The sequence below is a fragment of the Columba livia genome, chromosome 17, assembly GCF_036013475.1.
Source record: "Columba livia isolate bColLiv1 breed racing homer chromosome 17, bColLiv1.pat.W.v2, whole genome shotgun sequence".
In the NCBI taxonomy this organism is placed as follows: Eukaryota; Metazoa; Chordata; class Aves; order Columbiformes; family Columbidae; genus Columba; species Columba livia.
In genome coordinates this window covers 4,760,212-5,020,213 of record NC_088618.1, presented here as the reverse complement: position 1 = coordinate 5,020,213, position 260,002 = coordinate 4,760,212, and the positions used below count along the sequence as shown (strand labels likewise).

General features: G+C 45.6%; 13 protein-coding genes and 2 long non-coding RNA genes across 45 annotated transcripts; 9 read left to right on the top strand and 6 right to left on the bottom strand.

Moving 5' to 3' along the window:
• Positions 1–3,372: 3,372 nt before the first annotated feature.
• Positions 3,373–9,795, top strand: PHETA1 (PH domain containing endocytic trafficking adaptor 1). Its single transcript, XM_065033530.1, has 3 exons — positions 3,373–3,510; positions 3,831–4,012; positions 4,533–9,795. Exon 3 carries the CDS (start codon positions 4,544–4,546, stop codon positions 5,318–5,320), a length of 777 nt encoding a protein of 258 aa, XP_064889602.1. The 5' UTR covers positions 3,373–3,510; positions 3,831–4,012; positions 4,533–4,543; the 3' UTR covers positions 5,321–9,795.
• On the bottom strand, positions 9,713–73,238 carry CUX2 (cut like homeobox 2). Of its 9 annotated transcripts, none has more exons than XM_065033466.1 (20): positions 72,976–73,237; positions 26,475–26,553; positions 22,040–22,177; positions 21,736–21,856; positions 20,865–20,941; positions 20,718–20,784; positions 19,999–20,047; positions 19,288–19,392; positions 18,630–18,824; positions 17,934–17,992; positions 17,767–17,815; positions 17,559–17,658; positions 16,718–17,302; positions 15,538–15,639; positions 14,110–14,873; positions 13,563–13,722; positions 12,713–12,982; positions 12,316–12,504; positions 11,933–12,206; positions 9,713–10,658 (listed from the first exon to the last, which is right to left on the bottom strand). In XM_065033466.1, exons 1-20 carry the CDS (start codon positions 73,204–73,206, stop codon positions 9,998–10,000), a joined length of 4,275 nt encoding a protein of 1,424 aa, XP_064889538.1. In that variant the 5' UTR covers positions 73,207–73,237; the 3' UTR covers positions 9,713–9,997. The 9 variants fall into 9 exon arrangements, with proteins under 9 accessions (XP_064889538.1, XP_064889539.1, XP_064889536.1 ...); XM_065033467.1 differs by having other exon boundaries at positions 18,630–18,821; positions 72,976–73,236; XM_065033464.1 differs by having other exon boundaries at positions 17,559–17,815; positions 72,976–73,238.
• A 7,644-nt stretch (positions 73,239–80,882) lies between these two features.
• Positions 80,883–84,533, top strand: MYL2 (myosin light chain 2). Its single transcript, XM_005498225.4, has 7 exons — positions 80,883–81,102; positions 81,992–82,081; positions 82,764–82,839; positions 83,198–83,302; positions 83,978–84,053; positions 84,136–84,184; positions 84,307–84,533. Exons 1-7 carry the CDS (start codon positions 80,989–80,991, stop codon positions 84,403–84,405), a joined length of 609 nt encoding a protein of 202 aa, XP_005498282.3. The 5' UTR covers positions 80,883–80,988; the 3' UTR covers positions 84,406–84,533.
• Positions 84,534–84,815: 282 nt separating this feature from the next.
• Positions 84,816–92,071, bottom strand: CCDC63 (coiled-coil domain containing 63). Of its 2 annotated transcripts, XM_005498330.3 has the most exons (12): positions 91,433–92,071; positions 91,031–91,120; positions 90,076–90,239; positions 89,756–89,945; positions 88,542–88,661; positions 87,782–87,963; positions 87,368–87,549; positions 86,879–87,099; positions 86,344–86,418; positions 85,987–86,179; positions 85,388–85,585; positions 84,816–85,196 (listed from the first exon to the last, which is right to left on the bottom strand). In XM_005498330.3, exons 2-12 carry the CDS (start codon positions 91,043–91,045, stop codon positions 85,081–85,083), a joined length of 1,656 nt encoding a protein of 551 aa, XP_005498387.2. In that variant the 5' UTR covers positions 91,046–91,120; positions 91,433–92,071; the 3' UTR covers positions 84,816–85,080. The 2 variants fall into 2 exon arrangements, with proteins under 2 accessions (XP_005498387.2, XP_064889529.1); XM_065033457.1 differs by lacking the exon at positions 91,433–92,071 and having other exon boundaries at positions 91,031–91,389.
• Positions 92,072–108,748: 16,677 nt separating this feature from the next.
• Positions 108,749–124,161, top strand: PPP1CC (protein phosphatase 1 catalytic subunit gamma). The gene is made up of 7 exons (XM_065032959.1): positions 108,749–109,071; positions 117,836–117,967; positions 119,061–119,291; positions 120,878–120,982; positions 121,973–122,196; positions 122,442–122,576; positions 123,013–124,161. The coding sequence occupies exons 1-7, from the start codon at positions 109,017–109,019 to the stop codon at positions 123,100–123,102; spliced, it is 972 nt and encodes a 323-aa protein (XP_064889031.1). The 5' UTR covers positions 108,749–109,016; the 3' UTR covers positions 123,103–124,161.
• A 3,002-nt stretch (positions 124,162–127,163) lies between these two features.
• Positions 127,164–132,904, top strand: HVCN1 (hydrogen voltage gated channel 1). 4 transcript variants are annotated; one of them, XM_065032963.1, is made up of 6 exons: positions 127,164–127,309; positions 128,933–129,162; positions 129,724–129,828; positions 130,309–130,540; positions 132,115–132,227; positions 132,553–132,904. In XM_065032963.1, the coding sequence occupies exons 2-6, from the start codon at positions 128,968–128,970 to the stop codon at positions 132,616–132,618; spliced, it is 711 nt and encodes a 236-aa protein (XP_064889035.1). In that variant the 5' UTR covers positions 127,164–127,309; positions 128,933–128,967; the 3' UTR covers positions 132,619–132,904. The 4 variants fall into 4 exon arrangements, with proteins under 4 accessions (XP_064889035.1, XP_064889037.1, XP_005498283.1 ...); XM_065032965.1 differs by having other exon boundaries at positions 127,184–127,228; XM_005498226.4 differs by lacking the exon at positions 127,164–127,309 and adding an exon at positions 127,425–128,082.
• On the bottom strand, positions 132,817–145,975 carry TCTN1 (tectonic family member 1). Of its 2 annotated transcripts, none has more exons than XM_065032942.1 (15): positions 145,764–145,975; positions 144,330–144,450; positions 142,391–142,521; positions 141,981–142,147; positions 141,483–141,570; positions 140,637–140,746; positions 138,341–138,361; positions 137,810–137,935; positions 137,125–137,250; positions 136,664–136,746; positions 136,198–136,338; positions 135,768–135,924; positions 134,712–134,837; positions 134,226–134,370; positions 132,817–133,619 (listed from the first exon to the last, which is right to left on the bottom strand). In XM_065032942.1, exons 1-14 carry the CDS (start codon positions 145,930–145,932, stop codon positions 134,227–134,229), a joined length of 1,710 nt encoding a protein of 569 aa, XP_064889014.1. In that variant the 5' UTR covers positions 145,933–145,975; the 3' UTR covers positions 132,817–133,619; position 134,226. The 2 variants fall into 2 exon arrangements, with proteins under 2 accessions (XP_064889014.1, XP_064889015.1); XM_065032943.1 differs by having other exon boundaries at positions 132,817–133,338.
• Positions 145,976–146,007: 32 nt separating this feature from the next.
• Positions 146,008–151,213, top strand: LOC102098385 (uncharacterized). Of its 5 annotated transcripts, XR_002411561.2 has the most exons (6): positions 146,008–146,325; positions 146,815–147,236; positions 147,825–147,957; positions 148,525–148,661; positions 149,049–149,178; positions 150,468–151,213. It is a non-coding gene; the product is annotated as an uncharacterized LOC102098385 (long non-coding RNA). The 5 variants fall into 5 exon arrangements; XR_002411570.2 differs by lacking the exon at positions 149,049–149,178 and having other exon boundaries at positions 150,468–151,211; XR_010466697.1 differs by lacking the exon at positions 150,468–151,213 and having other exon boundaries at positions 149,049–150,460.
• LOC110357760 (uncharacterized) lies at positions 148,869–153,130 on the bottom strand. Its single transcript, XR_010466699.1, has 3 exons — positions 152,572–153,130; positions 152,425–152,487; positions 148,869–148,988 (listed from the first exon to the last, which is right to left on the bottom strand). It is a non-coding gene; the product is annotated as an uncharacterized LOC110357760 (long non-coding RNA).
• Positions 153,131–153,242: 112 nt separating this feature from the next.
• Positions 153,243–174,812, top strand: PPTC7 (protein phosphatase targeting COQ7). Its single transcript, XM_013366782.3, has 6 exons — positions 153,243–153,908; positions 162,919–163,098; positions 165,861–166,059; positions 168,090–168,213; positions 169,941–170,070; positions 171,263–174,812. Exons 1-6 carry the CDS (start codon positions 153,707–153,709, stop codon positions 171,319–171,321), a joined length of 894 nt encoding a protein of 297 aa, XP_013222236.2. The 5' UTR covers positions 153,243–153,706; the 3' UTR covers positions 171,322–174,812.
• A 196-nt stretch (positions 174,813–175,008) lies between these two features.
• RAD9B (RAD9 checkpoint clamp component B) lies at positions 175,009–183,790 on the bottom strand. Of its 5 annotated transcripts, XM_005498334.3 has the most exons (11): positions 183,683–183,790; positions 182,775–182,845; positions 181,702–181,851; positions 181,090–181,204; positions 180,868–180,967; positions 179,875–179,981; positions 177,938–178,044; positions 177,448–177,512; positions 176,783–176,887; positions 176,124–176,376; positions 175,009–175,813 (listed from the first exon to the last, which is right to left on the bottom strand). In XM_005498334.3, exons 1-11 carry the CDS (start codon positions 183,714–183,716, stop codon positions 175,685–175,687), a joined length of 1,236 nt encoding a protein of 411 aa, XP_005498391.3. In that variant the 5' UTR covers positions 183,717–183,790; the 3' UTR covers positions 175,009–175,684. The 5 variants fall into 5 exon arrangements, with proteins under 5 accessions (XP_005498391.3, XP_064889018.1, XP_064889020.1 ...); XM_065032946.1 differs by having other exon boundaries at positions 175,009–176,376; XM_065032948.1 differs by having other exon boundaries at positions 175,009–176,376; positions 179,875–179,945.
• Positions 183,791–183,796: 6 nt separating this feature from the next.
• On the top strand, positions 183,797–187,927 carry VPS29 (VPS29 retromer complex component). Of its 2 annotated transcripts, XM_065032987.1 has the most exons (5): positions 183,902–183,949; positions 184,420–184,431; positions 186,387–186,578; positions 187,034–187,269; positions 187,559–187,927. In XM_065032987.1, the coding sequence occupies exons 1-5, from the start codon at positions 183,947–183,949 to the stop codon at positions 187,674–187,676; spliced, it is 561 nt and encodes a 186-aa protein (XP_064889059.1). In that variant the 5' UTR covers positions 183,902–183,946; the 3' UTR covers positions 187,677–187,927. The 2 variants fall into 2 exon arrangements, with proteins under 2 accessions (XP_064889060.1, XP_064889059.1); XM_065032988.1 differs by lacking the exon at positions 184,420–184,431 and having other exon boundaries at positions 183,797–183,949.
• Positions 187,928–188,416: 489 nt separating this feature from the next.
• KNTC1 (kinetochore associated 1) lies at positions 188,417–229,350 on the bottom strand. 2 transcript variants are annotated; one of them, XM_021285598.2, is made up of 64 exons: positions 229,195–229,350; positions 228,740–228,877; positions 228,532–228,652; positions 228,019–228,134; positions 226,472–226,544; positions 225,930–226,007; positions 225,384–225,418; positions 225,086–225,196; positions 224,098–224,191; positions 223,478–223,530; positions 223,091–223,203; positions 221,973–222,027; positions 221,321–221,419; positions 220,320–220,363; positions 220,141–220,206; positions 219,971–220,046; positions 219,263–219,388; positions 219,080–219,169; positions 217,783–217,848; positions 217,227–217,288; positions 216,700–216,811; positions 215,841–215,984; positions 215,571–215,627; positions 215,387–215,488; positions 214,163–214,279; positions 213,832–213,975; positions 213,440–213,538; positions 212,935–213,038; positions 212,670–212,775; positions 211,869–212,003; positions 210,779–210,898; positions 209,982–210,051; positions 209,842–209,909; positions 208,129–208,421; positions 207,280–207,452; positions 206,989–207,086; positions 205,915–206,056; positions 205,161–205,217; positions 204,561–204,748; positions 203,944–204,048; positions 202,976–203,104; positions 202,585–202,701; positions 202,055–202,164; positions 201,586–201,793; positions 201,087–201,176; positions 200,650–200,821; positions 199,456–199,514; positions 199,096–199,312; positions 198,626–198,699; positions 197,476–197,686; positions 197,267–197,376; positions 196,589–196,638; positions 196,139–196,217; positions 195,359–195,477; positions 194,335–194,470; positions 193,405–193,500; positions 193,236–193,292; positions 192,769–192,823; positions 192,621–192,684; positions 191,468–191,597; positions 190,396–190,485; positions 189,875–190,020; positions 189,166–189,256; positions 188,417–188,914 (listed from the first exon to the last, which is right to left on the bottom strand). In XM_021285598.2, the coding sequence occupies exons 2-64, from the start codon at positions 228,869–228,871 to the stop codon at positions 188,864–188,866; spliced, it is 6,705 nt and encodes a 2,234-aa protein (XP_021141273.2). In that variant the 5' UTR covers positions 228,872–228,877; positions 229,195–229,350; the 3' UTR covers positions 188,417–188,863. The 2 variants fall into 2 exon arrangements, with proteins under 2 accessions (XP_021141273.2, XP_005498284.3); XM_005498227.4 differs by having other exon boundaries at positions 204,561–204,724.
• Positions 229,351–229,394: 44 nt separating this feature from the next.
• On the top strand, positions 229,395–244,420 carry RSRC2 (arginine and serine rich coiled-coil 2). 3 transcript variants are annotated; one of them, XM_065032952.1, is made up of 11 exons: positions 229,425–229,552; positions 232,163–232,319; positions 232,914–232,957; positions 233,859–233,936; positions 235,524–235,736; positions 236,708–236,851; positions 241,283–241,405; positions 241,509–241,588; positions 242,187–242,419; positions 242,836–242,925; positions 243,780–244,420. In XM_065032952.1, the coding sequence occupies exons 4-11, from the start codon at positions 233,929–233,931 to the stop codon at positions 243,957–243,959; spliced, it is 1,071 nt and encodes a 356-aa protein (XP_064889024.1). In that variant the 5' UTR covers positions 229,425–229,552; positions 232,163–232,319; positions 232,914–232,957; positions 233,859–233,928; the 3' UTR covers positions 243,960–244,420. The 3 variants fall into 3 exon arrangements, with proteins under 3 accessions (XP_064889023.1, XP_005498285.2, XP_064889024.1); XM_065032951.1 differs by lacking the exon at positions 233,859–233,936 and having other exon boundaries at positions 229,395–229,552; XM_005498228.3 differs by lacking the exon at positions 233,859–233,936 and having other exon boundaries at positions 229,396–229,552; positions 235,546–235,736.
• A 404-nt stretch (positions 244,421–244,824) lies between these two features.
• Positions 244,825–259,533, top strand: ZCCHC8 (zinc finger CCHC-type containing 8). Of its 6 annotated transcripts, none has more exons than XM_065032935.1 (14): positions 244,825–245,191; positions 246,180–246,220; positions 246,850–246,924; positions 247,616–247,721; positions 248,453–248,530; positions 248,847–248,950; positions 250,667–250,732; positions 251,734–251,794; positions 253,134–253,276; positions 254,052–254,194; positions 255,851–255,966; positions 256,299–256,382; positions 257,222–257,336; positions 258,049–259,533. In XM_065032935.1, exons 1-14 carry the CDS (start codon positions 245,000–245,002, stop codon positions 258,837–258,839), a joined length of 2,115 nt encoding a protein of 704 aa, XP_064889007.1. In that variant the 5' UTR covers positions 244,825–244,999; the 3' UTR covers positions 258,840–259,533. The 6 variants fall into 6 exon arrangements, with proteins under 6 accessions (XP_064889007.1, XP_021141310.1, XP_064889009.1 ...); XM_021285631.2 differs by lacking the exon at positions 244,825–245,191 and adding an exon at positions 245,201–245,594 and having other exon boundaries at positions 246,101–246,220; XM_021285635.2 differs by lacking the exon at positions 250,667–250,732 and having other exon boundaries at positions 244,987–245,189; positions 246,178–246,220; positions 248,847–249,010.
• The last annotated feature ends 469 nt before the right edge of the window (positions 259,534–260,002 follow it).

Here is a 260,002-nt window from a genome sequence, read left to right as displayed (position 1 = left end):
TAACTCCCACCCTCTGGCCTGCTTTTTTTTTCAGGATGCGTGGGGTGATTTGCAAGCAGCACATCAGCATTTCCCAGGGTGGGATGTGGCCGGCTGCAGGTGACCTCTGCCATCTCACAGTGAGATGAGGGTCCCCCCTCTCTGTCCGGAGGGAGTTTGGGGGTGACATCTGGAAATACTTGGTTATGGGGGTCTGCACTGAGCTGGTAATGCCTTCCCCCAAAAAAAATCTCAGCCTGGTTATCTTGCACCGTTTCAGAGGGCAGGGAGGGTGATGGGCAGGATGGTGATGGGCATAGTGCTGATGGGCAAGGTGGCGATGGGCAGGGTGGTGATGGGCAGGGTGGTGGCGGGCAGGGTGGTGATGGAGGGGGTGTCCCGAGGGCTGTCTGTCCCCGCAGCGTCGCCGGGCTCCAGCTGCCCTCTCCTGGGCATCGGCTGCACTGCAAGCGGCCCCCGATCCCCCTGATCCCGCTTCGCCGCGCTGGCCTGTCCGCCCGGCCGGCCGGGGGCTCCGTCCGGTGCCCGACACCCCCCTCGGGCTGCCAGGCGTGAGACCTGCGTGGGACGGTGAATCTCGCATGGGCACAGGGCGAGACAAGGGGTACCGTCACCCTAAAAATGCACCGTGGGGAGTTGTGCCAGTGGTCACACTTTTATCACCTCAAACCCCAGGGCACAGCTTCTGGGTCCATTTGGGGTTCCCGGGGACCACTCGCTGCTGGTCACAGCAGAGACCTGCACCCTTTCTCCTCTGTGTGCTGGCTGTGGACATACACAGCACAGGGCATCCAGCCGCCCCTCAGTACCCCCCCCAGCACCCCCAGATTTCCAAGAGCTGCTCCTGCTGAGCGAGCACTGGGGGTGACTCAGAGCTCCTGGTGTCACCTCGCTGAGCCGTCCAGCACCCGCCGCTGCGTAACCGCACCAAGTCACCAGTCATGGGAGCAGCAGGAAGAAGAGGCCAAGGGCAGCCCACATCTTACACAACACCCGGCAGCCCCTCACCTCCTATCAGACCTTTTCCCCTGCTGTCAGTCAAGCTTAGCACTGGAATTCATTTTCCCACCTTTCCCAGCAAGACCTGGCAGGAGAAACTGAGGCACAAGCACTGGGCTCCTCACCAGGAGGACACTGAGAGAGACAACGGGGAGAAAATCATCGGGCTGCTCAGAAGGGGAAGTGCTGGAGCCTGTGCAGAGACACGTGGCTGTCCCAAAGGAGATCCAACGGGAAGCGAAAACCCACAGGGGAATTTTGTGTGTGGTTTTTGGGGAATTGGGGTGATTCTCCAAAGCAGCTCCCAAAGGGCTCTTTGGGAAGTGGATGTCATGGAGGAACAACCTGTACTAAAGCAGCCGATGGGGCTGAAGGAGCAGCTGGGGTTTTGCAGGCCCAGCAAGGGAGGGCAGAGCCAGGAACACAATCGCCTTTTTTCAATTACCGCAGCTGGTTTACTGAAGATATTGCTTCTCCTCGATGTCCTTCCCACCTAATCTTGCTGTGTGAAAGGGCACCACTCAGCAAAGCAGAGAGATAAGTGGTGCAAAGAGACCCGAGACTTCCCACCAGTGGCCTTGAACAGAGCCACTCCGCTCAGGAGGGAAGATAAAGCCCAGATGGTTTTAGTGCTGGTTTAAATCCGTTTTTATAGTCTGAAAGAGAAAGTCTGCAGGTGATAGGGAAAACCCTTGCTGAACTGAAAACCGCTGCCACAAGCAGAAGATTGCAAAGCCCCGAGCATCTGTGTAGGGTGGTGGAGTTATATACAGCGGGGTACAGCAGTGAGGACCATGATCTGTCAGCAGTGGTGGTCATGGTGGGTGTCACCAGTGGCAGAATTTCTTAGTTGAGGGCCTGCAAAATGAGCACCAATGGCTTGTTTGCTAAAATACACACATTGCCATGCAGTTGAACAAAGGAACAAAGAAACTGGAGGAAAGGGACAGCGATAAGAACTGTAAATCCTTGACACTGATATTTATTGGGACATGGTGAGGACAGCAGTGCTGCCGAGGTGGTCCTCGGGCTGGTGACACTTTCAGCATGGAAGGCCAACCAGGAGCAGAAGTCAGCCTGGAGTCTTCTCACAGCCAAAAAGTTTGTGGTTACCCTGGGACCTGGGTATTGGCAGCAGGAAATCCAGCCTCAGCCCTTGTCACTGCCAGACCCCCTCACCCCCGGCCCTGAGGGGGCAAGTGCTGGTGACCCAGCCAAGAGCACATCAGCAGCTTGAATCCCACACAGTCAGCAAGGAGTGAGTGGGCCGCCATCTCTGCCCACACAGCTGCTCAATGCCCAGCAGCTTCAGTGCCTGGCTAATGGCTCGTCACCCACTGCTTGCCAGCTCCTTGTACCAGTTGTCACCTTCCCCCAGATGCCTATCCAGGCCACTCAGCTCCCTCCTCAGCTCCTTCCTTCCCTCTGACCTAAAGCAGAGATCCTTCTCCCTGGCCACTTTGGCCCAGCTTCTCCCAAGGACATGGCTGAAAGCTAAGGAGAGCATCCAGAACTTGCAGCCTGGTCCCTTGCAGCATCTCCCACCCATGCAGGACCAGCCTCTGCCCTGCCACCTTCATCTCCAGTCCTCCCCACTCGGCTCATATAATTCATCCCATCCAGCAACCTCTGCCCGTTCCCTGCCAGATGTTCCTGGTCACCCACTCTCTGACTTAAAAAACCCAGCTCAAAAATTAAATGTTGTACAAGCACTTCCAGCACTAAGGTCCCAGGTTTCCCACCCATGCATCCATGCATAGACGCTTGCTGTTTACAGAGATCTGTCAATAAAGAATAGCTGGTCTGTGCATCTACATGTAGATATATGTACATGGAATAGTAGAATCATTTAGGTTGGAAAAGACCTTTAAGATCATAAAGTCCAACTGCAATCCTAACACTGCCAAGTCCACCAAATGAATTCAGTGGACATTTTGTGGACATTTTAGAGACATTTTACGGGGTGGTCCATAGATTAAGAGAATTATGGCTGCATTGTATCAAAGGATGGGAAAGGAGGTGGTGGTTAGTGGGGATGTATTGGGTCTGTGGGACCTGAGCAGGACAGAATAACAGGTGGAGAATGTGCTTGTTTTGGCTGGGATAGAGTTAATTTCTTTCACAGTAGCTACCATGGAGCTTTGTTTTGGATTTGTGCTGGAAACAGTGTTGATAACACAGGGATGTTTTTGTTGTTACTGAGCAGTCAAGGTCTTTTCCGTTCCTCACCCCTCACCCCGCATGCCCTCGGTCCGTGCTCCCCGACACTGCCTGGAGCTTCGACCCTCCGAGGCTTTGGGCCAAGCCAGGACCTCCCGGCACCGGGGGGGTCGAGCTCCGGGGCCGTTTCTCAGCCGGGTGAAGGCCACCCCCCGCCCCGCCCCGCCCGCCGGGGCCGCCCCGGAGCCGCGGTGATGGGCGCTGGCGACGGAGGTGGAGCCGAGCGGGACAAGCGCTCCGCCCGCCGGGGCCGGGCCCAGCCGAGCCGGGAGCGGGGAGCCGAGGACAAAGGTGGCCGTGCGGGATCGGGAACGGGGCCGGGAGCGGGGCGGGAACCGGGAGCGGGGCCAAGGGATGCGGAGGGGAACGGAGCCGCAGCGGAGCGGGGCCTCCCGGGGCCGCGGGAGGGCGATTCCTCCACTCCCAAATGTCCCCGAGACTTCGGAGGAACCTCATAAGGGTCCCCGAGGTGCTGGGGTCAAAGGGGCTTCCGCTGCCCCCGGTGCTGGGTGCCCCAAGAGTCCCCACCTCATCTCCCTGAACCCTGCGATGGGGCTTAATAGGAAAATAATAACAATAATCCTAGTGCTTGGCTGCTTTCTGCTCTGCAGGCTGGGGTGACGCCTGAAACACGCAGGCGTTTCGGTGCCAGAGTGGAGACAGCAGGGTGCTGGCCCCCACAGCCCACTGACACTGGCCCACCCCGGATCCAGTGCTCCCACGGCCGCCACGGGCACCCAGGTGTCACTGATGCTGGTGACCACCAGAGAGTGGAGCTAGAGGCAGAGTCCAGGTAGGTGGAAAGCCTGGCACGGCAAAGCTGGTGGTGGTTAAGGGAGAAGGGGACAAGTGTCCTTGCTTTGGTGACAGGGTTTGTGGCCATGGCTTTCCGGAGTGGCAGCCGGATCAGCGGCGCCGGCCGTAAACCCTCCCTGCGTGCCTTGGGGAGGAGCGCCGCGATGCAGGGCCAGCTCAGTGCCGGCAGCAAGGTCACCTGCACTGCGTGATGTGGGGCATCAAGACGAGCCCTGTCTGCGGCTTCCCCATGGGAAAATGTTCATCTGGGGGGAAACCCCCTCCCCAGGGAGCCCCGATGAGCCTCAACCCACCCAGCACCCACCAGACACAGCACCTTGGCTGGGAACTGTGTTATCCCGGCTGCAGTCACAGGGTTGTTTATTCACCCGTTCCATTTCCTGGGTGCCGGGGCTGGTGCCTCCGGGAACAAAAAGCCACTGGCTTATTAACATGCAATTAAGACGCACCAGTCCTCCATGTGCTGGCGGGTGGCTGAGCACCCTCTGTCCCCACAGGGCACGGAGCCATGAAGCTGAATGAGCGGAGCCTGGCGTTTTATGCCACCTGCGACTCCCCGGCTGACAATGCCGGCTTCCTCTACAAGCGTGGCGAGCGGCACACGGCGTATCATCGCCGCTGGTTTGTGCTGAAGGGCAACATGCTCTTCTACTTTGAGGAGCGGGAGAGCCGGGAACCAGTGGGTGTCATCGTGCTGGAGGGTTGCACCGTGGAGCTCTGCGATTCGGCTGAGGAATTCACCTTTGCCATTCGCTTTGGTGGGGCCAAGTCTCGCACCTACGTGCTGGCGGCCGAGAGCCAGGCTGCCATGGAGTCGTGGGTGAAGTCACTCTCACGGGCCAGCTTCGACTACATGCGCCTGGTGGTGCGGGAGCTGGAGAAGCAGCTGGAGGAGATGCGCTGGGGACCGGCTGGTGGCTGCGGGGGCTGCCAGGGGTCGCTCAGCTCCTGGAAGCCAAAACCCTCGGGGTTGGAGCGGTCCCTGGAGCGGCTGCCAGCTCTGCCCACTGTCCTGCCGAAGGAGAACGGCTGTGCGGTTTGGAACAATGTGTCAGAAGTGGACCGGCCACCCGACACCTCCGGCTGCAGCAGATATGACAGCGAGGGGAACCCGCGGCCACCACCGCTGCCACCGCGCAGGCGGACATCGAGCAGCGAGGTGAACATCACCGGGGCGGCCGTAGCCGAGAGCACATCCACCTTCTGCCAGCTCCACGAGCGGTATGGCCGGGAGGTGGCCCAGCTGCGGCAGGGCTGGCTGCAGAGGCGTGATCCCCAGCTCTGAGGGGTAGCTGAGCTCCAGGGACCGCGCCAGCCTGTCCCATCAGGACCTATGGTGGAGAGGAGATTGTCCTTGGTGCTGCCTCGGTCCCCTCCTCACCCCGGGATGTGCAGCCCTGTCCGTGGTGGTGATGGACACCTGTTGATGGTACTGCCAAGGGACACCAGTGCTGCTCCGTGATGGTGAAATGCTAGCCTGACACTGATGGCATCTTGCACCAGGCAGCGGGTGCTCCCCTCCAGGGGTGGATGCAGGGTGCTCCACCCAGCACAAACAAGCTACAAAACACTCACTGGCTGATGCCTCCTGGGAATCAACCACTGCACTGGGGCTGATGGGCCTCTTGATGCTCCTTCAGCAGGGTCATGGACCGACAAAGCTTTTGGAGGAGGATTTTGAGGGGATCTCTCTTGTCTGAGCCCCTGTTTGGGTGTTTTGCAGCCGGGGAGCCTGTTACTGCCTTCCCCTCCCTGTCCGTGACAAGTGCGTGGCTGAGGTCAGCCGAGCTCCGCCAGATCCCTCTGCTCCAGCAGGATGTGGTTTGAAAATGACAATATCAGCGAGCGCAGCCCTTCCTTCATGGCAGCAGCACCGCAGGCCACAGCCACCCGGGGAGCTGGTGACGTCCAGCCCCAGGCATTTTGCTGCTTGCAGCCCGGCCAGTGAGTGCACGGTGGGGACAGACCCTGAGGGGACCATGGTGGCTGCAGGTACCACCTTGCTAGGTAGATATTATGGGGCAGGGTATCACCCCCCAGCCAGCTCACTAAGGGGAAGCATTGCTCACGGTGGTGAAAAGAACCTATGTGTCAGCAGCAGAGGGTGTCGAGTGATTCATGTGCCAAAACAGAGTGAAGCTGGTATCTTGTGCTGGTGTTTCTCTTTATTTCCCCAATGGGCTGCTAGCCCAGAGCTGGGGTCACCCACCCTGGGTTTGGGGGGAGCGGTTGGGGGTGCCCCAGATTTGGGCCGGGTGGCTCTGTCTCCCTTTGACCACTTGGGACAGGCACAAGATTTTTCTACAGTAATAGTTGTTTCAGAAATGCCCTCCAGCCCCAGTTCTCCTTTGTGCCTTCAAGTCCCTGGGGAGGAGGGCCCAGGTGGGAATTAATCCTCCATTTTAATCCCCCTCCTGCACCACCACATCTGTGGGGCTGGGCAGGCACTGTGTCACCTGAGTGGGACATGGCCAGTGTCAAGGTCTTGCAGTGCCCTGGAGCCCCGCATCTACCTGCAGGGATGGGATGGTGCAGGAAGGTGCCACTCTGGGGACACTGGGACATGCAGTGCCAGGGTGGTCCCACAGCAGGCACAGCATGGTCCTGCCCTCCATAATCACTGAAACAACTGGGCACAGGTGACAGTGAGAGTGTCAGGAGGATGGATCCAGGCTCTTCTCTGTGACAACCAATGATAAGACAAGGGGCAATGGATAAACTGGAACACAGGAGGTTCCATTTAAATTTGAGAAGAAACTCTTCACGGTGAGGGTGACAGAACACTGGAACAGGCTGCAGGGAGGTTGTGGAGTCTCCTTCTCTGCAGACATTCCAACCCACCTGGACACCTTCCTGTGTAACCTCATCTGGGTGTTCCTGCTCCGGCAGGGGGATTGCACTGGATGAGCTTTCGAGGTCCCTTCCAATCCCCAACATTCTGTGATTCTGTGGTTCTGACCAGCATGGGGGTTTGGGCATTGGAAAAGCCACCCTGAGAAAGAGCTGGGAGACGGACTGGAAGCCGAGCCCTCCCACCGTTTCACCAGCGGAAGCAACACCAGGTCTCCTACTGTGAGTTGCTGTAGCATTACAGGCTTGGTGGGGTGTTACACCCATCCCTCCAAACCCTGGGATACAGGCAGCACCATGTGGTGTCACCCAGGTTTGGGTGCTCCTGGTCAGTGACCCTGCACCCTTGGTGGGATGTCCCCAGTCCTCTGCCACAGGGTCTTAGATAGGGACAAAATATCTGTCTCCTCACCAGGGCTGGTGTCTGCTCCACAGGGACCGGGGAGCCTGCTCTCACCTAAGTGGCCAACATGACCCTATGGCCCTGCCCAACATCCCAACTGTATGAACATCTCCAGTGTCTTGCTAATATGGGGTCTTACAGTGGGTTCAGGGGGAGATGCCTCTCGGGGAAGCTGAGGCATGAAGCTAGCCAGGGTCACTCACCTGCTGAAGAGTGCAGAGCCCTGCTCCTGGCTGGGCATGGCACCCCGGGACATGTTTTGGTGCTTGGAGCAGTGCCGCTGAGGGTAGCTAGGGTGAAGTTAGACCCACCGCATCCAGATGGTGAACCCGGCCCTGTTGGTTGGCTGCAAAAGATGACTCCACTTTCCATGGAAGCCAGCCCAGCTTCTCCAGACATTCACATATTCATTAAAAATAAATCCTTCCCAACATGTTAGCCGACAAACAAACTTAAACAGATACGCAACATATGGATTTATTAATTCATCAAAAACACCCCTGCCTTGTGTGGGAAGCTGGGAGCTCTCCTGGTGATGGTTGGTGCTGCCCAAGAGCTGTGCTGGGGTGCAGTGCCACAGGGTGATGCTGAGCTGAACCTCGCGCCAGAGGATGCTGAGCCACCCCAGGGGCAAGAGCAAACCTGCACCAAGCCTGAGCACAGGACTTCCATGGAGCAGGATTGCACCCTGACCTGGACTAACCTCATTTAACACCCTCTTTTTGTCCCATAAGATGTTAATGGCAGTGAGAGCTTTTGCCATAAACCCAAAGCAAGGCTGTGACTTTGAAAGGTGCCAAGATCAACCCAGGCACCTCCAGACAAAACACACCCCAAGGCCAAAGTCGTATCCAACTTCTGTATTTAGTGGCTCTTTTACAGAACTGGTTCCTTCCAAAATGGTTAAACAAAGTTCATCGATCTCATAGAAACTTCTGAAGTACAGTACATGAGCCTAACAAAAACGTGACCGGTATGTCCCGCTAGCTTTAATACAACAGGATTGCCATCTTCCAGACTATTCTAAGTGCTTCCTCGAATCCCGTTCCACTAAAGCTCCCGCTAGCACACGACGGAGAAGAGCAAGTCAATGGTCACACCTTGACCTTCTGCAGCACAGAGATAGAGAAAAAAGTGGCCACGGGCAAGCTGGGGCTGGGCAGGTGGGCAAGAAGAGCTGTGCCTTCACAGAGCTGCTTTTAGCATCGCTCATCAACTATCACCCGAATATAAAAATACCTTCTATTCTGATAAAAATGTAGACAGTGGAAAAATCAGTCAATGCATAGACTGGAGGCCTGACAGGGGACCCTCCCGGTGACGGTTGTGGTGGGTGATGGCTGATGCTGTGTGGGCAGGGGACAGAGCAGCCCAGCACCGTCCACCCCACAGTGGTTAAAGGCATTTTGTTAGCAGGGGGTGGCTGGTGACAGTGGGGACAGGGATGGAGCCACCGCCGAGCTCCTGCACCTTTGCATGGGCTTGGCCCTGGCAAGCCAAAGCCTGATGGTGCTTTGCCCAATTCAGGCCTGAGTTTGCCCAGTTTGGACAGAAGCCCGGTGTGTCACCTCGGGGCTTCATCCCGGCTTCACTGGGGACACAGCTGCAGTGAAGGGATGCTCCTCCTGCCCAGCTGTTCTGCCTAAAAACAAAGTGCTTCATCCGCAGAGCTGGCTGTGAGGCTGAGAGCAGCCCCAAGCAGGGGGCTCACGATTTTTGGCTGCTCGTCCCCAAGCGCCACTGCCCCAGGAGCAAAGCTTGGAGGCTCCATCTCTTTTTCTTTCCCAAATGGGTGATGGCTGAGCATGGGGAACCAGGATCTCGTGGATGTCCATCCCCAAGCAAACCAGAGCCGTCCCCAACCGTAACACCCACGTACCTCATCCCATCTCGCTCCCGCAATGGCAGAACCAGGTCACTTCCTTTGCTTTTGCATTATTTTTTCTCTTCCTCTGGAACTGGTAGGAGCCACACTGTGCCGTACCGGGGCTGCCACCAGTTGCCGGCTGGAGGAAGCGTGAGGGACAGCTTTCGGACCATGCTACATCTCATTCCAGAAGGCTATTGCAGACATTTCTACAACATATACAAACCGCACGGGACATTCTGTGTTACAAAGGTTTCAAAAAACATAAACCACCAGAACTAAATACATACTCGATGGCATCAAGTTTTTCACTTTAGAGTCTTCAGGGACTATGACGCAGTCTCTGGCTGGGGCAGAAGCGATGCGATGTCTTACAGACAGAGGTGGAAACCGCTTGGCAAAAGTTTATTAAATTGGGTCAGTCTCAGTGCTTCTTGATGGCTTTGCTCAATAAGTCCTTTCTGTGGGTTTTGTTTGTTTTGGTTTTCTTTTAATCTCATCCAGTGGCAAACTACAAGACGTCAGTGTACATTTAATGACACAACTGCTACATCATCTTGATTTTATAGCTATCTTTAATATCAAAGCAGCTTAAGCTGTTAATAAATTCCAAAGTATCCTTTTATTAAAATATCTAAAAGAGGTCTATAAATATTTTTTTTTCTTTTCTAAAATTGTTCCCAGTTTTTCACATTTAAAACAAAGCTGGGGGTAGCTTCATACCCCCTTTCCATGGATGCTCCCCTTTGTCACGCTGGCCACCTGTTGCCTCTCGGTGCGTGCTGCATTTAACAAAATATATATATGTATATGTAGGTGTGTATATATATATTTGGGGGGGCTCAGAACTCCCACTCGAGGGCCTCCTCGCGGTTGGCGGCCCGCTCCAGGCGATGGATGATGTTGTTGAGGTTTGCCATCTTCTCGTGACGCCGTTGGACGCTGGTGCTGAGCCGGGGGCCGGCAGCCGGTGGCAGCGCCGGTGACACTGGCCCGGCAGAGGACGGTCCTGGTGAGGCTGAGCCGGCGAGGCCAGGCGAGGAGGCTGCTGAGGGTGATGTCGGGGACACCTCCAAGCTGCAACGGGATGACCCCGCTGAGGACTGGGAGCTGTCAGGGTGCGGTGGCGGTGGTGGAGGTCCCCCAGTGGTGGCAGCACCGGCACGTCCCCCCCGCCGTGGGAGGCTGCCAGCGCTGGGGGCTGCGGCGTGGGGGGCTGTTCCCCGCTCCTCCTGGGGAGGTCCGGTCCCCCCGATGGGGCTGTGCGAGTCCCGCCGGCGGCTCCAGCCGCCCGCCTCCCCCTGTTCCTCCTTCACCTTCACCGAGGCGGTGGCGGCGGTGCAGGGATGCTCGCCCTTCCCCAAGGTGGGTTTATGGTCCTCGGCATCCGAATCGGGGCTGTGGGGGGCTCGGCGTCCGGGGACAGCCACCCCGCTGCTCTGCTCAGGGTCTGTGTCGTTGTCCTGTGTCCCCTCCACCAGCATCTCCCGGCGCATTCGTGACCTGCGGGGACACAACCATGGAGAGTCCATCACCCTGTGGTGTGGGCACCATGTGCCTTGAAAAAGCATCTCCAGCTGGAAAAATGTGATGGCATCACTTGAGATGTAAAAATCCCACCTTGTCAGCCTTTAAAATATATTTTTTGGGGGGGGTGGAAACCACTGCCGCTTGAACACAGAACAGATTTTGCAACACTTTCAGCTGTTTCCAGTCAAAATGACCCAGTTGTGTGAGTGTTTTCCACTACTTTTGTTGTTGTTTAATACATAATACAGTTGTTTTTACCAAGAGCAGAAGGTGCTTTCCTGGAACTACACAAAAGTCTCCTCAGCACTTCCCACATGATGATGTTGTGTGAGAAACCTCAGCTGGCTTCCAGAAATATTGACCATCTACTTTGTGCTGCCCAGGACAGACTGAATGCTCCAGGGACTCAACACAAGTACTTATATGTCTTTTTATACTGGGACCACTGACACAGAGAGCGAGTGGCTCTTGGTGTGGGCCTGGGGAGGGTTCAGGAGCCATGTGTCCACCTGCAGTACTGCCCAAGGATGAAGCCTGTGCTGTGAGGATGGATCTTGTGCTCCAGGAGCCTCCATAAGGCTTTTTCCCACCCATCGTAGAGCTCCAGCTCAGTGGGAGGTGGAGTCTCACACCAGCAAGCAAGTGGACATGAGCATGCAAACCTCTTTACATGCTCAAGATAGAATCATAGAGCAGTTTGGGTTGAAGGGAACTTCCAAACTCATCCAGTGCCACCCCTGCCATGAGCAGGGACATCTTCACCAGCTCAGGTTGCTCAGAGCCCTGTCCAGCCTGGCCTGGGATGTCTCCATGGATGGTTCATCTACCACCTCTGTGGCCAACCAGAGCCAGGCTCTCACCACCCCCAGGGCCAACAATTTCTTCCTCATGTCCAGTCTGAATCTCCTCTCCTTTAGTTTAAAACCATCACCCCTTGTCCTATCACAACAGGCCCTGCTCAAAAGTCTGTCCCCATCTTTCTTATTGGCCCCTTTTAAGTACTGAAAGGCCACAATAAGGTCTCCCTGGGGTTTTCTCTTCTCCAGGCTGAACAACCCACATCAAGATGGCTGCAATCCTGTACTTGGGGACCTCCAGTGACTGCACCTGGGGACCTTCAGTGACCATGCATGGGTCTGCACCTCCTCATCTAGGCAAGAGGGACTGGAAGAGCTGGAAGATGAACAGTGACACAACCTTTGGTGGCACAGCACCATCAGACGTCCAAAGCCCGGGAGCACTCGTACCTGTAGTTGTGGAACCAGTTGATGACAGTGTTGGTCTTGAGGTTGAGCTGGAAGGAGAGCAGCTCGATGGTCTGCTGGGAGGGGTAGGGTTCCAGCTGGTAGGCTTTCTTCAGGGCTTCCTTTTCCTCCGGGGCCAGCACCACCCGTGGTTTCTTGATCTGGAGGAGGCTGAGGTCCTGTGGCTGCAGGCCAGGGCTGGCACACTCAGAGCGGGTGCTGGGGGACTCGCTGTCCGAGCCGGCGCTCATCAGCCCGTACCGACGTTTCAAGTAGGCTGTGGGAGAGGAGACCCAGCTGCGCGCCGCTCACACCCCCAGCCCGGGGAGCCCACAGTGCCCAACACCCTGGACCTGGGGTGGGGGATGCATCACCCCGACCCTCACCTTTCTTCTCCAGCTTCTTCATGTCACGCAGCTTCTCCACGTTGTGGGGGTCGTTGAGCCAGAGCTGCATGCGGACGAAGGGCTCCCTCCCCTTCAGGCTCAGCTTGTGCCATGGCTTGGGCCTGGAGAGGAGATCGGACACCGAGCCCTGTGTCAGGCCCAGGATGCTCTCCCCAAACAGCCGCTGGCCTGGCGGAGGAGAAGCAGAGGTGGTTAGAGGGAGGTAGAGCAGCAGGGGTGGGTGCTACAGCCCCCCCCAAAGAGGGGGTGCACCCCATTTCCCAGCCAGCCACCCCCCCTGAGCACCCGGGGGTCTGTGGCTACAGAAACAGGGGGGATGCATCCATGCAGCCTCACCAGTAGCTCCCGAAAACCCCGGCGGGGAGAGGATCCGCACCTAAATTGTTGTCCGTCAAGACCTCCTTGACCTTCTTGGTGATGGAGTAGGTGTCCAGCTCCGGAGACATGGCCACGATCTCCTGGATGCCCAGGGGTCCCTGGTTGTTGGGATACGTCTTCCCACCCAGCACCGGCGTCGAGCGGCTCTCAGGCTGCTGGTTTTCTTTGCTGCTTTCCAAGGCCAAGGTCAAGGGCTCCTGGCAGCCCTTCTCTTGCTCGGTGGGGCTGGGGGGTGGTGAAGGGGATGGCTGGGGCTCCGCTGGGCTGGCTGCATGACACCAGGGGAGAGGGGTCAGTGGGGACAGTGGGAGGGGGAAGGTTATTTTGGGGGAGCCCATGGCTCTGCCCTCCAGAGAGAGGGGATGCCAGATGAGATTTTCTGGTGGCTATGGCAAAGTTGGAGGAGGCGGTAGAATAGTTAGAGAAATAATATTAAAAAATGTATCTCTAATATAAACATTAGAGATGCATAATTATCGATGTACAATAATATCGATGTATAATAATATATATATTAGAAATATAATAGAAGTAATATTAAAAAATACAGTTACCTCTTCATGCCAGGCACAAAGCCAAGGATTTTTATTGCGGTTTTTCCTTTTTTTCTCAGACTAGATGACTTTCAAACCCATTTCTGACAAAATAACATTTGAGGATCTGTATAACAGCCCTAAATTGTCCAAGCGACTAAATATGTGGGTTCAAACAAGTTGTATGTATCAGAGGAGAGGGGGATGTAAAGGGCCGCTCAGGTTTGGGGTGTGGACAGGGGTGCTGGGGGAGATGCAGAAGTGCTGGGGACACTGATGGCACGTGGGGACCACGGGGATGGCAGTGGCACTTACCCTGGGAGGGGGTCGGCTGCTGGCTGATGCCTTGGCCCAGCTGGTCGCTCAGCCAGAGCTGCATGCGGATGAAGGGCTCCCGACCCTTCTGCGTCAGCTTGCTCCACGGTTTGGGCCGCGACAACATGTCACTCACGCTGCCCTGGGACAGCCCCAGCACCTAAGGACCAGGCATTTGTCATCCCCCAAGCATCAGGTTGCTACCACGCTCATGGCCCCACAGTACATCCCAGTCCCTTTGCCCCAGCTGCAGGTGCTGGGACCGTGGTGGGTCGCCCCAGGATACCCAGTGGGCTGGGAGGATGGTCCCCGCAGGGCTCTGTGCAGGAGACAGGGAATTCCTGGTGGGAAGTGCCACTAGTTGGTGGTGGCCACTGGGAGACTGCTTGGGGTTGGGTCAGACCCTGAGAACTCAGCGTCCTCGAAGGGGAAACCCAGTGGGGTGAGTGGGGTCCCTGGGAGGAGCTGGTGGAGGCCACTGATGAGCCCCGGGCTCTGGGTCACGGAGCAGAGGTGACAACAGACCTCCCCTTCTCCAGGCTGGTACCTTCTCTCCGAAGATCCTCTGGCAGATGCCATTCTTGGCCAACTTCTCCTTGACCTGCCGGGTCAGCTCCAGTGTGTCCACCTCCCTGTACATGTACATCTCGTACTGCTCTGGTGTCAGCGGCGGCACGGTGGGTTTGAGGGTCCGTGGCACGTAGGAGGGGTAGTAGGAGAGACGACCACCAGCCACCGATTCTGCACCGGTTCCCTCCACCTTCACCTGGGGCTCATCATCTGCTGGTGGCATCTCATCCTCATTGGTGCCACCTTCACTGGGCTCGCCCCGCGGCCAGCCCCGGCCATTGGCCATGCTGGAATAGCTTGAGGAGGAGGATGAGAGCGAAGGCGAGACAGAGGTGTAGGGTCGGCTGATCAGGCTCCGCTCAGATGCCCAATGCTGGTCAAAGTAGGAACCAGCATCACCAATCTCCGACTTCACCTTCCGGATGATGCTCTGGACGAAGGCAGCAGGCGACAGGACGGCCAGGGGAGGTTGTGGGGGGCCGGGGCTGGTCCTGCTCCCCTCCTCCTGCTTGACGTATGTGGGGACGATGTTCTGGTTGACAGTGGCCAAGGTGGAGCGCTCGGCGGGTGGTGTGTCCCCGGGGCGCCCGCTGCCCCCCGACTCCATCTCCAGCAGCGCCTGCTGCTGTGCCTGCATCTCCCGCCGTGCCTGCTCCAGGATGCTCTTGATGGCATCCTCCGAGCTGCTGCCACCTGCCCCGTTGGCCACCGCCTGCGACGCTGATGGCATTTTAGGTTCACCTGCAAAGAAAAGGAGTGAGGGGAGCCCTGAGGGGCAGCATATTTTGTTTTGCCACATGGCAATAATTCAAAATGCAGGAAAAAAGGCATTTTAGCCCAGTCCAAGCTCAGAGCACTGTCCACATGAGTGCGGATCAGAAGGACCAGCAGCACCCACAAAACAAAAGCTATGACACCCCCAGCTCCCAACAAGCTTCCTTTTTGACAACTGCAAAACAAATCCCATTACCAACAACAGCAACAAACAAACATGTTTGTTTTCCCTGTCTGTTTTTCCACCGTTCCTGCCTAATTTAATTCTCCGGGATTCTGCTTTCTCAGCAGACTACCTGTTTTAATGTATTTCATTGCTTGTAATTGACTGCGAGCGCAGCTGCTTTAATGATTCCCCATGCCAGATGGATCCTGAATCCTCATTTAATCATCTGGTTTGGGGCAGGGAGGGGAGAAAAGAGTAGATCCAAAGTTTCTGAAAGCCCAGGTACAAACTCCACTGCACAGAGAGTCCCTAACAGTATTCACCAGCATTTCTTCCCACCACATCCCAAATCTCTATGGGTGTCAGTGGGAGAAATATCAAATAAGGCCCATTTTCGTGTGCCAGCTCCACGGGGACAGACCCAGGGCTTGGTCCCCCCAGGGCAACGCACATGCCAGCACTTACCTCCCTTCTGCAACTCGATCTCCTTCTTCGCCTGCTCCAAGATGCTTTTGATGGCATCGTCAGAGCCGGTCTCTGGCGTCCTGATCCGTGGCGTGATGCTACCTGATCAAAGAGGCAGGAAAACAGTTTTGTCACCGGTGCTGGTTTTACAAGCTCTACTTGTATGTCAGGAAGTATTTACTGCTCCTCATGTTCAGTTATTTTTAGGGATGCTGGATTTAAGACAAATGTCACTCCTGATTAGTCGATAGCTGGAGCGTTGGGAGCCCCGGTTGCCCCGGCTGTCAGCTCCTGCCTCCGGCATGGTATCTCCTGCCCGCCTTGCTTGTCCCATCCAAGGGCACGCAGGGTGCTGAGCAGAGATATGGGTATGGAGACCACATCCCCACCCTGGCACCAAGTCCTCCTGCAGGTGAAGGATTAATGCTGAATCAGATCCAGGGCATAAATCGGAGCCTTTGGGGTTGAAATGTCAGCAGATACATAGACCACAGAATCATGGACTCATTTTGGCTGGGAAAGACCCTCAAGGTCATCGAGTCCAACCATTAACCCAATCCTGAAAATAAACCATGTCCCTGAGAACTGCATCTCCATGTCTGTTCAACCCCTCCAGGGATGGTGACTCCAGCACTGCCCTGGGCAGCCTGTTCCAATGCCCCACAGCCCTTTGGGGAAGAAATTGTTCCCAAGATCCAACCTCAACCTCCCCTGGTGCAACTTGAGACCATTTCTTCTCATCCTATCGATATTGCCCTGTCCTGGTGCCACCGCAGGGACACAAGTGACTGGCCACCACTGGGACCAGGCCAGGAGCTGTGGTCCCCCAGCATTAAGACTTCATTATTTTAATGAAAAATTCCCAAGCACATCAATTCATACGCCACGAAACAGCCTAATGAATAATTAAACGGCACTTGTCAGAATAAATGAGTAAAGCACAGCCGAGGATGCAGCTTCCATGAGGGGTTGGTGTTAATCACTATTAATCCCCACCATTTGCCAGGGCTCCAGTGAGCGGGGGCACCAGGGACAATCCCCAAGTGACACCAGTGACTCAGTGTGCCACCACTGCCTGTCTTGCCGGCACACCAGGGGCTGGCGAACGTCCCCACCGCGGCATGGAGCACCCCGGGTGTGCAGGGAGTGGATCGGGGCCACCCCAACCCCAACCACTCACCTCTCTGGCGCACCTGGATAGTCCTCAGGGCCAGCACGTTCTGCTCGTCGGAGAGGAACTGCTTCATCTTGATGAACGGCTCCTTGCCCTTCACCGTCAGCTTGCGCCAGGGCTTGGGCCGGGCCAGGATCTCGCTGACCGAGCCCTGCGACAGCCCCAGTACGTAATGCCCGAACACCCGCTGCCCGATGTTGTGCTTCAGCAGCTGCTCCTTCACTTGGAAGGCAATTTCGGCCGTGTCCAGCTGCTCCTCGTCGGCAGAGCTGCCAGTGCTGCCATCAGATGGTTCGGTGCCGGGGGGGCTGGCGGCTGGCACGGTGGTGGGGGGGACAGCACCACTTTTGGCCCCGAAGAAAGTAGGTGGTGGGAGGTGGGGGGTCTTGGGGTCCCCTGAAAGCCGCTCGCCCCCCGGGAATGGGGACAGTGAGAAATTCCGGGGGCCATCAGGGGCCAGGCCGGGGCCAGGCAGAGGCGGGATGGGAGTGGGGGAGGCGGGTTCATCCACCGGGGCGTGCTGGGGGGACGGGTATGGCTGCTCCACGCCCAGAGAATCCTTCCCTGACTCGTCTTCGGAGTGATCCTCCTCTAGAGATGAAGGAGAGAGGGAGACACACTAGGGTTCCCCCCGCCATGGCCATGCAGTGAGGCATCTCCTGCCTCAGTTTCCCCAGGTGGCATTCCACCCCCTTGGCCATCCCCCCACCCTGCTGCTGCCTCCAGGCTCCTTCCCACAGCCAGGGCAGGATCCAGTCCTGCCGTCCACATCCCCAGGGATGCTCCCAGTGGTACTGTGGATGCTCCTGGGGGGACCAACGATGCCATGAGGACCTGGGAACCTTACCAGTGCTGGCCAACAGGCTGGGCTTCTCCAGCAGGTACTTCTGCGAGGGGTAGAACGCCTCCTTCCCCAGCAGCAGGGCCTCCTCCGCCTTGGATCCGCTCTGCAAGGAGCCAAGCCGGGATGGGAAGGGGCAGCGGAGCCCCCGGCAGCGGGGCTGGCACAGGCACCCCAGCCCGGCGAGCGGGTCGGCACGTCCCGTGGCACTTGCCTGGGGGAGGCTGCAGCTGGCAGAGGCCACCTTCATCGCCTTCAGGATGCTGGGGGGAGGCAAGGGGGGGACACTTTTTGCTTCCATCAAGCTGCCATGGGCACTGGCAGCACCTGGCCAGCCAGGGGACAGGAGGCAACACCCATGGGTGCTGGTTGAGCCCATACCTCAGCTCCGTTTTGATCTCCTCATAGTCTGCCTGTGCCTGCAGCTTCTCCTCCAGCTTCTGCGGAGCAGAGGAGGGGGGGTCACAAAATCAGAGGATGGTTGGGGTTGAAGGGACCTCTGGAAATCATCCAGTCCAACCCCTGCTAACGCAGGGTCACCAGAGCAGATCACACAGGGTCACATCCAGGTGGGTTTGAATGTCTCCAGAGAAGGAGACTCCACACCTGCCCTGGGCAGCCCGGTCCAGGCTCTGGCACCTCAAAGGAAAGACGTTTCTCCTCATATTCAGAGGGAACCTCCTGTGTTTCAGTCTGTGCCCACTGCCCCTCATTCCATCGTTGGGCACCACTGAAAAGAGGCTGGTCCACCCTCTGACACCCACCCTGGAGATACTTATCACATAAACGAGGTCCCATCTCAGCTTCTCTTCTCCAGCTGAACAGCGCCAGCTCTCTCAGCCTTTTCTTGTCAGAAAGATGCTCCAGACTCCTCAGCATCTTTGTAGCCCACTGCTGGACTCCCTCCAGTAATTTGTCATTCTTAAACTGGGGAGCCCAGAACTGGACACAGGATCCCAGATGGGGCCTCACCAGGGCAGAGGGGTAGGACAACCTCCCTCACAGCCAGCTCTGGGTGCACCCCCGACATGGCCAGACCCATGTCCCCCTGCTCCCTGGCGAGCTCCTTGTCCCCACCTTGATGGCTTCATTCTTGGCGGCCAGCTGTCCCTCCAGCTCAGCGATCTGGGTGGCCGAGGACTCCTCCAGCTCCTGCAGCGAGCTCTGGAGGTGCTGGACGTCCTTCAGGAGTCGCAGGATCTCCCTGTCCTTGGCGGCCAGAGCCGCCTCCAGCCTCGACCCTGAGCACATGGAATAGTTCACTTTGTCCTGCTGGGAGAGGGGACACTGTCAGCTCCTGGCCACCTGATGTGGGGACACGGGCCACCCTCCCCATCAGATGTGTTCCCATGGGAAGCAGAAGAGCCCAGGACTCAACCCTGCAGGACAGGGACCTGGAACCTTCTCTGTGCCCTCACAGGTCTCTACTGGGTGCTATGGGGATGCACGTCCCCCTCCCCACAGGAGCCTGGGGCTGCAGGGAGGGCATCGCCAACACTCCCACCCTCATGGGGGAAAAAAATGCCCTGGTCACAGGCATTTTGAATTTGTTCCCAAACACGATGGGTGCTCCCAAATGCAAAAGGGTGCTCCTGAATGCAACGGAGTGCTCTGAAGTGCAGTGGGGTGCTCCTGGCTATGATGGGGTGCTGCTGGCTGTGATGGGGTGCTCCCTGCCCCAAGGGGGTGCCCCTGGCCGTGTTGGGGTGTTGCCAGCCCCGCGGGGTGCTCTCACCCCCGCAGCGCCCGTTGGGGAGCAGCAGGCCAGGCGCAGGGAGCTGTTCACGGCCGCCAGCTGCTCTCGCAAACTCTCCACCTCCCTCTGCGCCGCCTCCGCTCGCTGCAAGAGAGCAGAACGTGTGTCAGGCCAGGCACCCGTGTCTCATCCCACCCTGCAGCAGGCAGAGCTGGGCTCAGGGACCTGCGCCCACCTGAGCATCCTGCTCCTGCCACCCCCACCACAAGCCCCCACCCCCATGTATTTCAGCTCCCCACATCCTGACGTGGTTCCCAATCCCAGTCTCTGGGTCACAGACCGCCTCCAGGATGGAGATTGCAAATTTCTCTTTACAGTTGTTTATTATTTATTTGTACTTACATTTTGAGAATTAAATAAACTAATGAATAAGAGCAGCGAGGACCAGAAGTAATGACACCAGAAACCAACCTGAGGGTGGTGTGGGTCATGCCATAAAACACCCGGGAGAGGCTGGAGGTGACAAACTCCAGCTCCAGCAGCCAAACCAGAGCCTGGCAGAAGCTCAAACACATCAGCAACCCCCAATATGGGGCAAGAGGTCCCACCAGGCTGGTTTGGAGGAGCCAGTGGGCGAAGGAAACCAGAGACCCCCATTCGCAGGGCTTCCCAGTCCTGGAGCCTGGCCACCCATTTTTGGGAACAGACATCCAAGCCACATGGATGCTCAGGGTTCACCTCCCAGCTCACCTGGTTGGCTTTTTCGAGGTTCGTCATGATCATGGCTACTTCGTCTGCCCTGTGATGGGAAAGCAAGAGGCATCAGCTGGTGCGGAGGCACTGACCCAGCCCTCTAAGGCTGGCGATAGCTCCTGCCAGTGTCTTAGATATGGGGATCCCCCACAACCTGGATGGGAAGGGACCTTCAAAGCTCCCCCAGTGCCACCCCTGCCATGAGCAGGGACATCTTCACCAGCTCAGGTTGCTCAGAGCCCCGTCCAGCCTGGCCTGGGATGTCTCCAGGGATGGTTCATCCACCACCTCTCTGGGCAACCTGAGCCAGGCTCTCAGCACTCTCAGGGGCAACAATTTCTTCCTCATGTCCAGCCTGAATCTCCTCTCCTCTAGTTTAAAACCATCACCCCTTGTCCTATCACAACAGTCCCTGCTCAAAAGTCTGTCCCCAACTTTCTTATCGGCCCCTTTTAAGTCCGGAAAGGCCACAATAAGGTCTCCCTGGAGCTTCTCTTCTCCAGACTGAACACCCCAGCTCTCTCAGCCCATCCTCCCAGCAGAGCTGTTCCAGCCTCGCATCACTTCTGTGGCTCCTCTCCAACAGGTCCAAGTCTGTCCCATGCTGGTGACCCCAGAGCTGGACCTCAAGCCATTCAGCAGCACCGTGGGGACATCCCGGCGCTGCCACGGGCTGCTCGGCTGCCAACAACCTCTGGGCATCACCAGCAACTTACTTGGATGCAGCTTCCTCATCGTATTTACACCGCAGCTCCAGCAGCTCTGTCTGCGTGGCCTTCAGCGCTGGGAAGAGGAAGAGGAAGGTGAGCTCTGGGATGAGGGCTGGGCCCTCCCATGGCCAGCAGCGCCCCCAGCTCCCCTACCTGCGTGGAGCACTTTGATCTTCTCCTCTGCCTCTCCCAGCCGAGCAGCCAAAGTGACCTGAGCTTCCTGCAGCCCCCTGCAAGAGACGGGTGTCACCACCGTGCTGGTGGCACCGCGACCGTGCCCACCCCACAGCCCACGGAGAACCCCCGCTGTGTCCCCCATCACTTGGTGACATCAGGGACAGACCCACCAGTCGATGCTGGGATCTGTTCAAGTCATGTTGCTCCCTGATGTTAAGGGATTTATTGCCCCGGATGGAAAAAAATTCACTTTGGGTTGCAAATGGCCCCGATCCCTGTGGCTGAAACCCCTGTGATAGGGGAATAGCTGCCCACCCCGCCCATAATTAATTGGAAGGGGGGAAGCAATCAGGGAAAAGTTATCCTGCATTATTTATAGCCTGCACTTGCCAGGAACTTACAGCAGAGATCTGCAATTTAGGGTTTAAAGATTCCTCATTTGTTTCCCCGTGCAGTGTGTTAAAGAATAACAATGAAGCCACCGGGAAAGCCGGGAGCCTCCAAATTAAAAGGCCATTTCATGAGGATTATCTGCCAACCTGGATTTAACACATTTGTCCGAGCAAAGTCACATGCCAAGGAGACGGCATGAGGGGTCAGCATGAGGAACCTGCCCCAGCTCTGCCCAAAACCCGCCTTGGATCAGGGATGGACAGACAAACAGACACTCAAGTAGCTGAGACTGTGTATCAGGTTTACGGGCTGGATGCATCTGTCCCAACCCAGACAGCAAAGGAGGTGCAAAAGGAAAGAGCAGAGGGAAGGACAAACGGACAGCCTTGTCCAGGAGGGAGGACAGAGCCGTGTGTGTCCCCAGCACCCCAGGATGTCCCCGGTACTCACGTACTTTTGCTTCTCTGCCTCATTTCTCTGCAGCGAGGTTTCTGCGCACAGCGCTTTGCTGTCGATGCTGGAGCGCAGGGGCTCAGCTGCGAGCCCAGCCGCTGGTGATGTCCCCTCTCTGTGCTCTGCAGGGGGACACAGCCATGCTGGGGACAGCAGCCACGGCCACCAGGGACCATAGGCCAGGGGACAGGTCCTGGCCCCGAGACCCACCACGTCCCAGGGGTGCTCGGAGGCACATCGGGGGACCCAGCTGGGGATTGTCACTGCCACCCTTGTCCAACAGGGTGGCCGGTACCGGGGGGTACCTTTGCTGCTGACGAGCTCTGGGTGCTTCTTCCAGGGGCGGCCGAGCTCCTTCAGGGGGGACGGTTCAGGCTCGAGGCGCTGGAGCTGCTGCAGTCGGTCCTCCAGGCTCCGGGCAGCCTCCAGCACTGGCGCGGGGTCTGCGGGATGTGGGGTGCTGGTGAGGGGAGGGGTGGCACCCCCGGCCCTCTCCCACCTTCCCTGGGTGCCCACTCTCCTTGCCACCCACTCCAGGGCAGCCACCCTCTGCACCCTGCTTAAAACCAGAGCATGTGCCCTCCCAGCTCCAGGGCACCACATGGGGTGCTGGGTGACATGGGGACACCCTATTGAGTAACAGGTGCCATGGGGATACCCCTCAGTCCCGTGTTTTCCATCAACAGCCCCAAGAAACCAGTGGGGCTGCATGGGGGCATGACCTGCCTGAGTGAACTGGTGGCACCCGTGGCACCAGTGGCCCCAGTTTGGGCACAGACAATGGCGGTTTGTGCCGAGGTAAGCAGGTGCCTTCCGAGCCGTCTGTCTTCCCTCTGTCAGCATTACACCGTCATTAGCCGGTGTCTGCTCAGCAGGGTGTGCCATTATGTCTCCCAGGGCTGATGTAATTATACATTGACATAATTAACCCAGCAAGCCCATTAAGCAGGCCAGCTAAAAATTCATCTATAATTATTTGTTGTGTGCATGCTAATGAGTCCATCTGCACTGCCATTGTACAACATGAACAAATTAATTTACAAGTCTGGATTTTTTAATAAGTTCAAGAAAATGCCTCCTATTGAGCCAGGTTAATACAGAGGGTTTTTTTGTTTTGTTTTTTTCTTTTTTTGATAAGAAGGAAAAAGAAAATAGATTTGAATTCTCCAGGGTCAAAAAGTTAGACAAACAGGGAAGTGGGACGGAGCAGGCACGCTACTGTACGGCATGGACGTGTGGCACGCATCCAAGGGTAAAAAATAATAACGGTGATGGAAAAAAATAAACACAACAAAACAAACGACTGGCTGCCTCCACCCCCAACGGGACACAGAGCAGCTCTTCTGCTCAGTGAGTCCCCGGCTGAGATGGCAGCGGTGCGGGATGAAGGGGACCCAGCACCACTGTGGCCATGCCGCGGGATTCGGCCAGAGCTGGGCTGTGGGGACCCAGGCAGAGGTGGGTGCTGAGCCCAGTTGGCACGCCACTGGCTTTGGTACCCAATTGGTGACCCAGCTGGGACCCCCCCAGGCTGCTCACAGCATCCCTCGGTTCAGCATCCCTTGGCTCACAGCACGCTGGGGCTCGGCATCCTTCAGGCTGCTTCCCCACCCAAGGATGTGGGAACATGCCATGGAAGGGCATCGTGGAGATGCAGCATGGTCCCCAACCGGCCTGGATGCTTTCACAGCCATTAATAACACCCGTAAGTACCCAAGCTGAGATAACGATACGGCTAATTAAACCCTGCGCTCCAGGGCCCCAGCTCACAGGCTGCGGGGGCCAGAGTTCCCCCCACGCTCCCCCAGCCCTGGGGGTGTTGCAGGAGGCTCGGTGCCAGCCTGCGAGCCGCCTCCGCAGGGATAAACGCTAGGACAGCCCTCGCCTGATCCATGCCGGCAACTCCTCTCACCTCCATAATGAGAAATAACACGGGAGGAACTGGCCTGAGTGATAAAGCTCCAGGGATTTTCCTCAGGACAGCATTTCCCCTCCCGTGAAAAACAACCAGGGTGATCCCCCAGTGGGCTGCTCCCTGCATGGAGCCGATATCCTGGGATGAAGCAATGGGGAGTGGAGCTTTTAGAAGGGAAAAGAGCAAGCGATGCTCCGGCTCTGCTTCCTACATCAGTCTGCAAAATACTCAGCTGGATTAATTACACTGTCCTAATACTGCACTGTTCCACTACCAGGAAAACGCTGTCCTCAGCTGCAGGGACAGCTCCGCCACCGTGTGCGACGTGTCCAGATGCACCAAGGGGCTGCTGGAACCAGGCAACAAGCTCACACCAAGCTGCACCATGTTTGCACCAAGATTATACCACACTTGCACCATGTTTGCACCAAGATCAAACCACACTTGCACCTGCAGGGCTGGAGAGAGGATACGCTTGACACCAAGCATGTAATCTCCTCATACCAAGGCACTGTGGATGCCACATGCCGTCACACTCTGAGCCACACGGGAGGGCTTGGGATACTGCCCACGGTGCAGGGGACGGTCCCCCCAGCATGGATCACAGCCCCCATCAGGACAGGTTAGAGGAGACGGCGCTGACAACACAGCCAAGCAGCCATGAGCCCCGTGGCACAGCTGGGTGACAGGTGACACGAGAGAGGGATGTGACAAACAAGACTTTGTGGTGCCACGTGGCATCGCCCACCGACAGCACAACCAGCTCCTGCAGGAATCAGTAAATCCCTGCTGCAAAGTGGAACACGCTGCCCATGCAGGTCTATCTATCGCTCCATAAGCTCGCCCACTATATATATATATATATACATACACATATATATATATATATATATACTTTTTTTTAAAGTTTATATAATAAGTGCTGCCACTAGCTGGCGTTATTGGCTGTCCTTTAGTGGCACCGGCAGTGCTGCAGCAGGGATGGGGGCGGTGGGCAGGGGCCTCTCTTGGTGTCCCCAGCCCCAGCAGGGGGGAACAGGGCTGGAGGGGCCTTTTCCCATGCTGGATGGTGCCTGAGCCACCAGCAGACCTGCTCCCAGACACCCCACCACAGCACCAGAGCAGCTGGAAGCACTGTGTGATGGTGGGATGCGGCAGGAGGTGTCTGGGGTGCTTGTCACCTTCTCCTGAGCACACACAGCTCCAGGGAGCACCCGTGTCCCCAGGGACCAGTGCTCATCCCTGTGTCAGAGCCTGGCCACTTGGCCTGGCCTTTAGCAGGTGACATGCTGGTGACATCTGCTCCATACCGCTGGCCAGCTCCAGGAACAGGGGACACCCATGGAGCACCCACAGTCCATCCACTGTGCACCCATGTGCATCCCTGATACCTCCCTGGTGCCGACAATTCTCCCACTGGGGCATCTCCTCCACCCCTCCATCCCAACCTGCTCCGACACATCCAGCGGTGCCCTACGAATCCCTCCACCAGCCCAAGTCAGCCTTAAATCAAATCATCCCCAACAACAATGACATTAATTATGCTTTTAACACATTTTACTGCTTCCCCCCCTTCCCTTCACGCCACATCTGTGTGAACAATATCCAAAAGATTTACGGTTTTCTCCCGTAATTACAGACACACAGCCAGCTCACTTATCAAAATACTTGCTGAGCAATCAGGCTCCGTTACAGTCTCTGCCAGAGATTTGTGTTGACAGCAGCCATTCAAAGCAAAAAAAAATGTCGAATCAGGACTTATGTGGCGCTTGTCAAGTATTCCACAAAGAGTTCGGCTGTCGAGAGACACATGGACACGTTATGGACAGGGACAGAACGACGGGTGGGAGGATTTGGGGAGGAGAAAGGGAGCCAGAGATGGATGCTGCAGGAGAGCAGAGAGAGGGGAGGAGGACGAGGGAGGTGCAGAGATCCCGGGGAGCACTTTTGGGGTGTACATGTGTGTGCATCCATGTGCATGTGTGTGCACGTGTGTGCAAGCAGGAGGAACACGGTGGGTGAGCATGGGGACATGAGGAGGGAAGATAACAGGGTTCTGGAAACCAAGCTGACATTTGGTTCTTGTAACAGAGGAGAAAATTTAATGAGGACAAAAATATGTCTCCATAATTCCCCTAAGAAATCATTAAAACATTTTGTTATTCCTAAATGTCTGGAAAATGAATTAGTGGCCCTGCAGGAGCCCTTCTACGCATCTCCAGCCGTGTGCAGCTCGCCGTGCCGGAGGATGCTCTGTGCCTGGCACAGCCGACACCCCCCGCTCAGAGTGTGGGGGAAAGAGGGGAGCAGCGGGGAGGGGGATCCCAGCCCCTCACCCAGCCCTAGCACAACACAAGCCTCAGAGCTGCTCCATGCCTCAGTTTCCCCCTCCCAAGACTTCAAGCGGTGCCCCAAACCGGGTGTAATGTCTGGCACAGCGCAAAACCAGGGAGAATCCTCCCCAGGCAGTGCCAGGAGCTGTTCTGTGAGCTGGCGCTCGGTCACTTCGGTTAACTTACCGTCAAACAGACACCTGGGGATAGCTGCAGTGTTATTACAAGGGCTGAGCAAATGTATTCCTTTCCTAATGTCAAGATGCATTTGGCTCAGGGGCTGAAACACAGCGATGGCAAAAGCTGCTTCCTCTCCTCTCTTCTTCGGCCAGTATTTCCAGAGCACCATGCGCAAGCAGAGGTCGGTGATGCCAGCGGTACCGGGGACAAGGGACAGGGCTGGCGGCAATGCCGCGGTCCTCGCTGGCTCCTCTCGGCACTGGGGCCGGCACGCGACTCGTTAGGCAGCCAGGTCACCACCGCGTTGCTTACCTGGAGCTTCAATTAATTGCTTGTACACGCTCAGGAAAGCCGTCTCAGCCTCCTTGCTTCTCTTACTAAGTGCAATCACCTGCAATGAGATGAAAAAAGGGGGTGAGAGATGGGTGCCAGGCCACTGGGACAGGTGTTGCCTGTGGTCGGCACCAGTGTCCCCCCAGCATGGCTCCGTGCCCGCTCTGTGCCCTGCGCAGCCGCTCGCTGCCTTTGGCTAAACTCCTCGTGCCACTGCCGTGTCACATCGCCCTGAATCATTGATGTGCTCTGAGTAAATGAAAATTATAATTTAATGTCAGCGCTTAAATAAGAAATAAAGAATTCTAGCTGTTGTTGTGCTCACTGGGCCGGATCCGGCACACAGCCCCCCCAGCCGCCCTCCCTGGCACAGCACGGCTGGGGCGATGTCACGGGCAGGAGCGATGCTGGTGCTGTCCCCATGCACCAAGACAGGGACATTGAGCCCCTGTCCCCCTTGGCTGCCAGGGTACCAGTGAGGCTCACACGCTACATCACCAATAACGGAACAATGTATTAATGTTCCACACGCTCCCATGCAATATTGATGAGCATAAATCATTTAATCCCCCTAATTTTTCAAGGTGTGCTGATGCCTCGGGGTGGGGGCTGTGGCCCACCAGGCTCTGGTCCACTTTGTTTGCTGAGGGTTCCCTTCCCAACCCCGTACATCCAGCCTGACCAGCAGCAGGTGGGATGGGGACACAAGGACCTCTGTGTCCCTGCTGCCCTGGGCGCACCATCCAGAGATTAAGCTGACCCATTCCCAGCCAGAAAATACCAGTCTGATGCAAACTGGGCACCTGTGCCAACTGGTGATGGAGGAAGAGGCGCCCACCCAGCATTCTGTGCTGGCAAACGCACTTTTACCATCAGCAGACGAGTCAATTAAAACACTTTTAAGCCACCGATGGGCTAATTGTCAAAGGAAGCTGAACTTCGTGCCTCAGCCTGGTGGCAGCTCCCATGCCGGAGCATCTTTTCTCTTCAGCCATCCTCCCAGTGACAGCGGGGCTCCCGCCATCCCAGATTGCGATTCCTTGTCATTCAAACCCAAAGCAAACGGCTCATTTGTAATCCAGCAGCCACCTGAGCAAACCGCCTTCTCCTTCCCAGCTCGCAGGCACTGGAGCACAAAGATCATTTTTCTATTGTTAAAATTGTATAAGCTGGGCTTTTTATAGCCTCTCGTACACAAACCTACTTTCTCGGCGCCACGCTTCCAGCAGAGGAGGAATTTGGGGGTTTTTCTTCAGCGTTCTGCAAAAACGCTTGGCTTCAGGGTGTTTTAAAATAATAACAATAAAGTGGTGAGGAGGGGGGGAGGCGGGGAGCAGCCGAAGAGCAGCTCTGCCAGGGAATGGCAGCAGGACAGTGTTGCACCTGGTGTTGGGGTGACACAGGGAGCTCCCCCACAGGTCCCTAAGGATGCAGAGACACAGCAGGGCTGGGGGACTCACTCTGTAACCCCCCAAAATCCTGAACCCTTTGGAATTTGCACAGAGGAGGAGCAGCGGCAGGCACAGCCCATGGGCAACAGGGCTCAACCAATGAGTTTAGTTGGATAAGACCCTCAAGACCATCGAGTCCAAGCGTTACCCCACCCCTGGCATTGCCCCATGTCCTGAGAACCTCATCTCTGTCTGTCCAACCCCTCCAGGGATGGTGACTCCAGCACTGCCCTGGGCAGCCTGTTCCAGTGCCCGACAGCCCTTTGGGGAAGAAATTGTTCCTAATATCCAAACTAAACCTCCCCTAGTGCAACCTGGGGACCATTTCAGCCCACGTCAGCGCTGGCGCATCACCAGCGTGGTCCATCGGCAGGACGGTGAGCCAGGTGTCCACTCTGCTCTTTCGGAGTCCCACTAAACTTCAAGAAAAATGTCAGTGAAAAAAATATATATATCTACATTTAAAATTTTCAGTGACCTTTTCTGGATATGGATAATTCACCAAAATGCCAGGGGTGGTTCCTGCTGGAGCAGCTCCATGTGCTGCACCAGCACAGCTCAGCCCAACCCCAAAACTGCTCTTACTCTGCACACAGAGCTGAATAAACACGCAGAAAAAGCCCACATCAGTCCTAAAATCAAGGTTTTGTAGAAAAAACAAACTAAATACAGGGTATTTCAAAAAGATGGACTAAATTTGATACTATACCGCTTTGAAATTGGGTCTGTATTTTTGAAACACGCCGTGTTTGCTCCCTTGGGCAGAAGCTGGGCCAAACCCTGCGTCCCCACCCGAGAGTGAGATGTCACCCGCATCCCGCTAAAAAGAGGAGAAAATTGCTAAAAATAGGGGGGCTGAACATCCCCGCAAGCTGCCCCAGCTCCATGGGGTTGAGCCGGCGCCATCCCCGCTCCGCTCATCACCACAACGCCCATCGGCAACACCGAACCTGCTGCCAACTGCTCTTCCTCCACCCGCAAAGCCCCCGGCGAGCTCTGCCTCTGCATTATATATCAACATACTATTAATTTCTATTCCCCCCCGCCTCCATCTCCCTCTGCAGCATCCGCGGGCTCAAGGTGAGGCACGGCGGTGGCGCGGGATCGCCATCGCGTGATGAATTACATTTACGCGCCGGGTCCTTTTCATGGCTGGTGACTTTCCAGCAAAGCAATTATCACTGTAGAATGCGTAATAGCCTAATTAATTACTATTGTCAGGCTGGCCTCTGTGCCATGATTATACCTTCCGAAGCCAACTTTTTAAATATTTGGAAGCAGAAATATTATTATAATTGACTGACAAAATGGTAAAACTCCCCCCGGCGCAGCCGGTCGTCCTCCCGGTGCGGTGGCGAGGACCGACTGTCTGAGCACCTCCTCTCCAAAGGCGCGGGATTTGCATCGCACCGGCGGCGAGTTTATTCTTACATCCATGAGATCAAGTGCAGGATAAGTAGTGGGTTATTTCCATCTAAATACTGGTGGCAGTAAACCACAAATGAGCTCTTTTTCAGCAGAGAGGAACAGCTGTTGGGGGGAGAAAGCGGCAGCAGAGACCCCAAATGTTGAAGAAAACTGATGAAAAAATACATTCAAGCTTTTACTATTTTCCTCGCTTTTTTCTGCTGATGTGTAAAGAAGTGAGGGAGACGGGGAGGGCTGTGGAGGGAGCTGCTGTCCCAGGGGGAGCTCTGGGTGACAGGGGCTGGACCCCCTGCTTTGTGCCAGGTCCTTTGCTGCCTTCCTGGTGCCCCATGTTTGACCCTGACTCCTTAAACCCATTGCATATGTGCACAGATCATTATGCACCCACAGACCCATCGTGCAAACCCATCACACACGTGCACAAACCCATCACACACATACAGACCCACTGCACACCTGCACAGACCCATCACACACCTACATTGCACACGAACACAGACCAACCACACATGTGCACAGACCCCTTGCACACCCACAAACCCATCACACCCATATAGACACATCACACACTCACAAGCCCATCGCACACCCACATAAACCCATTGCACAAACCCCTCGCACACCCACGCAGACCCACCCACCGCACACATGCGTGGACACATCACATACATGCACAGATCCATTGCACACATGCATGGATCCATTGCACACCCACACAACCATCACACAAACCCACCACACCCACACAGACCCATCACACACCCACAGACCCCTTGCACACCCGAAAAAACCCATTGCACAAACCTGTCACACATCCACATAGACCCATTGCACACCCACAAACCCACCGTGCACCCACACACACCCACAACACAAACCATCACACGTGCACAAACCCATTGCACACGTGCACAGATCCACCACACACATGCACAGATCCATTGCACACCCACACAAACCCATTGCACACATGCACAGATCCCTCACATACACACACAGATCCATTGCACACCCACACAAACCCATTGCACACGCACCCATCATACACTAACACCACCATTGCACACCCACCCCTTCCCACTCCCAGCCCGTTCCTCCAAAGCCAGAAGCAGCTCACAACGTTTTCACAAGGCCAAAAAGCAACTCATGTCAAAAAAGATCAATAATATAAAAATAAAGCCTGAGAACTCTAGTTAAAGGGAACGTCATAGAAATATGTTGTTCACGTTCATGATTTGGAGATTAAAAAAAAAAAAAAAGAATCAATATAAGTTCTTCAGATGATGTTATTTCTAATGAGAAATATACCGAGACTGCTGCAAGTAACTGCTTAACAGAGGAAAAAAATGCATTAATAATTTACTTTATAAAGCATAGGATCCCGAACACAAGAAAATTGCTGCTGGTTCTTAATTTTGTTGTAATACTTCCTGACAAGTTCAATGATGCTTTGGCGAGGTTCCTGAGAGCAGAGGCAGCGGACGCTCAGCTCATTAGGTTATGTTTTGCCCCCTTTTTCCACAGCATCTTGGCCCGACCGGCTCCAGGAGAAGGTGCCTGAGCTCTTTCCTCTTTCATGACGCAGCAAGCGGAGAAAATATTTCAAGCTTATTTTACCATCCTCACTAACATAATTTAATACTTTTTTTTTTCCCACTGGCTGTTTTTTGTTTTTTTTTTTTCCTTATTTTTTTTCAGTGCATTTGCTGACAGTTGGCAACTCCAAACCATCTGCTACCAGCGCATACACTGGAACGAAAAGCTCCTGCATCGAACCCAACGCAGCTCAAAGGAGCCGGATGAATATTGACCAGCGGCATGAGAAGGTGCCCCCTGGGTGGGTTAATTCCCAGTGGGGCCGGATTTATCATGAGCCCAGAAAATTATTATCCTTCAAAATAATTTTCTCCGCATCCCTGGCACTGATGAAGTGGGGTGACAAGAGGGTTCTCGCTGGTCCCCCGGTTTGGGATGGAGCCAGGATGGCCCCAGCACGTGGGTGCACCCCGAGCATCGCAAAGTTTCACCTCCCATTTAGCAGAACAAAACTTTTAATTTAGATGTTTTCATCTATCTATCAGAGTAAAAAAAAAAAATAAGTTTAAAATAATGACTGTAATAAATGAAGGTAATTAATTGTAGTTTGTTCCTTTACTGTCTAGTCAGCTTAATTTTACCTTTTCATCTAATAATGAGAAAATAATTTTTGTGCTCTGAGGGTTAATGATATGTAACTGCAAGAGCTGCTAATTGCATGTTGCAAACTATTCATCAAAATCCCCATCTGCGCTACTTGATTATGTTTGCTAAATTATTGCTTTGAATTATCTTTCATAAAGCAACTTTTGTAATTAGCAGGGCTTTCGCTTTGCTCTTTTCTCTGTTGCAAGGATATTCAAACTTTGTCCGTCTCAAGCTGTTGCCATTAAACTGCCGTCACGGGCGGCTTTTGGGGAGAGAAAAAACCTGCCCTTTAGCTAATCATGGGGGGGAATAAAAACTGGGTTTATTCTCCGCAGGTACAATTTATTCTCCTGACCCTGTTCCTCCTTCCTTGAAGAAAAATTATACATAAGAAGGATGTAGAAGCCTAAATGTATCGCCATCCATCACTGCGCCATCTCGGGCTCCTTCCCGTGACGCAGGTGATGCAGCACCCTGCGCTCCATGGTTAATATTCATGGGGAACGCTGAAAAGTAGTGGGCTTTGCGGGGAAAAATATATTGAAGAGGTTTTTTAATACATTTGGAAAAGAGAGGAGGGGAAAGAAAAGGGAGGATAGAGGGGGGGAAAGAGAAAAGAAAGAGAATATTTAAAACGAAAAAATATAGAAAAAGAGGAATAACAAGGAGAGAAAGAGGAGGGGGAGAAAGGGGAAAGTGGAAAGAGTAGAAAAAGGGAAAAAAGGTAAAAGAGGGGGAAAGAGAGGGGGAAAAGATATGGAAAGAAAGGGAAAGAGAGAGGGAAAGGGTAAAAAAATATTTACAAATATAAAAAAAAATAGAAAAAAAGAGGAAAAAGAAAAGTGGATAAAGGAGGAGAAAGAGTGGGAAAAGGAAAAAGAGGGAGGAAAAGAGCACCCAGGGCTCTGCCAGCCTGGCCCCAGGAGAAGCCCCAGACACTGGTGTCCATCCCGCACCGCCTGGCACTGGAGCAGCCCAGAAACCAAACCTCAGGGGAGCAGAATCCACCTTTTGGGATAAAAATCCCTCAAAACCTCTGGGGATCTGGGAATTGAGTCCTGGTCTCCCTTACACCCCCATAAATCCAGAGCCACTCGAGCGGAGGGACCGGCTGGGGCTCCCCAAAGGATGTCGCTCATATTCATGTAGCGGATCTAATGAAGACTATTGGAAAAAATGCAGTATTTAAGAGACTGAAAATGTATTCCTATTGTTATCACTCTCTTTTATGTGTTTATGCATAGTGCATCGGAATGAATCAATACTGGATTGCCCTATAAATAAATGAGCATATCAGTAAACCCAGTAATAAAATGAAGTGATGAAAAATATGGAAATCAGTCGCATTTGTGTAAATCCACTTATTGTTTACTTTAATATTTTCTCATGCAGTTTTGGAGCTCCAAAGAGACAGATTTAAAATCAGGTAATGCTCAGCAGATGACAGATCCTAATGTGTTGCTGCTGGCAAGCGCCGAGTACCAGCAGCTCTCCAGGGGTTTCCATCGAAGCACATTAGAGGAGCAGAGAACGCGGCCCCCAAAGAGCAAGCGCTAAAAAGCCAGAGAGAAGAAGAGGTATCGTGAAGAAGAAGAGGCATCCTGAAGGGCAACGCATTTCTCAACAGCATCAGGGCCCAAAGCCAAGGCATCCACGGAGCCTCCGGGGATCTGGAAGGGGCTGGGGAGCACCTCGGTCAGGCTGGAGGATGGAGAAGAGAGATGCCTTCTGCAGCAACGCAGTGGATTTGGGACCATGTTGTCCCACCCCAGTGCTCAGCTGTTCATCAGACTGCCCGTTGCAATCTCATCAGATTGCCCGTCGCAACCTCATTTGGTGTATCCCAGCCATGTCGTGGCATCTCCTGGACATGGTGCTGCACCTCCTGGCCACACCGTGGCACCTCCTGGTCACATCATGGCATCTCCTGGCCACTCCATGGCACCTCCCAGCCACATCACTGCATCTTCGAACCATATCGCAGCACCTCCTGGTCTCACTGTGGCATCTCCTGGCCACCCCATGGCATCTCTTGGCCATACCACAGAACCTCATGGCCATTTCATGGCACCTCCTGGTCACATTGTGGAATGTCCTGGTCATGCCATGGCACCTCCTAGCCATATCACATCATCTTCACATCATCTCCTCATCACACCAGAGCACCCCCTGGCCACATCATGGCATCTTCTGGCCACTCCATGGCATCTCCAGATAGCGATGGCTCCTTCCCCTGCCTGGAAGCTCTCCAGGCAGGGCCACCATCCCCAGTGTCCTGCAGGGGACATCATGGAGGTCACCAGCAGCAGGGCCGTGCCTGTCCCCCTTCCCATGGTGGCACAAGGACCACCCAGTACTGGCAGCGAAGGCAAAGCCGATGGATTATATTGGCTACAGAAACCTCTCAGGGGTTGGAGACAACGAACTTGTGCCTTGGCCACAAAAAACTGGGTCCAGCCTGTCCCTCCCAGGGTTCTCCCGTTCCCGTTTCAACCCCCCAAGAGCTGTCGGGTGGGAAGGGGTTGAGATCACGCCTGGGACAGTGGGGGTGATGGCAGGTCCTGCCCACCTCTCCTCCGAGCATCCCCCTAGAACACTGCCAGCTTTTCCTCCCACCTGGGCAGAAAACACCCCTCCCCGCACAGCCTGTGAGGAAAGCTATTTTAGAGTTGCTCTTTTCTTTTTTCCCCCCCTTGTAGTCTTTTTTATCATTTTAAAAAATTCTTTTTCTAAACAACACATCTCCCCCCATCTGGGCTGCGAGATGGGTGCCAGCATCTCCGTGCCAAATGCTCAACGTTTGCTTTTTATAAATGCCTCGAAACCCAAAGTTTCCTCCTGCGCTGCCAGGATGCGTCCAGGCGAGTGCCACATCCCAGCGGATGCTGCACCCCCCTGCAAAGCCCTTGTCCCCCCGGCACCCAGTTCCGCCCATCCAAAGGAGCTACCGGGGGTAGCGAGAACAAAAAATCCCCATAACACAAGCTTAGAGGCTATAATTTGTCTTTGTGGCTAATTAGCCTCCCTTCTTGTTAGTCACTTACATCTACGGTTCTCAAAAATCTAGTTGTCGGGGAGGGAAGTCCGCCGTCCTGCCGAGTTAATTCTCTAACAGCAAATCTCCTGTACCTCAGGTACATTTTTCTTAAATTCCCGGCTGAGTTCAATTAAATGTTTATGAGACTGTGCGCTTTCCCCCCGCCGCGCTGCCAGCACTGAAGCAACAGAATTAAGCTCCTTCTGGAACAAAACAAAAACAAAAGGAAGAGGGGAAAAAAAATAGAATAAAGGTGGGTTAGGAGGGTTGGGTTTTAGGATTGCAGGAATATCATTCTCCTGGACTGAATTTGCTTTGCATCGCACAGCCACGGCGCATTGGCAATATTGACATGGGGGTTTATATGAATAATTGAAGAAATTCTGTATTCCCCGCAAAAGAAAAGGCAAGCCGAGAGGGTTGTTGAGATAATCAGGAGCTCGCTAATCAATATTCTCAGCCCCAGCCTCCTCCTCGCTTCTCCAAAAGGAGCAGTGCCATAAGCTCATCAGTAACTGTAAAAAAAACATCGCACTCCGAGTGTCAAAATAGTCAAGCACAGCATATTGTATTGCCAGATTTCCCTCCCGGTCCACCCCGGTGCCAGATTACATCCATCAGCAGGGAGGGAAGCCGTCCAACGATGACTTACTTACGCTTAAGTGTTCATAAATAAGGTTTTTAAGATATAGATTGCTTTTTAATTTTGGTAGAATGTGGAAAAAAAAATAACGATGGGGTAGATGCGATGTGAAGAGACCTCGCGGGTGCTTGGCTGTGCTGAGGGATGTCCCAGTCCCTATCCAGCTTGTATTGTGGTGAAAAGAGCCAGAAAAATTTACGCGGCCACCGTGAACTGTGGCAAAGCCTTTGTCTGATGGGGAGATACGGCAAGAGACCATATCCCCGCCATGAAAACCTCATTAGACAGACTCTAATTACTGCCCTGCAGTCGGAGAGAAGAGACAGAAACCATAAAACCTGAGCAGGGGGAGAGGCTATTAATTGCTTTTTGATAAATTGGGGGCCAAGCTGCTGGTGGCGGAGGTGGGGAGGTGCCTGTGTGGAGCTCCAGCCAGTGGCCACATGTGTTCCATCCCCGACTCACCCTCTCTGAGCATCCCCACCCATCTCCCAAAACAGGCACTTTTGTGGCAAATTGGGTTTGTGATGGAAGGAGCCATCACCCCCAGGATCAGCAGCTGGTCCCAGCTGCAGGACATGCAGTTTGCACCATCACCTGCAGTTTGCTCCATCCTCGCATCCCACCAAAACCTCAGGACCCTGACCACAATCCTACCTGTGGGGATTTACGCCACAATTGCCTAAATCACAGGAGACCAGTTCCTTCCTCCCCGGCATCACCAAAAACCCACCCAGCTGTGCCGTGGTATGTTACAGAGTAGGAGACGTGGGGCTGGGCAGCCACCAGCATCCCCTGCTACATGGGCCATGGGGCAGGCGGGGTGACCCCTGCCATCAATCACCCCTACACCTTATGTAAATCCGCGATGCTAAAGATGTATGGAGCCAATTACCAGGGGTCACTGCCGGGTGTAAAATTCAGACGACGAAGCTCCCAGTCTCAAATGAATTTGTGTGAGATTGCGAGCTTACTGCCTTTTATTGGACAATATAAATATTTCACAGTTATATAAAAAAATATCGGTTAGAAAGCAGATAAACCTGAGCCCTGTATGTCTGTAGAGAAGCAGGGAGAGAAAAACGGCTGTCAGCATCTTTTTAACAGCTTTTTGGTGCGGCATGGGAACACGGGTCATAAAGGGGGTTTGAGGACCGTGGTGAGACCAAGGGGACCCTGGGACCCCCATCCCAAACTCACCATGACTGGGCCAGGAAGGGGAGCCATGCCGGTGGTGCAGTCCGGACACACGGACAGTGGCGTGGTCCAAGGCTGATGGATGCAGAAGCAGATGTGGAGACCTCGGAGGCTCAGCACCATTCCCAAGAAGCAGGTGCTGTCCCCAGTCCTGGGGCTGAGCCTGTGCCCACCACAGAGGATGCTCATGGGGGAACACACTCACCACATAGATCAATCCCAAATGCATTTTCCTAACAGTTCTCCCCTACCTTTTCCTTCTGGGATTGTATCTGTCCTCATCCTCAGCCCCTTGTGCCAGCACAGGACATCCTTATTTCACACTCACCAATATATCAACCCTTCCCCATGACAAAGCAGGAAAAAAGAAAAAATAAAAAGCCTATAAGAATCAATACCCCTTTCTCTTTCTCTCTCTCCCTATATTTTATTAAAAACTTTAGCATCAATATTAATGTTTAAATCCTCACCAAGCTGAGTTTAATTACCTGTAACTGCATCCACAGCTACGTGGACTTTGCTCCTCACCGCAGTAAATACAACCAAGAGGGAGCAGTGCCAACATCTCTGAGTGTCACCTTTCTGTCCCCATGGGAGCAGCCACATCCAGCCCCCCATCCCTCAACAACATCACCGGCCACACGGGGAGGGGACGGCGGGTCATGGAGCCACAGTGTGACCCAACCAGGGATGGAGCTGAAAGAAGGGGAAAATAGGGATCCTGGGAAGAAAATGATGCATAAATATAAAATATCTGGGCCTTTTGCTGCCAAAAGGAATCTGATTTCAGCCACTACATGAATCATAACATTTGGGAGGGGGGAAGGAGGGAGAAGTGTTTGAATGGAGTCCATTAGTGGCTGAGGACGATGAATGACTCGCAGGCAGCAGGAACCGCTCCTGCACTGCCGGCACATTCACGGACGGTTGGCATGACCGGTTGGGAGCTACCGGAGAAACCACTGGGGGCTGGGACCGGACCCTGCTTATCGCCCCCAGCAGCCGCCTCCTCCCTCCGCCTGCTGTGCCAGGAAGGAAAAATACAATTTTGTCGTGTTTTCCCAGATGCTTCGGCCGTGTCGCCCTCACACACATGCAGCTGCATCCTTTAACCGCTGGCACACACGGGCACAGCAGCCGGGAGGGAGCGGGGATCGGTCCCCTGCTGCCACCCACCACCACCGATGGTCCAGGGTCCCACAGCACAGATACTGAGACCTCACGGCTCAGCATCTAAAATGGAATCGGGGTTTACAGTGTGATATCAAAAGAGCCGTAATGGGATCTCGCAGAGGGCAGAGACTTGAGACGCACAGCAGATTTCCATTCCCAGGGAGACAGGGAAAAGCCGTGGTTTTTAAAAAACGCATATATCAAGGGATGCTATTTCACAGGTTGTATTGGTGGCTGCCCACGAGCAGCTCCAACACCCCCAACTTCTGCCATCCTGCTTCTTACCAGAGGCCAAAGAGGAGCTGATGGACAAGGCCAAACTGGTCCTGCCCCCACATCCCTGCAATCTCCCCCACCCGCTTCTCCTTCATCCCACAGCCTCAGCTTCATTAAAGCCCCTTCCTCATTACACCCACTACAGCGGTTTCCCAAAGCCAGGGCTGGGGTGGCGATAGTAGCGTTCGAGGGCTACACTTCCAGAATAATATTCATTACCATATTCATTCAGTGTTTATCTCACAGATGTACGGATCCGTTACAATGGAGAAAAAAGAGAACTCAGAATTCGTTCTCAAAAGATATTCAAATTAGTTAATCAAGAGTCCTTTTATTACGTGTCTCATGTACTAGCAGCAACTATCCATCGAGATAAATGATCAGCTGCTAATAACTGATTACATTGCAGCAAGTGTTTTCTTATCCCTATTACCACCATGTTTAAAGACATTTTATAAATTTCTAATTATTGTAAATTGTTTCTCCTTTTGAAAACATCTTCCCATAGTCATCAGCTGTCAATTTTCCCTGAAAATCTCTCTCTGCAATGAGCTCATAACAAGATGCTCGGGAAGCAGAGAAAACCCTTCCTGGCTCCCAGCCGGCTGGATGAACCCGGCCACCTCCGTCCCGCGGCGGTGGGGGACCGGGATGCTCCTCCAGCCCTTCAATAAGTGGAACTTATAGGACTTGAAAGAAAAATCCTAGAATCATAGAATGTCCTGAGCTGTCCAGAATCCACACCAGGGACAATGAGCCCCTCTGGCACAGTGCCAGTCCGTCAGTGCCACCACCCTGGGTGACGGTGGCTCTGCTGGTGATGTTCACTGCCTGGGGATGAGGATGACCAGGACAGGAGCACACCATGGCCATGTCTCATGGTGTAGCCAGACACTGGAGATATTTCACAGAATCCCAGAGTGGCTGGCGTTGAGACCTCTGGAAATCATCCAGTGCAATCCCCCTACTAACGCAGGGTCACCAGAGCAGATCACACAGGGTCACGTCCAGGCAGGTTTGAATGTCTACAGAGAAGGAGACTCCACACCTGCCCTGGGCAGCCTGGGCCAGGCTCTGGCACCTCAAAGGGAAGAAGTTTCTCCTCATATTCAGAGGGAACCTCCTGTGTTTCAGTCTGTGCCCATTGCCACTCACCCCGTTGTTGGGCGCCACTGAAAAGAGTCTAGTCCATTCTCTTGATACCCACCCTGGAGATACTTATCACATAAACAATGTCCCCTCTCAGCTTCCCTTCTCCAGCTGAAGAGCCCCAGCTCTCTCAGCCTTTCCTCATCAGAAAGATGCTCCAGACCCCAAATCACATGCCAGGGTTTGGCCAAGTGCCTCTGTGCTGGAGTCGATTGAGCCAAAGCTGCTGGCGGCAGATGAACTGCAGAGGCACGGGATGGAGGAGGAGGAGGAGGAAGAGGAAGAGGAATAGGAAGGCTGCCTGGGACAACCTCCCTGCAGAAAGGACCAGGGTGTCCAGCCAAGCACGTTGGCCAGGCAGAGAAGTGCCTGTGGCTGCCAGGAACGGGAGGAGCAGCCGGCGGGACGCGGAGCAGCCGAGGTCCTTCCCGGCTCCAGAGGGACTCAGACCATGGGAGGAGACGCCGCAGGCACCAGCCATGCCATTATACACTTTATTGATGCTGTTCTGAAGAAAGCTAATCAATATATTAGATTTCCCAAAGAAAGAAAACACCAGCTGCCAGCAGCACATAACTCCTCGGCCGTGATGCATTTTTCCATCAAGCCCCGGAGCCGTGCGTGTCTGCGCAAGATGAGGTCAGGTTCAAGACAAGACCTCCCGCTCCCCTGGCGCCCAGGTCAGGGCCAGGGCCACGGCCACCGCTCGGCCACACAGCAAAGCCCACGTTCCCCTGCTTGTGTTGAAATAAAGGCATGAAACTACCTAAATATCTTGTACCAGCATCACTGTGGGGTGTGGAGAGGTAGCCCAGCGCCCAGCCGGACAAATCCAGCTGGGTCCAACAGGGCTCCTGAGGGACCCCCCTCAATCCTGATGCCTTTGCACCACTGCATGGACCTGCAGCCCCCTGGTCCTAAACGTGGCCACTCGGCCATGCACCAGAACTGGAGAGAAACTGGGAAGCATCAAACCAGTGGATGCACTTGGCAAAAGCTGGATCTCAGCACATGGAACCCTGGAAAACCAAACAACGGCGCCCAACATGCTGTGCTCCCTGCTGCCCTTATTCATTCCTTAAACCATTAAAGCTGATGCCGTGGCAGCTCCAAAAGCCGTTTAAAAAGAACAGGATAAATCCACATTGGATCTCACGCTTGGCACCAGCAGGAAAGCGGACTGACGTCATAGGGAATTGATTAGTGTTTTAATAGAATTAGATCATTGGGAGGGTTGCAGACCTGTTTCAGAAACCCAAATGTTATGCAGATTTGCATTTCAAACCCTAAACCAGGGCGCATTTAACCAAGGCAGAGTAAATGTCCCACATTTCCCCAGGATTATCTGAACCATATCAGATATAATCCAATGATCTGTAAAGTGATTATACCCAACTGAATATAAGAGATCTCTTCTGGTAATGCAATATTTCATCCAGCTGCAGACATTAGGAGGAGGCAAACAAAGGAGGAGATTTAATAAGTGGAAATAAAACTATAGGCAGAGATAGTTTTAAATTTTTTTTTTTTTTGTATCACATCTAATTGCAATCAACAACAGACATCTGACACAGTGACAGCATCAGCAAAATTGCTGCTGAGAGCACAGAATCTTTGTCTAAAAATAATCAGACATTCAGCGCGCCACTGTTTGTTATAATGGTAATCGATGCTGGAGGCTTTGAATTCCATCAATTTATAGATCTGCTCTGTTCTGCCTGGTGATTGTGTTCTGCACACATCCACTCCCGCTCGGCACAGGCAGCGCCGGGGCACTGTGTGATTAAGATAAGCTCAGATTCCTTTCATACATTCCTTATCAGCTCTAATTCTCCACCAGGCAGAGATGTTCACAGCAGTTAAAGATTAGTTCAGCTTCTCAGACGCCAAATTCGAGGGTATTGATCAATAAATCAAATCACAGCAATCAATCGCCCGATCCGAAGAGTCTAGCCGGTGCATTATTACTGGCGCCTTCGAAGCCGAGGCTTTTTTCATGGGTTTCATCAAAACGCGGCTTCCCTGGCTCCCCGCCAGCTCCCGGGCTGCCTAATAGACTCCGCAGCAGAGGAGCTCCAGCCCAGCAGAAGAGCAATAAATTTCTCATCAAACAGCCGATAGAGAAACAAGATGAACATCTGTTTTGCTGCAATGAAACTCCTGTGTTCTTCAGAAGCTGCAAACCAGGTCTGACAGACCACCCCAAAGGCAGCTTTTGCCTTCAACAAAGCAGCAAAGCAGAATATTTGCCGGTTATTTCAATCAGGTAATTTAAGAAGACTTTGCATTCTCCTCTCTGCAGCTGTCGGAGCTTTACAGACAGGATTCCTGCTCAGTCAATAATAAAAGCCATCCTGGGACCCTGTACTATGAAGGCAATTTTATGATACCCATTATGTGGCAATGTAACTTCATTAAAAGCTGTTTATTCCCTCTAAGCATTTTAAGCACTTTCCCTCACCCATAAAGAAGAGCCTCTCGGTGCACCGGAAAGGTTATTTGTGCCAGGAGCTGCTTTTGGGTATTTCTTGCCGGGACTGAGGGTCGTGCCAGCAGCAGGATCCCTGGCCAAGGGGCTTCTCCTCCCGGTCAGTGGTGAGACAGGAGCTGCCGAGAGGCAGTCGTATATTATTTTTATTATACACTCAAGATGAGCTATGTTTACTGGAGCTCCGTTAAGTGACATTTATTATGCCACCTTCTTTTATAAATTAATACAGACAAGTGCCCCAAAAAATTCACCTCTGCTGCAAAGATGGGCTGGTTCTTCTGAGCACCCGTTTACTTTTTCATTTGGAACAATTTGGGGTGTCTCAGCTCCCAGAGCTTAATTTTCCAACCCGGTGTTATAATTCAGCATCCAGAGATGCAATCATGGCAAAGCGGGAGCCTGACTGCATCCTGCAGTATGCAAGAGTCGCCTTGCTCCGAAGGAGGGACAAAATGAAATCCTTAAAAACAATGAAGCAACCCCTAAATCTTAAATTTAATGCTCCTTATTCCTGCTGGTAACATTGAGGGGATGGAGTGGGGAGGAAAGATAATTCAGTCCCATCTTGGCACTCAGCAAAGTATTAATTTAGCAAGCTCATTCTTTGTAAACAGGGCCAATGGACCAGGGTGGGTTGGGAACATTTTTCCCAAATGCTGCTAAAATAAATCCCCGATGGGGCTAAAGAGTTAAACCATGGCAGGGAGGGTGTTTGTCTCCGTACAGGATTTAGTAGCACATTCATCCCTCCAGGTTGGTAGAGCAGGTAGGTCTTTGAGACATCAAACTGCCATCATTAAATGACTATTTCTGCTCAGCAGATATTCAAGAGTCAGTGAAATCACCTGGCAGCCCGCTCCCCATCTAACAATGCGTCCTCAATTAGCCAGTGGCCTGGGAGAAATTATCCATAAAGCAGGGCAAGCTGGCCCACGTTTGTAAATTCTGCTTAAAATAATGCGAATTAAAGAAGAGGAAAGGTGGGGAAAAAAAGACAGAGAAGCAATAGATCACAGAAAGGCTGTGAAACCCCCAGTTTTGCTCCTGGCAAATTTTTTCCTCCAGCCACCGAGGTTTTTTCCACTGCACAGAGGCTGTGATGTCTTTAGGGAATGGACCCAAAGGTCTATTTACCACGGGACCCTCACACATTGCTCTCGCATCCTCCCGAGTTAACACTCCTCAAAAAACACCTCCGGGGACATGCTCGAAGGACGCAGCTGCATCTTCAGCAATTAATAACCAGGACAAACATTGGCATGAATATCCATGTTTCAAGGAAAAGAAAATTCCCTCCTTACTACCTTCAAAAAAACCTGCACCTTTTTCCACGTAAATGAGCAGAAATTTGTATGGGTTGTGGGAATAAAGTGGGGTACGGCAGCACTGAACACCGAACCCAACAGCAACAGTTCGATATTCTCCCACAAACGCATACACAAAATACTGTTAATGACTCGGTATTTCTTTAAAGAGAATTGCCAAGGAAAAACAGAATTACTAGAATACTTTTTAATTGATTTACAACAGCACTTAGTAACAGTGATAAAAGCAAAACTTGTTTTATTGGACCTCCTGCTAATTAGCTTGACTGACTCCAGGTCAGAAAAGCGTATCCCTTGCAACCTGGCACAACCCTGACCAGCACCCGACATGAAACAGCTTTTATGCATGAAAAATCCTTCAGAATAATCAGAGAAAAAACACTTCCAAATGGTTATTGCCAAGAGATATGAGGATGCTCCAAGGATGGAGTCACCAAATGGGATAAACCAGCCTCTCCCGCAGATTCGAGCGTCCCCTTTCCACCCATAAACACGCCTTTATTGCGACTTTGACATATCCTTCCCTTAACGACTTTTAAGGGCAACGGATAAAGTCGAAAAAAGTGAACAAGCAACCAGCAAATGTTTAATATTCAATAAATGTGTCAATTTTACATACAGAGGCAAATGGGGCTTTATTGAAGAATTGGTAAACTTCCTTGGAGGAAAGTAAGTGCGTTTTAGCCTTCAAGGGGTCCCCGATGAATAGAAATGGAATGTGATTTGTGATAAAACTCACCTGCTCTATAAAAGACGTTAAATAAATGTTGCTGTTTCACTAGGGATATACGGAATTGATTGCATTATAGACTGATTTGAAGATGCACGCTCCCCGCAAGCCATCCGCTCACTCCTGCACGCCGCGCAGCCTGTGCCCATCGCCTCTATGTCGGCCTCAATGCCTGCGCAGAATTTTCTGGAAATGCTTTAAAACCATTCTTCTCTGTGGTTCTGCCCGCTACAGCATAGAATCATAGAGTGGTTTGGGTTGGAAGGGACCATAAAGACCACCTAGTCCAACACCCTGCCATGAGCAGGGACACCTTCCACCAAACCAGGGTGCCCAAAGCTCCATCTGACCTGACCTTGAATGTCTCCAAGGATGGGGCATCCACAGCTTCTCTGTCAGCCTGAGCCAGTGTCTCACCACCCTCATGGGGAAGAATTTCTTTCTTATATCTGATCTAAATCTCCTCTCTACCTGTTTAAAGCCATCACCCCTTGTCTTGTCACTACATGCCCTTGTAAAAAGTCCCTCTCCAGCTTTCTTGCAGGTCCCCTTTAGGTACTAGACACTACTATAAGGTCTCCTTTGAGCCTCTTCTCCAGGCTGAACAACCCCAAATCTCTCAGCCTGTCCTCACACAAGAGGCACTCCAGCCCTCTGATCATCTTCATGGCTTCATCTGAACTTGCTCCAAAACGTCCATGTTCCTCTTATGCTGGGGACCCCAGATACAGTTGCCTTTCTGGCTGCAAGTACATATTGCTGCCTCAGCGTTGAGCTTCTCATCAACCAGCACCCCAAGTCCTTCTCCGGGGGGCTGCTCTCCACCCAGCCATCCCGAGCATGAGCTGCACCATGACCAGATCTGCCCAACCTCGGGGAAACACCCCCTCCCTAGTGCAGGTGAGTCCCACCACAGATCCACCCCAGGCAGCTCGATTCCTTCCAAAGCACAATACTCCCCTATTATTTGCAACAATACAGTTGATAGCACAGAATCTGCAATTACCATTAAATGCAAAAATAACACGGGGCGAGAAGCAATTAAAAACATTTTTGCCACCGAGCCCAAGTCAAGTCCCCGACTGCCCCGAGCATCCCCCAACAGTGCCGGGGGACCCGACCCATCGGAGCGGCGAGCGACACCCGGGAAGGGCAAGACAAACAAACCAATCTCCGACAGACAAATGAGAGGCCAATGGTACCACCGCAGCGAGCACAAACTGTGATATAATTGCACTGCTGCTACATCATCTTTAATCAATAATATCCAGGGCTGCCACCGCGCACACAGCCCAAATCCCGGCCTCCGCCAAGAAACAGCATGTTGTTAAAAAGCCCAATAGCTTTCTTCCTGCTAATAGGTGGCTCGTTCCCTCAACCCTGCTGATTTTTTAAATAAACCTAAATCCCAATAATTGTTTAATGTTTATTTTTATTTAGCTCTGGTTCACCTACCCTGGCTCTCCATGTCAGAAATTGATATTTTGCTCCCGTGGCTGGGAAAAGAAAAATAATTAAAAAAAATCCAAACAAACCAAAATTAGGGAACTGTTGGTTATATCATAGTTAGACCATGCCACAACCGCAGCTCGGGGCAGTCTCCAGCCCACCAGAGGAATGGCCATACGCCACCGAAATTCATATTTGCTCCAGATTTCCAGGAATCTGCTTGCCCCAGCACCCTTGGGAAGGGCTCCCAGCACACAAGGGCTTTCCCATAAGTGCAGGATTTATTTTTTGCCCCTTGACCAAAGAAAGCCTGTATTTAAGCCCAAAAGAGATGCTCCCACTTTCCAGGTGGATCCATCCCTTTAAAATCCATCGGTGCCACCCATCGGTGCCGCTGCCTTCCCAGCCTCCCCGAGCAGGGTTGAAGGTGGCTCTGGAAAAGTACAGGAAAGCTACAACCAATTCCTTTAGGAGATCCATCATGTCAGATTAGCAACTTAGTTTCTTATTAGCTATTTTCCATCCTATCATATTAATATTTGTTTTCACTAATACAATGCAGGAGTCTTATCATATTAGCAACTTTCACATCACATTAGTGAAAACAAATACTAATACAATACAATACTAATATGACATGATCTGATGGGAAATTGCTAATACAATAAGACTCTCCTACCATATTAGTACAGAAACATCGCATGTCCCACTTAAGGCGCTCTCTAAGCTGGGTAAACACCCAGTATTTCCAAAACCAGTCACTTGCATCATGTCTGAAGGTGCATGGGTGGGACAGGTGGATGTGCAGGGATGGGCACCGAGGGCCCTAAAGTACAGATGACCCACAGTGGCTGCATTAAATTGCAATGAAAACTCCTTATTCAGAAGTATATTAGTGAAATTTGGGTCCCCCCCACCAGCTCACCAGGACCAACCCCTTGGCCATGGTGGTGGATGGAGAGACAGATCAGCTGCCACGACCCAAGAAATGTGGCCTGAGAACTCATACAAGCAATAATAATTTGAAAGAGAAATCCAATTAAACCAAAGAGTCCATCACATAGTTTCAGCTGCTTCTCACCAAGCCCCGGCACAAAACCACGGTGGTGCCGGAGGGAGCAGCCACGGTGCTGGGGACTGTCCCAAGGAGCCGGAGACTCCACAACCAGTTTGCAGCAGCAACTGGTGCAAGGATCATGTCCCAGATGCCAAGGGGAAAACATCCCCAAGGCAGAAATGCCACGAGGAGGAAGAGAAAACCCAGAGCTTACGCTGAGGAGGAAGGCTGGGCCATGGGAAACCTCGGTCAGTGTCATGGTCCCCGAGACAGGAATGGTCCCCTGGACCTTTGCGAGTTCAAGCTCAGCACCAGCCCAGGAATAAGATGTGATGCATGCATTAGAAAAAGCAAATATCTTAAAACACTGGCTCCATTAGGCAGCCTCCTCTGGATGAGGCAGATGGAGCTTTATTTCCCCCTCACCTCCAGCACTCAGAGCCATTTTCCTGCTTTTCTGCTTCAGTTCTCCTGCAGGTCCCACCAAACATCTCCTGATCCCTGGCCATGAACTTCGGGCTCAAACACAAAGTGGGATTTCTTGCCTCGGCTTCTCGGCAAAGCCGTCTCCAGAGCTGCTCCCCGGCTTGGCATTGGCATGCACCCAGGGATGCTCCACGTCGTCCTGGCCAACTGTGGCACCAACCGCTGCCGCGAACAGCTCCAGCGCAGCGAGAGGCAGGCAGCGGCTCTCCTGCGAGCAATGCCCGCCTTCGGCATGCTCGGTAATTTTCTATTCTCTCAGCAATTTTCTGTTCTACTGAATTAGTACTTTGTATTGAATTAGTATTCATTTTCCCTAATATGATATATAAGCATAATCATGTTAGTGACTTTGATATCACATTAGTTTCTCGCACCGGCGTGTGTCCCGGTCCCAGCAGCGCCGGGTGGGGAGTGTCAGGGTGACAGAGGAGCCTTCAGCGGGAATACTCCAAATGTGGGGCCAGATCCTGCTCTCATTGACCTCCCACAGCCCCATGGTGCTGAGCTAGGGTCCCCACCGAGGGCACAATTTCCCCGCTCACGATGGCGAGATGCAAATAAAGGGCACTGCATCCTGAACAAGTAACTCGTTCATCTAAAATAAAGGATTCCCAAAGGTGAAAGCTGCAGCCGCACGGCAACAGCTGAACAGCACCCAGCCCCCAGGGACATGTCCCCAGCAACACTGAGACATGTTTTAATTTTGGAATTAAAAGCTGAACATGCAGGTGGGGGTTACAGCAGGGATGGTAGATGCTCTCTCTGCTGCAGTCCTGGCGTTCTCCTGCAGGAAAATCCAGCACAACCTGCCTCAGTTTCCCCATCAGGATGACACAGGGCTCTGCAGGGACTGGTCCTTAATTAGCTGATGAGATTGAAATGAACACGAGCAGCAAGAGGGAGACAGGGAGGGCAGCCAGGGAAGGTCCCTGCCCGCGGGGTGCAGAGGGATTGGGGAGGGAGGGAAGGGCACCGGGGCCAGCACAGACCGGGGGCTCCGGAGCCGATCGGCACGGCTCAGCGAGCTTGGCAGCGGGACAGCAATGGGCTTTATGTCAGGGTGAGCGGCTCCGGAGCGGCAGCACCAGTGCACATCTCTCTGCTGCTGGCGTCGAGCGGCTGGGTAGCAGCTCGCGATCTGCCGCATCCCTAATTACCTCCTTTATGGCCTCAAATAAATTGTCTTCGCTTTAAGACGAAAGCACGTTTCTTTTAATCTGCTGCCCACGAGGCTCTGATGGCACCAGGCCTGTGTCTCTGACTGAGATGCCATCACCCACCGTGGGTGTGAGCAGCACCGGCAAGGACCGAAACAGCATCCGGGCTGGAGCAGAGCTGCCCCTCAAGCATCGGTCACCGTCAGAGCAATCACCTTGTAAGATCAGAACATTTTATTTATATATATATATATGCATATGTATATATAAAAATATATATACACACACACAAATACAAAATCCCCTACCTACTGATGCCACATACACCCTAGGAGAGCTGGCAATGCCCAGCACCGAGCACCCAACCCATATCTCATAGGTTACCCCAAGAAAAGAGCTCCCAGCCACGCACAGATGTGTACATGGGTGTGCAAATACACACACAGACACATATTTTAAAATCCTAAGAAAATCCTGAGTCTTCACTGTCAGCGCTGTATATCACTTTGAGATATATACCATATTAGCAAAAAGAACTGAATTATATTGCATTCATGATGCAATTAAACACTTCACTAGGAATCAATGTAAAACTGATGAGGCCTGAAAGTAGTGCATATGGCTTAGAACATTATAAAACATTACCTTCACTCAAATCCTTTTCAGTAGCAATTTAAATCTTCTTACAGTTACTGCTGCCAATGGTAAACCATCTACTGATTCATAACAGTGCATGGGAACGAATGAATTTTTTTAAAAATTTATTCAACTACTAAATTACCCATGAAACCGGAATAGCTGACAGGAGTAATCTGAATTATTATTAGCTCTGCAAGTATTCTGCATTAGCCAATTTAAAACCACGGCTCACAGGCAGAAACCAGTTAGTACAGGCAGGGTGTTAAATGACTGCCATAGTTCTTCATTTTACTGCTGCTTACGTTTAAAGGTCAAGAGATAAAAATTACATATGACTGCAAACACAGAAAGGGTGTTTATCTTCTTTTTTTCCCTATGAATCAGGTCAACCAGAAACTTCGAAAGTATTTGGCGATATGAGTGTATAAACCATAACAGCTCTGAACTACCCCAGGATTTTCATGGGGGAGGTGGTTGGTGTTCCTCCTCCTCCCCATTGCTTTGTGTGCCAGCAAGATGGGACAACATAGGGGTGAGATGGTCCCATTGGGGTCCTGCTCTGGCCACCTCCTCTGAAACACGACCCAAGGCCCAGCTGGGCTGCGGGGATCACTCCACAGTGATGGAGGATCCCACCAGCAAGGACCAGGGGCAGCTGGAAGAACTCCCTGACCCCTCTCCATCACCAGGACCTGCTTATGGGACAAGGAGCAATTCATCCCCAGCCACAATCCCTGCTAGACTCCTAATCCATGGGCTGATTAGTAAGAAAGCAAAACTATCTGGAGATTTGGGCACCCGCTGCTTCCAGCAGTGTTGACCCTGGTGCCCCCCAAAACGAGAGGAGAGGGCAGCACTCAGCGTCAGTCACCCACCACACCATAAATCCCCCCATTTATAAAGCCCCATCAAGGTGAGAGCAGACCCCTTGGATGCCAAACATGCCATAGCCCTCATTCACCTCTCACAAAGCAATTAAAGTCTGTGCAAGGCAGGGGGAGGGATGGACTCAGCCCCTGGCAGGGGGACCCCTGGCAGTCCCCACCTGCTCATTTCAGGGGGGGAGGAAGATATTCAGCCCCCAAACAAAGGCAGATCCAGCACTACAGTGATGCTGAGAGCCACACACATCCCACGAGGGTCTCGCTCTCACTTTGCCCATTTTCCGTGGACGCAGAAGGCAGGATGGGGTGGGTTTCCAGGCAGAAGCCCTCGGTGCCAGCACGGAGGTGGTGTCTCTTTAACTGACCATAACACTGCATCATCCTTTCTCTTCCTATTTTCAGTTTTATTAGCAAAGCAGCACAATGTTTATACTAGTGGGTATTACATTTGCCAGAACAATTACGGTATGACAAATGGCACATCAATGTAATCCATCAACTCGGCCCAGACAGGAATCCTTTATCCTGGGCTGCCATTAATTCCCAGCCAGGTCTCTGGGGTCCCATGCGTCAGTAACCATGACAACCTGGGGGACGCCAGGCGACGATGGCATCTCGCCAGGAGATATGGGCAACGGGATTTCACCTTTGGTGTCGGCACATCAGCCTTGGGTCGAACATGGGGGGCATTCGCATGATGAGACCCCTGCGTGCAGCATGCGGATCAGGCAGGAGCCCAAAGTCTTGGGGACACCAAGAGAAGATGTAGAGGATGGTGGCACGGGAGGGTGGTGGCACAGCCCAGGCTATGGCAGGCATCTCCCATGTGGATTCTCCAGTGCCTAATATGACATCGGTGTTCATAGCCCTTCTCTCCATGGGCACAATAGTTTGAGGTGTTTTTCTCTGGCAGCCTAACAGCCCATTTTCATGAAATTTTTTGAACAGTTCTTAAAACACATGTCAAATAATTAGTCTAAAATTAACCACAGGAATCCAACATTACTGAGGGGGATGGACACTGAGGACAAGCCTCAGCCCTGCGGGAAGCCAAGCGTGGGGGTACAGGGGAACAGGATCCTTCCTGCACATGGGGAGGTCTCTTGGGGTTGAAGGCCACCAAGCTCACCAGTGGGATGTGTCTCAGGTCCCACCAGGGCAGAAACCCAGCTGCACCAAAGCTGATCATGACGTGAGATACGGCTGCACCAACCTGCAGCCAACACCCGCTGGTACCACCGGGCAGGCACAACCACTGCCGGGCTCCCCAAGCCCCGCGCCAGGAGACATCCCTGGATGCTCCCTTCCCATCCATGGACACACAGCTTGGCTGCCTTCATTTTTTGGGAAAGAAGCAAACTCCAGCAGGCAGGAATTCCCAGGCGCTGGCGCATCCCCCAGGTAACAAAAGGAGCCGAGTGCTGCCACTCAGAAGCCAAATCCAAGAGGAAAAAAAACCCACACAACAAAAAAACCTAAAATAACCCACACCCCCACAACCCTCCCCGTGGCCATGCTCTCCAAAGCGCCAAGGGGTTTCTCCTCCTCTGCCAAATCAACCTGGCCCCCACCCAAAGATGTACGCAGCCAGCCTCCACCACCTCCCTGGTTTCAGTAAGCCATTACCAGAATCATCTTATCCCCATTTACAATGTTCAATACCTGGTTTGAAGACTTTGCTAATCCAGTAATTAGATGCAACACTTAAATGGATGAAATCGGGAGGGTATTTTATGCAATTACACTGGGTTTTCCAAGGGTCTACCCCCATTTTTAACTCCCCGAGTAGCCGGCTGTCGCTTGCATCCTGCACCCAGACAGGGTTTGGAAAGCATTTTTCAGAAAGCAGATGGGTTTGTGTGGTAACACCGCTGCTCCCAGCTCCCTTTTTCATCCATTGGGATCCCCCCCTCATCCCAGCACAGCGCCTCACACATCACAAATCCCCAGGAACATTCCTGGAGCATCCCTGCCCAGCACAGACCCCATCCCTCTTCCCATCCCTCTTCCCATCCATCCCTGGCCGGCACCGAGCCAGGAGGAAAATTAAGGGTTTTCCCATCTTTCCATAGATAACAGCACCAGCCGCTGCGGCTGCCACAATAAAACCATTTTCTCTCCGGCCTCTGCCACGTGCGGGGCCAGGAGACAGCTTTATCCCCCTGAATCCTGTAAATCATCTCAAAGCCATCCTTGCAATTTATAGGTAGGACATTAAACATTATAGCCACTGACGGCATCAAATTACACTTGAAAAATTGAGTTCTGCCGGAAAATGAATTTAAAAACTAAATTAAATTAAAACCTAACTAAATTAAAATTAGGTTTCTATAACTGACTTTTTAATATTTTCAGAAGGGAAAAAAAAAAAAAAAAAAAGAAACAAAAACCCTTCTGTCAACTAATAAAATTTGCCAGTGTCTTTTATAGCTGACAAGTCCTGTCTGAGAGCAATTCTGGTTATGCTGCATAATAAATAACTGGAATAGAAAAGGCGGCGGAGAATGGGACGATCAGCTGTGCTGTCTCGGCTCCATTGAAAGGGGCTGGGAAAGGCCAGAAAGAGCTCCAAGCAATTAAAAAATAATCATAATTAACATAATTCTGAGTAAGAAGCAGAATGGGGCAAATGTGGCCACCACCGCTCTGCTGTAATGACACCGAAGCAGCCCCGGTGCGCTGGTGGGATGTTTGGGGACCGTCACAGCCCATCGGTCACACGTCACCCCACAAGGATGCTCGGGCAGCGGTGCTGGAAGGAGGTTTGCTAATGCAGGACTGGGGAAAAGATATATCTAAATGCCCTCTTTTCTAGCACCTGCTAGGAAGGAAGGCATTTAGATATATCCTTTCCCCAGGTCCATTCCCTGCCAGATCTGCAGGGACTTGTCACACCCTACAAATTTCGGTTGGTCTCACAACCACCAGCTGCATGGACGCAGATGGGAACCACAGCATCCCAGACTGAAACATCAGTGGGGAAGCACCATAAGATTCCACCTGCTTGGTTGGTCTCATGCTCAAGGCTCCGAACCATCAGTTGAAGCTTCCTAAAAATCTCTCCCCAGTCATTAACAGCAGTAATTAATTCATCCTGCTTTTTAAATAGCGTTCGATGTATGAGCCTGCCTGCTCGCATCTTGATCTTGTGTTGTCAGGGCTTTGATAGAGGAGATACATAAACAGCCTGGGTGACCATACATCTATTGATTATTAGTGCAGGCAGATTTAACACGAAAACCGTAATAGGACACATCCAAACGAGCTTTAGGAGATGAGAAAGATCAAGCACGCAGCAAGCAGGTCTGCACAGCCTTGGCTGAGAATTCCCAGTATCCAGGAGGAGTTTGCAGGTATTTGGTCCTGCAAAAGCATCCAGAGAAGTAAAGCCAGGTGGGGAAAGGGAATAGAACGGGGAAAGGGAATAGAACGGGGAAAGGGAATAGAACGGGGAAAGGGAATAGAACGGGGAAAGGGAATAGAACGGGGAAAGGGAATAGAACGGGGAAAGGGAATAGAACGGGGAAAGGGAATATTTTCAGTTGAAAGGGACCTGCAGTGATCATCTAGTCCAACTTTCTGACCACTTCAGAGCTGGCCTAAAGTTAAAGCCATTATCAAAGGCATTGTCCAACTCTGCCAGGCTTGCGGCATCGTCCACCACTCTCAGAAGCCTGTTCCAAGATCCCAAACCAGTGTGGTCCACGCAAACACCCGTACATGATGCTGAGCCAGGGAACAGAGGCTCAACCAGCAACAGCAGCACCGCATCCCTTTTTAAACTCTCTTTTTTATCTCCATTTTATTTATTGCTCCGCTAAATTGGCAGTTCCCTTGCTGGGGAACTTCCCCCCCCCCCGACTCACTGCTGCTTCACAAGATGCCAGACTCAGGGGCTCGCCTGCTAGACGCCAACCAACGGTCCTCTTTCAACAACATTAATTATCTTAAGCTTTCCATAACACACACACACACACACAAAAAATCTTGACCCCACTGGCTGCCAATAACAGAGAAGCTCGCAGAGGAAAAGGCTTTTATCTTGCCATCTTCGAAAGGAGTCTCATGTTTGATCAGTCGGGGCTTTTTTTTTTCCTTCTCTCTTTGTATATTTTGAACTTTAGAGACTGATTAATTCCTCCTATAGCGGTAAACTGCTGTGTGTACTCTCGAGTGTTGACTTGATTTTCTTTCTATTAAAAAATAAATATCTTCATAAGAAATTAAAAGAGCTTAGCGCATCTTTGCTCTGTAAGCAAGTCGGAAAGAGCCTCAGCCTGGAATAGTGGGATGGAGGAGGGGAAAGAGGAGAGTTGAAAAGATTTCTTTACTTTAAATTAAAGTTCAGGATTAAAGGCATCAGGCTTTCAAGAGTTATTGTGAAAGCCTTTTTAAAAAAAGTCCCAAGTGGATAGTCCATAATCTTCTTTTAAATGGCTAAATTTAGAACAAGAAACCCTCCAGCCCTCCACGTCTGGCACACGGCACCAGCACGGGCTCCGGACTTGGGGTTTTTAATATGATCACTGTTTCACAAATACCAAACAAGATTTACACCAGTTTTGTAAGCCCTGGGTCCACAAAGCCCAGCTTGCCTGGGCTTGGTATCCACAGGATAACACATTAGTATCCGTCCCTGCTGCCCATCAGCACCAAGGATGAAAATCAGGAGAAAAAGATCGGAGCCATTGAGTTCAAAAGTTAATTTCTCTGTCTGGGCAGGGAAGGCAGAGGTAGGCACCATCCCCAACATCGACAGGCCGGAGCAGAGATCCCATTTATTGTCATTTATTCCCTAATTTTTCATTTCACCAAATTATCTTAACCCTTGCCTCTTATCACAGATCAATGGCTTGGCAAGTAAAAACTCTGAGCTGGTCACAGAAAACATGGTTTACGTTTTACCCTCTACCTTGCAGTTTAAGCTCCTTAATCGTGTCTAACAAAGGATTTGACTGAGTTTGTAGCTATTTCAGATGATAAATGCTTCCAGATTTATAGTAGTTATTCATGCAAGGACTACATTACATGTAAATCAATACCATAAAGAACAATTTACTAAAAATATAAATACCATGTTTAGGCTCTAACAATATTAGCAAAGTGGGATTCTTCGTGGCTAAATGTAAAATAACTGCACCTGTTCGAGTGCCCAAGCTGAGATCAGAATAGTGCTCAATGCCACCCTAAAAATAAGAAATATCAGCAATGCCTGCTCTGCCAAAATAGCTCCTGCCCCACCAGCAGCAGTGACGAAGGACGTTCCACCCCCTCCCAGGCGGGAGAGGGACCCTTTCCCATGGGAACAAGGGCTGTGCCGAAGAGAGACATCTCTCCCTGTAACTACATAACTCAGAATAAAAAGCCGAAGCTCCAACACAGCGCAATTAATGCAGGAAGCATCGATTTCTGCACGGCACCAAGCTGGCTCATTAATTCCAGGTGCTCCTACAAGACAATTCCAGCACTGGCCTCCCTGCAACAGGAGATAAACGGGAGGATATCGAAGGCTGAAATTCCTTCACGCACTGACCTTTTATCACCACGGAGCTTCAAAAAAACCATGCATCCTCCACCACTCCCCTCCCCAAAACTCACATTTTGGCTGTCGGTGTTGCAAAGCCAGATGAGCCACTGTCCCTGGGATGCCAATGCAGGGCCACGATTTCACGGGCAGCGCTGCCTGCAGCCTCCACCTGTCTCTGCCAGGGCCTGGGGCGATGCTCGGATGCAAGGGACAAGCCACCTCCATCTGCCTCAGCTGAGTTCCTGCCACCGCATCCTCACAAAAACCCCTTAACCCCCGGGTCTGCCCATCAACACCCTCTCCCCCCGGCATGGACCCTGGCAGCAGGGTGGGGGCATCCCCTGAGCTTTTGGAGAAGCTGCTGGAAGCCACTTCACCTCTCACAAACCATCAGAGACCAACACTGGTCCCCCAGCCAGGGGAGCATCTCCCCACACTTGGAGCTACTGACTCAAACAGCCCCTGGGTGGGAGGGACCTTGATGCAGGTACATAGGTCAGGCAGCCAAAAAATAACCCCAAGAAGGGCAAAGCTGCCTCTTTACCCCAGCACTGTGGTCTGGAGGAGCAGATGAGGCTGTAACTCATCTGTACGGGGACAGGCAACAGGGGACCAGCCACCCTGACCCTCCAGCACTGAAACCACCCCCCCTGAACCATGTGGGACCCCATTCCTGCACGGGGTGGGATGCAGCAGACGGCAGGGAAGGCAGCAGCATCCTCCTGCCGTAACAAATGCCAAATCTGGTTTGCACTTGATAGAGCCTGACAAGAGCAACAATCACAGATTAGTAAGAAAACTTCTTGCTTTTCAACAAAGGTTAATAAATAGTGACAGCATTAAGTCTCTTCTGATTAACTATGCTGAAAGATATCATTGCCGTTTGTAACATGGAATCATTATTGGATTAAGCACAGTGTATAAAAATGAAATGTGAGTTTTAATCTCAAACGCAGGCTCTCCACGCTCCGACGCAGACTGAGCAACTTGCAAAAGCTTCCATGTATTAAATTCCTTAACTCCGTCTGCATAGAGATACCATCTACACCATGTCGCCTCTCTAGTTTTTTGGGCGATTGTTTTTTTCTTTCCTCAACTCCAACAAAGCCACCGCGACTTGACTTGAAAAGCATTTAAAAAGGAGCCACATGTTCTGGCTAAAATTAAGCCCCAAATCCCATGTCATTTCTGAATATGGCATCTCCCAGGGAGGATTCCTCCAGCTCCAGCCCCTGGTGTGGAAAGGGCAGGACAAGGGCAAGGAGCAGGAACTGCTGCACTAATTAAGGAGGCACTAAATTAAGTGTTTCTGCTCATGCATGACCACCTCCTGTGCCTCCCTGCCCCATGGATGGGGACACGGGACGGTTCAGTTAGAAGGAGCCTACAATGATCAAACAGCCCAAGATACTCAAAAGGGAAAATATTCTTTAAGAAAACGGTTAAAATTCTCCTGGATTGAGAAGACAAACCGCAGCATCCATGATGACGTTGTACGGTGGATAGGGAAGAGAAAACCTTCGTGTAAACCTCCAGATACGCTGCAACCCAACAATTTCCATACGTCATGTAAATTCTCTTCAGCTGCTCAAAGGACATTTGTGCACAAGCCCAACACTCAAAACAGAAAAGGTGCTGCTGCGTTTAGTTGGACATACTCGGGCCAACACGGTTACACCAAGGAGGAATTTTACCCATTTCTACTCAAAATTGTCTATTGAAAAATAAAAGATCACAATTGAGCAGAATTTTGTCAGCTTGAGGGTGTTTGGGATTCATTCCCGCTCCAGCCCTCCCACCAGGACTTAAAATATCTCCAGGTCTGGCTGGGAGAAAATAAGGGGAAGAGATCAGAAAGAAAGCTAATAGTAGAAGGGGTTCTTTTTCAAGGAAAAAGCCGCTTTTACAGAAAACAAGATGCATTTTCTCCAGAAAAGGCATTTCTGAAGATGTTCTCACTTGAAATGCTGGGGAAAACAAATCTGAATATCTCCCAGAAGAGAAGATTTCTGTCGTCTTATTTTAGGAGGATTCTCTCCCTGTTTATTGTTCACACTGTTGGCATTACACCTACCTTACTGCATTCCACAGCACTTGGGCTAGTTTATAACATAATAGCTTAACTACTCCATTATTACATTTTTCCTTATTTTTATTTTTAAAATCATTAAGAGCAACTGCTAGTTAGCACCAATTGAAACCCCTTATCATCTTTTCCGGATGAAAGGGGGGTGTGTTTGTTGTAATGAAACCAGTCTGCATCTAGATCAAAGTCTCTGCTGTTTGCTTCCTCAGAAAAGTGTTTGACACACATGTCAAAGTGTCAAACTATTTCATTACCACACAAAGCAGAGACACTTTGACTAGGAGATAAGATGTTTCCATCAATCAGCATCCAGAAACAGCCTCCCCACTATGATTAAAAAAACCATGAAATAAGGTGGTTTCAGCCACAGCATTCAAACTGTGGATGCGTTTATGGAAGAACACAGTAATAAAAAATGGCATGAAAGCAAAGCCCAACAGCAATGCATGAGCATCCCACGATGCTCCTTCTGGGGTCACTGTCCAAGGGGAAATTCCACTTGATAAATGGGAAAACAGGGAAAATAAAGAACCGCTGCCCGAGAGGAGTTGGATGCTGCTGCCGGCCCCAGTGCCCCGGCTTTGAGGTGGGAGTTTGGGGGATGATCCTGGCCTTGCAGGTGGGAAAAGATGAGTCAAGCCTGAGAAATGCCAGAAAGCCTAAAAACAATCCATTCTTCTTCCCGTGGAAAAGAAAACAACTAGGTGGAAAAGCCCACACCTTTGTCAACTTGTAGCCCAGGCACAGCAGAGATGAGGATACACGAAGGATGGGGTGGACCACAAGGATGTTAGAACATCTTCGAATAAATCATCAGCCCGATGAACTGCAGCCCAAGCCGATTTCTTCTGCAGGAAACCACCAAAACCAGCCCAAGGAGGCAGTCCTGGGGAGCAGGGAGGGCTCAGGGTCTGCCACAAAGACAAGGAGCCACCTGAGAAACCAGGATCAGGTCAGCAAAGCCCCAGGAGGGAGCTGGGACCCCTTGGATACAGCAAAGGAGACGGCAGCAAGTTGGATGGTGTCTGAAGGGACTCATCGCATGCACAGAGCGCTTTTGCATTTGAAACAGACAGAAATTGGTTGCAAAATTTAGTTAGAAAGGAAGATCTTAGGTGCCATGAGCTTCGTTTCCTCTACAAAGAACATGTAGTAGCTGTTGGTGGTCCAAGTTGCCTTGATGAACATCCCTGAGACACATGGTCGGGTGCTACGTGGTGACACGAGAGCGGGGACACTTGTGCTTGATGCCAGTGACCACACCACTAATGGGCTGTGGGATCTACTCGAAAGTCAGCCCAACAAATATGTTTGTTCAAGAGAAAACAGAGCTGAAGCAGCAGCAAGACGTGGTGGGGATCAGAGAAAAGCCTGCTCAGAACTGGCCACGCTGGGGCAGCTGTGCGGGAACGCTTCATCCCTACATAAATACTGTCACCATCATGCCAGCAGAGCCACCGGCTCTGAGACCAGCTAGAAGTTATCAGCTGGGCAAATTTGTCTTGTTTAAGTTTATATCGCTCTCAGGCACGTTCACCTCTCTGATTTTCCCCAAACACTCTCTTTGGAGGAAGGAAACTTATTCCTCAGCTTCACCTCACCCTCCCACAGGACCCACATAGATTTACAGATGCAGAAGAAAAGCAGCCGTGACCACACCAAGGATGCTCCCCAGGTTAATTCAGGTCAGAGACGAGCTCCCAGATGAAGTGAGCCATTTGGGGCAGGGATGCAGCTCCTCTCTGCTAACCCCTTCGCAAACTCGTCTTGCAAAATTGGTTTTTAGCAAAGCCACTTATCACCTTAACCATCTATTGATTCCCTGACTCCTGGCCAGAGCTCCCAGGATCCAGCACAGCATGGGCAGGAAAAGCAGAGAAACCCAACTGCAAATGAGGGCACTAAAGAGAGTGGCTGAGATCGCCCTCGATCACGAGCAAAGGCGGTGGTCAGAGGCTCACTGGGAACTTCAGTGCAAACACTGACAGACAGAAAACTTCTGCTTTTTTGTTTAGCTTTGTTTTTTTGCCACGTCCAGAGGAGAGATGGCAGGTGAGCTCCACCCCACCAAGGCCAAATCCTGCATCACTGTGGCTGCATCACCAAGCTGGGACTTGCACATCACAGAATCACAGAATCAACTGCGTTGGAAAAGACCTCAGAGATCAACAAGTCCAACCCTTGGTCCAACTCCAGTCCATTGACTAGATCATGGCTTTAAGTTCAACCCTTGGTCCAACTCCAGTCCATTGACTAGATCATGGCTTTAAGTGCCATGTCTAATCTCAGTTTAAAAACCTCCAGGGCCGGTGAGTCCAGCACCTCCCTGGGCAGCCATTCCAATGCCTGACCGCTCTCTCTGCAAAGAATTTCTTTCAAATATCCAGCCTAAATCTCCCCTGGCAGAGTTTAAGCCCATGCCCCCTTGTCCTATTGCTGACTGCCTGGGAGAAGAGACCAATCCCCACCTGGCTAGAACTGCCCTTCAGGTAGTTCTAGAGAGTGCTGAGCTCACCTCTAAGCCTCCTCTCCTCCAGACTAAACAACCCCAGCTCCCTCAGCCTCTCCCCATAGGTCTTGTGTTCAAAATCACTCAAGTGCAATGCCAGGATCCTTTTTCCCACGTGGCAATTGCAAAAGAGAATACACCAATAACCCCCTGAGCATCCTTCTCCAGGGATCACACGCCGCCTAAATCCCATGTCCGTGGCCAGGATGGCCCTGGAGCCGCCGACGCCAGGACACGGGCTGCGAGCAGGAGCTCACGGCCCCGCGAGCTTCCCGGCAGTATCGATCTCCCAGCAGTAACAGCCGGTATAATTTTGCTTAGCTTCAAATACCTGGCGATCATGAATTCTTCGGCCACAAGGTTATAAAGCATTCTCTAAAACATGAGAAAAAGATTAAGCCTGCTTATAGTTAATAATATACTGTACACTGTCTATCAAGCTGGCTGTTTGCTATTGAGAGCCTACTATTAGACACTTATTTAAAAGGCCTTTCAAGGCTTCCGAAGAAAGTGCAGTTATGCATTTTTTTTTCTGGCAAGAACTACTATAGATAAACATCAATTCACTCCTGCAGATCACAGTCGCAGTAAATAAATTTTTCAGGAAGCTAAGTTCCATACAAAGCCTCCTCAAAGCTCCCATTTCACACAACATCAATGTTTGGCCTCTGAGAAATAAAAAAGCTGTAAGGTTTCTTTATCCAGAGCTAAATTATCAATTGCAGCTGCTTAAGAAAAAAATAAAAATAGGGCATTTCAATGAGAAATCAGTGCGGGAGGTAAACAATACAGTTGCTAGATGGCGATACCGGTTAGAGACAAAACAGGGAAAGATAGGGATTTTGCTGGTGATTGATCTGGACCTCCTGTGACAGCGTCTGCAGCCCCGCATGCATTGCTGCGGCCCCAAATGCACCATTGCAGCCCCAAATGCATCAGTGATGGTGAGGAGGGAGCAGCCAGCTCCAGGCAAGCTCAGCAGCCAGCGCTCGCGCTATTTTCTTTTATAGCTTTTTTAAAGTAGCGGCCTGGGATTATCCATTATAAAGCATTTGTCACCAAAAAAAGCAAACCACCCCACACCAGTTACAACGGTAAAAAACACGTCCCCCCGGATCTCTCGCGAGGTGGGATGGAGGGAGAGCTGCCCGGCCGAGCCCGCAGTGCTGGATTCCGCCGGCTCAGACAGCGGGAGGGAGTTACAACCCACTGGGATCCAAAAGTGCTTTTCGAAGCAGCTCGCCAGGATTCTGCCATGGGATGGGAAGGGACGGCAGGAAAAGCATCTCGGCTCAGCCCTTCCTAACGAAGCCCTGGCCATTTTGAGCAGCATCCCACAGGGTTGCTGCCCGCTGCCTGCCCAATAATTCAGTCCTTGGGGGGTACATCCATACCCTGCCAGAGCCAGGACCGTGCTAATATTCAGGATGCTCCATCTGCTCTTTATTTAAAGAGATGCTGGGCTCTGTACTTGTTTAATTATGAGCTTAAAAACAGACCAAAATACAGAAATGCTTCCAGGGTCTGGTTGTGCACCCTGGTAGGAAGGCAGGGTTCTTAAATAAGAGAGCAAGGGATGGGTAAGGAGAACTGCTGCCAAAGCACAGTCTGCATGTCCCTCATAGCAAGACCTAATGAACCAAAATACCCTGTGGTGCCCAAAATTGTTGGAGCTTCATAACTCGCTTAAAAAAATCAAGGAGGAAAAAGGGCAGGGCTGTGTTCTGGTTTTGGTAACTCCAGATCAAATCAGCGCAGCTTTCCAGCAACACACAGGGTTGTACCTGCCAGCCTTGGCACTGGCACAGGTCCAAACTCATAGGCCCCAAATGAACCCTGAGCTGCAATGGAACAACCCCTTCACACGCTCTTCAATCGCAAATGAAGCAGCAAAGCTCCGTTTCCAAGCCCACTGGTGCGGTTTGCTCAGCGGGGACGGCAGAACCGGGCCCAGCGCGGTTTGGGGTGAACCCTGTCTGGAGCAATGACGCTAAAACCCAGGGACCCACCAGCGATTCAGGCACTCAGTTGTTAAACAAAAGGGCAATTTGGAGAGTTAATAAGTTACCAGAGGAGCTGCTGCCTTGCTCAAGCACAAGAACTGGGCAGCTCCCCATTGCCTGACAGAGCCTAAAGACCCATCATCTCCATCAACGCTTCCTAAGCGCTGGTTACTTAAAAGAAAATAATAAAGAAAGCCAGGTCAGCTGCCCCTCAGCTCTTTACAAAAATGTTTTTCTTTCAACTCATCTCAGAAAATAACCAGCAGATGCTCAACAGAGGAGCACATTTTCCATCACTAAAATAAACTTAATTCTGAAGTCGTGAACTTGTGACACCCATTGCTCTCCTGAAAATAAAACCGCCAGGGATGATATAATATGCATATTTAACCTTCTGATGTTGCTAATGTTTTTAGCAGAAACTGATACATCACCCGTGCCCACCGACAGGCACGAGAGCCCAGAAGCTGGTGCTGTGGCTATTAGCAAACCGCTATTACCTGCAGAGTTATTTCTAGGTTATAGAAATGAGCTCTTGGGCTTATGGTATTGAAAGGGCTATGGCACCCAGTGGGGCCAGGGAGCTCATCCCATCACCAGCCAGAGGCTTTGGGACGCTTTTCTGAGTACTTAAGTCACCACCTCATCAAAACAACAAAAAGCCCCATATATATATATTCATAAATACACCAAATTTTAAATAAGAGGCAAGTCTTTCAAGGAAAAAACCTGCCGGGAGCAAGCCCCCACACAGCCCTGATCTTAACTGATCCAAGGCAAGAGGGAAAATATTTATTTAGGTTAAGGAGACTGCCAGAAGGCACAAGTTTTAAAAGTAAAATGCCAAAGCACCCAGGGAAAAACCATGCAAATTACCATCAGGACAAGTTATTACCTATATCAATATCTGCCGGCAACAGACCATCCCCAGCCACCAGCGCCCAGCCAGCAACCACAGAGTCATCTCTACTCGAGCGACACTTTCCCCTAAGTTACATTTACAAGACTTTTACCATTTCTATTATTTAAAAAAAAACCAAGGTTTCATTTTCAGGGAGCCCTGTTACAGCAGTTGTTGAGCACTTCAAACCTAAATTTCCATTTAGGAATGAAAATCTATGCCATGCACGTCTTTACAAAAAGCAACACGTGCTTATCAAGATGCAGGTTTGGGACGCTTTTTGTGTCCCAAGTAATCATAACTTTTAAAAAGCGCATCTGCCCAGGTCCCCATCCAATATTTAACTTTTAATAGGAATGTAGCTCTTTTAGTATTCATGATGAAATCAAAGTTACTCTCTCAGAAACTTTGCTCGCACTCAGGAATTTGTCCAGGACCGCTCAGCACCCCTGGGGTTTGTCCCCTGCTCTCCCAGCACCCACAAGCTCATCTTGAAGGTGATTCTTGGTGGCCCTTGGGGACAGAAAGCCCCCGCAGGATTGAGCCAAGCACCCCCAATGTGCTTTTCTCTATAAGACTTGGTGACTGGTAAGTAAATGGTAAGTAAATGTTTTTCCATCAATAACAACAGATAGATAAATCAAAGCTTCAGCGTCAGATCTCTTCAACAGCAACAGGGATGTCCTAACGAATCCGTAGATGAATCAAATACCGGGCATGAGGCTGCAGATAATCCCCACGGTTTATTCTGGGGGAGCCGGGGTGAGGAAGGTGGGGGGCATGCTCCAGCCCTGGCCAGGATTTGCGTATTAGTAAAAAACAAACAATCCTGTAAATAACGAGCCCCTCGTCCTGTCTCCACCACACTCCTCTTATTGAGTGAGTCAGATGTTCTGCTGATTAAAAATTGATCCATTTCAAAATCTAATCAACAGAATAGGATTCTTTCATATGTTATCAAGGCAGCTGCTGACAACAAAAACCAAACCTGTTATTAACCCATGAACCCCAATGACCTGAACCTGGCTGGGCTCTGCAACTGTAAATTATTCAGTAGACCAAGAGCAATACCCGTAAGCCTGATGAATTTACGCCCCGAGCGGAGCCGGTGGGGGTTAAAGCCAATATCACAGACCCAGAGGTCCCCGGGGACACGGTTCATGACACGCTGCCACTCCGTGTCATGCCTGGGAATACATTACCGGCGTCTGCTCGGCTTCGCCTTGCAAATGTCTAGTCCTTTTTTTTTGTTCTTGTTTTTTAAATGACTTTCTGGATTCATCACGGCACCATAGGGAGCAGCCCTGTGCCGGCAGACCCCAGGCAGCACAACCGGTCTCTGCTCAAGCACCAGGTCATCGTCATTGAACAAAATTCATACAGAAAACGGTTGGCACCCCTGCATTAACCATCACCCAGCACCGCTGCATCAGCCACAGAGGAACAGGGAAATTGGAAAACTGCCACATGCAGCATCAGCCGCTGGTTGATCCACTCACTGTAAGAGGCTTGAACCGGAGTGGGGAAAAATGGGTGCCACGTAAACCAAGCTCAAAGATAATAATGGCTCTTCTCTTAAATCAGAGTATATTTGTAAGTTTGATGACTCTCTGAGCTCTCCATAAAGCTCAAATAAACCCTGGGGAGCCCCCTCAGACCGGCCACAATTGATCCTGGCTCCACTCCGGATTAAACCCCTGGCAGGCTCCCGGTGAGACCTCCCAATGCACTTCAGCATCCTTCCAGGGATGCTGCCTGGTGGGATATCAGAGTGATTCAGACATGGAGAACACAGCAGGGTTTTGCCTCCTGATAAATCAGATATTCCATATAATTTCATTACATTACAAGGTAGATATCAGGGAATGACTCTTGGAAGAGAAGCTGAGCCATCCTGACACAGCCAGTGATTCATTCCTGTGATCTGCAGGGATGTAAATAAACAACCCTTGGTTTGTCCCCAAATCATCATTGTCACCTCTCTGGGGGCCACGGTGGCTCTCTCGGCGCTGCCAGGGCAGACAGGCTCACCCAGCACCGACCATCTACCCCTCCGCTGCCTCCTCACTATCTAATAATCACACTTGTGCAAAGCTGTTGCCGTACATACGGAAAAGAGAAAACATCCTTGGAGAGCCTAACAATCAGACAATTTTTAAGATCATGGAGCATTAAACCATTCCCAATAGGGTTTACTAATCAAACAGCCAAATCCTTCATAACCAACCAATCCCTACAGAGCAATTAAATCCTTCCCCTTTAAAACACTTGGCATGCCGTCTGGGGAGAAAAAGAAAAATTTGCAAAATTCATTTGATAAATTAACCAGGGAAAAGAAAGAAGTGAATCAAGCTTTGTTCTTTTCATTTTTTTTAATTATGGAATTCACAATGCCTGAATAATGTTTAATAAGAACTATGAAAATTCCTAACAGTATTACAACACAACACAAAAGAATTAACCTGGTTACCGTGAAAAATTGCATATTTAATTAAGAACAGAGAGTTCAAAACTATCCAGAGATTTCAAAAGTACTGTTGCCTAAGGGGCTAAATTACACGCTCGCAGTGCTGCTAACAGGGCTGGAGCGCGCAATCATTACCCAAGTGTCCCCATTAAGTGACAATGGGCAGATGACATCAAATTCATTTCAAAAGCAACAGGAATTGAAGCATTCACTTGGGTAGTGGAAGGCAAAGCGACTATCCTGCTGGTATAAACCAGACCCCTTGTTGATAAAGGCAATAATTAAAGAATAATGTTAATTAGCTGCTTTTATTTGAAAGAAAAGTGCAGTGGCAGGAGACGCCGCTACCTCTGCGGTGTGTGCCAAGCGGAGAAGGGAGCGGGAAGAGCTGCTGACCCTGGATGGCAACCAGCATCCTGGATGCAGGGTCATGACCAGACCCGTGCCATGGGCTGGGACCCACTGGTCTTGGGTGGCCAGGGCACTGGGCAGCCCTCGCCACCACTGCAATGGGGCCTGGGGAGTCAAGAGGGGGTCAGGATCAGCCCATCACGGGTGCTGGAGGAAGGGGACTGGAGTGGCACAGCCAGCGCATCCTGCTCTGGCACAACATACCTGCCATGAGCAGATGGAGAAGCCTCCACTTGGGCACTGCTGAGGGGAACCTCATGGGACTCAGCACTAAGCTCTGCCCCATCAGGCTGGACATGAGGAAGAAATTGTTGCCCCTGAGGGTGGTGAGAGCCTGGCCCAGGGTGCCCAGAGAGGTGGTAGATGAACCATCCCTGGAGACATCCCAGGCCAGGCTGGACAGGGCTCTGAGCAACCTGAGCTGGTGAAGATGTCCCTGCTCGTGGCAGGGCTGGACTTGGATAAGCTTTGAAGGTCTCTTCGAACCCACACTATTCCATCATTCTATGGAGGGTGGTGAGCTGCTGCCCTGGGGGTACAGGGAGCTGCAGTACAGGGATCCCCAAGAGCCTTCCTCCTGGAGAGCACCATCCTCCCCATCACCATGTACTGCTCCATCACACGCAGGCATCATGAGGGCTTTAAGCAACACCCAAACCATGCCCCCACTCTCCCTTCAGCCAAGAAACCAGGGTGACATGAGGGGTAACAACTACCCAGCTCCCCGGGGATGAAGCAATGTTTGCAAACCACTGCAAGAGCCACAGATGACAGCAGCTCTCCCCATCGGTGTGATTAATAAAGAATAAATGTCCTCCGCAGCCAGGCTGAGCAATAACACACCGTCTCCGGCACCGATGAGCGGCTGTGCTTACACCGCACATTACAAGACGCGCTTCCAGCACCAGGTAATACTTTATTATGTTATCCCGATGGAAGAAAACAAAGGATGCCCGAGGTCCTGACTTCGGTGTAAAACTGCAGGAGCGTTACCAAAGGCAACGGCAGCGTGTTTGGAGCAGCTGACGCACGACACAGCTCCCACCACAGGAATATTTACACGGGGTTCAAATTGGTTATTTACTTTTTTAGAAAATCCGCGTTGCAGAAGAACTAGCTAGCACGCACACACCAAGCAATTAATATTAAAACGGCCACGCGTTAGCAGCGAGTCGCTTAAACTGCAGCTATATCAATACTCTGGGGTCCTGTTGCAGCTTTGGGGAAATCATTAAGTGCTACACCAAAGTAGTCAAAAAAATAATTACACGGCAAGGCCGTAATAGGAAAAAAAAAGGCACTGAAACCATTTTGGAAGGTGGTGTTGGTGTGTTCAGCTGTGTGAAATCAGGAAGCTCCACTTAAAAGAAAATCCACCAGTGGTGGGGATGCTGCAAAGCAGCTCTTTGGCAGACACAGCCAAAATAAATCATATTAAATGTACAGATGAAGCTGAAGGAGCCCATCATCGCACACTGCCCTTCCAACAGGGTTCCCGCCTGCAAGCCCAGGGTGAGCAGCTATTGCCACCCCAGCACCCCAAATCCAAGCCGGGATCCGTCAACGCCGGCTGGGGACGATGCGGGAAAAAGGGGATGCTGCTCATTAACAAGCACTGCAGTAAATAACAAGCACTTCAGCTTTCCAGGCTATCTAAGGCTTTTGGTTAGATTTTACTGATGACCCCCTGTGGCTGGCGGCTTGCTGGCTTCAAGAGCTGCTTCTTCATGGCGCTGATAGATCCAGGACCTCTTTAAAGATGCCCCAAGATCCTCAAAATGGGCAACCGAAACAGGCCACACAACCCTTCCCAGGGCCTTTCTCTGCAAGGGACCACAGACAAGTGCCCAGCCACACCGCCATGGCATGGGCACAACCGCCACAATGCTGCCAGGCCCCTTTTTGGGGCGATTTGCAAGAATACTCCATCCCATACACCCCAGGAGCAGGGAAACTGAGGCACGAAGCCCTCGCCTGAGGGAGCAAGTGGATGTTGGGACAGAGGCTGACCCAGTGCCAGAGCAGTTTCATTCCATCCCAAATCCCAGGCTTCTCAGCCTGCGATGGGGAAGGGGACACAGGGACATCATCCTGTTATTTTATGGTGGGCCAGGAAGAGGAATCCTGAGTTTCAACCCTCTAGCAGAAAAACCCCACTGCCCCATGCTCATCCCCATCCTTTCCACCCACTGAGCCCTGAGGTGCTGGGATGAGGAACCAGAGCCCCTGCTCACGCCCCCGAACCCCCATCGTCAAAGCTACACCAGGAACAGGAGATCTTAGACAGCGATCCCAAATGAACTGGACCCAGCATGGGGCCAAATCCTCCTTCCCAGATTTTGCTGCCTCAACAAGACACCAAAAGCTGCAGGAAAGCATACAGCACAAAAAAAAGGGATAATTAAAGGAAACTCAGTCATAGATCCTAAGGCAACATGCACAGGAAAGTGTTACGAAAGGGGAAAACTTTTTAATAAAGTCTGCAAGTATATATTCCTCCTTTATCAACCTCAAGATTTATTGACCCAAGAAGGCATATTGACTGAATAAATCTTGATAATGACCCCAGCAGAAGTCAATACCTGCTTATTATCTCCCAAGTTGGGGAATTACATCTTTCGGTAATAGGAGCAGGATGGTACAAAATGTTCTGAGAAACTTCACCCAGGCTTTTTTTTAGGGGGGATGGATGTTTCTAATGTGCCTTTTCCAAACCAAGAGGGAATCCGCAACACCATTAATACAGCGAGTGAGCTGTGGTGGGGTTTCTGTCTCAAGGTCTGGTAAGGGAGGAGCACACACCATCGCTTTTGAACCCTAAAGTAATTGAATTTCAAGGCAGGCTCCTGGGGAGCAGGATGCTGCAGCTCACCATCACCCTCCCTCCTCCCCACAAACCATGATCCCGCATTTTCAATTTGTTGTGTTACACCAGCCGCTCACGGGATAAACCCCTGAAATTCAAGACATGGGAATTCCCATAGGCGGGGGTGTTCAGCGCCATGATTACAGCGGCACCCAAGGGAGGAGGGAACAGCATCACCAGCATCCCACAGGACACACAGCCCCCCCAAGAATGCAAATACACTGCTTGTCCCCACCAGCAAAAATAGGAGGGGAAAACAGGGGAGCAGACGGGCCACTCCATCCCCCAAACCTGTAGGCAAGCAAAACCTTCTGCATTTAAATACAGTGCTTCTTTTGCCAACAGTTAACTTTCCATTCAGCAGAGAACACAGTAGCTATGGGACCGACACACACAACAATTATGCCTGCATTTTTATTCGAAGTCTCTGCAGACAGAAAGAAAAATTAACTGAAGGGAGCAGCTCCTGTGCCAACATATGGAGGGAGATGAATAGCGAGTTCTGCACGCTCCGCCGAGGTTATCTAGTTAAGCAAGTACCTCCTGAAGGATTCACGGGCTGGGAGTGTACTGTTTGCTTAATCTGGTCATAAATAATAATTCGGATCAGCAAACGCTTTAATATTCAGCTCCACCTGCAGCACAGCAGCCCTGCTGAGCCCTGGCAAACTCACGGCCGCGAGGCAGTGGGGGGTGATGACGCAGACCGGGGACCCCAAGGAAATGGCTCATCCCCAAACCCACCTCCACGCTGGACAAACCCCCAGGAGGTGACACCTCCCTCTGACACCTTCCCTCTGCTCCCACAAAATCAAATTATATATCCACCCTCGTCCCCTATTTGCCTCTTAGTCACAATCCCGTTCTTTTTCCCCTCCTCCACCAAGGCCACAGAGACAATCCACCAAACTGGATCAGGAGGCCAGCACGCACATCTCTAATGGGCTGCGGCACGCACACAATTAATTAATGGATTTATTAATTAGGGAAGAAGTCGCTCTTCGGGCTGAAATTGGGGTCACCAGTTTCTAAAGTGAGAGCTGTGAAGCTAAAGATAAACTCTCATTTTCTGCTGCTCTCTTCTTGTCTGGCAGCGTCTCAATTATTCAGCCACAGGAGGGGGGAAAATAAAAGGGAAAAATAAGAAAAATCACATTTCACTTTAGAAACTTCGTGGTTCAACTTCCTGCTGATGGACAACACAGGCCCAACCGTGAGTAGGACCAGCAACATGGCCCATCTCGTTCTCCCCTTCACATACAAACTGGAAATATCAGAAATATCAAGTATTTGCTTCTAATGAAGGATTTTTGGGGAACGGTGGGATGGATACTGCACCCCTGCCTGTCCCAAGGAGAGAGCTGCGGTGGAGATGTGGAGGAAGGCGACACCACGAAGTGGTCAATGATGGTGACACCCAGGGACACACGAGTCCCACAGTCACTGAGTGGCCATGCTGGAGCATCAGCTACACTTCGGTGGTCAGTTCAGCTGAACCTCCTTAGTGGCACATGGAAGGGACAAGCATTTCCAGCTGCCACAGACCTAGATCTCTAAGGAAACAGCACTCCTGGGTGAAGGAAAGAAATGTCACTAGTGTCCCTGCCAATGGATGGGCTGCAGAGCATAGCCGCAATAGGAGACAGAGGAGAATCCACATGAAGAGCATCATCATGAATGCCCTGGACACTGGAAACCTCTCAAGAGGAGCACACAACCATCAGACAACACACACCACCACAATGAGATAAACACCTGCAGAGAATGAGGCTTCATTAGTGCCACTGCCCCTAAATTCATGTTAATGGTTTAAACGGGACAATTCTGCAGCCCACATGCCTGGGGAGCACAAACCACCTTCACAACCCCACAGCACTCCTCAGCCACCCCCAGCATGGGCTGCACTTGCATAAACCCCAAGATTTCAGCTTGGAAAGACAAAAATCCCCCTGAGATGGGGCATCCAGAGCACCCCCCCAGGCTTCCCCTCTCTTCCCCTTGAGCACAGCGACCACGGGCACCATCCCACCCTCCACCTCTGCGATGCTGGGGTGGGAACGGATGGTGTTGGGTGCTGGAGGAAACTGAAAGGTCCCACCATCCGCTCCATAAGAGCCCCCCAAAACACACAGAACCCGGGGAATTTGCAGAGGTGAATTTCCCCCCCATTCACAGCCCCAAAAGTGACCCCGAGATTATCCTGCCCACAGGCTGCTCCACCAGAGTGCAGTTAAGTTTATTAGTCCAAGCTCCAGGAATTAAGCTTCAGCCAAGAGGACTGATCGCTTATTTACTGCTGTCGTCTATATAAAGAAGAATTTTGACACATTGTTAAATGATAGCACATTTAGATAAGTCAAGCTGTCATATCATTTAATGGATGTCTAAACTCCCTCTGTAGCTGATATGTAAAATTTATGCACTTCAGAATATCATAAGGTTATAATATTTTAATCACATCCACAGTTGTGGGGTTTTTTTCTCCCCTAAACTTTGAACAGCTAAAAAACATTCCATCAACCGCACCGCGCTGCGAGGCTCCCGGCACGCTGCCATCCGGCAGAGCCGCCGAAGTTTCTGCCCAACTCCGCTCCGGCACGCGGAAAGCATTTGCATTACAGGAAATCAAACGAAGAGCATTTTATTTGACGAACCAAACACTGGAGCCATATAGCCAGAGCTCATCTGCATAATGAGATGTGAAGACATTTATAAAAGATGGCTATAATCGGTCTCTCTCCTCTCTCTCGCGGTTGTATTTATTATCCCAAATCAGCAGCTCACAACTCTCGCTATTTTTTGCCGTTTTAAGACAGATTAAAACAGCATCCAGCACGCGGAGCGTGTAATCCACACAATGCTAACCGGAAGATAATAAACCAAGAGCAAATTAAAACACAAAAAACCCACAAAGGTATGAATCCCGCTATGACTATTATACACAAGAAAGCTGTAAAAAAATACTGCATTAGTAATGTACACAATAAAACAATCTCATAACCCAGTGAAATATGTCTGGTATTATCTTTGATAGAATTTTATCTCTTCTCATTTCTGAGACTATGTGCTGTAAAAAGGCTCAACGCTGTCTCGATCAAAGTGCTGCCGAGTAGCACATTATCTACGTGTTTTACATATGCCCACCATTCATCAGGGTTGCTCAAACTCTGCCATTCCCAGCCAGCCCCAGGCCAGCAGAGCTTCTCAGACACATGCATTAAAAAGAGAGAAAAAAAATAAAAAGGAAAAAGCTCTGGGAAGAATAATAAATGGATTGTTTCCTTTTTTTCTTTTTAATTATTTTTTTTTAATAGAGGGCATTAGGCCAAGCTGGCACAAGGTCACCTTTCCCACCGTGATCCCAGCAAGGCGGCAGAACTGCTGCCTGGACAGAAGTCAATCCCCAGCGCTCCCTCTCCAGCTCCATACCCAGGCACGGCCGCTCGGCCAAGCAGAACGGTGGGGAAGGAGAGCGGCTGCCCATCTCGCAGCCCAACTCTCCCCCCGGCAAGGCCCCCCCGACAAACCCACGGGAAAGTAGGTGCCAATATTTGTCTTTAAATAAAGGTCTGTGCGCACCCAGGAAAAGTCATTAGTGTGATGTAGCGAGGAACGCTTTTGTATCCGAACTGCTTAGACCCGTAATCCCTTTCCGACCACAATGCCATAAATGAGCAGTCATGGCAAACCGACCAGCCCTGGTACCTGCATTACTTTTAGGGTCGCGTATCACAGATGTAGCACGTAATCTCCTTAAAAGCCAAAATGTATTAAACGCTGGAACTGTTGATACAGTACTGAAGCCCCATAAATCGCATTTCAATTTGTTTACTCCCCTATGAAGCATGCTGTATTTTAAACTCCATAATATCCTACAGGGATAAACCCATTTAATATCCATGTAAATGAGCATTTCGGCTTTTGTAGTAGATCCAGGTTGGGTTTCATCCCATTATGTTGGGAGAGCTATTGTGTTAATTATCCGCCTCCCCACTACATCGGCGCCTATTTAAGGTCACAAAACTGTCAGCATCCCCTGACAAACCTTCCCTCGCACACGTTAACAAAAGGACTTACCGTTAATTTCACAGACCGAGGGCACCACGGCGGGATACGGCATCCGTGACCTGCCCAGAGCCACAAAGGATCTCTCTCCCGCCGCATCCATCACTAGTCCCGACCGCTGGGTACCAGCCCTCACCCCCGCCGGTTCTCAGGACTGACCAGCCGCCCACCGATACCGATCGCCTTCACCGACATTCAGGGCTGAGCGAGCCCCAGCACCGGCGCCGCAAATCCCCGGCCCTGAATAACAATGGGAACGCGGCGGGGCCCCGGGCAGCCCCGCTCCGCCATCCCCCGGGCTACCGCGCATCCATCATCTCCATCAAGAGCCTCTGCCCTCCCAGCGCGCGGCTCCAAACACCAGCGAGGGGACGCAATTACAGAGCCGTCCCCACTCCCGGGACGGGGGGGTGGGGACGAAACGACGACACCGGGGACACTTTGCAGCCCGCGGGCACCTGCGGCTCCGTTCCGCGGGCAGGGAGCGCAAGAAACTTGGCGGAGCGGCGCGGGGGGCCGCGCTCCCCGCAACTTCATCCCGCGGTAACTTCCCTCCCTCCCTCCTTCTCCTCCCGCCGGGGCGGAGCGGCGGCCGCCCCCCTCTCCCGCTCCCGGCCCCGCTGTCACCTCGGGGGCGGCGGGGCGGGGGCCGGGGCGGCGCGGCTCCATTGCCGCTAGCGCTGCTCCATGCTCCCGGGCGGCGCCGAACAAAGAGCGGCGGCGGCGGGGATCAATTTCTGATACCTATCGATGGGGAAAGGCGGGCGGAGGGAGAGAGGGAGGGAACGGGGAGGGGGGGGGGGAGAGGGAGGGATGGGGGCGGCCGCCTGGATCCCCCCCTCCCGCCGGCTCCTCCGCCAGCCCCGCGGCCGCCGCCGCCGCCACCAACCTGGAGCCGGCGGACATCAAACCGCGTCCGGTATCGAAACATCGATCCCACGTCGGCGGCCATCTTGGGGGAGACAGGCGGCGCGGAGGGGCGCGGAGCGGCGCGGAGGGGAGCGGAGCGGCCCGCCCGCCTCCACCGCCGGGGGCGGCCCCGCCGCCTCGCCCCGCCCGCGCTCCGCGGGGAGGGAAGGGGGCGGCCACCCCCAAACCCGGGGCCACCCGCGAGGACCATCCCCACGCGGGTCGTGGGACCCCCCCCGCCGGGGAAGGGGCGCAGAGCCGCGGTACGATTGATTTCTTTAAAAACAAATCAGTGTTTTACAAACACCCAGCCCCTGCGGGGAGGGGGAAATTCACCATCCGGAAGCTGCCGGTTAAACTTTTCAGGTTGTTTTATTTTTATTTCTAACCTGACACATCTAGCACCTTTGACCTTGGTGGGAATTGGCATAGCAAACATATAGTACACCACGACCAGAAAAATCCCCAAATTCATACTGGTTTAGAGCTACATTTTTAAATTACTTAATACATTTGGGCTGTGAAGAATTCAACCAACTTCAACAGAAGAGTGGAACGCAGCCAGTTACGCTTGGGCAGTAACAAAACCTGTGCAAGAAATACCCCCTTTGCTTTCCTACCAAAACAAATAAAGGACTGCACGGTTTCTGCCTCACATTGCCCCGTATCCTGTTGTACCAACCACACCAACATCTCAAGGGCTTTGAGCATTAATTTCCTTTCCCTGCGGGAAAGCGATAACCTCCCAGCAGAGCTGAGCCGTGTTTGCACTGGAGGGAGCCCAGCGCCACTGGCTGTGACTTGCTTTTGAGCAGCAAAGGGCTGAGCTGCCCCTTCGGGTGCATTTTGCAGGAGGGTTTTCGCAGACCAAGCAAGTGCAGCATTTTAATATTCCTACTAAGGAACAGGTAACACCCCGAGCTGTTCTGCAGGCACATGCACGAGCCCAGGGCTCGAACCCACATCCCAGCTCCCTTCCCCAAAACCCAGTGTGACACGAGCTGGGCCACCCACCCCATGGAGGGGGATGCAGTACTGAAGGGCTGCCACAGGCTGCTTTGCCTCTGAAACTGCAAAGAGGACAAGGGTGACAGGCAGCAGCCCCCTCAGTCACCAGTACATTGGTGTGCGTGTGTGTCCCCATCTTACCTGTCACCACTTGCAGAGATCCCCATGCTTGGACAAGCTGAACGGAGATGGTTAACCATCCCAGCAGCCACCATTATCCATGTGCACGGACACCAGCAAACCCAGGACAGGTGCTCCTGCAGCTGTCACTCATAGTCCATCACTGTCCCAGTCCCAAAGCTCTCAGCTCCTCTCACTGCAGCAGATCTTGCGGCACTGGAGCCTCTTTCTGCACGTGGCTGAGGATGAAGCAGCCCCTCTGCCATCACCTAGCAGCTCAGGCTTCATCGTGCTGCTTTTACCTGCATTTTGCAGGACTCTTGAGATTCCACTAAAAAGCAACAATTCAAATTCAGAAGACACCAAGGAAAAAGCAATATCCTTCAAACTTCACTCTGCTCCATGGGTGCTTCTGACTGTCACAGGGACACGTCTGCTCTTTCCTTTCTTGCTGTCTGAAGTTCACCTGAGCCAGGAAAAGTGTCCCAAAGGATCAGGCAGACACCTAAAATGACCTTGGCACCATGCTGCAGCATAAGCAGCAAGGAAACAATCGCATCCTTCTTCTCTCTTCCACTCAGAAAAGCTTGGAACTGCTCACAATTCCACAATTGTAAAATGCCTTAGGCAGAAGAACAAGTGAGCAGAAAATAAAAGTTCAAAAAGAGGAGTCGCAAGCACCAAAGCAGTTTGTGCTGGAGAGAGCCTGGATGCTCCTGCCGGCCCTGCTCCAGCCTGTCCCCCACCTCCAGAGCTGGCTGGAGAAGGGGCTCCCACAGCAGATCCACCTCATGGTGCTGCAACAAAAACATCCACCTGGAAGCATTGAACTGCAGATGCAATTGCAAACATTGAGCTGCAATCTTGACCCCATTGGCATCAGATGCAAACTCCATGGATGCTCTGACACCCCAATCATTGGGTGTCTCTACGCTCCCTCTGCTTGGGCACATCCAGCTTTGCTTTGGGAACCCTCTCTTAACCCCACAATCCCAAAAAGCAGAGAGCCTAAGCACCTGAGAAGCATCCAGATTTATAACAAGACTGGGTCTGCTGGTAGTGCCAGGCAGGTGCTTCAACTTTGGCTTAATGAGCCTGTAGTTAGCCAGGGGTGAGACCACAGGCTGTGCAAGGTGGGATCCCCCCAGGAATTAATTTCTGTCCTTCTCTCAGGGACAGGTGCAGGTTTATTTACAGGATGGGTCAATAGACCCAAGCAGGATGGATGTTCTTTGCTGGAGTGAGTGTTGGTTTCTACTGTCTGATTCCAAGGTATCTTCTCCATGCCAGTGGTAGGGATAGCCTTGTCTGTTCATGATAAAGATGCTCCAGGTATCTGCTGTTGGGCATCATCAGAAACAGGTCCCAGCAAGGGAACCTTCTCCCTGTGCCCACAAAACTGATCTCATGCCCATAAATCACTGCCCTGCTCTGCTGCCGAGGGAAAAGAAGAGCCTGCTCATAAATCAGAAATAAAACTAACTTGGCATCTTTGGTGAGCAAATTAAATTGTGGGATTTGGAGGAATGTTTATGTTTGGCCAAATCATTAATAAATCAATGGGAGCTATAAGGAAGAGGAGAGGGGCTGTGCGCCATGCCACACAGAGGAATGGAGAGCAGGGGTCGGCACACTGCGTCCCCACTCCCCCAGTGTCCCTGTGTCCCCTCAGGCACTGTCCCAGTGGCCCCGGGGTATTCTGAGCAGAGCAGGGGGAGCCTGGTCCCACCGTCCCCCCCACCACTCAGGGCTCACCCGCCTTGGGGAGCACTGTAAGGCGCAGGTTAATAAATCAGTTTGTCTCCAGAATGGTTTGCTTTGTGCGCCTGACAATAGCGCGTTGTAAATGGCAGCCCCTTGCCTCCTCTTCTGAAAGGCTTTTAATTAAAATATGGAAGAGGCTTTTCTGTGTACTTAAAAAAAAAAAAAAAAGAAAAGTTAGATTTCAGCACACTCTTATTTCAGACGTTAATTTATTCTTGCCTTCCTGCCGTTTGTGATCCACATGATAAGTCCTTTGTGCGGTGATCTGGCTCCATTAGGCAGCTGAGGGGTGAAAGCCACACGGTAGCTGTGATGGTGAGCTCAGTTGGCCGCCTTGCCCCAAGGATGGGCAGGGGGATGGCAGGACCCACACTGGGGACAGCAGTGCCATCAGGGCAAGAGGGGACGAGTCAGGCCGTGGGGCTGGCCAGGAGCTCAGCCCAGGTTCGATCCTGGGTGCAGAGCAGAAAAACCCTCATGGAGATCCAGCCAGCCACTCCTGGAGCTCTCTCCCCATCCAGCTGTCACCAAGTAGAGCTGGCTCCCAGGGTCCAGGAAATCCTGGCAGAGGGTTTCTGTCTCCTCCAGTGCAGGGTCTCTGTCTCCTCCAGTGGGAAAGCCAGAGGCTATCCCAGCAATGTCTGGTTCTGCCAGCCCGGGGCTGCAGGAGCCACCCCCCACAGTGGGGTACAGAGCTGTTCCAGTCTCTTTCCTGTATACTCACAGATGACTTAAAGATTTTGGAAGGTGTTGATGTCTTCTCCCAAGTGACAGGACGAGAGGAAATGGCCTCAAGTTGTACCAGGGGAGGTTGAGGTTGGATCTTGGGAACAATTTCTTCCCAGAAAGGGCTGTTGGGCATTGGAACAGGCTGCCCAGGGCAGTGGTGGAGTCATCATGCCTGGAGGGGTTGGACAGACACGGAGATGAGGTTCTCAGGGACATGGGGTAGTGCCAGGGGTTGGTTAACAGCTGGACTCTATGATCTTGAGGGTCTTTTCCAACCAAAATGATTCCCTGATTCTATGAAGGTGTTTGAGAGCATGAAAGCTCATTACCGCAGGTCATGACAAGTAGCTTCCTGGCCATGTCCCCGCTCCTTGCAGTCTGCCCTCTCCCCGCAAGCCCTTCTCCCTCTTTCTCCTCTCCCTGCACCTCTCCCTGTCCCGCTCCCGTCCCCTCGTCCCTCTTCCCCGGGCCGGTCCCGGGCAGCGCCCGCACTGCGTCCGCTACAATGGTGCCACCTGGCGGCCGCCACTGTACCTGCAGCGCGTCTCATCGGGCCGGGGCGGGGACGCTCGACGGGACACGGCGGGGGCTGGAGGGGACACGGTTGGTCCCAAGCGGGACGTATGAGGGGGGACATGGAGGGCACAGGAGTGCGGGGTGAGACACGGCGGGGTGTCCCCTCAGCGCCCACCGCGGCTCCCGCAGGACGTGCGCCGAGCTGTGCCCGACCTCAGCCCTCCGAGTCCGCTGGCTGCCCCGGGATGTGCAGGGAGAGTGCCCAAGCCCCTCCACTGGCTCCATTTCTGCCACAACTACTTATTTCCAGGCACATTTCCCCTACAATTAGCACATACTCTTTAATTAATTTTCCTCTTTTATTGCTTCGCCCAAATTATCTCAGCTACGGCGCCATTCAGCGCGCGCACAGCAGATAATGCTGCTATTTATGGCTTTCGCCTGTCAACGCTATGTCTCAGGAGGCCAGGACGGCCGTCCCCTTCTAGGGCTGCATCCTGTGCACAGCACAAGGCACATCCCCGGGACAGGCCAGCAGCTCAAGGACGGGGGTAGAGTCCCCATCACTTGTCCCGTCCTCAGCCCAGCCAGCCCCTGACTCTGGTTTGCAGGCGGCAGCTCTTCCCCAGACCCCTGAGCTGGGCAAATCCTCCTGGCCGTTACTGCAGTGATATATCCTTCTGAGTGAAAACGGAGCCGAATTAGGCAAAGCTGCTAAATTAAGTCTGTCTGGAATAAGCCGTTAAACATTGAAACCTTCTGAACACCAAGGGGAGATGGATAAAACCCTCTGAAAGCTCCTGCAGAGGCTGCCAGCAGCAAGGGGCTGTGGGGGGAGTGTGATGAGCACTGGAGAGCCCAGGGAAAGGGAAGGATGTGCCCAAACCCCTGCACAGTGGGAACCAAGGCGCAGGGATGTGGCTGAGGGCACAAAGACTGTCTGTGGCAGATGAGATGGGCTTCAGCCACCAACCAGCACTGGGACACACGGGCCACCCCCGTGGCCCCCTCAGTGTGGGCACTGGGGACAGGGTGGCCACCGCCGCTGGCTTCAAACTGCAGCCCTGAGCTGCACAGGAATCCATCTTTCTACCTTTAATAAGCTTTCTCCCTTTAAAAACAATCATTACCAATAAACAAATATAGCAGCCAGTGTATATAAGCATCAAATTAAGTAGCTACATGCATTTTTTATATTTGATATAGCCTTGTTAACTAGAAATTCCTGGGTTTGGAATATGTATTGATTTCAGCAAACATAAATTATTTTACTGTAAGTACCGACAGCCATTGTAGTTAATATACAACAGTTTAATTTAAAATGCATTAGTTTAATAAAAATGCATAAAATAGAAGAGAATTGCATTAGCTTCAATAAAAAATTCAATTTCATAAATATTATCCAGTGTTAAAATGCATTGATTTCCCAGGAAAATGTATTGGTCAAAGGCAATTTACATTGGTTTGAATGGGAATGTACCAGCATGTATACATATGTATTAGTTTAGTCAAATGTATCTGATCGCGGAAAAAAATATTGGTTGGAGCCAAAGATATTCATAAGGAAACCACAACGGTGTGAAGCGAGCGGCTGCATGAGCTGGCTCTGGAGCATCCCCATGCACCGACACGGCCGTGCTCAGCCAGCCCCGGGGCCCGGACACCCCCAAATTGGCTCCGTCATCTGCAGACTTGGAGCTGCCCATTTGCATGACGCTGCCGGGCTCCCTGGGACGATCAGAGCCCGTTATCGGCTGCGGGCAGGATTTGGCTCGGGCGCAGGCAGGCGTCTCGCTCAGGCAGAGCGCGCGCCTTGAAAAGAGCGGAGGTTAATCAAATCCTTTTGACTCCATTTTTTATCGAGCTCAAGAGGGGCTGTCCTATTAATTAGAAAGGCTTTTTCATGTAAAACACAGGCTCTTTTGCAGATAAGAAGGGACGATGCTTGATTTTGCCATGGCATAGATACATGTGTTGTTCCCTGACATCCATTCACAGGCTGCAGCCACTTCCTAACAGCTCTTTTGTTCACTACGGAGCTCCATAGGTATATATGTACACACACACACATATTTAAAGCACTCACTTTCATCTGGATGCTGGTAAATCTCCCAGTTTCTACAGCAGAAGAAGGAAAAGGTGTGCCTGGAGCCACCTCCACCCCAAGCTGGACCAGGGTCCTCACTGGAGGGGCAGGATCTGACCCTTGCAGCACCAAGGATGACGGCTGACAGCGAGAAGTGAGCAGCAGAGCAGATGCACCGTCTTACAAATTACAGCAGAAACACAGGCAACCATCTGTATCCCATCCCCAGCCAGGATTTCTGTGCCGCGGGCCCTCAAAGCCCCTGGCCACCATCTCACCCCTAACCACAGCATTGGGCAACACCAGAAAGAGAGCAAGGTCTGACCTCCTCCAGGCTGGGCAAGCAGAAATGATACTTCCCACCCCCCCAAAAAAAAAAATTTCTGGGCAATCTCTGTGGCTTCAGGGCTGCCATGCCCCAGTGTGGACATGGAGCCAGGGGCGGGCAGCGCCGGCAGCTCCGCGGCTGACCCGTCCTGTTAAACCGCTACACATCACTTCCCTGATGCTTATGGATTTTTCCTTAATGCCACAAATTAAGGTAATTGGGCTCGGCTGGCCGATGAATCCAACTCAACTTGGCAGGAGGAGGGAGCGTCCGTGTTGAGATTGATCCCGCTCATCCCTGGCCGTGCCCGCGCGCCCGGGACTCGTCGTCCCCCAGCTCTGCCCCTTGGCTCTCTCGCTCACCCTTTTGCTCAAACAGACCCCGGAACCCATCTTGAAATCCCTTCCCTTAGCTGCAGCTTCATCCAGACAAGGCGGTCATTCCTGGGTCAGGAGTTTTCTCCTCTCCAGGCGCTTTTCCCTACTCATTTCACTGCTGCCTACCCAAATCCTCCCCGTAATGCCATCCTTGCTGCCTCAGCCACGGCAGTGCCAGGGATTAAACATGATATTTGTGTCTTCTGGGGGAACAAGGGCAGTGTCTGGGCAGAGCCCAGAGCTCAGGGGATCCCGTTTCACACTGCCTTTTGTCCCCAGCCCTGTCCCAGCCCCCCACCCGCTCACCAGCCTTGCCAGCATGTGGAGGGGATGATGCCAGGCAGCAGAGCCCAGCATGGGGAGAGTTAATCATGTGTGTCTCGCCAGGACCAGGGTGAGCAAGTGTTCGGCTTAAGTGGCTGACAGGTGCCTCGGTGGGGGTGACACATGAGAGAGGAGCCCTGCGTGCCTGCCCGGCTTTGTGGGAGCTCAGCATCTGCCTCCGGTCTCATCCTGGAGCTCTTAGATGGGGCACAGCATCTGAGCTGGTGCTGTGGCAGGACGGTCCCTTTCAGCCAGAGATGGGGTGGCTGGGCTGCTTCTTCTGCTTTTCGAGCACCTCCCAGGACAGCAGGGTTCCTCTGCCTCCTGCAGCCAAGCAGCGCTCTGCTTTGCCATGCAGATGCTGTGCGGGAGCTCCCAAAGATGCTGGCAGGACTGTGGTGAAGCATCCCTGTCCCAAGGCTTGGGGGACTGTAGTCAGGTTCCCCCAAGGCCAAGTGCTCCCTGCATGTCCTAGCAGAGGGGAAAAGCTCATCCCCAGTCCTAGTGACAAACGCAGGTGGGGTTGCTCCTGTGCAGTCCCCTCCTTGGGTCAGCATCTCCAGTGTGGGAGCTGCAAGGCTGCCTGGCACTTTGTTAACCTTGAAATCCTCTCCGCTCACATGTCACGTCAGCCAGTGACAACAACAGGCAGCTATTCCAGATTAGAGAGGGAGGGACAGAGAAAGGCAGAGACAACAGGGCTGGGGGTGGCTAACATACCTATTACAGCCAAAAGTGGGCATGGGGTTATTTTTAGCCCGGAGGGGGATGTATTTATTGTTTCAGCCCGGGGGAAGAGAGGGACTGCCTCCAAGACGCCTCTCGCAGCAACATCAGCAGCTGTGCAAAGCCATGGTGAGTACAGAGAGACCAAAGTTCCACTGGGAAGAGGCAAAATCCATCAGCTTTTCACCAGTATAGCTTTAATGGGGCAGGGAGGGATGGAGGCGACAGGGATTTGATGGCCAAGGGAAAGGGGGTGAGCAAGTTGGGGAGCATCTGGCTGCATCTGCAGCATCCCGTGGGGAACAGAGAGGTGTCTCCCACACTAGCAGAGCTTTCCAACAGGGGCAGAGTGTTTGGGGGTCCAAACGCCATCTTCCTGCTTTCCCTTTCTCCATGAAGAGGAAGGGCCATTGTATCCCCCGAAACCCTCCTGTTCTGCCTCCCCGCTGAAGAGCCACCCAATTAGAGGGGACAAGGCTGCTGGAGCTCATGGGTGGGACGAGGGATGACAGGCAGGGTGGGATGGTGAGTGGCTCTGTCCTCTGCTCCTCTTTAAAAGACATGTTGAGCAGTTTCTGGTTGTTTCAAGCCTCAGTGCAGGAGGAGGCAGATTTTTTTAATAAGCAAACATTTTAATAAGTGCTGTGTTATTAGCGAGAGGCACAGAAATGTAAGAAAGCACCTAATGACTCCAGCCCTTATGTGCAGCCTCGGTAGCACTCCCGAACCCAGGTTTCCACCCCAGGAGATCCTGCTGCAGTGCCCATCCTTTTACCTGCTGTAGCCTTTGGTGTGGAAGCAATTTCTCAGCTCGTCTTTCCTTGGACCTACTTGGCTAAATTCATCAGGAAAGCAAAGACTGAACCACAGGAATCTTAACACCCCTCAGTATCTCAGAGGGTCACATGTGCTCAGAGCTGCTGTGAAGGACTCACGACTAAGAATAGGGTAGTTTCATGTTTTTCTTCCACACCATAAAAAGCCAGTGAATTAGTGATACATACTTGAACCCCTGCAGGCACCCAAGAAAGCCAAGAAGAGGATTGAAGGTGCTAATTCCAATGTCTTCTCCATGTTCGAGCAGGCCCAGATCCAGGAATTCAAAGAGGTAGGTGGGTTTGGTAGAAATGACAGAGGGTCCTTGATGCGATGTGACCTTCAGCTCTTTCCTCAGCGCTTTCAGATCGGTGACAGCTGCTTTGCAACAGGAGGCAGCATGTCTGGTTTTGAGTAATTTTATTTTAAAAGTGCAAGTAACAACTCGGTGACATTGTTAAGTATGGCATCACCTCAAAGCTTCTGAGGAGCTCACACAGCATGGAGCAGCCAGCAGCACCCAGGAGAGCAGGAGCACATCTCCCGTGCCAGGAGCTCTTCCTCACTTACCCTCTGCACAGTCAGCACACGGTCCTGGGTAGATCCCAGTTACAGGGATAACTGGTCCCTGGTTGGGGAGCTGACAGCTCAGGCTGTCTTGCCTAGTTGGTCTCATCCCAGGCTGAGGGGGCTTTGGCCAAGGAGAGGGTCTGCATGGCATTAGTGCTTGGGCTGCTGTAGGAATCCATCACCCCGCATGGCTCAAGGGTGCAGGGGCCAGGATTGCTGCTGAGTTCAGGTGATGGTTTTTGCTCCCTTGCTGGGTGAGGACCCCCAGAGCCCCATCCTGGAAGGGCTCACAGTGCCCTTGTCCCATCCAAGTCAAAGGGAGGAAGAAGAAAGTACTAAAGCTTTGGCAAAGGCTGACAAGTCTCCCTCTCCCTGTGTTCCCTGCCCTCTTCCTGTGCTTCCAGGCATTCACCATCATGGATCAGAACCGGGACGGCTTCATTGACAAGGCAGATCTGAGAGACACGTTTGCCGCACTCGGTGAGCCCCCTTTTAGGACCCTTCCCAAAATCTTCGATGACATTAGATCTATTAGGTAAGAAAACAGCCATGGGCCCCCATTCAAGCAAGCTCCAGCTGTTAACTGGATCTCTTGTTTTTGCTGAAAACCTCCTGATCTGAAACGACTTCTGTCGACCTGTGAGATCCCACAAGGGGTGACTCAGAGCAGCTCCTGCAGCAGCAGAAGTTCAATCCCATAGGTTCTAGAGAAAACCTCCAGAAGAAGGTTCCCATGGTGTGTCCTTCAGCCCCCAATGCACAGAGCAGAGCCCGAAGATTTGCAGGCATTTCCAGCAGGACAGGGACCCACAATTCACCCAACACTCTTCTCCCCTAGGGCGCCTGAATGTGAAAAACGAGGAGATTGACGAGATGATAAAGGAGGCACCCGGCCCCATCAACTTCACCGTGTTCCTCACTATGTTTGGGGAGAAACTCAAGGGTAAGAGGGACACAGGGAGCTGGAAGGGGGGCTGGGTGGGCACCCACACCATGACCAGTATTCTGTCCCATCTGGTGTGTCCCCAACCTGTTGGGGGGTATGGTATGAACAGGTCTCTGTACCTCAGTTTCCCAGCCTTTAAAGAAAACCCCACAGGCTGTGATGCTGCTGTCCCCATAGAAAGAGGAGACAGGAGATCTTGCAGTGTCTCCAAGCCTGCTGACACCAACAGTGGCACCGATGGCCACCCTGGCCAGAGCATTGGCTGCAGCATGACTTTGACCCAGCAGCCCTGTCTGACTGCACCCTGTATCACTTCTGGAACCCAAGGCATGCAGCCCCGTCACAGATCTCCAGGAGGCTGCACAGCTCCGAGCGCCTGTGCCTGGAGCTCTATAAATACACCCAAAAGATTAGATAGATGCCATCTGTCAGGGTGGTGGTGACACAGCTGCTTTGTGTCTACACCACCACCCTACGTCTGCTCCTCTACCTGTCACCCACTGCCATCAAGAGCCCCTGCCGGCACGGGAGGGCTGTGGGGTTGGCCTTCCCACAGAGCACCCCACTTGCCACCACATCCCACATCATCCCCCAAAAGGCTGGGGGAAGCAGGAGACCACAGCTGCCTTCCTCCTCCACCATCTCTAATGGCCATGGCCACGTCACCCCCAGGTGCTGACCCAGAGGAGACAATCCTGAACGCGTTCAAGGTGTTCGATCCAGAGGGGAAAGGCCTGAAATCTGCTTAGTAAGTCCAGGGGTACCCAGGGGGGTTGATGGGCATCCCCACCAAGGCCTCCTTGGTGGTCACCGCACTCTCTTGTTTGCAGCATCAAAGAAATGCTGATGACGCAGGGCGAGAGGTTTTCCCAGGAAGAGGTACGAGCTCCTTCCCCCGCCCTGCCAGCCCTTTGTGTCCCCCATCCCAACAGACCCCCAGCCCTCCTTGGAGCCCCAAACCCCTCCTGTGCTGCCTTTTCACCCTGTCTCTTTTCTGGCAGATCGACCAGATGTTCGCAGCCTTCCCTCCAGACATGTCTGGCAACCTGGATTACAAAAACCTTGTCCATGTCATTACTCATGGTGAAGAGAAGGACTAGCCGACGCTGGGGCTGGCACCGCGAGATCGCCTCTGTCTAGGTTGCATGGGGGGGTCCCTTCGCCTCTCCCCCCAGGGAACAAGTGAATGGCACCCACATTAAACTGCCTTTTGGCAAGAGGAAATCCAGCTGCTGGTGTGAGCGGATCTTGGGCTTGCATGGTGTGTCTGTGTGTTCATCTGTGCCCAGTGGGAGTGAGTGGAGAGAAGGGAACGGAGCTGGTGAGGGGCTGGAGCACAAGTGTGATGGGAACGGCTGAGGGACCTGGGGGGTTCAGCTGGAGAACAGGAGCTGAGGGGAGACCTTCTGATCTCTGAACTGCCTGAAAGGAGCTTGGAGCCAGGGGGGTCGGGCTCTGCTCCCCAGGAACAAGCGCCAGGAGCAGAGGAAACGGCCTCAAGTTGCGCCAGGGGAAGCTGAGGTTGGATCTTGGGAACAATTTCTTCCCCAAAGGGCTGTGGGGCATTGGAACAGGCTGCCCAGGGCAGTGCTGGAGTCACCATCCCTGGAGGGTTGGACAGACCAGAGATGAGGTTCTCAGGGATGTGGGGCAGTGCCAGGGTTGGGTTAATGGTTGGACTCGATGATCTTGAGGGTCTCCTCCAAACAAAATGTTTCTATTATTTTATTATTTATTTAACTAATCTAATTATTTAACTAATCCCTGCTGGGTTCTCACACATCAATGTCATTTCTCCCCTTGTTGCCTGTGTTGGCAGCATTCCCCTCTTCCTTCTTGTGGCTCTGGAGAACCATCTGGGACAGCTGGCCATGGTCCAGTGGCACCTCTTCTGCTCAAGAAAATGGTCACACCATCATGCTGGCCATCCCAGGCCTTACATACCCGGTGGGGTAGGACAGACTGGTTGGGATTGGCTGGGACAGACAGCTGGCAGCAGGGGATTGGCCAAGTGGCCATGGGGGAACTGTGGATTGGCTGGTTTCATGGCTGCGGTCCCTCCCTCTCACCTCCTGCACTCACCAGCATCAATGATGTGGATGGTGCCGTCCAGGGTGGGGGGCGATGGGAAGAGCTGGGCCTGATCCATCACCGGGAGGAGACTGGTGGCACCCAGCAATGAGTTGTCAATGTCCTGGTCCAGGTGGGACTCATCAGCCATTCCGTAGCGCAGGTCAGAATTCATCTGCAGGAGACTGTTGGTCTTCTCCTCCAGTCCATCTGGGTAAGAAGAAGGATTGTCCCACAGGGCTCCTGCACCCAGACCCCTGCCCAAACCCACCCTTGTGTATGGGATCACACCAGCGAGCAGTGGGACTCCATGGATTGCCCCAGGGCAGTGTCATCAAGCAGCTTGTGCACCCAGGGACAAGGGTCTCCAGGCTGGGTCTCATACCCAGAGCCAAAGGGAGGGACTGGGGGGGTCTACTGGGGTGTTTATACAGCCGTGTTAGCTCCTGAATTTGCTGGGAATTTGGGACCCCCAAATGCACACTAGGGACACCCATGCATGATGGATCAAGGGGCAAAAAACTAGCTCAAATTAAAACGCCATGCGAGGGGGTGGTGGGCATACAAGGTCCAGGCCACATGGCAGGGAAAGATGGGCAGCTCCAACCCACCAAAAAACTGCATAGAGTTCAGATACGTGATCTGCCCATTTTCTCCAAGCTGCTTCGTTATCTTTGTAGTGTCACAGTTGACTCCTTTGAACAGGGCCTCCATGCTGGTTGTGAGGTGGCCCAGCACCTTGCTGCTCCCTTTGCATCTCTCTTCATGCTCATTGACTTCCTCGGTGTCTTTCGTTAGTTTTTCCTATCAGTAAAGGTTTTGCTAAGTTTCACACCAGCCCCTTGTCCCTCCCCACCCCAGTGCTGACCAGTTCCAGTCTGGACACTGGAGACATCCCAGGAGACATCCAGAGACTCCTTAGGACATGTGCCAGCATGTGTCTACTGCTCTAATCCTGACCGCCATACCTCCATCTCCTTCAGGGCATGAAGGTCTCTGCTCTCTGCACACTCCTGATTCAACATGAGGCCTGTCATTTCATCCTGTGTAAACACGAGCACATGGAGGGCGTACTGGCTGAATGTCCACCAGAGCTGCCTAACAGAGGCTGGGGACGACCCCTCCACCCTGGGAGCAGGGACAGCACACTTGACCCCTCTGGGCACCACTGTCACCAGGGCCAGTAGGGCAGGAGGTGACCCCACAACTTCTCACTGCAACCAACCCTACACATGGCCGAGGCAGCTCTCAGCTCTCCTGGATCCTGCAGTATTTTTGCTGGGTACACGGTGGCAGCATTGAGACACTTTTAGCTCTGAGAACGCAGCGTTCTGTCCATTGGAGTAATATTTTTGGCTACTTCTCTGCATTCCCCTAATGTGGCAGGCTGTGAGCTGGGCTCTGGTGTGGGCAGTTGGTGCTGGACACAAGGGAGAGGGAAAAACCACCCCAACCTAAAATCACCAGCTGAGAAAGGGGAGATATGAAGAGCCTGGCACAGACCTGGAGGTCCTTCACCTTCTGCTGCATATTCTCTATCTTGGTGCCCAGCTCGAAGTCATAGCTGAAGAGGGCAAACTTCTTCTGCTCCTTTTCGATGAAGCCATTCACCAGGTGGCCGACATCCCCATCCTCTGCCAGCTCCAGCAGACGCCTGTAAGCCACCTCCCGGCTCTCGATGATCTCCCATTGGTTCCGCTTGGCCCGCTCGGCTGCCTTCAGGTCTGAGGGAGAGATGGAGAGCCTGGGCTGTGCGTGTCCCCTTTGCAGAGCCTTCCCCTGTGGGGTTGGGTGGGGTGTTCGGGGCAGAAAGTGTCTTTATTTCACTCAGAAATTAAGGAAGGAGCTCACAGTCTGCATGGGAATGGGGCAAACACAGTGGGATCCCTCCCCAGGAGAGGTCTTGCCAGTGGGGTGCAGTGCCACAAGCAGCCCCCTTGCCAACCCTGCAGTTTGCAGTCCTAGTTGCACATGGTTTCTCTCATCCGGTACCTTTTCTCTTTTTGGCCTCTTCCTCCAATTTAGAGCGATCTACATATTTGACGAGCATGAAGCTTTTCATTTTGGTGTCCCTGCTAAGGACACGCTCCCTTTCCTGCATCTCAACCTTGTGCTCGATGGTCTTTCGGTTCTTCCTTTCATTCTGGGCTGAAATCCTTGCCAGAGTCTCCATCCTGCACACAGCAAGCAGCAGGTTACACCACACACAGGTACAAGGAGTAAATCCCTCTGGAGGTACCAGCGTCCCTGCACTGACCAGCCACCCAACCCTTAGCACCCAGCTCTAGACAAGAGTGGTTAATCCTTCCTCTGGAATCACAAGCGGTCTTTCTTTCCAACAATACTCAACACCAGCATTGCCCATTGGTGCCAATTTTGCCACAGAGGGTTTGCAAAGCCACGTACTGCTGCTTGTGGGCTTGTGTGGATTGCTCAATGGCAGTGCTCATCCTTCTTCTCTGCTGACCCATCTTCCTACGGAACTTCAGGTGGGAGTTTTCCCAAATGTCTTTCTGGATTAGCAGGCTTTGAATCTTTTCTCGGAACTCTTTATCTCTGGTTAGTATGGTACCAAATTGGACAGTGACCTGGGGAGACGGAGGCAAAAAGTTTGAAGGTTGTGTGGGCTCAGGTCTCTGCTCAAAGAGAGGGCTGGGACAAAAACAGCCCAAGAGATTTTAAGTTGGTCCTGCAGCCTGATCTAGTGAAAGATGTCCCTGTTCATTGCAGGGAGGTTGGAGTAGGTGAGCTTTGAAGGTCCCTTCCAAACCGAATTATTCTATGATTCTGTGATTCTATGACTTTATCCTTCTCCCCAAGACAGGAGGGACAGCAGCAGGCCAGGATGATCGTGGCAGAGACCTGGAGCTGGCATTGTCCAAGGCAAGGTGGCTTTAGGCAGTTGGGTTTTATCACTAAGCAGGTGCAGACCTTCAGGCTTCTTGGCATGGCACAAGTGCTGCATTTGGGTCACCGAGCTTGAAGGAGTCTTTGAGATATCCTGGGATCAATCAGGCCAGGAGAAAAAGCCAGGTCCTTTATGCAGCTCATGTCAACCAAATGCATTTGCACCGTTATGCTTTGTTCTGAGCAAAAAGTGTTTTGTGCACAGGCCCCAATGTGGCCCTGCAGGTGGTCTGCAAAGATCTGCAAAATGTTTGCTTACGTTATATAGAGGCAACTTCAGTTTCTCAATCTGCTTTTGCAGCCATTTGCTACAGTTCGCTTGCTTCACCTTCACTTCTGTCTGGTGTTGCCTCACAGACTTTTTTTCCAGCACTAGCGTCTGCACACATAGAGGAAAAGAAAAAAATGTGTCATCTCCACCCCTATATTCTGGACTCTTGTCAGGACACTTAGCCAAAGCAAATACCCTCTGTTGACCTGAACTACAGCAACCGTGTCATTAATGAGCTCACAGTTATAGAAGCAGCTTTAATCCCAAAGGATCCCATCCTGCACACGCAGAAACATAAACTGTAACTAGGAATGGGTTTATTTTCGTGTCATGAAGGAAATGCAGCTGCCTCTGGAGGGGAATTCAGGAGGTGCTGAACAAGGCACAGCAGTGCTCTGTGCAGAGCGGAAGAAGCAGTGAGGATGGTTTTTTGGTAGTGGCATCGTGCTGGCCAGATCTGCAGAGTCCTCTCTGGGAATGAGTGGAGGAAAACTTTTGCCAGAAGTGGGGAGCTGCCAGAAGAAATAAATCCACCGGAAGAATGAAGTTGTTGGAGAACAACGAAGCAGGAGGGAGGTGGGAGAGGTATGACTCAGCCAAGGGATCCCTGATTGAAAGCTAAGCCTGTGGTGGAAAGCTCTGCAGCACCTCTAGCAACTGTAAACCACCCGAGCATGTCCCCTGACTCCTGTCATGGGTGGCTTGTTCAGAGCAGAAAGCTGCAGGGACCCATCACTTCTGTAGCTCTGGGTTTCCCTTGGCCTCCCACCCCATCCTTGACCAAATCCAACCAGAAGTGAAGGGATGTCCCTCAGATGTTGCCGCTCCTCTGTTTGCGATGCCTTAGGCAGCACAACTACATGTTTCATTTTTGACTCTCTTTTAGGAGAAGAAAAAGTTAAAGGAAAAGCAGAGGGATGTTGCATGACCCCAGGCAGGTGGGTGCCATCGAAGAGGAGCTGCAGAGACTGGTGGGACACCAAGGTTGAGAGTCAGACCTGACTTTTCTAGCCAGTGCTGCTGACTTGAGTGGGAGCCTGGCTCTATCCATTTGTCATTGTCATTTGTTTTTTGCCAGGAGGCAGCATTATTTTCCAAGGCCTGAATTAAACACATTTTACACTGAGGAGTTTCAGTGATAAGGCTCACCCTGTGACTCTTCTCTACCCTGCTCAGCCAGGGAACGTTTCAGATGCTCTTACCTGGTTGTCCACATCAACTAACAAGACTTTTCTGTCTCTAATCATAGAATCATACTGATTTTTGGTCTGCAAAAGGCATTGGAGCTCCATACAATCTCTGCCTCTCAGCATCGCTTTTCTCATGGACGTGATCTGGCTCAGCACCAACAACACCTCTTTTCGTTCTTGGTTCAGCGATTCTATTTCTTTTCTGTAAGCAGAACGACAAATGACATTTAGCATGACCCACCTGCAACGCTGGGGCCGGTTCTTACCCCTCCCCATCCCAGTGCCAGGGTCCCCAGATCTCAGCATGGAGGACCTTTCTGAGCTGCACTCACTGCTGAGTCTGCATCTGCTGCCGCATGTGTGCGCCATAAGATATCCTCTTCTCTGTTGCGATCCAATACTGTTTCTGCAGCCTCCTGACCTCAGCCTCAGTCACCTTCTCCTTCTCCCTCTCAGGGGAATCCGAAAGTGTCCGCCTCAAAGCGGCCCTTCCCCGCTGCCACAGAGAAAGAGAGTTTGGTCACTTGTGCGAACACGACCAGACAGCGGAGCAGGTTAATGGCATCGCCACCTCCAGCTGTTTGGCACCACCTTCAGCTCTTTGCTGCCACCTCAGATATTTATTATCACCCAAAACCTCTGAGCCATGCAAACCAGCTCCATGAGCACTTCTGATGCACCTCAGGGCAAGGTCCACCAGGTGCTTTGCTCTTGGGTAACCCACCCCCACCCTACCACCACCCCCAGGGCAAGGAGGTGTAAAGAGTGACCAAAACTGGTGCCTGTTGACCATGGCCAACACCTTGATTCCAGGACAGGGTGCAGACCTTCAGCAGGGGGGAGGGCAAGTTGTCACCTCTTTTATCACCCAGCACGACTGCAAGGACCATGTGAGAACCAAACCCACCAGTGCCGGGGATGGGTAGGAACCCAGCTGCCTTTTCCCAGGAGCGGACCAGGAGCGCTCACATCTCCAAATGTGGGAAGGTAGCTTCAAGTTGAGAAACTGCTTAACAGGTAAGCACTGAAGCTGTGGCAGATCCACCACTACCCATGTCCTCAGCTGACCAATATCATCCAACCCTGCCTCACCCAACACCCAAATTTCAAGCCACAGTCTCATCCTCAGCACAGGAGGGACAGGCAGAACCAGTCCCACCACAACCCAACACCGTCAGCCTGGCTCCGCGCCGCCTGTCTGGCTCACTGCACTGCGGCATTTACTCCTGTAGGTGAGGTCCCCACAGCAGATCCTCCACCAGCTTTGGATTGTGCTTTGGTTTTTACCTTTGAGCACGTCATTTCTTCCAGCTAACTCTGCTGATTGCTCTGCAGATGTCTCGGGAAGGGGACAAAGAAGCCTCCACGGAGCCAGGTCTGCTTTCCAAAGGGAGAAATAAAACCTGGGTAAGGAGGTGTGTCCCCCCTGCTCATCCCTCAGCACCCGCTCACGTGTTTGGCACATGAGGAAACCATCACAGATGGCCGCACGATGAATAAAAGGGGAACATTTGTAGTGATGTCATTGTGAAAAACGCTCCTCTGATCGAGTTTATAAGTAGGGGAAGAACAGATGGTTTGAGCTTTCCACCCCGTTCAGTACCTGGGTTTCCATAGAAATCCCAGAGAGGTCAGACCCCCCCGTACTGGCGGGCAGAGCCCCTGGGGAGTGTGAGTGGGAGACATTACCTGGATTCAGCCTCCCCAAAACCTGGTCTCCCCAGCCCTGCTGCAGCTCCCCGGGCTCCTCTGTGCCCCCTAGTGCTGCTCACTCTGTTGCAGGGTGCTGCGATTCCCCTCCAGCCAGGGGACAGGATGGTGGCAGCAGTCGGGTGTCCCCAAGGAACAGCCCCTTTCCAGCGAGACACGAAGGAGAGGTGGCAGCCCCAAGGGCAGTGGGTCCCGATCCTGCACCCTGCACTGCTCCAGCTCTGTGGAACAGGCACTGGCCTGGTTGCCACAGTAGTGTCACACTACAGTGTGGAAGGGTTCTCCATGGGGACTGTCACCAAGGAGCATGGAATGACTGCCACACCCACTCACCTCATCGGGGGTGCTGGGAGCCCTCACTACAAGGGATTTCCATACCCCAAAACAAGCCCCAAAGCATGTGCTCCAACGTGTCCCTGGCTGGGTGTCCACAGGAAACAGAAACTCTCATTCTACTAGTTCTTGCTTCCTATGCGGTATCTGAATTATCCCATAACCTGTGACTCTGAAGCCTTTCACTCTGACCAGAGAGCAGCACCCAGGGCTTCACAAACCCCAGCAGCACTTTGGGGCCATGGATGTGCCGTTCTTCCCTCCCCTTCGTCGTCAGACCTGCACCCAGCTCCCTGGGCTTCCCACCTGGTTTCTGTCTGTTTTGCTCCTGAAGAAGCAGCAATCACCATATCCCTGCCATCATCCTCAGCAGCTGGACAACGTCGAGGTGCTCGTTGTCGGGAGAGCAGCACTGGTTGCTGCTGCCAACCGCGGGAAGGTCCCTGGGGATGGAGCCTGTTAAGGCAGCCAACAGAGGGGGGCAAATTGATGATTTGCACCAGCTTCTGTTTTGTCCATGCAGGGAAGCACATCGGAGCAGTGGTCTGAGTCACAAGACCCATGATAATTTCTTCACCATAAACTGGAATGCATGGCCAGCTCCTTCATAGAATCACAGAATGGTTTGGATTGGAGGGACATTCAAAGCTCCCCCAGTGCCACCCCTGCCATGAGCAGGGACATCTGCACCAGCTCAGGTTGCTCAGAGCCCCATCCAGCCTTGCTTGGGATGTCTCCAGGGATGGGGCATCCACCACCTCTCTGGCCAACCTGGGCCAGTGTTTCACCACCCTCAGTGTAAGAAATTTCTTCCTCGTGTCTAAGAGGGACTCAGCAAACCCTGAGATCCCTCAGGGTGGAAGCACAAGACAGCACTGGAGGCTGCAGCAGGGCTGTGTTTTGTAGCCCTGGTGTTGCTTACTCAGCTCTGGGATGAAGGAGAACAGAAAAACGGTGAAGGTGAGCAAAGGGCATCCACGTCCCAGTTTGCAGGGCTGCGGCAAGTTCAAGGCGATGAGCAAAATCCCCAAACAGCACATTGCTCTTGAGGCTGTGCCTCCCCATTATCCTGGAGACTTTGATGAGTTAACAAGCCAGCCACCAAGTTCCAGGCTAATTCACAGCTGGATTGGCTCTGAGGATGCATTTAATTGGGAATTACTTTTCATGGCAGAAAGCAGAATATGGCATAAGATAAGAAAAACTGCAACCAAGGGCAGAGCGATGCAGGGAAGGTATGGGAGCCCAAGGGTCCCGCTGGGGCCGAGGGAAGTTCCCGGAGCATTTAATGCTATTCCTGCATGATCGACAGCTCCGTGGGATAATAACAGCCTCTCTGGGGATGAGGTTGTCATTTTATTTCGGTGGCCCTGGCTGTGTCGCATTCCAGCTCCCTTCTCTCTAATTTGCTTCTCTTCACCCTCGGCAGAACTAAGGCCAAACTCCCAGTTCAGAAAAACAGCAGAGCTGCAGGGCAGGACGTTATTTTTCCAGAAACAATGCTGCTGAGGGGCTCAAAAGCCTGGTTTCCCTTGGTTTGGACCAGTCCAGCCTTCAAATACAGCCCATATTGTCTGTCCTTTTTGGTTCCTTCTCCATGGACCAATTCTCAATTGTTTAGCAATGAACAAGTCAGTAAATTAAACTATTGAGAAGGGATCTGATTTGGTCAAGTCTGTGTCTGTCACACTCATTGCAAAAGCACTTATTTTACTAAAGGGGACTGTTTTCACCCAAACAATGCTCAGCTGTCACACTTGCTCTGAGTTAGGGTGACTTCATTGTCTGGATGGACTTTTAAGCTGTGGCTGAGCAGAACGGTAATCGGACCAGTAAGAGATCATCTGTAACGTTTGAATCCAATGCATCTCCAGCTTCTGGGAGAAACAGAATAAAAGTGACTTTTTATGCAATTTTAATCTTTACCCTTCTTCCCTGATTTAATGGGTACATTTAGCGCTGATTGACATGGAGAAATTATTCCTTCAGCTGCAGATTTGGGGTTTAATTAAAACTGCTTGTGCTGTTTTAAAGGACAAATTCTGGTCTGTGCAAGCAGCATAAAACCTTCCTGATTTCAGACATCATTTCCCAGTTTCACCGGGTCCAGTTGAATGGTGGCTGGTCAGAGCGGTGCTGGCTTTGATCTGAGGTCACCTACCTGGGAGCATCAAAGAAAATCTCTGGGGTAAACTAGAGAATCAGGCCCATATTCTCATGCAAATGTAAAACATTTATGTTACTTAATTCCTATTTATAACAAATTCAGAACTTAATTCTACTTAACCCGTCTTCGGTGTTTGACATATGAAATCTGTGAGTCAGAGGACTATATATGGAACTGTCAAAACTTTCTTTTTTCCCTCCTCTAAAAGCCTGGATTAAATCAGAATCAAACTCCCGTCAGCTCCAGCAGCAGCGCTGGGAGGAGCAGGGAGATGCTAAGTCCTAAGGCAACTGGTGATGGGGAAAGATCTTCTCAGGCAGTGGTCCAATGGCAAAACCATACAGAGAGGTCCCAAATTCGGACATGCACTGGGTATCTCTTTGCTGAAATGTCACCACATGAATCTGGAGTGGTACCTTGGCCTCAAGGTGTCACCTTCCCAAGACTTTGCATGGCAGTGGCCTCCTACAAGCACACTCTCTACCCAGTTTTTATTTCTTTCTTCCAATCAATGGTTATCTTCTTATATGCATGAATCATACCAGCCTTTGGTGGGCAAGACCAGTTTTGGTCCCAAAACCACTGCGAACACATTGAGACTTGTAGACATGTAATCTTTCCCAGCTGGCCTGAGTTTTGCTCCATGTGCCTCTTAGAGAAAAGGTGTATTTCAAAATACACATCATCTAGTCTGCCAATGCCAAGCCATTCTCTCCTTACACGATACCACTTCTTGCCTGCCCTTCCTTGGAGAGAAGGTCTCATGCCCAGCATCTGAAACAACACTGCAAATTTCTGATGCTGTTTCCCTTATTTAACACTTAAAATCTCAAGAAAATGGAGCCAAATACACCAGACACTCTACCAGCATGCAGCAGGACATCTTCCTCACATTGAAAAATTACAGTGTAGAAATAACAAGTGCGTATCCTTCATTAGAGACAACAAAATAGCACAAAAGTAGCTGATTTTCACCCCTGGGTATGTTTTTCTTACAAGTGCAGCAGAAATGGTCTCTAGGTAGCAGGATGGGATTGAGACAAGCCTGTATGGACACATGGCTATGAGTTTTAAGAGTAATTGGTATTAAATAAGGAGAAAGGAGACTGTTCTCTGCCTCCTTGACTATTACAGCAATGAGGAATTACAGCTGTAATTCCTCTTCACTCAGAGGAACTTGTCATCATAATTTCCTGCAGATGGGTTTCTTCTGAATCGCTGACACCAAGCGAAATGTGATTTCCAGCAATGAACTGACTCCTTCGTGGCATCGCTTGGTATTTTTTAAAGGGTCGTTTTAGGATTGAGTTCCCCAGGCCTTGACTTTGGGAAAGTAAAACTCTTTCCCACTGCAGGCTCAGCCCCTCTGACAGAGCCTAATAACATGGATTTGCTTCATCTTTATGCGCTAACTTACAGACGCCTTTGACTGCAGCAGGTACCTGGTGCTGAATTACTGCTCAAAAGCTGCCGCCGCGGGTGGGAAAATGCAGAAGCAAAATAGCTGAGGATGTGCTGCCATCTGAAAGCAAGAAAAGACCTCAGAAGATTTCACTGGCCTCAGGTCAAACCTGGCACGTAGCAAGGACTCACACACCGCGGGAAGGTTTTAGCTAAAGCAAGAGGACGGAGAACTCAAGGACGGAGCCATCGCAGAAGTTGCCTGACCAGGCATGAGGTTTCTCTGTGTGGAGTTAGTTTTTTTCTTGCTGCGATTTAGGCAAAGCTGCACAAAGTAATGCTCTTAGCAGGGCAGCTGATCCCGCAGCAGTTCTGGAGGGACGCAGCCATTTTACAGCACAAAACCCAAGCAGGAGGCAGCCCTGCCCAGGGCTGGGATATGCGATGCAAGAGCTCGGAAGGTCCGGCGAGACACTTGGCTGTGGCTAAGCTGAGCTGATAAATTCCTACCATGACCTCCTAGATTCTCTTCTCCCCCAGGGAAGCTTGTTGGCAGGTCCAGATGCTGTGCTGGAAACCCTCCATGCCAGACACAGCTGGAGAGCACTGGGGAGAGGGATGGGAGGGTGATTTGGGCTGGGAAAGCAGCACATCATGGGAGGGTTCCTTCCCTGTGACCCCCCAGGGCAGAGCTGGGCAGCACGGGAGAGTACAGTGGGTACAGCCTGGTTTACAAGAACTATTTCCAATTAATCATTCCATGCAATGCTCTTGATCAGGACTAAGAATACCTTGTTGGTTGAAGACACTCTGGAAGTGCTTTGAGGCAGCTTGAGGATTTGCCTGTGTAAGATCACTCAGGAAAACTATTTTGAATTAACATTTAAAGGCAATTAATTAAATTGCTGTATGTGTGTTCTGAACCATCTGCATTCATTTTATCTTCTTCTAATTTTCTTTTCCAAATCAGATGAGGGCCACTTGATCTCTGGGTTGGGCACAGGAGGAAAGGATCCTCGGGGAGCTCAAAAGCCCCAGGGAAAGCAGGACAACTGGAATAAATCTGCTTTGAGGAATTGCATCCCAGGTCCAGCCTGGCACCGTGTTGATCTGTACACTCCCAGACCTTTCTGTCTCCCCAGTTTTGGCTTTATGGGAGAGGTCTGAGCACTCTGCAATGCCCCCTTCCATCAGAAACTGCAGCACCAGGCAAGAAATGGGGTGTATTAACTGTTTTTCTTCTGGCTCAGTGGCAATATCCAATTACGTAGATGATGGTGGGAGATGGTGAGGCACACAAACGACCCGAGATGGATCGGCAGGGTTTCCCTGCCACAGCAGAAAGCCATGGACACGGCAGTGAGCAGGTCTGTGGTACGAGGCAGAGCCAGGCTCCTTCAGCACAAATAAGAGTCAGCCCAGCAAAGCCACTCACAGCCTTTTTCTTTGATTTAGGACATGTCTCCTTGTAATTACCCTGTTCTTGGCCCTGCCATTTTTCTGAAGCAGAATTTCAGACCAGCTCAACGCCGAGAATAGCCGCTTTCCCAGCCAACTGCCAGCACCGAGTCCTTCCCTGGAGAAGGAACAGATTGTTCTGAACAGTCTGGTCCATTTTCCATTTCTATGAGCTGGCTGGATTTGCTGTTTTTTGCCACTCAGCAACTGATCTTTTGAAAGATCAGAACTATCAGCTGCCCCTCCTCCTGACAGCCATTGCTTTATACCCCTTGCCGCAGGTCCAAGGCGTTACAAGGGACATCAGCTGATTTTTGTAACAGGCAGTTGTTACTCAAGAACTGATCTAAATTACAGCTTTAAAAAAGAAAATCCCAAGGGTTTGTGCTACATATTTCTCTCGACAGTGTAAATCTGAAGCGACTTCCAAGCAAATGCAGAGGTGACACTAATCAAAGTTGGGTTATAATGAATCCTCCTGGGTGTTTTGCTCAGTGTGTTAGCACACATTGCTGGGACTAGTTCAAAAGGAAGCTGCACAGTTTGGAGAGGGGTTGGAAGAGAGAACCTGTTTCTAACCCTGCTGCTGATGGTGATTTTCCATGGGTCGGGCGTGCAGGAGTGCTCGTCCCCACCAGCCAGGAGTGTCCTGTCCCAACAGCAGCAAGTGGTCCCTGCTCTTCCCAGCTGTACCTCCACGGACAAGCGGAGGCAGGGTGGCATGGCCAGGGATGCAGGGATGCATGGAGGCAAGGATGAAGGGATGTGGGAATGCAAGGGGACAGAGATGTAAGGTTGCAGGGATGCGGGGACACAGGGATTCAGGGTTGCAGCCGTCCCCTGCCTGCTCACTGCTCAGAGGGAGGAGAGGAGCGGGAGGCGGCAGAGCTGTGCCAGTTGCTTGGCAACTCCCCTGCAAATCTCCATCCTGTCAGAAACCATTTTTTCCAGCGATTCAGATGGATTTCACAGGCGCAGGATCAGGCCTTGCTGTTCAGGTGGTTTTAAGAAACCACACACTATACCTGGAGGGGCTGCACATCCACTTTGGCCAGGTCCTGGCTCTGCAGCCCAGCACGGACTGCAAAACACAGCTCCTGACAGGCACTGCACAGTGGGGAGGGCTGCAACGGGGGTGAAGAGGTTTCCCGGAGCTCCTACATCCCCATTTTGGCTTCTGCTTAGGGACCACAATGTTCTGCATCATCAGCATCCTAGCAAAAGACAGGGGGTGTAGTGGTCTCCCCCTCTCTCTGCAGGCAACCCCTGAATGGGGTATGAGCCACCTCCACAGGGGAAATCAGCAGCAACGTGAGCCCAGGAGAGCTGCTCCTTGGTCCCTCTGGCCAGGAAACTTTCCATTATGTGCACCTTGCTCTCTCTAGGCTGAGGGAGAAGCTGAACCAGGCTGAGTCTGGTTTAATCTTTGCATCCCTCCACCACCGTGGGAGCAAGGCTGCAGCAGTGCCATCCCCTGCCGAGCATTCCTCGACATCCTTCAGGCTGTACCTGGATCCCCTGGCCCCCAAACTGAGCAATCAAACCTGACCTGAAAATCCACCGAGCTTTTCTGTGACTGCCCAGCATTCTCAACATTCACTCTGAGTGCAGAGAGGGAGGAGAAGGAAGCTGGGCTGGCCTGTTCCAAGGGTTTCATGGAAAACAGGGACAGAAGGAGCATCCTCTGAGCAGGGTGGGACACTGGGGACCACGCTGGGCTTGGTGGTGAAAACAGAGCTGAAGAGAAAGAGGGCAGGAGCTGAAGGAGGGAAAAATGGCCAAAAACATTGCCAAGCAGGCTGGATCATACCAGAAAAATATCATATCACATACACGTCGTATCACACACAGCATCTCTCTGCATTTCTACTTTGCTCTGCTGCTCTTTGCATTTCCCACAGAAGATGCTCCTGCCTTTGTCACCTGCAAGGAGAAGGAGCTGGTGATGGTGGCAGCAGGTCCTGCAGGAGCCCAGTGTCACTAATACCATCCGGAGGGGAAAGATGAGCCATCCAAAACTCTATTAACACTGTCCACACTTCAGTAAGAGCCGATTTGTGTAGGAGCTGATCCTTCTGCTTGAAGCTAATGAAGGGGGGAATTGCCTCAAGGAAAACAAAACAATCTCAGCCCCAAAAGGCTTTTCTCTTCAGGATTTTTTGGTTAGGAATGGTGACTGAAATTTTTTTCTCGGTTATGCTGACACAATCCCTTCTCCTCCAGTGTGGGAGGAGAATTTGGCCCACTGATATTATTCGCCCAGTTTAGATCAGGATAATGATATACTGTTCGGGTTTCTACAGATTCTCAGGTCACTTTGCAAAGATGAATTAATCTTGACAATGCAGCTGCAAGGAAATGGAGGTTTTATTGTTCCTGATTTAAAGAGAGGGAAACTGAAATCCAGGGAGTAAACGCTTCTCACAAGGTTACAGAGAAAACAAGTGATGGAGGCGGGAGCGAACCCAGAGTCCCGAAAGCCTTTCCGATTCTTGCAGCGCTGCAAAGTGCTCCTTCCCACACAAAACTGTTCTGGAGCATCGTTTTACACCAGCCCAAAATGTAATTCTCTTTTATATTTAGCTCCCAGGTTCTGTAAAGGGACGTTATATAACAGACCTCATGTGTGGCATTTTATAATTTACCAGCTCAACTTGTGCTGCTTCTAGAAACCCGCCTGTGCAGTGTATTCCCTGGTTCAGCACAGAGTCCTCTCCCATGCCCTCTGAGCAGGCAAAATATCCCATTGGGCTCTCACCTGTGGTTTTAAAACCCCACGGTGTGCCATCCCCCAGTCCCAGGCCACCACACCACCTCTTGAGCAATTAACGCTCTTGTCAGCTCCAAAATGTCAATTTTTTTGTTCCTGCAAGAGGAAGAAAGGACATAGTTGGACACTCTGCAGGTGCAGCCCTCGCCAGTGGGAAATCCTCTTTTGGGTTGTAAAATGGTCCAATGGGCTCCGAAAACCCCAGGGGGAGGTGGGGAGGGAGGCACCCCTGCCCAACTGGGCTCTGCAGGGAGTCCCACCCATCCCTATGGAACAAACTGGCGTCTCCAAGGCTGGTAGTGAGTGAGGCAACGCAGCATTGGAAACGGGGGCTTTACGCCCTGGGATGCACCCCCGGGGAGAAGAAACCCAACCCCGAAGCTCCGGAGGCTGCACGGTGGATTTGATGCTCAGGGCTCCTGACAGCCTGTCTGGTCCTCTCTGGATCTGCAAGAGCCTGACGCTTTGGGAAGGTCCCGCATTGCCGCACACACTCGTCCCCACACATGTCCTCTTTCTCTGAGTGATGGCGAGTAGAGCACGGAGCCACTGGAGCGCGACGAGCACGTGTCTTAATGGGGAGAGCTCATCCTGCTCCTGCCGCCTGCAGCCAACTGGTGCTGCTGGGCTTGGGAGGGAGATTTGCAGAGAGCATCCTCCTGGATACAGCTGGTCCTGCCAGGGGACACAACCACAACTGCATTGCTCCCTTTTGGCACCGCAGCACTAGCCCAGCATGCCAGCAGCTCGCAGATCCCCATCCCATCCCATCCCATCCCATCCCATCCCATCCCATCCCATCCCATCCCATCCCTGCGTTGAAGCTTCTCAGTGCTTTGAACATCTATTGACTCATGGAGAGTTTGGAAATTTGGCATGTAAGGGTGAGGAGGGAAACGCCAGGGTACCAGCTTTTAGGATAACAGCCCTGACAGGTACCAGCATCCCCCTGGGAACACTCAGGAGATGCAACATAGGTTAAGCACCGTTGCGGTGGCACCTCCAAGATGAGCTGACGCTGGCAGGACAAACAAGACTGACAGCGTTTCTGGCTTAAATCCTTGCCTGCAGGCAGAGGCGAGAAGCCACGTTAAGGAATATTTGCTGAAGTGGTAGTAGAGGAGGGCACCCTGGCTCACACACCTAGCACTCACCCACCCCACAAGCCTGCGGCTTCGGGGACCTGGGACCAGCCACAGGAGCCCTGGCTGGACAGGCAGATGGACAGACAGACGGACAGATAGCCCTGCTGTACTCATCTCCAGGCCAGGACAATGGCGCTGATCCCTCACTTCTTTTGGCTTAATTGAGCAAAAACGTGGAATGGCTTTAAACCCTGCCATGTGCCTTTTCCGATACATTATTTCTATAATAATATACACAAATTGAAGCTCCCTGAAGTTTTGCCATAAGTTCAGGTGCCTGGTGCTGATGAGCAACAAGAGCTCATCCTGCTCCTCGCTTCTTCTCCCTCCAAAAGCTCCCACTTAGCTCCCACGTTATTGTAGCCTTCAACATCTGCAATAAACAACAGAGAGGACGTGGCGTGTGACTCAGAAAGGGACAAGGAAATGACCAGAAACTTCAAATCCTGAGCTGAAAATAGTGTTTTACTAAAAATACATGTCCAACCCTTCTCAGTGCATGAGACTGCCTCCGCCCTGGGAGGTGAGTTTCATTCGCATCACCAAATAACATCATCAAACAATCGAAACAGAAGAGCATTAATTAATCAAGCGGTTGCTGGCACAGCATTTAAAAGCTGTGCTTGGGAGAACCTGGGAGGAGTGAGCAGGGGATTTAAAGCATCACTTTGTGCTTCCACTGCAACCCTGGGGAGCCGGGGACACCCCAAAGCCTGAAATACATTTTCAGATCAGTAACAGTGCAGGGATGCGCGGTCACCCAGCCTGAGCGTACAGGACAATTGCCATATTAATCAGACCACAATAAAAAACACCAAACAGAAACAAGCTCGTTGGCCCACAAGGATCAAGTGTGTTCTCATCATCCTGGTCGCCTTCACCCCTGGGATTTCCAGCCCCTCCTTGCACCCTGGTTTTAAGCCCCAGGGAATTCAGCAGAGGTACCGCAGTTTCAGCAAGTGACTCACTCCGCTTGGCCTTTGGACTTTATTTCCTCACCGGTTCTTTCTTTCTCACGCAAATGTTACTCCTGGGCTGAGATGTTGCAGCTCCTGGAGCGTTTCTGGCATCGCCGATGCTGCTGGAAGGAGCAAGTCTGGGTGAGATGGGACAGGTCGCTTCACCAGCTGGGGCTGGGAAGAGACTGCAACATACACCTTTGGTCATAAGTAAAGGCACAGTAAAACTAAGTGTGTAATCTTGATTTAAAGTAATTAAATAAATTAATTAAAATACATCTGCAGCCGAGCAATGTAAGACTGCAGTGAAGAGCTGCTGCTTTCTACCTCCTTGTCAGCAGGGGCCAAAGCACCGGGTCACAGCGCAGGGCACATCAGGCAGCATGGCTCACGATGGGGAGGACACCCAGGTCTGGAAAATGTCATTTGAATGACCAAAATTTAAAAGGGTGCAGGAAGAAAGAAAACAGAGGAAATGGTGGCTGTTTACCTTGTTTAAACCTGTTGCCTGTGCTTACACTGATGTTAAAATAGAGAGCTGGTGAATGCAAAGCAAATAAAAGGCTGGGAGAAGAAGCAGGTCCATGGGGGTCATGGCTGTGAAGGCGTCCCATCGGCAGGGCAATGGCTAGGACACATATCTCCCGGGGTCCCCGAGTCACCCCAGGGCTCCTGCACAGACCCCAGCGATGAGCAGGTCTCAGGGTCCAGCCCCACAGGTCATGTCCCCCTCCGTGCTTGTCCTCAGCAGCTGTCCCCATATCACCGGTCCCGGCATGTGCCGCGACTTTCCTTCCTCGGCCGAGGAAGGGCAGCGACCTTGCCGCTGCTCACACCTCGCGTGTGCCAAATCGCAGCTATAAAAGGCAGAAAAGTTCAGCTGTGAAAAATACAGCTCACCTTTTTATAGAAGAACATGGGATCTGTTATATTCCAGCTGAAACCCTTCCAAAAAGCCAGGTGGGACTTTTTCTATATATATCTAAATAAAACCATTTCTTTTATAAAAAAAAAAAAAAAAAGAGATCTGGCAACTATCCCGTGCTGAGAAAGCCTTTTAATTGAAGCCACACAAAAGGCAAATTGGTCTCACCAGCAACTGTGCTCCTATTGCCTCCAGAAAGCTTGACGCACAGATTCGAAATCAAGGATGAATGTCAGCTGTCAGGTCCCTAAGGCTCTCCAGTGACCTACATGCTACCAAGAAAAAAATATACCCAACACTTGTTTGAGGTTTCGTTGGGAGATGTGTCAAAGGCAGGACAGATCAGCAGATGAGGGGTCACTGAGGCAGGAACTGGGGTGCCCCATCCTAGAAACCTCATCTCAGAAAAGTTAAATTCACAGCAAGATTGGCTCTTTCACAAACTACTTTCCTTCTAAAATACTGTCTCTTGGCCTCAAAATTGCTTTTCCTTCTCTTGAGCAATGGGAGGGCACCCGTCCCTGCAGCAGGTTTGGGCAAGTTGCATGTGCTGAATCACTGAGAGCATCAGGAGGTGCCACGAGAAGGTTCAGACTGATCCTCACCTGGTCTGTAGAGCCTCTTGTGGGGTGTCTCTTCCCTGCTCCAAGGCATCTATTTTAAAAGGCACAAAAATCACGGGAAGTAAAACATGGTGGGAAAGAAGGAGAAAATCAGGTTCCCGGAGAGCAGAGACTTGGACAAAAGTGGCAAGTTTCCAGGGCTCCCTTTTCTCTGCAGATTAATGTTTCTGACTCTCCCGTCTCACCTGCCACCTGACGCGTAGGTGCGTATGGAAACATTGACGTAAAAGCCCTATTTATTGGTTAAAAACCACTATTGTGTACACTACCATTTGCAGCTCTAAGATTTATCACCGCAACCAAACCAAGACCCTGATTTACCACCGAAGGCTGGAGGCTGGTGTGGAAATGAGCCCAGCTCCGTCACGATCCAGGGATGCAATTGCAGCTGCCCAGGTCACGCTTGCTTTCAACCAGCTCACACCAGCACCCAAAGCCCCATGGGTGCTGCAGTGAACGCTGCCCACCCCACAGCATCCCCTGGACACGGGTGCAGGTCTGTGGAGCCGAGGACACAGCTCAGTGCAACTCAGGCTGAGGATTTCAGAGTTAAATTGGTTTCAAGCGCACAAGGTGTGCAGACAAACCAGAAGGGAATCCAGGGATCAAAGGTGAATCAAGCCACAAATTCCTCCGAATCTTTTTGTACTGATTTTGTTGTAAAATTATGTAGGAGCAGCCCAGCTCCTGAAAATCTGCCAGGCTTGCTTGCAGCGAGCAGCAAGAAGGAGGTGAGAACAGAAACAAATAAACAAGCACACGTGGCAGCTACTTCCACAGTGGACCACGTTTCCAAACACCGCACGTAAGCAGAAATTCCAGGTGTGCGAGAGCCATCAGTGGGCTTGTTCTGGATTTTTAGGAGCACAAGGGAAAATAAAACCCGGCCCAGCAAACCACTGTCCTCTGAACATTTATTCCCTGTCCCAGGCCTGGGAAGGCTTCAGTGCACCAGCCTTCGGGAAGCCTGCAGGCACCTGCAGGTTGGATTTCCCACGTGTTCCCTCTGCATTTCAAAATCCCCAGTGGAATTCTGGATTCCCAGGGTGTGTGGAGGCTCTTTCTTGCTCCTGCATCTTGTGTTCAGTGATGTGGCTCTCACTGGGGTCTGCAGAGGCACAGCAGCCGTCTGACCAACAGCAAATCAAGAGACCTTCATCTTATTTCCACTTTCTCACTCCCCTAGCAGCCCTCCTGGTCCTCCTTTTTCATCAGTTTTAATTAGAGAAGCAGCTCATCCATGAAGCAGAGTCACACTGGGGTAAAATCAGAGGAAACAGAGCCAGCCGTGTCTTGGGCTGCAAACCTGCACTTCTGGCCGATACAAAGAACATCCACCAAGTGTTCTTCTCTTCAAGCCACCACATGAAGCTGAAGCTACACAAAAATATCTCAGTCTTCCTGAGAAGCGGTTGCCTCTCCCCATCTTGCAAGGTATGTTCCAAACCACGGGACGATTCCCACCTCTCTGCAGCCCCATCCCAGCAGACCGAGTTACCCGTGCTCCCCAACACCTCCCCTTGCCCAGCAATGAGAAAAGGCAAAATTACTCTTGCCCCACCATGAACCAGCTGAAGAAGGGCTGAAAAGCCCTTTGCTGGATGTGTAACGCTGGCTTGCCATGTACGTTTTCTCTCTCCCCCTTGGTGATCGGCTCAGCTGAGCCCCATGAAAACCCGCAAGAGCTTTCAAGCTGGTTATGAAACTCAGGTTTTGGCGGAGCGTAGAGATTCCTGACGGAAAAGGGGAAGCCGGGGGCTCCGCTCCTTGCCAAAGCAGCGTCAGCTGATCCACTACGGCTGTTCTCCACTTAAAGTAGGACAAAGTCTCCTCTAGCCCCATTTCTCCTCTTTTTCTAGGTGACGGAGCAGACTTGTGCCGCGCTTGCCCAGGGATGCTCAACAAGGGCAGGACACGGCAGTTGAGCAGTTCTCCTGCATCTGGTCCAGCCCTGAAGGTTGGATTAGTGTAAGAAATTCAGCGAGAGGAATGTGCTGTTTTCTTAATCTAAATAGCTATAGCAGGAAAAGTCCTGTTGTGGTCACTATTATGTTAGGGGGAAAAAAAGCAACTCAGGACATTTTTATATGTAGAAGGATTTTATTGGTAGCATTTTCGCCAGTATGAACCTTCCAAAACTCACCAACAGAATGTTTTTCCATTTGCAAACACCTTTGAGCAGAAACCCATGAAGTAATAAACTTAAAAAAAAAAAAAAGAAGTAGGAGAGAAGGAATGGCAAATTACATTTCTCGCATGTCAAAAGAGCCCATCTTGAGATTTTTTTGAACAGAATCCTTTAACATTTTTAATCAAAAAATGTGATTTTAAACTTGAGATGGACTCGTCATTGTCGTTGACAGCTTCTGTTGGTGGGAGGTTTCAGATGGAAACCAGCTGTTGAGACTGCAAAACGTTCGGCTCAGTGGAAATCAAGGCCAGGCTGTAGTATGTAGGGTACAACAGCGAGCAGAGAGTGTGTAACTAACGCCTCTGGCAGGGATCCTGCTGCTGTGTATCCGCGGATGGGGTTTCATTTGGCTTCTGCACGTAGTTGGAGTCCTTGGTGAGCCCCAAGGTGAAGCCAGAGGCTCTGGCGTCAGCGTCCAGCCCTGAGCTCCTCGCCACGTTTGCAGGTTTTGGTGCTGGAGGGAGATGTTTGCGCCGTGTGTTTTGTAAATAAAATCCGACACTAAGAAAACACCTGCCTGTGCGTCATCAAATCCCTTCCAAACAGGACACGGACCCCGACGTCTCCCGATGAGCCTCGCGACGTGTTCCAGCTGCTCATCTTTTGTCCAACAAATTGGCACCGTCTCCCCGCAAAACTCCGCAGCTTCTGAAATTGGAGGGTCAGCAAATTATTTTAGACATCAGAGGCAAGAAGCATGCATAAAAGCTTTATCTTGACTGTAACACAAAGAAATCTGGATGAAAACAGTAGGAGTTATAAAAACATTTAAATCACGGCTGTGTATCGTGTTAGGAAAAATAACATTTGACCCACGAGTCACCGGTTCTTGTTTTTGCAGTGTTTGAACAGCCTGTGGAGATCTTTGTTTCAAATGTACACAAACACATTGAATTTCACCGACTTAGCAAATATGTAATCTAAGGCGAGGGGAAGTGTGGGTGACCCGCATTTCTTAGGATCCACCTACATACAGGGATAAAATAAAGAGCATTTCATTATTATCTGCATATATATGCACGTGCATGTGTCTGTATCTACATATTATATTATACACGCAGCATATGTATGTGTGTGCATATATTATGCATATATATGTATACAGACCAATAATGAAATGCTCCTTATTTTGCTCCTGTAGGTAGGTGGGCATTTTATTTTTTTATTATTATTTTTTTTAAACATAGCTGGATTATGAGCAACCGCACAATAAAAAGAAGTGACATGCGCATGAGACAGTGGGGACAAATCAGTGGGGAAAGATATTTTACACGGAGGCTTCCAAGGAATGTTACCAAAGCAGTGATTTATTTGTGGCATTTCGGGAGAGGAAAGGAGGAAAGGACACAAAGGTCTTAGAGCTGCAAGCGAGACAAGCCATACATTATTGTGTATTTAGCAAACCAGAATGCAAATTGTAGGCAAACAGAAAGAAGGGGAGAACATATGAACTGTAAGCTTTGAAGTGATTGAATGCTTCAAGTCCGTGTGCAGAGTTTAAGGACAAAGGGATTTCCCTGATTGTTCCCCCTCTAGAAATAAATCATTGTTGTGAGCAACACCGGAGAACAAAATAGTTTCAGGATATTTATAACACCTTGGCTTGGTCCCTTTTCTAATCAGAGAAGCTGCTGTGGGGTGAGGCTTGTTATTTCCAGCAAAGTTAGCTTATTAAAAAGATAATTTTGCTGTGGCATTTTAATAGCTCTGGCTCATCGCAGAGTTTACTGCTGCTACAGAAGGGCCCTTATTTTTTATGGAAATGCAAAAGGCCCTGTGCAAAGATACAGCCCCCTCCGGACAGGACACCGAGCGCCGGCGGCTGCTGTCACGACACGGGGCTGCTGCAAGACACGCTGGTTATGGAGGCGATGATGGAGCCTCAACAGATTCGCCTTTATCTGTCGCTTCTCTCCCGCCCTCCTGGCTACAGCTCTTTTAACAAGAACTGACGGTGCTTTGGACCTCGCCTGATGCGGTTCAGCAAGCGAGAACCATTCTTTGCCTTCCAGAGTACAGCGTTTCCAGTGAATTCCCGAGTACACCTCCTCGGCCGCACCCTGGAAGGTGCTGAGCTCTCCCCTTCCACCCCATTTCCAGAGCATTAAGGGGAATGAAAGGGACTCAGCACCCACCAAAGGCGCTCAGATCCTCGCAAGACACATCCCTGGGGAGGGGGTAACAGCTGAAGGATGAGATAAGATGAGGAGATTTCCAGCAAGGAAAACAAGGCCAGGAAGGTTCCTCTGGAAATGCAATTTCCCTTTTTAAATAATTCAGCTAAGTCCAAGGGAGCAACTCGCCCAGCAGAATTAGAAAGGATTTGAAAGAGAAAGAAAACATTGAGTGCCAAAGAGCCGGGGGGGTTGGCTGTTCCCTGGGAAGGTGCAGCACAAAAATAGACGTAAATCCGTAAATGCCGTTACGTTGAAGCAGATCTAAACTAACTATTGTCTTCAACAGGGTTACTTTGGGCTTACACCAGCGTGACTGAGATTAGCGTAGCGTTGGCTCGGCAAAGTCGAGCGTTGAAGCCGCGTTTTGCAATGGTCGAGCGCCTGAGCTTTGTGTGTAGTCTGAGTCCTCTGTTCTCCTTCCTCCCAGCAGATCTAAGGTGTGCTGGGATCACAAGTCCTTCGCTTATCGCCCTCACGAACTCTGCTCCGGCCCCACCGCGGTAATAAGATGTTATGAATATTGCAATATAACTGTCGGCAGGAGGAATCCGGCACGGACAGTGGGAGCAATTCACACGGGGGAGGGAGGTGGGGAGGAAGGAGGTTGACACAGCCATCCCTGCAAATTAAAGTAGGAGTAAATAAAGCAATTAAGCAATGTTCAGAGATGCAAACGGAGCAGCGCGAAGGGGCCGCGCAGCCCATCTCCCTTGCAAACACAACCTGATTTACAAGCTGAACCTCGTGTAATTGCTTGCAGCCACGCTGTTGCTACATGTGGTATAAAATAATAGCAGAAGAGTGAAAGAAAATAGCAAGATGCACTTGAAAGGGTTGGTTAATTTCTCCATATGGGCTCTGTAAGGATGTTGAAGTACTGAATATTTGTACTTAAGGGATTCTCAACGGGAAAGCAACGTATCTGAAGTTGCTCAGGAGCTGAAGGGCTTGCTCAGGCTGCAGAAATTCCACAGATTTAGGTGCTAGATTTAGGTTCTGGTTGGATCCCGAGCTCTGAAGTGTCTCTTCCAATCAAAGCGATCCTATGATAGCGCCGCACTATTTCACCTCCCGTGAGCGGAAGGATTCCGCGAGACGAGAGATGTGTTTCCCCGCCCCGCTCTTCCCGCCCGCCCTATAAAGGGTTTCCGGTGAGCCGCCTCGCGCTCGTAGTATCCATGCGCCTATCGAGCTCGCTGAGGAGACGGCGGCCATTTTGTTCAGTGCTGGGTCTCTGCTGAGACCGGCGGCCGAGGGGGGGGCGGGGGGGAAGAGAGAGAGGGAAGAAGGCGAGCGGGGAGGAGAGAAGGAAGGGGGAAAAACGAGACAGAACGAAGAGAGAAGTCGGGCCGGCCAAGCAGCGAGCGGAGGGAGGGGTGCCGCGGGGAGGGGTCCGCCCGGCCGCTGAGAGGCGATGGCGGATATAGACAAACTCAACATCGACAGCATCATCCAACGGCTGCTGGAGGGTGAGGGCCGGGAAGGCGCGGGGCGGGTGGCCGTGGGGTGGGTGGCGGTCGGGCCGGTGCCCGTGCGACGCCTCCGCGCTCCCGCCTCAGGCAGCGCCGGGGGCTGCGACGCGTCCCGCCCGCCCGGGGGGACCGACATGGAGGGGGCGCGGAGCCGCTTTGTCCTCCCCGGGCCTCGTCTCCGCCGCCGCCCCGGGCGGCTCAGCCCTTCGGCCCCAACTTTTCCGTCCTGAGCTCAGCCCGTGTGTTCCCGAGCTGTTGGTGCCCTCTGAGCACCTCCGCGCTCCCGGGCCGGTGCTGGGACCGGCCGCCTGCCGCCCTTCTCCTCCTCCAAGGAGATGCTTAATTTAGTATTATTTTCGTAGGAAAGTGTTTTTTTAAAAAAGGGCTTGTTCTCTTCCACATGTGCACAAGGGGTCTGCTTGGCCGGGCTCTGGGGAGACCTGGCGTGTTTAAAGAGTCTTGGGGCAGCTTTTCAGCAAGTCGGGAGGAAGCTTCGCGTTATGGTGGTTTTAGCTTTGATGAGCCGCTTGCCTTAACCCTACTGTAGGATTTTGGCTCCTAATTCGTAACATATGGTGGCTTTTTTAGGTGTGAATAGAGGGTTGGGGTTTGGCGTTTCAGACAGTCTGTGGAAGGGCTTATTGTCTTGTGGCGTTAGTGCTTTGGGTTGCAAAGAGTTGCAGGGGAGTTTCTGAATCAAAGGAAGAGCTGGAAGTCGCAGGGGGTGTCTTCAGCATCATCCCTTTGGTTGCAGGGATCAGTACGGGGCTACAATTGTCGACTGATCTTTCTTAAGGCAAAAGGCTGCAAAGTAGCCAATGCCAAATATTCTTACAGGCATCAAAGAAAACGATAATTATTCGGAGAAGGAAGCTTTATTTCACGTATGTCAGAACAGGCATCTCATCAGGACTTGTGCTTGAAGAGCTTGGTCAGGGATTTAACTTTTTTCCATTTGGCACAAAGTCGTCTGAGATGTTGAGACAAATGGTGAAGAAATGTCTTTCAGCTGTATTACACCCTTCTTACAAGATGTTGCTTGTGTAATGGCTTGGATAGCAAAAGGTCAGAGGAACAGTAATGCTACTCTAGACATCATTTGGAGTTAAAAATCCTGTAGATGTGCTAGGGGATTATTGAACTAGAATAAGTAAAAGTAAACAGGGTTTTTCCTTTCCATTTTGGGTTTTGCCTGTTACCAATTTAAACTGCCCTGGTTTCAATTATTTAAAGGCTTCCCTTTGTAAATTTAGACCAGGATTTTCCTGAAAGTCCAGTAGTACAATTTGTAGATGTCGGATCCTGTATGTTGTATGTTTGGTGACATATTAATACATGCTCAGTTTTACTGCAGGTATTAGTTACAATTCGTACTTGATTTTCCCTAGTGTAACTATTGCGATTTTCTCAAAGTGTAAGTTCTTAATATCAAAAACATGGAATATGATAATCCTAGAAAGACACCTGAATGATTTTTGAATGATTAAGTTTCAAAAAGTAGTAAGAAGTACTACATCAATATCTTACGTTCTTATTCAGCGTATATCAGTATAGTACATTTGGAGAAGATGAGAGTTCAGAAGGCTTATTGACAAGATCTTTTAGAAGATGGTCCATGCAACTACAGATGTTACCTGAGGTTGCATCAGCTGCCAGAACTGAAATTAATTTTTTTCTCCTTCATTGACATTTCAGCTGGGATTTTGGATTCCTTGAGGCAATGATTGTCTTTCAATATTTAAAACAATTGCCAGTGTTAGTGACCTATGCTAGTGCTTTTTTGTTGCTTATTAAATGTCTATTATAAATATCTTTTCAAGGCAGAGTAGTGATTGACCTTTGGGGCAGTCTGTCATTTTTATACATTTTTTTCCAGAAAGGGAAAATGATACCGTATTTTAGCAAACATTGCATTTTTGATAAAGTGCTAAGTTGTGTGAATTACTGTGCAAATGCCGTTCTCTTCAGTTGTTTAAAATTTTCCTCACTCATCCTTTCCCTGAAATGATTAAGGTCCAACTGGGTGGATGACAGGACTGAATTTCCACAGTGGAGGTCAGCATGGTATTAAATGGAGGGAAGAACATCTGAAGTATATGTAAGAATTCTCATCCTATTTAGATTTGGAGCAAATGAGAAATTATTTTTCAGTGCGATTCTGGCAGAGCAACTGTATAATATTAGTTATACGAAGTCTGGTGTGTCTGTACCAGAACTCTGTCTCAAGTGATACCCTTTTCAGACAAGGTTGCACGCAGATTAAAATCACACTCAAGTATGAAAACACTCCAAAATCTCTTTAAATAATCAGCTTACTCACAAACTAAGTTGCCCAAATCCTTGTGCAAGCTTTAATTTTTAGAGCAATTTGGTATTTCATTACAGCCATCTTTAAACTGTATACTTAAATATTTTTGTAGCAGTTAACATTTGGTGATTTTGCTAGTAAAATGCAAAGGATATGAACAGGCGTCATTGCCCCTTTCTTTTTAAAGGTAACAAACCAAAGTATTAAGGAAATACTTCATGCAGTGTGTCAAATCAATGAGAAAATACATTTAAGCAGGTGTTTGTGTTTTATAATGTGCCTTAGCATTGCACTGGTGGAAGAGACTGAGATCTACACGAGTAGTGAATCCAGTCGAATGGCTGAGGTAGAATGGTTAAAGGGTGAATAATAAATTAGTCTTGCTTTTGTTCTTAATATGGGGTATTAATAATGGATTTTTGAGGGGGTTTTATTCTTTTCTATCCTGACTGATCAGATGACATTATTCTTTTCCCCCAAGTAGTTGATATTCTCCCGCATACATTAGGCTAGTTAGCTGAAATTATTAATTTGTTCTTTAAAAGGCCTGAAAGTATATATTTAGCTTCTGAGACAAATATTTGAAGAGTCTTGATCTGACTGTTTATAGTACAGAGCCTTTTGGCATTGAAATGTCACATAAACATTTTTCTGTAACATTGTTCTCAACCTTGGAAAACCATTATATGAAAACATTGAATGTACTGATTTTTTTTTTTGCTATAATTGAATTTGTATTTGTTGCCTTTACTAATGATGGTTGTGTTCTGCTAGGAGCAATTTTATAAGTACAGGCAGTCTAATTTTGTCACTTTTAATAACTGTACTAATAAAAATTTTCACAAGAATAAGGCTTCTAAAGTATACTAAATGACAGTATCCTGCACTGAGCGTTTAAATGTTTCCTAAGTGTCCTTGGTAGTAGGTAACAGCTTGAATATTTATGGAACTAACTCACTTCACTAAGGAGTAAGAAGGGGCATGCATGAGAGCGAATTTCTCTCCTAGGAGTATTGTAAGCAGTAACTTCACGGTTCTGAGCTTGCGGCTGCGCGTCTCTATTAAGTCAGAACTGCCGGTAGACAAGAAGATGCTAGAAAAGCTCCCTGCAAGATGAAAAATCAGTGGCATCCGTGTGGTCGTGGAAGAGGATCGAGGAAATGGCAAATTCCTGCTCAGCTCTGGGCAAAGAATGAGTGACAAATCCCGAGGTTCCCCGAGTGTGAGCATGGCTTCCTTGCCTTGTCAAGTCAGATGTTGTTCTATAACTTGAGCCCTTTATCTTTTTCCTTCATCTAGTGCATTGGCAGCTTTTTGCAGAACGGAGCTCAGAGTAAAGTATATAGAAAACAAGATTGAAATGTACTAGTCTTACCATGGTAATGATAAATAACAGGGTAAAATAACACAATTTCAACGTGTAAGTGGAACCTGAGTTGATGTCTGTTTCTGAATATCTTTTCTGTACTGCAGCCCCTGCAAGTGCTATTGAGGGACAACTAAGTGATGAATGAAGGTTACTCTGTTTAAAGCCACATGAGGCTAGAATGGTGGTAGCCATTCTAAAAGCTGGAATCCTGGCTAGTGCACTAAAATCAGCAAAAAGACTCTAAATCCTCAAACTTTCCTGTTTATACACCCCCAGATTTCTATTCCCGGTAAGGTATGTTTTATAGCTGTCAAGGAGAAATTATCTCTAATTTGCTTTAAGTGGGGAAAGAGGATCATCCAGTTATTAAAAATAGTTGATCCGAAGAGTATGGATAAACTTTTGCTGGCAACAAAAATGATTTCTTAGGGATTTGGTTCTCTAATTTTTCCTTTCACCGTTCTGCTAAATACAGCATTCATAGAGTCTGAAGGGCCGTTGGCTGTGTAGCTTCATATACTTAGATAAGTCTCTGATTCTGACAGATGTTAATCTGAAATGTGGTCAGATTTCACTTGTTGATGAGTTGGGATACTGTGACAAAGTACTGTGACAAGCAGCACTTGTTGACCTCAAACCATATAATTTTCCATAGTTTGTGTAGTTGAATGTTAATAGCTTCCTGCTGTGTTGCAGCAGCTTTTAATAATGGGAAATAGGAGCTCTGTACTTGGAAGATGAGGATTAGGTTCCTGTCACTGATGTGCATTGAAATAAGTCAGTTAATTTGTGTTTGCCCAGTCAGTAAAGTGGAGGAATTTGTCATCTCTGAGTATTTGTGATCGGCATGAGTACCTGTTGCTGTATAGCTCTTTTCAGTGTTAAAGTATGTTACAATATGAAAATTTCGCAGTCATGCAGAATCTTGATAATGCTGCTGTGAACTTTTGTCGTATTAAAAGTAGACTAGAACTTTTTTCTTTTTGGCAGCTTGGGCCCTGAGGAGTTGCTTTTCAGTTTCAATTTTGGATTGGAAATAATCTGATCAAAGTTAGTTGTGCCTGCAGTAAAGTAAAACCTTTTTTTACATCAACCACTTTCAACTTATTTATTCCCTTTGTGCCTTTGGTACAAAACTGAATGTGAAACTGTCATCAGGAACTGCTAAAAACAAGATTAAAAACAACTTGCAGTATTTTTGGACATGTCTCTAGGATTGCAGACATCTTAACATAAAATGTGGTAAACCTGGGAGACGCATTTAATAAGCTGAAAAATGAACTGACCTACTGATAGTCTATTTTTCTTTAAAACGTTTTCTGCATGCGAACTTGATTCCAGTACTTCAATTGACAGCATTTCAGTTGCTTCTTTTAATGTAGTACTGAAGGAAAATGAGACGTTTGGATCACTTATAACATTTAATATAATGTTATTTTTGAATACTTTCCTAAGTATCCATCCCTTTCATATGAACCTTGAATGAGGCAATATACTCTGTTTTGTCATAGCATTTGCCTTCGTTAAAGGATTGTGTGACACCAAGCTGAGCACTGGAAAACGCTGCCGATGGGATGTGGTATACAGGTCTGTTGTAACTATACATGCATGTGGTCACCTGACTGCTGTACGTTCTAGACCCCACAGTTCTTAAGGCATTTATCCTTCACAATGATATGTATAAAAGTTACCCTAGACGTCATGTGGTGTTTGAACCCCCAGCAGTTTTTCTCCTTGTCTTGGAAAGCAGCACTTATTTTAATAGTTGGAACCTATGTTCAAGTCAGTACTGCTGCAGAGATCATCCAAGCTCCAGGGAGGGATCTGTTTCTGGAGTCTTTTCCATCCAGTGGAGAGCTTATTTTTCCAAAACTCATGCTAGTACAGTGGAGAAGATTTTACATGTTAGAAAACTGCCCAGACTGGACATTGAAATTCAAACTTACAAAAAATTATTGTTTAGAACGAGAACATCTCTGCTCAAGAGGATGGGGATATATTATTGTCTGGAAATAGTGCAGCATAAATAAAATATTTGAAATAGGCTGACTTTTTTCCTCAACTGATTAATCTTTAGCTTGTTCTGCTGTCAGTTCCAGACTGTCACTTCTGAGAGGTTATTTTTTATGCATTGAGAGAACAAATAAGCATGTACGGTACTATTGAGCTGCTCTTTCGACATTATGACCAAGCTGCCAATTTAGTATTGTACTGTCTGATCCCTACAAGCTGTTCCAAAGCAAAGAAAAGAAACTGTAAACACAATGCGTTTTTCATCGTATATTACTTTTGCCTTTCTTAGCAGGACTAAGTAACTTGAAGACTCAATCAGAGGAACATTTTAAGAAGTCATTCAGACTGAATATCCTGTTTCCTTGCCAGGTCTTTCATTGCAGATGAGAAAATCCTTGCACGAAAAGTATAGATTGCTCAAACCAACATGCGTTTCTGCATATTTGATTCTTCTGAAGCCAAAAATAGTTTTTGCAGGATATATAGGTCAATGTTAGAAGAAATTGAAGACTCTTGTTTCTTCTGTGCCGATTCCATGTTGGACGGAAATGGTCAAAATGTCATGGGCAGGCAGCATGCTACAGAACTGCATCAAATTATCCTGTTTTTCTGTGCTAGTGAGTTTGTGAACTGCAGCGAGGCATCTTTTTATCTTGTCAAAGTTTTCTGCAAGCAGATGACTAGAACTGCATGAAGATTATACTGGTTCAATTAAAATATATTGGAGAAACATAGGAAACGATCTGAAACAGTCAGTTTTCAGATTTTAATTTAATCTTCAGCAAAAATGAATCCATATGCTTTATTCATGAGCTTTAGTGACTAAGTGCATTACATAGTCTGTATACTTTTTTTATACTTTTAAAGTTATGGATGTGAGATATACAGGGTTTGTTTTTTAGCAAGACCAAATCATGGAAAGTTAGATTTTTGGGTTCTCAGAAACTAAATACAAGTCAGTTCTATTATCTCAGAAACAAAGGTGAATTGTAGAATCTAAGAGTGGGGGGGTCGAAATAATGTAATTCATCTAGCTCATCACTTTATTCTGTACATTTCTGTTTTTTATTGCTTCTGGATATTTGACATTTAAAATAACTTGCTCATTGCTCAGGAGCATTTGGAAAATTACTGTATGGATGAAAAAATGACTGGATGAAAAGCCTCATGCGTGATAAACCGCTGTGACAAAGATTTAACTTTCATTTATATGCTTCATTACTTCTAATATTTTAATGGAAGACATGAAGTTCAGCGGTAATTCCAGTGTTGCCACGTAATGTCAGTGTTGGGTGATAACACATAGGCAGTGAATAATAAAGGAGCATGGATTGCTTGAAAAATAACATCAGACTTTTGACCTATGCTTAGTTTCATGTCACCATCAGTATACACTTTAAGGAAAGTTTAATTTTTAAGCTAGTTTAAGGAAAGGTGGTGTGTTTTAGTGTATTGTCAATGATTCTGCAGGGCAGCCTGTGCCACTGTGACTGGGGTCTCTGGGAGCCAGTATGCACAAGAGAATTGTTTGGGTAACAACACTGTTAAGTGCTGGTAGAGGTTGTGTCCAGTGGATGGATATTACACAATCACTATTTTATTCTTTCTCTGGATAAGATGCATGCTGACTCAACAATGTTCTCTGCTCTTGATCAGAGGCTTGCACTAAAGTAGGAAACTTCTGTGCTAATGAGAAATTCTAAACCCTTCGGAACGCAACCATATTTGTTTTTACTCTTCCTAAAACATGTTCCTTGCCCACCCCCCTCAGCCTTTCCTACTGCAGTTCTCACTTCTGGATTTCATACCATGCAAGGTCCACAGTGACAGTACAGAGATTTGAGTCATCTGTAGCTCCCAGATTTCTCACTCTGAGGTTAAACAGCATCAAGGGAATTAGACTGAAATAGTATCTAAAAGGTTATATAGGAATTCAGGAAAATAATAGTGCATAGGTTCTTAGGTTTGAAAGGGTTTGTGGCTTGTTGCTTGCTTTTGCAACTAAAGACCAAGTCTTTTTGGATGAGAGCATAGATTCTTCAGTCTCAGTGCAATATGAGTTGTACACAGTAAGCAGTCTAACCAGGCAATATTACTAGTGTAGTGTTTTCATTTCTGAAGGTGTTGTCAGAGTGTTTCCAGGCATCTGAGGTCATTTGGCTTTGATGCTGCTAAACCAATGGGTTGTGTTGCAGGAGATGACTGCTCTTATTCCATAATCTTAATGGAATTTGCTACAGGGTTGTTTGTTTTGTTTTTTTCTTCAGCTTTATCACTGCTCTACGTTGCCACTGGTTTTGACACCAAATAAAAATAAGCTTTACTAGTAATGGCATCATCACAAATTTTTATGTAGTCTTATCCTAACTGTGATTGGTATGGGGGAAGTGGTCTGAGACTGGGAGATGGATCTCCTACTAGCTTGACTTTTACTGTGCTCAAAGGCAGTGGTAAGGCAAGATGTTTTGTCATTGTGATACAAAAATGCTTCTGACCTTCTAATCATATGGTTATTTTTCTTCTGTGTTTTCTAACTGTGGTGTAGAATGGGGCAGTACAGTATTTATTGGTATTGTAGTCTTGTTTGTTTAGAGACTGCCTTGGGCAAGGTTAAATGAGAGTTTAGGGAAGCTTGTACATTTGAGCTATGATGTTGATAATTAAATGGGAGATGTCCTTTTCTCAAGTTTAGACAGCTTTCCAGAGAAGAAGTGTATAACCACTTCATTAAAAAAAAATATATATATACATATATATAATATATATATATACACATTGCATTCTCCAAGATGGGTTTTATAACTAAATAGAACTAAAACCATGCTATTTAAAATGTGACATTTAACGGGGGAAGTGTTGAGCCATGAATTCTGTTAAATGAAAGTAACAGACAGCTGAAACAGAACACAGTATCCTTTCTCTAGTGATGTGGCAGTGCAGTTTCACCTCAACAGACTGATATTGCCCTGTTATCTTCTCATTCTGTATTACAGTGGCATTTAGTCAGGCTCTTAAAATAACACTGGGCATATTGTTGATTTTGATAACTGACTTCTGGCTCCTTCCAACAGTGCGAGGATCAAAACCAGGCAAAAATGTCCAACTTCAGGAGAATGAAATTAGAGGACTGTGCTTGAAATCCAGAGAAATCTTTCTCAGTCAGCCTATTTTACTAGAACTTGAAGCTCCGCTGAAAATATGCGGTGAGTACTGTGACTTCTGTTTTGATGCATGGGGAATGGTGACCAAAATAATCCAAATCCAAAAAGTAATTGGTCCACTTTCACCAGGTCTCTTGGGGAAGGGATTCACATGAAGTTTTGGAAAGGGGTTTTTGTATCAATTAAATAATGCTTGGCCTGATCATGGCTGAACAAGGGGCAACAAAGGAGAACTACAATAGTTTATTGTAGCTGCTATTCAGAGCTGAACTGTGGTTTGACAATATTTTAAAATCCTGCTGGGAACTTAAATTTTTATATTCTTTCTTGGAATTACTTTCTAGTGTGGTTTCACTGTACTTGTACACAGTGGTGCCCACTTTGCACACATATACATGTCTAGCTATGCTAAAAGAATGAAAAATGTCAAAATAAAAGCCTCCATAAAGGCACTTTATAAAAAGCTTCTGGCAAACCATATTTTATCCTACTCTTAACTCTGGGGATTTACAGCAAATTGAAGTACCTTGTTCAATATTTATAACATTGGTAGTCTAAAACCATGATTTAGTGTTCTGCTTGTCAGAAAGAAAACCATGATTTAAACCAAAGGCAGAAATACCAATTGCATTTTCAGTACAACTGCACTGCTAGAATGTGGATTCCTGAGTGTTTCAGGAAAATACCAGAGATGGTAAAAGGAAAGCAAATTCTCCAAGTGGTCAGTTTTCCATCAATATTACTAATGCTCAGTTGAAATACCGAAAATGAGGTAAAGGTTCCTGATCTCACAGCCACTAGTCAAGTAAAAGATTTAACTGGATGTCAGATTTTCACTTAAACACTCAGAGTTGGTTTCTTGGAATCTTGGTTTTGTTTTGCAGACAACATTTTTAAGTAGCTACTCACTTTGTCTTAGCGCAGTTAGGCATTGCATTACATAGATGTCAAACTTTGGAATACAGTGATTTTATATGCACTAAGATAAACTCTGATTTTTTAAGTATGTTGTAGGCCATTTCTAATTGCAAGCTTTTTCTGTTTATGAAGCACTATTCATTTGTTCTTTCTCTAGAATCAATGAAAGCATGTAGCAAAGGATCACTTACATGTCATTTCTGAATACTCTTTACAGGTGACATCCATGGACAGTACTATGACTTGCTTCGACTCTTTGAATATGGAGGTTTTCCACCAGAAAGCAACTACCTGTTCCTTGGTGATTATGTCGACAGAGGAAAACAATCTTTAGAAACAATTTGTCTTCTATTGGCCTACAAAATTAAATACCCAGAGAATTTTTTCCTCCTCAGAGGGAACCACGAATGTGCCAGCATTAATAGAATTTATGGGTTTTATGATGAATGTAAGTGATACTGACATGTGCATCTTTGGCTTGGGAAAGCAGGGTAGGAGGTGCCAGTGTTGCAGTGTCAGATAATTCTTTCCTAATTGCAATTCCCTTTGCACACTTCAGGGGGGCCCAGGGCCTGTTTTAGGAAGGGAAATGTGTACTTGCCCTGATACTATTGGAGTCCGATCCTCACAGTACAGAGCAGCATGCAAGCAGGCAGTTTTATTTATTGGCCGTGAAGTTAACAAACAATTCTTACTGGTACGTATTGTTAAAGTTCTTAAAGTCACCTAGTGATGGATGAGAGAATTTTACTTGACGTGTTTTACAAAAGTTCTCCTCCGTTTCTTTCACCTGAGGGATGATGATGTATATTTATGTTAGAACTTAGCTTGGAGAATGGACTGGTCTTCACTGTGATTATGTTACAGTGCTTGCAATCTACTTATATAAATACTTATAACTTTGTAATGTTAAAAAAACAAACTTCACCCTTCTCTGGATGCAGTCAGCACACAGTATTGTGTGCTGTTGCTTTGGCCAAAATCAATATTTCCTTTCAAAAATGGGGCAAAGTGAGTGTGAAGCCTTCGTGTGGTGCATACTTGGATTGAGCACCAGTTACTCACTCTTTCAGTAGGTGGCTTCAGCTCCAAAACTTGTTACTTGAACCAGTGCATCAGCCTTTTAATAAGGAAATATGCCCCCCTGTGTTTTTTTTTTTGCCATCATGAGTGCTCCTTCTCCTTTGAACAAAGGCAGTGTTGCTGTGTGTGGTTAATGTGCCAGCTCTGTCACTGCAGGGTGTGTTAAGGTCTATTGTGATGGAGACTATACATAGACTTTTCCTTAAGATAACAATTTTGCTGTGAAGTAGAAGCATATGTTCATGTTTCAAGGGATGTGACTTAATAAATCCAAATAAAACTGTTAATTGTGCGTTGAAGCATTCTCATTACTTCCGTGGTAGAACATACTTGGCTTGTAGCTTACAAGACGTACTCGCCATGTCTTGTTCTCCTGCAACAAGGATACAAAGATGTGTGGTATTTTGAAGTTGACTCCTCAGAGATTAATCATAGGCTTAGTCATATATCACAAATATGTTCAGGGTTCATATCTGTTGAGAGAGTCCCTTGAAAAGCAAAACTGCCTTGGTTTCATTTTGTAGTCCTTTTCTTTGTCTAGAGAGACTTTATGTGGTAAAGCACTACTGGAAGTTTATAGAAAATCTGCTTTCCAAGAATTGCTTTCTTCCCCTGAAGAAAGCAGCAAGTGGTAAAACTTTCTGAAATGGATCAAATTCTCCAAGGGATGATTTTCCAATGCACAGTTGTGCCTGGGAAGTCTGGCTGCCAGCAGTGGAATGTCATTCTGTTGAACGGGCTTGTGCCATCGTCAGAGCACTCTGCCACACTGAAAGAGACCTTTGCAACTTTATTGCAAGCAATAAAATATCAGTGGTTATCAGAGAAGATAAACCCTGTAGAGACTTCAATGCTTTTTGCAAGCCTTAGTAACTTAGGCAGCTATGATATGTTTGTTGTAGTTGTGTTGGAGAAGCATATTGACTGTTTTTCCTCCAAAATGTCTTCTAGGTAAGAGAAGATACAATATTAAGCTGTGGAAAACCTTCACAGACTGTTTTAACTGTTTACCTATTGCAGCTATTGTGGATGAGAAAATATTCTGCTGTCATGGGGGTAAGTAACAGTTCCTTAGTTAACATTCGAGAAACTCTAGTACTGTAATATCAGTCATAGCAATTTCATGTTTATGTTGCTGAGGCTTCAAAACTTCAGGGATTTTTCTCTGCTTTGCTTCAGGTATGAGGTAAGGCTGAGCTTGGTTAGTGTCAGTTTTGCAAATCATTGAGCCGTTAGTTTTGTAGATTGAGACAGAATTATCTGCTTTTCCTTTTCTACCAAAAAGCTTATTTAATAGCGTCTCCTTTTGCATACAAAATCCTTGCAGGTCTATTTAGACTTCTATTACTATGAGTTTTATGTACATTCTGAGAACATATTTTCATAGAATGGTTTGCATTGGAAGATGGTTTGAAGATGGTTGAGCAGAATCCCCCAACTGTGGGCAGGGACATCTTTCACCAGATCAAGTAGCTTGAAGCCCTGTCCAACACGATGGCTTTGCAGTTTTATTTGTAGAAATTGTCTGTTATACTGTGTTATACTGTGTGATACCTGCTTCATGCAACTTTTCAAAGTAATAAGATACGTATTACACCTTAAACGTTTCATCACTTGGAAGTAATTAAAGTTGCCCAGTGAAAAATGGTACAAGGTCTGTTTGGTACTGTATTTCATCTTACTAGGGCCTGATCATTTAAGTAAACATACCCTGTAATTTCTAGTATTAATGCCTCTTTTACTTAACGGCTCTTTTAACAGACACTGGCAAAATATTACAGTGAGATTATTGTAATCCTGTAAAATGTGAAAATGGCTTTGCTTATCTTGTTCCCAGTAAATCTTCTAGAAAGTGACTCGTCTTCTGTTACAAAAGCTTTAAAACAAATGCTGGATTAAAAAAATGCCAGTTAACGTTGCCATTGAACTACATAAAATTGCAGTGGTGAATCAGTTTGAATACAAGTTATTTTTGTCCTGCATTAATACCTCAGTCTTACAAAGTTGGACTGAAATGCGGACCGCATGTGTCTTAACTCCGAACAGGCTTGTCACCAGACCTTCAGTCGATGGAACAGATCAGGAGAATTATGCGCCCCACTGATGTACCAGATCAAGGGCTCCTTTGTGATCTCCTCTGGTCTGACCCTGACAAGGACGTCTTAGGATGGGGTGAAAACGACAGAGGAGTGTCCTTCACATTTGGTGCTGAAGTCGTTGCTAAGTTCCTCCACAAACATGATTTGGATCTCATATGTCGAGCTCATCAGGTATCTTAATTTTGTACATTAAGCCATAGAATAATTTAGGTTCAGAGGGACCTGAGGTAGTCATCTGGTCCAACCCTACACACACATACTCAACACAGGACAAACCATCACAAGCCTGAGTTGCTGAGGGTCTTGTCCAGCCAAGTTTTAAATATCTGCTGTTTCTTTCAGCTGCTGGCTCTGTTGAAGCTGCTTTGCACCTTGGCAAGATGTCCAGTCTGATATTTCTGCTTTTTTCTTTAAAGGTTGTTGAAGATGGATATGAGTTTTTTGCAAAAAGGCAATTGGTAACTCTCTTCTCTGCCCCAAATTACTGTGGAGAATTTGATAATGCAGGTGCCATGATGAGTGTGGACGAAACTCTAATGTGTTCTTTTCAGGTATGGTATCTGAAGGTTTTACCTTCTTGTTTGTATAGTCACACTTTACGTTTACTCTATTTCAAATTGATACTTTACTTTTCCAGAACCATCATGCTTTTTTCAAATAGGTCTTTACAGATACCACATGTAGACAGGCTGTGTTTGCACTCATGCCTTCAAAAATGTGATAAGCCCTTGCCCGTGTGAGCAGATGAATTGTTTTACCCTGGAATTAAATCATCTGGGCACAGTTATCAGCCGTTAGCCTGTGTCCGTTGGCATGGCCTCACAGATCAGCTGCTCTAAGCCCTGTTGGAGCTCTGAGAAGAAAACAGATTTATTTCTTGGCGTGTTTATGACTCTTCCAGATGAGCTGTGTAGTGCTTTACTAGTGAATTAAGTGATGGTGAGAAAGCTAAAACGTTTTGCTAAATGGCTTGAACTATCTTTTCAGATTTTGAAACCTGCAGAGAAAAAGAAACCCAATTCCAGCAGACCTGTCACACCTCCCAGGGGTATGATCACAAAACAAGCGAAGAAATAGTCACTTTGGCGCTGCCTTGTTGGGACTTGTATCATAGTATATAACCTCCATTTTTAAAACTGTAACGTGTACTGTTCAGCTTGCTCAAAATAGATGACGTGTTTTGTGGTTTTCCTTTTGATTTGATGAATGGCATTTGCTGGTTGTAACAGCGAATGAAAGACTTTTCTCCCTCCCAGGAAGAGCTGGAAGTTTTCCTTTTGGTGTTACAGCTGTACACTCCACAGCATCTTCTCCTGTCATGATGGGTAATTGTACAACTGACTTTCAGAATCTGTACAATGAGTAGTGTAAATGCTTGTTTTCTTCTTTAGGATCTAAAGAGGGCACTAGTGTGCTGCGAGAGTAGAGATTTGTTACTGTCGGAAATTCCATACTGTTTATACAAACCACTGTGAACTTTTTTACGTTGAAATTTGTTTTAAAGGGATTGCTTTTCTTTTAGTTAGTTTTATTGCTGTCAACATTAGGAATAACCTTCAACCTTGCATCACCGGTATGATGTATATTTAATTCAGACACACATCCCTCTCCGAATACTGAAAATGACAATTAAAAGCCATTATTTTAAGTGTTTGTGTCTCTTTACTGAAGCCAAAGTTCGCTTAGAAAACTGTTTGTACGCAACCCACCACGCTGGTTTGGCAGGGCTTTCCATTCCTGCCCTCCTCTCAGAGATTAAAGGAAGTCCGGACTTGAAATAGCAAGTAGAAACGCTGTGCTGTTAATTCTATTCATGGTAAAAGTAAACACATTTTTGTACAGTTTCCATATGTTCGCTCAAGTGGATGGTTTTACAGTGACGTCAGAAAGCTGCAAGTGACGGAAATGGTTCTAGATCGGCCTGAATGGTTTTGTGCGTTTTAGCCTAAAGACTTTGTTTCACAAGGAAACCTAGAAAATAGCTTGATAAGCCAACCATAGGCATTGATCTTGATCACCGGTTTATATAAATCTCTCACAGAATCTTGTTTTTTAAAAACTTAATCTTTTTTGAACAGATAACAGTGTACAATACCATGTAGTGAAAATCACTTATTAAATGAAGAAATTGTTAAATCTTCTCGGTGTCGGTTTATCACAACATCTACACGACCGCTATCAGAGGACCTGACTTAGAGAAATAAATTGTTCTGGAAACCCACAAATGCTCAGTTTGGATTTGTCTGAGCTACAAGCACAAGAGGGGAGGTTTTTAAACAGCAGTGTTGGGTTTAGGTCCAGTTCTGGAAGAAACTCTGATATTTGAGTCAAATGAAGTGGCAATTTTTAGAGTCAAATGAGGTGGCTTGTTCAGCCTGTTCTAAAGTGCTGCAGTGATGAGCTGGGGCTTGGTGCAGTCTGGTTCTGAAGAAGTGCCTGGCTCAGAGAAACCACCAGCTGTCCTGCTTCACTGAGTTTCCCTTCACTGCTGGAGTCAGCTGAATTCTTTTGACAACAATGTAACATCTCAGCAGTCCCCAGCCATTGATTTTGATTTTTAATATATTTCTCTGCCAAATCAAATAACCTTTTTCCTATTTTGAAGCCTCTTTTTTTTTCCTTTCCCCTCCCTCTGAAGCTAATTAACCAAACCACCTCTTGGTAACTCTTGATGAGCTCATTAGATAAGTGTTAGTGATTGCCTGCTGAAGGCTTTCTCACAAACCTACTTTCACCACATCTGTGGTTTTCGTTATAGCTCTATAATTCTTCTCCCTCCTTGTAAAATAGTCACCCGCATGTCTTCTATTCATCTGGCAAATAACAGCACATATGGAACCAGTTTCTATTTGACTTGTGTCTCAAGGAACGCATTGACTCATCTCTGTAACCATTAGCCCTGCGTGTCACCATGTCACACCATTTTCCTCTGTGACTTGTATTTTTTTCCTCTCCTCAAATGCGGTTTCAGCGACACACGCGCCTATTCTGGGCTGCGCTTTCTGCTGGGCTGCGCTTTCTGCTTGGCTGCGTTCCCCGGGCTGCTTCACGTCCCGTGCGCTCCCCAGCTGCTGGGGGAAGGAAGTGGAGGTGGAAAGATTCCTGCTCCACCGCAGAGGCAGGAAGGAAAGAAGAGCTGCTGGTCTCGCTGTGGGTTGTGACCTGAAGCTCAGATGTGAACCTTATGGGGTTCAACAAGGGCGAGGTCCTGCCCCTGGCTCGGGACAACCCCAGTATCAATCCAGGCTGGGGATGGAGAGCAGCCCTGTGGAGAAGGACTTGGGGGTGTTGGTTGATGGGAAGCTCAACACGACTGAGCATTGTGTGCTCGCAGCCCAGAAAGCCAACCGTGTCTGGGGCTGCGTCACCAGGAGCGTGACCAGAGCTCTGTCCCCCTGCTCTGCTCTGGTGAGACCCCCGTGCAGCGCTGCTCCAGCTCTGGGGTCACCAGCACAGGACACACGTGGACCTGTTGGAGAGGGGCCAGAGGAGCCACAGAAGTGATCTGAGGCTGGAACAGCTCTGCTGCGGGACAGGCTGAGAGAGCTGGGGTGTTCAGCTGCAGAAGAGAAGGCTCTGGGGACAGCTTATTGTGGCTTCCAGCAGCTGAAGAGGACCTACAGGAAAGCTGGAAAGGGACTTTTTACAGGGGCACGGAGTGACAGGACAAGGGATGATGGCTTTAAACTGAAAAAGGGGAGATTTAGGTCAGATATAAGGAAGAAATTGGCTTAATAAAAATTGTGCTGCTACTGTGAAGTGTATAAACTGAGAGTTCAACCCACTGGCAGCCTGGGAAGAGGTTTGAGGTGAGGCAGCTGAGCCTCCCCTGCTCCAGCCCTGTAACGCTGGATTCACCCTGAAATCATGTGCTGGGCACCAGTCTGGTCCTCACCAAGCGCTTCGTGGTGCCTCACGGCCATGGTTAACACGCAGCCCCTCAGAGCTCTGGGGGCACACACTGATTATTGGGATTTTATTTAAGTTTTGACAATGCAGCTTCACATTTGTGATCACCCTGGTAGCTCCACTCAGCAGCTGTGCACGGGGCCAGTGAGCCCATGGAGCATGAAGACAGCTCACGGGGAGCAGGAGCTGGCTGTTTTCTCCTTAAAACACGCTCTTCTTACTGAAAAGAGGGTCGGGCCTGCTGAGCTCTAAGATCTGCCACCTGCATTTCTAGTCTTGAGCTGGTGCCTTCCACCTTCAGCTGATTGTGTTGGTGTTTACTGGAGCCAGCTGAGACTAAAATGCCTCAATTATCTGGAAACTCCCAAGATAAAACTCCTCCCTGGTGCTGCTGCAGGGCTGCACCTTCATCCTGTGCTGATCTCTGCAAGTAGGTGTTTTGGGGTGATGGTGGAGGGGGTTTGGAGCTCCAGGAGGGTGTTGCCTGTGCTGAGACCCCATCACCCCAGGGAGGAGGATGGGGATGGGCCTGTGCACTTTGGGATGAGGTGATAGAAAACTTCCGTGTTCCAGAAAAAGTTTTAGGCAGTCTCCAGGAGAAAACTCTTTCCAAGAAATGTGTTTAGGCTTTAGAAGTGTAAAAACTGAGATACACCTGTTAATTAGGGAAGAATTGGAAATGTTTCAGGTTTGTCTTGGAGATGCAATAGAGATGTGTCCTTGATCCTTTCTGCAGTTTGCTTAGGGTGCTTCCAAATCTAGTTTGTGTTTGAAAAGCGAGGGGAACCCTCAATAAGAGGCTGCCTGATAAAGCCTGAGCCTATAAATGGAGGCAGGTTAATCCAGGCCTAATTTCTAGGGTTTACACTTTTGTAATCCTTTTGATCCCTGGACCTCCACCTACTTTATGGGACTAATCTGTGCCCCCGCACAGCAGCCAAGCTCTGATCTCAACAGCGGCTCATGATTTCATTTCGTGCCTATCCTGGACGTCCGCTTGGTTTACCCGGCGGGCTGAGGGGAATTATTTTCAAAAGTCTTTAGAAAAGAAAAGTTTAAACTCCACCCGGCGTGTCCTGGTCCGGCAGCTCCCCTCAGGGACGTATCGCTGCGAGCCTGGGGTGAAAAAGCTGCGAAAACGGCAAATGTCGGAGTATGGACCCCGGGGGCGCGATGGGGAAGGAGGCGGCGGGGCCGGCCCGGCCGGGGGAGGCGGGACCGGGCTGGGCCGGGGGCGGCCCCGCGGCGCCGGGGGAGGCGCAGGGCGGCGGTGGGCGCAGCCGGGACGCGCACGGTACCGGGAACCGGGGGGAGCGGGACCGGGACCGGGACCGAGCGGGCGGGGGTGGCCGGGGCGCTCCCGGCGTTTGGATCGGTGAGTGTCTTTCTGGGGTGGGGGGTTTGCAGCGGGCCCCCCCCATGGCCGCCGCGTTCTTCCCCGTGGGGGTCCCGCCGGGGCCGGGGGCTCCGTCCCGCCTCGGGAGTGCGGAGCCGACGCGGTCGCTCCGGCCGGCGGTGCGGACGGGGGAGGCTGGGGAGCCCCAACCGCAGCCCCGGCCGCTCCACCGGCCGGTGACGGCTCCAGGCCCCGCGGCCCGGGCGAGCACAGAGGCTGTTCCGTAACGGGCCGGGGGCTCCACTGCCGGGGCAGCTCCCTGGGGGGCTCCACTCAGCGCCCGGCGGCGGGGAACGAAGGAGCTGCCGCTGTGACAGCAGCGCGGGGCCGTCTCTGTCCCCTGTAACGGGTGACAAAGTGGCCCGAAGCCCACGTGGCCTCCAGCAGCCACCGCTGCCCTGAGTGGATCCCACCGGGACCCCCAGAGACCCCCGTTTGCAGGGAGCGGAGGGGAGGGAGAGCAGTGGGGGGCACGGCAGTTCCAGTGGGCCAAGAGTGTCCTGTGCTGAGCCCCCGGTCCGCTCTGGCTAAGGGCGGGTGCAATGGAGAGCCCCGCCGGGGATGGGGACGTTTGTCTGCCGGTGGCAGTAGCGGTTTTGGGGCGGGTTTGTGGGCCAGGCAGTCTCGCCAGGTTGCCCAAAGAGGAAGGGCGAGCTGGTGAAGCTGTGACACGGGAACGCGAGAGCGGGCGCAGACGGAGCCTCTCCCTGCGGCTGTTCTGAGCGCGGAGCTGCAACTGGGATCACCTGCAGGTTTGGGCTTGGTCCTCTCAGGGACGGGCTGAAGCTGGGATGCCCAAGGGTGAGGTCAGCTCTGGGGTGTGGGAGAGGAGATGGGGGAGCCATGTGCCGGGACAGCGTCACACACCAGCCACAACAAAAAGTGAGAGGTCACCTGTTTATTTTGCCTGTGGAGGCTGAAAACATAGGGGACTTGGATGTTAGTGAAGGGAAATGACGTTGCTGTTCAGCTTGGCGGTGTGGCTGGAGGGTGATGATGCCCCAGTTAGCCCAGGGGCAGCTGGGCTGCAGCTGCGGCCACCTGAAGGGACGTGGGCAGCTCTGGGGGTGCAGCGGGAGGTTTGGCTTGGATGCTGCTGACAGCAACCTGCCGGGGCAGGTGGGGCATGAGGGAGCAAATGTAGGAGAGGAAATCACCTGCACCAGCTTCTGACCGATACCCTCCATCCGTCAGTGTCTACTAGAAACACAATGGCCCTTTCCAACGGGAAATCGGCAGCTGCCTCCTCTTGCATCACGAGATGCGAGATAAGCGCTGGCGTTTTTTTCTACTGTAGTTGATGCTTTGTTTTGGGATGTTTAGAAATACCTCGTGGGGAAGTTCCTCATTGTAGAGCAGCCCAATGGGGTGCAAACAGCACCGAGGAGGGTGGCGGGGGCTTCACCTCGCACTGTGGGAGGTGATGCAAAACAAGCAGCACCACCGTTAAGCAATTTCCCGTCAGCAGGGCCCGTCCACACTATCCAGCTGTGTCTGAATGAAGCATCACGCTCTTGTCACGCTCGCTGTGGTGAAACAGGGAGATTTGGCATCCTTGGTCAGTCCCGAGCGGGGAGTTGACTCTGTGTTCTTGTGCTTCAGACACTGGCCGGGTGATGCCAGCTTGATCCAGAGCCATGTCCAGGTACCTGAAGCACTTCACGGTGGTGGGGGACGACCCCATCCAATGGAGCAATGACTATCGGAAATGGGAGGACGAGGAGGAGGCTGGGGAGAAGCGGCCGGATTCGGAGATCAAGCTGGAGCCCGCCAGGAGCCATGTCTCCTTCCAGATCATGATGAAAAGGCTCTTCAGCTCCCACAGGTTTCAGGTGAGGCAGAACACACCCAGGCTGAAGGGAGATGAGAGCGAGATGTGGCCAAAGGCGTCTGTGACAGCAGAGCCCATGTGGGATGGAGCTCAGGGCGGTCTGGGAGCAGCACTGAGCTCCTGAGCGCTCACGGTGCCTGCGACAGCGGCTGCTGCCTCCGAGCGGGGCCGTCCTGTCGGAAACAAGCTGCTCTGCAGCTGGTGCAGATGTTTTCTGAGCGGTGATAAGCCTCAGTGAGCGCTCAGCACGGCGTGGCTGGAGGCACGTGCTCTCCCACGCCTCCTGCTCCCCGAGATTCCCCATGTCAAATGGTGGGAAAATGCCAGGTTTGGTGGGAGCTGAGCGGTTTTGTACGGGCGAGACTTTGCAAGAATAACCCACCGATCATGGGCTGTTCGAGTGGGGATCCTGGGTGGGAGCAACAGAAAGCTCCATGAAATACAACCAGCCAAACTGGGGATGCAGGGGGTTGTGGCATGTTTAGGTGAAGGCTGCCTCGGCTCCTCTTGCCGATCCATCCATGCAGGGAAGGGGTTATCGTCGGTTCTTTTCCTCCAACAGATCCTGGTTGTCTGCTTGGTCATCCTAGATGCCTTGTTGGTCCTGGGAGAATTGCTTATGGACTTGAAAATCATCCATCCGGACAAATATAATATAACCCCAAAGGTAAAATGCAGGGAAATGTCAATGTGAACTGCGATTTCCCTCTCCAGTGGTTCAAAGCCCACTAGATGGGGTGACTGGGCAGGCAGGACCTGGACCTTCAGCCTTGCTCTGGCAGCTGCAGGGACACGGACAAAGGTCTCGCAGGGACACGTGTGACAGCCCTGCAGTGTGTGGGGCTGACCTGGCTTGTGCTGGTCCATGCAGCAGCTTCATGTTTTCTTGGGCTGTGGTGGAGCTGAATCGCTCTTGTCACCTTTCTCCAAGTCATCTTCTCACCTCCTGGTCCAGCTTACCCATAGCCTCTGGCTGCCCAGCCATGCTCGTTCTGGTTGTCCTTTAGAGCAGAAGGAAAGTCCCCAGCCCTCCTCCTTGTAGACTCAGACCAGACGTGCCTTGCAGTGGTGGAGCTTTTCCAGCCTGCCCGGCTCACGTACACACATGGGGGTTTCCTGACCCTAAACTCACACTGTCTTTTCCCAGGTTTTCCACTATCTCTCCCTGTCCATTTTAACCATCTTCCTGGTGGAGGTGGGGTTCAAAGTCTTCATCTACCGCTGGGAATTCTTCCACCACAAGTTTGAAGTGCTGGACGGGATCGTCGTCATCGTGTCCTTCATCCTCGACGTCATCCTCATCTTCCGGGAGCACGAGTTTGAAGCCGTCGGGCTCCTGATTCTCCTGCGGCTGTGGCGCGTGGCCAGGATTATCAATGGTAGGTGTGCGCGGCCGGTCGGGAGCTTTCCCTTGAGCGTGGATTTGCCGACCTTCCCTGAATTATCTGGGATGGCGTCTTTGTTCGCTTCTCAAAGCCATCTGCGAGACACCAGGGTCTTGCTCTCCCAGCAAGACTTTACTGACTCTGCTGTTGTAACTGTAAATAGTTGCAAACAGATGTAAATTCAGACACTTCTGAAATGACCGTAGCTGGGGACACTTTCTGCCTTGTCTGGGAAAGGATTTTGAGATTTGAAAAACGTGGCGGTGGAATTATCCCTAATTCCCACAGGAAGCCTCAGCCCAAGTGCCGTCCTGGGCCTAGGAGTGCACTTTTGCTGAGCACTCTGCACTTGATGCAGCCGTAAATCTTGTTACCTGGAACAAAAGGAAAGGATGGCCGGGCCGAGTCCATCGCCTGCAGCCCCCGCTGCCATTGCGATGGGGAGAACGTGCCTGATCGGTGGCACTGGCAGGAACGGGGAAGACGTGAGAGCAGCTTGTGGCTCTTTGTAGTTCGGAGTGAAAGTCAGAGAGAAACCAGATTCCTGTGCAACTGCATGAGCCACAGGAACCTTGTTTTTACAGCAGAGAAGCAGCGTTGCATTTACAAGTAACCCTCCCTGTCCTTGGGTGCCCGGGTTTCTCTCCGTGCCCACCCACTTGGAGGGACAGGGGGACAAAGAAAACCTGCCCCAAGCTTGGGGTGCTGCGTGTCTAAACCCAGGCACGGTTCACTGCCTTCAGTCACTCTTGGCTGATAGGGACCGGATTACAGGCAGGTGGGGACTGTCTGATGTTACCAATGCAAATAAGCAGCGTCACTGCTTTGTCTGCAGAGCAGTGAACCCCCAAACCCCGAACCTGCTGCCTGTAGCACTAGAAACACGGGCACGCATCAGTGCCTGCGCTCGCGGCTCTTTCTGCAGAGCTCTGTCGGGTAGGAAGAACATGATGTTCTTGCTGCTCTTACCAAGCTTTTTATTTTTCTTCTTTTCCCCTCCGAAAAGAGTAGGAAGAAAATGCCTTTGTTGTGGGGCCTGAGTTCACATGTAATAACCTCAGAATGTTTCAGTGGAGAAGTGACACCTCCACCATAATGAGAAACGGTGTGTGAGGTGAAGCCAAAACTGATGTGCCACCTGTGACACAGGCAGGAGCCACCAGCCCGGGGGCAGGGACAGGAGCCTGGTGCCCCAGGCTGTGTCCTTACAGCAAAGCTCCCGACTACACAACATGGGCTAAAATGCAACAAAGCTGCCAGTTACATCCCCCCAGGCTCCGCCAAGGGACAATTCAAATTCAGGACTTGAGTGGCAGTTTGACTGATTAATTCAGCTCGGTGGGCAGGCTGCACTTCCCAGCAATGTTGGCATCTGAATCCCGGGGTAGGGGGAGCTGATTTAAAACTCTCCTCATTAAGAAAAGCACTTGGGAAGGGTGGTTTGAAGAGGACAGAAGCAGAGCTGGAGAGGAACATGTTTAACTTGAGCACAGACCCTGTGTACTGTCAGCCTCCTGCTAGTGGCTGTTTTACATTGTAAAACGAATCCGCTGTGAATTGTTCCACAGGAATAATTCTATCAGTAAAGACCCGCTCTGAACAACAAGTGTCCAAGCTAAAGCAAGCAAACCTGAAACTTGCAACAAAGGTTGAACAACTGGAACAGAGCTGTATAGAGAAGGTAAGAAAACACTTGTAATTTAAAGATGTACCTGCTGGCTGCTCCCCCGGACAATCTGGCCTGGGCTCCTTTTGCAAGATTTGCCACTGTCAGCTCGGTTTCCTCACCAGAAGGTGTGGGGTGAAGCACCACAGCCCTGCCCGTGCTTCCCTCGCCGCCTCTCTTGCGAAGGAACGACGGCCACCTCTGTCCTACTTACTTTAGCCAGGTTGTGCTGTTTTACTGCAGCATGAGATACCTTAAAATAGTTTCCCAGGTTCCCACAGATCTTCCCACTGCTCTAACAGAAGAGCTATAATAATGATTCGACTTTTGTGTCCCACAGGAGCAAGAAATTGAGAGGCTTAACAAGATACTAAAACAGCACGGACTCATCAGCGAGCAAAAGTAGGAGGCCGGTTTTCGAGGTGGGGACGTCTGCCCTGGAGAGAGCAGTGTAGCAATCTACCAGTTTGACCTGAAAGGTTTTCCTGTCTCTTTGCTTTCTCCTGTATGATGTTGTCTGTAAACATTTTTTCTATTTGACCACACTTAGATTAGATTTTGGGATTGAGAAAAAGAATCTTGCTGGAAAATTAATCACACATACTCCTGGTAAACAGTGATTTTTATAAGACGTTTCTTGTACAGTTAAAACTGGAAAATAATTTAATAAAGACACATCTTTACAAGCTGTACATCCACAACGGTACGAGATTTAAAATTTTCTGTTATAATGTTCTTTGTTTGCAACATCTTGTAGAAACTTGCAGTACAAACGATAAGAATCGAGGCTGCAAAGGTCACTTCTCTCCAAGCTGACCGTTCACCATGAGTACTTCTCTTTGCCAACCATTCTTTTCGCATTGTTGTTAGTTTCCTCATTTCTGTTGCTGCTTGTGCCACTTTGTTATTTATAAAACGTTCATTTCAAAAATACCAACATACCACTCCTTTAGCCCACAATCAAGTCGGGACCAAAACAGAGGCAAACACGTGCCATTTTACGTCAGACAGTGCCTTGTTCTCAGCAGCAGATCGGAGTTCTGATACCATGTTCTGTCATCTCTTCTTCCAGTTCAAGTGTTCATTTGTGGCCTCCTGGGCTCCAAAGTTCTTCCTGCTTCCACAGCTCATAAATCAACACATTAAAAGAATTAGAATATGTAAGAACAGATGTAGGCGAGTGGACTGCTGGGAACAGTTAGACTCCAGAAAAACCATTAGAAAGTGTATTCTAAAAGACCAGGCTGGTGTTTGAACGCAACATGAACTTTTTCAGGTACTAGAAGGTCCCTGGGGTGAGACTGTTTCACAGCTGAAGAGTCACATTCAGTAAGTGGGAATTTGGAAAGGTGTTGGCTGTAGCAGGCGTCTCCAGGTGATTTCAGCTGGAAGGGTCATTGAGCTTTTCTGAAAGCATAACTTAACTGTTCAGACTTTTAAATAAAAGTAATTAATTAGCGGTTTGGGAAAAATAGCTAGAAATATGTGGCTTATTCATCTATGAAAACAGAGAAAGCAGAGGCCATCTCTAATAGCACAATTACTTTAATTAACAATTTAGCTTTGCTGTTCACAGAATGATGAAACCTACTTTCCTTCAGAGTGTTCTGTGTTGCTGTGCCCTTCCCTTCCCCTCCGGCCTCCGCGCTGCTCCGCGGGCAGCCAGACGAGTGCTGCTTTAGAGCCGGAGGCTGCACGTGTGCTGACTGGCCACTCAGAGCCACCATCACGTTCATCCTACAGTCTTTTTTCCTCTCAGCAGAGGTATAATTGGGAAATTTCTGCTTAACATGAGGTTTTTATCTGCTTTAAAGCTTCTGAGAACCCTCACTAAGGCTCACGCCCTTTCTCCCTTGGTGAATTTTAACCCGGTGTGTCTACAATTTAGAAGGAGCTGATGGCCCATCACAGTGGCTGAATAAAGCTTGCTTCTTTAGGAAGTGAACTGAAAGTCAGATAAAGGCAGAAATATGGTTGTGTTTTGTTTTGTTTTGTTTTTTAAGGCACGCTTACCTTAGACAAATGGGAAGAAGAAATCAAAGGGTAACTTGACATTAATGGTGGGCCAAGCTTTATAGCCTGGCTCTGCAGGTGAAGAAATATCAGTGAACACAACAGAACTTGTTACAGGAATAGTCCTTTCCCTTCCTGGGGGAAGCTGCAATGAAAATACAAATGGTCATTAGCTTCTGTCTTCTCTTTGTACGACTGCTTTGTTTGGACTGGGTTATATTTTCAGCTGTTATTTGTAAAAAGGTTTTTTTCATATATAGTTCAATGCTGCTTCTAATGAATGATGTATAGATCTTTACTGAAGCATGTTTTGGCAAGCAGCCCACAGTTTTGCCTGAGTTGGAACAGAAAGGGTTGCGTGTAATACATTCCAATATGAAGTGTCACCTTTAGATAAAGAGATTAACTGGGTCACTATTGCACAGCTGATACTGAAGCAAAACAAGCCATTCTTTTTATCTTAAACCCTGTAATTTAATTACGTACCTGTTTCAATGTGGTAGTAGTGATCGTTGCCGTAACATTCACTATTCTGGCTTGTGGATTGACTAGGGATCCATATTTAGTCCACTTCACTTCTATTTCAAGAGATATCGGTATTTGGCATGCGCTCTGAAAAGGGTTATAAATTCTTTCATTGTCTGACTTGGCCAGAAGCAACCCTGTTAATTATTCATCTTATTAGAAAGGCAGAATTCCCCCCGAATGCTCGCTCTGGGAGGTTTCACTGTAGGCGACAAACCAACTCCGTACCTGCACTTCACCCGGACTGTTCTACCTGCGCAGGACTTTGGCTCTCAGTGACAATGCTGAGCTGGCTCTTTTTGATAGAAGACTTATTTCAGTAATACCACTAAGCAGAATTTTCAAGCCTACGATCTTAAATATTTGTAGGTATTTCTTTTTTTATTGAACTGCCAAGTTTTTGGTTACAGAAATAATTCACTGTTGCAAAAGCACGCAAGAAACCAATCTACAAGCTGTTCTTGAGGGGGTGCTGTCATTCAGCACGTGCCAAGCAGCACCGCCTGCTACCAACAGCAGGGACTGCGCGGCAGCGGGAGGAAAAGGGCTAGTTCAGATGGTGTTAAGAATAAATGTAGTGTTTGGGTCACTCAAATATACTGTTTATACGCTTTAAAGGATTTTTGCTCTCTTAGTTGAACCTGGCGTAAGAGCACCAAGCAGAAACACTGATTCTGTTACTTCACTCTTTCAACCTCACCTCTTTTGCTTCATCCAGTCTGAAAAGTAAAGCTCTAAACTGTGGCTAAAACTCATTTTGTACCTAACGTGCTGTCCTGATCCACAACCGAGGTGCCTGGATACCAGTTTGATTAAAAGTAAACTCTGTCTTTTACAGCAAGAGTGAAACTCCTCATTTGTGAATATTCTAGGAGGACTTTCCTCCAGTTTGTTTCTGTGGTTTTGGGTTTTTTCCATGGGTCTGAGAAACCTAAGCTGATGCTGCAGCACAGGTACAGCTCTTGGGAGAGAGGACAGTCAGAGTGATAGGGGTGGCGGTAGTGGTGTAATTTTTACCTGTTCTGAGGTGCGGAGGTGAATTATCGGCACCCAGTCGAGTACATCCTGGGCTTGAGAATTGCCAAAAGACGCCACGTATTCAGGAAAGCTTTGTCCCTTCAGTAAATCTAGGAGGGTCTGAGTCAAAGGCTGGCACTTCATAGCTGCAGTAATTCTTCCAGAGGAAAAGAAAAGGAAAAAAAAAGTTAAAGCAATATGTATTGCTTTGGCACAGTAATAATTCCTCCTTGCACTCATGGACTGTTCAAGCCTTCTGGCTACAGTTGCTAATGTACATAATCTTTTCAAGGGAAAAGACCATTGTTAATTAAATGACATTTTTTATAATGAAATACACCAGTGTAAGTGTCCCAGGACCTGAACAGATCCTAATGGAAAGGGTTGTCAGAAGGTTAAAAAGCTCTAAAGAAAATAAAAGTCCTCTTACCGTAACTGACAGCCTGATACCATGTTATAACCAAATAATATTGGGGTTCTGGCTCCCTGTGCTGCCAGGCAGTCCTGGTTAGATGTACTTTGCAGAATGGTAAGTTGACTGTATTTGTTCGTATTCTGAATGATGCCAGATGTAACACAGAGTTAAAGCGAAATTCAATGCTTGGTGTATATCATGAAGAAAGAATCCTTAATCATAGCCTTAAAATATAATAGCTCAACTCCTCTTACACTGTGCAGAAGCACTAGGGTGTACAATGAAAGTCTAAATCTATCTCACTAAACAGTCCCAGGAGACTGCAGTCAGGACTGAGTCATTCGCTACTTCTAAAACACAGCCAAAAAACCACACTTTTGCTAAAGAACAGATACATTTTATAGATATCCCTGCAAGAAAGTGTTCGTGAAGACGGACCAGAACAAGTGCTGCAAACAACATTTCACCAGGGAAAGGATATCCTTGTGGCTGGAAGCCCGCTCTGAGAGGCAGCCCAACAACGTAACCAGGATTACCACTGAGGGGAACTGGCTTTGTATTTACCTGCAATGCAGAAGTACAAAATTAGCTCTTATCCTGTACTGAAATGGTTGGAAAACACAGAAATATTTTACTTATTTCGGGATTATTAACTACCTGGAACAATGATAATAATAAGACTGTAAGATTATAACAGTTCTTTAGCACTGGGGCAGGCTTTGCTTTCACTGGATACAGTTAGAGAGTCACAAGGTGACGCTTCTAAATGTGAAAAACAGGCTTCAGAGACCTTTATTACCCCATTCTGAAATGCTGCCTCACTTGTGTATCCAGGGCAAGTTACATTTTACCTTGCTGCTAACAATTGTTCTGATTCAAGTTTAATAAGTTTTGTAATTAAATGTCTTTCAACAAGTCATCCGTAACATCTCCAGCAGTTACCTGAGTAAAGCTGATGTCAAAGCTCTGTTGGATTGAAAGTGCTTCTTTGGTAATTGCCCCCAAGACAAAAGAAGCAGCTGCTTCTATTATTTCTCCTGCATCTGTGTATGTAATGTGATAACTCACCTGAAAATTAAACATTTTAGATATTAATTAGAACAAATACAAAAGAGGATGAAACTAGAAAAAATAGAAAGGAACTTAAAGCTTTGTAAGTATCGTTTTCTTCCTTGCTGAAGAAACACCCAACTATACACTATATCCTCAGTTGTAGTTGATAAACTTCTTCTCAGCACAAGCCCAACGTTCACCTATTTAAGATGAGATGATTTGCACTGTGTAGTCCTGTCTCGGCCACCCCTGTGCCTGAAGTCATCTTCTCCCACGCATAATGTAGATGCTAAACTCATGTTATTGTCTGTCATGCCATAAATGCACAGTAATAATACAAAAGGATTTCATCCTGTCTCTGTGTTATGTTGCATACAGTTACTGTTGTATTGCAAAACACTCTAATTTTATCCCAAAGTCAGCGTTTCTCCTGTCACATTTGCTTTGGAGATGTTATGATATATGAAAACTGTGCAAGGCCCTTCTCACATCTTCGTAATTTGCGAATCAGAAAATATTTGATGCATCCATGCTTTCCATCAAACGTGAGGAGGAAAAGAACTGTCATACCTACCCCAAGAACTATATTTGTGCACAGTTCATCCAAAATCACAGGGAGCCTGAGGGCATCACTCCCATTAAGTAAAGTCCGCATTCCATTCAGGGATTGGACAACTATGGACTGGACAGTAATATTAACCTGAAAAACAAATTAATGTCATTTTTGAATATTGTGTATAATTATTTTTGGCGTTTTCTGTATTATTATATTTGTGACCCTTCCAGGTTCTGTTCCACAGGGACAGCAGGCAATAATCTTCTGAACTGCTCTGTTTTGAAGTTCAACAAGCAGTTCTATTTTTAAGTGACTTAAAAAGAGAGAGTTTTATTTGAGGGGAATGCACCAGCCTTAAATCTTTGTAGGCAGCATGTTATCTTGGAGTTGCTAAGTATCACTACTGATAGCAAATTATAGATTTTTTTTGAATTTAAAGATTAAGGATAAAGTCCCTGTTCTGACAAAGTCAGTGAAAAACTCCCACTGACTATAACTGAGTAAGTCTTTTACCCCTAGTTGTTCCAGGTAAATTAGAAGGATACTTACCATCTGACTTGATTTGGGCACCTAGAGGAGAACAAAAGGACAAATTCAAACAATAGCAAAGGTATATGACCTATTACAAGTAGCCGTTAAATAAAGCTGTTAAGGCTTAACTGTTTTACCTATTTAACTCTCTATCATTACACTAACTTTTACATAATGGAAGTGATTGGATATACACTACAGTATCCAGGCAGGGTGAAAATAATGGCTATTCTTTGTGGCCAGTAGGCACAGTCTTACAGCCCAAGCCTCTTCTTCCCCTGACAGCAGATGGAAAATTTCCTAGTGCCTTCCATCATTTTCCATCAGGGCAAGCTTTGACTACATTCCCAATAAACATACCGTGTATGCAATAAGTAGTAGATGAATCTAGTGTTTCAGACACACTGAAAAAAAATGTATTTGCATCAGAAAGGCGACCTGAGAAAGGGATCTCAGCTTGGCATGACTGTTATTGTGCATCGTATTGTTTGAGCTATTGAGGGTGTCAGAGAATATAATTCCTATCACAGATCTGTGCAAAACTACTTGTAGCTGTTCCTAGGCTGCCAGTTCAGGAACTCTGGCAGGCTGCTCATACCCACAGAAGAGCTTTTACTGTTCCATTCTGACAGTAATGAGTCAAATAGTTTCATGGCGTCTAAACAAAGGAATGAGAAGCAAATATCCCTCTTGTTATACAGCACATGGACACACACAGTTGTGCCACTGGAAAATTTCCACCAAATTTTCATGGGAAGGCAGAAATGTCAGGCCAAGGTTATCAATCAGGCCTGCAAAATACTCACGCAGAGCAGCATTTTGTCAAAAGTTTTATTTTTCTGCCTCCCCAACGAGTATTTGATTCCCTGGGTTGATGTGTTTTGCCATTTCTTTTGCTGCCAGCTCCACCTGCTGGCACTGGAAGGGTGACCGCCCTGTCCCCAATACCAAGTCACTTTTCCATTGTCACATCCCATCTTCAGCTGCTTTTGGGAAGGGGGTTGGTTCCTCCAGACCATCTCTAGCGTCTATTCAGCCTTCTCCAGTTCTTGCATCTGGTCCTTCCTGAATGTCCAATGTCCTTTGGACAGAGATCTGACCTCTCCTAAGCTGGGCTGTTGGAACCGGCAGCAGCACGTGGGTAATGTGTTATGTACAGTTCTAGTGATGAAGGAGAATTTCTCTTTCAATTCAAAAACGTTCAGCTGCTCGGAGCCTGTCCTGAGGCATGCTCTTTCTTTACTGCTTGTGCAGCCACCCAGAACTCCAATTTTGGGTGCACATGGAAACACTCAAAGCCTTTCTGAAGGAGAGTTTTGCCCACCTCTTCCACAGCGGGATGATGAAAAGGTGACACCTGTGAGCACCCCTTTGCTGATTTGTCCTCAACAATCAGAATTATCCCACCTGTGAGAATGTGAAGTACTCAGCAGGTTTCCTTTATTGCTGATAGCTTTGGATTCTCTGAGGAGGGTGGAAGGGTCTTTAAGTAGTGACTCACTAAGGAGTACTAATTAAATTAATTTAAATAATTATGTAAACTAAAACCATTTAAATAGTGGAGACTATGCTGGTTCTCAATGACCTTCAGCAAGGAGATACCAGGAAAAGGTATTCTGTATTTCAGTTTCAATTTTCTATGTATGGTTTCTTTGTCTTTCTGAATATTTGTAAAGCGTGTTTATATATACATAAGGCATCATCCCCCAGTTTGAAAAAGAAATGAAAAAGAAAGTTTAGCTTTGATGAATAACCATAGGCTGGATTTGTTAGTAGGCTGGATGCAAACACATTTGCTCTCAGTGGGGTAAAAGCTCATGTTATTTGAGGAGTAAAGGAAGGCTTTGCACCTTGCTATTAAAAATTTAGGCTTGTAAGAAAAGTATGTATGCAGAGGATTAAACCTTACAGGCTCTTTAAGTACAAATGTTTACCAACTCTTTAAAATCCAGACTTCTTAGAAATGGGCACTCTGGTAATAGGCTGCTTGGAAAAAGCTTAGGCTTGCATAAAACCGCTGCCATTGCAGCAAGCGTTAGCTCAGCAGCACAAGCTTGTCTCTTCAAGACCATTATTTTTGTTGGCTAAGCAGAAAACAGTAAATGCTTCTGTTACCCAAGCTTGAAGTAAAAACACTTCCAAAGTGCATAGAAGTCTATTACATACAGAGATTTCTTTTCCCCCGTAACCCACAATTTAAAAATCCAAATAAACCACAATATCATTTATTAAATAGAAGTTACTTAATTCTGGGGCCTCAAAAAGATATGTAATATCAACAGTCAGCTATATGACTGTTTCAAATGATACTTACTGCTAAAATGCTGGAGTTGATATAGAACAGCATACTAACTGCTTGAATGTCGCCACATTTTTCCACACTTACTGATCTAGTGCATTTGGTAGCCTGGTTTACTAAAAACCCTGGAAAAAAGTCACAAGGTATTACTGAATGAAATCAAAGAGTAATTATGAAAAGCAGAAATATAAGAACCTCAAGTATAAGCAAAAGTAAACATGATTTCTATTGCAGATATGGTTTTATGTGAGTTATGAAGAATGATACTTTCTTAGATTCTCCATAAATGCTATGAGTCAAAAATCTTGCTGCTTAACAACAGAAGCTTAATAAAAACTTGAAGGTTTATCACTTCATTTTTGAGATCTCATAAGACTTTTTTTCTTTCACAAGAGACTTTTCCTATGATCATCATCATGATAGCTATGATACCATATTTAGTCTGCACGTCTGACTTGAGTTGCACTGAGGCTGTGAAAGGAACCTCATTATACCAGAGGGACAACTTACAAAGGTTGCCCGGTGCGGTCTTGCTTTGTGTAATACCCTCTTCCCTCATGGTGTCACCCTTGTACTGTTTTATTAAGCCAATTAGGATGTTCTACTGTTGGCTCAACAACCCATTAACAAGACTCTCGGGGATTTACATATCTAACTTTGAATGTTTAATATAGATGCAATGCAACTTCCAACCTATGTCTAAAAAACTCCCAGAGAAACAGAAGCTATTTGAAAAATATTTGTTCATGGATCTTTATCTGAATTTACACTGTGTGTGTGTCGATTTACTGACTGATTAAGCTCAAGTCAGAGCAGAACACTCTAAAGCAAATAAACTGGAATTCAAAAGCAATTTCCAACCTGCAGGATTTGCATCGGAGCACCAAGAGGAGACAACAGGACTAGGCAGTCTTAGAAATGCATCTGCTGTCTGTATAGGAACACCGTACTGCGAAATAAAGCAACACATTCAAGTATGTAGGTGTGTTCTGGTCCATGGAAAGTTTTAGAGCACTTGTATTAACTATAAATCTGCATAAAAGAAGCACTTATTTCCACTCTATCTGTCAATACTCCATACTACTACGCGTATCAGTTCTTAAGCCAATGCTAGCAGCTTTATATTTACAATAGCAAAACAGCTGCTTATTTCTCACAGATCTTGAAAATGTAGTTCAGTTTTAATTAAGCTAACACAAAATGCTACACTTGTTATTTTTACATTTCTGTATTTAAAGATCAAAATGTTTGCTTGTTGCAGAACTGTGATTTATTTTACTTTTTCTACAAGCAGATGCAAACAATATTCCCTTCATCTTTTATGGAACCTCATACTAAATGAGTCATATCGTCATTTACCTCGTATCTATACGTTTCATTTGCATCAGAAGGATTTTGAGCATCTGTGTTCACGTTCCAGCTGTCAGGCTCAGCACTGAAAGCAGCGCTTCCAAATCGTTTAACCAATAGGTCGAAATTTTCAGAAGTAGGCATTTCAGGGGACCGGAAGGAGAGCGCTTGTTTATCTGTCGAAACATTTTAAAGAATGTGATAACTTTTGGAATAAAAGATACAGAAATGGTATTTAGTAAAAATTATTTTTCTAGAGTTGTTAAAAACTCAGTGACAGAAAAAAACCCTTAGTTTTACAAGTGAAAGGACTAAGGGCTGTGAACATATAGAATAACCAGTTTTCTGACAGGTTGAGTTACTTTTAGTTTTAGTCTGTTTCTGGTACTTAAATAGTTTATAAAAACAACTCCACTTACAGTTTGTAGCATGAATGCAGAAAACACTGGGATTGACTTGGTCAATTAATTTAAATATCCTTTCCGGTGGATTTGCTTCAACATCAAGTGAATATGTAGCAGCTTTCTGACTGCAAAGCCGGCTGTCGCCTCTGCAAACCACAATAATAAAATCAAGAATCCACTAGAAGTTAGTATCGACCATATTTTAAAGTTCTTTTCATGCATTGTGGCACCATCAATTGTGCCTCCTTAGGAGGTTTATATTGTTTTATACTGTGCCGGGTGCACCACAAGCAGCTCAGAAGCACTTTTATTTATACAACACAAGTGGGAAGTGTGACTTCTAGGGTAATGTGATGGCATGTAGGTCAGAAAAAAAGGGCAGTTTTGTGAATACTGGAATAATACTCACTTTGAGGGGTACAGAGGGAAAACATCCTGCTTGACATGCATGTAAATGAAATGGCAGTGAGAAACAGAGGGGTGAAATAACCCATCCAATGTAGGAAAAGTATTTGCAGATGAGCTGTGGGTCACCGCCAGCAGAACTGCAGGAGGCTGTGCAGCCAGTGTGCTGGTTCATACCCTGAAAAGAACTGGTGTGTCCTACATGCCAGAAATACAAAATGATGATCCTTGGGAAACGGGTACTTAGGCGGAGTTAAAACAGTCAAGGACAGATATTGAAGAAGTGAAATGACCTTTAGAAATTACTTTTTAAGCATGAAGTTAAACTTTTCCATGAGGTGAATCATCTGTTAACAGGATCACATCATAAATCACCTTTTTTCTGCTGTTTCAGAGACCAAATAGCCTCTTACTTGTGATCAGTCAAACCCTTTCAGTAACTAACACAGTCATGCAAATGTATATAAATCTAGATGTACGAATGAGATCCACAATACCTGCAGTAACTGAAAATCCCATGGATTTTTCATGCAAAATGAATATTTTACACAAAAGAATTTGGGGAAAGAAATGCAACTCCATTTTATGCATTTCTAGTTGACAAAGACAGTCACCTGAGACAATTAAACTGTCACTCAAGAAGGCGTTGATTAGACCTTTCTGATATATATGAATATCTATAAATGGGTAGCAGTAGTCATTGTGTGTGAGAACAATAAGAAACCACAGTCTGGGATGACTGCTAATTCAAATTTCAAAGCACCAAGAATAAACCCCAGTGTTCAGATTGGCATAATTTATACAGAAGGTGGGTTGAAGAGCTGTACTTAGTGTTCTGAGAAGTCACAGAGAGTTTTTTTAATTATGATTTTGAAGTGAACTTTCTTAACTCCTTTTTGAGAGGATGAAATTGGGTGAAGGTGCTTTCAGGTAAACTAAATAGCAAAGAAACAACCATTGGCGTTATTTTGTTCATGTGTTACATTTTGCTGTTCGTAAAGCGACAAAATGGCAGTGAGGCAGCAGGTTGGGGCGCTGACTTGGAGAACTAGGATCAGAACGACGCTTGCACTGCTACATTAAGCCCCAAACTAATCAAGTCTCTAGCTGATATCATAAACCAACATGAAAGAGGTTATTGATAAAATACTGATGACCTACGGGGGTGGCCAGTTGGTCCCCTGGTATCAGCTTTCCTAATTTCCAGATACTGCATTATTTTGATTAAAGGCTAAAGGTGCATTATTCTTTCCCCAGCATCAGCACCTACGCACCCACAGACGCCAGCACAAGGAAACAGGGGAAAAAACAAGGAGCGCAAGTTTGGAAAAGGGGGAATAAGTGAGTGAGAAACTGGGCTGAGAGGCCAGTTTGCTGGGTTGGCTGTTTGGGACCAAAATTTCACAGGCCTGAGCAGGAACAAGTGGTGAGAGAGCTGGCATGGAAAGAACGATTAGGAATTGGTAAGAAGAGAGCACAGAGCCCTTACAAATACATGCAGCAAATAAAACAGGATTTTTTAATTTCTCATAGCTTTTTACCCACTTACGTGACAATAGGAACTGAACACGTAGTAAAGAGACTGAAATCGGCTGCGCTGCAGTCAGGGTCACAGCAGCAATTTACATCACACTGTGCCACCAAGAGATCACAAACACACAGCTTGGCAACTGGAGGAGAGATTTAAATTAGAATTAGAACCTTACACAGTACAGCATGTTCCCCAACACTTTCGTGTTTCACCTCGCCCTGTTTTTGACAATGGTCAAAAGCCTATATCTAAATTAATGTACTTTATTTTTTTAAGTCCTTTTTAAAAGCCATCTTTGCAGCTACTTAGCAGATGTATTTGGAACACTATAACAAAACCAAGGGCATGCTAAAATCTGACGATGTGTTCCCTGAAATCTAAAAAAGCAACTTAATAGGAGTTTTGATGTTATGAAAATATACTCAGCCCTGCAGAGGGGAAAAAATACGAACAAGGTAGGCTTATCTGCTTGTTTCAGCTTATTGGGCAAAAAGAAATTAAAAAGAAACACGTTGATAGAGCAGCGAGATGTTGCGAGTATTGAGCATGTCCCGGGGTCCAGTAATATGTTGGCACATCAGGAAAATATAACTGTAGTTGACTTCTTCAGAGTTGTTTTTTCTCTCTATCTTTATATACTGTGAAATATTTTAATAATACAGAAAGTGACTGCTAGCAATACTGTAAACTGTCTTTGATAAAATACCTTCAGCAACTTCTTAAAATATTCTTAGGTTTTCAGGTTTATAAGCTTGAACAGATTACTCTACTGAACTTTTTTTGAGAGCTGCTGTTCTATAATAAATCTAGACTTAAGAATAGCACAGAATGAAGAAAATGAAGACCAGTGTTCCACCGTTAGGACAATCAAAGGTTTATTTCATAACCAGCGCTTCTTTTATTTCAACGTGACTGTTGCCCACTTCTGTACAGCCTCCTGGCTGCTCTCTGACCGCCTGAACAGTATCCAGGCACTTCCTGGAACCTCTGAAGTTCTGACTGTTCCGTTAGTTGCGTTTAGCACTGGAATCCTTAGTTCACCTTGTAAACAAGAGAAGTTTAAACACAGACTATTAGCTTGTGCAGTTATGTCTCAGAAATTGCTGATTTAAGTCTCTTTTCCCTAAGGAGACATGCACTTGGGACATGTTTCATTTGGCAAGGGATCTAGGGAAGTCGAACCGATGGCAACAACTCTGGGAAATCAAAAATTAAATAAAAGCAGCCCTGCCAAGTAGAAGACAGCAGGAAACACCTTCTGATAGCACAATAACTTGTGATCGATATTGCCATAGCACCACTATGTAACCACAGAGCTTGTCCCAGCCCCGGGTGGCTGCAATGGGACCTGGAGGGGGACTAAGAGCCCAACGACGTCAGGCGGCCCGAAAGATGCCGTGAGCGGGGCCTCCCTTGGCCCGGGGAGCGCGGCCGGTGTCCCGCAGCACCCACCGTCTGTGACCGGGGCTGGCCCGCTGCGGGGGCGCGCCCAGGCGGCAGCAAGGGTCTCCGGTGGCTCCGCGGGGCTCTCCGAGCTGGCCACAGGCTCGGGGGCGGGCTGGGCAGTCACCAGGAATAGGACGGGGAAGAGATGGGCCCAGCAGCTCAGCACCGCCGCCATGGCGGCCGCCCCTAGCAACGGTGCGGTTACTAGGGAGCGCGGAGCATCACGGGAAGGGCGCGGCCGCCGCGGGGTATCACGGGAAAGAGGGGGTGTGCGGCCGCGGGGAACGCCGGGCGGGGGCTGTGCGGGCCGGGCGGCATGGCGGGCGGGACGGGCCGGGCCTGGCCGCCTTCTCCCGCCTCCCTCAGCCCCCCTCAGCGGAGGAAGGCTTGGGGTGAGGCCACACACCGGGCCTTCGGCTGGACATGGCCTCCTGCGAGGCCACCTCACTCGCCATCGTGGTGTTCTCAGGTGTCCCCTCAGAAACAGCCCAGCGCGGCGGGAACCCGCAGCCAGTGGCCCGGCAGTACCAGCCCAAGGGCAACGAGAAAAGGTTTAAGATGTGGCGATGTAAGTGTAAGCCACGCACCTGTTTTGCGCAAAAATGCTGCTGGAAGGCCATAGACAAAACAAATGTGGGAAATGGCCCTTTGTGAGCTACAGAATCCTTTGTTCAGCATATTTTTGCAACCTTGTCTTTAATAATCCGCTATTTTTAAACTGATTTTCAAGTCTTACAATTTTTTTTTTGGTCCTTTTGAAAATGCCACAAGTCCTTAATACTCGATGTGCATATTCATTAATCTTGTTAGTAATCTTACCATATATAGAGGTATTTTTGTACTATTTGGAAAAACTGATCTAGAGAGTGACTGAGTGGTCAAGGTTCCTTGAGGTTATCTTACAAATGTTCACATCCAGGCTTTAGTTCCAACCAGAGACGATGTTTTAAAGTTGTTGGTATTCTGCCTTATCTGTTCAAAAGCAACTTTACAATGTTTGTTCCTGCATCAAGCTGACAAGTATGTGTCACACAGTGTTTCTTATTTTTCTGACCAGGTTCATTCCTATGGCCATGAAGGGAAGCTGACAAAAGCTTTAAGGCCACAAGAGGGCATGTTCTCTTTTAATAAACTTGGCTGCTCCCTGTGCCAGTCACAACATCTGAACAGCACAACTTCGGACTGGCGTGAACATTCAGTATGTTGGAGAGTGGTCCAGCTGCTTCTATTGAAAACTGAAGTAATTCCACAGTGCATACAGCGTCTTTGTCACTTCTTCGCACCATCCTCTGCTGCACAAGAGCCAATTATTGACGAACGTGTTGATGAGTTATGCGAGACAGACTGTTGTCTGCCTCACACAGTACAAGGCTACCAAGGTCATTTGAACTGTTTACAGGATGGGTATCACGTGGAAGTCCTGGAGTCATCCTTCTCCTTGGAAACTCCTCATTCTTCTAAGGACACGGTGACATGAAGGTGAGGATCCAGTGCACAGCATCGTACCTCAGACCTCTGTGTGGTCACATCCAATTATAGTCTCACATGGGTCTCCCTTCTGCATTCCTTCTGTTAAAATAACTCAGAGCTACTGTATTTACCTTCTTCCTTGGGGAGGAACAACTGGTGTGTTTAGTCTCTTTGTTTCTTTGCTGTTTCTGAGATTATTTTGCTTCAATTGGAAACATTCACACATTTCCTTTCAATCGAGGCTCCTAAATGACGTTACTGGTGTTGGGGGTTTTCTTCAGGCTTAGAGAGTAGCAGTAACTTCCAGTCCATTTCCATTTTGAAAAGTGGCTGTAAAAATGGCATTATAGGGCTCCTCCTTTTTCTTCTCACTAAGGCTGCAACAGGACGGGCAGCAGCCATGTAGGAGAGGGTGTGCCTATATTTGGAGGAAGTTATCAGATCTTTAAAAAAAGCAGTGTCTTTCCTTGTCCCACAGCAGAGAAAAACGTTGACTTTGCCAGCTTGCTCAGATTGGTGTCTTTGGTAGCTATGTTCAGGCCAGATACTGGTGCACTACTCTGAAAACTCTTGTGTCTTTGGCCTTCTTCAATCCAGCAGATTGGCAGAGGCTGTAGCCATCAGCCGAGGACCTGTTCGCTACTGGCAGAGTTGGAAGTCCTGCAGCTTCAAGAGGAGGAGGCCATAGGCAGGGAGCAGTTCTAGAAGTAAAAGCAGCTTTTGTTTTAAGGTGAGTTAAAAGGCGAGTAAAGCTCTTTACTTTTGTCACTATTAAGTGAGTGAAGTTTCCACATCCTCTTGCTTGAGGGGAAGTAAAACAGATTCTGGAGTTTTACTGTAATTGCTGTGGTGCTTGTCCCGGCTGGCAGGGACAAACCTGCAGGAAGGAACAGCTGGAGCCTGTGGCTGCTCTCTCCTTTGCTGCCGTGGGTTGGAGGTCAGACATCTCTCTGGATGAGGCTTAGTCCCTTGAACTTCCTTGACTGATCTGTTCCCGTTACCACGTATGGTCATTTAACAAGGATGAAGATGTTTCTCCTGCCTAGAAGTCCTGCAGATTTTGAAACTTGGAATTTAGTTTGCAGGCTTGGAGGGAGAGTGGCGCTTAATTTATTGTTTATCATCGCTGGTCCTGTTCTGTTTTCTGTATCACTTGTTCAACTGCAGCGTGATGAGATAATTAATATTTAAGCATCCCTGCTTGTTAGTTTACACATTTCTGATGGATTTAAAATCAGTAGGCTGTTGACAAGGCACAAGGGAAAATATAACTTAATACATTCTTTTTTGCGTGCAGAATTACTTTGCAAAGCTGACGATGCACAGGAGACCCAACTCCTAGAGGAAAGCCAAGCCTTGCTGAAATCCACGAGCTATTCCCCAGCACAGATTGCTCCCTGAATGCATGTGGGCAGGAGCTGGATGAATAAGGAGGTATTATTTCTTGCTGCATCTGCCATTGAAATAGAATAGAACAGGGCAACCATTCAATAGCAAAGTATAAAGTAATTAATATGTTTTTCTTATGACCTTTTTTTTTTTCAGAAGTAAGTTAGGGCTTTGCTTGGACCCACAGTTCACCTGACCCCATTCTGTTACCTGCTGTAACAGAAGAATAAAATGAACATTGCTGTTGCGTCACTTCAGTTTCCTCTTTATTAATGTTTAAGTGACTAACTTTGATTTCCTTAATTGTAGCATGTGACAGTTCAATAAAGTAATGAAGCATCTCCAGAAATACATACAGAATGCAGTAAGTCCCTGCAGAAAGAAACATAAGGAAAATAAATATATAAATAAGCAATTACCTTTGTCTTACAGAGAAGAAAGGCAAGACAAAAGCTGAGTGTAAGAGAACCCATTTGGATAATCCCATCACCACAAAAAACATCCTTGTGTTAGACTTCTGAAGCAGGTTCCAAAGAGCAAACTTCACAGTGTGTAGGACAAGGTCAGGACATAAATAAATTATGCATGTTCTCCATGATAGAGATTTAAATTTATCCTATCAACATGAGTTAATTAATAATTTAAAAGGGCACTGCGATCCTCATGTGGGAGTTCCTATAAAATGAAAATTCAAGCAGTTTAAGATGCAGTAGATTGCTGTCTATTAAAAAACATGTTCAGGGATTTACTGTATTACTATTTTAATTATATTTTAAGCATCAAGATTTTGATGTGCGTTTAAGCATTATAGCGTGACTTTTGCAATCCAAACCTTGCAGGATTAAGTCCCATCAAGTACAGTAAAACCAGGGGAAGTAGCTGATTATAAACACCAATAAAACTAATGCAGATGTCTTTTATGAAATGCTAAGACTAAGCAAAAAGCCCTATTTATATTTCAGTTTCTCTCATGCACGCTTATTTTAATAATTCAGTTAAATTAAAATTTTTAGCCGTATAACTTTTGCCATAGCACTTCACTTTTAAAATTACTTGCAATTTAAACAATTTAATTACTTCTACACATACAAAATTACTGCTGTTCCTCAGCACAAAAGACACTAGAGTTTTCAGAATAGCGCACCACTATCTGTCCTGAACGTAGCTAGGAATATGTAAATCTGAGTGAATAAACTCGCAAAGTCAACATGTGTCTCTGCTGTGGGACAATGACAGAAATTCTGCCCATGGACACACATCCTTTTGATTAAACAGTTTATTTGCGGACATTAAAACTGACTCGGAGCAGAATTAGTGTGTTAACCACAGTCTCTCTAAATGATGATAGATGAGGTGTTCATGTTATTTGTCAGCTGGACATATGGTGTGTTCAGAGCATGGTTGTTTTGAAGAAGCCATATACAAGACTTTTAACTGGCTCAGGTTTTGGTGTTAGAAGTTTTTAGTGATAAAAAATGCTCAAAAGAACTACTATAGTGAATTAGGTTATCTAGGAAGTCATATAATTCCTTTAAACTTTTAAAATGAGGAGAAAATCCTAAGAGGAAGCAGTTTTGTATGTGTATTACTTGATCTAAATACATATTTTTCAGTTTGATGCCATTCAAAACAATTTTACCACTGACCAAAAGTCACAGTCACCATTAAACTACAGTAGTTTGTGTTTTATAGAGAAGCTGGATGACTTGGGTGAGGTTCTAAAGGAACTGAGGGAGAAACTGATAAAATAAATCAGCTCTCCAGGATTTCAGACAGGCAGGATTTGGGATTCCCAGTTCCCCATCCTGAGGTGCTGATCATCTGATACCGCATCTCTTCTTGAATCTTCAGGTGGAGAAGTTTGGTATTGTCCTTTTCACATTGGTTTTCTGTTTGATGCTGACTCTGCTGTCTGAACTTCATCTTTTCAAGGCAAGCATTGGTTTTGCTGTACACCAGATCACTTTAAAAATTCAAGTGGACAGGCCTTTTTAATCAGAGTCAAAACAAAGTCAAATCAGGCTGAAATAAACTGTATTCTGCTCTAGCACATTAGCCCTTAAATAAATAGTGAGAAGCCTGGGCTGTCTCTGTACAGCAGATGGCATTACAGGTAGTATTTATCATACTCCAGTCCCCAGGCTGAGATACTACAGCGAGGATTTACGTCAGCGACAAGTAAATCAGTCTTAATACAAGCTGAAAAACTGCTTGTGCCTTCAACAGTTGATTCCTTTGTACAGCACTTCTGCTTACCGCTACCTGCTGCATTTATTAGTGTGCCGGAGCGAGCTGAGCAGGAAGAGTTCACTTTGTTCTGCAGCTTAAATGAACGGCTGCGTGTGGATCTTGGACTTTGAAGTGGGAAGATTCCACCCAGCTGTAGTAACCAGGGGGATGCCCTTTGCTCCGGTTTTTGTGCCAAATTTGTGCGTTCGAGAATTTCAAACAAATATCACTTGGCAGGATATCGACTCGCAGGGTACAAGAATAACAGAGTGAGAGAGCAGGGCATGTCCTGGGAGGGATTTACAAGGAGAGCAATCAGTGAGGATACTGAGCAGTGGGGAAAACCAATTCTCTCCTGTTTCATTAAAAACGGTTGTTGTTTGTCTCACAGGAGCTGAGTGATTGTCTGAATGAAAACCAATAGCAATTTTTTCATCTGGGTACAGCGTCATCATGCAGGAGTGAAGGAGTTCAGCAAAGGTTACTAATTATTACGTAAATTATGTTGTCTTCCTTGACTGGCTGGGAAAACCTGGGTGGGTGACTGGGGCTGGAGGGAGGACGAACTGCTCCCGGTACACCTTGGCGTGGGAGCTCTTACCAAAACACAGAGTCACGCTCTGCCAAGCGTGTTTGCACTCATACTGACTTTCTCAATCTGCGATTGGCAAAGCAGCGCGGAGAGCATCCCAGCCAGCTCTGGGAAACGCTGCGATGAGGCGTGGAGAACTCGGGTTTGCTTGAAGTGTGGGGAGGTTGAGAAGCAACGCGCACCCAGCCGCGGTGGGACAGGTCACCAACCGGAGCTGCCGCGGGGCACCCTGGCACTGCAGCAGGATGGAAATCCGCGGGGTTAAAGGGTTTAGGCCAGGCTGGACTTACTCTAGAAGGGAGCTGGACAAGAAGGAGGAAGAATGAGAAAGAAGGGAGGGAAAGAATGACTCTGTGGGGAAAACTCTGCAAATAATGTGCTTCCCTTCCCTGCTGGAGATATGGGAGGGGGTGAGGCAGCAATGTTTGCTGCGGAGGGGAACTACCTTGCCAGCACTGTTTGTCATCTCACACACCCCAATGGGCCCTGGCAGCAGCACAGCCGTATCTCCAGCGTGTTGGCAAATTCGGCTCTGCGGCAGCTTCCTAATTCACCAGGGCTGGGCTCTGTGTTCCCTGCACTTTCCTTGCCCACATTCTAACGGGCAAATTAACTTTTTAGTAAGTTTGGATACAATTTTCGCTTTAGGCAGAAAATTTTCATGCATTGCTAAGCCTGTAGCAGCCTAAAGGGGAGAAATATCGTCTCTGTTGAGACACACAGCAAGTGAAATTCCTGCCGTGTCTTAATGCCACTATAATGATGCATTTGATAATGTTCCTCGTGGGTTGGGTCCGCAGAGTATGTCGCACAGCTCTTCCTTTCACTGGAGTCAGCGTGGGGTTTAGGTTTCACACCCACCTCTGCTTTATTTACACCCATCTATTTTGTTATTTACATCTCTCAGGTTATCTAACGCAGCAGCAGCCTCTTTACGCATCTGTACGTGGAGCATTAAATGAATTTGTGCACGTTGTGCAGACCCACCTGCTAGGAACTTCCAAAGGGATAACCCGTTTCGCACACCTACAGGCAGCACAGAAAACCGAGCTGCAAAAAGAGAAGGAATATGGTCTTTTTGAACACGGTGGGTCTTCAAAGTGTTGATGCCTCGATGTTTGTCCGGGGACACACCTGAAACCCGGATTGCTGCCTTTGTATCACACACTCAGCTGCAATTACGATGATTTTGGTGTTTTTTTTGTGTGGTGACTGCATGCTATGGCCTTCTCGTGCGGGTTTTGTTTGACATGTCCCTTACCCAAAATGGATTCATGGTTTGCACTTTCATGGATTTCCACAAACCACATCAAAATCACGCACTGCAGTGAGCTGGCTCTATCCCCAACTGCACCCTGCTGGGGAAAAACAGGACGAGTTGTACTTTAATTTTTTTGTGCGGTATGACTCACATAACCGTCCTTAATAGCCAGAAAGTACAAACGGCCACCAAGTCCCTTCAAGTTATTCAGAGCACGCGAGACATGCGGCCCGATATGGGTGTGGAGGGCAAGTATCTGGGTTAGGTGCAGCCTCGCTCGCCCCGGTGTTGTAATTGGGATAATTACAGATGAAAACCCAGCAAGCCGGGGAACCGTCTCCCCGGCCCCGCCGACCGCCCGTTTGGGTACCGGGGGCCACGGAGAACGAGGCCCCGTCCGACCCTCCGTGCCGCCGCCGCGGGGGCTGCCGGGAGGCGCCGGGTGTTATTGTCCCGCAACATGCAAATGAGGCGTGGCGGGGAGCCAATGAGGGGCGGCCGCTGGCTGGTGCGCAGGCGCGCTGCCCGGGGGGCGGGGCTGACCTCCCCGACCGTCCGCCCGCTCGCTTTGCCGAGCGCCGGGGCCTCAGCACGCGCGGCGAAGATGGCGGATGCGGCCGGTGGGGCGCGGGGGAGGCACAGCGGGCACCGCCGGCTCTGACCGGGACGCCCCACGGCGCGGCGGGAGGGCGCCCGGAGGCCTTCGCGGGGCAGCGCCGGCCGGCCGGGGAGGAGGCAGAGCCCCCCGCTCGGGGCGGGGTGGCGCGGAAGGCGGGGGCGCTACCGGCGAGCCCGGCTGTGAGGGGCCGGCGCGTGAGGAGCGGCGAGGGCGGGAGCCGGCCCGGAGGGGCGAGGCGGCCCGGGGTGGGGTGAGGGGCCGAGCGGCGGCGGGGCCGGCCGGCGGGCAGGGGAACGCTGGCTCCCTGCGGCGGGCGCTCGCAGCTCCGGAGGCGGCTGCGCCGGTGGCTCCCCGCGTTCCTGGCTCTGGGCTGCTGGGCGCCCCACGCCATGTTCTCGGTGCTCTCCTATGGCAGGCTGGTGGCCCGGGCAGTCCTGGGCGGCCTCTCGCAGACGGACTCCCGTGACTACAGCTTGGTGACAGCCAGCTGTGGCTTTGGCAAAGATTTCCGCAAGGGCATCCTCAAGAAAGGCATGTGCTACGGGGATGACGCCTGCTTCGTGGCCCGGCACCGGACGGCAGATGTGCTGGGTAAGTGCTGGCGGGGCCCTGCCCGGGCTGCCCAGGTGGCTTTGGTGTCAGTGTCACAGCCTCCCCTCCTCGAGCCGCACGGGGTGGAGAGGCTTAGGCTTTGGTCGCAGACAAAGGAGCACGAGTTCTCATTTTTTAGTTTGACAAGAAAGCACTCGTGCTCTCTGCTGCAGCACGACGCCTGCCTTGCTCGGCTGGCCTGTGGCATGGGGGCTCTGGGCCTGGCCTTGGCGTTTCACCTGTAAGTGCCTGTAAGGCCAAGTGACTCCGAAAGCCAGAGAAACACCTTGTAGTGCATTTCACTTTGCCTTTAAAACGCCCTTTCGGTATATGTTGCGTTTCTACATAAAGGATCATTGGAACCAGACACTTCCTGATTTTAGCGTGTGCTGTGTCCTTGTCAAGTGAAAGGCAAAGTGACATTGAGACTGGTTTCAAATGTCAGACTTCAGTCGCAGTGTTTGCTCTATCCTGATTACACGCTCTGGTTTGGAGTGGTGCAAAATGAATCTTAAGGGCTCAAATTTTAGAAGTAGTGAATAATTACAGGTAATCAATGGACTCTGCAGTTTGTGAGCAGCAGTGCTTTTGACAGTGCTTGACCTTTGTCCTGGGTAGTCAAGGTTGAATTTGGCTAATGGACACTCTGCAGGAGTTAGTTTTTGGCCAACTGACAGAACTAAATTTCCACCAAAACTTTGACATAAAAAAACCCACCTGCTTCCACCCTGTCCCCCCCTCTTTTTTTTTAAATTTAAAACTGGTGGCATTGCACTGCAGTGTCTCATGATGTGATGGCGCTTGGTGATTCTTCACAGTTCGGTGCTGTCATTGTAACTTGGTTGCTGTTTAATATAGCTGAGACATTTTTTCGGGAAGCTGGAACTTGGTGCTAGGTAACAGGGTTGCTGCGGAGTCTCAAGGGGGCTGTTACTACGAGGGTGATACTACAGTTTACAAGATGTGGAAAACTGCTCAGTGTATTTGAGATACTTTGCACCTTTTCTGTTGTGCTTGTTCCAGAGAAACTTTTTTCCTAGTAGAATGAGCTGTTGGACAAGGTTCCATTAACATGTGACTAGGGCTGCCTGCCTTGAAAGTTCATACTGGGCCAGCACTGATAAATAACTGAGCGATTGGTATTTGCCCCTAAGAAGTGCAGAATCTCCCTTACTTAGAGATGGACTCTTTGCATGGGGAAGCAGGTAAATTTAGACCCATTTGCTGATGTTTAGGGGTTTTGGCCATATTTGGTAATTACCATATGTGGATCTACAGCTTGTCTTGTCTTCCTGCTGGAATCAGCAGAGAATTGCATTTCTAAGTTGGTGTTTGCATTAATTTTCACAGCAACTTGAAAACAAACTGAATTGTAACTCTGCTTAAAGATCAAACAGCAAAGATGGCTTCAGACCAGGATGTCTTATATACCAAGAAGAAAATAATTTAAATAGAAAAGCTGTTGTGTGGGTTGTTTCCCCTGTAAAACTGTTTTCATGTAGTTCTTCATTGCTTTTCTAATATACATACTAAAAACGCAAGATCACTGTACACTCTCCAAATGGTACCACTCAGGATGAATTTTGATGCAATCTAAGTTGATGCTTTTTCTTCATCTGGAGTTCTTAAGCTTGCAGACATAGTCGTTTTCTCCTTGTTCTGCTACTGTGATCTCTCTCTGCTCTCCCTTTCTCAGTCAGCTCTTCTGCGCTGCTGCAAAGAGTTTCAGCACCAGCGCTTTCCTGCCCTCAGTTCCTCTTACTCTCATCACAAATCTGAGGTTCTATACCTGTTTTTTTAAAGACCCTCATAAATTTTGTACGGACTCAATACCTGCTTTACTCTACATCTCAACAAAACTTGCTGACCTGAGCTGCTGCTTTTCAAGCTTCATTTTTCAGTACTAGTTTATATGAAGAGGCTCACGTGGTTTTAGCCCCAGTAAGAGTGCTTTTAGAGAATAGTGAATTTCAAATGCATCCCTTAGAGTTAGTGTGCCCTAGTAGTCACCAGTGACAAAGCCATCCCAGGTAATTAATTTGAAGATTCTTCTGTGCCAGTCTTTTCTCGAGCCAGCGTACGGGAAGTGTGCCTGTGCGGGATGGACATGGGTGTGGTGTAACAGTGAAAGAACAACTCCCAGCCGCTTGGCAGGAGTGCTTGGGGATTCATTTTCTTAGGTCAAACAGGAGTTGACTGGGCAGTGTGTTTATAGCAAACAGAAGAATGTTAAACACTTCTTTTGTTATATGTATACTGTATAGTCTTAAGGCTGGTAATTTAACAGTGTCTCCTAGTCTGTGGTTGATCTTTTCATAGTAAGATAACATGAATCTTCATGAGCTTTCTGTTATTTCCAACCCATAGTTAAAGGCCTGAAAAGGCCTGCTATTGGTGTACTTGAATCCTTGGAGTTTTTGTCTCTTATTTTTACTTCTGTCAGGTATATACTTGTTACATTTGCATGTTTTCTTCCCATTCTGAGCACAGGGAGAAACAAGAAACTCAAAACCAGAGTGTTTCCTTTGGGATCACTGAGAAAAGGAAATGGCTTTACTGCTAACGTTAATCTCTAGAGCTTTATGATTCAGGCCCATATTTCCTTTTAGCTGCTGCTTTTACTATACTGTACCTTTCTGCATGCTCACTGTCATCGTTGTTTGTCCAGAGCCTCAGAATATTCAGGTATCTTCTTGAGGCTTCATAGGCATGATGTTCTTGTTCACATCTGAATGCATGCCATTGCAGCTTTTGAGGACAGGAATACTGTGTTTCAAAGTTGAAAAGCAAAACTCTTCAGAAACTGACGGCTCTGTTTTTTTTCATAATCAGCACAAGTGGAATTTTTAGTGCATAGGGAGCAAAACACAATTTTTTAAAATCCTTTTATTTTTTTGCCTATTCCTGCCTTATCGGGCTCCTCGTGTCTTTGCTATTTTTTTTATGGATTTTCCAGGCTGTTGTGTGACTCATTATTGAAACATTGCAGCAACCAATGTGCATCCCGTGACAGCATCACTTATACAAGGTCTGTGCTGGGTAGAAGTTTGGGTGTAGCCAGTGTGACTTGACTAGTCTTCCAAACTATTTCTGTCCCCCAGCAGTAGTAGGAAAAAATTATCAGGCAGCAGGGGCCTGTTTGTCCACTGCAAAGTTAAAATTTGGCCGCTGTTCTATCTGCTTCAAATATTTTATATTGTAGGACATTGCGGATATTGTAGGGCAGCTACTCTAAATGGAAAGGAGTTGCACTTCATTTTAAAATGAAGTTTGTCAGCAGTCTGCGTAGGAGGTGTGGAAACCTCGAGTTGCAAAGCCCCTGGAGTATTGTTAGTCTCACTGACATCAACAAAAGTAAACTACACACAACGTAAAAGGATTTGTAGGTGAAACGTCAAGGTTGTTCAGGCATTTCTAGAGGAGGAAGGGATTCTTGCTTTGCCCGAAGGTCATATAAGACTATGTTAAGTGGTTTATTTGGTATCATACCTATTAAAGAGATTGATGCCTTATCACAACTTATCACACTGAAGGAGGTAGGTCATTGCTTACTTCGGAGTAGCCTTTCACCTACTCTATTGAGAGAACTAAGGACATCTTAGAGGGAGTAACGGTAATTTGAAACATATTGTATCATGTGTCTTGGTTTGTAATAGACCAAATGAAATTTTCTTTTTAATGTGATAACATAAATACTGTCATTTGCAGAGAAACTACAGATTACTGAGAAAGGTTCCCATTAGGAATCACATTCACTGACATTCTTGTCAGTGCAGCTAATGCAAATGTCAGCAGAGCTGTTCTGAAGTAGCATTGAATGTAACCTCTTAGAAATGTGGTGGCTCTCTTTCTGAGAATGAAACTGAAATCTGGTTAATCATCTTTACCACAGTTTCTGGAAGGGCATTGCACGCAATATATTCTGATCAGAATTTGCAATTGAGCACTAATTTTAATTTTGAGTGCTATTGATACTTGTGGATAGCGAACAGTTTTCCGTTTATACGCAGATCTTGGCAGGAATGAAAAGCAGGTTCTGTCAGAAATCACAGAAGGAAATAAGCAAAGCTGAACACAATACAGTAGGTGCGGTGTTAATCATACCTATGTTGCAGGAAACGTTGCAAAAATCTCCAGCTGTTTACTTTGGTTCATCTGCGCCATTAACATTGTGAGCCTGAGACTGTTGAGGCCGTACGTAACTCCGTGCAGCTTGACTGATGTCTGTCTGCAGTACCTCTCCTTTTCATCATTTACATGCCAAACACCACTACTAGTTCAACTGCGAAAATAAGTTCCAGGGTTGCTCAACACCTTGAGAGAATAAGTATTTACAACCACATAAGGAAGTTTTTACAAGACTCTCCAAGATAAATAACAGTTCATTGTTCTCATGTAGCTCCCAAAATCTGTTGAGCAATTTCTCAGGCTTAAACGAAACAGGTAAGAGATCTATCTGGTAAAAACCTGTTTCAGGAACCATGTACTATAGCAGTTGAAAAATGATACAAGGAACTACTGCTTTTTCCTGGAAGTAGATGCACAATTTAATGTTTTCAGTTCCTTGTTTCTCCTTCAGTCTGTTCTTCAACATTATCTCTCACTTTGCCTCTTGCTTTTTGTTCCTCTAACGAGGAAAGAAACTTGGCCAATTATTCTTCAGCACATTTCTATTGAATGCAGAGGTAGTTTAAGGTCTACTGTAACTTCTAAAATGCATATTGTGAATAAGTAACCTTTTGTTTTGTAATGAGTTATCAGTCACACACAATCTGCCTTCAGGGATTTGTATTTAACCGGGTTATTTCTTTGTCAAAACGTGGAAGGGGGGAAGTAGCCCTAGTTTGGCTGTAACATTGTGATCCCATAGTCGCTGCCAGTGAAGCTGCTGGGACAGTTAGCGCTGGCTCTGAGCACGGGACCTGCTTTGGATGGGGAACCTGGCCAGGTGTGTGATTAATCTCATCACTGATGAAACAGAAAATCTTATCAGTTTATCTCAATTTGATGTGTTGACAAACAGTAGGTGCTGCATTTCAAACTCGTGTAGTGCAACAGATTGCACTGCTTTACCACTTTAGCCTTTCCTCTGTATTTGATGCAAAATAAATTCAGCCACAAATATATCCGTTTGGCGATCTTTTGTCAGTGATTCATTGCCAGTTCAGGTAAGGATGTCAAGAAATTTGAAGTTCAGTAGGATTTATGCAGTGTCTTACAAAGTCAGCTGTGGTTGAATGCAAAAGCAATTCCTGCTGGCACACACGTGCCTGCCTGGTGCTTCTGGGCACGATGATTATCCTTAGCTGATGCAACATATCATCGATATCTGTCTTTCGAGAGAGTTTTGGGACAGGGTGATCCTTTTGGGCTCTCACCAGGGGCAGGTTAGTTTGCCAGGTAGCCAGAACTTCCACTCATTCATTTATATTCAACAGAGTTTTATTAGTGTTGTGTTCTTTTTTTCCCCCTACACTTTAAGCCTGTTTAGTTTTTATTTGCTCTGAACTAGATAGAACATCTGGATCTGACTTTAAAAAGTGTGCGCTGAAAAGCACATATTACAAATCTTGGCACTGGCTTTCCCTGGGCTCCTGCAGTTAACCTTGCGTGCTGGCAGGCAAAACAACTGCGCGTTTGCATTTCAAGTGGTATTTTATCCCAGGCGCTTGTAGCATTTTGAAATACATTTTAACAAGTTTCAGTGCCAGTGTCTTCACTCGCTCGGTGTCAGTGCTGCGGCATCACTCCCTTGTGCTTCGTCTTGAAACTTCATTATAACTGTCTCCCTCTTGAAGATCTTGATATGCTTAATCTTAAAGAAGTTAGAGCCAGTTTTTGGGCTGACACATGCTGCAAGTATTTAATCTGGCAGTAGTATTTGTGTGTTTTCCAGCAGAAGGCAATGGAGTGGAGGGTTAACTCTCAAAGATTCTGAAAGGGCTCCATGATATAGTAAAATACTTGAGAAGCATTTAGGCTTTTGAAGTAATTTGTTGTGAAATTTTCAATTGCTTTATTTACAGTGATTGTTCATCTGGCCACAGGCATTTCACTGTGTCCCATGGACTTTTGTGTAATTTCTGCATAGTCCTGAACAGGGAATATCCAAAGAAATATTCTTCCTATAAAATGTACTGATTTATTGTATAGCTTAGAAAAAAATGGAGGACCGTGTACAGTTCAGTTTTGGCAGCTCTTCTCAGCCATGCAGTTTATCTTGAATGTCCTGTGATTTCTATTCTGTAAGATAGTTGTTTTAAGTTAAATGGTGGATGCTGGAAGACGATATTGAACGTTTTATGGTGAAATCTAAGAAAATAAAAACCTGAGTAATCTTTTGCACTTGTTAAAACAGTAGTTATTTTGAATATTTATAAGTTTTTTTTTGGTCTCAGATGAAAATATAATATGAATATGAATAGAACTTGGCATTATTCCTTGGCGGTGATACTGCCAATAGCAGTACCTTTGAGTTTTCTTTTGGTGATGGGGGAAAGTGTGCTATTACGTAAAACCTAGTCCATTTTTATGAGTTGGATTTTCAGTTCTTGCCACTTTTGGAGTCTGAGATACCTCACAAATAGTTTTGTTCCTTGTTTGCTATATCAAATACCACAAAGTTTAAGAAAACTTTATTCTCCTTTACTTTGCACCTATTTCAGTAGCAGTTTATTCAATCTGTTTTAAAATCACAGGTTCCTTTCCCATAAGACTGCAAAGATACCGTTTTTATTTTAGAACTATTCTGAAGGTGGGACAGGACAGCTAAAGATTTTAGGGAATGTAAGAATCTTCTCCTGCTCATGCGTGCGACAGTCTCGTTTGCCTCTGTGCCAGCGATGGAGAAGGAACACATGACCCTCCTGTTCTCGTAAGGAGGGTACAAAGCAAAGTCAGATCACCTGCTTGGGAATTAGAGGGTGATTGTTTTGGAAGGCACTGGCAGAATGGACTTAAAGCCATTTATAGCTTGCAAAAAGCAGACAGGCTCAGGGTAGAGCGTGAAGTGAGCTGCCATGATTACAGATTCCCTGCCTGGAGTAAGAAGTGAGCAGAGAAAATCAGGTGCCATAGTCCTATTTTTGCTTAAAGAATTGAAATAGCTTTTGATAATTAACCTTATTAGGTGTTTGCCATGATGGCTTTCATGTACTGTATACTAATGCTGTAGTGTTTCTGTTTCAATATTTCCCTAGAAGACTAACGAGAAAAAGGGCTTTACTGATGGCTTGAGGGAACTCCCTAACTTCTGATGAGCTTGTTTTGTAACCACCGTCAGAGCCAAAAGCTTTGGACAGTACTTGTCAAACACCATCTTTTCCTTGCATTAACCCTGTTGTTGGTGAAACAGTGCTGTATTCAGCTCGCAAAAGCACATCTGGATTGTTCATCTTAAATGGGAAAAAAAAGCCACTTATCTGGTAACTTCATGTAAAGCAAGTATCATCATCCCAACTGAAGTTTAGTTTCAAGTTCTAGATCTAGAACTTTTTGGTAGTAATCTCTTATTCTAGACTTGTCTGCGTGGCAGCAGAAAGCAAAGGGTTAATGCAGCATTAACCTGAAGTTGTGAGACCTGTAGCCCAGAGGATTGGTTTGTTCTTGAAAAAGCTAGAAAAGGCATTTCTGAGAATGCTGGGCTGGCTTTTGCATGGGCTGCTCCCCAGGGTCTGCTCCGAAGAGACAAATACAGGGATCCACCTTCCTTTAGCATTCTTCTAAGAAAGCAAACAGACAAAGCAGGTGTCTAAAAGGTTGTGCACTATTTTTGGGAGAAATCTGATTAATGTTGATAGGCTGTTCAGAATCTGGCTATAACCTCCTGTCAGATTATAGTTCGTGCCAAGGTCAACTCTAAACCTTCCGTCTCAGTTTCAGATGATGTCCGGTGTGAAGGGCGTTTGTAGATGAAGCAAACTTGGGTTTACCTTCTTGGTCAAATTTTCATGGCTTTGCTAATAGTGACATTTTTTCCCGAGGAGGTTGCTGTTCTTCAGCACAATCTGAGCTCTGAAATCAGCTCTTTGTGTTTTTATCATGAATATAGTATTTTAGCTTTATCGTGTTACAGAGACCTGTGCTTGGAGCGCTTACTCCCTTACATGCTGAGGATCAAAAAGGTTTTTGGAAAAATTTCCAAGTAGAAATACTTTTATCTCATAAGTAATACCTTCATTGGGTATTTTATCATTAAAGCCAATTGAGGAAGTTCAAAATACCAAATGGGCAGCAGAATATCTTCCTCTGACCACCCCTGTTTTCTATGTGAGCCTTCACTGTTTGGCTCCGTAGTTGCGCAGAAGCTTCCCAAGCTTTGCAGAATGGGTCTAATTTTCTGCTGTCGAGGTTGTTTTGAATAACCAAATGAAAATTGACTGGATCACAGTCAGTTTTAATTCCCTTGCTTGGCTGAAGCTGTAAGTGACAAACTATCCTTGCATGGGTAGGTCCAAGCATTGTCTTGGTTTCATGGGTTTTTGAACACACTTTAAAATGGGAGGTTGTTTTCTACAGGAGTTGATATTACCAGATAGAAAGCATCATCCTTCATGTGAGCTGGTAGCTTGAGAAAAAACTCAGTGGGGAAGAGTTTCTTTGTCTTTTCTCTCCTACTTAAAGTCTTAACCTTTATATTTAAAACTAATAAAAACTCTTCTTCCTTTTTAATGGGCTAATCAAAGGTTAATGTGATTGAATCCTCCTCCTTCCCCCCCAAATTCCTCATTAGCTGTTCTCAAATGAGATCAGCCTCCTCAGAGTTCTCAGCATTAGACTTTTACCTTCTCTTCAGCAATTCAGATTCTATTTAGAGATTTGTCTATGAGCTGATGTCAGAATGTATGTTATAAATGCTCGGAAATTTTTTTTCTTAATCAAAAATGTTTTTCACGCAGGGGCTGTGTCCTACTTTTCAGTTACTGAGTATCATAAGCGATGTAAAAAACTAAAAGCATTGTTTTGAAAGCTATTTCTGTTCATATAAATCTTGTTCTCTGTTTTCTTCTAGGGGTAGCAGATGGTGTAGGTGGCTGGAGAGACTATGGGGTTGACCCTTCGCAGTTCTCAGGGACTCTAATGCGAACATGTGAACGTTTAGTAAAAGAAGGACGGTTTGTACCAAGTAATCCTGTTGGGATTCTCACCGCAGGTTATTGTGAGCTGCTGCAGAACAAAGTACCTTTGCTTGGTAAGAGAGCAAAAATATATAAAGTGGATCTGTGTTGTATGTTATCTAGGACATATACTCAGTCAAGGTTGCTTAAACCTGTCATCAGCTTCTACATCAAATTTACAGGCAGTTATCTTAACCAAAAAACGTAGAAATGTAGTTGCCTTGATAGCATACTTATTTTCTTTTGCATGTTTAAAAACTGTCTTGATTCATTCAGTAATGCAGGGAATGTTTGTGTGTGTGTATTTGTACCTTAGAAAAGGCAAACAGCCTTACGGTGTGAAGGGTGGTAATTCATCAGTGCTCGCAGAGAGTTTGCAAGATGAGTTCAGCAGTAGAACACGCTATGGCTTGTGCGCTCCTTCTCTCTGTTATGTATGTGTAAATAACTGTTCTCCGCTGAAAACTCTTAATGGTTGCTTGTGGCTCTTTGCTTAAACTATGCAGGCAGAAATATTTTCTGACGATAATTGGATGCAGTTTGCTCATTCCTTGCCTTACTGCTCCTGTTGCCTTTTATGTCCAGTGAACTTAAGTGGTTGACTTAAGTAGTTTATATCATACAATCGCTGGTGCCATATTAGTTTTATAGTTCTTGGGGGGGCTTCATTACAGGTATTTTTTTTGAAAGCAAACTCAAGTAGATGGTTAGCGTCTTCTAGATCAAAGGTGATTTCAGACAGGGCATCCAGCTGCCTCGGGAGTGCTGAGCAGATAGAGAGGCAACATTTGCCCTCAGCTGACAACCTTGAAACCAGAATGCTTTTCTAAAGGGCGTGTGACCTCTTTTGCACCAAGGAAGTGTTCCCCTGCGTGATACGCATGCTTCTCACCTGACCTTAAACTTGGGTGCCAGTGGAGCGCTGTGTAAGCTATATTTAACTTGCCTGCTGAGCTTCGGAACAGATGTTCTCGCATTATATGCCTAAAGAATAGGTTCAAACCTCAGAAGTGACCTTAAGTACCACTAAAATAGCAGTGGTCGGTAATGACATTAGGATTTTGTGTTTAGTAGTGCTTATTTGCACGAAGCAGATGTAGCTGTAAGTGATCTACAAAGTGGGCTGCTGGTGAGAGCTCTGGCCATGGCTTTGTAGACGGAGGCAGCTCTGCTAGGCTTGACCTTTCGAATTCTGAAAAGCGGCGTATGCTGAGTCACAAGATCTGCATTCCACACATGGCCTCCTAGTTACACTCTGCTAATAGAGTTAGAATTTGAAACTAATGATCCTTAGTGTTTCTCCTTTAACTGAGAACAGTATTTTTAGAAGGAGAAATAAAACCCTGGAATTATCACAGCCATGAGCATTTAGAGTTTATTTAAAATAGAGTGGAAGGAGAGAACTTCATTAAGGAGGATTCATTAGGCAATAACTTTTCCTTGCCGTTGTGCATTAATTCTTGACACTTAGTTCATCAGAATTGAATCTAGCAAATATTTCAAAATAAAACCAAAGTGGGAGGAAACTATGTGGTTTATTTAAATGCTGTTCTTCTATTGCAGAACAATATTGGGTGCTGTCACATATAAAATCTGAGTTTTTCATAAGATACTGCTTGGACTTTCCGTTGACTAAAAGTGGAGAAGGTTCTATATATTCAGTAGAGAACAAATTAAGTGCAAGTGTATTGCAGGGAACTCCCTGTATTAGAAAGGGAAGCATCTGGAATAGGCGATGCCTAGAGCCAGCTGGATTTCTGCACTGCAAGCCTGATTGTAAGTTCAGCTCATTGCGAGCTTGTGGCCTGTCCAACGTGTAGCTGTGATTGGAAACTCCTGCTGGAAGAGCGTTAGGATGGAAGATGAAGACTATTCACCAGCTGGTGATGTGGGGGATTATGTTAAGAGGCAGGAGAAATGCTTTAGCTGTATTTCACCCTCTTCAGAAGTGAAAGTTCTCTTGGTGGATGTGCTGCCCTATTTGCAGAAATTAAGTGCTTGCTGCTCGCTGGGAAGGAGTTAGTGTGTGGATGGGTATCTTTGCAATACAGCTATTTTTGTGGCTTGCAACCAAGAACAGTTGGTGGCTGCTTCCCAGTGAATGAATCAAGAATTCCTCAGTGCCCTCAAGCATGGCTGGGATAGTTCTGAGCATGGTTGACAAGTTGGTACATTTCAATTCTGTCTGACTTTAATCTGGAATAGTATTTGTCTCTGAAACATGTTTTCTTTAAGCTTGTGAAATTAGTATCCTGAAGATGCGACAGGATTATTGTTTTGTTACACACGAAGGAAGCTCTGCAGAGCCGTACTATGAAGAAAAACATGTTAATGTTCTGACAAGAGAAATGCAATTATACCTAATCCTTAATTGCAAGCAGTTCTTTACTGGGTGTGGTTTATTTACAGCTGATGAGTGAAACTGTGTGGAGAGCACCTACCATTGTATGGATGCTGCTAGAATTCTATTATCTCAATGATTTTGGAATTTCAGTATTTTATGTGACTTCTGTAAATCCAGTCCTATAGCAGAATGTGCTGACATATGTTGGGGTGGAAAACTGTAAATAAAGTGGAACAAAACAGGTATTTGTCAGCATAATGTGTTTGCCAAAATCAAAGCAGGAGAAGTGAGTTCTATAAAAAAAAATCATAGTTCGTCTTGCAAAGATTTCTAGCATTTTGCTGGTTTTAGTGTATGGTGTTGAGTATTTCCATTTCTCCTGATTTGTAAGCTGTGATAAATATTTGAAGAATTGGACTATGAATCAAATTGGTGAAAGAATAAAGAGTTTCTGTAAGGGTGACTCCATTTCCCCGTTCTGTTTGCTCACAGGAAGCAGTACAGCCTGCATAGTCGTTCTGGACAGAACAAGTCACCGTTTACATACAGCCAACTTGGGAGATTCTGGATTTTTGGTAGTGAGAGGAGGAGAAGTAGTACATCGATCCGATGAGCAACAGCATTACTTCAACACTCCGTTCCAACTGTCGATAGCTCCACCAGAAGCAGAAGGAGTTGTCTTAAGTGACAGGTAAGATGGGAGAGGGTCTTAAATTTTTAATCTGCCTGTGTGATCAGCTCCCAGAAGGCTGCGGTGTTGCTGCTGCAGTGCTCTCTGTATAGTGCGGTGTATTTAACCATGTGCCCAATCAAAGGGTCTTATACCCAGCTCCCATCTTTAGGTAATGCAAACGTTTCTCACCTTGTATGTAACAAATTTTGTATGTTGCACAGTTCGTTTATCGGGCTAATGATTATTCATTCGTGACGGTGTATTCCCGTAGTCTGTGGCGCGCACAAGGCGTGTTGTGACCCGTGGGAAGACGTTACGCCATAAGGCTGCTGCAGCGACGCTGTGGCTGGTCTGCGCACTGGTCATCCCGCTCTTATCAGCAGCTTTCATCCCCAGTCCCTGTCTGTGCTCTCCTGGGGCTGTTTGGAGTACGCTAATTTAGATGTTTTGGCAGTGAAGTAGCAAGTACTTGAAGAATAAAGCAGAGGGACATGTGACTGTAACTTGTGTTTCCCAATAGCTGTGTTTCCCGCAGCATATTGTATTTGAGCAAAACGAGCAGAAAAAAAACTCTTTGGCGGAACATCAAGCTGGGAAATGAGAGTATTAGGAAAGGACAATCTGTTCACAGAAATGACTCGATTCAAAGGCAGACTTGTACTTGTGTTTTCCCCAAAGAATGTCAGGCTGATCCATCCTCTGACTTTGTGAGTAAAATAAAATATTGGGGAAAAAAAAATCAGGTTTCAAATATGTATTAAAACACAGCTGTCAAATGAATGATTATGGATTCATTGAAGTGATATGCCCGTTCTGAATACAGGCAGACGATAAAGGGATCTTCAGAGTGACCAAAGTATCCAGGGAGTGCAATAAGTATCTGAGTGTTGGTTAATTTGTTGAAACTCCTGACCATTCTCACATGTGGTTTTATTTCTTCATCATAAGACTGCAGAGGGGAAGCCAGGGCAGAACTCTTAAACTAAAGCATTAAATAATCTCACCTCTTTATTAGACTAAGATTCTGTGTCATCCATGAGAACACAAAAACCCAAAAAGCACAAGAATAATCGATAATGTCCAGTGGAAGTCAAGAAAGCAAAGTAATCTGAGTCATCACACAAGGAAAGCACAAGATAAATGAGCTCCCACACTTCAGTTCTGAATCATGATTATAGCTTTCTGGCTAGTTTCTGCACTGTTCTTGACGTTAATTAGTACTCATGTGTTGTCTAAATGCTTCTCCAGTACGTTTTTTTTAATTTGTTGTCTGAGTTAAATGTTAAATTTGGCTACATATGGGAATAGACGAGCACTATTTGCTCCATTAACCTTCCCAAAACTACAAATCAGTTGAGCAAAGCAGCTTTCTGCTGTTTGACACAGCCAAATGGCATGGGATGCAGCGCTTTCTCCCTTTTAAAGACCCCTGAAGAATCTTAAAAAAGGAAGGGTTTGACATTATGCTGCTTCTGAGAATCAGATTTTGCAGCAATATTCATGACCAAAATGGATATTTTTCTCCTTGCGATATTGTGTAATATATTAGACATAAGTAGACCAACCGGCTGTGGTCTCCTGGTAGCGATTTCCAGACATGTTTCATATTCCGTTGCATTAGAAAGTCATTCGGAATCCCTGAGTGTTTTGGCCATTCCTATTACGAATTGTCCTTTCAAGTATTGCTCTTTTACATACTGAAGCTGAGAAGGATGCCCTGAGCTGCCATTCTGCTTAATGGTTTCCATGGCAATACAGTTGTGAAGCAGATTAGATGGCAGGATTGTTCATCTGGGAATTTTAAATGCAAATCCTTTGTGTAATAGCTGTAGCATTTACCTGTTTGCAATCACAGCTCTTCTGTTGTAGCTTCCCTGACAAGCTGTCCTGGTGCAAAAACTCCACAGTTAGTGATTATTTCTTTCTTTTGCAGAAAAACATGGAACAGTAGTGAATTAAAAAAAGCTGTTGATGTGCTAGTTTGACATTTCTTGGTGTTTTAGTGAAAGCTGGAGTCCCTGTTGTTAACAAATCTGTCACGTCCACAGCCCTGATGCTGCTGATAGCACTTCTTTTGACGTCCAACTCGGAGACATCATTTTGACTGCAACAGACGGACTGTTTGACAACATGCCTGACTACATGATCCTGCAGGAGTTAAAAAAGCTCAAGGTTGGTTGTGTGTATTGTGAATCTCTCACATCTTTTGCGCTAGTTATCCCTCGTGGTTGCTACCATTACTTTTTATGCAAATAACTTTGGTATTTTATATAAAAGACCCACCACAAATAGAGACTTGTCACTTAATTCCACATGTCAGCAGTAGAAGGGGACACTGACCCCCAGGCACCGGCTCTTGCCTCCGCACCCAGCCTGCTCCTTGTATTTTATCTGTACTTGCATGTTCTACATGATATATATGAAAATACAGCATTCTATGGGTTATTTGAGGGTGTGAGCTGTATACTTAAAAACCATTTGAAGTTTCTCTCCAGACTTAGAAAACAGTAATTCTAAAGGAGAGTGGGTTCTCTGAATTGTAGCTTGTGTGTGCTTGAAAGTCTTTAATGTCCTGAAAAACACTTTCCTGGCAATTTTTCCAGGTTAGTTGAACACAGATGTTCTCTTTAAATAGTAAAAATCCATTAAAATATTTTAATTTGGATGAGAGCATTTAGCTTGAGGCTATTTACTTGCAGAAAGGAAAGTATACTTAGGAGGTGTCAATATGCATAACCTCCCTGAGGAAACTATTTTGATGTTACCAAATGCAAATAAGATTAACATGTAGAATTATAATGCGCTTTTAAAAAATTTTGCCTGCTCTTATCCTGCAGCTACGTAACTGAAAGGTGGTGTCAGAGAATGGGTCCGTGCAGAAAACGTGTCCCACGGGCAGGCGCTTGGTTTCCCTCCCTGCAGTCCCCACTGTAACCCTCCCCTCAGGGCAACATTCAGGTCTGAAATTGAGGAGTGTAGAATATGAGGATGTGGAAAATGTGATGGTACCGCGGCACAAGCTGTCACAGACGGTGTAGTTTGGTCAGCAAAGGTGGTGACGGCACCAAAGATGTATCAGCGATGTATGGAAGGGCCTGGTCACCAACCCGCAGGGCTGTGGCTCCTGCCCTGTCTGAGCTTCCCCTGGGTGGACACTGGAGATGGAATTCCCAGTGGAAAAAGTTGAGCTCCACCTTTTGGCGTGTTTGTGAAAGTTCCCCGTGAGCTGAGCCAAAAGTTAATCATGTAAATGCCTGTTAATTCCCCAAAGTGCAAGGAAGACTCTTGAAGCGATGAGGCATTTCAAAATAATTACAAACAAAAAGAGCGGTGGTGGTTGTGTCGTGTTGGCTTGAGTACGAAAAGTCTTGGAGTAAAGCAGCAGAGTTACTGAAACAGGAGGAAAAAAAAGGCTCTTAAAATGTAGTTTATAGAAGGTTTTTGTGCTTGATAATTTTTTTTCTCATCTAACTTTTGGAGTGCCCCTTCTCCCCACCTGCACGTGTGTTGATTTGGGTAAGAGGGTCAGAGAAGTGAAACTTCCCATTCAAGGTAAAACGTAATTACCTCCACAGATCCTGCTTGTGAGGAAAGGCTGGTTCTGTCAGTGAGAGCTGCTGGTGTCGCTGTCAGATATCCTGTTTCCGTCAGGTTTAGTCTATTTGGGGTATCAGTCGTCTAAGCTTCTAAATTCTAGAAGTCCTCCAAACCCCAGTCTCGTTGCTGCTGGTAGGCAGTACAGGTCTGGACTCTGTGAAGCTGTGCAGTTCTAACCCAAATTTACAAAATCTAAAAGATCGTGGGTGTTCTCCTTGGAAGTGAAGGTGCTGGCACACATCAGCAAAACAGCTACCGGTAGACTTTCTGGTAAGAATAACCTCTTTTCCTTGTTCATTTAGAACTCCAACTATGAGAGCATACAGCAGACTGCGAGAAGCATCGCTGAGCAAGCTCACGAGCTGGCGTATGATCCCACTTACATGTCGCCGTTTGCACAGTTTGCGTGTGACAATGGATTGAATGTGAGAGGTAAGAATTGTTCTTTTCCCCTCCCACTCCTGCTATCTTTGAGAAACCTTCAGCAAAGTGAAGTTCTGTCGTTCCAAACCCTGATAGGAAAACAGGGCGGTAAGAGACGCGGTTGGCAGCGGAGCGCTGAGCTCATGCGCTGCGTTTGGCAAGGACGCCGGCTCCTGATGTGGGTCATTCCTGGGCGATCAGCAGCCTCCTGTGGGGAAGCGGCTGGAACGCAGAGAACGCAGCATGCTGATTTTCTGTATTTTAAATCCTAATATGTCCAATCCTGCCCCAGGAGTCCTGCGCGACACAAGTTTGCAGCCTCTTAGGGAAACTGTGCTCGACTCGTTCCTTGGACTTGGGTGGTGGGCTGGGTGTGTTGTGGTGTGGGGTTTTTTATTATTATGATATTTTTATTTTTAGGTTTTCTGTTATTGATGCTTTTTGGTTGAGCTGCCCGCTCTTTGGTGTCGTTGTGGTTTGTTTTGTGTGTTCAAATTTCTGACCCTTGTACCATTCGCATTCCTGTCCTGACCTCTCCGGTTCTATTTCCTATGCTCTAGAAAGTACACCTGGCAGAGTTCAGAGTCCTGTCAAACACCTTTCTCTTTCTTTTTTAATAAACACAATTTTGCTAGTAAATACATTATCTCTGTATCGTGAGATACAGAGTTCAACGCGCTGGTGTGGCTCCTGCGTAACAACATGTCTGTTTCTCTGGGATTTGAGTGTGTTGCTCTCACTGAGGTTTGAGAAGTGACTATGAAAAATGTTAAGTAGCTTTTAGGAAGATTGGCGGTGGTACAGAGCTGGAGCAGGTGCTGGAGAGGTGTTTGAGTTGCAGTAGAAATTCCTGAGCAGATTGTGTTTAACAAAGCAATGTCAGGGTTTTTTGTGTGTGTTAAATAAATACATAGTCTGCTAGAAATCAGGCTTTGCTCTACCAGCTGAGCGTTCAAGGTTCTTACTCCTTCTACTGGTCTGTGCTCTTGCTACAGGTTAAAAGGAGGATGTTTTTTGTGGTGTTAAATGTCACTGTTACCCTCAGTTGCATTTTGGAAAGGAGGAAGCAGAGTTCTACACAAACCACTTTTTGGATATTTGAACTATTTTTTTGAAGAGCTTTCTGTGGGGGATGTCACGGGCTAGAGGGTGGTGACCCACTGTGCTTTGATGAAATAATTGTATTTTTCTTGTATTGCAGGGGGAAAACCAGACGACATCACCGTCCTTCTTTCGATTGTAGCCGAGTACACAGACTGATCTGCCCGGAGCGTCAGGTTCTGACGTTTTTGTTGTCCCCGAGCTCCCAGCTTCACCCGTACGGTTTCCTGCTGGCAGGATTTGCTTTCGTCCTTCGCAGCCGATCTCGGCAGCCAGTTCTCCAGCTTGTTGCCCGTCTTGAGACACAACTGACGTCCCTGTTGAGAACCACTCTAGTACGCCGGGCTTTGCCAGCCAGAAATAAAGAAGCTCGAGGCTCGAAGCATGTCTTTCAGAGCTTAGTCCTCGTCCTTAAAGGGGGGAGGATCAATCCCACATTGTTACTGCGTTTGAAATGTGACTTTCCAAGGAGTAGAATTGGTTTAGCATCTTTCAAACTAGATTCAATAGGTAAAACCTCTGCAAAGGGGCATATTACTCTATTTACTAGAAACGTTCACTCTTCATTAAGGGTATGTTACAGAACACAGTTTCATAAGCATAGTCTTGTTACAGTGGTAGCTGAGGTTTCGTGTTTCTAAGCTCCAGTTTTCAGGAGGTTTATAACTGCTGTAAACATTCTGCTCTTGCCATACATGGTGTCAGTCTAGGAGCCTTTTCTAGTACGAAATTTCAAAAAACATAATTCAAGTTATATGGATGCAAATGTGTTTTGTGATTTCAGGTGCTTAACTGTGATCTTCAAAGTTCTGCAGATCATTCGTCCATAATGGGCCTGGTCTCTGGATGTTTTGGCTGTGGATAATAATAATTATTATTTTTTTTAAAACAAAAATTGTAACTCAGTCTCAAAAAGCCGAGCTGGCCAAAATTGAGGTCCTTTCAGCATTTTAACCCATTTCACCAGCGCGGATGATACGGCATAAATGCTACAGTGGGAGGTTGCACAAAGAACAGATCATCCTCAGCTCTCAACGTCTTCACTTTTGGTAGCGAATTCTGTTGTTAACGAAACATAATTTGTGTTAATAATTGTCATTCTCGCTTATGTAGAACAGAATATGCTGCACCAGTTTAAGTCCAGTCGATCCTTCTCTTTCCGACTCAACCAAACACCTCTGCTTATGCTGTGGCAGCAGCAGTAAGTACAGAAATGAAACTATTAATGAATAATCAGCAAAATTTACATTTCAATAACTAAAGTGTAGGGTTTTTGGAATGAACCTTAATGATGTTTACAGTCACCTAACAGCCACTTTGCAATATTACATTTCCTTTTGGATGACAGTAGCTCGCATTCGTTGCCCCTCTTCCAGCAAGCTTTCCTTTTTCTTTCCCGAGGTTCATACAAAAAGCTGATAGCTGTAAAGATATATATATTTTTGGTCAGTTTTTCATTAACTTTTTTGCTGGTAGAAAAGTATGTAGAAATAAATTAAAGCCATGTTTTTATATATAAAAAGTCGGGTAATGTTGCTGTTTAGGTGAGTGCAGTTAAACTTGGTCAGTAAGTAATCTTACCTGCTCTCAAAAGGAGATTTTTACTACCTGGTTTATTGTATTAAAACTGTTTAAGTTTGAGGTTACCTCAACTTGTTTAAAGAATTTTTTGTGGACTTGTACTGTATATTTGCGTAACTATGTCAAGCTTTTATTTAAGATCATTTAACATGTACCATGTACATGTCATTTTACTATATTTCAATGCATCATGCTTGTAACAGGCATTTCATTTATAATAAGCGATTAATTTGGAAGCTCTTTGGTAATTTATCTGCTATTCCTAAATTGGCATCATGTTAGCTATCTATTTTAAATCACCTTGTAATTACTCGTCAAAATGCCTTAACTACCCTAACTTGACCAAAATACTATTTTGGTGAGGGTACGGGGAGGATTATATTAATGAAGAAAAATTAATTAGTTTTGCCATCCATGGAACAGTGAGTGGTGGAATAACTTTGCACAAATCGTCAGTCCTCGTTGTATTTTAAAATTGAACAAGCTGTTTGTAGCTGTCTCGTTGGGAGGAATGTATCACGCTGCAGTACAGGGCTTTGTTTCTAGCATTTGGGAGGGAGGTTCCCCTCTCAAATCTGGGTGTCTTTACATTTTATTCTTCAGTATTTACTCTCACGCTTCTCAATTAGAGCAGATTTGATCAATTATTCTTTCCCTCGAACTTCCCTTACGCCGATTCCCCGCAGACCGGGGCTGTGCTGCGCTCTGACCCCTCGCCCTCTGCACGCTCGTCCCTAACCCTTGGTATTTCCCCCCCTGCTTTCTAGATCTATACATTGAGACGTATATGGGGCGGGTACAGAGGACGGCGAAGGCGCTTACCCCTGTGTGAGGTGTCGCCCGCGCCGTACGCGGCTCAGCCGGGGTCTGGCATCCCCGAGCGGAGGGACTCGGCTGCCCGGCCGGTGCTGAGCCGCGCGCTCTTAGAGCCCTTGGAGCCGTTCGCCTCATATCGCGTCGGGATTTTGTTTTGTTTTTAACAAAGAACAAATTTGGATTTTGATTTACAAATCATGAGTTTATCCCTCACTGGACACACCAAAGACCAGTAAAGCTTATAGCTTTTCCATCTGTTTATAAAGCAATACTGTATTATAAAGAATTGATATTTTTATCACATGCTTGATTGGTTTTGGTTTTGTTTCGCTGTTGTTTTTTTTTTTTAAGATGTGCACTCTAAACATATCAAACTTAATTTCTTCCTATGAACTTAAGCTGTCTGCGCACAATGAATTTTTTGGAAAAGGAAATGACAGGGCCCATACTATCAAAATAATGTTAAACGATGCATGAAGCAGTAACACTTCCTAGGAATTTTAGAATATTGGGACTATTCACGAGAGGAGGGTTCAAGGAAGGTGTTCTGTGACGCGGGGTGGGGAGCGGAGCGCAGGCTGCTGCTCAGCCTGTTATCGGGAGCGGGTTTGGGATCTGAAGGAAGAGTTTTCTACACCAGTAACCACATAATGTCCCGGCACTGGCAGGGGTTGGGATTCCTGCAGCAGCGTTACTGGTATTTGGGTAAAACAGGGCTAAAATGTGGTGAATTGGAAAAACTCTGTGGTTTCTTGCTACTTCGGCTATCTTTGGGAGACCCGCAACATACAGTTGCCCTCTAAATGTACTTTTTGGGGGTTATGAAGAAGGTGTGGCTGGAAAACAAAACTAAACCCAGATTTTGGGACCAGACAGTTAGGACTGAGTCAAGGAGAAGGGAGAGGGGAAGGTCTGGCAAAGATGGGAAGGGTTTTGTGATGGAATCCCCATCTCTCGGTGATGGGTGTCCTTTCTCCAGGGGAAAATCAGACTGTGTGTGTGGAAAGTGGCTGTATGAAGTGGTGTCTTACAAAGATAGCTGAACTAATGAAGCAAATTTGAGTCTGTATCTAATGAGGATGCTTTTTTGTTGTTGTTAAAATGAGACTATCATCTATGCTTACCTAAGAGGCAATTATGTGAATTTCATGTCTGAGGTATAACTTATGCAGGAATAGTTCTGTAAATACATTTAAATGAATTGTAAAGATATTTAATAAATATAGTATTTATACTAAAATGTGTTTTTTAAAGTAGACTGCAAAAGCTCCATTTGTTAACGCAGTGGTGTCGCTGGCAGCACAGAGCTGCGTGGCCACCGCCGGTACCTGCGGCATTGGGCTCTCGTTCAGACCTTCACACACTGTTCTCAAAGCCACATTTGGATGGAGAGACTGGAGAGGGAAAAGATGAATGCAAGTCTGAAACAAAAGCCTCTTAAAACCAATGTTTGAAAGCATGAGTTTATTTTTAAAACGCATTTCTGTGACAATGTGGGTTATTCAGGTAACTGCAAGCTCCGCAAAGTTTCTGTAAGAATACCAGCTGTTAGGTGTTCGGGGGTGGGTTTATTTTTCCAGCACTTCACAACAGCAGGTTAATTGGCCTGAAGTGGTAACAGAGTGTGAATTCCCCAGAACATATGGGAGAGCTGAACCTCCCAGGCTGTTCACCCACAGAATAGGCGAGGCACAAACCTCAATCTTGTAGATCGTGACCTAAATTTATATTGCATTCTGACAGCATCTAACAGTTCTAGAATGACCCTTGCTGGTGGTTAAAATAACTGAATAAACACTGAACCTGGACTGGCAGAGCCGGAGCTGATAAAGAACTTGATATGGAGTGGTTTTTGTCCTTTTATCTGTGTTGCAAAAAAATGAAACAAGCATCATGTGCGTAGGATTCCCACTCGCCAGAGTGTCTGAATAGGTGTTTGTGAAATGCAGCTCACCCCACAAGCTCAGAGTACAAATAGTTTCCATCGAGTTCTAACTTGCTGAAGAACTGCAATTAAACTTCTTTCTAAAATGAGAAACAGCTCCACAAATGCCACGTCAAACACCCTTTTATCTTTCAAGGCAATCCTTGACAGTCTTTACCTGGACTCCAACGCTTTGTGTCCCTAGAGAACTGGGGAGCTCTGCGCGTTGCCAAAATCCTCTTCGGTGTCACTCGCTGTAGCTAAACTATGGAAGGAGTGACTGGGGGCATCCTTCTGACAAGAAACTGCTCCGAAAAATAAGGAATGAAACTGCAAAATGCAACATTTACAGAAGTAAGAAACTGCACGTGATACAGAATTTGGGGGTTAATTATTTCTGAGGCTTTTGCCACTTCAAAATCTTTATCAGTCTACAGTGATTCTTGGTAAAATACCCCTCCCATCTATGAGTATTTCCAGGGTTACAGTTAAACACCACAGTGGCGTTTTCAGTCCATTGTGCTGCTGGGAAAGCTGGTTCTGCGGAAACGCCATGTGCAGAACTGAAACTCAACACGCAGCAGCGTTTGGGTGATGCCTGCTGAGGGACTCCCTGTAACTGGGGTTGGGGTCTCCTTACCTTCTGGTACTGAGCCCCTGCGGCCTCTCCCAGCGCCGCTCGCTCCTCTGCCTCGGTCACGGCTGTTTCTTCTGTCCCTGTCACTTCTCTCTTTACAGCTCTGGGAATATCTTTAATCTCTCGTTTTGCCAAAGGACTCGCAGGTTTTGCTGGCGCTGTGTTGCTGTTCCACTGTGGCTTTTTGGAAGCAACTGCTCCGCTGTTCTCTCTGTCCACGGAGGTTTTGTCAGATTTACCTGTGCGTGTCTTCGAGCTGGATTGGAAAGAGTAGGTCAGGTTAGTAACCGGCTTTTACGTGTTTTTGTTAGAATGTCTTTATCTTCTGTTTGTGAAGAGCATTATGGCTTCAGAATAGATTCTCAACCAGTGTCTTCCCCTCCCACTGCAAGAGAACCCTGTGGAGACACAGGAAAGCAGACGCTGGTACGGAGTGCTCTGTGGCACTGGGTTCTATCAGTGTGTGAAGCCGAGATGTTCCCGACCCCGTTTACTTCAGTTTTCCCATTAACAAAGAATCCAGGATCCATATGGTGCTTATTGATACCCCACAAGAATGAGCAAATTGCTTCCATCTTAATCTGACCCGGCTGGAAATCCTTAAACTTCAATTTTGGATGCTCCTAAGGCAGTTGCCTCCCGCCCCTGAGGCTCAGCGTTACCTTTCCGGAGCCTGCTGGGACGCCCTCTCCTTTTCAACGTCCGACAGGGTGGCCAAAATAAAGTTGGCTTCTAGCACCATGTCCTCAATGCTGAAAGCAATTGGTCTAAACACAAATATTCAGAGACTGAACCAGCAGGCATAATTCCACATGTTGGAGAAGGAAACAGAGCTCATAGAATTTTATACACACATTAAAAAATGCCTTTGCTGAAAAGCTGAAAATCAAATATATTTGCTGCTGAAGGCTATGAGATGGCTTCCTGCTAGATTTAAATGCACTAATGGGTAAATGCCATTCAATATTCTACTTGGTTAAATTACAGTTTTAAATATGGAACTGTTTAAATTATGGTTTAAACAGAAAATGTATTATTTCTTTAGACTATTAAATAAAATGATTGCACACATAAGGCAGAGCCTGAAGTGTCCAGGTAACATACAGGTGCTCACCAGTCAGCATGGCTGCTGCAGTAATACTGGTGCCTACATTAAATGCTTTATGCATAATAACAAGCTACTGAACTTTGGCTTGCAGATTAGAAATATGGCTTTTAGTATAAAATGACATGTTCCAGTTCAATATAGATTGAGTAACCCACAGACAAAAATCAGGTGTACAGCTGTAACTGCAGCAGGGCTAGACAGGCATGTTCCGAAACGTACTTTCCGGACACGTCAAAATGGATTGAGACAGGAACACTGGTTGCTTCTGAAAATGCCAGCAGTCCCTGAAAAGAAGGGGGGGGGGGTTAGATGCTGTTTTAAAACCAGAAGATTAATATTAGAATGGAAGTTTATCCCAGCTGTTGTTTACTGGCAAAAAGAGGGTGAAAGTCGACTGCTTCTAGAACAACTTTCTTGCCTTCCCTGCCTGGAGCTTTGACAGAGAAGCTTCTGCACGTGGAACCTCTGTGGCCATGGTATTTTTTGCAGTACAGTTACGGTGTGTCTGCCCAGCACTGAAACTGCATTTTTGTTCTGTGCGGGACTCTGCGGTGTCCTGAAGACCCTGGTTCGTGAAGCTCGAGCCTCAACCAGCTGGTGAAATGCTGGTCAGGACCTGGTGGAACACCCCAGGGCCATTCTGCATCACCCTGGTTGTGGCAGGCACGTTAACAGGAAATAGTTTATTTAATAGAAGTTCTTACTTTACCCTCAGTTCTTTAAGGCAAAATGTCACTTCAGAATCGACTCCAACTTGAAAGTAGTCAAATTCTTCTGGATTTAGTTGTATTTCCGTGAGCATTGTCTTTGAAAAATCTGTTTAAAATAACAGAAAGGTGCAGGACTCAATGGAATGAAGTTTGAACTCAACAAAACGATGATTATAACCATGAGATATTTACATCAGTATCATTTGAACAAATAATTGTATTTTTATAGTGACTAACAGTAATAGCTTACCTAAATTTATTCCACAATTAAGTCCTCTATTTATTTACAGTGTATTATGTAGATTTATATGGCTTTTAACAGAACTTGTTTTATGTTCCACTGTGTGATCTGACCTGATACCTGCTGTTGTTCTTGCAAATCTGCTTTGTTGACAGACGTTCATCACAAATAGCATTACCGGCTGTTAATTGTCCTGTAGACGGGAAGACCAAACTGCAGCATGGCTTTAACAGCTGAATCATAATTGCTGACACTCATCAGAGGACAATTAAGGTGAACTTGGGTTCTTTGTTTTAAATTAAAATCTTTTCCTGATATGTAAGTGGTGACAGGAAACAGGCTCTTCAGTTTCAGGTATTTAATTGTTGCTTGTTATCATTAGTCCATAGTTGATATTAGTACAAAAAGAAAGAAAGTACAAGGGCACTTCCCTGATGTGCTACAGTCTCAGAGACATTAACAAAAATTCTACGGCAGTTTGCGCAGCCTCACAATTTATTCCCAGTCTTCTGTTTCTCTGCTCAAGAGGGTTTTTTTAATCTCAGCCTACGATGAGGGTGTTCAAATATACTCTTGTCAAGTTTCTAAAAACTGTAGAAACAACTATTTCTAGCACAGCTTCTGCACGGCAGAGCCTACTGCACGCAAACGAAAACAAGTCCGGGCAGAAGGTGGAATTTCTTTCTGTGAAAATTAAACCTGATGGTGGAAAAACCCAAGCCCTGGGCAGGAGATCTGTTCAAAGGACACGTTTTGTTTCCCAGAACGTTTGCTGCAGGCGGTGGATCGTATCACACGCTACACAAGAACAACGCTTGTAATTCCTCCTTTTTCTCCTTGACTGTTTGGTTTCTGGTATCTCATAAATTTTTTAACTGCTATTTCTTTCACTTTCTGTCCTACAATAACCCTTGTATGCTTCTAAACTAACAAAATTTGTCATTCAAAATGTGATCTTTTTAAGTGTCTCTTTATTTTCAGTAATTTCTTCTCTGTTTCACTCCTCCTTCTCACTCAGCACCGCTTTAGCCCCAGCCCCATCCCCACCCCTACGCCCTAGGCACTCATCTTTTTCCAGGTCATTATCCTCAGCTTTGGTCACAAGCAAGTACGAAAACCATCCCTTTATTATAAGATATACAAGAACCTCTGCTTCAAAACCACAATTATATCTTTAAAATTACTTTGAGTCACACCCGGAGAATCCAGATACTTCTCCATGTTGGCTGGAGATGTGAACACGGCAGCGTAACAGCGCCAGGCCAGCTGACACCCCCTATTGCCCTTCTACTAAAATATACTCCATAATTATATCGATTCTATAATTATGGTATTCAGATTTAAATAATTCTTTTTAAAACATAAAATTATCTCATTTTTCCTGTCTGTTGCTGTGCTTCTGCTCTTGCAGCACAGTAATTACCTCTGTTCAAGCCTACAGCATGTGGCTTAATTGATTTGAATTGGATGCTCAGTCTAATATCTGCTACTGATACTAGGAAAATGTTATTAAATACATGTATATTAAAACCAGAGGGTGGCAGTATGACTTAAAATCTCCCTATATATGTTCCCTCTCTTAAAAATCTCATTCAGCCATAAAATGCATTCTCCATTTATATTGCAATAGTTATTATGCCTTCAGTTCACCTGCTTTAAAATCCCAATATTGTTTCATATTTTGAATTTCCTTACCAGTGTCCTCCTCAGTGTAACTCTTGAAACAAACTTTCATTGGAGTCACTGATAAGGTTACTTCTTCTTGACTGGTCGGAAAGTGAATCATTATTTCAGCCAGCAGCCTACAACATTTCATTCAACATTAACATTATTTTACTTAGCCAGCATTTGTTCCTCACATTAGAAATGAAAACTGTTACTTGGCAGTACTGCTTGAAAAACTGCCTTGGAAATGTGCTCTCCTTACAGTGTGCTGTATCTTAATTGATTTATACAGCAACATAGGAATCTAAAAATACAACCAATAATTACTAAAGCAAATTTAATGCCTGTGTACGCTGTCAAATCGGTCTCACACACACACATATTGCTGCTTCCTTTCTCTATGTGTATATCACAATTCTGAGCAAACCTCAGTGTCCTATACTTGCTTGCAGTTTTAAAAGTTGCATAATCTTTTTATAAACATGATACGTAATATTTCTACAGAGATACTTCATCCACCTTGAATGCTTTAATAGTTAATTATTGTGACAAGAGCTCCTGTGCACAAGAAACATGTTTAACAGAAACCCTGTCATGAAAAGCAGAGTCTTAACCATCCTTTGCCTTTGCTTGCAACAAACCAACTCTGGGATTCTGCCCGGAGCTGCTTCTTGAACCAGAACTTTGCCTTATTCCATTAAAAAATGGTACTTTTATCACTGGATTCTTTGCCTATAAAATAAAAGCATGAGTTTATTTGTCATGGGTGGAATTTGCTCAAAGGTGTGAATTCAAATTACACATTGCACGCTTCTCGAGGTTAGACTGAGTAGCATTGATGGCAGCATGATCCAGATTTCTTAAGTTGTAATGTGAAAAATAAAGGAGTAGGATACAGGATTTAGGAATCTGCTATTTTTCACTGTCCCCTAATCAGATGTTGATTAGCGCCTATGAGAGCAATATTGCCTCTTGTATGATTTTTTATTTTTAATTTCAGAAAAATATATTTGTATTCATTACCTCGAGTGGACTTTGAGTATGTTTGGACACAAGTGCTTCGCAAAAACAGCCTGCAATGGATCACAGTCTTGAAACATCAGGTTATATGTTTTTACAACACCTAAGTATAAAGGATATGAACAAAACCCAATGACATTCGGTTAATAATGACACTGAATATTGTGTTGCCCTGCTGTTCTAAACTGCTTCTGTTTCTGTCAAGTCATTTTATTTGTCACCTACCATGTTTGCAGAGGAGCTGAAAAGTTATGTGATGATCATTAATATTTGTATAAATGCTGCACTTCTCTACATTCCTTTCCAGCACATTTACACATCTAAATACAGGAAGAACTGACTGTAAAACAAAACCAGAAAAATCAGCGCAGAGGTTACTCACCAAGCAATTTTGCAATATTGTTTCCTGAGTTTTGTACAGTTTACCCCAAGCTCCTGCTTTTAATGCTCTGTAGGCAGACACTGGGGCGGCTGATGCTGATCTTCACCCGCGATTCTAAGATGTAGCCAACAGATCTGTTTGCTAAACAACTGGTCAGAGCTCTCCTGCCCCAGACTGGTTTTGAAGGCTGCAGGACAAATGCTCCGGAGGCAGAAATGTGCTTTTCCTTCACCTGTGATGAAGCTGGTTCAGCATTCGGGTGCTGCAGGGCGCAGCTCAGGACACACAACTTCCACGCATCACTAAACACCAACGCTCCCTTTTGCAGAATTGCTCAGAAGCACTCGAGTTTAAAGCCATCCACATGCCTACAAGAGCCTCCCTCATCATTTCATTTGGAAACTGGGCTAATTTGATGCTTACAAAGCTGTGCAAGACAATTCATTAAAAGGTACCTTAATTATCAATTTACATGGAAGGGAGAACTGTTTTTCCTTCTGACATGGCTGAGACACAGCTGCCCAGCAGTAATGTTGAAAAAACATAGATGAGAAGAAGACACATGCATATGCGGACCTTGAAGAATTCACTGATCTTAAGGCAAGCTGAAAATAGAAATAAAACAATGTATTAACTCAAAATTATTTAATATCAAACTTTTACCAAAAAAAGCTATCTCTGTGCTTCAGTGCCATGCCTAAGACACAAAACCTTTAAATGTGAATATCTCAAAATAAATACAGATGCATCGTGCAGACATTCATGTTCAAACTAATCACCTTCGTTATTACTGCTCCAAAGTCAGCGGTATGATTCAAGTGTAGGAATTCAATCCACAGACGTCTGAGTGGCCCTGAAGTGTGAGTTACTGAAACACTTAAAGCTCAGCTTGTGTTTGAGGCATCTGAAGGACTGGAGTTTATTCTAGAACAATCTTCCTGTAAACCCACCCACATGATACCCACAGATGAGCAACAACATTACTAGCACCTCAAAAATCCTCCAGGTATAAAAAGAAATTATCTCCACTTCTGTTTTTCTAGCCTCCCAGCAAGTTGAGCTGATCACTTTTACCTAGAAACCTCTAGAGAAAACCCTAATTCTGCTGGAAATGGTGTTTCATTAATTAGAGGCACATTAATGGCTGCATTCTTCCTCTTGAGTCACACTGGTACAAAACCATGTTTAGAGGCAGCTCCTGATGTGGTACAAAACACAAACCTTTTGACTCATGACAATAGAAATAACACCCTTGGTATTAACCCGGATGTCCTGGACAAGCTTCAGCTTAGGTAACAAAAACCTGAAGAATATTCGGGGCAGAGCAGGAATGAACCTTCCATTATGGGAACGGCATAATTACAATCACAGAAAACATGGCATTTGTCCATATTGAAAGTGGAGGAAGCTGAGAGAGAACGTAACTCGGACTGAAAGGTGCCCAAAGGAAAACAACACAATATCCCACAACATAAATACCACGCTTCCAAGTAAGATTTTAAAATTACAATAAATCGAATTCACTTACGCCTTTTTCTACAGGGTCAAACCAAAATTCATCACTAATACGTGCTATGGCATGTATCGCTCTTCCGAACACTAGCAGGGAAAGAAGAGAGTGCAATATGTATAACGAGGTAAAAAGAAGTTATACTGTATTTCCTCCAGAACAGTTTAAAAGGAAACATTACAAATTTCCTACACTGATGACATGATGGAAAACATTCTTTCCTTTTTAGTAGCACAAACACCTTTATGTTTTCAAAAGCTGCCTCCAACAAGGTGCACCTCAAACGCCACCTTTGCAGCAGCTGGTATGACTTGATGCCACTACAAATTAATTCCATCTAATTAAACCAAATACCCCTGAAGTTAGAAATTACACTTTGTAGATGGCAACAAGTCTGAGCACGCATCAAGCGGTTGGACACCTGTAAAGATGAAGCCCGAAGAAACACAGAAGAAACAGATAGTGGGCCTCAGAATTTGCCTCAGCCCACTGACACGGGCAGCATTTTGCAGGGAACGCTGTGTGTGGGAGGTCGAGCTGGGCCTGTGGAAGGAGAACTGTGTGCACTGGGAGGCAGCCGGGAAAGCAGTTCCATCTCCACCCGAAGTGCCACAGCTCCAGCCCTCCGCTTTGAACAACCTCCAGGGGCTGCGTGCGGCCCTGCAAAACCGCCTCTGTCTTCCTGGGGATGAGAAAGAGGCAGCTCCTCAGCGCTGCTGTGACCGCCATGGCACTGGAAGCAGCTCCCGTTGTTCCATACCCCATTTTACACACTCTGACAGCCCCCGAGACACCGCTGAGGGCAGCGTGAGGAGGCCACTCGCACCCTCATGGCTGCTGAGCTGTGCCACCCTGAGGCAGCCCCGTTTCTCACACACACATCCCTTTGTCCCAGGCTTGCTGCCTCCCCTGGGGCCGCCGGGTACCTCTGAGGTGAGCCCCCCCAATGACACACTTCATGGCCGCCGCTGCCCTTCCCCGTACACGACGACTGCGGAAAAGGCGGGAAACGCCCCGCTGCGGACGAGGGGCGGGGCCTCAGAGACCCGGATGTAACCAGCAGGCTGGCTGCGGAGAAACGCGTTTCAAGCTCCCTTGGCCCTTCGGAGGAGCCGTAGCGGGTGGTTGGCGGCGGCCTCGCTTCCGGGAGCAGCCGCAGCGGCGGTGTGAGGGACGCGGCGCCGGGCAGGATGGTGAGCGGCGGCCCGGCCCCGGGGCCCTCTCCACAACGGGGTTCTCTCCGCAGCGGGGTCCGCCCCACGGCGCTGGGGGGCCCTCGGCCTCTTTCCTCCGGCCGCCGCCCGGCGGGCCTGGGTCAGCAGCGCGGCGGGCGGGAGGGCCCCGCGGGGACAGGGTCCGTTTTCTGTCAGCGGCCGCCCAGAAGGCCGGTTGCCGCCGGGCTGGGGTGGATGGAGGGCGGGCGGGGGGCGCTGGGGGCGGGGAAGCCCCGCGGAGGCCGCGCTGAGGGAGAGCTGGAGCCCATCTTAAATCGTGTTTATTTTTTTAACGCTTCTTTCATAACATCGACAATCCATTAATGATGATTTGCCTGTTCATTTGGCTATGTTTTCTTTTTCTGTTGCTTTCTTTTGCTTAACATTGATCATGTTTCGCCCTGTTTTTCATCCCCCCTGTCTGCAATCAACTCCTCCACCCCGCTCAGGCTGGGCACAGAGTAAGTTTCCTCCTCTTGGCTGTTGCTCACACCGGGGGTAAGGGCTTGGTAATTTTACTACGTGATATAAATTCATGTCAGACCGTACATCTGAATCAGAGGCTGCTCTTTATACCATCGCTCCTAAATCCCCATTAAAGCCCGATATCATAACATTCTTTGCCACTATTTAACATTGCAGATACCCGTGATTATTTAACACACTTAAGTGCTTTTAATTCATTTGTGTTTTTGTAGCTTGCTGAGCTTTTCTTTAATTAACAGGAGTTCAAACATGATTATGGGGCAGCCAGTTGGTCACTGAGGGGAACGGTCTGTGTTGAATGCACAAACTCTGCTGATTTCAGTGGGGTTCTGTGCTTTAAGTGCCAGTATAATTTTATTGAACATTAAATACATAACTGGTATTGTGTGTCAAGTCCCTTAAGTGTCATTAAGATAATCTCTCTGTAGCCACTTCAATAAATCAGCAACATCCATTTTTTACTTGCATTCAAGTATATAATCTCTAGATTGATGCTAGTGAGAGTGTTTTTCACTGGGAACTCTTGAAAGACCATTAAAAATGTGTCTCTTTTCTTGGTCTCTCTTGGGTTAGTTTTAAATTGGCAGCTCATTGATTAAAAAAATCTCGTATTGCTTTACCAATTATTCTCCAAAGATGCGTGGCTTTGATGATGGCACTGGGGCATTCTTAATCTAAAAAACCCACCCAAAATCCAAACAAAAAGCACATCCAAGTTCCCTGTGCCTTTTTTGATCACTGTTAGCGTGAAGATAGCTGAATGGCCTGAAAGTGTAAAAAGCAAATATTAAAAAATGAAATTTCTTAGCATAGTTAATACTGCTTTGATATATATCTGGGCTGTATCTTTTAAAAGCACATTTGAGGGCTGCCGTTTTAGGAACTGCGTTACTAACAAAGCATTACGGTTGGAAGATAAACTGTCTCTTGTTAATATGGAGCTGTTTATCGAGTTCACAGGGATGACTGGCTCTAGTTCCAGTGTTTTTACGGTGTAGTGGCGTAACACCCCGTGCTTTGTAGAACTCTTCATCCCCTTTTTGCATAGTTAATTTATTGCTGTGTTGCTCGCATTGTTTCTTTATTTGTAGATTTAAAGCCTGCGATATTAAACTATGGTCTTGTTTCATGTGAATCCGTAATTTTGAAGCCCCCTTTAAATTTGTATTCCCCTGGCATCTGTTGTGCTGCAGCTGATGAATGAATATATAGAACTGGTAATAGAACCACTGTGTGCAGTTGTCTGGCTTATTTTCTGCAGTGTCCCCTTTTTTTGTTTGTTTTATTACTTTAAACTGTTCCTCTTATCCTGTTACGGTTCAGTGGTTCCTACAATATGGACTCTGAACAAGGTTCCTATTCTGGTCAGCTGTTAACACTGTTGGAACTTTGCCACTTTTCTTTTGATAGGGGACAAAACAGAAATTAATTAAAGTAGAAAAAAACTTGGATAAAGAGTTTTAAAGGGAAGTGGCCGTGGTTTAGCCAGGTCTGTGCTTAAGAACATGTACTAGAGATGTCTTTTATGTTTAAGAAGAAGAAAATGTGAGAGTTTATGGTTGTTGCCAAATTTATGTAAAATACATCAAGTAGTGACGCTTCTGTTACAGAATCGTTTTGGTTGGAAAACACCTTTAAGATCATTGAGTCAAGGTTGTTACACCTTGCAATGGCTTTCAGCAACAAAACAAAAAGTTCTGTAGGCTCTTTGTAAGGCTCCCCTCTGGATAATGTTCTACATTAGCAAGGTCCCCTGTTTTCCTTCAATATAGCAGTATTCCATCACCATCTCATCCTTATTTTAGTAGTTTTTACATCAAAATGCAAAGTATGAAACTGAAGAAAACATTGCAATGTTTCTGGTTGCCAGTGATTCTTGTTTGATAAGCGTCTGTGATGACCTTTCTTTCCTGTCGTGACACCCGATAAGTTGGTGTTAGTATTAGGAGATCTTCACATCCCACATCGCTGCAACAGCCTCCCAGCCAAATTCAAAAAACTGCTGGTTCCAGGGAAGATCCAACACATCCTCTGCACAGGAAACCTCTGCACCAAGGACACTTACGACTACCTCAAGACTCTGGCTGGGGACGTTCATGTTGTCAGAGGGGACTTCGATGAGGTAGTGACCTCTCTTGATAATGACACTTTTTTAATATAAAGGCAACATTTGGGTTATTTGTAATTCGAGTACAAGTGGGCAAACTGAGGTTTTGTGGCACTAAGAGCATGTGACAAGCAAACTGGGCAAAAGATTTGGGGTTGCAATCAATAGTGTGAATTGCAGCATAAGTTCTCATCTGTCATCAGAATGATTAAAAGTAATTTGCATACTTGGCTGTGTCTAGGACTGCAGCAGACAGGACCTGCTGTTGTCACAGCTTTGAAGTTCCTTGTATCCTACCACATTTTCCAGTGTTCACAAAAGCAGCTTTGTAGCGCTCATTTTGTAGCAGTAGAGCCAGTTTTATTGAATATTTCCATAAGCTTCACCCCTCTTCTTCGTGTTGCATAGAGATTTTTTAAATATAAATCTGTACATCTAACCTGTGGTGTGTTTTTTCTTTCTATTTTTAGAACCTGAATTATCCTGAACAGAAAGTTGTAACTGTTGGACAGTTCAAAATCGGGCTGATTCACGGCCACCAGGTCATTCCTTGGGGTGATATGGCCAGCCTGGCGCTGCTACAGAGGCAGTTTGACGTGGACATCCTCATTTCGGGACACACACACAAATTTGAGGCATTTGAACATGAAAACAAGTTCTATATAAATCCAGGATCAGCTACAGGAGCTTATCATGCCTTAGAGAAGTAAGTGAAGTATGAAAAACACCCATGGGGGTTTCTTTTTGATGATAAAACTGAACTACAAAACTCCTTGTGAAGGTTCATGTTTCCATTCTAAATGTCGGGGAGGGGAAGGGTCGGTAGCACTTGCTAAATCTCCTTGACCAAAACAGACAAAATACTTAAAGCTTCTTATCCGTGCTTAAAAAAATATCAGTTTTTCTTAGAGTCATTCCTATTAAGTAGCAGTGAAACACTGCTCAGGTGATTACATATACACAATTAATATGGATTTTTTTTCCTTTCTTTCTAGCAACATCATTCCTTCATTTGTGCTGATGGATATCCAGGCCTCTACAGTAGTTACATATGTCTATCAACTAATTGGAGATGATGTGAAAGTAGAAAGAATTGAGTACAAAAAGTCTTAAAAATGTCTTTGTTTCTCTGGTATTTTTACCATCTCATTCTGAACTGCAAGTTACTACAGTACTTGATTGCTAGTTTACAGTACTACACTTACTCGCTAACAGCTTAACAACGTAGCTTATTGGTAATATCTTTAAACCAACATTGTGTTTGCTTTTCTCTGTATGAATTGATTTGTAAGATATTCCATTAAAATAACTGTTTAATTACTGTTCCTTTATGTTGTAATAAACTCCACTTCATAGAAAAAAAATAATCTCTATGCACTGTTGTTGGAAAAAAATGCAACAGTTGTAGTTGCTTTTTGAATGCCTGATGCTCTCCCTGGTTTGACTTGTAAAGGGTTTGAACAGAAAAATTGAGGGCTCTTGGGCCATGTTATGTTTGCCTCAATTTTCTCAATTTAACATTCCTAATTAAGTTAAAAGAATAAAATGGATGGATAGATTCTGAAAATATTGCACTTAACTCATAAGTTACAGTAGTCTTTTCACTGTAGAAAGTTTAACTTCTATTCAATATAAACCTGCTTTACCTTAGAAAAGGACAAAGCATTTTCAGCCTGGTATCTCGGGAACCTTTGGGTAACTGCTGCTTCCTGCAGTGAAACTCCTGCCTGCTGCCTTATCCTGCTGCAGATGTACAGAAAGAACAGAGTCAAAAAGAAAAGCCTTGGCAAACATCAATTTGCTGACAACTTCATAATTAAAAGAGGCTTATAGAATACTGCAAGGCCAAAAGGGATCTTTAAGTCTCTTTATTTGTGTAGTTAAAATTACAAATTTGTCTACAAAGAGTATCTTACATGAAGTACATCACTTACAGTTTCTAAGAAGCTTTATCACAATTACACAAGGTTATGTTTGTGTGAAGAAAATCTTAGTGATCCTGACAACAAATATAGAAGTAAAGCAAATAAACTTTAATCCTTCTTAGAAATCAAAGTGCTGAATATGAACGTTACTATTGAATAAAAAGAGGAAATTCTGCTGTAAATCTAAACTGTTTCTATGGGGACAGAGTATGGAGAAGAACCAGCCTAGAACAGTTAAAGAATGTGGAAAGCTCACAGTGGCTTCTGGTATAAGAGCATTGAGGGTTCAGTTTCATGTTCACCTGAGCAGTCCAAGCCTTCTCACTCCATGGCCCCCATCTTGCCAATACAGGGAGAAAAGGGTAAATCAAGACCTCATCGATGACAGTTCTGCACACAGGGCTCCTCTGGTCCAGTCAGATACATCTGGAAGGTCAGGGAACGCTATTAATAGGGCTTAGGAAAGCAGGATATAATCCAAGAATGTGCTGTGAAGGTTTAGATTTGGTTCAAGTAAAATGAATTATTTGAACTGATAAAGGGATCTTTTATTATATTCAATATATTTTAGTAAAATTAATTGGCTAACAGGTATTTTTGCTAAAAGTTGAGTGAAAGTCATAGTTTAGAGAAAAAGGAGAAAATACCGCATGATGTACAGAAGTGGGTGGTTTTACCTTCAGAAGGTCAGATGATGATGTGTCTACCAGAGCAGGATTCCCACATTTCTCTTGATATTCTCGAATTAGGGCTGTTGCATCGTCAATGCTGTAGGAGGCAAAAGTTCATTAGCTTTGTCAACGAGTTCTCTAACTAGCCAAGAATTTAGACTACATGCACTGAAGTATAAAAATAAGGCAAGGCCCCACATTTTTGAAGTCAGGTCCTGCCATTTCCCCATAGAGGAAATCAAGCCATGAGGAGCTGAGCCGTTAACCTGGGGCTGTTAATAAAACCAATATATACTAGAATTTAAATGGCTATTTATTGGTTCCTATCATTTTGATTGCACGATAAATGGTAACAAAATGACGCAATAGGTGGTGTTTGGGGTCTGAAATGCAAGTTTGCAGCTGTGTGCAATGGGCCCAGGTGCTGTGAGTCACTGATTACTGATTGAGAAGTGCCAGCAGTAGGTTCAGAGCTGAGAGCCTTTGTTTTATTTAAGTGGAACAGAAGAGAGTTAACTCTTGAAAAGCTTAGCAGCAAAACCACTAATTCCTAAGTCTTGAGTAGAGGCAGTTAATTTATTTTTTCAGTGAGTTCTTATCGCTGAAGCTGTGATTCCATGGCGGCACAAAGAATCTTGACTTCAAATAAATGAAGATTCAATTTCTATAATTGCTATCAGTAATGCATCACGTGTTTTACCTTTTACTAACTTACCAGTTCTTTTTGGCAAAATAATCCACCAGTTCTTTCATTCGGTGAGTACTCATCAGTTGTTGCTTCAACAGTGGAAAATACTTAGTTTGCAAGAACTTTTCATATTGTTTCTCATTTATGACACTGTCCAAAACAGAGGATCTAATCTGTAGATTTTAGTAGTGGAAAAGTATTAATACTCTAAACATAAGAAATTGTACTTTTGAATGAAAAGAGCTCAGACTTTTCATATTGTACTCCTATAGAGCAAGATTTTTTTTTTAATTGCTATTTTTATGATGTTGTGCTATTGTATATTGCTATTGCTATTTTTATGATGTTGTGAAATGGCGTATTTTATAAATACTAATCTTGGATTCTGATAGGGGAATGAGTTAAGAAATGTTGCTACATCTTAGAAGTGTGCGTTATGTCAGCTAATGCTGGGCAACATCAGGAGAGAGAGAGAGGGAGAAAAGGTTCTGTGTACACATATCAAAAAAAGCCTTGAATCAAAGGCAAGTGAAGTAAAATTTATTTACCTGAGAAGCAAATGCCACTAGTTCTCCAGTGTTCATGTGTTCATCTATTTGCTGCAGCACCGTTTCTGTGTTACATGTTGATAAGAAACCCTTGCAAAAATAAGTAAAAAAAGAGAATGATTAAAGTAGAAACTCTCCCTTCAGAGCAAGTATTTGATTTATTCATGAATTAATATTTTGAAGTTCTAGGTACAAATATGAAATAATCAAAGTAGGGTCTGTGCAGTTTGACTGAAAGGGCAGTGCTAGTTATTAACTCTCAAAGGGTGTTTTGCTGTATCTGTTACATATTTTTTGACTCATTGCCAGCAGAATATGTATGTTACACTAATGCTGTAATTTGGGAAATCTTTCTGAGCTTAACTTCAATGACTGGAAGTCTAAGAAGTTAAGATGCCTTTACCAGTGCCGGTTTGCTTGTGACAAGTATGGGAACAGCCTGTAATGGTTCATCTGGGAGAACAACACAGAGCATAAATTAACGGAAGCAAATGAGAAAGGAAACTCAGGACCCATGGATAGTGAGGATGTGGCTTTAAGGCAAAAGGTTTACATCAGAACTTGTGATTCACATCAGGTATCTTTCTGAGAAGTTCGGTGATTTCAACTTAACACTTTTCTGAAGTAGGATTTGGGACTTTTCTTAAAATGTGCTGTGAAACCAGCCCACTGGCAGCTCCTCAGCAGTTATGTATCTCATCATCAAACACTGGTCTAGCAGACGTATGGCTACAGCTTGGGTTTTGTTGGTCTTTTTCATGGGTTTTATGTGTGGGATCCCGCCAAATGTCCTCCAGTCCACAAAAGGCAAAGTCATATGACAAAGCTGCTGAGGATGACTTGAAGCTTGCTGGTTTTGCCTTTTTTTTAAAAAAAATTAAGAAAACGAGCAAGTGTTCACATGATCCCTTTCAGAAGGACAAATTCAGGGAATAGCCTCTGAGGGTGAGAAACACCGAGCAGCTGCCAGCAATGACATGTCTAAATAAGCTGGAATTCCAAGTTACCATCTTTCACAGTCTCTATTGAACACGACGTGCTTAAAGATGTTTCCCTGGCACAGATTATTTACCTGAATTTGCTGCTCTCGCTTCTCAGGCTGGGGAATCAGTAACAGGCATCCCAAAGCAAAAGCTGGAAGGTCCAACTGTGCATATTGTTTAGCTATTCCGATGACATCCAAGTCAGCCAGGACAGGACACCTTCAGAAGATTAGGAGTGATGTTCTCAGCTATGATATGTACAACTAGGCGGTTTAGTACTGTCAAGCAAACTGCACTGAGATTCTGAAGCCAGGTAGAACAATACATTTTCGCCTCATTTTCAGAAACAGGCAAGCTCTGTGAGTTGAAGTTTCACAGAATATAATGATTTCCTAGCTTGGAAAAACAACCAACCAACCCCAATTTCTCTTTCTACACACCCAAAACTATCTCAAGGGGGAGTGTTGGCCAACTCCCCAGAGTAATGCTTTGGTACTCGTGTGTCTGCACTGTAGTGCACGCACGTTCTTCAGCTGGATCCTTTTCCAGTATTTCCTGACTAACTTTTGGTTCAAGTCAGGCTTTCTGACCTCTGGTTTTCCTCTTGAGCAAGTCAGAGCATTGTGGTGAATAAAATGGTTTATTGTGCTTTTTTTGCATTGTAGAAGCAATGCAAAACTGGTTTGTGTATGGAACATTAGCATAGGTTAACCATGTTTATAGATGTGCAGGTATTAGATTTTTGTAATCTCAGATTGATTCTTTGTAGGAAAACAAATGATTTCTTTCTTATATTCCGTGCTAATGTTTAGGAAATGTGCTATATTTTGGGCTAATAAAAATATTAACTGGACTTTTAGGGCTGACCATAAGTTCTTTAAAACTGTCAGGACAGGAACAGATATTCCTTGTGGGGGCAGCGACTGGGCAGATAAATTGCTTTTTGGCAGCCTGTGCTGCTGATTCTGAGTCCCAGTTTCGAGAGCTGTTCCCAGTACAGTTTAAACAGCAAAGGTACCGAGTTCCAGCACGTGTTGTCAACAGTCTGTGAGCAAACACAGAATTTCTGTTTGGGTATGTGCCCTGATCCTGTTGTTCCCCCAAGACGCACAAGGTTCTTCCTTGTGCCTCAGGTTCCCCAGTGTTCAGAGCTCCCGCGCCTGTTCCCAGGGCAAGTCGTTGGACGAGAAATTAAACATGGACATTCCCACTCAAACTAATGCAAACATATCCTCTACTTACTTGACCAGAATCACAAAACACTCGCAGCATTCCTCTAACTGTTTAGGACTCGGTGGACATGAAGCTAAGGAAAAAAGAAAACATGATAAAGTAAATATATAACCAAATTGCTGCAGAAGCACGATAGCTATTATAATAACAACCCTACCTGTGAGAAATGGTGACAGAACTACACTTCGCCAAGCTCGACTGAAGTTGGGGATCTGTTGACAACAAATTTTAAAGTATAATAATAGCCAAATGTGGTTGTAACTAAGTGTTCTTGTAAACCCAGACGCACAGACATCTGACCTGCTGTAGGTGGAAGAAACCTGTCCATTTTATTTTCTTTTTATCCTATTCCATAGCATTGTTTTCCTCCTCTCAGAGTCTAAGATTTAGCCATATTTTGACTTACGTTAAAATTATTCTGTCGAGCTTTACAAAGGCCTCCAAGTAAGTGTTTACTGAAGGAGCCACAAGTGCAAAATATGATAAAGATACTCATCTGCATATTGCATTGTCATGAAAATAATATTTCAAAAAGAATCTTCTTGTGCATAACACTCCATGGCACAGATGGCTGCCATTCACACACACAAATAGGATGCTAGGAGTTGCAGAATATTTGCTTACCTCCCATAACGAATGAATCCCAGTAATTGCTAGCAAAACTCGTCTTAGATATTGAATCTGAAAAAAAGAAATTCTAAAATGCTACAGTGTTTTTGAAGATTTGATGATAATCTACAGAACTGTCTCTTTCTTACCTTGCTGCAGAAATTCATGCTTAAAAATTCCTTACCATGTTGAAGCCAAGGAGCTTCTGTAGTAGCCCATTCCACAGCTGGGAATCATATACTTTGTATTCCAGACTGAGTTCTGTCACCAGTCTAACAGCCTAAAGGAGAGCAAGGACACGCTGTATTTTACATATATTCATGATCTTCCAGCCTTTACTACTTGCCAGCATAACTGTGCATTTTTACAGCATTACAAGGATCTTTAACTCCTGAAAGGCCACAACCAAGCCACTGTCAAAATTATTTTAAACGTGAGGAGAATTAAAACCAAAAAAAACCCCACTGACATGTGATTCACTTTATTTTCTGATTGTAGGAAAGCTAAAGCTTTTTTTAACCTGTCATTTTCAAGTTTTAGACTAGTATGTGTATATTCCAACTGAAGAACAGATCACCTCCATTTTATGGCTCTAAATCAGAAATATTACATTTACCTGCCCTTGTCTTCAGAGTTAAGTTAGCTGTTTACAAAAGATATTTGGTAACAGAAAGTAATTGTCAAAGTCGAATTCCTAAGCAGAGCATAACTTAAACCCCATCCCTTGTGTATTGGGTAAGTAAATAACAGCTACTCTGAAGGTGTATACTTAATTCATAGTAAGGCTGAGGTTCAAGCAACTTCAAAAAAAAGGCTTCTGCACCAAATATCTTGTTACCCAGAGAAGCCCACAAAGGTGGGCAAGTACTAGGGAATGATTACGTGGTGAGCAGGAGGGAGCATATCAACAGGTTTGGGTTTTTTGGTCCCTCTGAAAGAGGAGAGTCTTTGGGGCAACTGCACATTTGCTGGTATTTTTAAATATGAGTAGTGTATGAATAGGACAAAGTACATTGGAGCAACATCTCTTTAGAAATGCGTGTTCTGTGTAGAAGGTGCATATTTTACACAATGAGTAACAAACAAGAAATTGCAAATGTTTGAAAAATCATACCGTGGGTTCATGGCTGTGATTCTTCCATAGCCCCTTAATCATTCCTTCCTTAGGACTCTTATGAAATGATTCATAAGTATATGGAATATTCAAGATTTCAAATTCTGCTAGATAAATGCAGCATTTTAGAAAATACCTGTAAAAAGTTCCCCCAAAACCAGGAGTTAATGATATTTAGAGTGATTATTACATTATAATTCACATAATCAAGCTCAGGATAATATTGGAAAAGTGTTGTTCTGTTGCTTTAAAAAAAGTGAGGGAAAAATAATGTAGACTGTATTTGTTTACAGAGACTGCATATTTACAGAAACCTATATGTAGCTATTTGGCACGATGTACTCTGAAAACATCACTTTCCATTAAAAAGGCCCTAATTCCAGATTACCAGCAGAGAAATTCTAGTCTAGGCTTTTTTCTAAGGAAGTTAGTTCTACAGGTATTTTAGGAGAAACGTTATCTGCCAGGACTTTGGTTCGTCACTGTTGCAGAGGACTTTGTCTTTGCAAGGTGACCAGCTCTGGACTCTGATAAACAGAACACTGTATATATGGGTAGGAAAAAATGTTTCAGTTCACAGAATCACAGAATCGACTGGGTTGGAAAAGACCTCAGAGATCATCCAGTCCAACCCTTGGTCCAACTCCAGTTCGTTTACTAGATCATGGCACTAAGTGCCATGTCCAATCTCAGTTTAAAAACCTCCAGGGCTAGTCCAGCACCTCCCTGGGCAGCCATTCCAATGCCTGACCGCTCTCTCTGCAAAGAATTTCTTTCTAATACCCAGCCTAAATTTCCCCTGGCAGAGTTTAAGCCCATGGCCCCTTGTCCTATTGCTGACTGCCTGGGAGAAGAGACCAATCCCCACCTGGCTAGAACTGCCCTTCAGGTAGTTCTCAAAAAAACAGATCGGTAAAAAATAATTCTCTAAATATCTTATATTTCTTCCTGATGGCTGTTAAAGACCAAAAAAAAAAATAAAAAAATCATTATTAATGAACACCTTAAGGAAAAATCACCTTACCTGACTTTCTCAATGGGTTTCTTGAAGAGCGATTCCACTGTGTTGGTATCGGCCAAGTAGAGCAGACATTTCAGTGCTCTGCTCCTGTGAGCAAATGTCAGCTGAGTAACACCAATTGGCTGAGAGAGGAAACACCGTGAAGTCACAACAGTTGGCTGAACAACTAGAGGGGGCTATAAATGTCTAGTATGGTCCTTTCTAAGCTTTTTTTGATTCATTTAGTGGAAATATATGCTAAGTAACAGTCTGGTTCCCATTCAACTTTTGTATTAACCAGTTGAAATATTTGTCAGCCTCAAAGAACGCTGCTAAACGTGGTGGTTTTATACCTTAAAGACTATTAATGCAAGCAAGAAAAATATTAGTGATATATAGTACCACAAATACATTTAGTAAATGTGGAGAATGAAGGTTAGGGTTCTGCTAAATAATTTTACCCTCTGCTTTACTTCCACCTGAAGTGAGCCAATGTATTACGCCAGTTTAAAGCACATTCTAGAAACCATTTACTTGAATTACTTTCAGGTAATATCAGCAATAAATTTGGAACACGCAGAGTTCAAGGGCTGCTTTTGACAGTCAATAGCAAAATTCAATGAATACCACAGTTTTACCCCAAAGGTGGGAGGGGAGAAGCATAGATCTCATACAGATATATAACCTGTCATGGATACAAAGGCCTTAGGTTGAAACCCATACGGTTATGCAGGCACCACTTGATTTCAATTAGAGGTACAAAATTAATAAGAAGCAAGCTAGACCAAGAATTTAGAAACTTACAGATGTGGCAGATGTTGTAATTGCGAAAAGCATTCTTGAAGTATAATCCATTGGGCGTGACTGAAGTAGATATATAACTCTGCAAAAATATATTTGTTTTTAAGACAAGTACAGCGTAGATGCTGAAATACAATGTAGCAACGTTAATTCAAATATAAACATATTTCACTGTCAAAAAGAGATTAAGGATAAGAGATTCCAAGGATAGAGAAATGACAAGAAAATCTCCAAATACCTACTCATAAGCACGCACTTACATCTGTAAGTTATCGCAAATGGAATTTCATTGCGTAAGTACCTGATGACTCAAAACTGATGTCATCAGAAAGTAAAAATTAGAACACCACAGTTCATTCTGAATCACACACAGATTTCTTGAAAAAGCCAGATATAGTTAAGCTTCCAAGTTAACAATAATTTGCCATATTATACATAAGAAAACACACATACCTTCGGAGTTCTTCATCTTCCTGTGCACCTCCGAAGATTTCTGGAGTTTGCTTTAAACAGACATGAAAATCTAGTTGTAAGAGTTCTCTGAATTGTTTAGATAAATAGCTTGGTCGTATCCTTGCTTAAACCCTGTCTTAAAAGATGGGAGCCTCTGCTAATGCAGCCAAGAAAAGGAATTCTGGTTCTATCAGTTCTTTCTTTCTTTATCTATAATGTCAACAGCATTCCTCAGCCTGCTAACCGGAGTTTTGCAGCTCCCTGCCCTTCCTCACCCAGCTGTATGCTGCACAGACAGCGATTAACTCGCTGTTAACTCTTTCTGATTCCAGAATCAGTGTTCGAGGCGAATATATTTGCAACTCCTTTAGGCTGGCTACACAACCTTAATGTAGCATCAAAGATGAGATTTTAATGTCTACACAAAGAGAAGGGAAAGCCTTTCAAATCATTCTTGCTAGACACAGCGGTGTGCAACAAAATCAGAAAGGTAATGAAATTACTAGTTATCTGAATTCAGATGCTTCTTAAATAGATTCATGAGTACTAAAGGAAAATTGTGCAAAATAGCCTTAGTCTTTTGAACAAGTGATAATATATATATATATATATATATATATATATATATAATGTAATTGGCCTTTTTTTTCCAACCCCAAATCTCCAGCGATGACTTACCTCTGAGGGCTGAATACTTGGACACAGCCATTTATCCAGCAGTTTATCCCAAATTTTGTTCATATCCAAACAGTTAATTTCAGCTATTTCCTTGGCTGCCATATGGATATCTACATAAATAGGTAGAGAGAACATATTTACAAACTAGTATTATGCTGCTTACCGTTTTTTTAAAAGAACTTATTAGAAATTAGATTGTGGATACTGACCTGGATAATCTCTCCCAGTTGGATTTTGGATTCTTTGGTCTATGCTGTGATGTTCGTATAGTAAAATGATAAGATTTGCTGGTTTCCCAATAGACTTTAAGTGCTCCCCAGTGTTCAAGTTATGTGTTATTAGAACATTTTCTGTTGCTGATCGCTTGTACTGCATATATAACTTCTTCTGCAGGACTTCTGCTTTTTCATGTGAATCACCCTTTAGCAAAACACCAGTTTTATAGAAAACAACCTTCTTATACTCAAAAGCACTAGAAAAATCACCTTTTTATAGTCTAAACCAGTGAATTGGGTAGCAAAATCTGTTCTACAACTGTGCCCCTATACCTGCATCTACAAAGATATTTTAATGTAAACAGATGGTATCAACCATGCTGCTCTAGCACAAAAATGTATTGGTAAAAAAAACTGTAAGCAAAGATATGTTGTGAAAAAGCCAAATAAAATATGTACCACATGCAGCAGTATGTAACATTAAGACATTTTGAGGGAAGATGGAGAAGAAAAAGGATTTAATGTTAAACCTTGGCTGCTAGAATTACAGTTTAATTTCGGCACAAATCTATTCAAAGATGTGACTAAGTATCAGAGAACTATTTAGTGTTTGTTGTACCTCAGCAACTCCATAGCAAATTTCATATTTATAAGCAAGGCTGAGATTCTTAGTCACCTTTCCCTACCAACCATGTAAAAATGAGCCTGAGAATCAAGTAAAAGCAGATTTTCTTTAAATATCCTACTAAAAATAGCTAAAGAGTCTTGGAACCCAAAGCAAAAGTTAATAATGCTATTGATCTCACAGCTGGAACAGATTCCAACTCATTCTCCCGCAGCAAGAAAAATGCACACAACAGGAGAAAGAACAAATTATTCTTCCTTAAAATGGTATCTTTTTTGTCCAGCCTCCAAGATCTGTAAGTTTAAGTTTTGCAAGGTTGCGAACAGGAGAACATTACTGGACAGAGAAGGTTCTTGTGAGCGAGGGGTCACCTACGCAGTCATTTCCCCAAAAGAAAGTACTTCCCGAGTCAAGGCTGGTTATGGGACAATTTACACATCGCTATCCAAAATACCAAAAGACAAAACACTGACATAGGTACCTGGCTATACAACAGTCTTGCAAGCACTTTAATGTTACCTTAGCTGTAGTGTTCTTTAGCCACTTCTCAGCCAGATAGAGACAGAATTTCAATGCCTGAATCTGGTCAGGACCTTTTTTAAACAACAACAAAAAAGGCAGGAAGTAAGTAAATAAAATAAATTTTCATTAATCCTTTCTGCAGTATATACTAAATCTGTTTTATTTCAAAGAGTTTTGCTGAAAAACCTGTCTGAAGATGTCCTGAACATGCAGAAACTTTAAGCAAGACAAAATGGTTTAAAAAGAGAGAAAGAAAGGATTCAATAGAGATGCTGTGTTACAAAGTGGTTGTTTTTCTAGCCTACTGGTCAAAATTGCATTTAGGAGACAAATGCATTTTAATTCTCAAACTTTCCCATCTTCTACTCAAGAACACCAAACAAGTGTTTGGTCACAGATTAGCTCTTCTTTTCTCAAACCTACCCACCCATTACTTCACCCCTCAGGTCATCACATAAGCCCCTTACCTGTTGGAAATTCTTGTGCAATCTTGTGAGCAATAGCTACAGCCCATTCTGGATTAATTATAGACAGCAGATAAGACTGAATTGTCTGCACTGTTTTAGTTGTTTCTTTGTTAATAACTGATGTATATCCACTGCTTCTCATTTCAAATATCTTTGGTTTCAATTTTTTTTCAAAGATGTGTCGAGCTGCAGACATGTGTAAGGTATCCAGTGAAACCTAGGAAAACATTAAAGTAGATTAAGTGTTGTCAGAAGTTCTACGGTGAGACCAAAATCATGCAAAAGATAGATGAAAGCTCTTTTTTGTGGAGGAGGAAAAAGAATAATTTTGAAATAAATTATTTCAAGATGCTACTTTACCTTCATTAGTTTGGAAATCAACAGAAGTGTCGGGAAGGATTCCTCGCTGAGCTCTGCAGCTGAAAGGAAAAAGAGCTGCCTATGATAGTGTCACACTCCACTCACAGCTTTCTCTATGAAACTGAGCATTTTCCTTTTATTGTTAGATGCAGAGCTCCATTGGGAGAGAAAGAATCACAGAATGTCAGGGATTGGAAGGGACCTCGAAAGCTCATCCAGTGCAATCCCCCTGCCAGAGCAGGAACACCCAGATGAGGTTACACAGGAATGCGTCCGGGTGGGTTTTGAATGTCTCCAGAGTAGGAGACTCCGCAACCTCCCTGGGCAGCCTATTCCAGTGTTCTGTCACCCTCACTGAGAAGAAGTTTCTTCTCAAATTTAAGTGGAACCTCTTGTGTTCCAGTTTGAACCCATTACCCCTTGTCTTATCATTGGTTGTCACTGAGAAGAGCCTGGCTCCATCCTCCTGACACTCACCCTTTATATATCTGTAAACATTAATGAGGTCACCCCTCAGTCTCCTCTTGTCCAGCTCCAGAGCCCCAGCTCCCTCAGCCTTTCCTCACACGGGAGATGCTCCACTCCCTTCAGCATCTTTGTTGCCCTGCGCTGGACTCTCTCCAGCAGTTCCCTGTCCTGCTGGAACTGAGGGGCCACAACTGGACACAATATTCCAGATGTGGTCTCCCCAGGGCAGAGTAGAGGAGGAGGAGAACCTCTCTGACCTACTGACCACCCCCCTTCTAATACAGCCCAGGTACCATTGGCTGCTCTCTAATAGGTCATTCCCCAACTTATACTGGAACCTGGGGTTGCTCCTACCCAGATGCAAGACTCTACACTTGCCCTTGTTATATTTCATTAAATTTTTCCCTGCCCAAAGAATACAATTTTAATTATCCACACTGGCCTGGGAAGTGGGATACCTAGATTACTTTGGTCCTTGAGAAGTCCTTAGAAAAGGATTTGAGGACAGAATTCTGCATTGTATATATTGTTTTTCTTAGCTTCGCTGACAGCCAGTTACCTCACGAGTAGCAATTTGGGAGCACAAGTGCTTTCACAAGTACTTGGGACAAAAACTGCTTTAGTACAGAAATACAATTAATATGAAATGTCTACTGTATATCCATTATAGCAGAGAAAGGGAATTATGCAGATATCTAGCCTTAAAAAAAAATAAATTGAACATACATATAATATTCCAGAAACACTGTGCGGTTCTAAAGAACAGCAGATGAAAGGGCAGTCTGGTTTGTGCAGCTGGAGGTAAGGGAATCCCGTGCTCTAAAACATATTGGTGTTCTAGGTCCACAGGAGGAGAAATTCTTTGATAAGATTCCAGATGTTTGAGGAGGCTCAAAGCCTGGGGAAAGAAAACAGTAACAAACCCCACACACAATAAAAAAACCTCCAAAAAATCTCTCCCCCAACCCACAAACAAACCCAATACCAAACTGACAAACAAACAAGCTGGAGATCACTTTCTTGAATGGTATTTTATGAATGAGAGAGGTGTAGACAGAATAACTCAATTAATTTCAACTGACTCTTGAATAACTACACTAGTAAACAGACAAAACAAAATACAGATGCCTTCAGCGAGGTAACAGCAACATGTTTGGACGTACCTGATTCAGCTGGATGCTCGTGTTCTTTTCATCCGCATTTTGTATCACTTTCAGGACAATTCCAATGGTTTCATAGTCATAAGGCTCAAGCTGTTCAAAATAACCATTTTATATGCTTTGTTTTATAAGAACATACCACTGAGTTAACTTTTTCAAATGTTAATACTAAATATATTGACATAACACTGAAGAAACAGTGCTAAATTACTTTTTTGTTCGTTTTCTGGTTGTTCTTTAAGGGAGGTAAGACTCTACCTGTCTTTAAAGAAAATTAGATATGTTGTGCTATTTTTTTTCCTGCAGAAGCAGAAAACTGAAACTTAACTTTTACATTCTTTGGGAAATTTAAAACAAAAACCTTTTCAACTTTCTATGGAATTATTAATCAGTCATTCAAGTGACGTGCAGCATTTGAGACTAGATGCATTCTTCAGGGATTCTTTTTGTTTTGGCGTGTTGCTTTTTTTGTTTTGTCTTGGTTTTTTAATCATTTCTTTACCTTGTACAATATTCCACTGAGGCTAGTGACCAGGTCTTTCGTGCTTTTCAGCAGAGGAATTATTTCTAGCGCTCTAGTGAGTAATGTGGAATGATGTTGCTTCTCTGCTTCTGCAGAGTCATCTTCAACACGATCTGTATTAGCATTCTGGAGAAGAAGCGTTTCGATGCAGAGCTGCAGTGCGGCATCGCTGTCCAGCATGAAAGTACTAGAAGAGGACAGAATGTTATTTTCTCTGTGACCTTTAGTGTTGTCAAGGTGCTTATTTCCTTATTAATAAATTCACCAGAGACCAGTATGTATTTAAAACAAATCCCAAACACAACAGCCAAACAAACCCCGCAAACAAAACCCCCAAACAATTTGCATATTACTTTGATTAGGATCTATTTAAACTAAAAGATATTTCAGTAGGCATAGGTTTTATTCCAGCAACAATTAAAGACAATTGATTTGCTTCAGTTATTACCTGCAGTAATTCAATATGAGAGCTGTGTCTACTTTGGGATTTTGTACCAGCGTTCTTAGGAGTTCCTTCTTCCTTATGGGTGGTTGTCTAAATACAGTCTCGAAAGAAATCTACAGATAAACATTTTTAGCTTCATCTCAAAGAAGTCTTCTAGACAATATCAAGACTAATTCCTTATATAGTCAACCTTTTATGTTCAACCTTTTATGTTTTCATTAGTTTCAACCCAGAGATTTTCAGAGCAGGAAAACGCAGTGCATTTGCTTACTATGTCCTGTGCCAAATATACTTAAGCACTTAAAAATTCTGTTTATAGCACCCTCAGTTATTGCATTTCTCAGTTTCTGAGGTTTATTTAAGCAAACACGCAGAATGAAAATTTAAAACCAAACCAAACCCCCAACTTGCCTTACATTTGAATGGGAAATCTGTCTAAAAAATCACAATACATCTCAGAATATACTGACATTTAAATAGTAACTAAAACCCTACAATAAGTAAATAAAAAAGAAAAAAAAAATCTAACTTACACCAAATGTACCCAGTTGGATACCCCATTCTGCATCAGTTATCAGTTCTTGGAATTTTTGTTTTTCTTCTGCTTCACCACAATGGTTAGCGAGCTGTGCTCCAACCAGAGCTACTGCCTAAAAGCAGTGAGAAGGGAAGTTAATACAAGTATAATAAATTATCAGAAAATCTGGAATCCTAAGGTCTAAATCCTCAGGGGTACTTAAAACAGTTCATAGAGGATCACACAACTGCGTAAAATGAAAACAAACCTCACAGATGGTAGTATCAGCTATACACTTAATAATGGCAAACTAGTGCACGTCCACATTACATTGCTGATGTCTTTTTTTAAAGAAACTGCTTAACGTTCTCTATTTGCTGAAGAAATACATTGCCTTGTGGATTTACCAAAACTTTTCTGTAATTTTGCCATGTGTTGTTTATGACATCCCACAGCTTATTGAACATGTCTTCCTTGGGCAAGACTGTGCAATATCCCAATGCCAGGTTCTGATCTATCACACGACAATTGAACACCTGTGTTTCAGGAAAAGAAAAAAGAACAAGTTATAAACTTTAGGAATTAATATTTCAACAGGTTTCTTTGTATGAAGTATAACACATGAAAAGTGCTCTGTGATTTGGAAGTGTATTTGGCATTTAAGTTGGGGGGGGGGAAGATTAAAATTGCATTTCAGGTTTTAGAACTTAAAATCTAAATATGCTGAAGCCAAGCTAAAAGTCACTTTCCTTAGTCTAAACTGCCTTAGAAGATGACATATGGCCCGTCTTGCAGATGCCTTTTTTAAAAAACTCCTGTCAACTAGAAATCTACAAATCTAAAATGAAACCAGGACTGGAAATGAGACAGAGAAAACCTGCAGGTCATAAAGGCCTTTTTTACAGATACTTCAGATTCACCTGACAGGCTGCTGGGCCATCTTGTCTAGACTGTGCTTTTGCCCGGAAAGGTTGGACCAGATGATCCTGTGGTCCCTTCCAACCTGGTATGATGTGATTCTGTGATAATAATTTAGGCGTGCTTAAAGGATCCCACAAAGATGAAGCTCCCAGCAGAGCAGCTGGGGCTGCAGAGGCCGATGTTCTCAGACCATTCAGCCCACCCTTGCCCTGTTCTGGTACTAAGACACAAGGCTGTGGAACCCAGTCCCTTCCCACCACTAAAATACTGTCAATACTTTCCTTCCCCTTCTCTGTAGTTTCCCAAGGTCTGTGATTTTTGAAGGTGTGCGGGTTTTGTGGTGTTTGGCCACAGGACAATTTCAGAATATGTTTTTGCAATAGGAAGGGCAGCGCTTCTCATGACAGAGCAGAGGAAAGGGGCTCAACTCTTACCCTTTTCAGAGCGTTCTTACCTTGTGTAGTAAGGTCAGGATAGTGGTCATAATTCCTGAAGTACACTTTGGTTTCAGAGCAGCGAGAAAGCTTTTGGTTTCAGCTAGCATATGGTCATCATGTAGCTAGTACAAAAAAAGAGAGCACACGGCGAAAAATAAATTCTAAGCCTTCAAATTCTCTTGTTATTTATAGCATAATAGGAGGTACTACAGTAATTGTATTTTCAGATTTAATGAAGGTCTTATAAAAATCTCTTCTCCATAGAAAAAGGATCTTTGTTTCCAAGTGCTTTTGAACTGAACTTTTCCCATCCTAACCAATGATAAAACAATGTGAAAGAACATAATGAACCATTGTTAACATTCATTTTATTCCTGGGCTCTCTGCAAAGACCAGAAGTCTAGGCCGGAACCTACTTTGCAAAGAGAAACAGAGGACCTTGAAAAATAGGGAAGAAATTACCAGCTCCTTTCACAAAATGACTTGACATCTGATCAAGCGGTAGCCATTTTTATAAGGTCATGGCAATAGCCTCTCTCATACGTATTAAATTCTTATGTAACCGCTATATAGTTGTTAATAGAATATTTGTAAAACTTATTCTCAGCAAAATTCAGCAGCGTCCTTGCCATACCTTTTCACTCAGGGACAAATCCATGTTGTTTGATATCCCGTGCTGAAGACAGGATCCAAATGAGCAGACGATTAGCCGCAAAGCTAACTCGCACTGACTGCACTCCATGAGGTTCTGTAGCACCACACAGATGGGACTTCGAGCTGGCAGCAGAAGGTTCTGTCCTGTAATAGATTTCAAAAACAAACCTGGAAAATAATTAGTATCTTCATATTAAGCATATTGTTCATGGAATTAATATCGGCGCAGTTTCTCTTCTTTTTCATTAAGTTTATGACACAAGATCAGTGTTAGCTTCCTTTGAAACCTTAAATTTTCAGGGCTTTTAATTTAATACAGACTAATTAATTTGGCCATCCTCTTGGAAAGGTTCTAATGGATCCTAGCACGCAGTGGCAGAATTTCTGTACTGAGGTACAGGCTTTGACGCCATGCCCAAAATCACATGGCTGAATTGTGGCATCCACAATGTTCCCCTACAACATGGCTTTAAGTGGAACACCCAGGCATCTATTTAAGAAGTTATGGTTTAATTTAAACTTCACGTTTTCTAGTGGTCTGATTTATACTTTAAGCATGGTGAGTCTGCCATCACGATACCTTTAATAAATGCGCAGTTTGCCAGGCTTGTGGAGTCCAAAGGATACAGCTTCTTCTCTGAAAGACAAACACATCAGCAGCATGCCAGGATCTGAGCAACACTAGGAAGCCTGGAAGTACCTTAAAAACATGATACTTCAGGGACGGTACATAAAATAAAGACACGTCACCTCTAAGAGCCAGGACTGCTATTTTTTACTGTGCCTAATCAGAAGTTACTTTACAGGAGGCAATATCTTTTCAAGCAGACAAAGTAATACAAGCCAATTGTTTGCAGTAACTACTTTGTGTGCAAATGCCTTTCTCTTGATAAGACAGTCAACATAAACAATTAATCTGTGAAGGTAATAAATCTATTCAAATAAATCAGAATATCCTTTATAGGTCCTTTACAAGGACAATCCTTTTAGAATAAGCTGAAATTCATCTTGATAAAATCCTGTCTCCATTCATGGCTACTAGAAGATGTCTAGAGAAGATCATAAGAACATGGCAAGTTTATAGTAACACTTCTCCAGAGCATTCTCTGTGCCTTCAGGTATTTGATGTTCAGACTCTTCCTGAACCAGAACAAAAAGCAAAGTCATCTTTACATTCTACATCCTTCCCAATGGAAATTTCTTCCATGAGTTTGTCTAATCAAGATTTGGGGTGATAATTTCCACACGAGTGCTGAATTATTTCTATTCCTAGATAAAAATCAATATGAAATACAGATTGTATATTGACTCAACATTCAGGAAAGCAATTTTACCACATAGAGGCAGAAGAGAAGAAATAGTTTCATATACAACTGGAAGAGCTGTCTGTGGATCAAGAACCACCCCATCTTCATTAAAGAAGTCATCGTAAGTCCACTCTTCATAAGGATCTTTATCTCTTCCAAAAGATGTTGTCTAAATAAGAACATTGTCAAAAGTACACAAAGTAAAAAGAACAGCTGAGTCAATTGACAAACTGAATGCTGCAAGAGGTTCCAAGTTTCAAATACAGGAACAGAGCACAGCCTCTTATTTGAAAATGGATTCTACTATACTACTTTTTGTTAAATGGCCAGTGGCACTAAACAGATTTCCTACTAGGAGTGGCCACATTTCTCCTTAATGTTGCAGTTATGGAGTTGTACAGTCAAAATGCATTCTTAATTAATTTAATGGAGGCTTTCATAAACACTCTTGGCCAAATACCATAAGCAAATATTTCAAATGGATCATTTTTAGAAAAATAACATTTCGTGCACAAATATGCTTGTCCAGCCACTTTGATCTATTTCATTTCATAGTACACTCTATTCCCTCGTCCGAAGCATTGATGAATATATTGAATAATACAGGCCCCTGAGGCACTGCACTAGATACAGGGCTCCAACTGGACTCCATCCCATTGACCACGACTCTCTGGCTTCTTTCCTCCAGCCAGTTCACAGTCCACCTCACTACCTGGTCATCCAGACCACACTCCCTCAGTTTAGCTGTAAGGAAGCTGTGGGAGACTGTGTCAAATGCGGTACTCAAGTCAAGGTAGACCACGTAATACTTTCAGGCATGTTAGCCAGATCTATTATACTGAAATGTATGTGGAGAATTATGCTTGTGCCAGAGCTGCACCGTTTTTAGTACTCAAATCAGTTTACTCTTTATGCTGATGTACAGAAATATTCAGGGAAATTTTTATCTGTAGAGCTGTATGGGGTGGTGTTGGTTGTTTTTTAAAAAAGCTGATGAAATATTGCTAGGAAAATGGGAGGAAAAAATGTATCTACAGTGAACACTATTCAGTCAATCAAGACGTATGTTAAAAAAAATATATTCAAGTTAGCAGAAAATACCTTTGCTGTAAATCCATAGTTTTCTACTTGGCACTGTGTGTAAATTTCCTTGGCAGCCAAAGTATATTTACATAGTTCCAGAGAATCTAAAAGTAAATCTGTAAAAATATTAAGATCATTAGCATACTATGGATGGACGGTTCATATGTCCTATTAAAAGGAAACAATTTTTTGCAGCACCTGTTTTTACAGAGGCAGATATAGGAATTCACTTTGTTTTCGTGTTTATTAAATACTATTTGAAAAGTTGGATTCCCAGCATGAACACAAATAAGTGATAATAGTAATTACCTGGGCTACATATCGTAGCTGCTTGGCAAGCCAGTTCATAGATCACTGCTGGAAGGTTCATGTCATTAGGAGTGATCACTGGAACATCAGTTCCCAACATATGACAAAGCCTTTGACATGCTGAAAACAGCAGCTTCCCTGTTTCTTCATTACCGTGATTTTCATAGAAGTACCTATTAAAACAAAAGGGTTAAAAATAAAAACTAGTCCTTAGGGCTTTCACTTAAGGCCACATGCTGTTCTAATTATTTAATTGTTTTTTACTTATTTCATCTATATGAGTCACTGCATCTAAAACTTCTGTGACTGAAGTGAAGTAATACAATGGAGCTCACCTTAAAGATAAATACTGAAGCACACAGAACATGGCAATAATAAGAAATACATCTAGCATTTTCATCTCATCTCTTTTGGGGGGAGTTGGTAGTAAGTTTGAATTATCCGACAACCTGAGCATGAGGCAGAGACCAGCTGGAAACCATGACATGGTATGTACAGTCAGTGCACAACAGTTTTCTTCTACCTATGTAAGCTGAGAGGCTCTCAAAATGGTTATTTAATATTGTGCCCTACTAATCTCTCACTATAAAACTGTAGGGATTCTTTTTAGTTAGTAATCATGTGATGGCAGAACCAATGGCAATCTTCAGAGACTACGACTTAACTCTTCACTCAATATTGTACACAAGGAATATAAGCATATTGCTGAGATACTCATTTTTAGAGAAAAAACAGCTAAAACAAAATACACTTCCCTTTGCTCTGCATCTACTTACTTCTGCAAAGTATCAGAAATAGTACAGAGAAGCCCATTAAAAGTTATAAGACTGAAAACCTCTGCAGTTTTACCTGCATATTTTTACAGCATCTTCAACTTTTCCAGCATCTAGTGCTCTCAAGGACAGTTTTTCTCCCAGTTCTTGCTCTGACCTTTGCAGGAGCAAAGCCAGTTTGTACAACCTTGACTCTGTAGAACAGGTCTTGGTTTTACCATCTTCTGAATTACAGTTCATTGTTTGTTCTTTTCTAGACTTTGACAGAGATCTGACAGTTTCATAATATTTTATGTGTGTCTCAAGAAGCCTGGACATCAGTGAAGGGTTCCTAAATTCTTCGACTGAAAGAAAGATTTCAAAATCTTCCTGCAACAACAACAAAAGATTATGTATTAGTATTCATGTAACTTTATTTTTTTTTATGTTTTTATTTCTTGTTTCATTCTGAGGAATACTTTCAGTACAGAGTTGACTTTACTAGTTTCTACCAACTACTGATTTATGTCATAGATTAGAGAATTTTGCTAGGCAGTAGCTTAGCAAAACGAAAAACCTGAAGGATACTGCATGCTTAAATGCGTTAAATAGAATCACAGAATGTTAGGAATTGGAAGGGACCTTGAAAGATCATCTAGTCCAATCCCCCTGCTAGAGCAGGAACACCCAGATGAGGTGTTCCGATGGTCCAGTCCGCACTCCCTCAGTTGAGCTGTGAGGATGCTGTGGGAGACTGTGGCAAATGCCTTACTCAAGTCAAGGCAGATCACGTCCACTGCTCTGCCATCATCCATCCATCTTGTTATGCGCTCATAAAAGTCAATGAGGTTGGTCAGGCACAACTTCCCCTTGGTGAAGCCATGTTGACTGCCCCTAATGACCCTCTTATCCCTGATATGCCTTGAGATGGCACCAAGGAGAAGTTGTTCCATCAGTTTCCCAGGGATGGAGGTGAGGCTGACTGGTCTAGAGTTATCCGGGTCCTCCCTCTTGCCCTTTTTGAAGACTGGAGTGACATTTGCTTTCCTCCAGTCCTCAGGCACCTCTCCCGTTTCCCAAGACTTGGCAAAGATGATGGAGAGCGGTCCAGCAATGACCTCAGCCAGCTCCCTCAGCACCCATGGGTGTGTCCCATCCAGACCCATGGATTTATGGATGTCCAGACTGCCTAACTGCTCCCTAACCCAGTCCTCATCAACCGAGGCAAACTCCTCCATTGTCCTGCCCTCCTCTGGGGCCTCAGCGGTGCAGGATCCTCAGGACAGCCCCCAGCAGAGTAGACAGAGACAAAGAAGGCGTTCAGTAACTCTGCCTTCTCTGTATCATCAGTGGGCCTACATTGCCTTTGGTGGTAGTTTTATCTGCCACGTATTGGAAAAAGCTCTTCCTGTTGTCCTTGACCCCTCTCGCCAAGTTTAATTCTAAGGAGGCCTTAGCTTTCCTAGTTGCCTCCCTACACCCTCTGACAACAATAATTTAACATCCCAAACCATACTAGATCCTTAATAAAATATTACAGTACTCAATTATGAAATCTTTGAAGTGTTAGCAATTAAGACTTCTGGGAGTGTATCTACTTTTTTCATTCAAATGGACAACTGAGTAATGGGGAACCTTCCGAGGTGCTATTTAAATTGCTAGATTACCCTCAGAATCTCTTTGAAGTCAATAATAAAAACAACCTTTGCATATAAGCTGTAAATAGAAGTATTTTTTAATATAATCTATGTTATAAGAACAATTGGAATAACTACAGTAAATCAAAAGCAGTTTGAAACTATAAAGATACCTGCAGGGTTGCAAGTGTTTCAAACATTTTCAGGTTTGCTTCACATTCATCTTTCTTCAGAGGATTATCTGTTGGAGGAGAAAAACAATTACTTCCTGACTCCATTTACAAGCAAAAGAGAAGATTAAGCTGTAGCTCACCTTTCTGAATGCTGAACAGGAACTTAAGGATTTCCACAAGCGTCTTAGTCATAAACATTTGTGGTTTTTGCTGCAGGAAAGGAAGAGGTTAATGTTTTGTTTGGTCAAAAAGTTGCGAGTAACAGAGACCCTCAGGTTTCTGCTCTCTGAAAATACTACACAGTGCTCTACAAAGGCCTCATGCAACAATTACCAAGTCTAAGATACAACCAGTTGAAAAGCAAGGGAGCAGAAAGTTATTGTTTGTATGCCTCTGGTATAGAAATAACAAATATTTTACAAGTGTAAAATACATGCGCTCCACAGTATGTTAGCTCTCACAGGGATTTGGAAAATATCCGCCCTTCTCTCTTTTTCCTTCCTTCCCTTGCTCAGAATAAAGCGTACTGTCAGCTATGAAGCTTCAACCCACTTTGGTGCCTGGCAAAGCCACACCTACAGTTTTTAACCAAATGTTTTCCAAGCAACTAAAGAAAGAATAGGAAACTACATAGGACTAAAAGTGTAATAATGCAGCGGGATTTATAAACTATTAATTTAATTCAGATAGACATGCCACTGTGTGGAGAGGCCTTTAAAAATAACTCAAACCAATTGTATAGCATACAGAATCAGAATAAACTCAAGTTGGAAGGGCTTCAAGAGGTTACGTAGTCCAAATCAGGACCAGTTCATCATCCCTTTTTGCTGGAAGACAGTTTTTACATTTGCATCCCTCCTATTTTTTAACCATCTGAGTAAGAATAGTATTTAGAATAATCTGTGCACACACTTTACTGTGTGAAATGACTTGGTACCTCTTCAGAATTATCTGCTTTATTCTGTAATACCAGTGTTCCCCATGCAGTCAATCTCTCTGCAACTTTCTCAGCTTCGGCAAGAGTCAGAGATTTTAACAAAGTCAGAGATTCCTCTCCCTGAAGAAAAAAAAGGAAAAGAAAACCAGAAATAATTTAAAAAAGAGGGGGAGCATTTCCTTTGGAAAAGCTCCGTTATGTGTACTTTCTTGCTTTGATACAATGATGGCCAATTGGGTAAAATTAACCTTCTGCTGATGAACTTCAAAACTCTTTACAAAATATGTTTACTGCGACATGACTTCCTGAAACTCCCTGAATGGTTTTTTACTAAATCTATGAGGCTTTTAGTAAAATCCATGTGCTTACTCGCTAAGAATTATAATAGGCAAATTAAAACGCAGTTTTGCTCATTGGCAATTATGCAGTATTTTTAAAACAGTATGATTATTGAGAATACCATGTGCTAATAAGGTAGAACAAGCGTTAACATGAGAAACACTATTTTGCAGGGGAGTTAATTTGATTTCTTTAATCAAAAAGCTTCCTTTTCTGCAGGTCAAAGAGATCCCAATAACATAACACAGGGAAAACACAGGGTATAAAGATGATCACACCTACTATAATGTAGCAAGCAAAGTTAAATATTTCTAGTTAGGACATCAGCTAAAGGGGCAGGTTTATACTCATGTGGGGCACCGTTGCATTGGAAGAAAGCATTTCCCAGAAGAATCTTTGTTGTTGTTGCTGTTGACAACAAGAAAACAACTTGTCCAAAACCAACTCTAGCAAAAACAGTATGTGAAAATATGTAGAGACTTCGATTCCAAACTTGTATATTGCGAGTCAAAATTTGCATCCTTTCTTGCCGGGAATGAAGGATGGCTCATGATGTTTAAAACTCTGACAAAGGTGTAATTTTCAGTGTTAAGTATAGGCAGTTATGTGCACAATTAATAGAACCTTAAGGAAAAAAAGTTATATGTAAACTGTATGTAAGATTTCTGTAAGTAGTACAAATTGCCCCTGTTTGAAAATAGGCCTTAATGTCATTAAATTCTAAGATCAACTGACATGAAGTATTTTATACCCTCTCTTTGTCGATCAGGTCTATCATCCTCAGAACGTAGACTTTCACAGTGGGCAACGTGTACGCTGCTGCAATCTTCAAAGCATCCTCCAAAGAAGTAGGGGTATCTTGTTGCAGAACGTATTTCACTAGCCTCTGTAAGAAGCAAACAGATACACACTTGAGTTTGTTGATGTACAGGACAACGAGGGAAGTCATATATACACAATACTTCTGAATTGCAGTTGTACAGCTCGTACCAATGAGGTTACCCAGGAGTTTAAAACTTCTGTCTAGAGAAAACCTGAGGAAAGCACGAGTGGGAGAGAACTGGGCTTGGGGAAGAGAATTATCCTGGGAACTCTCAAAATTCAGGGAACTCATCTGGCTCCACAGGATAGCAAGGAACTTTTCCAGAAATACACGTTTTCTCCCTCATAAAAGGAGATGCAAAAAAATTAAAAACAAATAATTAAAAAAAAGAAATCACCAAGCATCGTTCACTGTGACCTTAGGATCTGAAGTCTTGAGAGCATCTATCCTTCAATTTTTTAGTTTCTTCTTTTCTTTCCCACCCCCCACACAGAGAGCACTATATTATCAGTGCTATGCTAATTAGGTTGGGCTAAGTTAATCTGCTAATTCTCAAAAAAAGAGTGGGCTTTCAGGCAAAAAAAATGTCCCAACAGGACACAAAAAATGGATATTGATGACAAGTGGGAGCTGCCAGTTGCTAAGATTTTTTGAAGTCTTGCTTCTTTACATGTAGGTAAGTGTAGGGATTTTTGTTTAATAGAAAGAAGAGTAATGCTGATCACTTACCATTATCGTCTGCTTGTCTTTTAAAAGATTAGTATCTCTTATACTATAGGCTCGCAAAAGCTTCTTCATCTCCATCAGTCGGTAACTTTCATGTAGTAACTTTACCCTACGGACAAATTAGACTATTATTAATTTATTTGCTACCTAAAGGTATGTGATTTAATCATCCTATTATGTCAGATACACGGTATTTCCCACCCCCAAACCAGAATTCTAATTGAAACTACACACAGCACTGAGGTGCAGACTGTGAACTTTGTCTTACTTGACATGATTCATTTCCAAATGCTGTTTTACCAGCTGCTCCATTGCTGCACTCCATGGTACCACAGCAGCGTGCATTATCTGGACAACTGCATCAAATTTCAGCTATAAAAGGAACATAAAACTCACTTTAAAAAATAAGTTACAAGGTAATCTCTTGATGTATTGTTCACTTTATTTCGTGATCCATTCGGGCATTCATTATGGTAATATGGTAATATGATGTGTCAAGTTAGATCAGAAAATGCGTATAGTAATTTATGACACTGTAGAGCTTGAGTTTCATACATGTTAGTTGGTGAGTTTTCCACGTAATGACATCAAAACTACAATTAAATTCTCAAGCAAAGAACATCACATGGGAGAAGACTACTAAAATGGCATACTATTTGATCTCATATCCTTCGTGTAAAAATGTACACATATGCTTATGTAAAAAACTATGTATTTCATTCTGAACTGACGTATTAGAGCCACTTGATGCTTATTTCATAAAATATACTTACATCTGTATCAGAGATACAGCCAATGACAGCAATTGCCTTTGCCTCCCATGCAGTTTCAAACACTGAAGCAGACCGTGTACGACAACGTTCTAGCAAATCCTGTATGTTGTGATATAGATTATTAGGATATTTGAATTCAGAAAAGATAGGAATATCTTATGACATAAAAAATAAAAGTTTTTTGGACATGAAGGGGCAGATTTGGCTATCTTCCCTTGTATCCGTTAATGCCTTATTACAGAAACAGTAGCTATAAATAAGTTCATTGATAGGAGTAAGCTAATCTGAAAGCTTGCCCTAAAATTCAAGCGCAGATAAGAATGGTCATCAGATTCGTTTTCTGCTTACTCATGTTTAAATAGTTTTCTTGAAAAGAAAGAAAATATGGATACCTTTATATACTGTAGAAGTAATTCATCCTTTTGTAGATGATGCTCACACAGGTAGGGTTTTATAAACTTCTCCAAAATGGAAGGGACAAGCTCTGGTGCCCAAATTTTATCAAACATGCGAAACACAATAGTAGTTGCATTTTCCTGGGTGGCAAGTAGAGCAATGACGTGTTAGAACACAATCCTTTACATTTCTAATGAATAATTCAACATCCAGTGTCATTGAAATGAATTGAACAATTTCAAGAACGGGCATCCTTCTACAAGATTTTTCTCATTCTCGGAACAATCCACTACCCAAAAGCACTTTTCGAAGCGCCTGCAGAATTACCTTTTCAACATCATAGAGTGCCAGCCTGCAGTTGTATTTCCTGTACAGATTTATCAGTTCTTGTAAATCGTTTACCAGCTTCTTTAACCTACGTACTTCTTCGCAGTCACTACATCTCTGAAACAGTGTTTAGAAGTGAAACGTTAGAAGACTTACTACAATCTTCATTAAGTGCTTTCAACAACAGGAAGAAAATAAATTGTTCTCCACATTGCTGGTGTAAGACAAGAGCAGTTGACTTACAGTGTAGTGATGAAGTAGGATATTAGGAAAAGATTCTTTCTAAACATAAAGACCGTGATGCACTAGAAGAGCCTGCACAGGGAAGAGGGGTGAGCACTTCACTCACTGAAGTCTACAGGACAGGTAAGACAAATGGCTGGGAACGAGGTACCTACAGCTGCCATCGTCTTTGGAGTAGGAACTCTATTTTTAAGGTGATTTTCTAAGAAACCTCACAATTTTTCGTGCCTTTCAGTCTTAAAGATTTTATGAATATACACGCTGAACTGTTACATGTATATGGCATATAACCAAGGAAAATCAAGTACAGGTTGAATGTGGGACTTAGAGTAAATGTGTCTTCTTTCCATTATGCACTTTGAATGTGGGATTTGGCAGTTTACGACAGCAGGTCTAACTAACGTAGAATGTCAGTGTTTCCAATTTTTAAAATGCACAGCTGGTTAGCTTTAAATTTTATCTTTCTCCACTTTCTTACTACCACTTTTATAGATGCTCGTATAGCTAGGATATATAGCATATATAATTTACTTGTGCTTGCACAAATTCAGTATTTGTAACCTTACAGCAAGCTGATTTTTAATACCTGTTTTCTCCAGGACATAACACATGCCTAATTGAAATTAATTTCCAAAAACTTTGACAGAGATAAGACATGTTTTTAGTTTAAGTTCATAAGGAAAATCTTTACTGAAAGTGTTTTGCAGTATTCAGGCTTATTTGTGTTCTACAGAATATTCAATAATATTATTCCTATTTAGACTAATAACACATCTGTTAAAGGGTATTCATGTTGCACTGGCTTTTTTTTTTAATCTTTAAACCCAAGACAACTGGAACTCAGTTCCTTCCTTTCATGGAACTGAGTCAATTTTCACCAAAAACATTAGTGACCTTGTTATCATCCATTCCAACTCTAGCACAGGGCATATGTTCTGAAGTCTCTTAGTGGTAAATCCTTATATTTGCTACATTTCTTACCAAAGGAGTCCAATGGTCAAAAGCTGCCAGTCCCATTTCACCTTGATTTTTACTTGTGAAAAAAACCTCTGCCATTTGCAGTCCATTTTCTGGCCAATTTGCCTGTCCGAAAGAACTGATATTAGCAAACTGTACTATACATATAGAAATATAAGACATGCAAAGCTTCTGCCATATGACTTACCTTATCAGTTAATTCAAGATTTCGAGCACCTTGTTCCAGCCATTTTGCTAACATTTTCTGAAAAAAAAATACCGTTATACGTAGAGTTATGCTATCTATAAGAACAAAATTTGCCGTTAGAAATCAGTTGAAATATAAACTGTAGGGAAAAAAGTCATTTAAAAGATAGATGAACGAGGTCCTGACATTCAAAAAATAAAGTCCATAGGTCTGTCTATAAAATCATCTTAGCCTGAGAAAATGACATTTTGCATTTCTTAAGACACCTACCTGTCCCTTTGGTACAACTCTTCTTGAGAAAGGGATCACGACATTTTTAAGCCATAAACACAGCTGCTTCAGAGGAACAGTGAAGTGAATGGCATTCAGCAAGTTCTCCAGCATTTTCTCGTCAAAGCTGCTTTCAAAATCTGCCTAAAATATCAAAACAATTACAGAAATATGAAGTATATGTTTATCTGGTACTTTGTAAAGCTGTTTCACTAATAGGAAGAAGCAATGTAGTTCACAAATATAAAGATAAAATCTCAGTAATCACAGATAGGAATTTAGAAAAACATAGTCCTGTTCAGAAAAATCTAGAGCTTGGTCCTCTTGAAAAAGAGCTAATTCAAGCAATCTCTTTGCAAATTACAGTTGCAGGATCATGTCCTATTACTTTAGGACTTGCCCTATAGTCCTGCCTTATTAAGAAAACAACAGGCATGGACCTGAAGTCCTGAACTAAAGAATATAATAGCCCACGGCCACTATTATGAACATGTCACTCACAGTAAGAAGTCTGTGGTTCTTTTTAAAGGATTTTAAGGTACCCAGAAAATGTCCACTTAAAAATTCTGAGAGCTGTGCTTGCAAAAAAAGTGAATGGAAGATTATAACCACCATAGAATAGATCAAAGAATCATCAGCTTTCAGACCTAGAAATATGTGGTCTGACATCAGAAATACCAGTTTATTCTTAAATCAATAAGTTCAGCCTTCTAAGGAGCTAGGTGATAATAGATGAGATTCTGCCATAGATCTTTGCTTCTTTTGCTTCTGCATCAGTCTGATTCTGTTAAATAGGATGGTAAATTTAAGAAACTCAACATTCTCCAGAAATACCAAAGAAAAGTCTATGTCATCTCACCTGATGCCTAAGCCAGAGGTACTGTGCACAAGATAAATTTCCTTCTTCTAGCTCGAAAAGGATAGTCTTGAAAATGTCTTTGTTATTCAAGAATTCTGTCCAAGCAATACCACTAGAAGCGAGACGAGGAAAAGAAACTGTTATTGATATATGTCAACATTACAGGAGTTCGGGAGAGAACCTCAAAGCTCTTCTAGCTAGTATTATATGCTGTAAGAGACAACAGTAGTGTTAGATTGTGCATGCACAAAATCACATCCCCTCCTATATGTGTTAAAAACAAAAAATCTATACAAGATAGTGCATGTGGGACAGATAATGTATGTTTTGAACATATAGGATGACTGAACCTCTCTGCATCCTCCCCTTGCCACAGTAAAGGATAGGAAACTGCAGGAAGACAGGTGAGGGTTTAAAGATTAATGACTGCAAATGTAAAGAAAAAGAAAAAACTTAATTTCAATGGCACATACTTAACCATTACAATCAAATTTACTTTAAATTTTAACAAAGAAACAGAAACAAACCTGAATTTCTCTAGTCCAAAAGCTCCATAAAAAGTTGTGAGCCTTGCCTGAGCTCTCAATACCTGAATGCAGACAAGAGATTTAAGGTCAATATCTAGCTTACCAAACAGTCGTGTTATACAGCTAGAATAACCATCACAAAGGTGAAAAATGGAGGAAAAGAAAGACTTTTCAATAATTCCATTTAATTACATATGTAAGTTTGTTTAATAAAGCATTAATGCAAAATTTCAATGTGGAAACACTACACTGAATCGCCTTGAAGACAGATGAGACCTGTTCAGAACACAATAGGACTAAATAAGAAACAAAATTAAATACCTGAGAGCACTTAAGAAAGCTTCTCCCTTCAGTTTCTAGAGCATCTGAAAATGAATCTTTCTATGACTGAAAGAATCACTTATTTCAGAAGCTTGTCATTTCTATGGTTCTCTTTCATACTCTAAAATATATTCTTGTTTAGACTTTTGATAATTCATCAGTAATACAGTTTCTAAAACTCTACATTGTAATTGTTTATTATATGGTACTGTAGGGCCCAGACATTTGTCCTCACCTCAGTTATGGAGACCGGAGCTCCATCAGATGACTGAGCAGTGGTTTTATCATCTTTCTTCATGATCTGAAACAAATCACAGAATCACAGAATGTTAGAGATTGGAAGGGACCTCGAAAGCTCAGCCAGTGCAATCCCACTGCCAGAGCAGGAACACCCAGATGAGGTTACACAGGAAGGTGTCCAGGTGGGTTTTGAATGTCTCCGGAGTAGGAGACTCCACAACCTCCCTGCAGCCTGTCCAGGTCTCTGGATGGCAGCACAGCCTTCTGGCGTGTCAGCCACTCCTCCCAGCTTGGTGTCATCAGCAAACTTGCTGATAGTACACTCTATTCCCTTGTCCAAATCATTGATGAATATATTGAATAATATGGGCCCAAGTATTGACCCCTGAGGCACTGCACTACATACAGGCCTCTAACTAGACACCGCTCCATTGACCACGACTCTCTGGCTTCTTCCCTTCAGCCAGTTCACAGTCAGTTCACAGTCCACCTCACTACCCAGTCGTCTAGACCACACTCCCTCAGTTTAGCTGTGAGGATGCTGTGGGACACTGTGTCAAATGCCTTACTCAAGTCAAGGCAGATCACGTCCACTGCTCTGCCATCATCCATCCATCTTGTTATGTGCTCATAAAAGTCAATGAGATTGGTCAAGCACGACTTCCCCTTGGTGAAGCCATGTTGACTGCCCCTAATGACCCTCTTATCCCTGATATGCCTTGAGATGGCACCAAGGAGAAGTCATTCCATCAGTTTCCCAGGGATGGAAATACATGAAATAGATTGGCTGACAACTCACTACATGCAGAACATGCCAAATAGTACTACAAATTTAATTAAGAAACAAGCAAAAACTTAGTAACTCTGTAAACTGAAGTCTTTATTTTACAATGTTAAACTCAGACTGGATTTCTACATGTGTACAGGATCAGACAGATAATATTTATCTCTCTGATTCTGTTTGATAAGGCAGGAAAGGTGAAAATAATGAAAACAAACAAGGTGGTGTATTTTGAGATTTTAGTGCTGAAATTAATATTTAAAAGGTATTTTAAAAGACTACTGCTCAAAACTAAAACCAGCTTTCTGATGTGAAAATAAAACCGTAAGCAATAGCAAGGAGGTTGGAACAAGCCTTGCTGCTGCTTCCTGTTTGATAACATACAATTTATAATGCATTTACTTTTTGAATCACTGTAACTGGTTTGAAGTTGTCCCCCCTCTCGAGTTGGACAGAGGCATGTAATAGGAATGGATGGGTATATGCAATTTAAAGAAATAAACCCCCTTACTTTGGCTTTAGCGTAGTTCAGCATTTCTTGAGCAGTTTCATAGAGCGGCCATGGAGCATTTATGCAGTAATCCACAACAAATTGGCTATCCTGTTTGCATAAGGACACAACTGACATTAATTCCAAGCTCTTTTATAATTTGAATTACTTCGTAAGAGAAAGAGGGTAGAAATCAAACCACACCTGAATTTTTTGCAAATTTTCTTTGGCTTCGTTCACAAGATCCAGCCAGACTTCGTGACCGTAACTCCCAACAGAAGCTGAAGCAAGTTTCTCTAAAATAGTGTTTGCTTTCACTTTGTATACAAGCTGTTTAAAGAGAAGAAACACAGTTTTCAGTTTGACACAATGAAGTCTTAAGCAGACAGTTTTCACCTGAAAACTCCACAGTTTCCTTCATAATGTTTGGAGATAAAGTGTGTCCATGTACATTGAATGATTTCATTACAGAAATGAATCACCAATTAGTCCCTGACAAGCTTTATGTCACCAGCTAAGCCTGTGTTCTTATTAAAACATAGTTAATTAAGCCAGACTATGTGTCAATAAATGCCTGTGAAAATTCTTTTTTTTTAGAGCAACGCTTTTTCCTGCTACTTAAAGGGATAAATGTGCCTTCTCCTGAACCAGCAGCGCTTATCTTGACCAGATGTACTTCAGCACCACTTCTCATTGCAAGGTTTGTTACTTATTGTAAAGGAAAAAACATAGTTCACCATGTAGTCATGTATCAGCTTTCAAGAATAGTGAGTTGCTTTGTAAGGTAACTTTCCACTACATTTGTAATAATTTTTAAACATTTTTTGTTGGGTTATAGGGCAAGAAACTTACTCATAAGTTCAATTATACTAATTAATCTCCAAATGTATTTATCAAGAACAGACAACTTACCTCAACATCTAGTCCAAACTGAATAGCAAAATTCTCTGCTTCGGTGAATTTGTGTTTGTGAAGTAAGCGACTTAGCCTAGGGGTGAAATAAAGTAAAGCATACTACTTTAATATGTGTCAAATCACAGATTTAAAAAAAAAACACAACGGTATTTAATCAAAACTAGTACCTGTTTTCTGGCAAGGCTTCAGTTAAACTTCTCATCACAACTATAGAAACTGGGCCTTCAGAGGGTCTAAGGATGAGAGGGAACTACATGAGCTTATCAACTGTGAAACAACTATATGTAGAAGTAATCTGCTATTTTTATATAATAATGATCTGGTAAGAAACAAAACATCATCTTACATCTGTTGTTTTTCATGAATTCCTTCCAAGAAGTATATTGTATCCTGTAGTGTGCAACAACAGAAATCATAAGGTGGCAAGGGAAATTAGTCATAAGAAAGCACAACTGTAATACATTAAGTGTTCCTTAACCTAAAAACAAATTACTACTTTTCTCTTAGATAAGTTTGGGGTTTTTTTGAATGCTTATCATGGTATTTCCTGGATAGTTTGCACCATCTAAAATTTCTGAGGGCCTTAACTGGGCACTATGGACTGAAACCACTCTGCTACCCCAGTCCAGTGAGCATCAGTGCACCCTCCACACGAGTGAATCAGCTTCTCAAAATCACACACTTTGATTTTGTCCAAGCCATAAGCAGGTCACACTTTGTCCATCTTCACATCTTTTAGAATCTGATCTCTCTGCTACGTTCCACAGAGGCAATATATGCCTTGGCATTTCCCACCTTGACCTTATCACCTCGGATCAAAGAAAGGGGACATAATAGGCATTATTTTCTCCACTATGGAGCTGCATATATAGTCTTTTCTGCCAAGTGCTTCATACAAGGCAAGCAGTTTCATCAGCTTTGTGTTTTATTGCTTATCAGATCCAGAGCTCACTACATTTACTGTCACGACTACAATGACGAGCTGCTGCTTAGGTTTCTGACTCGGTGTCTTCTCACATTCGAACTCCACCAGTCTTTACAATGTTCCTAATTCATAAAGTTCTCATTGTCTTTTTTGACCTTCTTTTGTTAAAGTCTTTATAAGGAACATGAAACATTGCAATAGACTTGGACCTAGAATTAAACTGTTCCGTTTGCTAGATATTGTATCTTTTTCTCCATCCTTTGGGGACACCATTTAATCTGTCCTTGCATGGTTCCTGCACAGTTTCAAGCACAAATTCATTGTAATCTAACAAGAATAACACAGTACTCGCTTTAATAATTATACCTATTAAGACAACTATATTTATTCAAACAACAACAACAAAAATGATCTAAACATACTGTGCCAATCCCACTTTGAACAAGTGAAGAAACAACAGATACTTCCAAAGAATAGAGCGGTTGCATAGTGGACAATGCAAAAACCATTAGACTTCTCATCTACAAAAAAAAAAAAGGGAAAACAAATGTCAGAATATTTCTTTCCTCATTCATTGGTGACAGAGTTAGGCTTGCAGAATAACTTCTGGATTTTTGTGGGATTAGATGGAAGACACTGTTTTTATAAGTTTTTACCAAAAAGCGGTTTGAGAAAGTTTAATGAAGTTTTAGACGTTGCCTGTATATATAGGCCAATTATATATAATTAGATAAGTTTCATTTTTAAAACTGTATCATGTTCATCCTAGCATGCTATTTCAGCTACCTCCACTGACTACATGGAGCAGATACTGCTCCAAAAAACTCTCTGAATGCATATAAGACAATAGTATATTTTGTTGCTCTCCTCTATCTGCCTACCACTAAAAAAAAAGTCCCTCACTCACTGTATCTTCGTATATAGATGGTGACATTTCAGTTTTGACTTTGAGCTCCTAAGAATTCAGTCTCCTCCTAATTTTGAGCCATTTTCTTTTCTTCTCCCCCTCCCCTCTTTTTTCCGTGAGTGACTGCATAACAATTGAGGAACAGAACCCTGATAAAGAGCTTATACCTGTTTGCTATCCGGTATTGTCATGACTATCAGTTTAGCATTGGCAAGCCCTTGCCTACAGAACAAGAAAGAAAAAAGAAAGCAAAATAATCTATAAATCTTACATTAAAAGCATGAAATATTCTTGGTACATTTTAGAAACTCTACAGTGCACCTAAAAACAACAGTGTTTCAGCATATGGAGGACATGCATTTACTTCTCAGAATCACAGAATGACAGTATGTCAGGGGTTGAAGGGCCCTGGAAAGCTCATCCAGTGCAATCCCCCCATGGAGCAGGAACACCCAGATGAGGTTACACAGGAAGGTGTCCAGGCAGATGGCACCAAGGAGAAGTTGTTCCATCACTTTCCCAGGGATGGAGGTGAGGCTGACCGGTCTAGAGTTACCCGGGTCCTCCCTCTTGCCCTTTTTGAAGACTGGAGCGACATTTGCTTTCCTCCAGTCCTCAGGCACCTCTCCCGTTTCCCAAGACTTGGCAAAGATGATGGAGAGTGGTCCAGCAATGACCTCAGCCAGCTCCCTCAGCACCCACGGGTGCGTCCCATCCAGACCCATGGATTTATGGATGTCCAGATTGCTTAACTGCTCCTTAAATTGCACCCTAAAACTGCTCCTTCTGGCATTTTTAAGCTTTTCAAATTGATCTGATTCTTATTTTTTTAACCTGTCACAGAGCAATAGAAAGAGCCAAAAGTCTTCTAGTCTTAATTGCTGTTAATTCCTTTTGTATTTTAATCGATACACGCACATAGAGATTTTGGCTTCTCTATCTGCAGAATGAAGATCTTACTATTTATCTCTCCAAAAGACAAACAAGCTTTTTCTATAACATCAGACTTGTAAGCAATATTACACACCACATTTTAGACGAGCATTTCCTAAATGATACAGGTTACATGCAACAGATGAACCAAGAGAAAGCAGAAAGCACCAAGGTTTTCTTTTCTACAACACAGAGCTAATGATACCTGCAGTCTAATTATTTTGTCCTATTGACTAAAAAGATTTCAACAAAGATTTCTAAGAATTCACTACCACAGAAAATCGAGTGTTTGTAGCACGTTTCCCATAACGATAAAGAACTTTGCAGTTTTCAGAACTGGTGCTTTACTTACCGTACGACTGGAGAAGACTCTGACTCTGTACTTAGAAGAAATTCTTCAATATATATTAAAGGCCAATTCCAAACAAGAGTAAGAGAATAAACATCCCACATGCTTAAGATATTCTAGATATTAAAAAAGAAAATTATCAGGGATTTCATATTTTCTTCATAAAATATTTTTTTGTCTTTTTTTGAGCAGAATAGTAACACATTCCATAGTTTAAAATAACAACTAGGAGTAGAATTAAAAAAAAACACAGTAAGATCAAGATCCCCTGTAAATATAAGCATCTTTATTTTATAGAAACATATTTTAAAACTACGACTGTAAAAAATATTTTATAAGCTGGTTCAAGAACACTGTAAAATGAAGACTAAACCAAATCATTACACTCACCTCTGTATCTAAAACAAACAGCAGATTGTCCAGAACTTGAAATTTTGCTGCATCTAAAAAATATCCATAATCAAATACATAGTTCGAATACATAGAAATGTATTTGAAGAAAAAAAACGTCCTCAGGCACCTCTCCCGTTTCCTAAGGCTTGGTAAAGATGATGGAGAGCAGTCCAGCAATGACCTCGGCCAGCTCCCTCAGCACCCACGGGTGCATCCCATCCAGACCCATGGATTTATGGATGCCCAGATCGCCTAACTGCTCCCTAACCCAGTCCTCATCAACCGAGGCAGACTCCTCCATTGTCCTGCCTTCCTCTGGGGCCTCAGCGGTACGGGGCTCCTCAGGACAGCCCCCAGCAGAGTAGACAGACAAAGAAGGCGTTCAGTAACTCTGCCTTCTAGTTTTATCTGCCACGTATTGGAAAAAGCTCTTCCTGTTGTCCTTGACCCCTCTCACCAGGTTTAATTCTGAGGAGGCCTTAGTTTTCCTAGTTGCCTCCCTACACCCTCTGACAACAGCCTGGTATTCTCCCCAGGTGGCCAGCCCCTCCTTCCATGATCTATAAATGATCTATGAATTCTATGGTTGTCTATAAAAAGTAAGGAAAACTCTTTACCTTTGATCAGACTTGAATCAGCAAAACTTCGAACAGACACCAGGTTATTGGTAGTGTCTACCTCCCACGTGGAGAGTGCATAATCACCTTTACCCTGTCAGTAAAGGCAAAGTAAAATGCGGTTATACATTAGAAATTTGGCCATTGCCAGGTCTGCTTCTTCAATCAATCCTTTAACTTATAAACACACTTGGAATGCTGCAAAACTAATTAAAACTTTATTACTGGGTGATGTTGATGTTCAGAAAAAATATATTTATCTGTTTATTTATTTAAATCTTTTCCTTTCTCCTTTTAAGACTGCCCTTTACTATAGTAACTGTTATAGTCAGCATCCCCAAATATTTTTGACTCCTCTAAAAACATCCACTTCCCATTCTCATAGAACATAAAACCTGAAAGAAATGTACACTGAACTCGCTGAGAAAAACTGTGTTGAATTCAACAGGCTTCAGAGAATGGACTCAGAGAACTTGTTTTTAGTCCAAAATAACATTTCAAAATACATCTGTATTTTTATTTTTTCAGTAGTTCCTGCACTTAATTCAAGCTTAAGGGTTTTGTTCAATTAGGACCTTAATTGTTACTTTGGCAAGCTGATGTTGAATGTGAACCTGACTGGAAAGCTCTTGCCAGCTTTGGCTTTGTCTCTGAGCTCAAGGTTCAGACTAAAATTAGACCAGGCTGTGCAGGCTAGGAACTGCAGTGATTTACTAAGGTCATGCAACCAGGCTGAAAATATTTTTCCCCAATCCATCAAAACAGGGCAAGTTCTGAAGTTACAACAGTGATTTCCTTACAAGAAAAACTACGGACAGGTTGCAGAACTGATAACCTTTAAATATACAGTGAGGGAAATGAAAGACAAGTCTTAGTGCAAAAAGTTCACTGTCTTATTTTTCAGCCAGCTAGAGAAAAAGTTTTGCTGCAGATCAAAAAATGTCACTGATCCCATAACGATTGTTATGAGTATGTTCTTAGTACTTACCCCAACTATCAAATGGATTTTGTAGGCTGAGTTACTTATCGCAAAATTCTGACAGCCAAGGCTGTGATACTCTTCTGTGGAAATGAAAACTGTCTTTATCTGTCCTTGTAGCTTGTGGGGTGGAAGATGAAGGGAAAGGAAACAAAAGGGGAAGTCAGTGGGTAAAACCTTGAACTGCTTACTTCTCCATGTACAGAAAAAGTAATAATCATAATTATGAGATGTAATAATAAACTGGTAAGTAGTGAATGAAATGTACACTTAAGACATACGTTACAAGCTAGCAGGTATTTCTTACTTTCTTTGCTGTTATCATATCCATCTTGTCAATTGCTGCATTAAAAAAAATAAAATCAGTGTTAAATAAACATTTTAAAAGTGGAAAAAAGCCACTAAATTTTATATGAGATAGTTTAGTCCTAACCTAACTATGCTGAAAAACACTTTAGCCAGGATCTTTGACAGGGTCTATTTCTATCGAGCCACAGTACTGAGTTACAAAAAATTAACTAATAACTACGCTTATACAGTATTAAAAGTTTGTTATTCCCAATATTCCTCAGCGCAATCAAGACTGATTATAGCCTAAAATCCCATTTCCATGGTATTTGGTACTCTCTCTAAAGTGATTCAGAGAAACATAAACTAAAGGAATTATTAGAAGAGTACAAAAATCATTGTATTACAGAAGTAGTTTTATATCAGTTTCCCTTTAAAAACAAAGATGACACAGAAAATCCCGACTCAATATCTTATTCCCATTAGGAAGATGCACGGAAAAGCTTTTTCAATACAGCTCTTTCTGTTCAAATGGAAACTCCAAGTGGTTTGTAGATCATCTTACCCTCCTGCATTTTAGCAAGTGGGAGGCACGTAATGCAGAAGAATCCATTACTTGTGAGAGTGAACACATGATAAACACCTAAAAAAATCCAATACAAATATTTCAAACTGAAGTATTCAATAGCCACAAAGAGACTACATGTTTATGAGTAGGACAGTGAAATAACTGGGAAAAAAATCTGACCAATAAATTAGGCTATTTTTACACAAAAATTTTGTCACTTTCAACGAAGCGCAGAATAAGTCCATACATCTTACGAGTTTTGTTTGAAATTATAATATTTGTGTGCATCCGTAAGACTGCAAATTCTATTTTCATGACAAAACTACATTTAAAAAACTACATGTTGTTCTACAAGATCCCAGTCTTGTTCTGTCGCAATATCTTTAAAGGCAACTATTAAGTAAAGTGCATTTAATGTGTACAATGCAAAATAAAGTTGTATCTGATTATTTATTTTGTAGTGTCTTTCTCTGAGAAATATTGAAGGGGAACAAAATCCCAAAACTTGAGACAAGGGAAAAAAAAAATCAAATTCCTACCTGCATTTGTGTTATCTTTTTCAATAAATAGATTTAAGTAAGTCTTTTCACTTGAAGATTTTTCAACCAAAATCTAAAATAGGATCAACATAAAGACTATTAGACTATTATTCTGTATTTTATTTGAAAAATATTTTGAATATTGATCATCAGTTCAAACTTTAAACTTTTTTCTGTCATGAAGAACCGGTTCTTATTTAAACATGTCATCCCATTGTGGTGGATGTGGTCTACCTTGACTTGAATAAGGCATTTGACACAGTCTCCCACAGCATCCTCACAGCTAAACTGAGGGAGTGCGGTCTGGATGAGCGGGTAGTGAGGTGACTGTGAACTGGCTGAAGGGAAGAAGCCAGAGAGTCGTGGTCAATGGAGTGGGCTCCAGTTGAGGCCTGTACCCAGTGCAGTGCCTCAGGGGTCAGTACTGGGGCCGGTATTATTCAATATCTTCATCAATTATTTGGACGAGGGAATAGAGTGTACTATCAGCAAGTTTGCTGGTGACACCAAGCTGGGAGGAGTGGCTGACACGCCAGAAGGCTGTGCTGCCATCCAGAGACCTGGACAGGCTGGAGAGCTGCGCAGAGAAAAATCTACTGAAATATAACAAGGGCAAGTGTAGAGTGTTGCATCTGGGTAGGAACATGCCCAGGCTCCAGTGTAAGTTGGGGAATGACCTATTAGAGAGCAGTGTAGGGGAAAGGGACCTGGGGGTCCTGGTGGACAGCAGGGTGACCATGAGCCAGCACTGGGCACTTGTGGCCAGGAAGGCCAATGGTACCTGGGGTGGATTAGAAGGGGGGTGGTTAGTAGATCGAGAGGGGTTCTCCTGCCCCTCTACTCTGCCCTTGGGAGACCACATCTGGAATATTGTGTCCAGTTCTGGCCCCTCAGTTCCAGAAGGACAGGGAACTGCTGGAGAGAGTCCAGCGCAGGGCAGCAAAGATGATGAAGGGAGTGGAGCATGTCCCTCATGAGGAAAAGCTGAGGGAGCTGGGGCTCTTTGGCTTGGAGAAGAGGAGACTGAGGGGTGACCTCATTAATGTTTACAGGTATATAAAGGGTGAGTGTCAGGAGGATAGAGCCAGGCTCTTCTCAGTGACAACCAATGATAGGACAAGGGGTAATGGGTTCAAACTGGAACACAAGAGGTTCCACTTCAATTTGAGAAGAAACTTCTCAGTAAGGGTGACGGAGCACTGGCCCAGGCTGCCCAGGGAGATTGTGGAGTCTCCTACTCTGGAGACATTCAAAACCCGCCTGGATGCCCTCCTGTGTAACCTCATCTGGGTGTTCCTGCTCCATGGGGGGATTGCACTGGATGAGCTTTCGAGGTCCCTTCCAATCCCCAACATTCTGTGATATTGTGCTTATTTGTTACTTATGGGAACAAAAGTGTCCCTTTAATCTGTTTGTTCAAACTACAAGATGTGTTCACAAAACAAGAATGTTTATATTTTGATATTTGAACGAAAGAAAAAAACAACTCAAGAAATTCTAAGAACAAAAGATTTTCAGCAAAATTAGAGCAGAAAAAATTACTGTACCTTGGTTAGCAAGGTTTGTTTAGATGGTATGTGAATAAGATGGAAATTGCCACTTCTCTCACCCGCCACAAGAAATTGGTTTTCTTGACACGTACCAACTACATCCACATCAGAATCTGAAAAGTTCCATGGCAAAATGTCAAACATTAAGATTTGTTTTTTTAATAGACATTCATATTTGTAACACAGGAATTGAACAATACAGTGTCCTTGATTTCTTCAAAATTATTAATTTTGATTAAACTTTGTACAGGAAAGGGCGTGCAGGGAGTGGTTTTGGTATCCATTATTCCCATTTCGGTGAAAAGTTAGTGAGCCTTCTAATTGAATTGTACAGATTACTTAGTTAATTGTATACAGAATCAGCAATCACTATTAGGTATTTATTATAGTGCTTTATTTTACAGGCTAGTTAGGTATGCAAGATACTTGCTAGTTTCCTATATAAACCTAACATAGATATGTTACGAGTCAGTTTTAACTTTCAGTGGAATTCCAAAGGAATGAACTTACCAAGCTGAAAGTACATCTGGAGGAGCTGCCCGGTGCTGTCCAGAAGTGTCACGGATCTGTCAACAGCAATGATACTGCCATCCCTTGAGCTGCATGCAAACAGCTGCGGGTTAACAGAGACCTAAGAAGAAGAAGGATCTTGAATATAATATGACAGAGCTCTGGTAATAATTAAGAAAAATAAAAACACAGTTCTGATGAACGCTACTTTTTCTGAAGATTTGATCTGAAGGAGCGTATTCACTTGGTACAACGCAGTTCCACATTCGTGTCCTAAACCTACGGGGAGCTGCACAGTCCCTGTGTCATCATTTGCCAGAAGCTCAATTTCATTCCACATGTTTACCTGCAATAAAGGAACATGCTGTAAAGCTTTAAAAAAGTTATATGACCACACAGAATTTTGTTATTCTATTGTGATTCTGCGCCCAGGAGGTAGAGTAGTACAATAAGCCTCCTAAAGGTAAATTACATGTCTAGAAAAGACAAAGTGAAGTCACAAGAGCAATGTGACTCCCAGCTGATGTCCCCAGCGGGCCCGACCGAACGCAGGACAGGTTTCGCGCCCGCCGCTGAGGCAAATCTCGTGCTAGAGAGCCCTCCCCACCGAGCAGCGGACACCCCTGCCCACAGGGACCGCGATCCGCCCTCCCATCTCCTCACCGCGACCCCGGGGGCCGGTGACAAACCGCGACCGCCGCCCCGCCGCTGCCTCAGGCTTTCAAATTGGCGGGAGTCCTGACTAACGCTACGGGTCGCAGCGCGGCCAAACCACCTCCAAAGGCGAACGGCACCGTTGCTAAGATACCGCCTAATCCCTGTGCGCCCCCAGAATGCACCGCGGCTCCCGCGCGCACAGCCGCCTGCCCCCGCCCCGCGGTTACATCCGGGCGCCTGCAAGGGAGAGGGAGGGCGGGGTTTGTCGCCTCGGTTCTTGAGCGTTGCGGCCGCTGAGGGAGGTTGAGCCGCTTGTGAGGAGTTGTCGTGGGGGAAGCGGCGTCCCGGGCGCTCGGTTATGGCGGTGAGTGGTGTTCGCCGCCGGGATTTTTGCAGTGTAGACAGATTGGGAAGGGGGCTGCCGCGGGGCGGGAGGGAAGAGCGTGTGAGATGGGGAGGGCTGGGTCGGGCGGCCGTGTGCGCGGAGAGACAAAATGGCGCCCGCCGCTCCTTCGCTTGTCGGCGCCATGATGGGCCTCGGGGTGGGGGTGGCCGCTTTTCACCCGTTACTTTTCTCCTCGTTTCCAGAAGTTTCTCTTTCACTTCTCTGGGCTTGGAGAGAAGCGGAGAAGCCTTGTGGCTTAGGCCCTGTCATTTTCTGGCTGGGGAGGGAAGTGTTGCTGCGATAGGAGCAGGCGTTTCTCAGAGGGACCGAGGGAGCAGCCAGGCCGGCTGGGCCGTGCTCAGTTCACGTTCCTGTAGCTTTCCCTGCCATAGTCTTTCTCTTTGTGTCTAGTCACAGGTCTATTGTCCTACTAAATTTATGATTAATTTCGGTAGGAAATGCATCTGCTGTAGTTACCATAGTCTTTTATGTTCATACACGACCTAAGAGTGTAATTTTATTCTCTTTTAAAAATCTATGTGGCCTCTTCACGTATAAAAGTGTTTGTGTGGTCTGGTAATATATAAAGGTGTTTGTCCCATAATTGAGTTGAAGAACCAATACGAATAGTTATCAAACCTGAAGTGATTATTTTTTACAAAAGTTATTAAATAGTCTTGAGTGCAAGGAAAGAAAATGCCAAACAAATTGGATTCTAAACTGATTAAACTCTTCAAAGTTGGCTTTAGTTACTTTGTGGTGTTTAATCTGGTATTTTTAAGTTCTTGTTTTGAAACTTTGGCCTGTCAATGGTGAAACAAGAGGACTGAAAACTTCTGGAAGAAATTAATCCCCCCCACCTTTTTTTTCTTTTTGTGATGCTATTTAGGTTTATATAACTTAACTTGTTAAGATACATTTTTCTGTAAAATGGTTTGAAGAATTATGGACTTGTAGTTTTGCATCTAGGTTATAGGCACTATCTTTGGGGTTCCTGTAAAGCAGTAAGTGAGGGGTGTGCTCAAGACCCTGGAGCCATCTAGTTGAAGTCTGTCATCCTTTTTTTGCTGTGTTTTTGTAGAGCTGAGAGATTTCTCTAAGGTGCAGTGCACAAGGGCATTAGTGAGTGGCAATGTATCTAAATAATGAGACTGGTAGCCTTGGTAAATGTGGCAGTAGGCTGAGGTTCAGTTGGGTAGTATGTTTAAAAACTTGGTTCGTTTAGACTGTTAGCTGGTATTCTCTGTGCCCTTCTCAAGTGTTGTGGTTTAACCTCGGTCAGCAACTAAGCACCATGCAGCTGCTTGCTCACTCTCCCCCCGTGGGATGGGGTCAAGAATCAGAATAGCGAGGAAACTCATGGTTTGAGGTAAAGGCAGTTTAATAAGTAAGCAAAAGCTGCATATGCAAGCAAAGCAAAACAAGAAATGCATTCACTTTGTCCCATCGGCCAGTTGTTCAGCCATCTCCTGGGAAGCAGGGCTCCATCGCACATAGTGGTTACTTGCAAAGACGAATGCCATAACTCTCAACATCCCCTCGTTCCTCCTTTTTCCCCCAAAATATGTACCAAGCATGATGCCATATGGTGTCATATGCCCCTTTGGCTGGCTTGGGTCAGCTGTCCTGGCTTTGCTCCCTCCCAGCTTCTTATGCACCTGGTAGAACATGGAAAGCTGAAGAGTCCTTGGCTACTCAGCAACAGCAAAAACATCAGTGTTCTTCTCATACTAAATCCAAAACACAGCTCCTTGAAAGAAAATCAACTCTATCCCAACTGAAACCAGGACATCAAGTGACTTCAAAATGTATATTTATAGAAATACCAAAATTCATTTGAAACTTCTTGTAACTGAGTCTTTTGGAAGCCTTAGGTGGAAAAGGGAGGCTCTGGGTAGAAGGGGGGGAAGTGTAGATAAGCAGATGATAGATGTGGAATGCCAAGGATTGTGATGGCAAAGATCACAAATAGGGTAGTCAGTTTCTACTCTTTATCTAATGTTCTATAGCGTCACAGACTATAGTTCAAGCTCTACTGCAGATGCAGATGTCCATATGCTGATGTGTTTTGAACTAGATATCAGTATACCTCACAAACAGAGAAGTGAACAGCTGCTTTATCGCTCACTCTTTAAGAGATTTTCCTATAGATGTATCTTTGTACAGTTGCAAATTAGTAACAAATTGGACAGAGTAAGGAGTAGGTACTGAAGAAGAAATCCAAATATTTACTTGCAGCATGTTATGAAGGAAGTCTACAATTAATGCACAATATATTACTGACAGTCTGTAATATGTTGTTTGAGAAAAACTAACTGCTTTGTTCTCAAAATAATATATTTAACTCATCATTTGAGAAGTTTTCAAGTGTCTTGTTCCATTTGCAAATAAAACTGCAGCTGGTAGAAGACCATGCCAGTTCAAGTCTTCTGTGACTTAGAACTGTTTGGACTACTCACGGCTACTCATGGGTTTGTCTTTACAGAAAATAATTTTAAGTTTGTCTTCAGAGGATGTACTAAGAAAATAGTTTTTCCTGTTCTTCAGTCCTAAGTTTTTGTTTTTTAAACATTCTGTTCCCATGTGCAGGGTAGTGATACAGAACGAGATGGAGTAGCCCCAGAAAAATCCTCTCCAGAAAGAGAGAAGAAAAAGGAACAGTCAGATGCCTCTAGTTCTCCCAGAACATCAAAGCATCATTATTCAAGATCACGCTCACGGTCAAGGGAAAGAAGACGGAAGTCAGGTATGGCCTACATATAAGCGAAGTTGCTTATGTATTCTGGTGTGTGCTTGTAGAACTGAAATCTCTTTAAAGCTTTTTTGGAAGAAACATACAGACTTGGCTCTAGTAACTTGTTAGAATTGGCAGAAAAAGTAGCTACTAATTTTGGTTTTGTATCTTAAATGTCTTGTTTTGAAACTTTTCTGTTTCAGTGATAGAAGCGCTAAGGAAAAGGGTATCAGTGTTCAGGGACTGTGGGGGGGACGAGACCAAACAGAAAACCATACTATTTTGTCTTTATTTTAATTTGATATGCTTAGACTGGGATACTTTTGCATGGTTATAATAAAAATAAGATCACCTGGCTGAGAAATGTGGCTGGAATATGACATGGGCTAGTTTTTCCCTGTTGGAGCTAAAATAAACGTGAACAAAGAACAGGGTATAGCATCTAGAGTTTGCTTTCTGCAGTAGGTATTCAGATAGTGCTGTTTGTTTTCTAAATGTCTGATCTTGACTTTAGGGGGGTGGAATACCTGAAAGGAACTAGAAATATTATAGCCAGCTGATCTTCTCTTTAACTTGGTAAAAAACAATAAATGTTTTATTTTACAGATACTGAAGGAAGAAAACACAGAAGCCGGAGCAGAAGCAAAGAGGTAATTAACACTTTGTAGCGTTTAGGTAATTGTATAATACATCTTAAAGTATCTTGTAGTAATGCACATATGTGTAAATCTGTATAAATGACTTTATGGTAAGTACAAGAAATTGGACACTTTAAGCTTAAAAATGGATATGGAGATCCTTTCATAGTGAAGCATGATTGCAGCCATCATGTTGACAAGGTAATAGTTTTATATAAAAATGCTTTCAGAAACTAGTAACTTAATTTCTTTTTTCATGGAAACAGCCAAAAGAAAGAATTCATGTGGAGAAGTAGAATGGTGTTCTTGATGACTTTCACAGAGCTTCCATTAACCAAAAGCCTTGAATAGTTTTATTCCTGGCTGATGTTTAGGACTTTCAATGACACATACCCATTGCTTAAGTATATTAAAAATAATACCCCACATGACTGAGCTCTGTTTATTGCATCCTTTAATTGTAAAGACTGTCATAGCTTGACAAACAAGCTGAGTCGGCTGGGAACATGGCAGTAGCAGCAAAAATTTCAGAGGGCTGTCTCTTTTTTTTTAGATAAATGTGTGTGTGTGTATATTGGAAAGTGAGAAGAGACAGCATGAATAATACCCTGAAAATATAATCTTTTCTCTGGTGTGCAAGCCAGTTATGAGCAAACCAGGGGCATCAAAATAGTCACAAAAAAACCTTAAGCCATGTGGGGCCATAGCAGGCTGGGTCAGATGAGGGACTTTTTAAATTTTGACCCAGGTCAGGAACTTCTACTTCCCTCATGCCAATGGAAGCTCTGTTTAAAAAATGAGGAGGAAAAAAAGTAAAAAAGCAGGAAAAGAAAAATAATCTAGGAGAGTTTTTGTGAAATTGAATATATTGTTTAGCTCACATGATAACATTTCTATAATAAATCATACTCAGCGTGCTAATGCGCGAAGAGACTGAACTGAAGACGCTGCAGACTCAGATAGCAAAATTATAAGCCTACTTCATGATAAGGTAACTATTAGTCATTCAAACTCATATTTCCCTTAAAAATATCTTAAATCCGTTATGGGATATCATGGTGGTTTATTACTAAGTGTGTGCCTGGAAGACGTGGTTAAAATATATATATAGATCTGTTAATATTGAAAATAAAGGTCCTTGCTTAAAATTATGTCCAGTGTTTTGCCATGCTGTTGCATCTAATCTTACACAATTTATTTAACAGTTCCTAAGTTTCACGGAGTGAGCAGATAAGGAATAATGTCTCACAGTAGATTTACTGTTTTCATTCATTTGCAAGATTAAGCTCTTCGTCTGTAGCCTAAATACTGCGTATCAGTAATTCTTTTTGTCTACCAGAACAACTACTTATGTAAATATATACTTAAAATTAATGTACAGGTAACATCACAAACTTCAGATGTGTTTTTATGTAACAACTGATTATTCAAGGAGTTAATAATATACTGTAAAAGCAGGAAAAAATATTATTGTATTCTTGAAGAACTATAATTAAATATGTTTAGAAATTGATATGTGTTAATAAGGAGTTAGAAAGGCTTGAGTAAGCTAATTGTAGCATCTTCTCCAGACTTGTTTCTTTTGAGAGAGTTATGATTGTAGGAAAGGTTTTATGAGTGGTTAACAGATTTATGTAAGGAAAAATAAAAACAAACCTGAAGAATTGGGGTTTACTCTAAAATGAATGTATCATGCTTAAATTGAAACAAAACATTATTTAGAAATGAGGCTTAAGTGAGCTATGCTTTTGTGCTAGAAAGATTTCAAAATAAACTGGATATACTAAGAAAAGGTGTTGATGTCATGACTTAGTCTCTAAGGAAAACACTGGCAAAAATCAGACCTGACCTTGCTAAGTATTTTTGGCATTGTGGCTATAAAAAGGGATCTTTTTTAAGAGGCACTGCAGGAAGAAATTGCAGTGTAGCAGAGCACCATATATGTAATTTAAAGCTACTGTGGGAGGTCTCAGAGTGATGCATGTTAGTTTTAAATACTAAAAATGGGATGTCAACCATGTCACTTATTACTTTGCTTTTTGAAAACTGTTGGTATTTACTGACAGAAGAGTTGTGCTCTAAAAATTTATTATCTAGTGATGGATAGAAAATTGTTTTAGTTCTAAAAGCAAACAAAATAGTATACGTCTGCAACTATGTATGGGTTTTAGTTACTTTCTATGTGGTAGGCTTAGGCAAATATTGAATATTCATTACAAATGTATGCATATATGCATATTCAGAAATTATCAGATACTTAAAGATAGGTACTTATTATGTATTTGGAATGGAGACAGTAACTGAGAATGACAGTTTTTGTTACAATATTGTGAACTCTTATATGGAAACACTGTAAAGATACCTGATGGATGCTTTAGGAATCCTTTAGGCAGTGGGGAGGAGGGGAAAAAGTTATAGCGTGTATTTGCAGCTTTGGGTAGTTGGTGGCATTAGGTAAAACAGCCATCACTGATGATTGAGTCACACTCCTAAGGTTACTAATGTTGCATCACAACTTATCATTTTTTATCTTCTGATACCCATACTAACTCTCTTTGTTGCACTATTTTCCTGAAAGAACCAACTTCTTCTTAAAACAGGCAAGAAGACATGAATCCAAAGAGAAGTCCTCCAAGAAGCACAAATCTGAAGACCACAATGACAAAGAACATTCTTCTGACAAAGGAAGAGAGAGCCTAAATTCATCTGAAAATGGTGAGGATCGACACAAACGTAAAGAGAGAAAATCATCAAGAGGGAGGAGTCATTCAAGATCCAGGTCTCGTGAAAGGTGAGTTGTTTTACATGATTATTTTCCAAGACCATCTGCAAAAGCAGCGTTTGGGATTTGTGTAGGCTCTGAAGTACAGCTGAATTACATTCTTGACCTAATTTAATGCTAAAACATCAATTTATGTTGCATGTTTCGGTTTTCATTGGGTAGTGCATTTGCTGCTACTTGTTTTTTTTCAGACTGGTTCTGCGTAAAATTAGTTATATAGGTGACCTGTCTCATTTATAATTAGTATACAGAATATAGAAAATACGTAAACAGAATGTATTGAATGTTCCCTGTTGTCAGTGACAGGAAAGAAAATACACTTTAGCAATGCTTTGGCTTTTTACCTCCTAAATCAAGACCTTGCCCAGATGCAATGCTGTCTAAGCCTCCCTGTGCTGTAGGCCACCTGGTACACTGCTGGTAGGGGAATCGCTTGGGACAAGCAGATTGCTGCCAGCAGAACTTTTCAGCCAGCTCTGCTCAAAGCTGAGGGATCTGCAGCAAACATGATGGCAAGGAACAGGCTTCAGCTAATAATACGCTGAGGGGCGGTGTGTGGCTCACAAAGTGAAATTTGGCATCCGTTCCCTAAGGTGTTGGAATACCATGGGGAGGAAGAGAGTTTTGTTGCCTTTAATCTGATGCAAGAGTCTTAAATTCGTTTGGCTGTGTATTTGTTTTGAAATGTACACTGCAATGAACAACTAAAAATAGCTGTATTGATGAGTATGATTGTTTACATAAACTCTGCTAATTCACATGTCTGTTGTGGCTGGTGGGAGTGTTTAGTTCCTTTCCCATTTCATCTCAGTCTTACAACTTAAACTGTTCAAGGCATGAACTCTTCATGTGTAGTTTGCAGTCTCCCCACCCTGCCTGATGATTCTTGCCCTGTGGTGACAAATCTATATGTAAATCCTTAAGCAGAAGCTGAGTTTAAACATGAGAATATATGTAAGAATTTGGGACGTGTGTTTCAGACGTCATCGTAGTAGAAGTCGTGATAGGAAAAAATCCCGATCTCGCAGCAGAGAGAGAAAACGACGTATAAGATCTCGTTCTAGATCAAGATCTAGACACAGACATAGAAGTAGAAGTAAAAGCAGAACTAGGAGTAGAAGCAGGTAAGTGTTAACTTTTGTATACACTTACTGGTGATATTTGGTTGAACATTCTGTGGTGGGCTGATGTATAGAAGAATGATGGGTTTGCCGGTTAATGTGTGTTTCATGTAACTAGATGTGTTTGGTGTTTTCTCAGCTGTACCGATACAGTGGGTTAAGTATTGGGTAGTAGTGATGACCACAGTTCAAGCTCTTTTTGGTTTCTTGTACCACAACTAAATTTACTGTTTTTAATAGGATATTTAAATTATAGTTAAGTGCAAAAAATTAAAGAATAAGATAAAACCAGCCCTTTCATGTGCTTAACATGAGTAGTGTGGTTGGAAAAGGACTAGTTTAAAAATAGTACTGTATATACCTCTCTGTGTATATATCATAAAATGGAAGTTTAACTCGAAATCACTGGCTGTAAGAGCAGATAACACTGATCAGAAGCTAAACCTGATCAGCTCCACAGACTTTACTTAAAAAATTGTTGTCTGTGAGCTAGCAGTTAGTGTAGTGGTAATGGAGATTTTGTGTCAGACGGAATGTTTCTGCTTGAGTGTACTATTCTGTGTTAGTGATTACCAGCTCCTTTTTGTCACGTTAAATGTGAGAATATTTATCATGTTAATTTTTCTCCCTGTCTTGGGTGCTTTCATTTCTTCCTTAAATTCTTGAAGCACAGATTGAAACACTAGCTAGACATGTACTGGCTTATTCTGTGTCTGTTTGACAGACTTGAAATCCTTGCCTCACCTGGGATATGCTAGAATTGAGGTTTTCATCACTGTGTAGAAGTTAATGTTTTCAGATATCTTGGCGCAGAGTTGTGAGCCTATTTGTATGTATCACCTTCGCATTCTTAAACCCTGTAGGATTTTCTGAATGAGTAAGCTGAAATATGATTTGATGACTGCTACAGTTCTGTTTTTTCCTTCCTGCTTGTTTAAAGTAAAACAAGTAGTTTGGATACACATTGGTGTCCCTTCAGTGCTCCCAAGAAAGTGTTGACAGTGTTCCAGTTCATTTAGTAGTATTTTCACTAGAGTATTTCAAATTGCATATTTAAAGGATGTAGAAGTTGGTTATGACTACTCAACATTACGATGGATCGTTGGAGACTTAAGAATCTAGCACGCTTGCGTAGTGCTCCATCACCACTTGTGAAACTGTTAAGAAGACTTATCTTACTGAAGAAGTAGTTGAATTACAGTGTTTGTGTCACATTTTATTTTGGCGTGCACTTTCTACCAAACTTTCAGCTGGGGTGAGTAGAGCTGGGTTTTCAATTGGTGTACATGTTACTTGCATTTAATGGTTATTTAAGCCACCTTCAGCATGATATGTAAGGCTTCAGTTCCCTGTTATTTCCATTTGTTATAGATGATTGCACTTACTGAAAGTCACTTTGAACACTTTGTGTTTAATGGCTTTGTGAAAACTTCACATTCCAAGGAGTTTTTTGTTTCTGCAGTCGAATTCAAATCACAGAATATTAGGGATTTGAAGTGACCTAAAAAGACCATCTAGTCCAATCCCCCTGCCAGAGCAGGAACACCCAGATGAGGTTACACAGGAGGGCATCCAGGCGGGTTTGAATGTCTCCAGAGTAGGAGACTCCACAACCTCCCTGGGCAGCCTATTCCAGTGTTCTGTCACCCTCACTGAGAAGAAGTTTCTTCTCAAATTTAAGTGGAACCTCTTGTGTTCCACTTTGAACCCATTACCCCTTGTCCTATCATTGGTTGTCACTGAGAAGAGCCTGGCTCCATCCTCCTGACACTCACTCTTTATATATCTATAAACATTAATGAGGTCACCCCTCAGTCTCCTCCAGCTCCAGAGCCCCAGCTCCCTCAGCCTTTCCTCAAAAGGGAGATGCTCCACTCCCTTCATCATCTTTGTTGCCCTGCACTGGACTCTCTCCAGCAGTTCCCTGTCCTTCTGGAACTGAGGGGCCTGGAACTGGACACAATATTCCAGATGTGGTCTCTCCAGGGCAGAGTAGAGGGGCAGGAGAACCCCTCTCGACCTACTAAACACCCCCCTTGTAATACACCCGAGGATGCCATTGGCCTTCCTGGCCACAAGGGCCCAGTGCTGGCTCATGGTCATCCTGCTGTCCACCAGGACCCCCAGGTCCCTTTCCCCTACACTGCTCTCTAATAGGTCATTCCCCAACTTACACTGGAGCCTGGGCTTGTTCCTACCCACATACAAGACTCTACACTTGCCCTTGTTACATTTCATTAAATTTTTCCCTGTCCAACTCTCCAGCCTGTCCAGATCTCTGGATGGCATCACAGCCTTCTGGCGTATCAGCCACTCCTCCCAGCTTGGTGTCATCAGCAAACTTGCTGATAGTGCACTCTATTCCCTCGTCCAAATCATTGATGAATATATTGAATAATATAGCCTGAAACAGAACAGCAAATGTGGGAAGAAAAAGTAAGGGGATAGTCATAGTTTAGGAATTTCTTCAACTGGAGACATGGCTTGTTGGATAGTGATGGATATACTGCAAGAATCCATTTCTTGTAAGTACTGTATTTGTCTCACAGATCCTAGAGGAGGAAAATAAGTGAGACATAAGTATTTTTGAACAGTAGCTAGGATGCTTCATCAAGTTCTGGGTTCAAGTTATGGGGCAAGCCTCAGGGAAAACTTCATAATCCAGATAAACAGGACGTGGAAACCTACCCTATTAAAACTGAACTGTGGAATGAACCCCCTTATTCATGACATGCAATATTTGGTGTGTTACAGTTAGCAGGCTATGACAGAAGCATTTGTAAATAGTAAACCTTGACCTTCTCTTGAGGGTTCTTTGCATAATCTCAGGCTCATGTTTTCAAGTGATCTGTGCTCACTAGTGTTTAGGCTAACCTTTTCATTCTGTGGGCATGTAGACCCTCCTAGCAGTTCTTTTGTAGCATTACTCTGATGAAATGCTGGGTGGAAAACATGACACCATCTGCTTGTTTCAAATGGAAATACTTAAATACAAAAGCTCAAATATTTATTTCCTTGATGTTTACCAGTGCAATAAAGCATCAGACCAAAGACAAGACCAAACTACAATAGTCAGCACGGGAAAAATGAAGGTATCTTTGAAACATGCATTACATCCTATCTCAGGAATGCAGATCTGTCACTTCCCAGTGCCTGAATCTGCATCTTGTCATCTTCTATGAAAAGATAAGTCTTGCCTCCTTTGTATTCTACCAGATTTGTCATGTAAACAAGAATCTCTTTTTATAACTTCAGTCTGTGTTTTGTGGTGTTTGTAGATGCTGCCCAAGTTGCAAACAGAAGAAACAGAATATCTGAATGCCATTTAGAGTGGCTGTTGTCAAGTTAGCTATTATCTCAAATGGTTTATAATAACGTTTAAGTATAAAATTGCAGAAATATCTTTGTACATCACAACTTACTGTTTATGGCAAATCTGGGGAAACCGTGAGTGATGTCTCTTGTCATTTAAGCTTTCTTGGACACTTAAAGTATCTGTGATGTTTTTGTTTAAAACATCAGTGTCAGAGGCTTAAACAGGGATAAGCCCTTATCTTCTGAAATGTAGATATTAAGGATCCTGACAGAGATACTGCTATTAGCCCTTTATATGTGTATTTTGAGCAGCTGTTGCTTAGGTGGGACTTGATGTATATGTCATCAGAACGACTTCTGTTTGAGAGAAGGTGGGGCGAAAGTTACTAAAGGAGAATTGAGCAGAAAATTTTGGTATTTTGCTTAAAAATATATGTTAACTGGGTTCTTTTCAGATTGTCAGGCTCCAGATAATGCATGCTTCATACTTCTCTGCACAGTAGTGTCCTTCCCAAGAGCAAAGCCAAGACAAACCGCTTGTGTTTAAACCAGCTCTCCCATTTAGCCATCCTCAAACAGTTGTCCAAAGCACATTTAGTGAAGACTATACAGAGGGGAGAGAAATAATAATTTCCCTGAGGACTATTCCAGTTTTTTAATTGGACCTCTTAAAAAATTCTCCTTTTTTTACATAATTATAGTGCTGTGAGGTCGTTTGTGGTTTTTAAAGCATTCTTGTAACTTGAACCATTGTACAGTTCTGTTGCTATTCACTTTACCAAAAGTTACACAATGTTTTTCCTTGTCAGGTTTTAGAATGAAAATCTTTAGAGCCTGATCTGTTTATTCTAAACATCAAGTATAAGAGGGTAAATGAATACCCAGAATTACACGTTCTGTTATATTTGCAGTTGGAAATCTTCAGTTTTAGCTCTATCTTGTAACAAGGCAAGTGTGACTGTTGCATTGTTCTAGGACAATCTCTGTGAAAGCTGTTCTTGAGAGCTCTCCAGATTAATTATTAAGCTGTGTTTTGGGGTTATGATAAATAACTTTATTAAGTATTACAGTATATATGTACCTTCATTGTTTTAGCAACTCTGTTAACTTTGGTTACAGAGAGCGAAAGAAAAGAATTGAAAAGCCCCGAAGGTTCAGCAGGAGTCATAGCCGGAGTCCAAGTCCACCACCCTTTCGGGGACGAAATACAGCTATGGATGCACAGGAAGCATTAGCCAGAAGGTCAGGAATTGTTATTATTTTAATGATATGTGACATAAATAAGCTGCTGCTGCTGTTGATTTTGCATGTCTAAATATTTTTATTCTCATGTACTTACTTCTAGACTGGAAAGAGCAAAGAAACTGCAAGAACAGAGAGAGAAGGAAATGGTTGAAAAACAGAAGCAGCAGGAAATGGCTGCAGGTAGTGCATGTGTGTTACGTTCATTCCTAAACAGTAGTGTGAGTGGAATGTAGTGGAGCCTCCTATGCTGAGTGTCACAGTCCTGTCCAACAGATGTGCAGGTTGTCTGTATAATTGTTAACTTGGTCCGTGTATAAGAACTGTAACTAGAACACATTTGAAAAAACAAATCCAACACAAACAAACCCAACCAAACTAGACATAAAACCCCAATAAAAACAGTCAGGATTTCTTGTCACTTACCGGGTATACAACAAAAATTGTTGTATGTTAGGCTGGTAGATGATTTTGTGGTAGTCATTGGACCCTTCCTTTATGCATCATTAAACAAGAGTTTGAAATCTGTTACCAGCTCAGGCGTATTTAGATTCATGAGTTACGTTAGTTTCACTTTCAGTTCTGGTTTCCCAAAAATATTGGAGACATGTTTCTTAATTTACAAACAACATGTATTTTATCATGCATTTATTATTTGGACACTTTCAACTTATTTCTGATGAAGGGAAGTGTTTGAGGCTTCTTTTGTTTGTTTCTTGTTTGTTTTTGCCCAGTAAAGTCTGAACTTATTGTCTGATAGCAAATTACCTTTCTTCTTCAGCGGCTGCAGCCACTGGAGGTTCTGTTATTAATGTTGCTGCTCTGCTGGCATCGGGAACACAAGTAACTCCTCAGATAGCAATGGCAGCTCAGATGGCAGCGCTGCAAGCAAAAGCACTCGCAGAGACTGGAATAGCTGTCCCGAGCTATTACAACCCAGCAGCCGTGAATCCAATGAAATTTGCTGAGCAAGAGAAGAAGCGGAAGATGCTTTGGCAAGGCAAAAAGGAAGGGGTAATATTGTCTTTTCTCATTTTCATAAAATTTGTTTGGAAACATCCTGCACTCAAGACAGTTTAAGGATACTTATCAATGTTATTTCTAGTAAAATTACTTTCATATCTGTTACAAAGTTTCCCTATTAGCAGCAGCCCAAAACTTCAGGAGGCAAAGGACTGAGATAACTAGACCTAGGAAACCCCCGAGGTGTAGCTTGATCTTAATTTTACCTTTGTCAGTTTGCCTACAGCTTGCAACTGAGTATCAAATATAGATGACTTCTTTTTACTGAAAAGTGATGACTAAGCTATTATAAGCTATAATTGACCACTCTGTGATTTTAATATTGCTTTTTTACTTGCTACTGTATTGTGATAGTAATGGAAAATTATGTTAAAAAGTGATACATCTTTTTTTTTTAACTTGTACAGGATAAATCACAGTCTGCAGAAATATGGGAAAAGTTAAATTTTGGAAACAAGGACCAAAATGTCAAATTCAGAAAGCTGATGGGCATTAAGGTAAAGAGTTCTGAATATGTAGTTAAATTTATTATTACTTGTAGGACAGTAATTTTTTTTTAATTTTTAAAGTGTACCTTAACCAGTAAAGATGTTAACCTGATACTGCCTGTTGTAGTTACAGAATTTAAGTATTTCTGATTAAAGTTCACAAGCACTATGTAAATCTGAATTCAATTCCAATTCTAGAATGTCATTATGTTTCTGTTTAACAAGGCAACCGTATGATCACAGAATCGACTGGGTTGGAAAAGCCCTCAGAGATCATCCAGTCCAACCCTTGGTCCAACTCCAGTCCGTTTACTAGATCATGGCACTAAGAGCCATGTCCAATCTCAGTTTAAAAACCTCCAGGGACGGCGAGTCCAGCACCTCCCTGGGCAGCCATTCCAATGCCTGACCACTCTCTCTGCAAAGAATTTCTTTCTAATATCCAGCCTAAATCTCCCCTGGCAGAGTTGAAGCCCATGGCCCCTTGTCCTATTGCTGACTGCCTGGGAGAAGAGACCAATCCCCACCTGGCTAGAACTGCCCTTCAGGTAGTTATGATCTGTAACAGCAGTGGTAACTGTAACCAGTATTCCTAATCTGATAAATAGTATTGTTTGTATAGACGAGTTAATTGGAGACATCTATTTGAGTGAGTCAGCAAAGTAATTGGATGAATGGCCTCTGCATGTTTTGTGACAGTGAGAGGAAAGCCACGCTGGAATGGGCCAATAAAAGAAAGTGCTTGAATTCTTACCAGGTTTTGAAAACGGTAATGAAAAATCGTGACACTTACGGCACCTGCAGTATATGAAAACCCCGCTTCCTACGCAGCTAATGTTTGTTTCGTTCTGTTTGGTTTCTAGAGTGAGGACGAAGCTGGATGTAGTTCAGTTGATGAAGAGAGTTACAAAACGCTGAAACAACAGGAAGAGGTTTTCAGAAATCTAGATGCACAGTATGAAATGGCAAGATCACAGACTCATACGCAAAGAGGAATGGGATTGGGGTTTACATCTTCAATGCGAGGAATGGATGCAGTTTGAAAAAAGAAAAAGGCAGTTTTAAAGTTTGGGACTGTGGAAGGTTCTTGTTCAAATGTTGGGTCCTTGTTCACCAAAAAGCTAGCATTCTAGCTTGCATGGGTGTTGCATTGACTTTAATTTATTGAAAAATACAATTTTTTTGTAAATATCAGATCAGTGATACTGGTGTTAGTGTTGTAATCAGGTTATACCCACTTCCATTAAACTTGAGAGAACTATAGAAGGACAGTATTTTTTAGTTAAAGTTCTACTTTTCAAACCACGCAGCAGATGGGAAATGCTCATACATGAATATTTCGTGTCCACTGTCTTGTGTACTTTTGTACTTTAACCTGTACAGTTATTTTCAATTCTTGAAACATAAAAGAAACATTGTGTAGATGTTATTTAGCGGTCCGGGCCAATAGGCACATAATCCAGTGCAAAAAACCTGGTTAATAATAAAGACATTTTTTCTCTAAGGTCTTTCTTCATGTTAATTAGACTTGAGGAAAGTAGTGAAGGCAAGTCAGGACAACTAGTTGTGGAGGCAGAAAGAGTGTTTGTTTCGCTTTGTTCTTTTGCTTATTTGGAAGATTTGGAAGTAGGATATTTTCTAAAATAAGATTTGCAATGTAGAGCACAACTCGGATGTTGAGCTTTTGTTTTTCTTACTTTTGGTCATGTTGGAACCCCATGGGTGAGGCAGGTACCAGCGCAGCAGGTGGGTGCGGGGGGTGAAGCTGCCGCCTCCCATTTTGGGGACCCTTCTCCACAGAACTGCGGCTCCCAGCCTGCCTTGCGCCGCTGATATCCCGACACGCACCGCGCCGGCCCGCGGAGTGCGGACCACAACTCCCAGCAGGCACAGCGGCCGAGGCCGGGCGCCGCCGCGGCGGGCTGCGCCCATTGCATGCTGGGAGTGGTGGTCCTCCGCCACCACAAGGGGCACGAGCCCGCTCGCCCGGCGCTTCCCGCTGAGAGCGGCGGCTCCTCCTGCCCTTTGCCCTCGCGGCAGCTCCCCCGCCCCTCCAGCCCCTCCCTTCCTGCTGCAGCTTAAGATGGCGGCTGAGGTGGATTTTGGGGACCGCGAGCTCTTCGAGCAGCTCGAGGAGGAGGACGGGCCGCCCCCGCCGCCTCGCCTCGGCTTCGACGGGGAAGAGGAGGAGGAGGGACCCGAGAAAGCTCTGGAGGAGCTGTACGCGCGGCTGCAGGACCGGGAGGAGACGGTGCGGCGGCTCCGGGCGGAGAATATCCTGACGGGAGAGGCAGGGCCTGCTCCGGCGAAGGCGCGGGGGGAAGAGTGGGCCCCGCTCCTGCTGCTGGTTCCCTTCCGGGCCAGCCTTGACGGCTCCGGCCTTTCCCGCCGCCCGGGCCCCTCCGTGAGGCCGGGCCCTGTGGCCTCTCGGCGCAGCCGGGGCCCTGGCGCGGCCTGCCGGGCGCTGCGAGCCGCGCTGGGCTGGCGGGGCAGGCTCTCCCGGCGGCTCCTCTCGTCGGGAGCTGCGAGCGCGCAGCTCGGGGCGGTGGCTCTTTTCTTCCTGGCTTCTGTCACTTCAGAGGAAGTTTTCCCGGATAGCTTTCATTCTTAGAATGACCGTGTCCGTGTCAGTTTCGCTCCAGTTGGCAGAGGAGGTGGTTGAGTTCTGGAGTGCTGAGGTGACTGTTAAAACGCTAGATGCTCGATTCCTCCTTTCTGTTTTTCTAAGGAAAATAGCTGTACGTTCACTTCAAAAATCCATTTTTAACATACCTAGACATAACTTTAGACTGTTCTATTTGGACTGGTTCCCTAAACGGTTTTGGGGTTAGATATTGTAGCAGAGTGGAATCTGAAGTTGTTTTTATAGTTTGTTTTCTATTTACAAGTGTTTATGTCTTACTGTTTACTTTTTTGTCATGATTGTAGGTATTTTAAAATAGAATACTGTAAATTTGACAATTCAACCTTAGTGCATGTAATGAATTACACCATTTGGATTGGCACAGCTAGTCCTCTTTCATCTGTTTTGGTGGTGTGTTGGGGTTTTAAATTTATATATTTTATTTTTTTTATGATTATTTTATTGTGTTTCTTTAGCAACAGGTGGATTAGTAAATAATTCTCTGTGCAGTGAAAAGGAAACTCTAAAACTATGTTTGTTATTCTGTGGAATTCTTGTTAGGTGTTTTCCTATTTGTTTTGATCCTTTAAGAGTCTCTGTCATCTGAAGAAAGTAACGTTCCTTAACAATAAGCTAACATCAAGAACTTAAAAGGAAGCTGAATATTCTGACTCGTCCTAGGTATGTTAATACTGACTTAAAACACTTTGTATGACCTATATGTGTTTGAAATAGAGTTTGTCTAAGATAACAGCTGCCTGAGGTAACAATGTCTACCACGTCTTTTAGACACCCGCTTTCTATAGCCCCAACCCTGCTCAGATGTTGCACTTTCAAAATGCCGTTATCATTCATGAAAGGTCTTTTACACTTGAGTATTGAGAATTTCGTTTGCATTGCTGTAGGTTTATTTGTTTGTATGCATGTGTCTGTTCCTGAAACTTACGTGGCCTTTAGAAAAACAGGTTTTTGCAAAGTTCAGCAGTGAGAACAAGTACATTTAAATGGCTGAATGAATAAGAGATATTATTTATAAGGGCTTATAGCAGTTTACCACAGTTAGAAGAAAACTTCTGTAGTGTTGTGTTCTCTCTCATTTTCTTTCTTCCTCACACCACGCGAACTGCTTTGCTTGGATATGAATGATTTCTGTTTAAGTGAACAGGAACTTCTTAAAATAACAGAACTCGTATTGGCCAAACCTTCCTCTTTCTGTGGACTACAGATGCTTTGCTGTGATAAAATGGGTAGAGAATATTTACATTAAAGTTAATAACTGTAGCAATTTTGTCTCTGTTCTGTTCTTCTAGTGGAATTTCAGTGGAGAGCTCCAAATTGGATGGACCTCTGTTACAGATTTTATTTATGAACAATGTAATTTCTAAGTAAGTACTTTCCAAGAAAGAGCAATCTTGATGGGAAGTGGGACTTTTTCGATTGTTTATTTGGATATATTTGTGTTTGCCCAAAGAATGTTTTATTTAATAACATGAACTTGTAACCTTGAAGGGGAGAAAGGATAATGAGCGATATGGCAGGAGCTCTGTTGCTTTTATTAGTAGTATCTGTTTTTATCATGAAATTAAGTGTGACTTCCAGCAACTTGGAGTCAGTCTGAATAGCAGTTGGAGTATCATGAGTGTTGTGGGCAAATAGAGTAAATTAAATTTTCCATGCTTTTCAGTTGAGATCACGTCCACGTCATGTCATGTAGATCGTGTCTCCCACAATCTCCCACAGCATCCTCACAGCTCAACTGAGGGAGTGCGGTCTGGATGAGCGGGTAGTGAGGTGACTGTGAACTGGCTGAAGGGAAGAAGCCAGAGAGTCGTGGTCAATGGGCACAGTCCAGTTGGAGGCCTGTATGTAGTGCAGTGCCTCAGGGGTCAGTACTGGGGCCTGTATTATTCAATATATTCATTAACGATTTGGACAAGGGAATAGAGTGTGCTAGATTGTCACTTTTCTGAGTTCTTAAGAAGTAGTAAATGATAAATACTTTAGAAAGGGACATTTGACATGTATTTCAACCTTTCTCATTTCTTTGTATCTGTATACTTCTTCACTTTATTATAGGCGGTATCATCAAGAAATTGAAGATTTTGTTTTTAATTTAGTTCAGAAATATGAGGAGCAGAAGAGATGTGAAGAAGAAACAACACACATCAATGTTAAGCCACAGGTACTTTAAAATCAAATTGTTTTTAGCTGCTCCTTCCCCTGCATCTTTGTAGTGGGAATATTGAAATATTACACTGCTAAATAGGTGAATTCTAGATGGCTTTTCCTGCTTGATTTGCAGATCAAGTACCTGTCGAACAGATGTTATATAACTATTTGTTCCAAAACGAGAGGACCGGGACAAAAAAAAAATATCCTTTCTGCCCATGAAAACGCTTCTTTGAAATTGTTTCTATTGAAATTTTAGTAAAAGCAAAGTAATAAGTTGGCTTAAATAATCAAGAAAAGACTGTAAGATACAAACTTAATGTATCCAATGTATTTGGCCCAACTTTTAGTACATATGAGTCCAGATGAACAACAGCAGCTGGAAACTTCTACTTTCTTCTGTTAGTTTAGAATTTTGAGTTTTACTTAACAACCACTTTCTAGCGTTCACTTTGAATTAGAGAGGGCAATGGCAGGTTTCTCTCCATCTTTCCCTTAGGTTTTGTGATAAGAATAAAGATGTTCTTGTGCAGCATATTTCTCATCAAAGAAAACATTAGAATTGAGCTGTGTCATGCTGTGGAAAGCTTTATGACTAATGTAGACATCTCCATTCTCCTGTTTAACTACTGTTCCGTGAGAGAATAGAAGGTTTATTGCCTTTTACTTAATCTAGTAATTTAGGAGCCCTTCCTTTTACTGTTATTTTAAATTAATTATTTGTGTTTTCACTTTTCATGTCAGCCCTCCAGTGTTCTTTTGGAAGAGGACTATAAAACAACGAGCTCACATTCTGTTAAAAAAATTAAAGAAGCTTTTAGTGTAAGTTTTTGACTCTATACTCTTCAATGGTAGGTCTGACTCTTCATTCTACCTATTCAATATACGCTGCCATTAAAATAAGATCTTGTTAAATTTCATGTATCAGTGTAATAGCAGTTAAGTTCAGCATGTTTTGGTTACATCAATGGAAAAAATACTTATTTGTACAGGTGTGGGTATGTATTATTGGTAAATTCTTAACAGAGCGGGGAAAAAAACCTGGAAGTATTTCAGGCAGCGTAAATTTGTAGAAGTGCTACCAATCTCACCTAAATACTGACACATTTCTTACAATTTTCTGACTTTTTTTCTACAGGTTGTAGGAAGTGTTCTGTATTTTACCAATTTTTGTCTCGATAAACTGGGACAGCCTATATTAAATGAGAATCCACAGCTGACAGATGGATGGGAAATACCTAAGTATCCTGTTTACTAAAACAAGGGTTTTTTCTGTTTGTCAAATCCAAAGAATTCCAGTCGGTAAATTGAACTCAATTCCTGTTTAGTAGATTGTACGTTTCTATCAGAACTGTATCAGTCATTATAAATGAAAAGTTTTAATAAGTAATTAATGACTTTTTTATTCAAGACATACAAGTATTCTGATAAGATTGGCTTGCTGATTTTTTAGAGGACTTGTGCTTGTAAGAAGTGAATGCCGTATCCCCATCAATACATCTTGTGACTGTAGGAATTTCCTGAGCCAGTCTGCAGTCAGGTTTAGAACGACAGCTCATTCCAGATATGAATAAGCATTCTCCCTCTATCAAATCTGCTGTCTGGAGAAGAAAAGGGCTTGGCAAACTCATGTATGCTTCAAGGTGATTTTTTTCCTAAATGAGGAAGCCAGAGAGAAAGTATTTTATTAAAATTTAATTATTGAATACTCTTAGCTGATGCATTTTAAAGTTGGTTCTTTGCTGCTTACTAAAGCCAGTATTTGAAAGGTTGCATTGAAAGAAATGTTGGAAAAAGTGGTTTTTTTAATATTGTAGTCTTCCATGACAAAAAGAAATTAGACAAGAATTTTCTCCATTTTTCTCAATAATCTCACCTCCGCAGTTTTCCAGTGTTGCTTCTGCCCCAGAAAGAGTCAGGACAAGAACCACTTTCACAGTTAATTTCTGCAATATCTAGTTACCAAGCTTATAATAAAGGTAATTTCCTAGTGTTTAAAGATTACTTACATGTGAACAAAAATTGCAGATTTACAAGCCAGCTAACCTGGGTTTTGTGCCTACCTTTGCGTATGCACTGTGCTGTAGTTTTACATTGGGAAAGCTGCCTCTGTTAAGGTGCGTTAAGATATCCTGTCCTCCAGATGGTATTTGTACTCTCTCCCAACCTCTAGCTGAAGACGGTACATGCCTAACAGGTGAATTTCTCCTAAAATGCAAAGTTAAGTGTGGCTCAACTTTCATATCTACAAGCTTAGCTTTAATATTGTTCTTTAAATGTACACACTTCATCTTTCTTTAGAGCTCATATAGATTATATTAAGCCTAAAATAGCACCTTGGAGTGAAATGGTGTATCGGGCACTATGATTCTATGAGCGTGAAGTACTGCACTCAATTAACACGTCTGGCATCTGCTTTTCTTTTTAAAAGCAGCTGTTAGATTCTGGAAACTGCTGTGCTTCCCTGCCCTACTGAACCTCTTAGTCTTTACTTTTGTGGCCCTCTTGTCTTCTCAAACGTTTTTAGACAAACGGGCAGAGCAGCTGACACTGCAATCCAAAAGCACACACTAATAACATGATAGGACCTATCTCCACCTACCTGGAGAAGTGGGTTATATTTTTGAAACTCTCATCAAAATATGTTATTAATAAGGTTGCTGTGAGGCATGTCAGAATCACTAGCTTGAAACTTCTGCCTATAAACGAGGGGGATGTAGTTTTAGGTTATTGGATATAAATTGGGTAGGAAGAAACAATGTAAGCCTATCATAGCGAATAGTTTGTAGCTGATAGAGTTTTATGGTTTATACTATAGACTTCATATCAAGGACCCATCTACAGCTTAATTGGGTAGAGTCAGTATTCTATTCAAAGCACTGTTAGGTTTTCACTGGTATTTTAAACAAGATTGAAATTTTGCTTCATCCAGTAGCAGTTCCTTATTGAAATCTAAAGATATCAGCAAGTTTTCAGCCAGATTCTCTCCCTAGATGGACAAGAAATACAAGTAAAACCAAAAAGGTTTGTATTATCCTTAAATATAAAGTTTTGAGCTGAACAGTTCAGATGTACACTGTGCTTATTCCCCAGTATACTAAACCCTTAACATACTTGAGCAGTGAGTTTAAAGGAAGCAAACAAATGCTGATATTTGCAGTCAGAAGGTCTCTCTTGTTTATTGACTTTCTTTAGGAAGGACCTAAAATCAATGTGTAAAAAACTTTTTGAAGTTTATGCTCAGTTCCTTCTGTTGCTTGCCTTTTTAGTGATTGCTTTGTCATCCTTGCACTGGTGTACTATCATCATTCTTGCTTTAGTATGTAGGTTTTGTTTTACTTTATTGGCACTATCTAATCAAATGTTTACATCTTTAATCAGAAGCAGAAATCCTTCAGTGAATACTCTTCTATCTGCAGCATGATATAAGGAAAAGCTTTTCCACCTGGAGGACAGTAAACTAGTGGATCAGGTTGCCTAGAGAGGTTACGCAGTTCCATCCTTAGAGGTTTTCAAGACCCAACTGGATAAAGCCCTGAGCAACTTGTTCTGATCTCATAGCTGACCCAGCTTTGATCAAGGGATCAGATTAGAGATCCAGTCTAAATTATTCTATGACTATTCTGTTACTTAAAGAATTAGATCTCTGTTACATGGGATAGAAAAGCTCTGTTTCTGCCTGGAAGTACTGCTTTTCCACTGTAATTTTAATTAGCTCTTTCTTCTCCACATGCTGTTATTGCTGTCATGTATTCCCCCACTGTTGTGCCTGTGTTTTTCTCATTTCTTGTGTTCTACTTAGGGCTGTGAAAAAAACCCACAACATTCTGTTACTCTGTTTTGAAGACTGACATTAATCGGTCAATTTAAGAGAGGCAGAAGACAGCATGTGAAGTTAGCAAGCAATGATTACACACTTTTCATTCTGTCTAAAACTAAAAGTCAAACAAGATTTAAAATAATGAAGTGCATTTAATATTTCAAAATGATTTTCACATTTAATTTCTTGTGCATTTTTTAATCAGGCCAAAACCGCACTGTTTCAATTGTGGTTCTGAAGACCATCAAATGAAAGACTGTCCAAAGGTAAAGTCTACATCAGTATTCCGAAGACTGCTGCACTCCAAGAAATGTTTTGGTGTAACTGCACCATTAAAAAAAAAAAACAGATGCATTGGGGTCAGGATGTACAAATGGTAATTCATCTCTGATGATTAGAGTGTACTATCAGAAAGTTTGCTGATGACACCAAGCTGGGAGGAGTGGCTGATACGCCAGAAGGCTGTGCTGCCATCAGAGACCTGGACAGGCTGGAGAGTTGGGCGGGGAAAAATTTAATGAAATATAACAAGGGCAAGTGTAGAGTCTTGTATGTGGGTAGGAACAAGCCCAGGTTCCAGTCTAAGTTGGGGAATGACCTATTGGAGAGCAGTGTAGGGGAAAGGGACCTGGGGGTCCTGGTGGACAGCAGGATGACCATGAGCCAGCACTGGGCTCTTGTGGCCAGGAAGGCCAATGGTACCTGGGGTGGATTAGAAGGGGGTGGTCAGTAGGTCAGAGAGGTTCTCCTGCCCCTCTGCTCTGCCCTGGTGAGACCACATCTGGAATATTGTGTCCAGTTGTGGCCCCTCAGTTCCAGAAGGACAGGGAACTGCTGGAGGCAGTCCAGCGCAGGGCAGCAAAGATGATGGAGTGGAGCACCTCCCTTTTGAGGAAAGGCTGAGGGAGCTGGGGCTCTTGAGCTTGGAGAAGAGACTGAGGGGTGACCTTATTAATGTTTACAAATATATAAAGGGTGAGTGTCAGGAGGATGGAGCCAGGCTCTTCTCAGTGACAACCAATGATAGGACAAGGGGTAATGGGTTCAAACTGGAACACAAGATGTTCCACTTCAATTTGAGAAGAAACTTCTTCTCAGTGAGGGTGGCAGAACACTGGAATAAGCTGCCCTGGGAGGTTGTGGAGTCTCCTACTCTGGAGAAATTCAAACCCGCCTGGACACCTTCCTGTGTAACCTCATCTGGGTGTTCCTGCTCCGGCAGGGGGATTGCACTGGATGAGCTTTCGAGGTCCCTTCCAATCCCTGACATTCTGTGATTCTGTGATTAGATTTTACTGTTCATATTTATAAATTCTAACATACAAAATCAGAACGTCAATTAATTTTGTTGCACAATGGTTTGAATGTCTCCTTTAATTTACGGAGGGACACTTTTCAGTTTGAACAGTCTTTCTTGTGTTTTAGAGCTCTGTTAGATCCTGTGCAAATACTCTTGGTTTTTTGGTGCGTAGTTTTCATTGCAGCTGTAGTTGTAATACATGTCCCTGTGGCAAATGATGAAGCATGCTGAGGCCATGAGTACCAGTTAGGTGCATAAATTGTAAATTGTCCACATCTAAACTTCCCAATTGTATTATCTTTAAGCCACGAAACGCAGCTCGTATAAGTGAGAAGAGAAAGGAGTTTATGGAAGCTTGTGGCGAAGCGAGCAATCAGAATTTTCAGCAGCGTTATCATGCAGAAGAAGTAGAAGAGAGGTTTGGAAAATTTAAACCAGGAGTAATTAGGTATCTCTTTTTCCTTCCTCTAACTGTTGTACTGCTTTTCTGGAATACCTTTTCTACCTTTGGACTGCCAGCCCCTCTTTTCCAGAGTTCTATAAGTCCCTCTGCTACTCTTAACTATGGGTGTATTATGTTCAATTTTGTTTGCTAAATAAAATTTTGTTTGATAAATTGCACAGGTATTTTTCAAGTGAAAACTCATTGCTAGTGTAATAGTCCTGCCCTTTCTTGTGGCACTTTGCCCAGGGTAGGGAGACAAGCTTTACTCTTTGGCTACTCAAACTGCAAATTTATTATGCTCCGAAGAAGCTAAAAATGCATGCAAGATTCTGAAAATTTTGAGCTTTGGGTGACCCTTCCTCTCTTTTTCTCTCTATTCAAAATGTTTTAAAAAATCATGTCTGTAGCAATCTCCAAATAAATCATTGGTAGATTTAGTGTTGCATTAAGTTCCACCCATAGCTACAGTTAAGGCCATGAATGAGAAGTAACAGTTTGATTAAATCATTCTCAGTGTAAAATTAATTCTCATTAAATAGTTAAGCATATGTACACTTGTACGGAGAAACGAAAGTGTTAAAAGTTATGTCAAAAGCAGCTTTGATGTTAAAGATAAATTTGTTATGTCTGGATTGACAGGCAACGTAGTTTGAGCTAGAACTAAGTTATTTTAACTTGACAGATTAAAATTCAACAAAATGTTCATAACTTCCTTTTGTCAAAACTCAATTATGGGTTTTTACTGGAGAACTTTTTGTTTTCTGTTTTCATAACTTAGTGGGGAACTTCAGGATGCACTTGGTGTCACAAATAAGAGTCTTCCTCCATTTATATATCGCATGCGCCAGCTGGGTTATCCTCCAGGCTGGCTCAAGGAGGCTGAAATGGAGCACTCAGGACTGGCGCTTTATGACGGAAAAGGTAAGGAACGTGCTGCAGGAATGCAGTTTTTGGTATGCAGGCTATTCACTGGCTGCACCCTATTCAGGAGCCAATGAAGTACCCAGTTTGTAAACCTTCGTCTTCCTCAGGGGAGGGTGAGAAAGTTGTAAATCAAGTTTTCAAAAGACATGTAAAAATACTCCCCTTTCACCTAGCTGTGCTGTGACAGTGAAAAAGCTTCTGTAATGATTAGATTGCATAGATCAAGACTCTCTGTCAGGGAAGGGACTGAAACTGGGCTCTCGAAAGATCAGCCTAAGGATGGAAAGCCTGAATTAAGAGTGAAATCAACAGCCCACTTGAAGTGTATGTAAAGTGCTGGAACCCATCATGCAGCAGGAAAGCTATGACATAGTTGCCATCACAGAAACATGGTGGGATGACTCATATTACTGGAGTGCTGCTATGCATGGCTACAAGCTCTTCAGAAAAGACAGGCAGGGTAGGAGAGGTTGATGGGTGGCTTTATATGTTAGAGAGTCTCTTGACTCTGTTAAACTTGAGGTCAGCAGTGACAAGGTTGAGTGCCTGTGGACCAGAATCAGGGGGAAGTCCAACAAGGCTGACATCCTCGTGGGTGTCTGTTATAGACCGCCCAACCAGGATGATGAAGGAGATGAATTATTCTACAAGCAGCTGGCAGATGTCTCAAAATCAACAGCCCTTGTTCTTGTGGGTGACTTTAACCTGCCGGATATCTGCTGGGAGCTCAATACTGCACAGAAGAGGCAGTCTAGGAATTTCCTAGAGTGTATATAGAGGACAATTTCCTTCATCAGCGGGTGAATGAGCACACTGGGATAAGGCCCCACTAGACCTACTGTTTACAAACAGAGAAGGGCTGGTGGGAGATGTAGTTGTTGGAGGCCGCTTGGGGCATAGCAACCATGAAATAATAGAATTTTCAATACTCAGAGATGCAAGGAGAGCCATTAATAAAACCTCTACGCTGGACTTCCGGAGGGCAGACTTTTGCCTGTTCAGAAGTCTAGTTCAGAGCATACCCTGGGAAACAATGCTTAAAAACAAGGAGGCCCAGGAGGGTTGGACATGCTTTAAGCAGGAGGTTTTGAGTGCACAGGAACAGGCTATACCAGTGTGCCGAAAGGCTGGCCGACAGGGGAGACAACCAGCTTGGCTAAACAGGGAGATTCTGAGGGAGAGTGGTCAGGCATTGGAATGGCTGCCCAGGGGGGTGCTGGACTCACCGGCCCTGGAGGTTTTTAAACTGAGACTGGACATGGCTCTTAGTGCCATGATCTAGTAAACAGACTGGAGTTGGACCAAGGGTTGGACTGGATGATCTCTGAGGTCTTTTCCAACCCAGTCAATTCTGTGATTCTGTGATTTCACTCTAATTTTCCCTTGATATTAGAACATGGAGTTCCTGTGAAACTGTGCAAGCCTTGAGGCTACTAATGGTACATAAATAGTAGTATTACGAATACCAGGTTAGGTTTCTGGGGAAGCTTCATGTGTGTATCTGGTAGATATGGTCGCTGTTATTGCCTTTGTGGATTACAAAGCCTTCTGTCAGTGCTTGCATTCCAAAAAACAAACCCTGTTCTTAAATCACATAGATATTTTTCAGTAACATTCTTAATTAGCATCAGTAATAATTATATTTCATTATAGATGATGGTGGGACAGAAGATGAAGGATCTCATCAAGCAAAACGCATCACTTACGATGTCTCAAAGTTGATAAACTATCCAGGCTTTAATATATCCACTCCAAGTGGGATCCCAGATGTAAGTGACTGTCCTCTACCTTATCAACAAAATGCTGAGCAATGTTAGTTGCTTTTAGTCAACTTTAATGTTTTGTGTTCTGCATCTCACCATTTTCCTTACAAGTGCCTGTTCCTTCTGTATATCTAAATTTTTGGAATGTTCTTGGAATATGAAAATTACCTATTCTTAGTAGTGAATTTTATAACTGATTTTAATGCCTATATTTTAAAAAGAAGCACTTGTGCATTTTCTTTTGCAGCTTTACATTTCCCCATTTAGTGGCCTCAGTGTTTCTCTGTCATTTTATTAGCCAACCATATGCAACATTATTTCTCTTTTTTTTTCTGTAGGAATGGCAGATATTTGGTTCCATCCCCATGCAGCCGTCTCAACAGAAGGATGTTTTTGCCAACTACCTTTCTAATTTTCATGCGGTGAATATTTCTCTTTGTTATTTGGAAAACTAAGTCTTGTAGTTAACGTAGCTAATTATGATCTCTTCTGTATATCTTCTTTTTTGCACAAAGGAATGGACTTTCCTGTTGACACTACCAAGTGTGAATGCTGATGCTTGCCTTATCTATTCTAACAAAAAGGAGCTTCATGTTTAGAACAAATTCCATTATTTCAATTAATATAAGTAGATCCCAATTGTGCAATATTTTATAAACAGTTGTGAAAAACATTTGCCATACATTTTTACAGCCTAAAAACAATCTTAGTTCCAGACTTCCCTAATAAGTGAAGAGCTTACTTGCCATAGTCATGATTTACAGTAAAGTTATTACTGCGAATTGAGAAAACACATGGTACTCCTGTCCTGTGTCATTCTCAGGTCTTCTCTAATGCGACTCTAGCCTAGTGTTAGCTGCTGCAGAACACTGCCGGGTACAGATGGAAGGTGTATGCTCTGCCCCCAGTCCCAAAGCATAATGCTATACGGAATTAAACAGTAATTTCGAAGCCTGCCAGGAAGGGAAGCACAGTACTTGCGTTGTGATGGGTCTCATAAGATCTAGGTGTCCACGTGGAAACTTGGTCGTAATCCTGTGTTAGGAATGCGGAGTCTCTTCTTTTGCTGCTTGCACCTGAACAAGGTGACACTTCCATTCAGTTGCATTGTCTTGCAAACTTTGATGTCTACTTTACACACAGAGTCACTGAATTACTGTACAGTTATGAAATTGCTTGAAATATGTTCTTATGGCTGGAAATGTTACCTTGTACAATTTAATACTAATTTATTTTGTTTTCCTGGGTAATTTCTCTTCAGCCAAGTCCAAAATCTAGCAATAAAAGGGCTGCATCTCAGTCAAGCTCTCGTCATTCAAAACGACCAAAAGAAGAAAATTCGGAGGTACCAGCAACTGACATGGACCTAGATTCTGGTATAATTATTCTGCAGTTTTTTTCCTTAGTTTCACTTTTTATTTTCAAAATGACTTGCTCTGAGTTGAAATATCAGTGTCGATAAAGAGAAACCAATGTGTTAGTATTTGTTCTGGTGGTTTAATGTAACTGCTAACACGTGCTAGCAGCGTCCTACTGTAGCTGCATTTGGGCCTCTACAAGAAATGTCATATCTTCCGATACCAAGCAGGATGTTCCAAGCATGCTAGAGCAATTGAAATGTTAAATTACAAATCCCAGTCTCTTCAAGTATATTGTAAAGAAACTTCTGTTATGAAGACTTCCAAATCCTTAAATATTTGGATGAAATAATGTAGGAAGTTACAAGGTCATGGCTTCTTAAAAATGAGTCGAACTCACAAGGAGGACTTACAGTGTTGTTTAAATGTTAGAATAGCTGGAGAAACTTCTGTCTTTCATTTTGGATTTCTTATGAGGAAATCCGTTTGTGTGTCTCGCATGGAATAAGTTTGATCTCAATACATTCTAGAGTATTTTCGTGAACGGGTAGCAGAGTTGAAATTCCCAAAAGCATAGTGGATATTAAAACCTTCAAAAAGTTTGTTCTATCTCAGCTGAAAACGAAGGATGAGAAGACAGAAGTCTGCTTGTTAATCAGAGCATTGGCATGTTGAACCTTGTCCTAGTCAGATTTCAGGTTCTAATAAACGTCTTTCAATCTGTTTCTAGATCTGGAAGTGTCACAAAGATCTCAAAACAGTTTTCAGTTCCAACCTCCACTACCACCTGGATGTCCATCCATGCCAACTCCTCCTCCTTTACCACAGGAAACACCTCCACCAACTCCATCTTCAGCACCCACCCACCCTCCTCTTCCTAGGACTGCTGCACCCTCAAATCCCTCTCGTGATATTCCTCAGCCAAAAATAGTCGATTCAATCATGGATGAGGATACTCTGACCTTGGAAGAGCTAGAGGAACAGCAGCGATTAATCTGGGCAGCACTAGAGCAGGCAGAAAGCACAAACAGTGACTCTGATATTCCTGTTGATACACCTTTAACTGGAAATTCTGTTACATCCTCACCTTCTAGGAACGAAGTAGATCTTGTTGCAGAAGAAAGATCATCTGATAAGGTGATTATGGTGGAAACTGAGTTTTCCAACATCAGTGAGCAGATACCAGACAATGAACATTCTGTAACTAGTTCTCATCCAGGAGATAGTTTACTTAACTTAAAGGAAAATCCTGATAATACGGATTCTGAAGGCTTGCTGGGTAACACCATGCCTGCTCCCAACCATGAGGTGAATGATGGAGGAAATACAGGCGGTGATAAAGCGGTCACAAGGATTGAATCATCTACAAAAAACTCCAGTCTTGTTCCTGATATGAGCAAGTTCGCTGTAGGCATAACACCATTTGAATTTGAAAACATGGCAGAGTCAACAGGTGTTTATCTCCGAATCAGAAGTGTGTTAAAAAATTCCCCAAGAAACCAGCAAAAGAAAAAGACTTAATCGTAACTGGTCTTCCTCTGTTTCATTATATCCAAATCCCTGCTTCCTTCTCCACCAGTTTTACAAACGCAGATGACCTTCCTCATCCTTTTGTGGAAAGGAGAAAATCTTGACAAATACAGTTGTACCCCGTTCTTCCTTGGAACCGAAGTTAGCGCAGGGCTTCCATATTGACCAGGACCACCGATGTAGCCAGAAAATATAGAAGAATTTTCCCAGTTTGCGTCCTTTCACTAAGGAGTAACAGAACTGTTGTTTTGTTTAGAGCAATTTACTTGCCAATACATGAAACTCTAAAAAGAGTTTGTGGTTTGCTGTTTGTTACTTTGGCTAAGATTTCTATTGTCCTCGAGTTTCAGGTGTATTGGTGATTTTTTAAATATTTGTCCTTTGTACAATAATCTATACTTTATACATTTTGCTAATTATCCTGTAGATAAGTTTAATATATACAGAATGTTTTTAAAAAAGGTGTAATGTTAAGATTTCCCACGCAAAAATCCTGACAATTGGATGAAAATAATTGGGGATTACCAGCATTATATTCACCATTTCAGATATTTTTATAAATTATTTATGTGGGTCAGTTTTAATTACCACTGTATCTTTTGTAAGATCATCCTTCGTGTAAACTTGCTGTACATACGTGTTCGTTGTTGTGTACAGAGGTTTAATAAATGAGCTTTTATATAAAGATTTTTTTTTTTTAATTTGAATCCTAAACCATCAAACTGCTGATTTTTGACAATTAGCTGCTGAGGATAATTAGAAAAACAAGCTGAATTAAATAAGATGAATAAAGTTAAATATTTTAGGAAGAGTCACAGCTGTTGGGTTCAGGTGTTCCTAATCAAGAAGCTGTTAAAATTATTTCAGCTACTTGAATAGAACTTTGCCATGCCATTCAATTTTCATAACCTGAAGGATTACCCGCTTCTGAAAGCTTAGAAGTGTTATAATTCTGCTAATTAATTGTTCTAACACTTTTTTTTTTCCTTTAATTGTCTTCAGAGGGACCTGTAGGCGAAATGACTGTATGTTATTTGCATTGCCAACAGAGGGAGTTCTAGGTGGACTCAACACTATTCGGTGGAGCTGGTAAAGCATTTGTTTGTCTTTGTGTAAATGCAGGGAAAAAGTTTTCCTAGGCAAGCGAGGGGCAT

Coding starts and splice junctions, on each gene's coding strand:
- RSRC2 (XM_005498228.3), top strand. Junction 235,737..236,707: donor AGATCCAGGTCTCGTGAAAG/GTGAGTTGTTTT, acceptor CGTGTGTTTCAG/ACGTCATCGTAGTAGAAGTC. Junction 236,852..241,282: donor AGAACTAGGAGTAGAAGCAG/GTAAGTGTTAAC, acceptor CTTTGGTTACAG/AGAGCGAAAGAAAAGAATTG.
- PPP1CC (XM_065032959.1), top strand. CDS start 109,017: ATGGCGGATATAGACAAACTCAACATCGACAGCATCATCCAACGGCTG. Junction 109,072..117,835: donor CATCCAACGGCTGCTGGAGG/GTGAGGGCCGGG, acceptor TCCTTCCAACAG/TGCGAGGATCAAAACCAGGC. Junction 120,983..121,972: donor AATATTCTGCTGTCATGGGG/GTAAGTAACAGT, acceptor AACTCCGAACAG/GCTTGTCACCAGACCTTCAG.
- CUX2 (XM_065033464.1), bottom strand. CDS start 73,206: ATGGTCCTCGCGGGTGGCCCCGGGTTTGGGGGTGGCCGCCCCCTTCCC. Junction 13,723..14,109: donor AGAGGATCTTCGGAGAGAAG/GTACCAGCCTGG, acceptor CCTGGTCCTTAG/GTGCTGGGGCTGTCCCAGGG. Junction 12,505..12,712: donor CTTGACGGACAACAATTTAG/GTGCGGATCCTC, acceptor CTCCTCCGCCAG/GCCAGCGGCTGTTTGGGGAG.
- PPTC7 (XM_013366782.3), top strand. CDS start 153,707: ATGTTCTCGGTGCTCTCCTATGGCAGGCTGGTGGCCCGGGCAGTCCTG. Junction 166,060..168,089: donor GGAGTTGTCTTAAGTGACAG/GTAAGATGGGAG, acceptor TCACGTCCACAG/CCCTGATGCTGCTGATAGCA. Junction 170,071..171,262: donor CAATGGATTGAATGTGAGAG/GTAAGAATTGTT, acceptor CTTGTATTGCAG/GGGGAAAACCAGACGACATC.
- PHETA1 (XM_065033530.1), top strand. CDS start 4,544: ATGAAGCTGAATGAGCGGAGCCTGGCGTTTTATGCCACCTGCGACTCC.
- KNTC1 (XM_021285598.2), bottom strand. CDS start 228,871: ATGTGGAATGAAATTGAGCTTCTGGCAAATGATGACACAGGGACTGTG. Junction 220,047..220,140: donor GAAGCCTTGCCAGAAAACAG/GTACTAGTTTTG, acceptor TTTCACCCCTAG/GCTAAGTCGCTTACTTCACA. Junction 194,471..195,358: donor AAACCCATTGAGAAAGTCAG/GTAAGGTGATTT, acceptor AACTTTTTACAG/GTATTTTCTAAAATGCTGCA.
- VPS29 (XM_065032987.1), top strand. Junction 186,579..187,033: donor TCAGAGGGGACTTCGATGAG/GTAGTGACCTCT, acceptor TTCTATTTTTAG/AACCTGAATTATCCTGAACA. Junction 187,270..187,558: donor GCTTATCATGCCTTAGAGAA/GTAAGTGAAGTA, acceptor CTTTCTTTCTAG/CAACATCATTCCTTCATTTG.
- MYL2 (XM_005498225.4), top strand. CDS start 80,989: ATGGGGTTATTTTTAGCCCGGAGGGGGATGTATTTATTGTTTCAGCCC. Junction 82,082..82,763: donor AGATCCAGGAATTCAAAGAG/GTAGGTGGGTTT, acceptor CTGTGCTTCCAG/GCATTCACCATCATGGATCA. Junction 84,054..84,135: donor AAAGGCCTGAAATCTGCTTA/GTAAGTCCAGGG, acceptor TCTTGTTTGCAG/CATCAAAGAAATGCTGATGA.
- CCDC63 (XM_005498330.3), bottom strand. Junction 88,662..89,755: donor TAGTTGATGTGGACAACCAG/GTAAGAGCATCT, acceptor CTATGTGTGCAG/ACGCTAGTGCTGGAAAAAAA. Junction 87,550..87,781: donor ACACAAGCCCACAAGCAGCA/GTACGTGGCTTT, acceptor TGCTGTGTGCAG/GATGGAGACTCTGGCAAGGA.
- ZCCHC8 (XM_065032935.1), top strand. CDS start 245,000: ATGGCGGCTGAGGTGGATTTTGGGGACCGCGAGCTCTTCGAGCAGCTC. Junction 250,733..251,733: donor ATACAAGTAAAACCAAAAAG/GTTTGTATTATC, acceptor TTTTTTAATCAG/GCCAAAACCGCACTGTTTCA. Junction 251,795..253,133: donor AAATGAAAGACTGTCCAAAG/GTAAAGTCTACA, acceptor ATTATCTTTAAG/CCACGAAACGCAGCTCGTAT.
- TCTN1 (XM_065032942.1), bottom strand. CDS start 145,932: ATGGCGGCGGTGCTGAGCTGCTGGGCCCATCTCTTCCCCGTCCTATTC. Junction 134,838..135,767: donor ACCTCCGCACCTCAGAACAG/GTAAAAATTACA, acceptor AACCCTTTTCAG/AGCGCATGCCAAATACCGAT. Junction 134,371..134,711: donor CTACTACCACATTGAAACAG/GTACGTAATTAA, acceptor TTTTCATTGCAG/CTTCCCCCAGGAAGGGAAAG.
- RAD9B (XM_065032946.1), bottom strand. CDS start 183,716: ATGAAGTGTGTCATTGGGGGGGCTCACCTCAGAG. Junction 179,982..180,867: donor ATACTCAAAGTCCACTCGAG/GTAATGAATACA, acceptor GAAATGTTGTAG/GCTGCTGGCTGAAATAATGA. Junction 177,513..177,937: donor TTTGCCTTAAAGAACTGAGG/GTAAAGTAAGAA, acceptor CCTTCTTTTCAG/GGACTGCTGGCATTTTCAGA.
- HVCN1 (XM_065032963.1), top strand. CDS start 128,968: ATGTCCAGGTACCTGAAGCACTTCACGGTGGTGGGGGACGACCCCATC. Junction 129,163..129,723: donor TCAGCTCCCACAGGTTTCAG/GTGAGGCAGAAC, acceptor TTCCTCCAACAG/ATCCTGGTTGTCTGCTTGGT. Junction 129,829..130,308: donor AATATAATATAACCCCAAAG/GTAAAATGCAGG, acceptor GTCTTTTCCCAG/GTTTTCCACTATCTCTCCCT.